The 227,272-nt window shown below is 46.1% G+C and overlaps 2 protein-coding genes, 1 long non-coding RNA gene and 1 other non-coding gene across 6 annotated transcripts; 2 read left to right on the plus strand and 2 right to left on the minus strand.

The window, feature by feature from the left end:
- The first annotated feature begins 35,820 nt into the window (after window positions 1-35,820).
- On the plus strand, window positions 35,821-186,915 carry LOC133101371 (chromatin remodeling regulator CECR2). Of its 2 annotated transcripts, none has more exons than XM_061206099.1 (18): window positions 35,821-35,974; window positions 122,820-122,914; window positions 137,998-138,181; window positions 139,249-139,388; window positions 140,019-140,123; window positions 142,787-142,836; window positions 143,665-143,834; window positions 157,661-157,814; window positions 170,227-170,356; window positions 170,805-170,842; window positions 170,929-171,020; window positions 171,238-171,364; window positions 172,006-172,382; window positions 172,849-172,977; window positions 173,108-173,924; window positions 182,863-184,165; window positions 185,326-185,437; window positions 186,058-186,915. In XM_061206099.1, exons 1-18 carry the CDS (start codon window positions 35,849-35,851, stop codon window positions 186,061-186,063), a joined length of 4,155 nt encoding a protein of 1,384 aa, XP_061062082.1. In that variant the 5' UTR covers window positions 35,821-35,848; the 3' UTR covers window positions 186,064-186,915. The 2 variants fall into 2 exon arrangements, with proteins under 2 accessions (XP_061062082.1, XP_061062083.1); XM_061206100.1 differs by having other exon boundaries at window positions 182,866-184,165.
- Window positions 120,557-120,626, minus strand: LOC133101818 (small nucleolar RNA SNORD113/SNORD114 family). The gene has a single exon (XR_009702708.1). It is a non-coding gene; the product is annotated as a small nucleolar RNA SNORD113/SNORD114 family (small nucleolar RNA).
- A 4,775-nt stretch (window positions 186,916-191,690) lies between the features above and the next one.
- On the plus strand, window positions 191,691-198,792 carry LOC133101368 (uncharacterized). Its single transcript, XR_009702623.1, has 2 exons — window positions 191,691-191,904; window positions 197,489-198,792. It is a non-coding gene; the product is annotated as an uncharacterized LOC133101368 (long non-coding RNA).
- Window positions 198,793-207,055: 8,263 nt separating this feature from the next.
- On the minus strand, window positions 207,056-226,781 carry ATP6V1E1 (ATPase H+ transporting V1 subunit E1). 2 transcript variants are annotated; one of them, XM_061206094.1, is made up of 9 exons: window positions 226,619-226,781; window positions 221,016-221,081; window positions 219,112-219,221; window positions 218,644-218,710; window positions 212,547-212,636; window positions 211,912-211,980; window positions 210,641-210,735; window positions 208,566-208,653; window positions 207,056-207,616 (listed from the first exon to the last, which is right to left on the minus strand). In XM_061206094.1, the coding sequence occupies exons 1-9, from the start codon at window positions 226,649-226,651 to the stop codon at window positions 207,554-207,556; spliced, it is 681 nt and encodes a 226-aa protein (XP_061062077.1). In that variant the 5' UTR covers window positions 226,652-226,781; the 3' UTR covers window positions 207,056-207,553. The 2 variants fall into 2 exon arrangements, with proteins under 2 accessions (XP_061062077.1, XP_061062078.1); XM_061206095.1 differs by lacking the exon at window positions 221,016-221,081.
- Between the last annotated feature and the right edge of the window lie 491 nt (window positions 226,782-227,272).

Consider the following 227,272-nt stretch of genomic DNA (forward strand, 5'->3'; position numbering starts at 1 on the left):
CCGCGCTTACTCTCTCCTCTTTCTGTTGGAAGGAGCTGCTGACGAGGCCGGCCCTGTAACTGGGGCCACGGAGGTTTTCATCCATGTTACCGCTGCCGCACCCGAGCAATGCTTTGCACTAGTACCTAACCAGCATCCATTGAAATAAAACGATGTTAAGGGACTGGGTCTGTGACGGTCTGAAAGCGTGTGTCCCTCCAAATTTCACGTGCTGAATCCTAACCCCCAGTGTGAAGGGAGAGCCTTGGAGAGGTGATGGGGACACAGGGGTGATGAAGTCACACGTGGCATGAGTGCCCTTATGAAGATGCCCAGAGAGCTCTCCCTCCTTCCCGCCAGCGAGGACGCAGCGGGAGGAAGGGGGTCTCAGAACCACGAAGGGACCCTCGCCAGACTCAGAATCTGTGGCACCCGCACCTTGGCCATCCAGCGTCCAGACTGTGAGAGACAGGCTTTGCTGTTGGTGAGCCACCTGGTCTACGGTGCTTTTGTCAAAGCAGCCCAAACGGACTAAGACAGGGTCCCTTCCCCAAACTTTGAGCCGCCAGAGTATAAAATGTACTGTTCTGGGCTCGCGGCTGCAGGCCCACCATAACTAGTTCTCTTACCCCTCCCTGCTTCCACTCCAGCAAATTCAAACCCGCCCATCTGCCAGGCAGAGGAAATCCCACTGTATTCCAGCTCTGGAAAAGAAGACTCCTGTGCCTTTGGGGCCGAGGGTCAGGAAAGGAAGGTCCTGTCTGCTGAAGAGCTCAGGCCATCGCAGCCAGAAGACAGAGGAATTTAGCCCATGGGACTCACCTGTGATGGGGCACCTGGCGTCCTTTTCCCCCCTGCTGGGCGGCCGTCAGCGGTCACTTCACCCCCATTTTCCTGTTTCTGTAAAACGAAGGGACTGAACTAGATGCCTTTGAAATCCGTTTCAGATCTAAAAATCTTCTGATTCTATAATTAATCAAGTCCCCCAGCTTTACTGGGGGACTGGAGGTATAATTGAAGTATAATTGACAAAGAAACTGGTATGTACTAAAGGGGAACGCCACCATGATTGATGCACCTGTGGGATCCACCCACTGCCTCACTGTTTCCTCCGTGTGTGGACGCCCCAGGTCGACTCTTAGCAAAGTTCAAGTGTACAATGCATGTTCTTAACCAGAGTCACCATGCTGCGTGTGATGTCCTCAAGTGAAACTCTTTCTAAGTTCACTTAAGCCAACTTAATAACGGTTCTCATTAAATTGTTTTCAGGTTTGTTAAGTTCAATTCACAGGAAAGCTCTTGCTAGGACAGCAGCACATCTCGGTCACTCGGAGGCCTTGTCAACGCCTGACCCGAACCCCAGCTTTGGAGGTCACGGCTCACCTGCTCTCCCCAAACCACCTTGCAGGTGCCATGTGCCACCTGCAGAGAACAGGAGCGGAAGGAGAATTGGGGGAGGGGAGGCTTCTCTTTACTCTGATCTAAGTTTCCTGCCCACACCCCCCCCACCTGTCAGGCTGATCTCTTGCCTGTTCCTAGCATTTGATCTCCTCTTTGGAACCAAGTTAATTGCTTTTTTTTTTTGCTTGTTCAGGTAACAGTCTGGTATCATCTTCAAAGGCCAAATGTCTGGAAGAGAAACAGAATGACACCTCATAATTTACTGGCCTCTGCCTCTGATTAATAATTTTGGACACTTTAACCTATGCGGCCTGTTCTTAGGAAGCTCAAAGTTTTAATTGGAAAAGACAGAGAGATTTGTGTATTAAGAAGGGGTTAGGAGTCCCTCAATTTTCTCTGTGAACATGCTTATGTGTAAGGAAACGAAAAATAAATAAAAGGGCAGAGAAGTATCTGACCAAGTGGGTATTTTGTTTGTATTTTAAGCTGGGTTTTTTTTTTTAATTTATTTATTTATTATTTATTTTTGGCTGTGTTGGGTCTTCGTTGCTGCACGCAGGCTTTCTCTAGTTGCAGCGAGCAGGGGCTACTCTTCGTTGCGGTATGCAGGCTTCTCACTGCGGTGGCTTCTCTTGTTGCGGAGCACAGGCTCTAGGCACGAGGGCTTCAGTAGTTGTGGCACGTGGGCTCAGTGCTCACGGGTTTCAGTAGTTGTGGCTCGCGGGTTCTAGAGCGCAGGCTCAGTAGTTGTGGCGCACGGGCTTAGTTGCTCCGAGGCATGTGGGATCTTCCCGGACCAGGGCTTGAACCCGTGTCCCCTGCATTGGCAGGCGGATTCTTAACCACTGCGCCACCAGGGAAGTCCAGCTGTTTTATTTTTAATCAAAGGCAATTCCTGGGTGACGGGCCCACTGCCCCCTTTAAGAGTTCCCTTTAACAGCAAAGGAAGCGCCACACTCACCCAGCACAAGGGAGCAGGTTTGAGATAAATTGTCTCTTTTCATTGAGCTGGAAAATATATCAGAACACCTAGCTGGAGAGAAAAGCAGTTGCTTTTCTGGGGCTTTCTGTGTGGTGCTCCAGAAGCCGGCTCTGGGAATAGCCAGTGAAGCCTCAGAAAAGTCAGGCGCCCTCCTGTTTGCTGGTGAATAAACCCCCCCTGGTTCCCCGAGGAGGTTTTCCTGGCTTCTTTCCTGTACCATCAGCCCAAACTGTGTGACCTCAGCTACCTGCTTACAAGTAGGGGTGCGCTGTTACCAGTTACCAAGGAGATGCACAGCAGAGGCTGCGGGCATGCCAGGCCTGCAGTTCCTTCCAATCTGGCCTCACCTGCCCACACCCGAGTCCCCGCTCGGTCACCTGCCGGCCCTTGGGCCCCAAGCCTGTGTGCTGCTCTCTCCTCTTCCCACAGCTCTGCGTGTGCACGATTCCACCTACATTTCTGGAGCAGCTGTCCTCTGCGAGGAACTGCGATACGGGAGGTCATGAAGCTGGACAGAATATATAGCTTTTGTCTTTCTAAGGGAAAAAAATATATCAAAGACGTGGCACTTGAGCTGGGATTGGAAGGAGGGTGGGGATTTTTCTAGGGTGAGGTGGGCAAGGTATTGATAGATTACAGTGGGTCAGTTTGGTTGGATTCATTTTTAGTTGATTTTTTCAAGATCCCTCCCCCGCAAGTGCCCCTCACACAGGGAAAGGCTGTGATGGCCATGTGTGTGCGATGGACCCTGTCCTCCCTGGACCCTCCACACAAGCGGCTGGCCAGCTTTCTCACTTGTGAATCTGGAGTCAGGGTTCGCAGGTGCTGGTGAGTTTCTTCCTCTGTGGGACAACAATCCTCTACCTGTGCCAGTGTGCAGGAGAAAGAGGAACCAAACCAACACCTAGAGAAGATGGGGTGTGTGTGTGTGTGTGTGTGTGTGTGTGTGTGTGTGTGTGTGTGGCTTGGGCTGCAGGGGGGCCAGCACCTCCCAGGTCCAGGCCCCAATCCCTTGAGAAGCTGGACCAGATGTTACACCTGTGGGTTTTATAAGATTTCTTCAAATCCTGATAATAAGCTTTCTCTTTTTTTGCTTGCTTGTGTCTTTCAGTTACTTAGCATCAAAAGCGTTTAACTAAGACACAGCGGCCGAAACACTGGAATTGATAAAAAGAGGCGGGGTCTGAGATGTTCTCCTTTGCCCGGAGTTCAAGGTGGGAAGTGCTTGGCCACCAGGCTGGAAGGGTAGGTTGCTGGAGACACATCGTGGAGACCCCGACTGCCACATAACAGAAGTCAGGGTCATGTTGCTTAGGGAGTAAAGAAAGAACGACTGATGTTTCAAGCAAAAGAGCAATTCACTTTCAGAGGCGGCTTCAGAAAGCTGCGCCCAGATGCAGGCAGAACATGTACTTGAAACCCCGCTGGTAAATGACAATATTTTCTGGTTACATTTCTAGACTTCGGGAAAATCACCTAAACTTTAAACTTGGTTTCTGCATTTCTAAAATGAGAATATTAATGCTTAGCTCATAAGATCTGGGGGGAAATCATATGTAATAATGATAATAAATTGTCAAATACTAAGCACTCAAATGGTATTTTTTTTAATATATATAAATTTATTTATTTATTTATTTATTTTTGGCTGCATTGGGTCTTTGTTGCTGCGCGCGGGCTTTCTCTAGTTGTGGCGAGCGGGGGCTACTCTTCGTTGCGGTGCACGGGCTTCTCATGGCGGTGGCTTCTCTTGTTGTGGAGCACGGGCTCTAGGCACACAGGCTTCAGTAGTTGTGGCACGTGGGCTCAGTAGTTGTGGCTTGTGGGCTGTAGAGCACAGGCTCAGTAGTTGTGGGGAAAGGGCTTAGTTGCTCCACAGCATGTGGGATCTTAGTTCCCTGACCAGGGCTCAAACCCGTGTCCCCTGCATTGGCAGGCAGATTCTTAACCACTGTGCCATCAGGGAAGTCCTCAAATGGTATTTTTTTAAAAAAATATTTATTTTATTTATTTGGTTACCCCGGGTCTTGGTTGCGGCAGGCATGCTCCTTAGTTGTGGCAGGCGGTCTCCTTAGTGGCAGCTCGCCAGCTCCTTAGTTATGGCATGGGAAATCTTAGTTGCAGCATGCATGCGGGATCTAGTTCCCTGACCAGGCATCGAAACTGGGCCCCCTGTATTGGGAGCACAGAGTCTTAACCACTGCGCCACCAGGGAAGTCCCTCAAATGGTGTTATTTTTATCTTTCTTGTCTCTAAATTCCCGTGACACTTATTACCAATACCATATGCATTTATTTATCTTTATTTTGGCCACACGGCTTGTGGGATCTCAGTTCCCCTACCAGGGATGGAACCTGGGCCACAGCAGTTAAAGTGCTGAATCCTAACCACTAGGCCACCGGGGAACTCCCTAGCCTTACTGATTTTTAAATTATTTTGGGGATACTGACTTTGTATCATAATCAGATGAAAAGCCTCCAGGCAGTGAGGACACCTTAAGCGGTTTTTGTGTTTCTCGTCCTTCCTGCTGAGCGTCTGGGCCCGCTCTGTGAAGAACTGTGTTCTCTGATTGACTGGTTGCTGGCTGCAGCAGGACCTTCTGCGCTGGCGTTTAAAGGCTGATAAACATTTCCACATGTTGACTCTTCATGAGCTGATGGTCTGGGTTTGGGGCTGAGCAGGAAAATGACCACATCACTGAAGTCACTTCCCAAATTACGAGATTTAATGAGCCAAGGAAATTAAATTATCCTCTAAAGTGTACTTTCTGGTTTAGATTATGACTGGGTGGCAGCCACCAAACCTTGTGGAAAAATTACACACAGAACTGGGCTCAAAACACTATGATTTTACTCATTCATTCACGTTTATTAAGAATCTACTATGTGGGGGCTTCTCTGGTGGCACAGTGGTTGAGAATCTGCCTGCCAATGCAGGGGACACGGGGTCGGGCCCTGGTCTGGGAAGATCCCACATGCCGCAGAGCAACTAGGCCCGTGAGCCACAACTACTGAGCCTGCGCGTCTGGAGCCTGTGCTCCGCAACAAGAGAGGCCGCGATGGTGAGAGGCCCGCGCACCGCGATGAAGAGTGGCCCCCGCTCGCCGCAACTAGAGAAAGCCCTCGCACAGAAACGAGGACCCAACACAGCCAAAAATAAAAATAAATAAATTTAAATAATAATTAAAAAAAAAAAGAATCTACTATGTGAACAGTATTGAACCGAGCGAGTCTGATGCCCAGACATACACAGCATAGGGTCCCTGCCCACAAAATCTGTGATCTATCAGGAGGACCAAGCCGTGGAAATGAACAATTACAACACAAAGCACTATGTGATAAGTACAATAAAAATGGTAGAAAGGCTAAAAGAGCCTATGAGGACCAAGAAGTCAGGAAGGGCCTCTTGGAGTAGGTGTCACGCACACTGGGCTTTGTAGGGTGAGTAGGATTTAGGATTTCAGTAGCTGAGGCTGGTAAAGAGCCATCTGAGCTGAGTGATGTGAGGAGGAGCCAGAGCTTGAAGAGGTCAAGGTGGCAGAGGAATCGGGGAGAAAGGGGTCTCACGGGGAGCTGGGGGCCGGAAAGCCTCACGCGCGGGTTTGGAGTTTAGTAGATTGGACGAGAGGAGACCCCAAAGGCTGCTGAGTAGAGATTATTGTACAATTTATGGTTAATTGGCAGTGAGACGCGGGTGGGAGGAAGTGGGGTGACTGGCTTCATCCAGGGGTGCGGTGAGACCTCTGAGTCGGGGGGCACCGGGGCCGGAAGGGTGCACACAAGCAACGGACTCACCAGCTACTTGGACATCAAAGTCCGGGGAGACATCAAAGTCTTGAAGAGACGAGCTGAGATCCAGGAGTGTTGATGTTGTTGCTGCTAGGACCACTGAGTCCGGGTCTGGGGGCGCTGGGACCTTGGCTGGAGCTCGGAGGAAAAGCAGGGCCAGCGCAGAGCCCGCTGCCGATGCTGGATGGAGCTCAGAAGGATCACGTGATAAAGAAAGCACACACACACAGAGAGAAAAGAAGGTCAGTGGGCAAAGTTGAGTCATCTTCAGGGAACCGGAAAAGGAGCCAGAGAAGGAGATGGAGAATCCAAAGATGAAACGACCACAACTAAGGTCGATTAAGTGCTTGTTACATTCCAAGCACTAGTCTGAGGGTCTTTCGAGTATTAATTCATTTAATTCTCACAATGACCTAAAGAGGGAAGCACCACTTGAAAAAACTGAGGGTCAGAGACCTGGAGCAGCTTGCGGAACCCCCAACAAGGCCCAGAGCCGAAGGCCGCATCCTGTACCCCCAGCTGTTTTGCCTCGAAAGCAGGGGTACAGGCCGGGGTCACTGACACGGAGGAAGAAGGTGTCTCAGGGTGGGGTGGTCACAGTGCTGAGCTGATGACAGGCCCAGAGGATGAGAATTGTTACCGTGAAGGGATGCTCGGGAGTGAGGCTCTAAACTACTCTGTACAGAATGGATAGACAACAAGGTCCTGCTGTAGAGCACAGGGAACTACATCCAATATCCTGGGATAAACCGCCATGGAAAAGAATATAAAAGAATGTATATAAGTGTATAACTGAATCACTTTGCTGTACAGCAGAAATTAACACAACATTGTAAATCAACTCTACTTCAATAAAATAAATTTTAAAAAGATAAAATAGAGGCTCTGATTTCAGTGTCGTGTGTATAAGCACACGCTCTCACCGCCTGTAACAACACCTGTGTGTACAAGCACACCCTCTGCTACACCTGCCCAGCTCTCCAACAAGTCTGATGAAGCATGACAAGAAGGCTTGCACTCCTGTGACTGTTCTGGAAACAAGGTGGCTAATGCATCATCACCAGCCTTCTCTGGCATCATTGTAGAGCCATCAGCCATTCAACCTGCCATTCAGGTGCCTGGAGGGGAACGCCCTCCCAACCCTGACAGTCTGCGGATGGAGCCTTTAACGGAAGGTCCAGATAAGTAATGAAAGCTTCAGCTCGCTGCTTTAGCTGAGGCCAGAAAGGAGGGAAAAGGGTATCATAATCAAAGGGATTTAAACAGGGTGTAGGGTCTTCCTTGGTGGTCCAGTGGTAAAGAATCCACCTTCCAATGCAGGGGATGCGGGTTCGATCCCTGGTCGGGAAACTAAGATCCCACATGCTGCGGGGCAACTAAGCCCAAGCACCACAACTAATGAGATTGCGTGCCTCAACTAGAGACAGAAAACCTGCATGCCACAACTAGAGAGAAGCCCGCGCACTGCAATGAAGAACCCGTGCTGCAACGAAAGATCCTGCATGCCACAACTAAGACTCAAAGCAGCCAAAAAAATAAAGAAAATAAATAAAATTTTAAAAAATAGAAAATAAAAAATAAACAGGGTGTAAGTAGCACGGAGGGTGCTATCTCCCAGCTACTAGGATGTAGAACACGATCCTACGAGGACTTGTGAGGACTGTTGAGTCTTTAGATAAATTTACATTCGGCCTCTGGCTTGGGTTTTTGATTCTACTTGATGATCTTTTGCGTAGAATTTAGGTCTGCCTCCAGTTTGTGGGCCGTTAGCTTCTTCGGGATTATTTCTGACCAAGTGAGGCACACAAGAGACCTCGGATCCGCTGTCTTTATGATGACTCTCCAGCCGTCCCCGTCCCAAACTCATGGGTAGGATCCCTGATTCTTCTCGACTTTATTTGGCCCTGTGTACTGTCTACACCGCCTTTGTAACATGGAATGCTCAGCCCCTCCTTTCTTAACTCATCTATTTATTTTTTCAACAGGTAATTATTGACAGTCCGCTATGGGGCAGGTACTGTTCTAGTTGGAGAAGATGAATGATGATCAAATGAACATGTAATTTGTGAGCTGCTGACAAGCGACACGAGGGAAAATCGGCAAGTGTGAGGGACTGGAGAGGGAGGAGGTGGTGGAGCTATTTCAGAAAGGGGCTCAGAAAACCAGTAAGGACCTACTGTAGAGCACAGGGAACTCTACTCAGTACTCTGTAAAGACCTCTATGGGAAAAGAGTCTAAGAAAGAGTGGACCTATGTATACGTATAACTGATTCACTTTGCTGCACAGCAAAAACTAAGCCAAGATTGTAAATCAACTATACTCTGATAAAAAAATTTTTTAAAAAAGAGAAAGGGGCTCAGAGAGCAAGGTGACGAAGGCTGAAGCAAAATGAGGGACCCAGACAGGATGCACTTTGGTTAGGTTGTAAACAGCTCGGAACCGGGGGGCACGTCCTGTTCATCTCACGCCCCTCAGAGCATCGACTTCTGTGTCAGGTACCAAGTAGCCTCTCGGTGAACACTGGGGCAGTGCAGTTGAAGCTATGATTGGGGGAAAAATACTACTGACCGTTACACTGGACTAGAGAAAACATTTGTTGCACAGAACCTTTCTTTAGAGGACACTTTATTAAAACTAGAAATGCCCAGTATTTTTAAATGGGACATGAATGGGCGTGGATTTGAAAAAGGTTTTACTGTATTTTAATATAGAACTCTTCTTTGCAGCAACAACTAGGATAAAATTTTATTGAATTAACCAATTATTAGTTAGAATGGTGCACATTTTATTACACGTAAATTCCACTATTATTTTCTGCCTTATAAAAATAATTATTTCAAGTAGGCAATACATTTATAAGATTTAAAAATCGGAAAGCACAAGTAAGAATGCAGTGAAAAATCTTCCTCCACCTTTTGCCCTCACTCCGCCCAGACCCACCTCATCCCACACACACACACGCACGCATGCACGCAGCCACGCACACACTCACACGCACACACACGCACACACTCACACGCACGCACACCCATGCACCATGCACACACCCACGCACGCACGCACACCCACACGCGCGTGCACGCACACACGCACACGCGTACACAGCCACGCACGTGCACACCCACGCACATGCGCATGCACACATGCACACACGCACGCACATACATGCACACACGCACACGCACGCACACCCATGCACCATGCACACACCCACGCACGCACACACACCCACACGCGCGTGCACGCACACACGCACATGCGTACACAGCCACGCACGCGCACACCCACGCACATGCGCATGCACACACACGCACACACACGCACACACGCACGCACACACATGCACACACGCACACGCACGCACACCCATGCACCATGCACACACCCACGCACGCACGCACACCCACACGCGCGTGCACGCACACACGCACATGCGTACACAGCCACGCACGCGCACACCCACGCACATGCGCATGCACACGCACGCACACACGCATGCACACACACGCACACGCACGCACACCCATGCACCATGCACACACCCACGCACGCACGCACACCCACACGCGCGTGCACGCACACACGCACATGCGTACACAGCCACGCACGCGCACACCCACGCACATGCGCATGCACACACACGCACACACGCACGCACACACGCACACACGCACACGCACACATGCACACACGCACACGCACGCACACCCATGCACCATGCACACACCCACGCACGCACGCACACCCACACGCGCGTGCACGCACACACGCACACGCGTACACAGCCACGCACGAGCACACCCACGCACATGCGCACACACGCACGCACACACGCACGCACACACAGGTACTATTACCAGCACCTGTGTCTCCTCCCAGAGTTCCTTTATCCGTGCACAATTAAGTACAAACAGTCCACTCTGCATTCTGCTGTTTAAAATTTCTTAACGTGTCTTGGAGGTCTTTCCACATCAGTATATGGAGGGTTTCTCATCCTAGTTACAGCTGCCTTGCATTCATTCCACAGCATGAAGGGCCATGACTTATTTAATGTGTCCCACAGATGGGCAAGGAGACGTCCTGTCTTCTGTTATTAAAACAAAGCTTCAATACATAACCTGGAACGTTGATCATTTTACATGTGTATGAGTATAGCTGTAGAAGAAATTCCTACAGAAAAATGACTGGATCAGAGGGTGTATTAATTGTAATTTTTATAGATAATGCTGAGTTGTCTTCCCCAGAGGTTGTACCATTTGACTGTCCTGCTGGCAAATCAAAGAGAACATTGGTTCCTTTTTTCTTTCATTCGTTGCGTAAGTGTTTATTGAACATCTACTGCCTCTTAGGCGCCAGGGGAAGCTCTAGGGATAAACATCAAATAAGACATGTTTCTGCCCCAAAGGAGTTGACCATCAGGGGGCAGTGGTTCTCAACTGGGGCAATTTCACTTCGTTGTTCTGAAGACACAGTGAAGAAGTACCTCGTCCGGATGGATGCTCCCAGGTGCTGTGGGCACTTGTGTTCCTGGAGCCCGGAGGAAGGGGGTGGAGGCTGGAGCCGGCTTCCACAGCTGGTCAAGGAGGGAGGATGGGCGAGAGGAGGGGGACAGGGAGGGCCGGGGCACAGGCGGGGGGCGTGAACTATGTGAAGCCCAATAGGAAGTTGGGTGGTTGTGAATGGCTAGACGTGGAGCTGTGTGGACGAGGCCCGTGGAGTGAGGCCAGAGGAAGAGCCGTGGACATGATCCCAGGGACCTCGATTACTTAGCGAAGGAAGTGACCTGTAAGCACAGTGGGCAGGGGAGAGAGGGGCGTGGGTTGCATTTTAGAAGCTCACACTGGCTGCAAGACGGAGGACAGGTTGACGGGCCATTGTGGTCCTCCAGATGGGAAGTGACAAGAGCCACCACCCAGGGGGAAGAAGGGGTTCAGGGGACACAAAGGACGGTGGAGTCAGAAGGACAGGGAGCTGGGAAGGAGACCGGTGGGAAGGAGACCAGTGGGTGGGATGCTTCCTAGGTTTCCGGTTGTAAGCAACAGAGAGAGCATTCTGCGAAGCAGAAAAGGAGGAGAGCAGGTCTGGGGGAAGAGAGAGTCAAGGAGTCGCAGAGCCCAGGGCTGGAATTCCCTCTCCAGAGGCGCCAGCACTGGTAGCATGAGATCATCCACGGGGAGCGTAGGCCGAGAAGTGGGCGGAGAAGGGGCCCCCAGGAGCAGCTGCTCACTGGCCTCCCAGGAAACCGCAGGACGAGCCAGATGCTCACCTCCCAGGAATTGCTCCTGATTCTTCTGGCTGCGGGGACACGGCTGCCTCTTTTCCTGCCACGCAAGAGTCCCATTTTCGATGACTCTCTAAAAGGCTGTGCAAACCCAGCTTGTTATTAACGCTGTCATGTTCATTACCCCGGTTGCTCACCTGGCACCTGAAAGCTTTCTGCAACATACCCTCCGCCACCCCCAACCCTCAGGGCACACGACCTTAAAAACTGAGCTGCCTTAAAAAGTCAGCTCAACAATCCTTGGTTTCCCACCTGCTTCGCAAGGAACCCTGTGCAAGTACCCACTGTGGAACTCACGTCCCTCCCTGTAAGTTGTCTGTCTGTTGTCTGCTTCCCCAGTGACACTGCAAGCTCCTTAGGGCAGGAATCATGGTTTATTGTCTTAGACTCTCCCTCAGCACATAGGCCTTTGAACAATGGCTGTTGAAGGAGTGGGTGTGGCTCAGTCCTGATAGGTGTGTTGACAGGGCTGCTGTGTGCCCCAGGGCAGTCCTGGTTTACACCTGTGGTCCTGGCATCCTTGTGAATAATGACCCCTTTCAATCTCCACAGTGCCATAGTTTGGAAGATAAAGTATATGGTTACCCTATTTACAGGACACACCATTGTCATGGCTGGTCCTAAGTCAGGTGTCTCTGTCTACAAGACATTCCTACCAGAGAAACCTGCAGGGCTTGGTACTAGTTCTGGTCAACATTAAATAATGGGGCCCACTCTTCTGAAATTATGAGACAGAAAGAAGACTCCAGAGTTATGCAGAGAGAGGGAATTCAGGCAGATCCTCACATCAATAAAACTTCTCTCAAAACTAGCAAGCTATAGAATCAACAGAGAAATGATGATCACAAAGAGAGTGCAGCACTCAGCACCAAGAACCACAGGATCTTACAGACACAAGGGACCTCACAAATCAGGTAGGTACAGTAATTCACTGTGGAGATGAGGAAACGGAGGCCCAGAGATGTTATGCTGAATTGACCACTTACACAATTAGCGTGAAAAAAGTTGGGCCTAGACATAGGGATAATCAAATAGATCAGTGAAAGAAAACAGAGAGCTCAAACATAGAGGCACCCTTATACGTCATTCGATTTTCGACAAAGGTGCCAAAGCAAACCAACTGGGAAAGTAAAGTGTTTGCAACAAATGTGCTGGACATTTAGATATCCAAGTGAGAAAAATAAACCTTGACCCCAACCTCACACCATTCACAAAGACTAAATGTAAAAAACTGTAAAGTTTTCAGAAAAAAACCAAAGGAGAATATCTTTGTGACTTGAGGATAGATAAATATTTCTTAGAGAGGTTACGGAAAACAATAGCCATAATACTGACAAATTAGATTTCCTCAAAATTAAAAACTTCTACTTATCAAAAGATAGTGCTAAGAAAAGAATAAGCAAGCCACAGACTGAGAAAATATCTGCAAACATATATCTAATACATGACTATTAGTTACAGAGGGGAAAATAGTAACTTTGCACTGGAGAAATCGGGCAGATTCTATCTTACCTAAATGAGCAAAGTTAATATCATCAGTAATGAGACAACCAACGCCACTCACTCACCTCCTGGTGGGAGGCCGTGGCAGGCCGTGCGGGGCGCCCGCAAGATGCGTAACCTCAATCTGGTCGTGAGGAAACATCAAACTCAAAATGAGGGAAATTCCATAAAATATCTGTCTCATACTCTTCAAAACTTTCACAGTTATATAAGATGAATACTGAGAAACTGTTCCAGATTACAGGAGACTATGTGACCCTAGAGAGAATCCTGGATCAAGTAAAGGATAGTAATGGGATGATTGATGAAATTTGAATGAGGTCAAAGTTTAGATAATAGTATTATACCATTAATTCCTAAATTTGATAATAATACCGTTGGTACATACAGAATGTACTTTTTTAAAAAGCAAATATACACGGAAGAATTTATTTATTTTTTAAAAATATTTATTTATTTATTTATTTTGGCTGCACCGGGTCTTAGTTGTGGCACGTGGGATCTTCATTGTAGCATGTTTAGTTGCGGCATGCGTGTGAGATCTAGTTATCCCACCAGGGATCAAACCCGGGCCCCCTGCATTGGGAGCACAGAGTCTTACCCACTGGACCACCAGAGAAGTCCCTACGATGAAGAATTTAAAGGTTAAAAAGACATCATGCCTGCAATTTACTCACAAACATATGAGAAAAAAAATATATCTGTCCATCTGTTTATACATGAATATGCACATATATGTATGTATATGTAGAGAGAATAACTGATAAAGCAACTAGCGTAAACTTGGAACATGTGGGGACAACAGGTGAAGGGTATACAGGAATTCTCAGCGCCATTTTTGCAATATTTTGGAAGTCTGAAATTATTTCAAAATAAGATGTTTAAAAATATAATAAAGATATGTATATATTTTTACATTATATATATGACAAAGGATTTGTATCCAGAACATCTTTAAAATGCCTATAACTCAATAAAAAACAAAAAACCCAATTAAAAACTGGACAAAAAATATATATTTTTTAATAAATTTATTTATTTATGTATTTATTTATGGCTGTGCTGGGTCTTCGTTTCTGTGGAGGGCTTTCTCTAGTTGCGGCGAGCGGGGGCCACTCTTCATCGCGGTGCGCGGGCCTTTCACTGTCGCGGCCTCTCTTGTTGCGGAGCACAGGCTCCAGACGCGCAGGCTCAGTAGTTGTGGCTCACGGGCCTAGCTGCTCCGCGGCATGTGGGATCTTCCCAGACCAGGGCTCGAACCCGTGTCCCCTGCATTGGCAGGCAGATTCTCAACCACTGCACCACCAGGGAAGCCCTGGACAAAATATATGAAGGAACAATTCACAGAGAAAGATATATAAAAGACACAGGAAAACGTGCTCGAAATCATTCGTCATTAGAGAAACGCAAATTAAAACCACAATGCAATACCACTGTATGCCCATCAAATTAGAAAGACTGACAACAGTAAATGTTGGCAAGGACCCGGAGCAACTTGAACTTTCAAACGCTGTTAGTGGGAGTGTGACATGGTGCAATTACATGGGGAAAAGTTGTAACGGTTTCTTTTAAAACTAAACAAACACCTCTCCTATAATCCCAACAGAAATGAACGCACGCGTCCCCAAAGACTTGTGCCACAAGGTTCACAGCAGCTTTCTTCACGATGACCCCAGACTGGGGACCACCTGAGTCTCCATAAGCAGAAGAATGAACATACACATTGTCGTGTATTCAAACAGTGGGGTTCTAGTCAGTAATAAAAAAGAACAAAGATGTAGCAACATAGATGAGTCTCAAAAACACTTGCTGAATGAAAGAAGCCTTCCACCAAAAAATACATACAGTCCGATTCCATTTAGATAAGGTACTAGAACAGGTAAAACATCCATGGTGAAAAAATCATACTAGCAGTTACTTCTGGGAGAGTGGGCGTTCAGATCGACTGCAGTGGGTAGGAGGGAACTTTGTGGGAGGAAGGTCGCAGCCAGTATCTTGACAGAAGGTTGGGTTACAGAGGTGTAAGCCTTTGTCAAAGCTCACTGGATAGAACACTGTATGTAAATGTGTTTATTTTATTTACACCGTATGTAAATGTTACCTAAATAAAAGGAACCATAAACGACTACTGAACTCTAGTTATCAGTATGCACGTCCAAGTATTTAGAGGCGAGATGGACTGATGTCTGAAGTGTATCAGAAAATAAGATCATGTGCTATAGGTCTACATGGCTGGATGGATGGGTAGATAAGTGATAAAGCAAACAGAACAAAACATTAATTGTAGAGTAATATACAGGTGGCAGGTATATACATGTTCACTGTACAATTCGTTCGACTTTTCTATGTGTTTGAAATTTTTCAAAATAAAGTACTGGGGGAACATTGGGCCAACAATCCTGGCGTCTGAGTTCCCATTTTGTTGTTTTTTCCCCAAACCACTCTTCGTTCTAGCCACCTCCTCGCTGGGCTTTCAGAGTCTGATCATCAGACAGTGGCAGTCCATTTTGAAAAGGCAGGCCAGACAAACAATAACACATGGAGACATGATGAGATATGTCAGGAAAAGCCTCCACAGAGCCAAGGACATTAGTAAGCAAGCAACTCAGATGGGAAAAACAGTCGCCCAACTTGAGTCCCTGTAAGCCGGGAAAACAGAGAGGGAGGACCACGCTGCCTCTTGGGAGCCGGCCGGTGCAGCCCTCAGGCGTCAGCTGACCTGTAACTTCACAGCCTGTTAAAGGCCTGGGTTCGCTGGGCTGCATGTCTGTCTGACTCTGCCATGCCTGGGCCTCAATTCTATTTCCTCAATGGTCTCAGCAACTTGGTCCTTAAGTCAGACTCACCTCACCAACAAGAAAGGTGCAAGGACACACCTGCTTCGCCTGCACAGGAGCGAGACTTCGGCAATTCCACTGCTGAGCAAGCTCGGGGAGCGTGGCTAAGGGGACACACGTGCAGCTGCTGTGCGGTGAACGGATGGCAGGTGGAGGGAGCCATCCATGCAATTTAGGCATCGGCCAGGGTCTGTGCAGGAGCAGTGAGGGCAGCAGGGGCACAGAGAGGGGAGGCTGGGCTGCACACGGCCCCTGGTATGCATGCGGGCTGAACCCCAGACCCAAAGGGCAGCCAGTCTTGACTGGTTCCTGGCCTCAAAGTGATGGTCAGGCTTCCCTAGCCCCACTCACACATCTGGATGGTACCTATTGACAGCATCAACTTTGAGTATTAAGGATATACAGACACAACCAGGTGATGTGCAGGGACATCTAATACACGTGTAACCCTTAATTCACCCTTACAAATTCAAATTTATAAAACACTTAAGTTAGGGGTGATTTTTAAAACATTTTACTCTAAAAATAATACATGCTTATATTAAAAAATTAGAAAAGTAGAACACTGAAAAAAAGAGAGAGCTATTTTTTTACTTATATGAGTTTACAAATAATATTTCCATAGTGTAAAAGTCACGTATGCTGACTGTGAATAATTTGGAAAGTAGAAAAGTGTAAAGGAAGAAAGTTTTAAGTGGTGATTATCCTCATCCAAGCAATAATTGCAGCATTTCTTTACATTTTAAGCATCTGTTTTTCTCTCAAATGTTTAAAACACGACTGACTCTCACACAACTCTTTCAGGAACAAGTCTGTCATACCGCTTTTTTAGACGCAGGGAATAAATGAAATCAATTACCGACTAAAGAATATTTAAAGGACCGGTGTCGTTAGTTCTACTTCCCAAGTCCTACCTCCTTAATCAAATAACCGAGTGACGCTGGACTCGGCCTCACTGCCCTGCACTAGGGGCTGGACCCCCCGAGGCAGCCACGGGGGCCTCCATCCCCCCCTGCAGAGGCTGCACCTCATCCATCACGGAGCGTCCAGTCCCCGTCCGGATGGTGACCCTCTCTCGGCTGGTGCCCCCGCAGGGCTGGGCCAGTGGTGCTGAGTCTGGTTGCCAGCGAGGGCCTGGCCTCCCTGTTATCTGTCATTTCCCTCTGGCCCAAGTGTGGAAAAATACCAACTCCTCTTCCTTTCCCTCCTGACACAGTTGGGGCCTAGTGGGAATTTGCCAAAGGAACTTTCCTAAAAATTAAGGGAAGCCAACAGGAAAATAAACAAGGGAAACTCAGACATAAGGACTCAACAGACAGTGCTGGGCTCAAGCTGACAATGGTTAACTCATTCACAAGCCATTTCCTGTTTGGTAAGGGCCCCTGGGGTCCTGCCTTCACACCTTGTGGGTTGAGCCCTTACAGAGGGGAGGGCCACCGGGGTGGGGCCTGATCTCCTGGGTGATTCTAAGAAAACCCAGACCGGCCAGAAGGGCTGAGGGCTCCTCCCCCCTTCACCTCCTGCGGCACCTAGGATAACTCACTAGACTCATCTCTGGAGACCCCGCCATGCTCGCCGAGAACCTTCACAGTTCATTTGAATTTCCTGTCTGTCTTCTCCTGACTTTCAGGCTGTCAGAGGCCAGCGCCCATATCTGAGACACACAGTTCCTAACACGTAGTAGGTGCTTTTATGTCTTTCGAGGAGAATTAAATTGAGTTGAACCAAGCTGGACCGCGTTGTTCCTGGTCTCTCAGTCCGAGCCATGCACTCACTGAAAGACATCTTCAAATTCTTCACAGTAACTTCAGTTCTGTTCTAATTCTTAAATCTTACCGTGGTGGTTCCCTGGGGACCAGAGGCTGGGTTTCAGGCTGTGCTTCTGAGTCCCACGGGAACAGAAAATCAGTTGAACTGAAACTCTATCCTTCCCTTTTGGCTCTGGCTCCAGTAAGAGGTAAAGGGTGAGGTGGGAGGGAAGAGGGGCGCCTCCTGCAAACCACGAGCAAAGGGGGGCTGCCTGTCTCCCTGTGCTGTCGACGCAGCATCAGGGCCGCTCAGCCCAAACGTGAGCTGGCTTGTCAGGGGAGGGTCGTCCTCGGTGACAGCCGAGCCTCGTGCTGACAGCAAGGTCCCACCTTCCTTTCCTCCCACATCACGCCTGCCCCAGTTTCACGTTGACTCTCCGTCAGTTTCTGGCATCTTCCACCTTTATTTTATGTAACAGGCGGTGCGGGGGGAGCCCCACCCTTTCGAGCATAAGGGACATGAGGCAGGCCCAGCTTTGCATGACACGAGTGTTACCCTTGGGTTGTAAGCACTGGGGGTGAGTGTGTGTGTGTGTGTGTGAGTCTATATTAGAAATCTACTGGTGTAGAGCGATCTGTACTTTCTTTTTTCTTTTAATTAATTAATTTATTTATTTTTGGCTGCGTTGGGTCTTCGTTGCTGCGTGCGGGCTTTCTCTAGTTGTGGTGAGCAGGGGCTACTCTTCGTTGCGGTGCGCGGGATTCTCATTGCGGTGGCTTCTCTTGTTGCGGAGCATAAGCTCTAGGCGCGCGGGCTTCAGTAGTTGTGGCTCGTGGGCTCTAGAGCGCAGGCTCAGTAGTTGTGGCGCATGGGCTTAGTTGTTTCATGGCATGTGGGATCTTCCCGGCCCAGGGCTCGAACCCGTGTCCCCTGCATTGGCAGGCGGATTCTTAACCACTGCGCCACCAGGGAAGTGCCCATAATCTATTCTTAAAATCATCTAAAACCACATAATTTTGCTTTGCTCCTTCAGAAAAGAGGACTGATGTCTTATGGCCTGTTTTTCCATTTTGATTACTTGTTTCACCCTTCACTGAGATACGAAAATAGTAATACGCAAAGTATGTGTGTCTGATAAACACGACTCAACCTAAGTCAGCCAAGCTATTGCTGAATCTAGGCCAAAAGTCTCTAAAATGCTGGGTTTCTGACCAGAATCGTGGGATATGAGGGCTCCCAGCACTTCCCTTCCCTCTGAAGACAGACAGACACTGGGGCGTCCTGTGTCCAGCTCCGTCCCCTGTTCTCGCCCTGTTCGCGCGAGGTCTGGGCCGCCCCGTCTCTCTCCACTGGGCCCTGAGCCTGCGTCTCCCACGCCCCAGTCCCCGATCCCGCCGTGAGAGGATAGGACACGGCCGAGCCCCTGCCAACAGCTCTTCCTCGTCCCGTAAGCGACCCCAGAGGCTGACCCCACACACCTTGTCCCTCGGGCCCTCACCGGCTGGTTGGCTGCTTGGGCCCGGCCGCTCGGCTGCACCACCGGGGGACCCGAGGCAGGGGCGGAGCCGGGAGACTCTCTGCGCTGTCACCACCCCCTGCCCTGGCAGCGCAGCTCTGGCTGTTTTTCTAGGACCGTCCCTCTGACAGGGGCCTCCTCCCTGGCTCTATCCCTCTCGGCCCCCCGAACCTTTGCCACCCTGGCTGGGGGAAAGGCTCTGCTCCTGCCAGGTCCTCGGTGCCTCCGTGTCCCTGGTCGTCCCCTTAACCTTGTCTAACCCTCTGTGAAGAGTCCTTTGTTTTATTCTCCTGAATTCCTAACCCTGCTGGGACCAGGACCACACAGTCACGGAAGAACTGGTTTGCTTCTGTTTCCCTCTCCTAGACCAGAAGCTCCCTGAAGGTAGGGAACTTCACCTTTCTTTTCATAACATGGTTTTTGACAGGAGTACAGGTGTTAGTTGAAGAGTGAATACATGTTGATTGATAACTATAAGAAACCAACAAAATATCTCCCTTCAGTGTGCTGTAATAGTTTAAGACTTTTTGTTTTAGGTAGTTTATTTGGAATAAATCACATTTCTTCCTTTTACCTCTATCTGCGAGCCACCCAGATCCCCTTCCTGAAGGAAACAATGTTTGGAATGTCATTTTAATACAGTCTGGTTTTATATATACATAAAACCAGTATTCATATTCCTCCCGATCTTTAAATTTGGACACTGCTGATTTAATATACTTTTAATTTTTCAGGAGACGGGAGGAAAATGTATGAGTTTCTTGATTAAAGAAAGATAAAACTTGGGGAACTTCCCCGGTGGCCCAGCGGTTAAGACTCCGCACTCCCAACGCAGGGGGCTCAGGTTCGACCCCTGGTCAGGGAACTAGATCCTGCATGCATGCTGCAACTAAGAGCTCATATGCCGCAACTAAAGATCCCGCGTGCGGCAACTAAGACCCAGCACAGCTAAATAAATAAATAAATATTAAAAAGAAAAAAAAAGGACTTCAAAGCACACTAAACATTCTTACTAAAAAAGAAAAATTGAGTTTAGGCTGTTCTCAGTGAAAGCCCGCGGGAGTGTGGTGTGTAGGAGGGCCAGGACTGCCCTGGCCCTAATCTCCACAGGCTGCTGGGCGGCCCAGCCTCTCCGAGAGGCGTTGGAGCCTGTCAGAAGCTGGTTTATTCACTCTCTCTGCTCTAAAACCTAAATGGTGTCTTTGACTCACCCTTTCCTGCAGACTGGAGAGCCCAGCCGGCGTCCTAATTCTATCTTTGAAGCTTCCCTTTGACCGTGGCTCTGCCTTCCCACTGCTGCAAAGCTCATCTTGGACCCTATCACCTCCGTCCTGCCTTTTGCAAGTATCCTAAAATAGCCTCACCGACTCCAGGGCTTCTCTCCTAAGTCCTTCCTGGCCTGAGGCCGCCTCCCCTGCTGTGTCCTTCTGCCACAGGGAGCCTGGTCCATCCTCCTCCCAAGCACGCTGCCAACCTGCCCGGCCTGTCCGGGTGTTTATCTGCACAGCCTTTCTGCCTTCTCTCTGGCTATCCTGATCTCACCCACGGTTCAAGTTCAGCTAGGATTTCACCTTCACCCTGAGCTTTCCTCAACAGCCCTAAGCTGCAATCACTGCTGCCTTCCACGTATCCATGGCACTGAGACACAGAGTCAAAGAGCTGAAAGGAGCCTTAGCCATCAAAGAAATCAAAGCATTAATTCCACCAAATGAAGAAACAGATTCAGCCAGATAATGGCATGACCCACCCAAGGTTACACAGCTCATAAGTGGTAGAGCAGGAAGAACCAAGACCCCCAGCTCTTAGTCTGTGGCCATTTCTCTCCCACTTTCTACTTTAAGAGGAATTTGCTGGTATTATTTACATGTGTTTCATGGAACAAAGTTGCATCTCCCTATGAAGGTTGAAACTTTTTTTTAACAGCAGTCTCCTGCTTACTTCCTGCTTCTTTTATATATATATATATATATATATATATATATATATATATATACATATATATATACATATATATATATTGGCCACACCACGTGGCATGTGGGATCTTAGTTCCCCAACCAGGGATGGAACCCTTGCCCCCTGCAGTGGAAGCGTGGAGTCTTAACCCCTGGACCGCCAGTGAGGTCCGGTTGAATGTCTCTCAAGATTAGAAGCCATGCCTTTTACTTCTTTGGTATTCTCACAGCAAATAACAGCACTCAAAAAAATTTTTTTGTTGTATTAAACAAAAAAAATTGAAAGGCTTTCGACAACTCCACAGTGCCCTGCACGCGATGAGCACATAACAGACGCTTCAGAAACACTAGCTGGTGGGGTAGCTGAGCGAAAGACAGATATGCATGCAGGCACCCCTTTGTTCATGCGGCATCAGGCGCCATCAAAGCACCAGAGGGCCGTGGATTATGACAGTGCTTCGGGGCAGTGCATACGCACACCTAACGGAGGCGTCCACAGCAGGGAGAGGATCGATCGGGAGGAAGCACAAAGATGTCAGCTATAAGACGGGTCTCGAAGGCGGAACACAGTTTCACAGAGTGTAGAAGCAGAAGAGGATTCCAGGACACACAGCGGCAGGCGGGTGTCAGGGCTGTGTTGTTGAAGCAGGTGAGAGTCTAGACAGGTAGGTTGGCATCCACTTATAGAGAACCTTGTTTTGCTTTGTTTCGTTTTTTAAAGACTTTTTAAAAAAAATTTATTTATTTTATTATTTTTGACTGTGCTGGGTCTTCGTTTCTGTGCAAGGGCTTTCTCTAGTTGCGGCGAGCAGGGGCCACTCTTCATCGCGGTGCGCGGGCCTCTGACTGTCACGGCCTCTCTTGTTGCGGAGCACGAGCTCCAGACACGTAGGCTCTGTAGGCTCAGTAGTTGTGGCTCACGGGCCCAGTTGCTCTGCGGCATGTGGGATCTTCCTAGACCAGGGCTCGAACCTGTGTCCCCTGCATTAGCAGGCAGATTCTCAACCACTGCGCCACCAGGGAAGCCCTATACAGAACCTTGTGAGCAGCGCTTAAGAATTTGGACTTTATCCTGCAGGTAGTGGGGAGGCAGGAAACGTCCTGAAGCAGGGAAATGACAGGACCAGATCCTTGGAAACCCAGTGGGACGGTTGCCTGGCAGGAAGGGCCCGGAGGCAAGGAAAGCCATAAGGGTGCGATTCCAGGCGGAGGAGAGGTGAGGAGAGGGACAGGATCAGATCCTGCCTTGAAGACAGTGAGAGGGATGAACTCAGAAGCACGGGGGGGCGGTGGGGGGCGGTTGGGCAGTGGGGGAGGCCAGCACGGCAGAGCCGGGAGGAGGAATTTGCAAACCAAATTCAAGGTCAGGGGAAGAGCAGTCAGGGAGGTGACCACTGGGCCTCTGCTCTCAGCAGTAGCTGAGGGGTCAGCTGATGGAGAGAGGGAGGGCCAGCCCGGGTCTGGACCGGGATCTGGGGTGAGTGGGGGCAGGTAGCACAGCCACGGGAGGGGTAGGAAAGGACCCTAACCAGGGTCTCAGGAAAGGATTCTAAGCAGATGAGGCTGAAGAATCATAATTGTCTTGGGGGAGCCAATTAGCACATTTAACATGATTTTTTCTCTAGCAGCAACGATACAGCAATCTCATCAGCCTCTTCCTCTAGGTCCTAGTTTAAAACGCTTTTCTGAAACTTCCTCAGTGTCTGCACGATACACGTGGCAGCTTTGTCTGCCAGCAGCAGAGGCCTGTGTAGTGCAGGCTGAGAGAGTCATCTTCCAGTAGGTAAATGGAGAATTGGGTAATCAGGTTCCAAAAATCGATTCCAGAGAAATCGTTGGAGGATTTGGCCTCACAGTTTATGTAAAAGTTTGGAGGTTTTGGTGTCCATTAGCTCAACGTAGCCAGCAGTGTGACGAGCTGCCCAAAAGCCACAGCTGTCCTGGTCGTCACAATATAAACGTGCTTATCAGATCCAGGGACACGGCACCACTGTTCTGTGCATTGATGAGGCCACTTCTGTTTCCACGTGTTTTTTATGTACAGTCCCAAGAAGAACCTCTGCAAAGAGCTTCAACACGACTCTAAGAAGACTTACGTCCGTATCCCGTGAGCAAGGAGGGAGGGAAGGACCACTGCTCCATCCTGAGCCGTCCCTTCCGCTCGTACGCACCCCGCCCAGGGAGCCATCCCAAAGTCTCGAGCCAATGGCGCCCCAAGAGCGCTCTGCCTGCCCGGTGACCCCCGAACGCCCACAGGGCCTCGAGGTCACCATGTGGACGCAGCCCGTGTCAAGTTTCCCTCGAAAGTGACCATCCTCACTGGAGGCCGTCCCGTCGGCTCGGACATCTGTCTCCGAGCGCACAGGTGCTAGCCCCGCGGCGCTGCCCGCTGCCCACTCCACACCCTGCGCTGCACCCGGCTGGGTGCCTGGACTTGGTCTTGGTGACGTCAGGCTGCGTGCTCCCTCTGCTTCCTCAAAACCACCTCCACACGTCTGCCGGTTTTCTAAAATCAGTTTATGTCATGCTCTTGCTCAAAACCTCTCCGTGGCTTCTCCAGATGCTTTAGCACAAAGCCTCCCCGCTGCCCGGGCTCCGGGCGGCCTCCAGCCTCCAGCCTCCTTCCCCCACAGCCCGGGCGCTGCTCCAGCCTCCTCTCACCTTTCAGGCTCCGAGAGCACCTCCTCGTCGGGAGAGACCTCGCTGGGTCCACTCCAATTTGGACATTCTTTGTCTGGGCTCCACACCACGTTGCACCAGCACTGAAAACCGAGCCCCTCAATGTGTCTGTTTGCCTTCTCTCTACACTGTCATCGCCAAGGTGCTCAGACCCTGGTTCATGGAACTTTGTAACTGTGAATCTAAAGCCCAGGGCTGTGCCTGGAGCAGAAAAAGCCTTCAGCATGGGACTCTGCTTCTGTTTGGTTTGGTTCAGCTCCCACACCGGGCAGCGCTCTAGATCCTGGGACTACGAAATGAAGAATCTACGTCTGGGTCCTGCTCTAAATAAACGAATGAACAGGGACTTCCCTGGCGGTCCCGTGGTTAGGACTCCGCGCTTTCACTTCCAGGGCCCGGGTTTAATCTGTGGTCGGGGAACTGAGACCCCGCAAGCTGCTTGGTGCGGCCAAAAAAATAAAATAAAAAAAAATACAATAAATAAGTGAATAAATACTGGCTAAATGAACTGGGCGTATTTACTCGGAGAAAAGAGAACTCAGCATGGTGATGACTAGAATCTTCAGGGGACTGTTAGACAGAAGAGAAAGTGATACAATTTTATCTTGCTCTTAAATTAAGAATCATTGAGAGACAGTCATGGAGACGTAGATAGCACTTCTTTGAATAATTTCTTTTTTTTTTTTTTTTCCAGAACTTTTTAAGTCCTGGAATTTTTTTTTTTTTTTTTTTTTTATGTTTGGCTGGGTTGGGTCTTCATTGCTGCGCGCGGGCTTTCTCTAGTTGCGGCAAGCGGGGGCTACTCTTTGTTGTGGTGCGCGGGCTTCTCATTGTGGTGGCTTCTTTTGTTGTGGAGCATGGGCTCTAGGCGCGCGGGTTTCAGTAGTTGTGGCTCGCGGGCTCTAGAGTGCAGGCTCAGTAGTTGTGGCATATGGGCTTAGTGGCTCCACAGCATGTGGGATCTTCCCGCACCAGGGCTCGAACCCATGTCCCCTGCATTGGCAGGCAGGTTCTTAACCACTGAGCCACCAGGGAAGTCCCTGAGTAACTTCAATCGGTAAAACCTGGAGCAGTCTGGCTGATGATGTAGTGACACCCCATCCCGTAAACGGAAAGTGACCAGGGAAGGCGTGACACTGCTCAGGGAGGGAGGGGGACCCAGAGGCCTTTGGGGCGTCTCTGGACCGTGAGTCCAGGATGCATTTCTCACTCTCGTTCCTTTCACGCCCCGTCTTGCTGACCCCCTTCGTACAGCGACGGTCATTGTCTCACTAACACCTTGACTGTAATGATTTAACGACCCTGTTCTCCCTCCACGTTATTTTCTGTCACAACATGTCCCAGCATCTAGAGCGCTGCCAATGTGGGAGCTGAACCAAACCAAACAGAAGCAGAGTCCCGTGCTGAAGGCCTTTTCTGCTCCGGGCACAGCCCTGGGCTCTAGATTCATAGTTACAAAGTTCCATGAACCAGGGTCTGAGCACCTTGGCGATGACAGTGTAGAGAGGAAGGCACACAGCCCCCAGCTTGTCCACCTCTGCTCCCCTCGGCTCCCTACCAACAATCCAGGCGGAGCCCTCATTTCGGGCGGTGGTGCAGTGGGGCCCGAAAGAGCAGCGGGAGGGTCCATACCCCGCCTGGGTCGGCAACATTGCCAGCAGGTGGGAACCATCCTTCCATCTCAAACAGAATCACGGGGATCGAAAGCCGCCGAGGACGTGTCCCTTGGTGTCATTCGCACGGTTCCCACGGGAAGCAGCCAGAGCAGCTGCCATTCAAAGTGACTGCAACCTGCAGGCTGAGGCCCACCTGTGCCGATGCCCCAGACGGCAGGTGCACGAGGTTCCTTCCTACCTGTTAGAACAGAAGAGCTTGTGCACATGAAGAAAGAACGGGAGTCGTGCATATACCGAGACTAAGCCGTCACCGTTCCACACGAGGGGGCAGGACACACCTGTCACCTGCCCAGCCACTGGGCTCCAGTCCTAACCGAGTAACAGCAGTGTTTCTCATTTGTGTCCAATTCTTTCGCTCCCCCCGACCGCTGCCCACCACTCCCCATCCCACCAGCGGCCCCCAGTAGCCTCAGATGGTGTGTCGCCCCCATTCTAGCCTCAGTCAGAACTGCCAATGAGAAATGCAGCACTGTGCCCCGTGTGACGGGGTCTGGGGTGCAGACAGACATTCGTGGCCCTGCAAAGGGATTGCTGATGTCGATTTGATTTTCACAGTTGACCACCCAGCCTTTAGCTAGAAAGCCTGGTTGGAATTTGGGTTTCCAATGGGCGTGTCGCATGGACCCAGAATGGTTAGAGATGCCTTCCGAGTTCCTAACCTCAGCTGTAACAACTGTGCCAGGAGATCTGTCTTTTCTGCATTAACTGGGAAGCTTGCTAACTCCTGTTGTTTACGAGCAGAGATGTGCCTTTAGATTAGAATGTTTTTTGAGGCCATCGTATTAGCTAGTGTTTTGGTGGCATAGGATAGAAATAAAGCCAGTTTTGCAAAATCTATGTTTTACCAGGTATGTCTCGCTCTTTGGCGTGACTAAACCTAGCAGTGCAATCACCTCCGAATCTACACCGCATGGTGGTTATGACGGGGCCTCTCCCCCTGGAATTCCCATTCCCTTCAGACTTTCAGCCAAACAAAGGCAACAGCGTCACAAGCTCTGCTTCCTAGTGAGGCAGGTAACTGGGGAGGCTTGTGAATTTAAAAAGTAATGAAACCATAAACATAATAGATTTGAAGCTCTAGGCAGTTCTAGGTTCTCAACTCTTACAACCGTGCTTAGAACATAGTAGCTGCTCAATAAACATTTCATTGACTGAGGGCCTGGAGAAGTCAGATTAGGAAACCATGTTAATCTCATAGTTTTATTCAAGAAAAGTAGAAATTTGGTTTTCTTTTCTTTCTTTTTTTTGGTACAAGAATGAGATTAGCTTAAACAAGTAATAATCTGACCTTGTAATAAAATGAACAGTGTTTACTGTAATTGTTGAAGGTTACTCTAGACTGTATACATGTTTACTCTTTACTCCTAAAAAATAAAGATAATAAGCAAGGGAAGCTAATTTCCATATTCCTCTTTTAAAAATACACCCAGGGACTTCCCTGGTTGCGCAGTGGTTGGGAGTCTGCCTGCCAATGCAGGGGACATAGGTTCAATCCTTGGTCTGGGAAGATCCCACATGCCACAAAGCAACTAAGCCCATGTGCCACAACTACTGAAGGCCACGCACCTAGAGCCCGTGCTCCGCAACAAGAGAAGCCACCACAATGAGAAGCCCGCGCACCGCAATGAAGAGTGGCCCCCACTAGCCACAACTAGAGACAGCCTGCACGCAGCAGCAAAGACCCAATGCAGTCAAAAAAAAAAAAACCACTCAGATCAAGGAATCCAATAGAATCGATAGCTAATGGGAAGCAGCCGCATAGCACAGGGAGATCAGCTCGGTGCTTTGTGACCACCTAGAGGGGTGGGATAGAGAGGGTGGGTGGGAGGGAAGGAGACGCGAAAGGGAAGAGATATAGGGATATATGTATATGTACAGCTGATTCACTTTGTTATAAAGCAGAAACTAACACACCATTGTAAAGCAATTATATTCCAATAAAGATGTTAAAAAAAATAAAAATAAAGCTTAAAAAAAAGAAATCCAGGACTTCCCTGGAACTATACTCCAATAAAAATTAATAAAAATAAATAATTAGGGACTTCCCAGGTGGCACAATGGTTAAGACTCCACGCTCCCAATGCATGGGGCCCGGGTTCGATCCCTGGTCAGGGAACTAGATCCCACATGCATGCCACAACTAAGAGTTCGCATTCCACAACTAAGGAGCCCACGTGCTGCAACTAAGGAGCCAGTGAGCCTCAACTAAGGAGCCCGCCAGCCGTCACTAAGGAGCCCGCCGGCCGCAACTAAGACCCGGCGCAACCAAATAAATAAATGAATGGGCTCATGCATACCCTGTTAGAGGGAGATTTCACTGCTATTATAGGACACCCCTCAGCTTGTTCAATTTTCTGTGCCCAACTTTGCAGCCTGAAGTGATATTCAACAGTCAAACCAGTGAAGCACTAAGTAGATGCCTGGTGCCCAATGAGAGACTAGGGGAAGACAGAGCTCCCCAGGCTCAAGAAGATGATATTTGTTCTAATGTAATACACATATATCAGATATCTATCTATCTATCTATCTGTCTTACAGTCCTCCCCACCTCCATCTCACACATGTGGGCACAAAATATAAATCAACAGAGAAAATAACTCACTTGGGACCTGTCCAGATACATCGGGAAGTTCATGTTTTTAAGGAAGTGCATCACTTTTGGGTTGAACAGGTTTAAAAATAATGAAATGAGAGCTTCCCTGGTGGTGCAGTGGTTAAGAATCCGCCTGCCAATGCAGGGGACACGGGTTGGAGCCCTGGTCCGGGAAGATCCCACATGCCGTGGAGCAACTAAGCCCGTGTACCACAACTACCGAGCCTGTGCTCTAGAGCCCGTGAGCCACAACTACTGAGCCCACGTGCCGCAACTCTGAAGCCTGCGCACCTAGAGCCTGTGCTCCACGAGAGAAGCCACCGCAATGAGAAGCCCGCGCACCGCAACGAAGAGTAGCCTCCGCTTTCCACAACTAGAGAAAGCCCACACGCAGCGACAAAGACCCAACACAACCAAAAATAAATAAATAAATTTATTAAAAAAAAAAAAAAGAAATAGATTTTAAGCTGTGAATGAAGACAGCCAGCTGTGTTTCTCACCACTTCAAGATACACCTTCCTCATGCAGCTCCCCAAATGCTCCAGCTCACACTAGATACATTCCACTCTGAACTCTTCTCCAAAAGGAGAAGATGGACTGGATGACTTCTTAGAGCCCTTTATCGCTTTCATATTATACAGCACACTTAGGCGCCATACCACACAGATAATCTTATCAATTGCGTTAGAAACTCCTCGAGGCCAGAGACTGAGTTTTCTACCTAAACACATGTTTCTGTGTCGAATGGATCAAATTGGAGAGACAACACCGGGCCGGCTAAGGAGTTTGAGGCCAGATGTACACAACCCTGGGCACTTTGTCAACCAAAATAATGTGACCTTTAAACTGAGTAGGGAAGGTTTGAGGCCAAAGGAATGACACAAGGAGCTAAAATAATTAAAAAGGAAATTTAAAGAAATTAAGGATTGTAGTCCCTTTGAAAAGAGATTAAGGGAAGAACTCATTAAGATTCACCAGCTTCTGAATGGCTGGGAGAATTGAGATGCTACAAAGTTATTTGACCTGGTGTCAAGAACAAGGGGAGATGCCACAATAAGATAGGCCAGAGATGGACACGCCAGGAATTCGGAAAGGAATTTCAGAACAGAACAGCATAAACACGGACTGAGCAGCCCGGAGGCAACAAGATTCTTGGACACTGTTCCTAGAAGACAGCTGAAGAAGTGTTTCAGCGGGCAGTAAAATCGGGCGAGGTTCTGAGTCCTAAATCAAAGAGGGGCCCATGGTAGAAAGGACTCCCCCCCGCCCCCCTTTCAGTCTCCCCTGTTGAGAACCAGGTTAGCTAACATTTGCAATAATCTCCTTAACGGCTGCATGTGGCGTTAGAACGGCGCTTGCTAGGATGCAGCCGGAGCAGACAGAAGCCATCCTCCCGAGATGGCAGCCTCTCCTCTCCTCAGGGCTGGGCTGCATGGAGCCTTCCCGGCGGGCCGGAGGGTTTCCAGCCTGACGCTGCGGTTTCCTGGCGGTAACAGATTACCAGCCTTAAGGTCAAAAATAAAGAGAGTGGCTCACGCGGCCCTGGTCTCAGGCAGCCTGGCAGCTGCTGTGCAGGCACCACAGTCCCGGGAACAGGGCCCACGCTAAGGAGCTTGGGGAAAGGTGTGCACAGGTAAAAAGGGGACCCACGTTGCTTTGAGCATGGTTTCCACTTCAGTCTGGCTTTTAGGAAGGGTAATTAACTGGAGGAGCCTCTGGAAATGGAGGGACATTTACACAGAGCACAGCATGGTCAGCCAAAGAATTTCTGACCCATCCTCTACACGCTGTGAATCCCTGTAGAGATTTTTTTTTTAATTTAAACTTTTTTTTTTAAAAATTAAACTTTCTGCCACTGCCTCTCCCAGTCAACCCTCTCCTGTTGCCTCTGTCCCCTTCTTCCCCATCCAGTGGCCAGCCCCTCCTTTTGGGTCCTCACTTCTGAAACTTGCTTGCAGAATATTCAAAACTGACAAGCTTCCCACGGAAGGTGAAGGGAACAGAATGTGGGAACCACAGGCTCCAGGGCAGCTGGGAAGGAGAGTCGGGGCAGAAGCTGGACGGCTGCTGGTAGAGGAAGGGGACCTAAGATAAGCACCAGTGACAGGGAAAGTGACATTTTATCTAATCTCTTTGTAACTCACCTTTTGTTCACTCACTGCCGAGCTGCCCTCTATACCAGGGCAGTGTTGCTGGCCTTCAGCTGAAAATGATGAACATTTACCTGTGTGATTTCATTTGTACAGTACTTAGCTTGGTGTCATGTGAAATGAACTTGATAATATTATGATAGTTGCCAGAAACCAAAAGCCTAACACAATGAAAGGGAAAAATCAGGACTGGGGAAAAGAATCTCAAAAAATTGTATAGAAATCACTATAAAGCAGAGAAATGAAGTGGAAATAGAAAGTCAAGTTTATATGAAACGCTTGAAAGTAATCATAAAATTAGGTGGTTAACTAGATAACACAGTAATAGCAACCACGCTGACACTTTAAAAATTATAATCTTCCACTACCGACCTTCTTTATGGTTAACAACATATGTTATAAATAAACTACAAGGATATATTGTACAGCATAGGGAATATAGCCAATACTTTATAATAACTATAAATGGAGTATAACCGTTAAAAATTGTGAACCAGGGGACTTCCCTGGTGGTCCAGTGGGTAAGACTCCACACTCCCAATGCAGGGGGCCTGGGTTCGATCCCTGGTTGGGGAACTAGATCCCTCATGCCGCAACTAAGACCCGGCGTGGCCAAATAAATATACAAATAATAAATAAATATTAAAAAAAGATTACACATTACAATTATAAAAAAAATTGTGAACCATTACGTTATACACCTGTGACTTATATAATATTGTACATCAACTATATCTCAATTTTAAAAATGCTGCATCGTAAAAAAATATGTTCAGAGAGTAACTAGTGTTTCCTGTGAACATATTAGTAACACACACATATGTTTATTTCACAAACACTTATTTACGACCAATTATTTGTAGCCTGCTCTAAGGAGGACAGTCCATGGGCTGTTCCCTAGGGAAGAGCTGGGATTTTTCTTGGTGAAACCAAGCATACATGAAAGACGTAGGTTGGGAAATGCTGCTGTAGGCCAGAGTGTTCAGGGACACCTGCCTGGAGGTGCAGGCAGAGGGAGGGTGTGGACCCGCCGAGGCTGGTGATCCAGAGGTTCAGAGTGGTCAGGGGAGTCCTGGGCACGTGGGTAACCGCAGACCTGTCTGCCCAACACAGCATCCACAAGCCACAAGTGCCCAATGGAGCACCGAGACATGGCTGGTCCTAACTGAGATGCGCATTTAAATGTAAAATACACACCAGATTCCAAAAAATCTGGTATGAAGAAAAATGCATGTAGAGTATCTCACTGATATTTTTTAAAAAATATTTATTTATTTATTTGGCTGCGCCGGGTCTTAGTCGTGGCATGTGGGATCTAGTTCTCTGACCAGGGATTGAACCCAGTCCCCCTGCATTGGGAGAGTGGAGCCAGGGAAGCTCCATTGGGTGGTCCATTGGGACCACCAGGGAAGTCCCAATTTTTCCTTCACTCTTTTTTTTTTGTTTGTTTAAATCTTCTGGCCATGCTGAGAGGCATGCGGGGATCTTAGCTCCCCAACCACGGATCGAACCCGCACCCGCTGCATTGGCAGGGCAGAGTCTTAACCACTGGACCGCCAGGGAAGTACCTCTCATGGATATTTTTAATACTGATAACACGTGTTGAAATTATAATATTGTGGGTATACTGGGTTTAAGAAAACATTAAATTTACCTTCTCGGAACTGACGCAGTTCTAAGAAGATAAATCCAGCTATGCTGGCGAGACAGAGGAGGTTGGGGAGAAACCAGAGGAAAGAGAACCGTTAGGAGGCTTCTCAAATAGGGAGATGAAAGGACCCAGGTTGGGGTGGAGACTGGGGGTGTCAGAAAGAAGTGGGGGGACTTCCCTGGTGATCCAGAGGTTAAGGTTCCACGCTCCCAACGTAGGGGGCCCGGCGTTTGATCCCTGGGCAAGGAACTAGATGCCGCATGACACAACTAAGACCCCGCGCAGCCAAATAAATAAAGGGTGTGTGACTTGAGGAGAAAAATTCGGAGCTAGTTTTCCTCCTTCCTTTTAACATGTTGAGTTTAAGGTGATGGGAAACATCCAATTGGCATATGGGGGAAATGACCCTGGAGCTCAGGAGAAAAGCTAAGCTGAGGATGGATTCGTCCGCACTTGGTTGAATCCGCGAACGCGGAACCACGGATACGGGGCTGACCCCACTACACCATTTTATAAAAGGGACTTCGGTGACTTTTGTTATCCGAGGGGGTCTTGAAGTCAATCCCCTGACAATACGACTGTATGGAGAAAGGCATGACCTTTGAGACTGCCTGAATGAGGTCCAGGAGGGAGAAAGCTGAAAGGCAGAGGAAGGAATGAAGGAAGGTAAGCAAGTCGACACCAGGCATTTAAAGGAGTTCTGAATTTCTTATGGTTTTAAGTCATCATTAAATAATCAAATTCATCATTTAACTGCTGTGTATTAGGGAGGATTCCACCCGTGCACCCCCAAGTCTAATCTGGTTGAGAAGACTTCCCCAACTACAGTAAAAGATTTAAGTGGCACTTCAATTAAGTAACAGAAAGATGACCCAAGGAGGTGGTTGATAAGTGAATCATACAAACTGTAGTTTCTTGAGTCAGAGTACCTGGAGAGATACCCCCAAGCTAGGGTGTTTCAGGGAAGCCATACGGAGGAGGTGAGTTTTGAGTGGGTCATGATTGGAGAGGTTGAGTTGTCTTTGCAGGCAATTGAAAGGGCGGGATCAAAAGGGAGGAGCAGGAAGATCCTGGCAGGCGAGTGAACCAGTTTGGCAGGAGGGAAGGAGTCACTGGTTGGATGAGGTGGGGGTGGGGATCGCAGGTGAGGCTGGGGAGGCAGGTGGGAGCCAAACTGTGGCTTTAGTAAGACTTGAATGGACTTTCACGCTCAAGGGAGAGTCATAGAGTTTTGAGCAGGTGAGTGACATGATTAAATTTTAGAACGTTAATCTGGCTCTACTTTAAAGGTGAAAGCTATAGGGCTCAGGGACCATTAGTTCAGCCCCTCCTCGCAGGTGAAATACATACGTGAGAGATTAAGCCTTTTCTAAGAGACAGCCAAATTTCCTGGCTACCAATATAACTCACTTTCCACAATTTCTAAAATGTTAAAATTAGCCTGACTTACAGCCCTCTGCGGGAATAGGTACGCTATGGAAGGCAGCTCTCTACTGAGACAGGAGGCTGTGTGTGAGGGTGTGCTAAGACTTTGTGAGGTGCCTGGACTTCAGGTGTGCAGACAACTTAAGTGAGAGAATAATGGTTCTGTGTCACTCCAGCTCCAGCTGGGTTCCTGGGCTGAAACGAGGAGCACCCATGTCAGCGTGGTCAGGCAAAGGGGTAGGAAGGGCAACTTGAGTAGGAGAGAGAAGCAGTGTAATCCGCCTGGATGAACAGTTAGATTTGAATTCTAGTCCTGGTTAGCGGGGCTTATGGAAGAAACCACACTTTTGTCACACCCCTTCCAAGGTTCAAATAATTGTTTTTAGCTGATCTTATAGAATTTGTATTTCCCAAAGAAATGGTGTTAGAAAACGGTGGTTAGTTTCCTAGATCATCCCTCCAGGAACCTATAAAAATCCCATAATAGCTGAAATTACTGCATATTTTGCAAAGAGAAACACAAATATTTTTTGTCACATTAATTAATAAGCGAAACAGGTTAGCCAAACTAAGTATTGTGTGTGTTTTTAAGGGGAAACATTTAATTGGAAGATGATATGGAACTGAAGGTGGCGGGGAATCTGGAAGAGAATTTCTTTTGGCACTTCCAAGGTCATCTGAGATTCTTCCAATGTCATCTGAGATCAACAGCGCTGGCTCACAAACAGAGAGAAAGGGAAAGAAAGTATGAGCTGTGTCTTCTGGGAACAGGATAGGATACAACTGGTGTTTGGAGGGTGAGGAGTGGGCGGGGCTGGAAAAGGCGTGGGAGGCAGCCCTCGGAGTCCGCGGGAGAAGGGAGGAGACCGGTGTCTGGGGAGGCACAGGGTTAGGGATCCATGTCCCAGGAGGTTAGGCGGAAGCCGTGCGGGGGAAAGGTGGGGCAAACGTTGAAGGGTTCAGGGTATCGGTTCCAACAGAGCAGGAGGGAGGGGTGGGTGCAAACGCGAGGCTCTAGCTGGAGCCCCGGCGCAGGGAACCCCGAGGAGATACAGAAGACCTCTGGGCTGGAGGGCCAGGACCGGCTCTGGCCCGGTGAGAGCACAGTGGACCAGAGCTAGAGAAGGAGAGAAAGAAAGAGGCCCGCCCATGTGGACGCTGAGGCAACCTTCAGATGAAGAAGGCAGCCTGGGGGCGAGGGTGCTGAGGAGGGGGCCTCGGCCACCACCAGGGCTCTCCGGCTCCAGGACGGTCTGGCTGGATTCCAGTACCGGGCCGTGGTGTGGGGAGAGTAACCCAGTCTTGTCACCTTTCTGCTTCCTGCTATGTGGTGGCCTAGGCGCTGCGACTACCAGGCTGGCGGCCGGACCACGGAGAGGCAGGGAAGGAGGACAAGGATGAAGGGCAGAGGGAGGAGCCGGAAGGAGATCCGGGAAAAGGGGGGGAAGCAGAGGCAGGAGGTAATGGATTAGAAACAAACGTGAAGGGAAGCAGGAAGCTTACACAAAAGAGAGGGAAAGGTGTGCAAGTCAGGCTGACCCGTGGGGAAATGAAGACGGACAGGGGAAGAAAGTCCCGAAAACGTCTAATTCAGGTGCGTCACCCTTCCCACACCTCAGCTGTCAACAGGGCATCTGCCGAGGAGCCGCGCGTTCAACACACAAAAATGCAGCCTCTGCTCCTGGGGGCGTTTAGATATGGGCTCATTTTGGTCAAAGATTAAAACACACGGTAGAATCTGAGGGTGAATTTTAAACCAGCCAATAGTTCCAGGTAATAGAAGAGCAGAACTGCGTAAGCTTGGGGCAGGGGGCGGGGGGGAGGCGAAGTGAGCCAGTGTTGGATGAAGTATTTTCTTTCATGAAAGATACAGTTAGAGACACATTTTAAGATTTTTTTTTTAAATGCTGCCTTATAAAAACAGAACAGGTTACCAAAATGACGGGCATAAAGTGAGGGAGAGAATTATCCGGAGGCGCACTCCACAACGCCCCAGCTGAGTGCGGCCACCGCGCGGCTTCCGCGCCCTAAGGTCCCCGCGTGGATCCCCAAGCGGCCAAGCCGGGGCCGGGACGGGAGCGCGGGCGCCCGGTGCCCACCGGGCCGGCAGGACGCGCCCGCAGCGCCCCGCGCGCCCCCGGGCGTCGCACGTGCTTCTTCAGGCGGGGTCTCAGCCGGCCGGGCGGGGGCGGGGGGCAGGCGGCCCGTGGGCTCTGCCCGGGTGCGGGGTCCGCCCCCCTTGTCCTCCCCCTTCCCCTTTCCCCCTCGCCCTTTCCCCCTTCCCCCTCAACCGCCGCCCCAGCCCCACGTGCGCGCAGCCCCACGAGGCGCCTCCAGCCCGCCAGCCTCCGAGGGGCGCGACCCCCGGCCACGTGGGGGCGGGGCCCGGCGGGGGGGGCGGTGCTCGCCCGCGGCCCCTCCTCCCGGCCCTCGGGCGCCCCTCCCCCGCCCGTGCGCGGCCCGCGGGCGGCGGGCGGGGGCGGGGGCGGGGTTGTTGTTGTGCCGAAGCCCCGCCCCCGCCCGCCCCCGGCCCATCTGTTCCCCGCGGGCCGCGGCGACATTGTGCGGGCTGGGCGGCCGGGCCGCGGCGCGATGGGCCCGGGGCAGCCGCCTCGGTAGCTCGGCCGGAGCGGCGCCGGGAGCGGGCGGGCGGCGGGCGCGGAGGCGGCGGCGCGGCCGGAGATGCGCCCCGAGGAGGGCGGCGCGGCCGGGCTGGGCGAGCTGCGCTCGTGGTGGGAAGTGCCGGCCATCGCGCACTTCTGCTCGCTCTTCCGCACGGCGTTCCGCCTGCCGGACTTCGAGATTGAGGTGCGCGGGCCGGGGTCGGGGGTCGGAACCCGGGTGGGCTTCGGGGGGGCGGGGGCGCGCGGGGACCTCTGAGGGGCTGAGTCTGAGGGGCTGAGTGGGGGGCTGAGGGCGGGGAGCGCCCCAGGGCGGCCCGGGAGGGCGGGGGTCGGGGTCCGGGCTGAGGGGACCGGGCGGCGGGGAAAGTTGGGCCGTTACTCCCGGCGGCGTCCCTGCGAGCGCGGCGCGGGGCCGGGCGGCCGGGCGAGCGGACGGCGGGCTTTGTGGGGCCGGGCAGCGGGCGGGCGCCCCTGGCCGGCGCCCCGACCCCTCCCCCGGCCGCCTGGGGTCGAGCGCGCGCGGCCGGCCGGTGCCGCGGCCCCGGACAAAGGTGCGGCACTGGCGCGGCCGGGCGGGCGAGCGGGGCGGTGGGTCCGCCGCTCGAGGGAGGCGCGCCCGGCGGCGGAGGGTGCGCGCGGGCGGGCGGCAACAATGCGGCGGCCTCCGGGTGCGGGGGGCCCGGCGCCGCACGCCGTTTTCAAAGTTGGGACGTGACTCGGACGAGCACGGCTTTTTCTAAAAACGTGAGCGGGACGATGGCTCCCGCCGACTGAGGAGGAGAAACGACAGATTAGGGAATGCCGAGCGTCAGGACTTGTGCCCCAACCGTCCCGAGGACCCCGTGTTTCCTTTTAGTTGGTGAAAATCCTCGGCACTTTAATTCTGCTGCTCAAAATGGTGGCTGCGGTGGGAGGTGTTGTGGTGACAATGCCGTGGTGGTGCCGCTAAACTTGCCCCTGCCCCATTTTCTCCCTGAAACGTAATAGGACTGAGGTGCTGCTGAATTACGGGTTTAGAGTTTAAGTACCCAGTCTAAAAATACTGTGGAAAAATTTCATCTTGCAAAAATCCATGTATTCCGATTTTGCTGACGGAAAAATAGAAGGAAGTAATCTTGCCCGAAGTTGTTACAGAAGTCGAGTAATCTGTAAATAACGTTTTATGTTCTAAGTAATGAACCTGTGGTTTCTAAGTATTAGCAGCTTGAATTCCTAAAGGCAGTGTAACTTGATCTGAGAGGTCCAATCTGTGTGTATAACAGAAATGAAAAATCGTTGTTACAGGTGAATAATCAGGGCCACTTGAGATGCTTGTGTTCTCTTCGGAGCCCAGTTATTTCTTGGAAGTGACACTTTTTTGGTGGTGGTTGTAGTTAAAATGTGTGCTATTTGAAGTATATAAAACACGAATGAATATTTGGAATCCAACGTGTACGTATTTTGGTAATTATCCGTATCTGTTTATAATTTGGAGATGTTGTTCCCTAGGTGGATACCTAAGGATAGTGACTTTTACCTCTGCAGTGCTTGTGTAATCCTTTTCACATGTGTTTTGATGAATGCAAAGTTTAATAACAAAGTTTTCAGTAATTGTCAGAAATTAAAAATTTTAAAGTAATTTTTAGGCTTCTAGCAAATTTGACTCCGTGAGTGCAGAACTCACTGAGAACATGATCAATTTTGATTCTCTAAGTATAAGTAAATAAATTTATTTTTATTTTGCTTAAGTGATTTTTTTTTTAATCTAATAGTTTGTCCTGAAAGTTGGAAAAACAATCCCTTGGTTAGAGTTTATGATGCACTGGAAGAGCCTTTTTAAAAACAAACAAGAAACAATACTACTCAGTTGGACAGCTGCAAAGGCCCTACAAAATCTTAATTTACTGCAACTTTAAAAGATAGAAATGATGAATAATACCAAGTGGTAGAAGTTAGGTATCAGCTTTTTTAGGAAACCAGTTTTCAGCTGTGGGAAAGAACTCATCTTACCCTTGAACACCAAGCTAAACCCATGGATTTATAGAAAATTTAGGAAGCAGAATCTTCAAGGACTTGGCTTCTATTTATCTAAAGCAAGGCAATCTCTTAGATAGCTGAAGGGCTGGGAGCATTCATGCTGCAATTCTGCAAGAGGTCAAGACCTCCCACTTAGAGAACTGGTCCCCAAAGCATGGATATTTTTATTTTTGCATGTAAGAAAACCTTTTTACTCTGGTAATTAGCCTTGAATGTACAGGATTTCTTTAGAAGAGTCAATATACCAGATTCTTGTTTTTTGGGATATGTTTAGGGACTTGTATGTTGCTGCCCCCCAAATACGGGTCCTGTAATCATCAGACCAAAAATCTGCGAACGTGTAGATATGCTTTAAGTTCAAAATTTCTGATTTTAAAAACAATGCATAATCATTATATAAGACTTGAGAATCATTATAGGTAAGAGAATTAAATCACCCATAATCCCGCCACTCAGAGATAAAAGCTGTTAACTGTTAACATTGTATCCCACCACTCAGGGATAAAAGCTGTTAGCTGTTAACGTATTTAGAAATTCCCAAACATGCTCACACATGTATTTGTGCCCTGGATTAAGTGGTGTTTTAATTTTTCAGATGAGGAGATTGAGGTGTAGCTGGACAACAGTAGATGAATGATACTGAATTCAGTAGTTGGTATTATGAAATATCTATAACTAGCTGCTTAACTGGATGGATTACCAAAGAAGCTCATGGCACACCTTCTTTGCCTCAGAAGATTATCAAATTCAGAACCACTTCATTTATATCAAGTGTTCTATAATTGTCTTAACATTCTAGTGGGTTAAGCTGGTTACATTTTGTCCTGATTCGAGAATGAAGAATGGTGAATTGATCTCCCGAAAGATTTAGTACTGGGACTTCCCTGGTGGTGTAGTGGTTAAGAATCCGCCTGCCAATGCAGGGGACATGGGTTCGAGCCCTGGGCCGGGGAGATCCCACATGCCGCGGAGCAACTAATCCAGGACGCCACCACTACTGAGCCTGTGCTCTAGAGCCCGTGAGCCACAACTACCGAGCCTGCGTGCCGCAACTACTGAAGGCCACGTGCCTAGAGCCCGTGCTCCACAGCAAGAGAAGCCACTGCAATGAGAAGCCCGCGCACCGCAACGAAGAGTAGCCCCCGCTCGCCGCAACCAGAGAAAGCCCGCGCGCAGCAACGAAGACCCAATGCAGCCAAAAATAAATAAATAAGTAAATTTATTAGGGGGGAAAAAAAGATTTAGTACTAATTTTTTTCCCGCTACCCAAGTGATCTTTATACAGTGAATAGCGTGTCTTACTTAACCAGAGTAAGGTAAGGGACGATAAACCATTTTCAGTAATCTGGTCTGGAGTTAATCATGGTGGGTGTAGGGTTGCAGGGGGAAATCCCATCATAAACATTTTGGGCATATTTTCTCTAGAGAAGAAACCATGGGGCCTCCAGGTGGTTATTTGAAAATGGTCATGTAGAATTGTCTGGTTCATATAGTAGCGGCATGATGAAAATAATCTGATGGTCCTGTCTACTTTTTTTTCTTGAGCTTTCTGCTTTGAGTACAGAATCCTTTGCCTTCCTGGTTGTGGTTGTATGTGGGTTAAGTCCCTCACCTCATCAGCGTGATGATCTGGGGGCAGTGTCTTTAATTCAGATTCCTGTTGGTGTTTCCTTGGATCCAGCCTCTTGAATCAAGAGCTCTAGGCATGAATTATTAAACATGAAAGTAAGTGATAAAACTTGCTGAGAGTAACTTATTAGTACATGAGGCCTGTCAGTGGTCTCTGAGCCTGGGGCCTAAGGATGGGTTATAGGAGATTTTGTGTTGGTGTACATATGTGTACTTTGTCACTTTCATCAAACTTTGAAAGAGATCCCAACCATACAAAGGCTAAAAGGCCTTAAACTAGATGGAAGATTTAAGTTGGCCTTGAATAGGGGAACCAGAAAGCTAGTTTCACAACACAAGATGCCCTGGACCAGGAGTTAGGAAACTTGAATTCTTATTACTAGCTTTGCCCCTACCTACCTCTGTGACCTTCGGCAGGTCAAATAGCCTAATGAAAAAGGACACTTGTATAATACTTTGTACATTTTCCAAATGTTATTTTATTCATAGCCATCCTTAACCATCACTGGGAGGTGGGAATTATCCTAATTTTGCAGATGAGGAAATTGGAAGGTTAGAGAGGCTAAGTTTCTTGCACAGACTCTCGCCTGGATCTCAGGTTCTTTGGTACCAAATTCTTTGCTACTGCTGCTACATCGCACTGCTTCTACTTTAATTTTCACCATCTATAAAATGAAGGGCTAGACATAGAAGTAATGGCCAAGATTCCACAGTGCAAATGTACAGTTCTTTGGTTCTTAATAACGTGGGGTACAGAAGATCCTTTTTAAAACTTCTGCTGGGGCTTCCCTGCTGGCGCAGTGGTTAAGAATCCGCCTGCCAATGCAGGGGACGTGGGTTCGAGCCCTGGTCCGGGAAGATCCCACATGCTGCGGAGCAACTAAGCCCGTGTGTCACAGCTACTGAGCCTGTGCTCTAGAGTCCCCGAGCCACAACTACTGAAGCCCGCGTGCCTAGAGCCCCTGCTCGGCAACAAGATAAGCCACCGCAATGAGAAGCCCACACACCGCAATGAAGAGTAGCCCCAGCTCTCTGCAACTAGAGAAAGCCTGCGCACAGGAAGGAAGACCCAACGCAGCCAAAAATAAATAAATAAAATAATTAAAAGAGAAACCAAAACTTCTGCTGAATACAGAGGGACAAGTTCATGATTTCATTTGTTTCTTTCAGCATATAATTATTGAGCATCCATTATGTGCTAGATGCAGTGTATTAGGTGCTGGAGATACAGATGTGAACATAACAAAAAAATACCTGCCCTCTTTAGTGGAAGGAGACAGATAATAATAAACAAATTGGCATAGAGCCAAGTTGAGGGGGTAGGTTGTTGGAATTTAAAATAGGGTGATTAGGTGTGGGTGGCCTCATTGAGAAGATGGCATTTGAGCAGGACTGAAGGAAATAGGGGATTTAAGATTATTTAAAAACTAGTAGTTTGTGGGACTTCCCTGGCGGTCCAGTGGTTAAGACTCCGCGCTTCCACTGCAGGGGTGCAGGTTCGATCCCTGGTTGGGGAACTAAGATCCCGCATGCCGCTTGGCGCTGCCAAAAAAGAAGAAGAAAAATTAGTAGTTTGTCAGAGTAACCTATTGAATGGAAAATACCAGATGATAAATGTCTTCTAAGACTCAGGGTGTGTTCCTTCTCTGAGGAGGGAAGGCCAAGAACAGGATGGGAATTCCAGAGGGGCAGATCTTGAAACCCACAAAAGGGGACTGCTCTGTGAGAGTGTCACTCAACCCAAAGTGAACACTGGATCCTTTTCTGCTTAGACCAGTGTCTTGAAGAGGGAGTCCTCTTCTTCATCTTCACTTGCCTGCACGTGAAGCTTCAAAGCTTCAAACTGGGAGCTTCTCCAGTTGTAGAAAGGGTAATAACCTCTCATCTCTGAAGGACAGCCCATGTTAGCACCTGGCTTGCTCTACCACGGAAGTTCAGTTTGGTCTTGCTTAATTTTCTGGAACACAGAGGGGAAGCCTAAAATACGACCTGGCAGCATGGCAGCATTTGGTACAACTGCCTATCTGCCCTTTGATCAGGAGAGGCCGAGTGCTGGATTCTCGTGGTGTGTTGGGCTGGGGGTAAGAATGAGGAGCTCTGGCAGAGTGCTGGAAAACCGCCAGTGTGCAGGGTGGTTTCGGTAAAAAGTGGGTGTGGACAGAGCCCAGGGGGACAGAGGGCACAGCTTCTGACTAGATGGTCTTAGATCTAGTTGATGGGATTGAAAATACTTTCAAAAGGGATCAAGCAGAGAGAGCCAAAAACCTGGACTGTGGACCACCTCTGTCATTAACTGGAGCTGTGATCTTAGGCAGATCACTTGGTTTCAGATGCCCCAATCTATAAAAAGGCAATTGTGGACTAGGTGATTCCTAGGTTTTTCCTCTGTCCAACATGCTACGATTCCCTTCGGATGTTTCTCAGCATGCAGGGCACAGGTAACTGATCCAGAAAGCCACCGACCTCCCTGGTTAGGACCAAAGTTATGAGCTGTGTTGGGGTCCGTGTCTTACAAATTAATTTTGTACCAAAGCTGCGAATCCATACTTGATGTGTTTGTGGATTATGTGAATTTGTTTTTCTGTGGAGATCTTGTCTGCGTATACGTTACTTTGAGGGTAGCTTAATTGATGTTTTCACTGTCTTCGAGGTCCTCAAACTAAGATTTTGTATTTTGAGGTTATGAGGATCTCTGGAGGATGAAGGTCTTGAATTGTGTTCTTTTCCGTTCGCTTCCGTTTGTTCACTTAAATTGAACAGCATTCACACTGAGAACTTTGAATGGAGACTGGTTGAAGGTTCTGGCCTGGGGCTCGCCTCTCATTTGACAGTGAAAGTTTCCAGATACCTGTTCTCCCCTTCCCCGTATTTTCCTGTTTCATTGGACTCTTTCTTGGATCCTTTCATCATGTCTTCTCTATAGGAGCCTCTAACAAATACTAGTTTATACCGGAAAACTCGGGAAGGTTTTTTCTCGTAGTTCTTAGATCGAGACAGGAGTAGTTGGATGGTGGTACCAAGCTCAGGATTCTCCCAACCTCGCACTATGACATTCGCACTATGACATTCGGGGCCGGACTACAGCCGCATGAGTGGCGGGGCCGCGTGCAGCCAAGGACGTGGCGCCTCCCAGAGTCCGCCCTCCGCGGTCACACGAAGAACCCCGGGCCCTGAGGCGGGCGGGGGCCCCTCCCCACAGGGAGTCCCCGTCCTGGGTGTGAGCCTGTGATGTTTTTGTGTGTAGCGTTGAAGGGAGTTAGTTGTGCTTGGTGTGCCGTCATCAGCAACTGCACGTCAGAAATCTGGGAAACAGATGCTTTGTTAATTCTTTTCTTGGAGTCGTTTAGGGGAAGAGGATTGGTTGGGGGGGGGTGCTGCGGAGAGGGCGCTGCGACTCCTGAGGGACGAAGGGGGGGACCTCCCTCGGGCCTCCCGGGACCGGAGACGGCAGGGGGAGGGGGGCTAGCGTGTGTGCGTGCGCGCGCCCCCGCCTGCCGGGACGCAGCCCCTCAGGCTGTAAGAGGTGTGTAACTGTTCCGCGGGGCGCGCGCCTTCCCGTGGGGTCTCCGCTCGTGTGGCACCGCGCGCGCGCGCGCGTCGTGAGTGCGTACGCGGCTTCGTTCTGGTCGGGAGCGAAGGTTGCGTGGTGGCGGCCCGAGCCGTGTGCGGGACACGCTGCGGGCTCGCGGGCGCCCAGGAGTCCCCGCGGCCGGCGGTGTGGGGTCTGGCCCCTCCGCCACCTCGCCCGGCAGTGACTCGGTGACGCAGCTTATCCACGCTCCCGTGGGAAACGGGGTGCGGCTTATGTAGAAACACACGAAAGGTTTCGTGCCCTGATCTCGCGTGGACTGGAAGATGGGCGTTTGGCTGGTCCAGGCACATGGTCGTGTTCTGGTACGTCTCACACTGTCACGGTCACTTCAACTTTGGCCCCCGGCCCAGCCGCTACGGCTTTCCGCGGGTGGCTTGGCTGCATGAGTGTGGCCCCTGGACTGAACGTGTGAATGGTGTCACCACAGACTGTGCCCCCTTCTGTGCCCCCCATGACCCCCCAAGTAAGTGAAAACAGAGGCAGTGATGGAGCCACGGTTACTCTAAACTCTTCATGTTTTTAATGTTGAACCTTCAAATCAACTCCCGTTAATAATTGCCGAGAATGGAGTAAGTTCTTACAGCTGAGAGTGCTGTGATTGGTCGGCTGGAGTGGGGAGTGTTTTCTCCAGGCCAGGTGCTTTTCATGAACACCCCTCCCTGAGTCGTCATTGTTTCAGCAACAGGGCATTGAGGACAGTGATTTGCTTGACAGAAAATGTGTTAAGTTAGCAGACCTATTTAGCAGATCTTTTCTCACCCCCATTCCCATTGTGTTTCTTCTGTTTCCCTGGAAGGTTGTGTTTGCAGAGTCTTTTAGGTGTGGGAGACAATTTTTATAATCGGTATCCTGGAGTTCTTTGCTTAGGGGACACTTATATAGGGGAAAGGTGACTTAGAGAAATTTCACTTGTGCCATAATTAAGGGATTTAATTTTTTTTTTCACTCTTAGGCTGGTATTGATTTGGGTTAGTATCCCACACATTGTTAGAACATTCCCCTCCCAACCCCCAACATCCAGTAAGGGAGGCTGGGTGCCTGCTTTAACAACATAATGGAAAATGTGTCTCTGAGAAACAATGTCGAGGATACCTGTGTCCTTATACCACTAGAGTTTCATCACTTTTGGTGATGGAGCCCTCTTCATTATCTATAACTCTACTTGGATTTCTGTACTATGGAAGTCTTCAAAGTGATAGTGGAATTACAAACAAAAGGAGAATCTAAAATCCCAGTCTCATTTCTGTCTGTTATTGTCATCTTTATTAACATCAACGGCCCCAGAATAATTGCAGAGGTATGGGACCAGGTGGCTCTTCTCCTGCTGCCCTGGGGAATTAGAGTATGTTGTGAGGGAGGAAAGGGTGAATGGCTGGGTGGCAGCGATGGCTGCAGGAGCTCAGAGGCCACAGGGCTCATGAGTGACATGCTTCTTGCGTAAGGCAGGGCTGGGAGGGGGGTCACAGTGAGTAAGTAAGCGCAGTGCGATCAGAGTTCTCTCATTTGGAGGGCTAGTGAAAAATGAGGTTGAGAGACAGGTGGGACGCTGCAGCAAGCCTGGAATGCCACGCCCACTCGTGTTGATCTTTTTTATTCAGGCAGTGAAGTTTTAGACAAGAATGACAAAGTTTTAGACTTAAGAATGTCTTGGGTACTAAATGTTTTAGATTAAGTCTGGTATTGGTAACTGGGCTTAACTCTAGGAGTGGAGTGGTTGTGAAATGCTGCAGGTAGTGGTAACAGGAAAGGACCTTCGTCACTGGCTTTGAATAGTGGGACTAGGTGACTGACAGTGTTGGGTGCATAAAGAGGGTGGTATCTGGTAAGGATGTTTTTGGCTGCAAGTAATGGAATGCTGTACTCACAGTGACTTAAAAAACACCGTGGACTGTCCTATAACACGTGGTCTGGAGGATCCTGGCAGGTATGCTGCTCAGTGACAATGTCCTTAAGCGCTCAGGCAGTGGTCTGCGAGTGGTTACAGGATGGTTTGCATAGCTCCAAGGTCTGCATTGCTGAGTGATGCAGGGAAGTACAGGAAAATTACAATTGAAAATCAATTGTACGTTGAGTTGGCGATTTGAAGAGGCTGGAGATGACTTCAGAGAAGGCTGTTGGGAAGAGGAAGAGGGAAAGGCTAAAACTACATTCTCCTGGAATGAGAGAGGAAAAGAGCTCAATAGGAGGCTTAAGAGAATGGTGGAAAAGAATGAACTTTTTTAAAAAAATTTATTTTATTTTATTTATTTTATTTATTTTGCCTGCGTTGGGTCTTCGTTGCCGCACGCGGGCTTTTCTCTGGTTGCGGTGAGCGGGGGCTACTCTTCGTTGTGGTGTGCAGGCTTCTCATTGCGGTGGCTTCTGTTGTTGCAGAGCATGGGCTCTAGGCGCGCGGGCTTCGGTAGTTGTGGCTCACGGGCACAGTAGTTGTGGCTCACGGGCACAGTGGTTGTGGCTCGCGGGCTCAAGAGTGCAGGCTCAGTAGTTGTGCCGCACGGGCTTAGTTGGTCCGTGGCCTGTGGGATCTTCCCAGACCAGGACTCGAACCCGTGTCTCCTGCATTGGCAGGCGGATTCTTAACCACTGCGCCACCAGGGAAGCCCAAGAATGAACTTTTTAGAAAAACTTTTTCACAAGTAATATGTAATATTATAAAAAGAAACCCCAGTTCCTCCTAGGTTAATGTTTTAGCGCTGTACTGAAGAGGTCAATTGTAGGACAACCTATCTCCTGCTTTTTAAAGAAGAGTCAGCTTGTTTCCACATTCTCCCCCCTGTCTTATACTAGCAGTCCTCTCCACTCTTCTGTCCCCTTCTGATTGTTGGAGTGGGGTGGTAGTGACCCCACCCCTAGGATTGCCAGTTGCTCCTTGTTTTAGCTTCCTATATAGGAAAATGAAAATGAAAATCTGGGCCCAGAAGTGTACCCCTTTTATCATTAGAATTTTAGGTTTACTTTTGCTTATCTATTGATTGTTTGGAATTCTTCAGTTTTCAGTTTCTCTCTGTTAAGTATTTAATGATTTGTAAGACTGCTGCTTAATGGGACTCTGATTCTTCCGTAATGGGAGTTTATGTACAAATAAGATAGTCAGGTATCAATGTGATACGTTCTTTCTAATCACAGTCCCCACGCCTGGGGAGGTGACAGCTCAACAGAAAGGAGCAGTTCTTCTGTTTATTTGTTTGTCTTATCTGCCACCGAGCTCTACAAAAATTTTTGGAGGTTATCTGGCTGCTCTACCTGCCCTTTGCCCCTTTTCCCTCCTCCCGGCTGAAGTAAGTCTATATCCTGGCTGGTAATCTGACACATCTTGCAAGAAAAGATGAACTGGATCAATCAAATTCCCATTCTTGGGATTGTAACCTAGGAAATACGAGGGTTATCAAGTTAGTGTGGAAAAGCAGTTAAAAGGTCACAGTGAGAAGCCACGATGCAAACCAAATTCTTGCATGTGAAGGAGCAGAAACTCGAGAGAGACCCAGCATTAGGGGAATTAATAGGAAGGCTCCAGCCCCAGCTCACTGGTGTCCATCCTGCAGGAACCCCCAAGCATCTGAGGGACTCTGTACTCCTTGCCCCCTCACTTTTCTCCATGTGCATGTATTAAATATTTTATAAACGTAGGCTCATACTTTTACATAGACTTCTGAATCCTGTTTTATTCAGTTAACAATATTACATGACACAGAATGCCCTTTCATAGCATACGTTATGACTTTAATAGCTGTGGCGCACTCATGCTCTGATTTATTTAACCAATCCTCAGTGGAGCATTGAGGTTATTTTTAGTTGTTTACTGTCATAACAGCCACGAACAGAAAGATTTTTTTCTTCCCAAAATAGGATTAGTGTTTTTGTTCATTAGACTTCTCCTATTACCCTCTATATTTGAAGTCTTAAGTTTTGAATTTTCTTCATAGTCAATTTTTATCTTGTATTTCATAACAAAAGCTAACATGAATTTGGTGCCCACTGTGGGTACTCCAGGCACTGCTTGGTGTTTCTCATGCATCCACCTATCCTTTTTTAAAATTGAGATACAATTGACATACAACATTACTTTCAGGTGAACAGTATAATGATTCCATATTTGCATATGTTAAGAACTGATCACCACAGCAAGTCTAGTTAACATCCCACACTGCACATAGCTACAAATTTCTTTTCTTGTGATGAGAACTTTTTAAGATCTACTCTCAGCAACTTTTGCATGTACAGTACAATGTTATTAACCATAGTCACCATGCTGTACATTACATCCCCAGGACTTACTTATTTTATAACTGGAGGTTTGTGCCTGTTTACCCCCTTTACCCATTACACCCACCCCTGCTTCTGGGAACCACCAGTCTGTTCCCTGACAGTAAGTTGCAGACATGATACCCCTTACTCCTAAACATTTCTGTGTTTTTATGCCTTAAAAACACAGACATTTTCTTACATAACCATAGTGCAATTATCAAAATCAGGGAATTAATACTGAATAAAATTTCTAGATAATAGTATATCATATTGTCAACTGACCCAAAAATATTAATGTATAATTTATATATTTTTATGATTTTAAATACAGTATTATTTTAGAAATTATTTTGCTGGCTAGGGTTTTCAATCTAGGATCATGTGTTGCATTTAACTATTGGGTCTCTTTCAGCTCCGTTAGCCTAGAGTGGTTTTTCAGTTTTTGTCTTTCATAACCTTGACCTTTTGGAATTGAGACTGTCCCTCAATTTGGGTTTGTTGTATGCACTCTCATGATGAGATTCAGGTCCTGTGTTTTGGCAGGTGTACTAAAGAAGTGGTGTGTCCTTAGGGCATCATATCAGGAGTCACGTGATGTCACTTGGTCCCATGGTGATGGTTATTATTAACTTTCATTGCTTGGTTTGAGGTGGTGTCTGCCAGCTCTCTCCTCTGTGAAGTTACTGTTTTTCCCTTATAATTAATACATACCTGGTGGGGAGAGGCTATGTAAACATCCTGTTTCTCATCAAAATTTCACCCATTTTAATCCTTGCATGGTTCTTTGCCTGAGTCAATCAGTACATCATAGTTGCCAAATAGTTATTTTCAAATTACATCATTCTTTTTACATTTATAAGTTGGCATTCATAGTTTTCATTCACAGATTTTAAGTGTTTGATTCAAAACTGTTTCTGGTGTCTGATAAGAGTATAATTTTATAAATTTCTTGGAAATTTCATCTAAGTGGATAAGCATTTGATATAGTAATTTTCACAAAGTGAAATAATTTTTTAAAGCTTCAGATCTTATTTTTCTTTATTCTTTGAGAAGTTTCAAACGTACAGTGAAGTTTGAAGACAAATATAGGTGAGCCCTGCATACCTTTACTTTAGATTCTCCGGTTGGTAACATTTTACCACATTAGCTTTATGTTTTCTTTTCTTTTTAATTTTGATTTATTTACTTATTTTTAATTAATTAATTTATTTTTGGCTGTGTTGGGGCTTTGTTGCTGCGCGCGGGCTTTTTCTAGTTGTGGCGAGCCGGGGCTACTCTTCGTTGCAGTGCGCGGGCTTCTCATTGCGGTGGCTTCTCTTGTTGCGGAGCACGGGCTCTAGGTGCGCGGGCTTCAGTAGTTGTGGCCCATGGGCTCTAGAGCGCTGGCTCAATAGTTGTGGCGCACGGGCTTAGTTGCTCCACAGCATGTGGGATCTTCCCGGACCAGAGCTCGAACCCGTGTCCCCTGCATTGGCAGGCAGATTCTTAACCACTGCGCCACCAGGGAAGTCCCTTCTTTTTTGTTGAACCATTAGACAGTAAGTTGGCAATGTGATGTTACTTCCCTCCCCCCCAAAATACTTTGCCATGTGCTTCATAAAAATAGGGATCCTCTCCCACATGACCACATCAGCATGTTCACATTTAAGAAGATAAACAATAATTCTGTAATAATATCCATATCCAGACATCCTCACTTGTCCCCACAGTGACTTTTAGAGATGTTGTCCCTCACCTCTATCCCGGATCACACATTTGTTTGGTTGTTAGGGGGATAGTTTTTATTTATTTATTTATTTATTTATTTATTTATTTATTCATTCATTCATTCGGTTTTGGCTGTGTTGGGTCTTGGTTGCTGCGCGCGGTTTTTCTCTAGTTGGGGCGAGCGGGGGGCTACTCTTCGTTGCGGTGCGCGGGCTTCTCATTGCAGTGGCTTCTCTTGTTGCCGAGCACGGGCTCTAGGCGCGTGGGCTTCAGTAGTTGTGGCACACAGCCTCAGTAGTTGTGGCTCGTGGGCTCTAGAGCGCAGGCTCAGTAGTTGTGGCGCATGGGCTTAGTTGCTCCATGGCATGTGGGATCTTCCCGGACCAGGGTTCGAACCCATGTCCTCTGCATTGGCAGGCGGATTCTTAACCACTGCACCACCAGGGAAGTCCCAGAGGGATAGTTTTTAAGCAGGTTGAAGCCAACCCATTTATCCTAGTAATGAAAAATTGGTAAAATGATTTAAATTTCAAGCTGCAAGTATATTAGGTGAAATAATAAGGAAAAAAGAGAGTTCTTTGGAATAATACTGGCTCCCAGTCCAGGCTGTGCTTAAGGTGTGGACAAGCTACCTCACTGCGCCTCAGCTTCTTCGTTGGCAAGTTTCTGGCTTATTCCATAGGGTTATGCTGAGATTCAAATGAGCTGAGGCATAGGAGGGCCTGGCACACACAGATTTCTACACCTGGTAACTATTATGAAGTTTTTTTTCTCCTTTTAGGTTTTTTTTTTTTTTTTTTTTTTGCGAGACATGTGGGATCTTCTCCTACCAGGGCTGAAACTGTGCCCCCTGCAGTGGAAGCGTGGAGTCTTAACCACTGGATCACTAGGAAGTCCTCATTTTAGATTTTGAATTATGATAATGTTTTAACAGAATCATTTGGAAGAAAGGAATTAAATAATAAAGATATGTTTGTGAGATTACTCATTTACTTATTTTGAAGTCAAAAGGCAATAAAATTGTAGAAAGAAAATCAGTCACATGCTTACGTGGATTAAAGTGATTGCTGAGTACAGGTTTTTAATAGCTTTATAGAGACATAATTCATATTCCATACGATTCACCCACTTAAAGAGTATAATTTTGGTTTTAGTGTATTCATAGATGGGTACAGCCATTAGCACAGTCAATTTTAGAACATTTTCAGTACCTCAAAAAGAACCCATACTCTTTGCTGTTACCACCTCTATTTCTCATCTCCCTCCCCAGCCACGGGCAACCACTAATTTACTTTGTTTCTATAGATACCCTCTTCTGAGTTTTCATAATGAATGGGATCATACAGTATGTGGTCTTCTGTGACTGGCTTTTTTCACTCAGCGTCATTTTTTCAAGGCTCATCCATGTTGTAGATCAGTACTTCATTCCTTTTCACAGCTGAATAATAACATCCCATTGTATGGGTATATTGTACTGTATTTACCTGTTGGTGGATATTTAGGTTGTTTCCACCTTTGGCTTTATGAACAGTGCTGCTATGAACATTGGTGTACTTTTTTGTGTGTGGACACGTTTTCAGTTCTCTTGGGTATATACCCAGGAGTGGAGTTGCTGGGTCATATGGTAACTGTGTTTGATCATTTGAGAAACTGCCTGTTTACCAAAGAGGCTGTACCATTTTCTGTTCCTACCAGCAGTATATGAGGGTTCCAGTTTCTCCACATTCTTGTTTTCTGACTCCTTGAGTCTAGCCATCAGGTTAGTGTGAAGTAGTATCTCGATGTGGTCTTGATGTGCATTTCCCTGATGACTAATGATGTTGAGAGTCTTTTCATTTGCTTATTGGCCCTTTATGTATCTTTCTTGGAGAAATATATATTCACATTCTTTGCCCATCTTAAAATTGGGCTGTCTGCATATTATGGAGTTATAAGAGTTCTTTATATATCCTGCACATAAGTTCCTTATCAGATATATGATTTGCAAATATTTTCTCCCATTCTATGGGTCGTCTTTACTTTCTTGATGGTGTCCTTTGAAGAACAAAGTTTTTTTTTTTTTCCCCCATAATTTTTTCAATTTTTCTTTTTGGCGCGCCACATGGCTTGCAGGATCTTGGTTCCCCAACCAGGGGTTGAACCCAGGCCATGGCAGTGAAAGAGCTGAGTCCTAACCACTGGACCGCCAGGGAATTCCCTGAAGAACAAAAGCTTTAAATTGATCTATTTTTTCTTTTGTTGCTCATGCTTTTGGTGTCATATCTAAGAATCCTTTGCTAAATCCAGGGTCATGAAGATCATACCCCATGTTTTCTTCTGAGAGTTTTATAATATGTAGTGTAGTTTTATAGTATTTTGGTCTTTGATCCACTTTGCATTAATTTTTGCTTATGACGTGAGGTAAGGGTTGAACTTCATTCTTTCTCAGGTGGCTGTCCAGCTGCCCCAGCACCATCTGTTGAAAAGACTGTTCTTTCCCCATCAAAGTGTCTTGGCACCCTTGTCAAACATCAGTTGACCATGGATATATATATAGGTTTATTTCTAGACTCTGAATTCTGTTTCACTGATCTATATGTCTGTCCTTGTGCGAGTACTAACACTGTCTTGATTAATGATGCTTTGTAGTGAGTGCTGAAATTCAGGAGTGTGGGTCCTCCTCTGTTCTTTTTCAGGATTGTTTTGGCTACACCAGGTCCCTTTAGAATCGGTTTGTCAATTTCTGCGAAGATAGCAGCTGGGATTCTGATACGGATTTGGTTGAATCTGTTGATCAGTGTAGGGGGTATTGCCATTTTAACAATAAGTCTTCTAATCCATGAACATGGGGTGTTTTCCCATTTTTAATTTCTTTGAACAATGTTTTATAATTTTCTGAGTGCAACTTTTTGTGCTTCTTTTGTTAAATGTATTCTGAAATATTTTCTTTTTGATGCTATTTGTGAGTGGAATTGTTTTCATTTTCAGATTGTTCATTAACATTTTGTTTTTAAATCAATTTTATTAACTGTAATTTAAATACAGTAAAGTTGCACCTTTTTAAAATGTGTTGAGTTTTGACCAATGCATGCACCCTAGTAACAACCACTACTCCAATCAAGATATAGAACATTTTGGGGGGGGTGCTTCCCTGGTGGCGCAGTGGTTAAGAATCCTCCTGCCAATGCAGGGGACACGGGTTCGAGCCCTGGTCCGGGAAGATCCCACATGCCGCGGAGCAACTAAGCCTGTACGTCACAACTACTGAGCCTGCGCTCTAGAGCCCTCGCGCCACAACTACTGAAGCCTGTGCGCCACAACTACTGAAGCCTACACGCCTGGAGCCCGTGCTCCGCAGCAAGAGAAGTCACCGCAATGAGAAGCCCGTGCACCGCAACAAAGAGTAGCCCCCGCTCGCAGCAACTAGAGAAAGCCCGCATGCAGCAACGAAGACCCAACGCAGCCAAAAATAAATAAATCTATTAAAAAAAAAAAAAAACATTTTGGGGGAGTTCTCTGGTGGTCCAGTGGTTAGGACTCTGTGCTTTCACTGCCGAGGGCGTGCGTTCAGGTTCCATCCCTGGTCAGGGAATAAGATCCCGCAAGCTGTGCGGCACGGCCAAAAAAAAAAAAAAAAAAAAAAAAAAATGGAACATTTCTGTCCCCGCCAAATTTTCTTTGTGTCCCTTGGCAGTTGACTCCCACTTTGGTCTCAGACAATCACTGATCTGCTTTCTGTGACTATAGATCAGTTGGCCATTTCTAGAATTTCACATAAATAATCTTACGGTCTGTGCCCCTTTGTATCTGGCTTCTTTCAGTCAGCGTGATTTTAGGGTGCATCCATATAGTTGTGTGTCTCAGTGGTTAATTTTTTAGCTGCTCAACAGGATTGCATTGTACGGCTGTACTGCAGTTTATCCAATTTCCTGTTGTTCTCCTGTTGATGGACATTTGGGTTGTTTCCAGGTTTGGCAACTATGAATATAAGTGCCGAGTATATTCACATATACATAGATCACAAGTCTTTGTGTGGATATTTGTTCTCAATTTTCTTGAGTAAATACCTAGCCGTGAATTGCTGGGTCGTATGTAAGTGTATATTTAACTTTATAAGAACCTGCCACATTGTTTTCCAAACAAATTTCCTTTTAAACTATTTTAATTGATGTATAACTTATATATATGAACACCCCATGTTTGGTGTACATTTCTGTGGCTTTTTACAGTTGTATAACCACTACCCCAATCAAGGTATAGCACAGCTTCGTCCCGCAAGAAATTTTCCTTATGCCACTTGGTAATTGACCATTTCCTCTAGCCCTAGGCAGTCACGTACACTGTCGTATAGTGGAATCGTACAGTATGTAGCCCTTTGAGCTTGGTGTCTTTTACTTGGCAGAGTGCATTTGAGGCTAGTCCCTGTTGTGGCATGTGTCAGCGCTTCGTTCCTTTTATTGCCAAATAATATTCCAGTGTTGGGGCAAACCAGTTTGTTTATCCATTCACCAGTAGAAGAACGTTTGAGCTGTTTCTAGTTCAGGCGATCACACATAAAGTTGCCTAAGCATTCACACACAGCTGTTAGCCTGAATACCGAGGAGTAGGATTGTTGAGTCCTGGTAAATGGGCGGTTCACTTTGGAGAACAGTTTGGCAGTTTCTGGTGTTCCCCCCAGCACTGTGTGAGCCTCTCAGTTCCTCTGCATCCAGTGTTGGTTACCGTCAGTGTTGTTGTTTTGAAAGCTGTTCTAATAGGTGTGTACTGCTATCTCATTGTATTTTGAATTTACATTTATCTCATGACTAATTGTACTGAGTGTTTTTCCATGTGCTTATTTGCCATCCATATACTTTGGAGAAGTATCTTTTAAAATCTTTTGCCCATTTGAAAAATTGGGTTGTTTTCTTAATATGGAGTTTTGAGAGTTTTTCATTTATTTGCAATAGAAGTTCTTTATAAGATACACACTGGGAAAATATTTTCTCCTATTCTAGGAATTGTCTTTTTTTAACAGTGTGTCTCACTCTCTTTTTTTTTTTGGCCGCACCTTGTGGCTTGTGGGATCTCAGTTCCCTGACCAGGGATTAAACCTGGGCCACAGCTGTGAAGGCCCGGAATCCTAACCACTAGGCCACCAGGGAATCCCTCAACAGTGTCTCTTGAATGGCAGAACATTTTAAATTTGAGAAGTCCAACTTATCCAGTTTTTCTTTTTTGGGTCATGCTTTTGGCATCATATTTAAGAAATCGTAGCCTAACCTAAGATCACCAAGAATTTCTTCTGTGTTTTCTTCTAGAGCTTTTATAGTTGATTTTTACATGTTTTGTTGGTAGTGTATGAGAAGTATTTTTATTGCTCTTCATTTAATTTCTAAGAAGTAAGTGGTATTTCATCTATTTGCATGGAACTGTTTTGTCTGGGACAGTCTAGAGGACTAATCCTTAGAAGTAAAGTTCTGATTTCTTTTTCCAGCTTAATTCTGGAGCATAGAGAATCATTCTGTGTTGGAAAAGACAAATCTTCCTTCTAAGTTGTTGAAAGGAGATTTTCCTCAAAAGTTGGCTGCAGAGGTGCTGCAGAAGCATTGGCACTGTGTGTGTTAGCTTTTCCTCTGAAGGAAGGAATTTGATGATGACAATAAAGAGATTATTGAAATAGTTGGTACAAGATAATTTACAAAGCAGAAACAATCAGTTTGCTTATTTTACAGTCGATTCCTCAAGTACTTAATGATTAATGGGATAAAAAGTTGTGAATGCGCACTCATATGCAGATTAGTACAAGTAAAACTGGAGAAATCGGAAAAAGATCAGTGGATGGTATTGATGTCACTACCCTACCCTGGTGGTAATGCTATAGTTGTGGAGAGTGTTAGTGCTGGAGGAAAGCGAGCAAAGTGCACAAGTTTCTCTGTATTATTTCTTAGAACTGCATATGAATCTGTTAATTATGAAAATGTCAGTTAAGAAAGTAAGACTGGGTTCAAGGTCTCAGAGCCAGAAGGTACTTTGGTGGTGATCCCTCAAGTGAGTGATGCACACCCGAAAATGTGGACTAAGTAGCTCGCCCAAGGTTACTTGGCTAGTTAATGGCAGCACTGGCTAGTTAATGGCAGCACTAGTTCTTCTGAATGACTGTCCATGTGAGCAGTTACACAGAACCAGGACTTGAAAGAGAAGCAGGAACTAGAAGCAGAGGTCTTGCAGCCTCGGAGAGTTCGAGGTTTGGAGCCTGTACTTCATTGTGTGGCTGTGGTGTTTTTTTGTTTGTTTTTTTAATATTATTTATTTGGCTGTGCTGGGTCTTTGTTGTGGCGTGCAGGATCTAGTTCCCTGACCAGGGATCGAACCCAGGCTCCCTGCATTGGGAGCAAGGAGTCTTAGCCACTGGACCACCAGGGAAGTCCCTGGCTGTGGTGTTTTCAGTGTGTAGATTAAACACTTCATCTGAAGCTGTTTAGATTAGAATGTTCTTGAATTACATCAAAAAGTCTGTTCAGTGGAGAAGAGGAATCAGTAAGTCCATTATTTTGATGTTGCGTAGAGAAATCACTTGATTATGTGAATTTATTTTTTAATTTTTAATTTTGAAAGATTTCAGACCTACAGAAAATTTGAAAGAATGGTACAATTAACACCCTAATAGTGTTCATTTAGATTCAACAGTTATCATTTTCCACATTTGTTTCTCTTTTCTCTTTCCCTCTCTCTCTCTGTATGTGTATATACACACTGTATATAAACACAAATATTCACTTTTTTGTCATGCATACGTCATGACATTTCAGTCTTAAATACTTAAGCATACGTTGCCTAAGAATAGTATAAAGATAAGAATGTTCTCCTATACAACCACAATACTATTAATAGTTCTAAGGAAAATTAAAAACTGTTTCATAATATTACTTAGTAATATTTCATAACATTATCTAATCTAATATTCAGACCCTTACCCTGCCCCCATCACAAAAATATCCTCATCGTTGGTTTGGTTTTGGTCAAGGTTTCATGCTTTGCACCTGGATATGATTTAATTTCTTTTCATCTAGAGTAGTCCCTTGACGTTTTGCTTTTTGTACCCATTGAAGAGTCTCGGTCAGTTGTCTTATAGAATATTCTGTGTTTTGGATTTTTCTGTTAACTCAAGATTAGATTCAAGTTAAACATTTTTGTTGAGACTACTTCATATGTGTTGTGGGGTACATACTGTTTCACATCAGAAGCTGCATAGTTTCAAGTTGTTTACTGGTAGTGATACTTATTTTGATCACTTGGGTAAGGAAATTTATCTTTTTGATTGATAAGAAGAGAAACCTACTAACATCACTCAATCAAGTTACCCTTGAGAGGATAGCTCTGTACCCTGACAGGTACCAGAAAGTGAGGCAAAAGATGTAGTCACTGCCCACAAAATTTAAGAGCTAGTTGGAGATACTATAGAGATAGATGTTCAAACAGACTGTTGTAGTACAATAAGATGTTTGTTAAAATGGAAGTGTGCGCAATATAGCAGAAGCTAGTAGCTTAAAAAAAAAACCAAACTAATAGCTGAGCCTGTCGAGGGGAATTGGGAAGGTTTCACAGCTTCCCCAGAGCCTGGAAGGCTGGCTGCAGAGTCAGCAGGGGGGTAGGTAGAGAGAGAGGGTCATTTGGCAGGGGTGACAGCCTGTGTGGGAGCACGGAAGAGAGACAGTGTGCCAGAGAGGGAAGGGAATATGGGTATTGTAGGACCATCTTTGCAAGGTGGATGGGGGTGCAGGAGGTGAGGCTAGGTTAGTGCTGAGGCGATGGTTAGATAGGAAGATTATTTGGTTTTATCCTGAAGGTTGGGGTTTTCAGACTTTTAAAGCCGTGAATCACTTTGTTAAAAGGAAATCTTATGCAGGAACTCAATATATAAAACAGATAAAAATGGAGCACTGTTTGAAAATTGCCATAGGTGATGAACTATTATAGTTTGAGCAGGGGAGAATGATGTGATTTAGTGTTTAGAGCAGGTCTGGCATATATAATCTGTGTGCAGTAAATATTTGTTGGTTGAATGGAGAGTAAAAAGTTCAGTTCTCTCTCAGTATAGAATGAGCAGATCGGAACCAGAAAGACAAATTACCAGGCTGTGGCAGTGGCCTGGGTGAGAGCTGACGGGACCTGAACTCCAGATCGAATGAGGCTGCATATGAGGGTTGGAGACGGTTGGACAGTGGCTGAGTATCTAGCACAGTGGTCCCAGTCCCACCCATGGTGCCACGTCATCCCCAGGGAGTGTTCCGGGAATTTGTGGAGGCATTTTTGGTCCCAGAGATCTGAAGGCAGTACTGGCATTTCGTGGATGGGGGCGGCGTGCTAGATGTCATACAGGGCTCAGGACATCCCCACAGTGAGGACTTCACCCCCAGCTTAAGAGCTTTCACGTAGGTGAAGAAAAAAATTGGAATCTAAATCCAAACTTCCGTTTTATATGTAAACACAAGATAATTTTTGCAGTGTTTTAACATATATCAAAATTTTTAGGAATGCGACCGTTCTTTTTTTTTTTTTTTTTTTAAGTATTTATTTATTGATTTTGGCTGCGCTGGATCTTCGTTGCGTCATGCGGTATCCTTTTTTTTAGTTGCGGCATATGGACTCTTAGCTACGGCATGCAGGATCTTGTTCCCTGACCAGGGATGAACCCGGGCCCCCTGCATTGGGAGCACGGAGTCTTACCCACTGGACCACCAGGGAAGTCCTGGAATGCGGCTGTTCTGAACCAAGAGAAGCTTACAGTGTTTTGTTTGGAACATTGCTGAGAGTTTTTCACCATTTTGGGACATCCTATATCATATTTTACTCATCATCGGTCATAGTTGAATTGCTTACACTACAGCCGTGTGTCGGTCTGCGTTCTTAACCTTTGGGTTCTGTTTTAACAAGTGACTGACTATTGTGTCTTGTAGTGAGTCCATGCTTAAGCATTTACATTTTGAAATGTATTTTATGACATATTTCATTTTGTGTCTCCTCTTGACTACAGTTGAGGTAATATATCAATTATGTTATATATGACCAGTGATGAGTAAGATACAATATAGGATGTTCTGAAACGGTGAAAAACTCTCAGCAATGTTCCAAACAAAACAGTATAACCTTCTCTTGGTTCAGAACAGTCACATTCCTAAAAATGATGGATGTAGGAAGGCTTTATTATCTATGAGTTTTACATCAGGATAATGTGGGGCATGTCAGAACTGTGCTATGAGGAGGGGAGTGCAGGGTCTGACAGGGGAAGCATCTCCTGTCTTCTGTGAGTTCTAGGATTCTGGCTTGGGGACTGCCTGCATGTCGTTACTCTTAATTGAGATGAGGATTGGGTCTGGGGTGAAGGTAGTAAGCGTGGGGCACGCAGAGGTTGGGCTTACATGCGACCTTGAAGTAGAGATGTGTGGTAGAGATTGTGAATGGGGATTTGGAGATCAGGAGGAAAATAACAGTTAACGTTTATGGAGAGTGAGGTGGTTAAGAAACAGGTTGTGGAACCAGCTTGGGTTTGTTTCCTGTTGCCATGCTCCGTACCTGTGTGACATTGCACATTGACATTGACTGCTCTCACACCCAGTTTTCTCATCTTCAAAAACGGGAATAATAGTACCTACTCATTGAATTCATGTGGGAATTAAGTGCCTTAAAACAAGTCAAATACCTGAATAGTGCCAACTTAAAAGCTGTACTCAAATTAGCTATTATTATTCACCAAAAATTCAGTAAGTGCCAAGAATTATAAATTAACATATGAATTATGTCATCTGGTCCTTACAAAACAGTATTTTTATGAGGAGACTGAGGCTTAGGGAGATTTACTGTAGATTTGGGAGTCATAAATTGTACAGTAAGTAATAAGCCTGAATTGGATAGGATCGAATCAAGTGCTGTGAGGCCTTTCTCTTCCATCTGTGATACTCAGACCGGCAGCAGCAGCATTGCTCGGAAGCTTGTCAGACGTGCAGCATCTGAGGCCTCACTCTCTGTTTACTGTGTCAGACTCTGAATTTAGATAAAGTTGCCAGGTGGTTCCTGTGCCCCTTAAAGCATGAGAAGCTTTGGGCTCAGAGATGTGAGCTGGTCTAACCCAGCAGGGGTAGAAAATGAGGAAGCCTTGTTAGGTGGTGTAGTAGAAGGCTCAGGCGGTGGACCACCAGGTTGGGCCCTGTCCCTCGCTCCAAGTTTTAGCTTTGGGACTTTGGCAGGTCTCTTTCATTCTCTGGACCTCAGTTTTTTCATCTTTAGGTGAGGCAAGTTGTCTTTCAGCTCTAACATTTTATGGTTCTATGTTCTGGGTCTTCTACTGGGAAGATACTTCTGCAGAATGCTTAGGGTTTGGATGGTGCGAGAGGTGAGTGGTGATCTGGGTGGGGGGTCAGCAGAAGTACACTGACGAATGAGTGTACCATGAATGGAAATGGTGGATTTTACTAAAGTAAATATATTTTAGTATAATTTCATCCTTTCTGAATTTTGTCCAGAAATCTTAAGATTCAAGAGATACGTTCTTTAAGCATGTCTTTAAATTTAATGCTGGCATGCTGATGCTCATGTGGTAATTACTTTTTCGTTATTCAGCTTATTGTAATTCTCAAGTTAACATATTATATTTGGATATATTTTATATTAAGTTCTAAAACAGTATTTTCTTTAAAAAAAATCTAGAAGTCAGATTTGGCTTCCACATTTGTCTGAGCTTTCTCATTTTCCTTTAAGCTTCCTGAGGGCACTGACAGTGTCTACTACTTCTTTGTACCTACAGGGATGATGTCTAGAATAAACACATTTTAGTGTGCTTAGGTATTAGATAACATTTTATTTATTTCTAAATGTAGGCGAGCCACTTTTTTTTTTAAATTTTATTTATTTTTGGCTGTGTTGGGTCTTTGTTGCTGTGTGCGGACTTTCTCTAGTTGCAGTGAGCGGGGGCTACTTTTTGTTGCGGAGCACGGGTTCTAGGCATATGAGCTTCAGTAGTTGCAGCACCTGGGCTCAGTAGTTGCAGCACGCGGGCCCTAGAGCGTGCGGGTTTCAGTAGTTGCGGAGTGTGGGCTCAGTAGTTGCGGTGTGCAGGCTCTAGAGTGCAGGCTCAGTAGTTGTGGCGCACGGGCTTAGCTGCTCTGCGGCATGTGGGGTGTTCCCGGACCAGGGCTCGAACCTGTGTCCCCTGCATTGGCAGGTGGATTCTTCACCACTGTGCCACCGGGGAAGTGCCAGATGATGTTTTATTTGTGTTTGATTTACACATTTTTCCTAAAAATGTATTAACTTCTTTGAAGTTGAAAAATCTAGATCTTTTCCCCTTGAATGTAGTTGCAGTGTAATCTTTAGGATTGCCCTCAATTTTTATGCCAAACTCAGGTTGAGTGACCGAGGAAAAGGGGTTTGTATTATAGAAAGCAGAGAAAGGTATGTGGGAAGTGGAGGGCTCAGTGACAGGCAGCCACAGAGATGTGCTGGAGTAGGTGGAAGCGGGTGTTTTCGGTGGATGGGGAGGTGGAAGGTAACTGAATGGTGCTGAATGAGGTTAAGGTAGCCAGAGACCACCACCTCCCAACGCTTCTTCTTTCCCATCCCCTAGGAGGCCCTTTGGAATGTCCTACTTCTTGCAGGTCACTTCATTTTGAAATCCTTGTTTTAAAGAGGGGCTGCGTTCTGACTCCTGTGCTGGCTGCCATCTGCTTTTCTCCCAGGTTTAGGAGCGTAAGGCAAGCCAGCAAGCTGGGGAAGGCTAGAGAGAGGGGAGAGGTTGTTCTGAAGGGGGATGGAGGTTGGTTGTTCTCTAAGTAGCTGGCTGCATATCTGGGTAATTGTAATCTCATCTGTCTTTGTAGAGGTGGTTGGCAGGACCCCAAGAGAGCCTTGTCCTTGCAGGATAGACTTACAGAACAAGTGTGACTATGATTCAGAACCCTCCTCTACTCCAAAGAAAAAATATTCTGGGGGAAGGGAGGGGTAGATGGCGGAAATTGGCAGCTGAAGAGGTTTTGATGGTGGATTAGTCTGTTTCTCCATAGCACTGCTTGATATTGGAGGACCAGAAGAATATTTTATCAATTTAATTAATTTTGAAAAACAGCTCTTTTGATGTGTAATTGACGCACAATAAACTGCATATGTGTAGAGCTTGATAAGTTTGGATGTATGTATACACTTGTATGTCATCACCAGGTGTCCATGGCCCCCAGGAGTTTCCTGTGCCCCTTTGTGATCCTTACCTCCTCCCGTCCTTCTCCACCCTCCTTTCCCAGGTAGCACCAGATCTGCTTTCTGTCACCTACATTAGTTTGCATTTTCCCAGAATTTGGTAGAAATGCCATCACACAGTATGTACTCTTTGGGAGAGGGGGCGATGTGCTTAGTCAACTCAGCATAATTAGCTTGAGATTCATCCACGTTGTGGCATGTGAAGTAGTTCATGTCCTTTTTTTTTTTTTTTAATTTTATTTATTTATTTATTTATGTCTGTGTTGGGTCTTCGTTTCTGTGCGAGGGCTTTCTCTAGTTGCGGCAAGTGGGGGCCACTCTTCATCGCGGTGCATGGGCCTCTCACTATCGCGGCCTCTCTTGTTGCGGAGCACAGGCTCCAGTCGCGCAGGCTCAGTAATTGTGGCTCACGGGCCCAGTTGCTCCGCGGCATGTGGGATCTTCCCAGACCAGGGCTCGAACCCGTGTTCCCTGCATTGGCAGACAGATTCTCAACCACTGCGCCACCAGGGAAGCCCCAGTTCATGTCTTTTTATTACCGAATACTTTCCCCCTTTATGGGTTTACCGTGATTTGTTTATCTAGTTCACCTGTTAACGAACATTTGTGTACCATTCCTTAGACATAAATTTTCATTTCTCTTGGGTGAATACCTAGAAGTAGAATGGCTGGATAATATGGTAGGTGAACACTTAACTGGAAAAAAAAAAACAAACATTTTATTTATTTATTTTTTAAGAATTTATTTATTTTATTTTTGGCTGCGTTGGGTCCTTGTTGCTGCACGCGGGCTTTCTAGTTGCGGTGAGCAGGGGCTACTCTTCGTTGCGGTGCACGGGCTTCTCATTGTGGTGGCTTCTCTTGTTGCGGAGCACGGGCTCTAGGCATGCGGGCTTAGTTCCGAGGCATGTGGGATCATCCCGCGCCGGGGATCGAACCTGTGTACCCTGCATTGGCAGGCAGATTCTTACCCACTGCACCACCCGGGAAGTCCCTAGAATCATTTTAGATTTACACAGAAGTTATTGTGACAGTACAGAGAGTTCATGTGTATCAGGGTCAGCAAACTTTTCCTGTAAAGGGCCGGGTAGTAAATATTTTAAGCTTTGTGGACAGGTGGTCTTTCTTGGAACTGCTCAGTTCTGCCGGTGTAAGGCAGAAGTGGCTATAGACGCATTATGAGTAAAGGAATGGGCATGGCTGTGTTCTAATGAAACCTTTTTCTGGGGGGCGTGCCATGCAGCTTGCGGGATCTTAGGTCCACCACCAGGGATTGAACTCGGGCCCTGGCAGGGAAAGTGCTGAGTCCTAACCACTGGACCACCGGGGAACTCCCCCAGTAAAACTTTATAAAAGCAGATGGCAGGTTGGATTTGGCCCGTGGGCGTTAGTTTGCTGACTCCTGCTGAATACCCTTTACCCAGCTTTCCTAATATTTACTCTTACACAACTGTGGTACACTTGTCAAAACTAAGATATTAACTTTGGTACAGTACTGCTAACTAAACTCAGACGTTATTCGGTTTCTGCAGTTTCCCCCGTGTGTCTGTTTCAGGTTTCAATCCTGCATGCCACATTACACTTAGTTATCCTGTCTCCTCAGTCTGTTACTGTCAGCTGGAGACTCTGGATATTCATCTTCTTCTGTGAGTTTTGTTGCTCAAATTGTTCGAGCCTTGGCCTTTGGGAGTTCTTTCAGGTTAGCCTGTGTCTTTTAGATATGTCCTCATTTTTTCTGTTTTGAATACTTTTATTTTTGGCCGCACGGCATGCGTGATCTTAGTTCCCTGACCAGGGATTGAACCTGAGCTCCCTGCAGTGGAAGCGCCGAGTCTTAACCACTGGACCACCAGGGAAGTCCCTTGAATACTTTCTGACCGAATAGTATTCCATTGCATGGATGTACTCCTCCTTTTTGTTGATCCTTTCATGAGATGGTAGACATTTGGATTGTTTCCACTGTTTGGCTGGTATGAATAATAGCTTTGTGTATTTGCTCATGGGTGTTTGTGTGGAAATGTATTTTCTTTTCTTTTGGGTGGATATCCAGGAGTGGGATTGGAGTTGTGTTTAACTTTTTAATAAACTGCCAAATTTACTTACCAAAGTGGCTGCACCAGTTCCAGTTTCTCCCATCATTGTTAGTACTCATTATTGTCTGTACATTACGACATTCTAGTGGGTGTGGAGTGGTACTTCTTTGTGGTTTTGATTTGTATCTCCCTAATGCTAATGATGATCAGTACCTTTTCATGTGTTTATTAGTGATTCACATATCTTTGATGAAATTTCCATTAGGATCTTTTGCTTATTTTAAAAATTAGTTTGTCTATTTTCTTTTTTTAAAAAATAAATTTATTTATTTATTTATTTTTGGCTGTGTTCGGTCTTTGTTGCTGTGTGTGGGCTTTCTCTAGTTGTGGCGAGCAGGGGCTACTCTTCGTTGTGGTGCGCAGACTTCTCATTGCGGTGGCTTCTCTTGTTGCTGAGCATGGGCTCTAGATGTGCGGGCTTCAGTAGTTGTGGCACGTGGGCTCAGTAGCTATGGCTTGTGGGCTCTAGAGCGCAGGCTCAGTAGTTGTGGTGCACGGGCTTTGTTGCTCTGCGGCATGTGGGATCTTCCCGGACCAGGGATTGAACCCGTGTCCCCTGCATTGGCAGGCGGATTCTTTACCACTGCTCCACCAGGGAAGTCCCAGTTTGTCTATTTTTTTAAAAAATTATTTATTTATTTATTTATTTATTTATTTATGGCTGTGTTGGGTCTTCGTTTCTGCGCGAGGGCTTTCTCTAGTTGCGGCAAGCGGGGGCCACTCTTCATCGCGGTGCGCGGGCCTCTCACTATCGCGGCCTCTCTTGTTGCGGAGCACAGGCTCCAGTCGCACAGGCTCAGTAATTGTGGCTCACGGGCCTAGTTGCTCCGCGGCATGTGGGATCTTCCCAGACCAGGGCTCGAACCCGTGTCCCCTGCATTGGCAGGCAGATTCTCAACCACTGCGCCACCAGGGAAGCCCCCAGTTAGTCTATTAAGTGTATGTATTCTGGATACAAGTCCTTTATCAGAAAATATTATTTTACATATATTTTCTCTCAGTCTGTGGGTTGTCTTTTCTGAAGTTTAGAATTTTGATGAATTCTAATTTATCAATTTATTCTTTTATGGCTGTGCTTTTATTATCATCATATCTAAGACATTTTTTCCTTGCCCAGGGTCACAAAGCTTTTCTCTTATGTTTTCTTCTTTTTTTGGCCGTACCTCACGGCGTTCGGAACCTCCCTGACCAGGGAGTGAACCTGCGCCCCCTGCCGTGGAAGCATGGAGTCTTAACCACTGGACCACCAGGGAAGCCCCTCTTACGATTTCTTTAAGAAGTTTTATTGTTTTAGATGTTATATTTAGGCCTGTGATCCATTTTGAATTGGTTTTTGCGTATGGTTTGAGGCATTAATCAAATTTGTTGTTGTTTTGTTTTGAGTATGTTCTAGCACCATTTGTTGAAAAGGCTGTCCTTTATTCACTGAATTGCCTTTGTCCTTTTGTCAAGAATCAGTTGCCTGTATATGTGTGGGCTCACTTCTGGACTGTTTATTCTATTTCATTATTGAATTTGTCTGTTTTTAGGCTGATACCACAGTGTCTTGATTACTGTAGTTTTGTAATAAGTCTTAAGATTAAAAAATGTTAGTAATGTTCACTCTGTTGTTCATTTTCTGTTGTTTTGGCTATTTTATGTCCTTTGCATTTCCATATGAATTAAAATTTTTTTTTTCATTTATTTATTTGGCTGTGTCGTGTCTTTTGTTGTGGCACTCGGGCTTCTCTCTAGTTGTGGCTCTCAGGCTCCAGAGCGCATGGCCTCAGTAGCTGCGGTGCATGGGCTTAGTTGTCTTGTGGCATGTGGGATTGACCAGGGATCAAACCCGCGTCCCCTGTATTGGAAGGTGGATTCTTAACCACTGGACCACCAGGGAAGTCCCTCCATATGAATTTTAGAATTACTGAGATTTTGATTGGGATTGTGTTGAATATATAGATCATTTTGTGGAAAATTGACCTTTTAATAGTATTTAGTATTCTCTCTCTGTTCAGATTGTTTTAGTTTCTCAGAGGAAAATTTTATATTTTTCAGTTGAGGTCCTACCTTTTGTTAGATTTTTCCTGAAGCATTTTATACTTTTTTTATTCTGTTGTATATTTTTAAAAATTCCAGTTGTTCTTCGCTAGTTTACAGAAATGCCCTTGAGTTTTTTATATTGAGCTTATATCTAATTGTCCTAACCTCACTTGTTTTAGCAGTTTTTTTGTAGATTCCATTGGATTTTCAACATAGATGATAATGTTATCAGCAAATAAGACAGTTTTGCTTCTTTCCCATCTGGGTACCTCTTATTTTTCTTGCCGTATTGCTCTGTCTGGAACTTCCCATAAAACATCAGGTAGAAGCAGCCAGAGCAGACATCCTTATCTTGTTCTTCATCTGAGGGAAAGCATTCAGACTTTCACCCTTTTCCTTTTGATTTTTTCCTGAACCTATGCGTTATTTAGAAGTATGTTAATTTAGTTTCAGATACTTGGGAATTTTTCAGAGAGCTTTCTATTATTGATTTTTTTTTAACATCTTTATTGGAGTATAATTGGTTTACAATATTGGTTAGTGTCTGCTGTATAACGAAGTGAATCAGCTATATGCATACATATATCCCCATATCCCCTCCTTCTTGCGTCTCCCTCCCACCCTCCCTATCCCACCCCTCTAGGTGGTCACAAAGCACCGAGCTGATCTCCCTGTGCTGTGCAGCTGCTTCCCACTAGCTATCTGTTTTACATTTGGTAGTATATATATGTCAGTGCCACTCTCTCACTTTGTCCCAGCTTACCCTTCCCCCTCCCTGTGTCCTCAAGTCCATTCTCTACATCTGCATCTTTATTCCTGTCCTGCCCCTAGGTTCATGAGAACCATTTTTTTTTTTTTAGATTCCGTATAGATACGTTAGCTTATGGTATTTGTTTTTTTCTTTCTGACTTACTTCACTCTGTATGACAGACTCTAAGTCCATCCACCTCACTACAAATAACTCAATTTCGTTTCTTTTTATGTCTGAGTAATATTCCATTGTATATATGTGCCACGTCTTCTTTATCCATTCATCTGTCGATGGACACTTAGGTTGCTTCCGTGTCCTGGCTATTGTAAATAGTGCTGCAGTGAACATTGTGGTACGTGACTCTTTTTGAATTGCAGTTTTCTCCAGGTGTATGCCCAGTAGTAGGATTGCTGGGTCATATGATAGTTCTGTTTTTAGTTTTTTAGGGAACCTCAATACTCTTCTCCCTAGTGGCTGTATTAATTTACATTCCCACCAACAGTGCAAGAGGGTTCCCTTTTCTCCACACCCTCTCCAGCATTTATTGTTTGTAGATTTTTTGATGATGGCCATTCTGACTGGTGTGAGGTGATACCTCATTGTAGTTTTGATTTGCATTTCTTGAGTGATCAGTGATGTTGAGCATCCTTTCATGTGTTTGTTGGCAATCTGTATATCTTTGGAGAAATGTATATTTAGGTCTTCTGCCCATTTTTAGATTGGATTGTTTGGTTTTTTGATATCGAGTTGCATGAGCTGCTTGTATATTTTGGAGATTAATCCTTTGTTGCTTCATTTGCAAATATTTTCTCCTATTCTGAGGGTTGTCTTTTCGTCTTGCTTATGGTTTCCTTTGGTGTGCAAAAGCTTTTATGTTTCATTAGGTCCCATTTATTTATTTTTGTTTTTATTTCTATTTCTCTAGCAGGAGGGTCAAAAAGGATCTTGCTCTGATTTATGTCATAGAGTGTTCTGCCTGTGTTTTCCTGTAAGAGTTTTATAGTGTCTGGCCTTACATTTAGGCCTTTAATCCATTTTGAGTTTATTTTTGTGTATGGTGTTAGGAAGTGTTCTAATTTCATTCTTTTACATGTAGTTGTCCAGTTTTCCCAGCACCACTTATTGAAGAGGCTGTCTTTTCTCCATTGTATACTCTTGCCTCCTTTATCAAAGATAAGGTGACCATATGTGCGTGGGTTTATCTCTGGGCTTTCTGTCCTGTTCCATTGATCTATATTTCTGTTTTTGTGCCAGTACCATACTGTCTTGATTACTGTAGCTTTGTACTATACTCAAGTCTGGGAGCCTGATTCCTCCAGCTCTGTTTTTCTTTCTCAAGATTGCTTTGGCTATTCAGGGGCTTTTGTGTTTCCATACAAATTGTGTAATTTTTTGTTCTCATTCTGTGAAAAATGGCATTGGTAGTTTGATAGGGATTGCATTGAATATGTAGACTGCTTTGTGTAGTATAGTCATTTTCACAATGTTGATTCTTCCAATCCAAGAACATGGTATATCTCTCCAACTGTTTGTATCGTCTTTAATTGCTTTCATCAGTGTCTTATAGTTTTCTGCATACAGGTTTTTTGGCTCCTTAGGTAGGTTTATTCCTAGGTATTTTATTCTTTTTGTTGCAGTGGTAAATGTGAGTGTTTCCTTAATTACTCTTTCAGGTTTTTCATCATTAGTGTATAGGAATGCAAGAGATTTCTGTGCATTATTTTTGTGTCCTGCTACTGTACCAGATTCATTGATTAGCTCTAGTAGTTTTTTGCTGGCATCTTTAGGGTTCTCTACGTATAGTATCATGTCATCTGCAAACAGTGACAGTTTTACTTTTTCTTTTCTGATTTGGATTCCTTTTATTTTTCTTCTCTGATTGCTGTGGCTAAAACTTCCAAATCTATTATTGATTTTTAACTTAATTCCATTTTGGTCGGACGAGTTACTTTGTATGACTTGCATCCTTTAAAATTTATTGAGACTTGTTTTGTGGCCCAGAATGTGGTCTCTCTTGCTAACTATTTCTGTGTGTACTTGAAAAGAATATGTAGTCTGTTATTGTTGTCTGGAGTGTTCTGTGAATGGCAATTCAGGAATTTTGTATCTTTTAACACAAAAAGGGTGAGATAAGAAATGCATTCATTTCTCTTTCCCCAAATTCATAGTGAGAATCCTTGGAAATCCTGCCATCTCTTTCTACTAGCTGAGGAGCAGTCTCCTGACTGGAATGACAGCTCTGAACTGGAGGACATTATTTCATTAGTGCACTGAGCAGCCACAGAGATTACCCGATTGGCTACTGAATAATTAAATGAAATTGCTTGTAATTCTTTGAGCATACACAGAACTAATTAAATTAACCCTTTATTGCCCAGTATGCCTGGGGTATTCTTTAATGAATATAGAAGAGCCTAAAATCCTTGAAAACTCTGAGGTAAAGATGTTTCAGTCAATTTCAAGAGCAGACCTTATTTAAGAGGCATATTAAATAAAAATAAAGATAAAACGAAAAATAATACAGATTCGGAAACTATAGTTCTCTGACAACTTGAATATTCCTTTATTAACTGATTTTGGAGTCTTAATGGAGAAGCTTCTATACCAACACTTCTTTTATGTAGCCAGTTTTACTCTTCGAGGAGATTTCACTGTAAAAGCATTTCCTTGGTTATTTCATCATATCCTTGCATCAGCCTGTGAGACACAGAGTCAGGTTAGTGAAAGAGAAGGCTGCACTGGATTATAAATCACAGGGGGTAAACAAAATATGGACTAGAATCTCAGAATTGGAAGAGTTCTCGGATAAGGTGATGGACATCTGGTGGTTGAGGACATTAAGATGCAGAAAAGTCAGTGGTTGTCTAATAGCCATTCTCAACAGGGGGTGACGTGCCCCTCTGAGGACTTTGGCAGTGTCTTGAGACATTTTTGATTGCCACAAGTTGGGACATGGGGGCTACTAGTATCCAGTGGGTAGAAGCCAGGGAAATTGCCAAATATCCTACAATCCCCAGAACAGAACAGTCCTCTGGCTCAAAATGGCAATACTGCAGAGCTTAAGAAAGTTCTGCATTCAGTTGATCTTGAGTTTTGATTAGAACCTGGATCTCCAAAACTGCTTCCAGTGACTTACATAGTCTCATCATTAGTTGCTATTATGTTTCATTCTTTTCAACTTCATTTTTAAAAATCGAGCTAAAATTCACATTAACATAAAGTTAACCATTAACCGTTTTAAAGTGTACAATTCAATGACATTTAGTAAATTCAGTATGTTGTGCAACTGCCATCTCTGTGTAGTTCCAGGACATTTCCATCACCCCAGGAGGAGACCCCACACCCTTTAGAGGACACTCCATCCCCTGCCCCAACTCTGGCAACCACTAGTCGTCTTTTGTCTCTGTAGATTTTATTTTTTTTAATTTAATTTTTACGGCTCTGTGGATCCTAAATTCTCTTTATGTGGTGCTTTGGAAAGAACACTGGACGAGAAGTCAGGAGAGTGGACGTGACATCTGGGGTCCCCGTTCTTTTCTTACTGTTAGTGATGGGGGCAAATTGTTCACCCGACTTAAGCCCCTGTTTCCCCTTTATTTATGTTGCTGCCGGCCCAGTAGCCAGAATATTTTTCTGCTTTACACGAGATTTTTAAAATCTGAAATTCTAGCCCACAATCTTTTTGCTCAGAATTTTTGTTGGATGTCTGTAACGGAATTTAAATTCTACACTGATTTCTTTCTTACCCAGGATGCTTCTGAGCCACCTTCCCAGGTGAACTAAATATCCTTGCATTGATGTGCTCAGAATTAGAGACTGAAGTGCTTAGGGAAGTAAATTCATCCCATTACTAAACATAAATGTATTTGGGGTCACCTAATTTAGCACCTAACTTGTATTGCTTTGTAACTAAAAAAAAAACTACAAATCCAAACAAAGTATATTCCTATATTCTCATTCCTGCTTAAAACTCTCCAATGGCTACTTCTTGCATTTAGAATAAATCCTGAATTCCTTACCATTGTATAGTAGGGTCCCCACAGTCTTTCTGCTCTCACGGCCTGGCCTGTGCCATCCTCTCCCTAGCTCTTGTTGTGGCCACAAGAGCCTTTTTTTCTCATAAAGGCTCCCAGCTCCTTAAGGCCTCTGCACCAGCTGTTGCCTCTATCTGGAAGGCATAGGGGAACATGCCTTGTACTAGTTTTCAAATCTCAGCTCAAATGTCATCTTGGTGAAACCTTCGCTGATTATTCTATCTACGGCTTGTTTTAAAAATTTAAAGTGAGTATTGTAGAGAGAATAATACAGTGAATTCCCATTACGTGTACCGTTGCTCATGGTCACCCAGTTTAAAGTAGCCCTGCCTCTCTTCCTGTCATTCTCTGTCATACTATTTTCAGTTTTCTTTTTCTTTTTCTGTTTACCCCCCAGAAGTTTCTTCGAGCAGGCACCTTCGTCTATCCTATTGACTCTTGAGCCCCTAGTGCCTGGAACATGTCCCTGTGTCTGTGTACATAGTAGGTGCTCAGTAAATATTTACTGAATGAATGAATGAAATGAAATAAACTTCCGCACATCAGGGACTGTGTTTAATGCATATTTGTCTTCTTAACTGTGCCTGATATAGAGCTGCTGCACACGCAGTCACCACTCTAGTGACCCTCTTGCAGGACTTCTTTTTATTTTTTTATTTTTTATTTATTTTTTATTTTATTTTATTTTTTGCAGGACTTCTTTAATGGAAAGAAGGAGAGTATACTTTGCTTCCATTTGCTTTCAGATCACTCTGTTTGTATAATAAAACTGGAGATTTTTTCCTCTTGCCAGATTCACTTGGTTTTTAATCTCAGTTGTTGTCTGCTCATAGGTAATTTGTAACACATTCTAGAAGCCCACATTTATCTTGCCTTTTCCTGATTGGTTGTTTCTAGAACTGTGGAAGGTAAGATCATCAAGGTTTAACTCCCAGTTTTACAGATGAGGACTTTGCCCAGAGTCATATGGTAAGGTAGTGGGTTCGTTTGGGATTGGAAACGAGACCCAAGGCTAGCAGTTAACAATACTGAATCATTTTCTTATTGTTTCGTATTTATGAGTTCTGTTTTATTAGTTGGACTCTTAATTTCTTTGTAATCAGGGGCCATGTATTGTACTCTTGAGTACCTTCCATAACTTTATTTTTATTGGAGTGTATTTGCTTTACAACGTTGTGTTAGTTTCTGCTGTACAACAAAGTGAATCAGCTATACGTATACATATATCTCCTCCCTCTTGAGCCTCGCAACCCCCCACCCCCCCAGCCAACATAGTTTTTAACACCAAGCACAGAGTAACGTTTTTGGACTAGGAGAATAATGTAAGGGCATTGCTTTATTTGAGAATTAATTTAATTTAGTATTACATTTCTCCCTGCCTTATGGGAAGAGACACCAGAGGGCAGATCTTGCTTACTTGTGCAATGGGTACGTACAAGAATTGGGAATGGGGCAGATGAGACCGGGAGGGTTAACAGAAGGCTGCAGACGGAGGCTTCGCTGTTGGCGTGAGTCCATTGCTTCCTGCTTCCAGTCCAGTGTGGAAGACCATCTGGGCCTCCCCTGAGTACAAGAATGTGATGTAATGGACGTGGGATGTAAAAGCTGCGTTTTGCTGAAAGTAATTGTCAGGTAGATTTGGAAATGTTCAGTACAGAGACGGGATACATAGAACTGAAGACTTGGACTAGGTAGTTCCTAATCTATGACATCTCTTTCCACTTATCCAGTAAAATCCAGAACATTGGTTACCTGGGTTCCAATTTTAATTTTTTGTCAAAAGAAAACTTAAGTAAACGTCAGAATTAACAGTACCTTTTCTCACAAAGTTGATTGTAAAAACTTTAGAAGATTGAGATAGGCAAAAAAAAAAAATGATTATTTATAATTAGTTATTTTGAGCCTTTGTAGGTCTATTTATATACATGCAGACATACACTTTTAAAAAATTTTTTAATAAATTTTATTTATTTATTTATGGCTGCGTTGGGTCTTCATTGCTATGCGCAGGCTTTCTCTAGTTGTCGCGAGCAGGGGCTACTCTTCTTTGCGTAACACGCTTCTCATTGTGGTGGCTTCTCTTGTTGCTGAGCACGGGCTCTAGGTGCGTGGGCTTCAGTAGTTGTGGCGCATGGGCTCAGTAGTTGTGGCGCGCGGGCTCTAGAGCGCAGGCTCAGTCGTTGTGGCGCACGGGGCTTAGTTGCTCCGCGGCATGTGGGATCCTACCGGACCAGGGATTGAACCTGTGACCCCCGCATTGGCAGGCAGATTCTTAACCACTGCACCACCAGGGAAGTCCCCCCCAACCCCTGACACCACCGCATATTTTAAAAGTATATGTCTGGGACTTCCCTGGTGGTGCAGTGGTTAAGAATCTGCCTGCCAATGCGGGGGTCACAGGTTCAATCCCTGGTCCGGTAGGATCCCACATGCCGCGGAGCAACTAAGCCCCGTGCGCCACAACGACTGAGCCTGCGCTCTAGAGCCCGCGCGCCACAACTACTGAGCCCATGCGCCTAGAGCCCGTGCTCCGCAACAAGAGAAGCCACCACAATGAGAAGGCCGTGCACCGCAACGAAGAGTAGCCCCCGCTCGCCGCAACCAGAGAAAGCCCGCGCGCAGCAATGGAGACCCAACGCAGCCAAAAATAAATAAACAATAAATAAACTTATTTAAAAATTCAAAATAAAAAAATAAAATATGTGGTGTCATAACATTATATGATATAGTTTTATTTCTTTTTAAAAGTAATATATAATGAACAGTTTCCATGTTAATATGCAGATCTGTATTGTTACAATCAGACGTGACTATGCTATCATTTATTTACCCACTTCCTCTGTTGTTGGACATCTGGGTTTTCCCCAATCTTACATGCAGTGGCAGTGCTAAGATGGCATCTTTGTATATGTGTGTACATGACTCTTTCCTTAGGATAGTGGAATTTCTCTACTCATGGTTATGTACCGATTTTTTTTAAGTGTTTTTGATTGTCATGGCTGACATTCTAGAAGCTTGCCTCATTTCTCCTGCATGTCGAATGAGTGATGATCCATAGCTGTGGCTGCAGTTTTGGTGTTCTTATTTATTATAACTAGAAACAATTGGGGAAGGGTAATTTCTGTGTATTCAGTCTGGTTCCCCAAAGTAAGGCAATAGGAATTGTCACCATTGAGTCTTAATGGTGCGACCAAAGCCAGTTAATAAAGTCATGCTGTTATTTTCTTAGCGCTACACTTCATTTTCTGTTTCTGGCTTTTCTTTCCATTTTAATTCCCTGCCCTGCCCCTGTACCCTGCAGCTACTTCTGAGTGTGCCTAAAGCAGGCCTGTGTTTTGGCTTAGCTCCCATTCTTAGGGCTGAAGAAGCCTTTGGCTCCCAGTACAGAATTGTGTATCACTTGCTAATTTTCACATTGGGGGAGGGATATGAGGACTGTTTCAAATCCCTGTGGTCTTCAGCAGAGGTAACTGATGGAAGATGCTGCCGTGGGGTCAGCTAAAAGTTGGAGAACCTTTTTTTCCAGAGGCTCTGCTGAAGGCAAATGAGGACTTCTGAGGTTTGGAAGATTGTGTCTGGAGGTCCCTCTGTATCCCTCAAAGCTCTTTGAAGTAATTGGAGAAGCTTACAAGTGACCTAAGTCTCCATTAGTGGGGTATTGTGTCTCTGTGGGGATGGGTGGGGCCGGAGCCATCCAGAGCCGCCTCCTTTCTCGTGGTCTGTTTGTTTGTGCATCTGCACTCTGTCCCTCGAGGGGGGTGTTCTCTTTTGGCTGATAGGCTGCAGTCAGACCTTTGATTGCCCGTTGCTACAGTTTTCTTCAGGAAACGCCCGACACCCCACTGTAAAGCTGCTCCGAGGTGGCGAGGGTCTGACCTCAGCCCCACTGCCTTGCGCGGGGTACACAGACCTTCCCTTGACCTTGTTGGGGGCACCTTCTGCAGAGCCTGTAGGTAGCTGTGAGGCTAGTTTTGGATGAGGGGCATCTGTGATGATTGTGGACCCTCGTATAAAGGGGTCAGAATCAGAAAATTATTCTTGTGGGGAGAACAATGAAGGGAAGCCTATAGTTCTGACCTTGGAAGCAGGAGTGTGGAGAAACACAGGAATGAGTTGTGTACTCGCAGGGTCTGACTTCTTCCTTTGCAAGGTTTCTCTTTTCCAGACACTTACCCTTCAAGATCTAGAGTCACACTTGGAGGCCATAGTGTCTGTTTGTGCTTAGACTTTGCTTTTAACTGTTCGTAAGCGGATCCTTAATGCACTGGTCTGTCTTGGCGGTGGTTGCCCCATGTGGTCACACTCACTAGTCCGACCGTGGTTTGGCTCGCTCCTCCCCCAGGACTGTCCGGATCCGCGTGTCTGAGCAGCAGGAAAGTGGAATGGTTGGTCTCAGAGGACCATCTCCGTTGCAGGACCTTAGGTCCAGTTTTCCATTTGGCATTTTGGACCTGCCCTCCTCTCCAGATGCTCTGTAAGCTAGATGTGCAGTTTAAAACTAGTCCAAGTTTCACATGCATTTGGAGGACGGAGTCTAAAATCACTCTAGGTCTCTAGAAGACAGAGGTTCTCGATGATGACCAAGTTTTGAATTGTATTGCAAGTACTTTGTTGTTGATTATGAATTACCTTAGTTGGCAAAGGATACGCATAAACGATTAATTTGAACAGATGTAAACTTTTCGCTCACTCTCTAGGATGGGGGAAGACTTGTTGGGGTGAGGAGTTGAGTGGATCACAGCTAGTAGGGGCCGGAGTCTGTCCGTCATTCACCTTAGCCCTTCTTGGTGATCTGTCCTGTTGGAGCATGCGTACGTGTTTAAGGAGTCTGTTTGTAACCAGTGATTAATTCCGGAAGTGGGGTTTTAAAAGTGAGAGTTGCCTATACACGATGTTAAAATACTTTTTATTAAATTGTCTCTTATTTAGATGGTGGAAAAGTGTAAGCTGGTGACTCGGTTCACTTAGAAGCTATTTGTATTGGTACCTTTCAGGCCTAGCAGTGGGCACCTAAGTGTTTGAATAAATGAATCAGTAGATGAAATGATTTTCTTCTTGCTATTGAACTGTACCTGTTGACAGGCACTTGGCTTTTAGTCCAGGTCACTGACTTCAGTATCACTTTTCTTGCCTTCTTAGAAGGTTCAGCATTCTGCCCTGCCTTTTTGGCCCAGTGTTTTCATTCATTATGCTGCTGCTTATTAGGTGAACTGATTTCCTGCTATAGATTTCAAATAAATAATTTTATAACTAATAGAGTAATTCAGATGTAAATTGGGACATGACTGGCACTTTGGGTATAATTCATTGGAGCACAGGCAGTATGACATGGCCCATAGTTTCCTTCATATTTTATATTGTTCCTCTAGAGAGATACCCATAGATGGACAACATTTTCTGGGTGATTCCAGGTTAGTACTTTACAGTGTCCAATTCCACTAAATCCTAGGTTCTCCAGTTATTTCATGGTGTTGTAAAACTCAAGGCACTCAAGATAAAATTTTAATTTAACTATAGAAATAATTCCCTATAAAAGGATACAAGGTACAAAACTAAGGTACTGTACAGTGTCTGAAATCACCCCCTTTGCTATAAACTAGAAAGAAGGGAAAGTGAAATGTTTGTACATTATAATAGAAGAGAAAGGTCATCTCATCTTCTCACATGTGCTAGTGTACAATATAGCATTACCTCTTAGTACCATGTGTGAGCTCTCTGGGGCTGCAGTTGAAAGGAGATAATTTAGTGGCCAAATACATCTGAACTCTTGGAAACAATGTGACCTATAATATAATACATCAAAGTATAGTAAAAATCTGAAAATCTAGCATGTATTCCAGAAAATCCTGATGGTATAGCATCTGTGTACTAACCACTAGGCATACAAAGAGATTTTTATTGTAATATGTTTTGTTGTGGATAGGTAGAGTGCATTTATTAGAACTGTTTGGCTTGCTAGTGACATTAACAAATTGTGATACATCCTAGGTGAATGGGAGAGTATATTTTACCATTCTTGATATAGTTGCCATTTTATGTAATGCAGTTTGGAAGTCAAATGCTATATTCAGTTGTGATTGTCTCAAAGTCTTTTGACTTTTTATTTCATATATAGTTTATGATGGCTTCAAGCCAGTAGCAGATGTGTAGTGATAGTGGGGTGGGGTAACCTTAGTGATATACCACCAGAAAACAGCACTAATAAAGTGAATTGAATAAGGTAAAAACAGAAATGTGACCATTCAGGATTTCAATATAGGTTATCTACATCGACTGGTATAAATTTTTTTTATTGAAGTATAGTTGATTTACAGTGTTGTGTTTCTCCTGTACAGTAGAGTGATTCAGTTATGCATATGTATACATTCCTTTTTAAATATTCTTTTCCATTGTGATTTATCATAGGATATTTAATATAGTTCTCTGTGCTATACATAGGACCTTGCTGTGTATGGTATTAATTTTTTTACATAAGAGTAACGTTTATTTACTTTAAATAGGAAAAGAAACTTGCACTTTATTCTGATTTGTTAGATTGTTCTCCCTTCAGGGTCCACAGCCCTTTAATACGTAGCACAGTTTCTACACTAATCCACTCAACAAATCCTCTTTTACAAGCCAGCCGTTTCTGCAGTACTGAAGAATTCTATTTATCTTTGTGGGTATTTCTTAGTGTAAGATTATTTAATCAGCTACGTTTTCAATAAAATTGTACCTGCATATGTCGTATGACAGTTCATTTAAGTTACCGTACCTCCTGCCATTGGAATGCCCACCACCCAGAGCAGAAGACAAGAAGGTGTCGACTAGCCTCCCGCCGTCAGAAAATCGGAGTCCAGGCCACAGTGGATTAGCAGTTATTCTGCCTTTTGCTTTTGGCTTGCCTTATTGGTGGAGGGGAAAGACGCCTGGTAGCACATCTTCCCGAGATGATGGTTGTGTTTACAAGTGAGTCAGAATTTGGAGTTTAAAAATGTGGACTTTAGCAATTTCATTTTATCTGTATACTGCAAATAATTTGAAGCTTTTAATCTATCCATCAATCATCCATCCATCCATCCATCCATCCATCTATCTGTAGCATCCAACTGAGAACAAACTTTCTTCTTCCATTTAAATTTCATTCACTGGAGATTTGAGGCTTCATCACTGCTTCCTGAGGCCCAGTATACTGATGATTTCTGGGAAGAAACTTTTTAGGATTCTTTTAATATTTCCAGGTCTTTCGCATTCTGCGTTGGGGAGGTTGAGATGGTGAAATTATGAAGCCAGCAGTTAGTGCTGAGGGAGTCGAGTGCCCTGTTTACTGAAATACCTTTGAACTCGGTCCCCTTAATAGTGATGAATTTCATGTAAAATGTTTGGACTTAGGCAAGTAAGGTATGTGTAGAGTCCAAAGTAAGTTAGAGACACAAAGAAAGGAGTAGTGATTTTTATCTTTATTAAAGTGCTTCAAAATGATTACTAATACTGAATTTAGAATTCCTTAATTTTGTGAGTGAAGAAGATGGAAAATATACCCTTTTAATTGTTTTCTTTTTCTAGACCTTTATTGTTCCTTACTGATTTTTGTGTTGGTTTCCTTGGCTGTCAAATATTGATCAATTCCTTCCCCTCATTAATGCTCTGAATGGTAGAGTGGGTGAGGCAAAAGAGGATGTTAGTAAAGGGCTTGGGCTCTAAACTGTCTGGATTCAGATCTCAGTCATGCTCTGAATGGACCGAGACTATTTATCTAATTACTTTTCCAGTTTGGACCATTAGATTGTTACAGTGCTTTGCCTTTTTTAAAAAAAGTAATAAAGTACCAATGGATATCAAATGTGCACATTTATGATTATTTCCATATGATAAATTCCTGAGAGGGCTAGTCTTTTTTAACGTCTCTCCATATAATGTCTCATTGAAGTGTTCAGATGTGTTCTTTCACAACAGAGGAACTTCTTTTAAGAATTTAAAATTGCTTTATCACACAGCTAGCGGTTTGGTGAGTGTTTTGCCCATGCTGATTCTTCAGGAAGAGACTTAATTTCTTTCTTTTTTTTTTAAAAATAAATTTATTTATTTATTTATTGATGGCTGGCTGGCTGGCTGGCTGGCTGGCTGTGTTGGGTCTTAGTTGCTGTGCTCAGGCTTTCTCTAGTTGCGGTGAGTGAAGGCTACTCTTCGTTGGGGTGCGCGGGCTTCTCATTGCGGTGGCTTCTCGTTGTGGAGCACAGGCTCTAGGTGTGTGGGCTTCAGTAGTTGTGGCACGTGGGTTCAGTAGTTGTGGCGCACAGGCTTAGTTGCTCCGCGACACGTGGGATCTTCCCGGACCAGGGCTCGAACCCGTGTCCCTTGCATTGGCAGGCGGATTCTTAACCACTGTGCCACCAGGGTAGCCCCGAGACTTAATTTCTGATGGACTTTCTTACATAAATTCAACAAGTTTCTGTTGTGTGAATTTTAGTAGAGGATAAATTTAAATATTGGCCAGCAGCAGCCTTTGGCTACCATTATGTTTTCTTTGAGGGTCACCTCTTGGTAATTCAGTTTCACTTTATAAAATGGGAAATTTTCTGTACTGTACTTGCTTCTTCGAGAAGCAATAATTACTTTTAGTTCTATGGAAGGAAAATTTTTTATAGCAGCTTAATAAGTTGTAGTTAGTGAAAGTATCATTGATGAATTCGCTGGTCAAGTTTTGCAAAAAGTGAGGAAAAAAGTGTTAAGGAATCAAAGTGTTTTGCTACAATCTGTGCTTAGGGTGAAAGGTAAAATTGTGGCTTCCTGGAATTTCCTTGGAAGCAGAGCTTCTGGGTAGCCAAGATTACTATATATTGCAGAGTTTACCACTATTTACGAATTTGTGGCCTAAATTTATTTGAGAAGAAATCTAGATAGAATGTATTTAACTTCCCAATCTTTAAAAAAAATTCACCAACTTTATTTTTAAGTGTACAGTTGAGTTTCAGCAACTATATACACCCGTGTAACCACCACCCCAAACAAAATACCGATGATTTCATTCCGCTAAAAGTTCCTCATCCCCCTTCAAGTGATGTCTCCCCGCCAGAAACACACATGCACCCGGTCCCATGCAGTCGCTGGGGTGAGCTCTATCACTACAGATGAGATTTGCCTGTCTTGGAAAGTAAATAGAATCACGTGTATTCTTTCATATCCTCGCCAGCCTAATACAATGTATGGGACATACTTTTACTTGGTCCCAGTAATTGTGCATCCTTACACCTGCCCTGCACTGCAGCACGGTGATTAATTTCGTCTCTCCTGAGCAGTGTATGCCTCTGCCCTAACTTTAGTAGTTCCACACTTAGGTTCGGGGGTGGGGCTCTTGTACTAGCTTTTTAAAGGAACTAGCTTTTTAAAGGATTGTTTCTGGCTCTTCACTTCGTGTCAGACCACTAGCTACTGGGCCACTGCTACATTTTTTGCCATTTTATCTGCACTATATCTTTCATAGGTCAGGCCTGTTAAACTGGTCAGACTTCCCAGGAGGGTGCTGTATGATAAATGCACATGATCTGTGCTAACATTTGTTTAGCAAAATGGTGAACGTGAACATGGATTTCTGAACACGGATTCTTCTGGTGCGGTCCTACCTTTCTGCACCCTGTCCATGACCCTCTCCCCATGGGTCCTTTGGCCATCATTCCATCTGTCACTCTTCTTTTGCCCCCAGTTCTCCAAGAGGTTCTGTGAGCCCGTCTATCCTCCATCAGTTCATCACACTCAGTTATTTCTAACCCTCTCCCCTCTCGGCCCCCAGCACACACCCAGTGCTCCTGTCTCTCAGGCTGTGATTGATTTCCTTTCCTCTCCTGCCAGCTCCCTCTCTAGGCTGGGCCGCCCAGCAGATTTTAATGCTGGGGAAAGAGGAGTTCGCCTTCAGCTCCAGTTGCACTGTGTGCAGCGAGGAGGACGAGAGCAAAGCTTTATTGTCCCTGTGGGTCGTGGCTGCAGTGTCTCTGCTGGTTTTTAAAAGACGACCCTGAAGACAATTACTCTGCCTGTGTAAGTCATAATAGTTATAGACGATCACTGCCACCGTTTATATTTATTATTTAGCAGAATTATGGTAACATGCATCATTAAATGTATGCCAGATTAACTGTTAGTTTGTTCAGCCAACACAGTAACCTCTGTTTGTGAATGCTATGTTTCCTAGTTTGTTACTTAGAGAACCCTGGTGAACATGACAGTATTGATGATCTTTGAATATTGATCATAACCCTCATCATTTATATACTAGCTTTCTGAAGGTTGTTATCTGTTTTTGCTGAAGCTGGGGTAAAAGAAACAGAAATGTGAGTGACTGTTTAATGTGTCAATTATACATATACATACATACATATATATATATTCTTTTTCCTCTTCTTTTCCATTATGGATTATTACAAGACATTGAATATGGTTCCCTGTGCTCTACAGTAGGACCTTGTTGTTTATCCATTCTTTGTATAATAGTTTGTATCTGCTAATCCCAAACTCCTAATCCATCCCTCCTCCACCCCTCCCCTCCCACTTGGTAACCACAAGTCTGTTCTCTATATCTGTGAGTCTGCTTCTGTTTTGTAGATAAGTTCATTTGTGCCATATTTTAGATTCCACATACAAGTGATATCACATGGTATTTGTCTTTCTCTTTCTGACTTATTCACTTAGTATGATAATCTCTAGGTCCATCCATGTTGCTGCAAATAATGCCAGGCTCTTAATACACTTTATTTCATAGAGCTCTTACAACTACTCTGATTTAGGGAGCACTGTTATTTCTTTCGTGGATCAGGAAACTGAAGCTTTGATTACTGAGTTGAACTGTTGTCTTCTGGTCTTGACGATATTTGGTTTTGGCTATTTCAGATGAAGACAGTGATACCCACCTTGTAGGGTTGTTGGAAGGATTACACTTAGTGTATATGTTAAGCATCAAGCATAGTGCCTGACCGTGAGATTATTATGTAGACATGTTTCCTGTTCTCAGTGAATTAATGGTCTAGAGCATCTTCCAAAACCTCCTAGCCTTTGCTCGAATTTGTTCATTTCTAAAGGTAGTCTATTCCATCTTGAGCCACGGCATAAAGTGACTTGTATATAGATTCTGAATAACTGCCATCAGTACTTTGCGTTTATACACTACTGTTCAACCTGAATTCAATAAATTAAAATATGAGCATTAAAATAACCATATTTCCATTTTGAATGGTATCATTGGAGCATTACCTTAAAATGAAGAACAGCCATAACCACAACCACAACCAAAAAACCCAGACTACACTTCCTGGTGTTTTTTCAAAGACTTTTTTTCTTTCCGGTAACAGTTCATTGAGATATTCACAAACCACACAGTTCACCCATTTAAAGTATGCAATTCAACGGTTTTAGTATGTCCACAGAGCTGTGCAACCATTACCACAATCAATTTTAGAACATTTTTCATTACCTCTAAAAGAAATTTCAAACTTTTCGGCAGTTACCCTCTACTCCTCTCTCCCACTCCATCATCTGGAAACTTGTAATCTACTTTCTGTCTCTGGATTTGCCAGTTCTGGACATTTCTGATAAATGGAATAATACAAAATATGGCCTTTTGTGAGTGGCTGCTTTTACTTATCATGATGTTTTTAAGGTTCATCCATTTTGCACAGGGATTAGTACTTCATCCCTTTATTGCTAGGGAGTGTTCTCTTTTGTGGGTACACCACATTTTGTTCATCCATTCATCAGTTGATGGACATTTGAGTTGTTTTCACTTTGGACTGTTATGAATAATGCTGCTGTGAACATTCATAATATAAGTTTTTGTGTGGATATAGGTGTTCATTTCTCTTGAAGAACTGCCAGACTTTTCCAAAATGGCTGCACCATTTTCCATTCCCACCAGCAGTGTATGAGGGTTCCATTCTCTCCATACCCTCACCAGCACTTGCTTTTATCTGTCTTTTTGATTATAGCTTTCATAAACTTTTTACATAGCGGCTTGGATGACCGTGAGATGCTTTAGCGCGGTCTGTAAGTGTGGTGCATTCTGCATGGTGTTTTCCCTGGTACTTCTGTGCTACTCTGACTTTGGGGTGGAAAGCGTAATATATCATTGGAAAACTGGAGGGTTAATTCTTTTTTTTTTTTTTTTTTAATGAATTTATTTATTTGTTTTTTATTTTTGGCTGTGTTGGGTCTTCGTTGCTGCGCGCGGGCTTTCTCTAGTTGCGGCGAGCGGGGACTACTCTTGGTTGCCATGCGCAGGCTTCTCATTGTGGTGGCTTCTCTTGTTGCGGAGCACAGGTTCTAGGCGTGCAGGCTTCAGTAGTTGTGGCTCATGGGCTCTAGAGCACAGGCTCAATAGTTGTGGTGCACGGGCTTAGTTGCTCCGTGGCATGTGGGATCTTCCTGAGCCAGGGCTCGAACCAGTGTCGCCTGCATTGGCAGGCGGATTCTTAACCACTGTGCCACCAGGGAAGTCCCTGGAAGGTTAATTCTTTGAACTGATAGATTGTTATCGCTGGTTAAAGTCAATATGTATGTGAACGCCTAGTATTGCTATTGCTAAAGTCTCTAGAAATACTTTTATGTGTTTGTTTCAATAACAGTTGATGGATTTTATAGGAATGCTGTTAGTATAATGCCCAGGGTTTGGGGAAAGTTGATGTGGAGAACTGATGAAGGTATTTAAAACTTAGTAACACATATCAACACAAATCATGTCTTGATTTGGTCAGAGAAGTTAAAATTAAGTGTTAAGCATTAGACTGACATTCTCCCCATCATTTCATCGTTGTTGTTAATATTCACACACTGTTGAGTGCATTCTAAAGGAGATGATGTTTTCCCAAAAGGGGGTGAAAATTGGTTCTTTTCCGTGTGGGGCGACCTGAAGAGGAGAGAGACAAGCATCATCCGGGCCTGATGTTAACCTTGGAAAAGAACACGAACTGGGTGGGCCTTGTCCGCGTGCAGGCTAGGTCCACTCACTGAAGTTGAAACTACTAGCAGCAGGACCCTCCAACTTAACCCACTTAAATGGTTATTTTCTCATGGCTGTCTTGTCCCCTTAGACTATACAGTGTCTCTCTAACCATGAATTAGTATATCAGATGTTCTGAAATACATGGTAATAAATTAGATTTGGGGCCATTGAATATGGATTATCAGTAATCCCTTAAGGATGCTGGGCGTTAGCAAAGATAAATCCCCTAATTTCACTTTCTTGGAATACAATTTGCTGTTACTTTTAATTATGCTTAATTACAGTCAAAGCTGAATTCGATAAACTTTAGATAAAGTTTATATTCACTAACAATATGCAGAATTTCACATTGCCTGTTTCTAGTTCATCACAGCATATTGGAGCGACTTGAAAAGACTCGAGTCAATTAAGAATTCTTTACGTGCTGCCTGTTTGTTCCTACCTTTGAGTTGTATTTTAGTCAACTTGCTTGATGGTCTTTCATCAGATGCTTAGGCTATGTCCCTTTTGAATAATTAATGTCCCTTTTGAATTAGTTAATTACTCTTTGGGTAGCTGATTTTGAAAAACCTATATTTGTTCCACTGCTAATTCCGACAGCTCTTTTCTCAGATGGAGATCGCTTGTATGCCTGCTTCTCAGTGTCGACTGAGTTTTCCCCACACAGGGCAGTCCTATGGGACCGACACCAGTCCTCGGGCAGGAGGAGATTGTATAAATGGTTGTGCCACACTCTAGAGGAGGGGAAGGAGGAGGATTTTAGTGTTGGACCCCAGATGTGAGCTCCTCCCGGTTTTGTTTTAGGGTAATTAATGTTTCCTTGGATTGAGCTGAGCTTTGGACTCTGTGTTCTGGTTTTCCATTCAGATCGGCAGCCTTTAGGCACGGGCTGGGTGGGGGTGGAGTCTGTATTTTAGGTCGTCCCCAAATGAATGAAGTAACCTGAGAGCAGTGCTGTTTTTAAGCTTGGCCTTGAGGCTGGAAAATGGGCCACGGAAGATGAAAACTTTGCCCCTTGAGGGGTCTCTTGCTGTACTCCGAGGACTTCAGTTCCTGGCCATCCCAAACTGCTTCGGGTTCTCTGGTGTGATAAGGTGGTCTTGCTTCTCTCTGCCTCCCTTCTGGCTCCCCTTCCCCCTTCCCCCCTTGGCCTTCTAAATGAGGTACGTCCCCCTCTGCTCCCAGACGTCTCCATCTCCCGGTCCCCTGACAGAGCCATCATTTATCAAGTTGTTTCACGCGTTGTCGGGAGGGGGGCCCTGGGGACTCGAGTTTGTTTCGTCCCTTTGTTGGAGCTCCACAGGATCGGCCAGCTTAGTCTCCAGCCAACTGCTGAGCGTTGCTGGCCTCCAGGAGCAAATGTTAAAGGGGCCGCCTTTCATCTGTGTGCTGCTGCTTCAACCTTTTATTTTAAATTCCAGCTTCTTGGAACTGTAATCACCCTGTACACACACACATACATTTTCTGGATACATATGTCATCATGAGAGGTTTCTTTCATTATGTTCTTTCCCCCCACCCCAGTCATTGAGAACCTGGAAATAGATTTTTCTGCTTTCTTTCTCTTTGTTATTTCTTGTCCATTTTCTGTTCTTCCTTCTTTTACGATCTCACCTTTTTCTGAGTGGTATGTTATTATGGATAGATTTAGTAAGGGAGTTCCTGCGTTTACCAGATACAGTGTTTTTAGATATGTTTTAAGTATTCCAGGTGCCCTTTTTCCTGCTGTCACACTGTTCACTATCAGCTTTTTATCCAGATAGTATAAGGATAAAAAAGATTTTAAAGTTTGTCAAACTTTAAAGTACAAGGAGAGTAGTATTGCATGTTACTAGGGGTTTTGCATGTTTTCCAAAGTTTCTAAAGAAGTAGAAGGAAAACTGTGCTTAGACTCAAGGATGTAGTGTGCATGTTAACCTGTCTTCATTGACCATGACACTGAAAGATAGATGTTGTTTACTGTAATTTCATAGTTTAAAAGGACAATGTTTATTTTGTGGAGTAAGGGAAATGAGACTGTAATGTTACGAGGGTTATGGGAATTTTTTTCTGTGATCCTGGAACATTTCCCCCACAATAATTTACTAAGAAAACTTTCACATGAACGCAAAGGTTGAAAGGATTGTACATTATATTTGGGGCTTAAAAACAGTTTTTTTTTTTTTTTTAACCAAGTTGAATGAAGCACATAGTAGTCTCACAGTGCATTGTAAAGTTATGCTTGGAAACAAGATAACGCGGGGAAAAAAGTACCCCAGGTGACACGTGTCACATACGGTTTGAATTCTAACGTGAGCCTGCTGTCTTGCATTTATTGTAGGCAAGCCGAGCCCAGAACCTAAAGCTGTATGTGTTGCTGATCATCAAGTTTAGTGGGGAAAGTGTTCCCCCTTCTCAGCAGATCCTTTAGGTTGAAAATGCTTAGACACCTTGATCAGACTTGTTAACTGAAAAATAATTTATAAGCAATAAATTGTCTTGAGTGCTATGAGTTGGTGCCTGTATATAAAGAGTCTTTAAAACAATTTATTGATTTTTAACATCAAAGTGACCCCCAGATGTTTTTCCCATATGGGATGTCCTTATTATTGGGCTACTTTTCAGCTGTAAACTGTAGTGGGTTGGTTCTCATTGATTTTCACAGTAAAACTTAATAAAATCATACATTGCTAATAAAAAGGATTTTTCTTTTATAACAGTACTATTCAAATATCACTAATACTTGGCTACATTTCTAATTAAGAATGTGAGAGCAAGGGGACCTTGCATTAATTCTGAAAGTTTAATATGTACTGTTTGCCAGATACTGTTTTACACAGTATGTCAGTGAATAAGACAAATAAAAATTCTCTTGGAGCTTAAATTCTTCTGGAGGCGGACAGGGAAGGAGACGTACCAGGCACCCCATTTTCTTGACATTCCACAGCAAGCATTGGTGACTTTTTTTCTGTAAAGGTCCAGACACTGTCTGTTGCAATTACGTGACCTAGCTATGTAATATTTGGGTGAGGCTATGTTTCAATAAAACTTTATTTATAGTAACAAGTGGCAGACCGTAGTTTGCTGACACCTGTTCTAAGGTGTAAAATACAAACGTTAGACCATAAAAGTTTTAAAAAATTTGTATAACAAAAGATACCATTAAGTCAATGGACAAACAAGAAATTTAAAAGTAAAATATTGGCAAAAGAGATGACAAAGAGTCAATATCCCATTGGAACAATGGGCAAAGAATAAGAAGAAGTAAGTCACAGAAGAGCAGATTTAAATGGCCAACAAATACCTGAAAAGATGCCCTTCTGACTGGCAGAAATTAGAAGGTCAGCAATATCTGTTATTGGAAGAGAAAAGGGTACTCTTAAATATTGCTGTTGGAAAATGGGATTCTGCCTTTTTGAGAAATAATCTGACATCTTACTAAAATTAAAACCATACACACACACACACAAACACACACACACTCACTCACTCTTTGTCCCAGAGATGTTACTCCTTGGATTTGGGGGTTGGAGAAGTAGTGATAATTCATTGTGGTTTTATTTTATTTTATTTTTTTCCAGTTTTTAAAATGGTGGTAAAACACACATAACATAAAAATGTACCATTCTAACCATTTTAAAAGCGTACAGCTCATTGGTATTAAATACATTCATAATGTGCAACCGTCACCACCATCCGTCTCTAGAACTCTTTTCATCTTATAAAATTGAAACTCTATACCTGTTAAACAGTAAGTCCCCATTCCCCCTCCCCAGGCCCCTGGCAACCACCATTCTACTTTCTGTCTCTCTGATTTTTACTGCTCTAAGTACCTCACATAAGTGGAATCCTTTTGTGACTGGCTTATTTCACTGAGCATAATGTCCTCAAGGTTCATCCATGTTGTAGACTGTGTCATAATTTCCTCCTCCTTTAAGGCTGAATAATATTCCACTGTATGTATAGACCACTTTTTTTTTGCCCATGCTTTACGGCATGTAGGATCTTAGTTCCCCCACCAGGGCTGGAACCCGTGCCCTCTGCAGTGGAAGCGCAGAGTCTTAACCCCTGGACTGCCAGGGACGTCCCTAAACCACATTTTTTTTTTTTTTTTTGGTGGGGGTGCTGCGTTGGGTCTTCGTTGCTGCGCGCGGGCTTTCTCTAGTTGTGGCGAGCAGGGGCTACTCTTTGTTGCGGTGCGCGGGCTTCTCTCATCGCGGTGGCTTCTGTTGTTGCGGAGCACGGGCTCTAGGTGCTTGGGCTTCAGTAGTTGTGGCACGCGGGCTCAGTAGTTGCCACATGAGGGCCCTAGAGCGCGCAGGCTTCAGTAGTTGTGGCATGTGGGCTCAGTAGTTGGGGTGCATGGGCTCAGTAGTTGTGGCGTGTGGGCTTAGTTGCTCCGTGGCATGTGGGATCTTCCTGGACCAGGGCTCGAACCCGTGTCCCCTGCATTGGCAGGCGGATTCTTAACCACTGTGCCACCAGCAAAGTCCCCACATTTTTTTTATCAGTCCATCCATCAATGGAGGCGTGATTTGCTTCCACATTTTGGCTATGGTGAACGAGGCTGTTGTTAATTGGGGTGTTCAAATATCTCTTTGAGACCCTGCTTTCAATTCTTTGGGGTATAGACCCAGATGTGGAAGTGCTGGATCGTATGGTAATTCTATTTTTAATTTTTTGAGGACCCACCACACTGTTTTCTATGGTGGCCATTCCATTTTATATTCTCATCAGTAGTGTACAAAGGGTTCCAATTTGTCTACATCCTTGCCAGCACTTACTTTCTTTTTTTTTTCTTCCAGTAGTAGCCATCCTAATGGATGTGAGGTGATATCCCATTGTAGTTTTGATTTGCACTTCCCTGATTAGTGTCATGTGCTTATTGGCCATTTGTGTATCTTCTTCGGAGAAATGTCTGTTCAAGTTCTTTGCCCATCTTTTAATTGTTGGTTTTTAGTTGTTGAGTTTTAGGAATTCTCCATATAGTCTGGATATTAATCCTTTAGCGGATATATGACTTACAAATATTTTCTCCTATTTTATGAGTTGCATTTTTACTCTGTTGATATCTTTTGATGTGCAAAATTTTAAAATTTTCAAGAAGTCTTTCTTTTGCTGCCTGTAATACCCAAGAAAAAATCACTGCCAAATCCAGTGTCATGAAGATTTTGCTCTGTGTTCTCTTCCAAGAGTTTTATAGATTGAGGTCTTACATTTAGGTTTTTGATCCGTTTTGAGTTAATTTTTGTATATGGTGTTAGGTGTTAGGTTCATTTTTTTTCAACGTGGATATCCGGTTTCCCCACCACCAGTTGAAAAGACTGTCCTTTCCCCATTGAATGGCCTTGGCATCCTTGTCAGAAATCATTTGACCGTATATGCAAACATTTATTTCTGGGCTCTCTATTCCGTTGGCCTGTATGTCTTTCTTTTTGCCAGTACCACACTGTTTTGATTACTGTAGCTGTGTAGTAAGTTTTGTAATGTGGAAGCCTGGGTCCTCCAGTTTTGTTCCTCTTCATGATCGTCTTGGCTGTTTGTCGCCCCTTGAGAATCCATATGAATTTTATGATGGATTTTTCTATTTCTACAAAAGACGTCTTCGGGGTTTTGATAGGGATTACATTGAATCTATGGTAGTATTGACATCTTAACAATATTAAGTCTTAATTAGTGAACATGGGATGTGTTTCCATTTATTTATGTCGTCTTTAATTTCTTTCACAATGTTTCATAGTTTTTATTGTACACATCTCTCACCTTCTTGGTTAACTCTTAAGTATTTTACTTTTTGATGCTCATGTAAATGGAATTATTTTTGTAATTAAAAAAATTTATTCACGTATATAGAAATGCAGCTGAGTTTTGTGTGTTGAGTTTGTATCATGTTACTTTTCTGAATTCATTTGTTCTAACCATTTTTTAATGTTATCTTTAGGGTTTTCTACATATGAGATCATATCTGTAAACAGAGATAATTTTGCTACTTCTTTCCAATTTGGATGCTGTTTGTTTCTTTTTCTTGTCTAATTGCTCTAGTTAGAATGTCCAGTATGTGTTGAATAGAAATGGTTAAAGTGGGCATCCTTGCCTTGTTCCTGATCTTAGAGCAAACCCTTTCAGTCTTTTAGCACTGCTGGGATTTTAGCCCGTAGTGGAAAACAACTGCAAGGCCATATAAACAAGAAAGTTCATTGTGACATGGTTCTAAGCAGCAAAAAATGGAAAACAAAGTGAAAGTCCATCAGTAGTAGAGTGGATGAATACAATATATTACCTTATATCATGGAATACTAGGTAGACTTTAAAAGAATGAATTGGAGCTATACCCCTGGACTTGGAGGGTTTTGTACAAGATAATGAGAAAAGCAGTGTGCAGAGAAGTATGGGTAATAATAGTCAATTAAGAAAAAGCTGACCCTCATATGTTTTTGTGTATATTTGCATGAATCATGTATGTGATTTTATGTGCATTGAGAGAAACAAGAAAGGATATATATTTAATTGTGAACATGAAATGTTACTGTTGTAGAGGATAAAGAAGGGAGGAAAAAAGATTGCATTTACGAAACACCCAGAATGAATAGTATGATTGCTTTTTGAATTTACATAGACTGTGTGTTTGTGTATGTATATATGTGTACGTATAGTCATTTACAACGTTTCTTAAAAAGGAAAAACAAACACCATCACTCCGGCTTTGAAACTCTAGTGATTTGTCAAAGGGCTTCCTAGCACCTGAACTTGACGTCCTCAGATACACTTGCCTTTATGTACATCTCTGATTACTTGTCCTATTTGCCCTGTTGACTGAGAAATTGAACTCTTTTTTTCTCCCCGTTTTTATGACACAAAACTTCAAGGAAAAGACTGAAAATGCCTTAGAGAAGTAAAGACTCTGTAGGTCACACATCTAGTACCTGATGGAACCGACATTGGAGTTGAATCCAGGTCCGTCCTGGGTTTCCCACTGTTCACCACTCCATCTGCTTGTTGACTCCTCAGGCCTCTGTTGATTATTGATCCGGTACCTGATCCGCTACAGAATGTGGCCTTCCTTGGGGACAAATGGAAGGGAATGGTACATAGCAAAGAGTTGTAAGAAAAAATTTTTATTGCAGTTGTCCCTCAAAAGATTTATTAGGAATGAATTCCTCCCACCCCCTCATCCCCCCCACCGCCCCTGCCAAGTCTGGGACTGAGAAGCCAAGACTGGCTATAGCTTCTATTATTCCTTAAACCTTAATTCCCAGGGCTAGATTTAGCCAGGTACGTTTTTATGCACTTCTAGCTCGTCTTCCTTGGCCCCTGTCTGCTGTGTTTGCATCTTGGATAAGCTGTGGAAAAAACAGAGGTGCTCAACGTTACGTGTGTACAGTCATCGGAGGCTCAGCCTGTGTTGTCTGGCACATTTATTTAGTAAACTAATGTCCAAGAAGTTAGTGCCGTGTATCTCTGGATGATTATGTTTCTAATTCTGTAGTTATTCAGAGGATTGTCAGGTCTAATAACACAGGGAGATGGTGTGTGTTGAGGCAGCAGTACCGGCTGTTGTTGGGGTCTGGGGTGCTGTTGGATGAGTTAGACCTTTCTTGCTGGCAGAAGAACCGGGAACATGGTGGAAGGCTGGGGTGTGCTTAGATGATCATCTTAATACATGAGACACCTAGTTTTATTCTAGTTTATGAAATGACTTTTGTGCTGCAGTATGGTTTTTTAAAAACCAGTTACCCCTATTCGTATAGAATAATGCATCATTTAAAAAAGAGTTGCCTGGGGTGCTTCACCAAGGGTTTAATAGTTTCCGTGTGTCTTACTCCATGACACCATCCCCCCACTGCCCCCCCTTTTGGAAAGAGTGTATGTTCTTCTTTTTGAGGATCTTGCCAGAGGATGACTTAGATAGATGCCGCAGTCCTGGACCTATGAATGGATTAGTCTTAACAAATACTTGTTTCTAAGTTGAAGAAGTTTATATGGAAACAAGATTGGAATAGATGGTAAATAATTGTTTGGTTAAAGAGCTTTATGAAAGAAACTTTACAGAGGTGTGCTTGACATATTATGTATAAATCATCTTAAGGTAAGAATCTTATGGAATATATTCAAGTATAAAATAAAAGTTCTAAAAGGAGATCACACCCGGCCATCTGTTGTGACCAAGCATGTTAGTTTGTCTCTCAAAAGGAAAAGAAAAATTTAGGTCTAAACCTGTTTATTTGGAGAAGGGGCGTGGTGGGCATATTGACGTCAATTTGAGTGAACACCTACATAGAATCAAACTGTTCTCTCTTTAGAATTATACAAATTAGGGAACCTAATTGAATCCAGAAGAAGATATAAGGCAAGAAGGGCAATAAGAAGAGAACTCCAAAATAGAACACATTATACTTGGAGAAGAGTTCTGTGTAAGATTTCAGCATTTGGTCCCCCTCTACCACTCCTTACTTTGATGTTCATGGTGAACCACGATGAGGGGAGTTTGTTAAAGAGCAGATCCCTGGGCCCCGCCTGAGATACTCTGATCCAGTAGGAGCCGTGTCAGTTTGCATTTTTAATAAGCGCCCATGTGAGATGGTTCAGGTCCGTAGACCATACGTGGAGATATATTTCTCTAAAACATTGCTTAAATTAACGTCTTTATGTTTTCTTAAGAGCAGTCTAAAAAGAGTGATGAGTTTGATGATGTGGTCTCAGACTGTAACCCAGAGAGGCAAAAGTGACTTGACAAAGTCATAGAACTTGTTGATCACTGCAGTGCTGGTGCTAAAACCCAACTTTCTTTCTTTTTAAAAATAACTTATTTATTTATTTTTTTGTTGGCTGCGTTGGGTCTTCGTTGCTGCACGCGGGCTTTCTCTAGCTGCGGCGAGCGGGGGCTACTCCTCGTTGCAGTGCTTGGGCTTCTCATTGTGGTGGCCTGTCTTGTTGCAGAGCACGGGCTCTAGGCGCACAGACTCAGTAGTGTGGCTCATGAGCTCAGTAGTTGTGGCGCATGGACTTAGTTGCTCCACGGCATGTAGGGTCTTCCCGGACCAGGGATCAAACCCGTGTCCCCTGCATTGGCAGGCGGATTCTTAACCACTGTGCAACCAGCAAAGTCCTTTTTTTTTTTTTTTCTTAAACTTGGGCAAACCCTTTTCTCACTTTAAAGAACCTTTTTTTCCATTCTTTAATTGGACTTCATTTAATTGTTGTCCAGTCTTGCTTAGTGGTACATATTCCTTTGTCTACATCTCTCAGCTTCTCTTCTTGAGCCTGTTTTCTGAAACCAAATCTCTGACCCAAGCATTCTACAGATCCTTATATTTGCAATACATTAGAACAACAAAGCGGGTAGAAAGTTGTATGATTAAGTTAGACTGGCGTGCTTTTAGGTTAGTTTTACATGTTTAATTTTGCCACTTGGTAGTGTTCCACGGGGTGATTTCCCTATTAAAATTCTGCTTGGCTGTAACTTGTTAGTAATTGTAATCGTATTTGAAATGGCTTTATTATCTTTGAAATTAATCTTGGAAGATTCAGAAAGGAAGAAAAGTCAGAGTCCCTTTAAGCAATAAGAATTCTATAGAGACTCCCTGAGAGCCCAGGCGGATGGTGGAAAGGCCCCAGCAGGGAGGGAGAAGGTCATGTTCAATCCCAGGTGTTAACTCATTTCTAATTTTGACTCAGAAGAAGAGAGAAACTGTCATAGGGAAGAGACTCTTCAGCAGCTCCATTTCTGCGCTAAACAGCGTAAAGTCTCAGAAGGGAGCCGTGAAGGCCTGCTGGCAGCAGAGCCTCCCCGGCAGTTCTGTTCTCCTTAGAGACTCTGACGGCTCCCCTCTCCTCCCAGTCTCCTTTCTGGTTTAGCCTGCGTTCTGCTAACCCTGGAGGCATTGGGGTGTGTAATCCTTAAGTAGCAGGCCCTGCCTGGGCCGACAGGCTGAGTTCAGGAGCTAAGGTATGAAAGTTGATAGAGGCACAAAGATTCAGGCTAGGAAAACATTTTGAAATGTGGGGCAAAGGAGAACAAAAATGATGCAGCCATACCTTAAAAAAGTAGAATGCACTGACTGAAAGCAAGTTATTTGGATAGTTCATCTGCTTTTCCTTAGATCTCCTCAGAGGTTGGTTAAACCCTCTAGGCTTCAGGGTGCTCTCCTAGGTACTTGCACATGTAAGTACACATACCCACGCTTTGCGGGGACTCGTACAGGACCCACGGGGCACCCCATGGAACCGAGTCTCTCTTTTCTCGTCACTCTCTCCTCCAGGCCCTGGCGGTGGTCTCTTTTCAGTCTGCTTCCATAGTTGCTTGCAGACAGTGAAGTTGTCGCTGGCGTGTACAGGTAGTATCCTCAGCTGGCATCTTAAGTGCCAGGTGATACATGAATAAGCAACTCTTTCGGGCTGTCAGGCTGGTGAGAAGTACCTCAAAATAGCTCTGAACTACCACTCTCACTATCATAAGGTTTCCCATAGCAGAAGTTATATAAAATGAGAAATAGTAAAAGTGTCCTCTAAACCCTGCCTAGAACTGAAAGAGTTTAACCAAAAAGAGATGTTTTCCTTTTACATAAAATCAAAGGGTTGGTAAAAACTTCCAGTAAGAGAGCACTTGAATTTACTGTATTAATTATGTCAGATAGAAGCAGTACTTTCCTAGGAAGATGATGCAGACAGTACCAATAGCTCCTTAAAAAGAATATTCAACAAAAAAACCGCCAAGCATTCTTACTTAAGATGAAAAAGAATATATCATGATTTCTTATTGAAAAAGTGATTTGATCTTTAATTTCTCAAATAGGTTAAATTTTATTTTTCTCTTCCTAGTTTAATGTTCTTAAATGCTTTTGAATTCTCCATATTAACAATTTGGATTTGCACAGGGAACTATAATCAATATCCTGTGATTAAAAGCATAAAGCAAAGAATATTAAAAAACAAATGTATATATGTATAACTGAATCACTTTGCTGTACAGCAGAAATTAACTCAACATTGTAAATCAACTATGCTTCAATTAAAAAAAACTTGGGTCTGTTAGACTATTTGTATACCTAATAGTAAGTTATGTCTTAAATATTTGTCATATGTAAAAATTTTACATTAGTGCCAGAGTCATAGTAGACACATTTCAAGTGTTTAGTAACTATATGTGGCTAGTGGCTGCTGTATTGGGCAGTGCAACTAGAGAACAGGCACAGATCCATCGTCAGAGAAAGCTCTGTCTGAATACTTTGAGAACTTTCTGGGTAACTTTAAACTTTTAGTGTTTTAATTTTAGGGAATGAATTTATACTATCCTTATTTTCCCCAGGGAAAATACAAATATACGTTCAAAGACTAGGAGATGAGTAGGCTGTGCAAAACATCTGTATTTTGATTGAAACTTGCTTTTCACATCAAATCAGCCATAATGATTTATGCATTTGCCTTATGTAATCAGGTCAAAAGACAAGAGAGATATGTAGTATATTTCTGTGATTCTAAAAAGCGTGTTAGAATGACTACTGTTGGCAAATACAGTAACGCTCCCCTCTCCCCAGTCTGGGGGAACACGTTCCAAGACCCCCAGTGGATGCCTGAAATTGCAGGTAGTCCCGAACCCTATATATATATATATATATATATATATATATATATATATACACACACTCACACACTGTTTTTTCCTAGACATACATACCTATGATAAAGTTTTTTATTTTATATTGGGGTATAGTTGATTAACAATGTCATGTTAGTTTCAGGTGTACAGCAGAGTGATTCAGTTACACATATACATGTATCCGTTCTTTTTCAAATTCTTTTCCCATTTAGGTTATTACAGAGTATAGAGCAGAGTTCCCTGTGCTGTGCAGTAGGTCCTTGTTGGTTATCTGTTGTAAATATTGCAGTGTGTACATGTCAATCCCAATCTATCCCTCCCCCCATCCTTCCTCCCTGGTAACCGTAAATTCATTCTCTAAGTCTGTAAGTCTGTTTCTGTTTCGTAAATAAGTTCGTTTGTATCATAAAACAGAACAGTTATAACAATATACTGTAATAAAAGTTATGTGACTGAGCCTCTGTCCCTCAAAATGTCTTATTGTACAACTTCAGTGCCTTTTCCATCGTAACTGCGCAGTTATCGTTCACTGTGGCTGTAACTTGCAGTTTGAGGCGCGACAGCAAAATCAGCATGAATTTCTTTTTCCTTCATCCCAGTTTCACTGATAGAAGATTTCTTCTTACTCTAGATCTTTGCAACCTTGGCATACGATTTTTTTTCTTTCCTTAGTGAGAACTTTCACCTTTTCAATTAAAAGAAGCACTTTATGGCTTCTCTTTAGCAGATCCAAATTGCTGGCATCACTCCCTTTGCACTTTGAGGACAGTATTAAGTGAAATAAAGGTCGCTTGAACACAAGCATTGTGGTAACCACAGTCCATCTGATACGGGAGGCGACTGAGTGACTAATGGGCAGGGATACACTGGACAAAGGGATGATTCACGTCCTGATCGGGACAGAGCGGGGCGGAGTGAGATTTCATCATGCTGCTCAGAACGGTGCACAGTTTAAAACTTAAGAATTACTTATTTCTGGAATTTTCCATTTAATGTTTTCAGATGTTAATTGACCGCAGGTAAGTAAAACCGTGGAAAACAGAACTGCAGATAAGGGGAGACTGCTGTAATTAAACTTCTATGTGTTCTAGTATGAAAAATCAAGTTAGATTATTTATATAGCAAGTCAGTGTAATGTCCAGCTTTGTCCCTTTACAATTCTTACATCGTTAAGTTAGATTTTTGTAAGTGTAGTTAATGTAATTTCCTGTGTATGATGCATTGAAGGAAGTAGTATAAGGGCCGGTGCCTTTGTTGTTGTATGATAGTTGGTTCCTCCCTTTACTAAATGTGTGACCTTTGGTTTTTCCCTGATGAGTCTCCATTTTTGCATCTGTAACATGGTTAATTAGATGACTGCCTCATAGTATTGCTGAGGATTAAATGAAATAGAGTATATAAAGCTCTAAAACACTGCCTTGTACACAGTAGGTTTTTGGTAAGAGACAGCTCACATTGTTAACAGTGTGTGTGTTTATACTTTGGGGACTAAATAGGTCTACTCTTGATTCTCTGCCCCGTCCACTGCTGTCTTCCTTTCTCCTGCATGAGTCAGCTGTCTTTTCTAGGGCTGTTGACCCCTAATGCTCAATCAGTTGCTGTTCATTTTGAACTCTGGCACTTTGCTTCCTTCCATCCTGGCTTCCCAGATGCCCCTCTCCTAACACCACTCTCAGTCCTCAGCTTCAGGTTCTTCTTCTTTCACCCACCATTTAAATGTTAGAATTCTCTTTTCTGCCCAGAGTGGTAAAATCTCTAAATAGTAGCAAAAGACCATGGCCTGAATACCGTATAAACTCCAGCTCCTGCGCCCTATGCTCCTTAAAGATGCCCTCACCTGTTTGTTCCTCAGGCATGGCAGACTGAACATGTTTAACAGTGAACCCATTTTCCCTAACCCCTAACCTACTGTTCCACCTGTCTCCTCTGTTTTGGTAACTGGCACCACCACCGCTAGTTAAGAAAGAATTTTCGTAGTTTTCCCTAGTTCTCCCATTTGTCATAGTTCCATACATTTAACCAGTAATCAGTTCTTCTTAACAGTTTTTGATCTGTTCCTTGTTCAGTACTTAAGCGTCTCTTGCCTGGACGATTACAGTGGTCTGATAAGTTCCCTGCCTGCAGTGGCTATTACCCCAATCTAGACCCACACTGCTGTCAGTGGTACCACATTTCAGTTACTTACATACATAGCTGCATTCCAATAGACAACGTTCTTTGAAAACAAGGATCGTGTCTCAGCCAACACTGCATCTTAAACATCAAACAAGGTAAATGAACATGAATAAACTGATGGTACCCTCACATGCCTGGACTTGTGTGAGAAACATCATTCTGCATTTAAGGAATAAGACCAGTAGGAAACAGGATTCTTTGAACTCGCTCTCTTAGTGGTCTGAATGTCCTCTTGTTGTTTTCTTACATCAATTTGAGTAGTCTTAAGTTTTAAATGTATATGCAAGCAATTTAGATTCTTTGTAGGAAAAGAATGTTGTAAATTTTTTATTTAAAAATCAATTTTATAGTGAGGTGGATGGACCTAGAGTCTGTCATACGGAGTGAAGTAAGTCAGAAAGAGAAAAACAAATACTGTGTGCTAACACATATATATGGAATCTTAAAAAAAAAAAAAAAAAGGTTCTGAAGAACCTAGGGGCAGGACAGTAATAAAGACGCAGACGTAGAGAATGGACTTGAGTACACGGGGAGGGGGAAGGGTAAGCTGGGACGAAGTGAGAGAATGGCATGGACATGTATACACTACCAAATGTAAAATAGATAGCTAGTGGGAAGCAGCCACATAGCACAGGGAGATCAGCTCGGTGCTTTGTGACCACCTAGAGGGGTGGGATAGGGAGGGTGGGAGGGAGACACAAGAGGGAGGAGATATGGGGATATATGTATACGTATAGCTGATTCACTTTGTTATAAAGCAGAAACTAACACACCATTTTTTGTAAAGCAATTATATTCCAATAAAGATGTTAAAAAAAGAATGAAACTATCCAACTTAATTCTAGTAATCAAGTTAATACATAGGAGATTCATTGAGTATTGTCTTTTCCTACATTGTATTAATGGTTTTTGTAAAACTCAGCCACATAAAATGCAGAATTGCTTCAAAATTACAGGCTACATGCCTAATTGAATCAACATAAAATATCAATAAAAGACAGACTCTTGGAAACAATAAAAAAAATCAATTTTAAATTATTTTATTTTATTCAACATAATACTGAAAGTCCTAGCCAGAGCACTTAGACAAGAAAGAGAAATAAAGGTGTCCAAATTGGAAAAGAAGAAGTAAAATTGTCTCTATACGCAGATAACATGATATTATATATAGAAAACCCTAAAGACTCCACCAAAAAACTGTTGGAGAACTAATGAACAAATTCAGTAAAGTTCCAGGATACAAAATCAGTATACAAAAATCAGTTGTATTTTGGGCTTCCCTGGTGGCACAGAGGTTAAGAGTCTGCCTGCCAACGCAGGGGACTCAGGTGTGAGCCCTGGTCTGGGAAGATCCCACATGCTGTGGAGCACCTAAGCCCGTGCACCACAACTACTGAGCCTGTGCACCACAACTACTGAAGCCTGCGCACCTAGAGCCCGTGCTCTGCAACAAGAGAAGACACTGCAATGAGAAGCTTGCGCGCCGCAACGAAGAGTAGCCCCCACTCACCACAACGAGAGAAAGCCTGCACGCAGCAATGGAAACCCAACGCAGCCAAAAATAAAATAAACTAAATAAATTTTTAAAAAATCTAAAAAGAAAAAAAAATCACTTGTATTTCTACACACTGACAACAAACTGATTAGAAAGAAAAAATTAAGAAAACAGTTTCATTTACAGTAGCAACAAAAAGAATACAGTATTAGCCATAGATTTAACCAAGGAGGTGAAAGATCTATGCACTGAAAACTATAAGACATTGATTAAAGAAATTGAAGAAACAAATAAATGAAAAGATACTCTGTGCTCATGAATTGAAGACTAAATATTGGTAAAATGTTCATACTATCCAAAGTACTGTATAGGTTCAATGCAATCCCTATCAGAATTCCAATGGTATTTTTCACAGAAATAGAATAAACAATTCTAAAAATTTTATGGAACCACAAAAGATCTATGAAAGATTGCCAAAGCGGTCTTGAGAAAGAAGAAGAAAGCTGGAGGCATCACACTTCCTGATTTCAAACTATCTTACAAAGCTACAGGAATTAAAACAGTATGGTATTGACATAAAAACACACACACAGAACAGTGGAACAGAATAGAGAGCCCAGAAATAAACCCACACATATATGCTCACTTAATTTATGACAAAGGAGCCAAGAATATACAATGGTAAAAGAACAGTCTCTTCAGTAAATGGTGTTGGCATACCAGTACAGCCACATACAAAAGAATGAAACTGGACCACTGTTTTACACCATACACAAAAATCAAATCAAAATGGATTAAAGACTTGACCATAGACTGTAAAACTCTTAGAAGAAAACAATGGATATGTTTCTTGAAACTGTAAAACTCCTAGAAGAAAACAAGGGGTGTGCTCCTTGACATCAGTCTTGCAAATGCTCTTTTGGATTTGACACCAAGAGCAGAGGCAACAAAAGCAAAAATAAACAAGTGGGACTACATCAAACTAAAAATCCTCTGCTCAGCAAAGGAAACACATCAACAAAATGAGAAGGCAACCTATGGAATGTGAGAAAATATTTGCACACCACATATCCAATATGGGGTTGATAACCAAAATATATAAGGAACTCGTACAACTCAATAACAAAACCTGAAACAACCCAATTAAAAAATGGGCAAAGGATCTGAATAGATAGTTTTCCAAAGACATACAAATGACCATTTTCGTGGTACATGAAGGTACTCAACATCACTAGTCATCAGGGAAATGCAAATCAAAACCACAATTAGGTGTCATCTCACACCTGTCAGAATGGCTGTTACCAAAAAGGCAAATGATAAGTGTTGGTGAGGATGTGGAGAAGAGAGAACCTTGTGCACTGTTGGTGGGAATGTAAACTGGTACAGACACTATGGAAAAGAGTTTGGAGGTTCCTCAAGAAGTTAAAAATAGAACTCTACCATATGATCCAGAGGAAACGAAATCATTATCTTGAAGAGACATTTGTCCTCCTATGTTTATTGCAGCATTATTCATAATAGCTAAGGTATGGAAACAACCTAAGTGTCAGTCATTGGATGAATGGATCAAGAAGATGTGGTCCGTATATACATTCAGTTGAATATTATTCAGCCTTTAAAAAGAAGGAAGTCTTGCCGTTTGCAGCAACGTGGATGAACACAGAGGGCATTATGCTGAGTGAAATAAGCCAGACACAGAAGGACAAATGTTGTATGATCTCACTTATATGTGGAATCTTAAAAAAATAATAATGATAAAGTAGAATTCCTAGAAACAGAGAGTGGAAAAGTGGTTGCTGAAGGTAGGGGAAATGGGGAGAGGTTGGTAAAAGGTTTAAACTTTCAATTGTAAGATGAGTAAGATCTGGGGATGATATCACTGTATTGTATAATTGAGATTTTCTAGAGAGTAGAACTTAAATGTTCTCCCCCCATAAGAGGGTACGTAAATATGTGGGGTGACAGGTGTGTTAATGAGTCAATGGCAGGAATTCTTTCACAATGTCTGTGTATCTAATGATCACATTGCACACTTTAAATATCTTACATTTTTGGTCAGTTATACCTCTAAAGCTGAAAATATTAGTTTTTAATGGAAAAAAGTGATACATTAGCTTAATTTCTTAACATTGAAACAGTACAGGACTTCCCTGGTGGCACAGTGGTTAAGAATCCGCCTGCCAATGCAGGAGACACAGGTTCAAGCCCGGGTCCGGGAAGATCCCACATGCCGCGGAGCAACTAAGCCCGTGTGCCACAACTACTGAGCCCGCGCTCTAGAGCCCGCGAGCAACAACTACTGAAGCCCGTGCGCCTACAGCCCGTGCTCCACAACAAGAGAAGCCACGGCGATGAGAAGCCCGTGCACCGCAATGAAGTGTAGCCCCTGGTCGCCGCAACCAGAGAAAGCCGACGCGCAGCAACAGAGACCCAACACAGCCGGAGGGAGGGAGGGAGGGAGGAAGGGAGGGAGGAAGAGAAAAGAAAAGAAAAGGAAAAGAAAGAAATTAAAAAAAAAAAAAAAAAAAAAGAGTAGAAAAGCCTGTGCAATGAAAAGATCTCCTCATTAGCTTCTGGTCATATGTATCTTTCCAGAAACAGTTTGTGCATATCTAACTATCCCCTGTGTGTATACATTTCCCTCTCCCTAGTAAGCTACTGCGTTAGTTTGATTTCCCCAACCTCTAATTGAATTTTATCCAGTATGAAATAGGTCATTTTCTACTGAAGTTTTGCCTACACCAAAATCCTCAGAGTCGTCTTAGCCTCCTGCTTCTCCTTTGCCCTCCACACATTCTACCTACCAGCAGTTCTGTTGGTTTGACTCTGAGCATGGATCTCGAAACTCTCCCGTTTTGTTCGTCCCTTGTCCTGCTACTGCTCTAGTCCAACCACCATCATCTCATGTCTGGAGTTCCTTTCTAACCCATCTCTAATGCACATACCACCAGCAGCTAGAGTAATAAACACATTCAGACCCTGTCATTTTCCTGCTTAAGAGCTTCCTGTTCATTGTCAAAGAAGATAGATTCTTCTTGTCTCAGTTTACAAGGCACACTTCGTCCCATATTGCACTTCAGGCGCTGCTCCGCTCCTGCCTTGCAGAACCCCCTTCAGCTCCTCAGAGCTTTTCAGCTGTGGTTTTATTTGCCTGGAAACCTCTAGCTCGTGCCTTCTGTATGGCTGGCTGTTTCACACCCTTTAGGTCTCAGATTAAACGTTGTCTCAGCTAGACTTCTGTTCCAGTTATCCTCCTGCTACCCAGATTATTTCCAGTAAACACTGTATTAGGGATACAGCAGTGAGGGAAGTGCCTTCCCTTCAAGAGTGTGACATCGTGGCGCTCGGAGCCTGTCTTTGAGTAGCTCTGGAAGAAGGAGAGTTGGTGGTGCAAATGTCTGGAAATGATGGAGGATTTTGGTTTGAGGACACGAGCACCGGGGCTCTGAGGCCAAGTGCAGCCTTGGCGTGTAGGGGACTAGTGTGAGCCCAGCGGGCTGGGGGGAGTCAAGGGGGAAGAGTAGGAGGGGAGGCCTGAGATTGTGGGAAGGCAGGTCATCTAGGCCTTCTAAGCCATGACCTGAGTTTGAATTTTATTGATTGTGATGGCAGTCTTGGCATAGGGGGTCTTTTTTAAAGATCTCAGGCCTAAGAGGGAGAGGGGAAAGAAAACTGGGTGGTGACGGTAGGTAGCAAGAATTGGTTAGGTGTTAATGGTAGACATGGCAGGTTTCGTGGTTGGATTGGATGTGGGGTGTGAGAGAAGGGTTGAGGGTGAGAGTAAAGATTTTGTCCTGAGCATCTGAAGGAATGGAGGTAAAGTAACCTTTACTGAGATGGGGAGGAACACTTGTGGGGTGGGTGCTGTCTGTATTCAGGTTTTGGAAATGCTAAGTTTGAGATGTTTATTATACATTGGTTACTGTATAGGAAGTTGAATATAGAGTGTGGAGTTCTAGGCTGGAAAGATAATTTTAGGAGCCTTCAGAGTATAGGGACTTCTGAAAGCCACGAGAAAGGATGAGAGGTCACTTGGGGGTGAGGGTGGGGAGGAGTGAGATAGAAGAAAAGAGATGACTCATCATGTCTTGTAAATTTTTTAAAAACTTAATTGTGATTATCTGTGTTCCCCACTAGCAGTAAGGGTTATGAAAGCAGAGAAGTCTTTCCATACATCATGTCAATTCCCTGTTTATGAAATAGAGTAGACACACAAATGTTTATTGACTGAATAAATGTAGAAATTTTCTTCCCTCCACCTCCATACAATACATTGTAGTACATTGTATGGATATACCATAATTTTGCCCCAACTGGTTCATATTTAGGTCTTTCCATGCCAGTCATAAAAATATGTGTGGGCATATTTATAGAAGTGGTGTGCATTTGAAAATTTAATAAATTTTACCAACTTACCTTAAAAGAGTTTGTACAATTTATGAGACTGTTTGTTCCTTAAAATTTGGCCAATGCTATCTTACCAACATTGTCATTTAGAGTAGTTTATTATTGCGTGCAAAATGGATGCATCAACCCTACATTCTTCTTTCTGTGTAAAGGATATGGAGATGACTGACATAAGAATGATAGTTTGATTTTAGAGACATTTTCTTGATATGAATCTAAATTTCGATAACATTTTTGGTCTGTGATGAAATATTCTGCACCTCAGAATTGTACAAGCTGAGCTCCTCCTCCAAGGGTCCTACCCGGAGTTCTCTAACTCAGGCTAATTCCCGTCTGGTGTTTGTGCCGGATGTCAGCCTGTTAAGTTGCCTCAGGAGGGCTCTTCCTTTTTCTTTCACCTTATTTGTCAAATGGGTCAGCTGAGATAATGGATGTAGAGAGTGCAGCGCGGTGCCTGCCACGTAGTGAGAGCTCAGTGTGACTTAGCTAATGTTGCCGTCAGTTGTGACAAACTATACTTTTCTTTTAATATTTTGCACCAATATGTGAAGGGCTTCGTGTTTGTTTGTTTATTTATTTGGCTGTGTCGGGTCGTAGTTGTGGTACACAGGCTCTTCGTTGCAGCATGCGGGATCTTTGGTTGTGTGTGGTGAAGTGCTTCTTAATTGAAAAAAATAGAAAGTTTTATACTTAAATTTATACTGTAAGGAAAGGTCAGCTTTTGTTCTATCTTCTTACTGTTAGGTAAGTAAGAATTTCAGCAATATTCATAGCTTCTTTTTAGTTTGAGGAATAAGAATGCTGACCCATCTGGTCAGCAAGCAATCCTGTGTAGTTTTTTTTAGTTATTTGCTGGGAGGAGGCTACCTCTATCAATTACTGGGAGAGGACTGTTGAAACTGTCAATTATAAGTGACATTTAAAAATCACCCCCCTCCCCCCACTCCTTTTTTTTTTTTAAAAGAAAGCCATCTGAATAGAGCGAAGCTGTTATTTGACCAGGGAGCTAGAAATTTGGATGTTGTTGCTGCTTAGTACTAGTGGCCGTCAGTAACTTCAACTGAGAAGAGTATGAAATAGCCAGCCTCCCAGATGTCTCAGTGGTCCTTGTCCCCTCCCACTCCGAATCAGGCTGACCCTCGTGGCCTGTGGAACCCAGCGGGAGGGATGGTGTGTGAGCCTGGGACAGAACAGCCTCAGCCTTGGTCTCTTGGGTCATGTGTCACGCAGTGCAAGGACGCTCCGGCAGCCCTGTAGAGACCCCTGTAGGAGGGACCGACTGGCTGACACCAGCATCTGTGTGCTCACTGTGTACATGAGCCCCTGTCCTTAGATGATGGAACCCCTAGCCAGCATCTGGTGACAGCTCACGAAAGCCCCGAGGCCGGACAGCTCCCAAGTTCCTGATTCAGAGTCGTGAGAGAGAACACGTTTGTTGTTATTTTAAGTTTTGTGGTGATGTGGTTTGCAGCAGCAAGATGACTGGTCCAGAATGATTTGTGATAAGCCGCTTAGCCACATGTCCACACTGCAGGCCAGGGCTTAGCGTGTGGGGTGTCATGACGAACAGTTGAACTGAGACATTGATCCCGCAGCTGAGTAGGAAAAGACAGGTCTGTTAGTTCCTGAGAAGGCTGTACAAGTTTGTGTTAGTATCTTCTAAGTGCGACACAGTGGGAAAAAGCCTAGACCTGTCGTTTACCAACAGCTGCAAAACCTGCACGACTTTAACGTGAAGCCCAGCACTCTGAGCATCGCCAGCTTTTACTCCCGGCACCTGAGCTCCGGCAACCTTCCTTCACCGGATGTGCACACACGGATTCTTCAGCTTTCTCTGTCCCTACATGCACATCTTCCTGACCCGCTTTCATTTTCATGGTCAGTTATAGTTCCTCTCTTGCATAAGACTGATGTGTAACAGCGTGCAACGGGTGTGAACTTTGCGTCTTAAAGCCGCACGTGCTCCTTACCTCAATTCCCCTGGGCAGGAGCTGCGCACCGCTCAGCCGCGGCCAGGCCTGGCGGGGACTCCGGTGGCCTCGGAAGGCTCAGCTGCAGAAGTGGGGGGACCTGCTGCCACGATCGCCTGCCGTGTGGATGGGAAGCCACCCCTCAATTCCTTGCCACGGGAGCCCTCCACGCGGCCGCTTGCTTCCTCTGAGCCAGCTCGGGATGCACCGACACTGTGCATCCCCTTGGCGTCATCCCGTGACTCTTGCTGTCTTGTGGGGTCAGAAACAAGCCACAGATGCTCGCCTTGGAGGAGGGGAGATGGCGTGGGGCTGGAGGACGAGGAGGCAGGGGTTCTCTGGGAGGAATGCCAGGGCTGGCCACCACCACTGCTGTCCTTCCTCTGACACTTCCAGCCCATCCTGGTTAAATCCAGCTCTTCCTTCTCCTTAGCTGCAGGGCCTGCACAGAACCGGATGTGATGGCAGATACACAGTGGCGCTGCCTCTTGGTTGCAGCTCTTCAAATTCTTAAACTACTTCATGACTGACACCATTGTGCACCCTCCACCGTTTTTGGAAGTTCAGCGCAGGAGACCTGGCTTTTATGTGGGTTTTCCAAATATGCAGCCTTAGGCACCTGCTTGGCAAGGAGCGGCCCAGCCTCTCAGCTCCTTGAGCAGAGCCCGTGCTTTCTCAAGGTGTCTGTACGAAGGGCCACTAAGTGTGTGCCCTGCAGTTGTTTCTCAGGCACAAGTAACCTAAACAAACGGGAGACAAATTTCCCCCAAACAAAAAAGCCTCCACCACTAGGACCCCTTTATGGCCTCCATGTAGCACAGGCGCATTGAAGGCCTGTGGTCTGAGTGCCGCCCGACCCCGCACCTTGCGGGCTGCTCCTTAGCAGTGCCTCCGGGGGCTGCGGCCCCACCCCTCCTCTCTGCTGAGCTCTGTTCAGTCCAGACCTCTCTGCACTGAAGAGTGATCCTCCGCTGAGCCACAGATGATGCCCTCACAGTTTTTTATTGGACTCATTTATTCTTTTTATTTATTTATATTTATAAATATTTATTGTTTTATTCTTTTATGCATTTTTATGCTTTTATAATCCAATAGTTTATTTTGTTACTCAAGTTGTTCCAGCTTTGGCCATTGGGAACTGTATCATTTGGCTATGGGGTGGCTTTTCAAAAAACTTTAATTATTTATTTATTTTTGGCTGTGTTGGGTCTTCGTTGCTGTACACGGACTTTCTCTAGTTGCAGTGAGCGGGGGCTACTCTTTGTTGCGGTGCGCGGGCTTCTCATTGCGGTGGCATCTCGTTGTGGAGCACAGGCTCTGGGTGCGTGGGCTCAGTAGTTGTGGCTCGTGGGCTCTAGAGCGCAGGCTCAGTAGTGTGGCACGTGGGCTTAGTTGCTCCGCGGCATGTGGGATCTTCCCGGGCCAGGGCTCGAACCCATGTCCCCTGCATTGGCAGGTGGATTCTTAACCACTGCGCCACCAGGGAAGCCCTATGGGGTGGCTTTGTTTTGTTTTGTTTTTGAGTGCTTCCTTACTTTCAGACACTAAAAGGTCCTCCATTTTCTACATTTCCAACCCCTATCCTAGAATCTGCCATTTCTCCAAGGAGCTCAGGTGCCTTTTCTTGGAGAACGGTATTGAAAACTGAGATTTGGGTGCTAGGTGTGCACTTTGCTATTGGGTTTTTTTTTGCTTCTGGGCCCTCTCAGCTGATAGGGCAAGGAGACGTATGTGTGTGTACTAAGGTGTATAAATATTTCTGTATTAACCGTTGCTATGTAAGACTAATCATGAGTTCATACTGAGGTCTCCCAGGCCACTTGCTTCGTGGTCCATCCTCGCTTCTCTGTGAGCTCCCCGTGCAGCTGCAGCAGAGAGAGAAGCTGGCTCCCACATCTGCCATCCACCAGGTGACTGTCCAGTTCCAGTGCCGGGTCCAGCAGTGTCAGACTTGTTATGACACATATCCCCATGGGAAACAGCTTTACCAACTAGAGTACAGGGCTTCTGGGCAGTGCTTCTTGTAATCTCACAGATTCTACTCATTTCCAAAGTTACTTAGGTCAGCACTTGTTTACTACAGGGACTGACCCTCTTCCTCCAGCCAAGAAGGCGATGTGGTGTCCTCGGTATCCCATCACCTATGACATCTGTCTGTTTACACTTGTAACTTGGAGTCTCATTTTGGGCCTTGAGAGGGGTCCTGATTTAGGGGCTCAGTTTTCTTGCCCCTCTCATTGAAGTGTGACGCTTGCAGTTGACATGTCTGGAGAGAGACGGTCTTGGATGTTACGGAGTGTCTCTGTCTCTGTCATTTGTCGGCTGCTCTGAGGGTCTCAGTTTGTGTCCTGATAGTTGAGCTACATCCTGTATTTCATATCACATGTTTCTTTTTGGGGGAGAAAATTCTCTCACGTTTGCACCAAATACCGTCTTTTCCTGCCTAGGACATCACCCCTCTGCATCTCTTCTGGTGTTAGCAGTCTTCCATCTCCACTCAAACCAGCAGGCAGTGGTTGACAGGTTTGGTTTAATTTTCCTTGGCCCTTTGTCGTGTCCTGGAGGCCTGTTTGGGGAAAGCTGCCCTCCTCCTGGTTGTGGGTGCTCCCCTCATTCCCAACATCAAGGAAACAAGGTCTTCCGCGCTGGCATGCAACCTGGCTGCCGTGCTGGCGGCCCTTGGTGTTTGTCAGCAGAAGCTGAAGGTTGCACTTGTGCAGAAGTCTTAGTTATAACCCTACAGGAGGGACGCGCCTCTCCTTCTCCGGCGGCTCAGAGTGTATTCTTTTCCTTCAGGGCAACTTGTTTTGTTGGACAACTCACTGACATTAGTTTTGACTCCCACCGACGTCAGTAAGTTGTCCAGCAAAACAAGTATTTCCTTGATTCTCTTTTAAATAATCTGTCAGTTGAGATGTTACTTTTCAAGCCCCTTTTCCTTTTCAAACATTCATAGTTGACGGCGCCACAGGCAGAAAAAGAAACATAGCACAGCCCCTGTCCTCCACCCCCTCCACACTTGCACTGTGGGCTTAGGGCTCTCGTGACTGTCATCGTCCAGGTGAAAGCAGTTAGCAGAAGTCCTTCCTTCGGGCGGAGCTCGCAGGCCACCTCTGAGCACCACAGGAAATCCACCTTCCTCCTGAGGCCTCGGGCCCCTGTGATGGGATGGGTGGGCGTGAAGGCAGGACCTTTATTCTAACAGAAGAAACAAACAGGAGTGAAGATTGGGAAGTACCTGTTATTTTTGAAAAATACAGCTGGTTAGTTCTCCACAAGATGTCTGTTTAATGGAGAGAATATTGAAAGGGTCAGTTGAGGTCTTTGGATGGCAAACTCAGGGGTTGGAGTGTGTCTCAGTTTGGTGAGTTGCGGGAGTTTGGGAGGCTTCTGAACAAGCAATGTGACAATAATTGAGTTTGAGCACCTCTCACAGGGCAGCGGAGGAGATGGTCTGTGTTGGAAGTGGGAGATGGGATCGGAAGCGCGGGCAGAAGTGCCGCAGCCGTGGGGGCTGGGAGGGTGCCCCCTGCCCAGGACACCAGGACACCAACACTGCGCTGACCCCAGAAGGGCTCCTGTAGAGCCTGTGAGCTTAATTTAACCTCAGACCAACCCCTGTGCCTGCTGTATTAGTGAATCCTTCCAGATTAAATTTTTGGAGGGAAAAGTTTTCACAGATGTAGGTAATTGTTAAATGACTTAAGACCAAACTTCCGAGTGGTCATAAAACGTTTCAGATGCTTTATATTCATAATATGCTTCTCAATATTCATATTTTAAATTATTATCCCTTATAATACCTAGAATTTAGGGCTTACTGTGTGTGATACAGTCTTACTGTGATACAGTGTTAAGTTTAGGATCTTGGCTTATGGATGCTGGCTAACTTTCAAAAAACATTTACTAAATACTCACTGGGCATTTCAGGGAAACAGCCACAAGCAAAAACTAGGAAGCTTCTCAAGGGATTTGCATAGTAACAGTGGAAGAAAGAAAATAAACAAACATATAATAAATAGGTGATCAGTTAATTAGAAAAATAAAGCACAGTAGGTGGATTGGGGAATGATGGGGAAGCCATGCAGATGCAGGAAGGGGGTCCCTGGCAGGAGCGCTGCGGGTCCCCGAGAAGTGGGCAGGAGGCTGGCTGATGCAGGCTGGGGTCAGAGGGCTGAGGGTCAGTAGGACTTGAGCCCGTTGATGTGCACGGACAGGGGTCCAGTTGGGAGGCCCTGAGGGAGTCGATGCTGAGACAGTGGCTGGAGGAGAAGGCATTGAGGACACAGGGCGGTTTCTGAATCCACTTAGAAGGGAGAGTCAGCAGGGCAGGTTGCTGGGTTAGTTGTGAAATGAGCGAAGGGTCAAGGGTGACTGAAAAGCTTTCTGCTGGAGCAGTGGGACAAAGCTGCCATTTGGAGACGGGCGGCCAGAGGGGAAGCAGGTCCGAGGCCGTGGGACCGGGAGTTCAGGCTCCTTGTGCTGGGTTTGCTCTGTCTGCTGGGATTCTGAGGAAGGGAACAGAGTATGAATGGCTGGAGGGGCTCAGCAGGATGGTGGATGTGGCCTGCAGAGGACAGGGAAGGGTGGAGGTGGAGGGGAAGCTGGCAGAGATGGGAAAGGAAGGGAATTGGCCTGGAGGAGGAAGGGTGTCTGGGTGGAGGAAAGAACGGACTAATTTACATGCTCTTTTCAGCCCAGGCCTTAGATGTGACTCGGATGCTGGTCAGAATGAGAGTGCATTTGCATCACTGATATTGGCCAGATTGTTTTTAACCACCCCTGAGGTTCAGTCATTTTAGTGCAGTTTCACTGTACATGAGCTGATTCATTTCAGTTCGAGGCAGGTAATTAATCTTTTTTTTTTTTTTTTAGTATTAGTTGTTTTTTGTTTGTTTTTTTATACTGCAGGTTCTTATTAGTCATCAATTTTATACACATCAGTGTATACATGTCAATCCCAATCGCCCAATTCAGCACACCACCATCCCCACCCCACCGCGGTTTTCCCCACTTGGTGTCCATACGTTTCTTCTCTACATCTGTATCTCAACTTCTGCCCTGCAAACTGGTTCATCTGTACCATTTTTCTAGGTTCCCCATACATGTGTTAATATACGATATTTGTTTTTCTCTTTCTGACTTACTTCACTCTGTATGACAGTCTCTAGATCCATCCACGTCTCAACAAATGACTCAGTTTTGTTCCTTTTTACGGCTGAGTAATATTCCATTGTATATATGTACCACAACTTCTTTATCCATTTGTCTGTCGATGGGCATTTAGGTTGCTTCCATGACCTGGCTATTGTAAATAGTGCTGCAATGAACATTGGGGTGCATGTGTCTTTTTGAATTATGGATTTCTCTGGGTATATGCCCAGTAGTGGGATTGCTGGGTCATATGGTAATTCTATTTTTATTTTTTTAAGGAACCTCCATACTGTTCTCCATAGTGGCTGTATCAATTTACATTCCCACCAACAGAGCAAGAGGGTTCCCTTTTCTCCACACCCTCTCCAGCATTTGTTGTTTGTAGATTTTCTGATGACGCCCATTCTAACTGGTGTGAGGTGATACCTCATTGTAGTTTTGATTTGCATTTCTCTAGTAATTAGTGATGTTGAGCAGCTTTTCATGTGCTCCTTGGCCATCTGTATGTCTTCTTTGGAGAAATGTCTATTTAGGTCTTCTGCCCATTTTTGGATTGGGTTGTTTGTTTTTTTAATATTGAGCTGCATGAGCTGTTTATATATTTTGGAGATTAATCCTTTGTCCGTTGATTCGTTAGCAAATATTTTCTCCCATTGTGAGGGTTGTCTTTTCGTCTTGTTTATGGTTTCCTTTGCTGTGCAAAAGCTTTGAGGTTTCATTAGGTCCCATTTGTTTATTTTAGTTTTTATTTGCATTACTCTAGGAGGTGGATCAAAAAAGATCTTGCTGTGATTTATGTCAAAGAGTGTTCTTCCTATCTTTTCCTCTAAGAGTTTTATAGTGTCCGGTCTTACATTTAGGTCTCGAATCCATTTTGAGTTTATTTTTGTTTATGGTGTTAGGGAGTGTTCTAATTTCATTCTTTTACATGTAGCTGTCCAGTTTTCCCAGCACCACTTATTGAAGAGACTGTCTTTTCTCCATTGTATGTATTTGCATCCTTTGTCATAGATTAGTTGACCATAGGTGTGTGGGTTTATCTCTGGGCTTTCTATCCTGTTCCATTGATCTATGTTTCTGTTTTTGTGCCAGAACCGTCTTGTCTTGATTACTGTAGCTTTGTAGTATAGTCTGAAGTCAGGGAGTCTGATTCCTCCAGCTCCGTTTTTTTCCCTCAAGACTGCTTTAGCTATTCGGGGTCTTTTGTGTCTCCATACAAATTTTAAGATGATTTGTTCTAGTTCAGTAAAAAATGCCATTGGTAATTTGATAGGGATTGTATTGAATCTGCAGATTGCTTTGGGTAGTATAGTCATTTTCACAATATTGATTCTTCCAATCCAAAAGAACATGGTATATCTCTCTATCTGATGGTATCATCTTTAATTTCTTTCATCAGTGTCTTATAGTTTTCTGCATACAGGTCTTTTGTCTCCCTAGGTAGGTTTATTCCTAGGTATTTTATTCTTTTTGTTGCAATGGTAAATGGGAGTGTTTCCATAATTTCTGTTTCAGATTTTTCATCATTAAGTGTATAGGAATGCAAGAGATTTCTGTGCGTTAATTTTGTATCCTGCAACTTTACCAAATTCATTGATTAGCTCTAGTAGTTTTCTGGTGGCATCTTTAGGATTCTCTATGTATAGTATCGTGTCACCTGCAAACAGTGACAGTTTTACTTCTTCTTTTCCAATTTGTATTCCTTTTATTTCTTTTTCTTCTCTGATTGCCATGGCTAGGACTTCCAAAACTATGTTGAATAATAGTGGTGAGAGTGGACATCCTTGTCTCGTTCCTGATCTTAGAGGAAAAGCTTTCAGTTTTTCACCATTGAGAATGATGTTTGCTGTGGGTTTGTCATATATGGCCTTTATTATGTTGAGGTAGGTTCCCTCTATGCCCACTTTCTGGAGAGTTTTTATCATAAATGGGTGTTGAATTTTGTCAAAAGCTTTTTCTGCATCTATTGAGATGATCATATGGTTTTTATTCAGTTTTTTAATATGGTGTATCACATTGTTTGATTTGCATATATTGAAGAATCCTTGCATTCCTGGGATAAATCCCACTTGATCATTGTGTATGATCCTTTTAATGTGTTGTTGGATTCTGTTTGCTAGTATTTTTGCATCTATATTCATCAGTGATATTGGTCTGTAATTTTCTTTTTTTGTAGTATCTTTGTCTGGTTTTGGTATCAGGGTGATGGTGGCCTCATAAAATGAGTTTGGGAGTGTTCCTTCCTCTGCAATTTTTTGGAAGAGTTTGAGAAGCATGGGTGTTAGCTCTTCTCTAAATGTTTGATAGAATTCACCTGTGAAGCCATCTGGTCCTGGACTTTTGTTTGTTGGAAGATTTTTAATCACAGTTTCAATTTCATTACTTGTAATTGGTCTGTTCACATTTTCTGTTTCTTCCTGGTTCAGTCTTGGAAGGTTATACCTTTCTAAGAATTTGTCCATTTCTTCCAGGTGGTCCATTTTATTGGCATAGAGTTGCTTGTAGTAGTCTGTTAGGATGCTTTGTATTTCTGCGGTGTCTGTTGTAACTTCTCCTTTTTCATGTCTAATTTTATTGATTTGAGTCCTCTCCCTCTTTTTCTTGATGAGTCTGGCTAATGGTTTATCAGTTTTGTTTATCTTCTCAAAGAACCAGCTTTTAGTTTTATTGATCTTTGCTGTTGTTTTCTTTGTTTCTATTTCATTTATTTCTGCTCTGATCTTTATGATTTCTTTCCTTCTGCTAACTCTGGGTTTTGTTTGTTCTTCTTTCTCTAGTTCCTTTAGGTGTAAGGTTAGATTGTTTACTTGAGATTTTTCTTGTTTCTTGAGGTAGGCTTGTATAGCTATAAACTTCCCTCTTAGAACTGCTTTTGCTGCATCCCATAGGTTTTGGATGGTCGTGGTTTCATTGTCATTTGTCTCTAGGTATTTTTTGATTTCCTCTTTGATTTCTTCAGTGATCTCTTGGTTATTTAGTAACGTATTGTTTAGCCTCCATGTGTTTGTGTTTTTTACGGTTTTTTTCCTGTAATTCATTTCTAATCTCATAGCGTTGTGGTCAGAAAAGATGCTTGATATGATTTCAATTTTCTTAAATTTACTGGGGCTTGATTTGTGACCCAAGATGTGATCTATCCTGGAGAATGTTCTGTGCGCACTTGAGAAAAAAATGTAATCTGCTGTTTTTGGATGGAATGTCCTATAAATATCAATTAAATCTACCTGGTCTATTGTGTCTTTTAAAGCTTGTGTTTCCTTATTTATTTTCATTTTGGATCTGTCCATTGGTGTAAGTGAGGTGTTAAAGTCCCCCACTATTACTGTGTTACTGTCAATTTCCTCTTTTATAGCTGTTAGCAGTTGCCTTATGTATTGAGGTGCTCCTATGTTGGGTGCATATGTATTTATAATTGTTATATCTTCTTGGATTGATCCCTTGATCATTATGTAGTGTCCTTCCTTGTCTCTTGTAACATTCTTTATTTTAAAGTCTATTTTATCTGATATGAGTATAGCTACTCCAGCTTTCTTTTGATTTCCATTTGCATGGAATATCTTTTTCCATCCCCTCACTTTCAGTCTGTATGTATCCCTAGGTCTGAAGTGGGTCTCTTGTAGACAGCATATATATGGGTCTTTTTTTTGTATCCATTCAGCAAGCCTGTGTCTTTTGGTTGGAGCATTTAATCCATTCACGTTTAAAGTAATTATCGATATGTATGTTCCTATGACCATTTTCTTAATTGTTTTGGGTTTGTTTTTGTAGGTCCTTTTCTTCTCTTGTGTTTCCCACTTAGAGAAGTTCCTTTAGCATTTGTTGTAGAGCTGGTTTGGTGGTGCTGAATTCTCTTAGCTTTTGCTTGTCTGTAAAGCTTTTGATTTCTCCATCGAATCTGAATGAGATCCTTGCCGGGTAGAGTAATCTTGGTTGTAGGTTCTTCCCTTTCATCACTTTAAGTATATCATGCCACTCCCTTCTGGCTTGTAGAGTTTCTGCTGAGAAATCAGCTGTTAACCTTATGGGAGTTCCTTTGTATGTTATTTGTCGTTTTTCCCTTGTTGCTTTCAATAATTTTTCTTTGTCTTTAATTTTTGCCAATTTGATTACTATGTGTCTCGGCGTGTTTCTTCTTGGGTTTATCCTATATGGGACTCGCTTCGCTTCCTGGACTTGGGGTGGCTATTTCCTTTCCCATGTTAGGGATGTTTTCGACTATAATCTCTGGAAATATTTTCTCTGGTCCTTTCTCTCTCTCTTCTCCTTCTGGGTCCCCTGTAATGCGAATGTTGTTGCGTTTAATGTTGTCCCAGAGGTCTCTTAGGCTGTCTTCATTTCTTTTCATTCTTTTTTCTTTAGTCTGTTCCACAGCAGTGAATTCCACCATTCTGTCTTCCAGGTCACTTATCCGTTCTTCTGCCTCAGTTATTCTACTATGGATTCCTTCTAGTGTAGTTTTCATTTCAGTTATTATATTGTTCATCTCTGTTTGTTTGTTCTTTAATTCTTCTAGGTCTTTGTTAAACATTTCTTGCATCTTCTCGATCTTTGCCTCTGTTCTTTTTCTGAGGTCCTGGATCATCTTCACTATCATTATTCTGAATTCTTTTTCTGGAAGGTTGCCTGTCTCCACTTCATTTAGTTGTTTTTCTGGGGTTTTATCTTGTTCCTTCATCTGGTACATAGTCCTCTGCCTTTTCATCTTGTCTATCTTTCTGTGAATGTGGTTTTTGTTCCACAGGCTGCAGGATTGTAGTTCTTCTTGCTTCTGCTGTCTGCCCTCTGGTGGATGAGGCTGTCTAAGAGGCTTGATGGGAGGGACTGGTGGTGGGTAGAGCTGACTGTTGCTCTGGTGGGCAGAGCTCAGTAAAACTTTAATCCACTTGACTGTTGATGGGTGGGGCTGGGTTCCCTCCTTGTTGGTTGTTTGGCCTGAGGCAACCCAACACTGGAGCCTACCTGGGCTCTTTGGAGGGGCTCATGACAGACTCTGGGAGGGCTCATGCCAAGGAGTACTTCCCAGAACTTCTGCTGCCAGTGTCCTTGTCCCCACGGTGAGCCACAGCCACCCCCCGCCTCTGCAGGAGACCCTCCAACACTAGCAGGTAGGTCTGGTTCAGTCTCTCCTGGGGTCACTGCTCCTTCCCCTGGGTCCCGATGCGCACCCTACTTTGTGCCCTCCAAGAGTGGAGTCTCTGTTTCCCCCAGTCCTGTCGAAGTCCTGCAATCAATTCCCACTAGACTTCAAAGTCTGATTCTCTAGGAATTCCTCCTCCCATTGCTGGACCCCCAGGTTGGGAAGCCTGACGTGGGGCTCAGAACCTTCACTCCAGTGGGTGGACTTCTGTGGTATAAGTGCTCGTCAGTCTGTGAGTCACCCACCCAGCAGTTATGGGATTGATTTTACTGTGATTGCGCCCCTTCTACCGTCTCATTGTGGCTTGTCCTTTGTCTTTGGATGTGGGGTATCTTTTTTGGTGAGTTCCAGTGTCTTCCTGTCGATGATTGTCCAACAGCTAGTTGTGATTCTGGTGTTCTTGCAAGAGGGAGTGAGAGCACGTCCTTCTACTCCGCCATCTTGGTTCCTCCTCTATCAGTAATTCATCTTGTTGCTTAAGGACAGCTGATGAAATTTGACAAGTAAGAGAGTTTTAATGGTGTCCACGTCCTTTCTTTTTACTCCCGATTGGTACGCTGTGGGAGAAGCGACCTGGCCAGCAGGTCTGCTCTGTGTTCCTGAAGAGGAGAGCCTGCTCTGGGTGCCTCTTCGTCACGGCCCCATGTCAGTTAATTTTGTCAGCTGTCAGCGTTTGTCTTATGCTCATTACGCTTTTGAGGAATAAAAGTCTCATTGGATGTATGAACCAGTGCTGTCCAACATTTGTCTGTTTGCTTTCTATTGTGTTTGGTGTCCTGGCCTGCCCTGGTGCTCCCAGGCACTCGCACACACACGTGTCACCAGAGAGCAGCAGTAGTCACCAAGCACATGGATTAGTGTGTCTTGGTTTTGTCCTTTTCTTGCCCGTAGTCTTCTTTTACCTTGTATACCTGTATTACTTCTCCATCCTCCAAGTTGTTTGCATTAAAATCTTTAATCAAACCCAAAGTCTCCTACCTAATTCTTTTTTAAAAATAAATAAATTTATTTATTTATTTATTTTTGGCTGTGTTGGGTCTTCGTTGCTATGTGTGGGCTTTTCTGTAGTCGTGGCGAGCGGGGACTACTCTTTGTTGCAGTGCGCGGGTTTCTCACTGTGGTGGCTTCTCTTGTTGAGGAGCACAGGCTCTAGGCGCACAGGCTTCAGCAGTTGTGGCACGCGGGCTCAGTAGTTGTGGCTCGCGGGCTCTAGAGCGCAGGCTCTGTAGTTGTGTTAATTACTGCTGTATAGCAAAGTGACTCACTTATACATATATATACACATTCTTTTTCATATTCTTTTCCATTATGGTTTATCATAGGATATTGAATTTAGTTCCCTGTGCTATACAGTAGGACCTTGTTGTGTGTTTATTTAAAATTGGATTGGTACCTGCCATTCAAAACACACCACCTTCCTAACACCCAGGCCCACGTACTGGTCAGGGAGCTGAGAATCAGAAGAGGGGGTGGTTTTTCCCCAGCCTGATGAAAGGTCCTGCCCCACCAGGGACGGGGCTGGGTCAACACAGCCCAGTTCTTTACCTGGGGACATCTTTAGAAGCATGCAGATTGGTTAGAGCATTCTTTATCTTTTCCCAGTGAGAATTCGAAACTATTTTCTCAGTTACAAGCACATCCTGGTCATTCCTAGTTTGTCCTGTCTTCCCAGATTTCTCCCCGTTGTTCGATGGCAGGCATTTCTGCAAACCTTTAGTCACACGTTCATCCTTCAGCCTGGTTGCTCCCAGGGGCTCCTGTCTTTGGTTTTCTCTCTGCTCGTTCCGGCCCTTCCTCTGCGGAGGCCCGAGGGCTTTCGGCACAGGTGCTCGTTAGGTGCTCATTCTTAGAGTCACTGCTGTCCTGCAGCCGCAGCTGGGAATGGGGACTGCTGCTCCTTTTGCCTGCCCCTCCCAGATGTGAGGCTCCCGGAGGGGGCGTCTCTAGACCTCTTGGCACCCTCAGCACTAGACACAGAGCCTGGCGTGGAGTGTGTCTTCAGATGCAGGGGCACCATTCACCTGTGACACCCACTGTCACGTGACCACGGAGGGTGAGCTGATTGGACCGGTCAGGAGGGCCCCACACACCCAAGTCACGTGTGCAGTTTTCTGTGCTGCTCTCAGGAGACCAGGCCGCGGTCACATACCAACAACCAGGATGTTCCCTAGTTTAAACTTTGTCGTCTCTGTCCCTCCCACCTGGCCTCCATTCAGCTTTTTTGTTTATCACTGAGATCCCATAATCTTTTGTTGGGGTCAGGAGACGCAGGATTAAAACTCGTTACCTAAAATTTCCTGTTCTTTGCCCTCTACCTACAGTTAGTTGCAAAATCTCATTGACTCTGCTCCTGAAATGCTCCCGTTTCACCCCATCCTTTCCATTTCACTGACGTCCTCCTGGTTTTGGCCCCTTGGCGTCTTCCCTGGGCTGGGCTTGGGACCTTCTCACCCTGGGTCTCTCTTATCTTGTGTCCTGCAAACCGTGCCCAAATTAATCCTCCAGCCTTGATTGTTGCTTCTCTCCCCACATTTCACTGGCTCCACCTAAAATAATTTCCAGCCAGTCCAGCGGTGAGCAGGGAGTAGGGTTGCTTAACCTCAGGTGTCTAGAGCTCTACCATCTGAAGTTGCTTCGGCATAAATTGTCTGATGAAGTCTCCTGTTTCAGTTAAAAAAATCTTTCGAAACAACAACAGGCAACAACGATGAAAACAAACAAAACAATCAGAGTAAACCCGACTCTCTAGGAAGCTGCGCCGCGTCCATGCGCCGTGGGGCCCGAGGGGCACAGTCTCTGCGATGAAGTCCAGACGCCGACCTGGGTCTGAGGCTTGTAGGGGCCGCAGGGCCCTGCTCATCCAGCACTAGCTTTGTGGACGTGTTGAGAAGCTTCCATCTCTTCAGTGCTCAGGAATGATTTGTGTATCATGGGGGCTTTCTTGTGGGAGAAGATCCATGAAAGTTCTGAGCCTTTTTAAAAATTTCTGGAGCCAGTTTTTGTAGTTTATACCTTTTTAGAAAATCATGTTCTTGTAGGTTTACACATTTATTGCTTTGATTAGTATTTTCCAGTTAATCTAATATTCTAGGGTAGCAGTCCTATCTGAGGGGAGCTATGTGGTTTCCTTTCTGTTGTTTCCCAGCATCACAGTCAGTGACAGCCATGTCGTGGGCTGCCGAGAGGAAGGTGTGTCTGCCGCAAAGCCGCGGTGCAGAGCTGCCGGCCACGGGCAGGGCGTTGGGGTAGCACTTCGGGGATCCTCAGCGGTAACCCGCTTGGGCTGATGTATACCTCACGGTTAGAATTGGCCCGGGCAGCCTTGGGGATTAAATTAATTTATATCAAGTTAGAAAGCATCAGCTGCCAGAGTCAGGGAGGCCTTCTGGAGGCTGAGCCCGCTCTCCAGGCGGTCTCTCATGGAGAGCAGCTGGGATGGTCCTCGGAGGGCCTGCTGCGCATCTCCTTTGTGTGAGCGCAGTTCTGGGGCCCACACAGAAGCCCCCGTCTTTGACTGTGACCCCCACTGCATTGCGGTTGGTTCCTGTGCAGGTGAGAAAGATTTGTAACCTTCTGAAATCAAATGCAGCACATATGGTTGTTTTCCTTAGGCCTTTTTCCCTCCTTAGGTACACTCAGCGGGATCTTTGTGCCTGGAGGGTGCAGCTCTGTGATCTTCATCCTTCCTTGGAAGTTGAAGGAAAGAAAGTTGTTCTCTCTTTACCACCTTCTTTTGCAAAAGATTAAAGAAGACGTGTACGGGGCTCAGGAGCAGATCAAACAGTAGAAAGTCCCTGCAGTGACATTTGAGAACAGGTGTAAGTGGTGGCTGTGCGTGGAAGGAGTTAGTTGTGTTCCCTGTGCTGCACTTGCCTGTCTCTTCTGGACGTTCTCCCTGTTTGTGGCGAAGAGTTTCCAGGACATAGGCTAAGGGCCCCCCTTCCCTCCCTGGCTTACCCTGGGGTTCTATTCCCAGCAGCCACCGCCAGGTCCTGAGGGCAGGGCCGTGTGCCGGTGCTGAACAGGCCCGTCCCTAATGAGCTGCGCCGCCAGCTGCACAGAGGGCGAGCCCTGTTCTCCCTCCGGCCCCTCTGAAGAGCGGGAGCCCAGGAGCCCTTCTCGTGTCCATTCTCGGCTGATTTGCTGATCACCACCCCCCCCCCCCACCCCGGCCCTCGCCCCAGAGCATCTTGGCAAAGTTCAGATTTCTGTGCTCACAGCTCAGTGCCCACAGTGAAAAGGAAATACAAAAGGGGAGGAGGAAAGTGGGGGTGGGGCGCTTGAAGGGTGTTTATTTCTTGTTGCCTTAGCCTAAGCCTCAGGCTCCCGGCTGAAGGCGTATGTGGTAAAGCTTTGAATAACTGGATTTGGAGATAGTTTTATTGGCACATGCACACAGGCCATGTATTAAGAGTTTGAATTTCTGTTGTTCAGAAACCTGAATTTTGAAAAGACCGCTTTCTATCTCTTCAGTCTGCTTTTTTCTACACACCACCACTTAAGGAAGATGAGATAATTGCTGTGCTCACATGCTATGGAGTGTTTGCTGTGTGCCAGGCTGGTCTGGCTTTTATAAGCATTGCCTCATTTAAATCATCACAACAACCCCTGCACAGGGAAACTCTTAATGTGATAAAGTTTTTTTTTCCTATAATAAATTGTGGTAAAAGACACAAAATTTACCATCGTTTTAAGTGCACAATTCAGGAGTGTTAAGTATATTCACATCGTTCTGAATCGGCTCCACAACATTTTCACCTTGCAAATCTGAAACTCTATCCATTGAAGTGAAAACATTTTAACCGATAAGCCGGCACTTTTTTTTGTTCAGCAGGATTGAAATTGCTCTCCTGTTTCTCCTCTGCTGTCTCTCTGTAACATTAGGCCCAGGGCCGTGAGTGCCGAGGCTGCGCCCGGTGCCCTGGTCACCATGTGGCAGCTGCGGGGAAGGACAGCTGGCTGTCCAGAGGCAGTGCCTTCTTCCTCGGACTGTCCACCAATTGTGTGGGTGAAGCCCTGCTGAGCTAGAGGGAAAAGTGCACTTCACAAGTTACCAGGGGCCTGCATCTATTTTGGTTTGTTTTCTAGGTAGCTTCTGATTTATGAAGCATAATATCATAGAAATACGTGTGAAAAGCAATTGTATGTTTTGTGAGTTACTGTTTGTGAGTCACCGTATCCCATGGGTGAAATGGGAGGCAGGGGGTGGGATTGCATTCATAATATCAGAGCTCCTCTCAGTACTCATTTGAGAGACATTTCAAGCCTGTCCGGTTCCCCTTGGAAGAGCTGATTCAGCATCCCTGGTGCACAGCCTCGTATGTAACCGCCTTCCCAGTGGCTACCTAGATTATGGTTGTGCCAGAAAGGCAAGGCCAGGTTCACTGGGGACAGGTTTTCACCAGTGCCATTTAGACTCTCCGCCAGAGTTGGATAGAACAGATCATTTAATAATTTTTTCAAATGTAGATAGGGGTGTTAGTCTTCACTTTCTGCTGATAATGTTAAGAAAACAATGGTTGAATCACCGATGAAGCCTGGGTTCTGAGGCCAGCAGAAAATACAGTGCAACAGCTTTTTCTTTCCTTTTTTAAACCTCAGATTCACAGATTGTATTAATCATAATTCTTGGTTCATGACACATTCCCATCATTGGTTTGTGGATGTTTTCCTTCCGGTTCTAGTGTCACTAATTCTGGCTAATCTATTGAACGAGGTGGCCTGGGACTTTGTGCTTCAAGGGTCCAGCCTCTTCTCTCACTGCGGTTTCCTTCGGGGTCTTGCCCAGTGTGACTGGGCTTCAGTAGGAGCCCAAATCTTCCCTTGCTCTGTCCCTCTTGTGCTCCTGTTGGGCTCTGGATGTGCGTGTCTCCCCTCCTGCTGTCTGTCTCGTTCAGCTGAGTCCCTCGGAGTCTCCGCTGGGCTGTTGCTCGAGCTGCAGTGGCCTCATCTCCACCCTCTGCCGCAGCAGCTGGGCGGGTCCCACCCTCTCCACGGAGGGCCGGGCCCACCCGCCCCGTGTGCAGCCCCACCTCGGGTGTTGGGCCCCGGGAGCAGCGCCCTTCCCTCCCACAGCACCGGTTCTGTGCCCAGAGGTGCTGTGTCCCGTCTCCTCCCCCCGCTGACCCCAGCTCCCCAGGGCTCAGGAAGTGCTGGGTGCCCCGGAAATGTTTGTTGAATAAATGAATTCTGACCAAATATAGTTCAAATCCTTGTTATGTTTGGTCGGTAGAATGTAGAAAAGAGCTCTGCCCGAAGGAATTAGTAAGCTAATAGAAGGATAAGAGCCATTGTAATAAGCATGCCCATCGTTACCAAATTTGTATGTAGGGCAGGCACGAGGTTTTCACGCTTGGGCCTTGTCTTTGAATTCTGAGTTTCGCTCACCTGGGCTTTCAAGGCGTCTATGCCCCTTCCTTCTCAAGGTAGTTTGTATTTTGTTTGCTTTTATCAGTTGGTGTGCTTAGCAATTTTTTGTCATGTGAAGTTTTCAGAGTGGGTGTTTACAAACTTAGAAACTTTTAAACATAGAATAACAAACAGAACGATTAAAATAGCTTTAAAAAGACCTTTACCATTTTTTAAAAAATTATTTATTTATTTATTTATTTATGGCTGTGTTGGGTCTTCGTTTCTGTGCGAGGGCTTTCTCTAGTTGCGGCGAGCGGGGGCCACTCTTCATCGCGGTGTGCGGGCCTCTCACTGTCGTGGCCTCCCTTGTTGCGGAGCACAGGCTCCAGACGCGCAGGCTCAGTAGCTGTGGCTCACGGACCTAGTCGCTCCGCGGCATGTGGGATCCTCCCAGACCAGGGCCCGAACCCGCGTCCCCTGCATTGGCAGGCAGATTCCCAACCACTGCGCCACCAGGGAAGCCCAAGACCTTTACCATTTTTACAGCAGAAATGGACCCCCTCTTGTGTACACTGCCCGGTACTTGGTGTGGGCAGAAACTGCATCTTTGGCACACCTCATGCTTTCCAAACCACTCATAAGACCCTTGCAATTTTGGTTATGAGCCGGCCACACCACAAGCGTAGCGGACCCTTGGGAAATCGCTTGCACGGTGGGTGGACGGCATCCTGGTGGACCAGACGTGGGACCTCTCTGCGTCCCGGGAGCTGGTGACTGGGGCGTGTTCCATCATCTCAGGAAACACTGGTTCACTGTGGGAGCTTGAGAAGGGAATAGAATCTCCCAAAATTCCACGCTGTCACCTTTTGTCCCTGTAGCTCCTCAACGAACCTTTGTTTAGAGTATGTGCGAAGTCAAGCTAAATCTTTGGCATCTCTGCCTAAACCCCAAGGACAGCACGTGCACCTCCCCTGGGATTAGCCCCTCAGCTCGGCATTGCCTCACTTCTCTTCAGGTGATGGAAGCTCGGCCTCGGCGCTGGCATCCTCCCTCCCTCAGGCCTGTGGGGACCACAGATGCCTTATTTCCTACTAGTGCTGCTTCCCAAGGTAGCGTGCTTCCGGAAAGCTGCTGCAGTTGGTTTACCTGTTGAAACTCTTAAATAAATGAACACTTTCTGAGTAATTACATATTTGCTCCTTTACACTCTTGTGAAATAATAGAAAGCAAAACAGTATATTTATATAAGTTAAGCTCTTTTATGACTGTGCTGGCATTGACTTGTAAAAAGAGGTGTCTGTGTGTGCAGGTGAAAGGGATGGAGCTTGGTAAGGAGCAGTGGGGGAGTAAACTCTTGGAAAACCAACAAGGAGGGCAGTTGGCCCGTGACGGTGACAGCAGCGGTGGTGTGGTGGCGACCTGGAAGGGATGAGTTGCTGGCTGTTAGGAAATCTGCATCTGTGTCCGAGCTCTCAACCCCTCTCCTTTCTCTTCCTCCTCAGGAGTTAGAAGCAGCTCTACACAGAGATGACGTGGAGTTTATCAGCGACCTGATCGCCTGCCTACTTCAGGGCTGCTATCAGCGAAGGGATATCACGTGAGTAACCCCAATCTTACTGTTTCTGGCGGAGGGAAGGAATTAACCAGTCCTAGTGATGTTTCGTGTCTCCTGGAATAAACCAGAGCAGATCACCGGCCAAGACATAACAGTGTATTTACACACGGTTCCCAGGTCCCGTGTTTGGCTCCTTCTGCAGCTGAGTTTACATTTTATTGTAATTCTTGACTTTATTTCACTCTCAGAAATCTATATCCCTTACTCTTGGGTCCACCAGCTACCATATTCAAGTGTGGAATGTGTTCTCTCAACGTAGGGCTTTCTTTCTGATCTCTGTTTTCAGTATTGGTAAAATGATGCCTAACAAATTAAAACTAGATGTTTACTGTATTTCTGCCCCTGGGGTATGTATCTTCCATTCACGTAAACAGTGGCATCATTTCTAACATGGAGCTTCTGGGCCCCCTCACACCATAGTTGCCAAGTACACAGCTGTCTGGTACATTGAGATGTGTAGAAATTTGGAGCAAGATTTCATCTCTGTCAACAAATAAAGGATCTTCCTGATAAGGCCTCATCCCTCGTTTTGATAGAGTTGATAGACGTTCCCTTGCTACTATGTTTCCACACAGAGCTGGACTGTGTGGCCAACTCCCGGGAAGCTGAGACAGGACGGGCTTCCCCGTGCAGGCAGGAGTCTGGGGTGTTACGGTTCACAGTTTTCAGACAGTTAAAAAAAAAGACGGTGTCTGAAATATTTCTGTTCTAGTAGATCCACTCCTAGGTGCCTGTTGGGGCTGGGGGTAGACGTGTGGTAACAGGGTGAGTGAGGGGCTGACGAACTGCTACTGCATCCAGCGCGGAGCTCGGCGTTTGTGTGTGTGTGTGTGTGTGTGTGTGTGTGTGTGTGTGTGTGTGGAGTGATCATCCCCCTTCCTTTCCGTGTTTGTACTTCTGCCTGTTTCATGCTGTAGTCGTCATCTCCTGCATTCTCCGTGAGTGTACTGACTGTCCCCAGGGCGTCCAGGCTGTCGTGCTAAACAAAGAGTAGAAAGAAATCTATCATCTTGCCACTTAAACGCCATGACAAAGGGTTTAGTATATTTTCTCCCATTTTCTTTTTGAGATGTAACTTGGGAGTTTGTGTGGTTTTTAAGCAGTTGTAGTCATACTGTGTATATAATTTGTTTTTCATATCTTTCATTTTTTTATCACAATGACAATTTTTCTTATAACCACCTTTTCTTTAAATGAGATTGTCAAATACTCCGATTTAGTAGATGAACATTTGTGCCCAGCTTTTAACTGTTATAAACATGCTATATTACATAGCCTTGGACATAAAAGTTTGCACACCGTAGTGAATCATACTCTTAAATTTCTGCAAGTGTAGTCACTCCATCAAAAGAAATGCCCACTTAAGATTCAAAAAATAAATTTCCAGGCCGCTCACCCCAGAGGTTGCTCCATTTCACCCATGACCATCAGTGTCCGAGGGGGTCTGTTTGCCTCACCTCGCTCCGGCCAGGGTGCTGGAGGGCAGATGCCCTCGGGACCCTCGGTCCTGGGCCCCACTGCAGAGTGTGTGCAGTTGCCATGGCAAGCACTGTGACACCCACAGAGCACGTGGCCTGTGTGAGAAGGGGCCGTGGACCGAGCCGTCGTGGGGTGCTTCCTGAGCTAGTGCCCTTACATTACAGAGCCCAGTAAGAGGGTGAGTGAAGGAAGGACGGACCCCCCCCCCCCGAAGTTGCAGGTAGGAAGGTGGGTGTCTGGGGTTTGACGCCCTGGAGCAGAGGCTAGGGGTTGCAGAGCTGAAGGTCCCATGTGGTTCAGAGATGTGATTTATTTGAGCTGCAAAGTCCAAAGTCTTATTATTAGCCCCTGAGTGTTAAATTTTGGTTCGTCGCCAACATCTAAAATGAGACTTCATGTTTAAACCCAGTTTGTAGCTTTTAGAAAGCATCTAAGACACTGATCAGCTGGAGGGAAAACAGGGCCCCAGCCTGCCTGGTGGCTCTCGACACAGAGGCTGGTTGTCACTCTGCATCTGTTGGGCTTGCTTGGCCCACCTGCTCACCTTCTTTCCCTGCTCGTCTCCGGCATGCACAGACATTCGAGGAATCCTGTGGCCACAGCACAACAGGAGTAGGAGCCTAGTAGGCCTTGTAGGCTGGGCGACGAGTTCGGGGGTGTGATCCTGCGGGCAGGGAGGGCGGGGGACCAGGAAGGGGCGAGTGAGTAGATCAGGCCTGAGGGCAGAGGCGAGCCCATCATGAAGGCCTGTTAGTGGGTGAAGGTGATGACCTGGTGCCTCCTGCCTGACAGGCTGTCTCTCCAACCTTACTGCGCACAGTCGTGGTTTGTGGACTTGAATTTCCTGTTACATACTTAGGCCGTGTCTTCCATGGGTGTGTTGGTTGATGATCAAGCACGAGAAACGCCCATTTAAAATTTGCGGGGCAGGTGTCCCCCACCCTCGGCAGCTCTGGTTACTGCCCGTCGCACGCCTGCCTTCTCTGTGACGGTGGGGACGGGGACCAGGCTGCGGTTGAAGGTCTGAATAGCTAGAGTCGGCTCATACCATCTATGGAGTAGAGCTTCCCTTCCCTGTTGGCATGTGGTGTCTGTTTGACATTTTACCAGGTTTTTGACACGTGAGAATCCACTCGGCTGTTCCTGGCTGTACCTGCCAGTCTCTTTTGGCTCTGATACCATTGCTCTTAACCAATCCTGCTTGTTAGTTCTTCCAGAAAATGATATAATCTTGTCATATTCCATAAGGAATCTCCGTATTTTGATTAAAGTCCTTATGTTGTGGGACTCCCCTGGTGGCACAGTGGTTAAGAATCCGCCTGCCAATGCAGGGGACACGGGTTCGAGCCCTAGTCCGGGAAGATCCCACATGCCGCGGAGCAGCTAAGCCCGTGCGCCACAGCTACTGAGCCCGTGCTCTAGAGCCCATGAGCCACAACTACTGAACCCGTGTGCCACAACTACTGAAGCCCGCAGGCCTAGAGCCCGTGCTCCACAACAAGAGAAGCCACTGCAGTGAGAAGCCCACACACTGCAATGAAGACCCAATGAAGCCAAAAATAAATAAATAAATTTATTTAAAAAAAAAAAAGTCCTGATGTTGCTCAGTAAAAAGTTGTAGCTTTGTTCATGTAGGTCAGATCCGTTTCTGGGTTACTTTAACTTGTGTTGCTGCTAAGAGTTGAGTGATACTCAAGCACCGTACAAGTACTTCCAAGTGTAGAATATGATATATTCCTAACCTATTCCTGTGTTTGTATCTTGAATCTGCCCAGTTTATTGACCTTGATTTTTTAAGGCTGATTCTCTTGATGTTCTAGGTTATCATCCCCCTTCCTTTTCGTGTTTGTGCTTCTGCCTGTTTCATGCTGTATTCGTCATCCACTGCTGTGTAACAAATCACCCGAAAACTTAGCAGCTTTAAACATCAGTTTCTGTGGGTCAGGAATCTGCTGTGCCGGCCGTGCTGCTGGGACCGTGGCCGCCCTCGGGAGGGCTGTATGTTTCCGCTTAGCGCAGTTCACAGGCCGAAGAGCTGAAACTGCATTTGGTATCGGTCGGTTTTGTGGGTCTGCACGTGGCTTGTCGGGGGCCCCGCTCGGGGTGTCTGGAGGCCTAGCTGGGGAGGGACACAGGGTCCTTCAGGCTGCCGGCAGAGTCGCCCTGGCAGCTGTAGGACCCAGGTCTTTGTTTCCGTGCGGCCCTCTCGGCCCGGCTGTGTCTCCCCTCGTGACCTGGCGCACTCGCGGGAGTGCCCTCGCCTGCCCAGTTTTGTGACCAGGAGCGAGCCCCAGATGAGCTGCGCCCCACTCAGGAGAGCCCACCATGCAAGGCTGTGAACACCAGGGGGGCCTGTTGCACATGCTTTTGTTTGTTAATAGTGACTGTATTCTCCAGAGGAAAACTGCATGTTGATGGTGAGGCTTATGCTTGCATCTAATCACGTGTACTTAGTTATTAACAACATATCATAAGTTCTCTGTTTTGGTAGGCTTTTGGACAAGAACCAGTTGATTTTTGGATAGTCACATGTGGTCCTATATAAATGAATTATCAACGAGAGGTTTTGATTTTCCCTTTTGTTTCAGTAAATGGCTATAACTAACTTGTTCCTAGTTTAATTTTCTCCCATATTTACCATTAGCCTCCACTATAAATGTACTTACATTGATAATATCCCCTATAAAAAAACAATTAGTTTGAAAATAATGGGTGTTCTACAGGATATTCTTAGCTTAGATGCAGGCTTCTCCCATCACTCATCTGCTTTCACTTTGGTACGTTTCATTTCCTCAGTCTTCTTGTGAGGCTATGAAGAAGAGGTAGAGGGAGATCCCCTCAAAGGCTAACCGGGTCCTGTTTTACAGGGAAGGAAACATCCAGAGACTTAGGTAGCCAGTTAGAAGATGAATAATCCCTACAAAGAATTGAGAGATAAGGAGCCCAGATCTTCATCCCTCATTAGAATCTGAAGTATGAGTCTCTAACTCTGACTCTTTGTTTTCTGTCATCTTTACATAAAATTTTAATGATTTTAGCAGTATAAAAAAATAAATTCTGGGCTTCCCTGGTGGTGCAGTGGTTAAGAATCCGCCTGCCAATGCAGGGGACATGGGTTCAATCGCTGGTCGGGCAAGATCCCACATGCCGCGGAGCACCTAAGCCCGCGTGCCACAATTACTGAGCCTGCGCTCTAGAGCCCGCGAGCCACAACTACTGAGCCCACGTGCCACAACCACTGAAGCCCGCGCGCCTAGAACCCGTGCTCTGCAACAAGAGAAGCCACCGCAACAAAGAGTAGCCCCCGCTCGCCGCAACTAGAGAAAGCCGGCGCGCAGCAATGAAGACCCGACGCAACCGAAAATAAATAAATAAATTTTTAAAAAAAGTTTTAAAGCATCGCCTAAAGTAGTATAGAGCAGAAACCCCACCCCTCCTGAAGATGGGGTGCCGGGTGGGCTGTTCTGGACAGTTTGCTTTTTCACACGTGTGTACCTAGAGGTGCAAATAGCATTTAATATTTCAGAATGTGTCTGTCTCATCAAGCTGTGCTGGCTCGTCAGACACCCGCAGACGCCGTGTCACCCTGTCTTCTGTGTCCTCCCCAGCCCTTCTGCTTCTGGGTACGGTGCAGAGCTGCCCGCCCTCCCCAGTGCTGATGGCAGGCCTCTTAACACTAGTTTCTTCCTTATGACAACACTGTGTCAGTTACTCCTGAATGATTTCTTTTGAAATGAGAGGTTAATTTATTTTAAAGAAACAGAAAAAGTGACCCTAGTTAAATGAATGTCATAAAATTTCAGACGGTGTTGTAACCGGGAGGAGAGAAGTTTTTTCCCCTTCCTTTTACAGGCAGCTGCTTCTGTGACTTTTTTGCTGTTGAAGGAAACTGTGAGTCTCGGATGGACAGAAGCAGAATTAGTGGGGGGCCCCTCAACCCCCTGTGGAGGGGGGATCCTGGTTCCCTCCGTGCTCGTCCCCCTTTCCTGGGGACAGCGGGTGGCAGTGTTGGTCCTGCTGTTCTGTGCTGGGCCAGGGAGGCAAGTGATGGTTCCACCCTTTTTCATATCATACCTGTGAGGTGTCAGAGCATTGCCGAAAACATAATCTGTAATTTTATTTGTGTTAAAAACAGCTAAGTATACATGAAATAAAAAAATTTCTGAATGGACAAGTAAGTTTGGGGTCTGGTTGATCCAAGTTGAACTAATTGGTCTGAAGTGAGGCTCAGGCTTCAGCCCTTTAAAAACTTGTTTTTGTCGATATATTATAATACACACAGAAAAGGGCACATTGCCTAATCATACAGCTCAGTGAATTTGTACAAACTGAATATACCTACGCAGTGATCACTCAGACAAGAAGACATCACAATGAATTTTACTTTTTCCATTGAAAGGAATTGCCTAAAGTGATCGTTATTCTGTCCCTCCAGTGGTATCCACGTACATTTAGAGTGAATTTGTGCTCGGTATTCTCTGAAGTTTTATTTTCATCCCACCCTAAAGAAAGAGGATTTTGGACAGATGAATGTTTGCCATTCTTGGTTCTAAGGCTTACCTGTTATGTGGAGCTAAGAAAGTTCCTTAATCTCTTTGTGCATTACTTGCCTTATCTGTAAAATGGGAATGATAACCATACCCATTATTAAATTTATTGTGAGATTAAATGAATTCACTTATGACAGCCTTAGAACAGTCTTGAGCTTTTAGTAAATACCAGAAACATCTACGTGTGTGGAGTAGGAAGTGGATATTGACCCAGGCTACTTCCCATGTCTTAAATGTTGCGGTTTGCACGTCTCAGAACTGGGGTCAGCAAACTTTTTCTACGAAGGGCCAGAGAATAACCATTTTAGGCTTTGTGTGGGTGACATGGTCTAAACTACTCCCCTCTGCCATCCAGTGCAAAAGTGGCCAGAGTAGTGCTTCGTGACTGATTGTGGCTGTGTTTTATTAGATGTTCATAATCTGGAATTTGAATTTTATATCATTTTCTTGTGTCATAAAATAATATTCTTTTGATTTCTTTTCTCTTCCAACCGTTAAAAAAGAATGATTTTCACATTCTTAGCTTACAGGCTAAAGATAGACATTCAGGCGAGCTTTGGCCCATGGGCCATAGTTGGCCCCCGTTTTTAGAAAATTAAATAGGTTCCTATTTCTAATTCCACAAACTCGGTCACCATGCTGCTCAAGATAATACATTTCCATGTCCTCAGAAAGTGCCCTTTGCACTAAATCTAACCTCCCCACAGCCCCAAAACCCCACTGCATCCCACGCAGTGACCTGATTTTTATTGATGCAGATTGTTTTGCCTTATTCTAGAATTTCGTGTGTGTGTGGCTGGGATCGTGCAGTGTGGGCTCTGTGTGTCCAGCTTCTTTGAGGAAGCACAGGGTCTGTGTGATACTCACTGACGCTGCTGTTTGTATCAGTTCTTTGTTCCTTTTAGGGGAGGGGGTCTGCATTGGATTCCAGTGCAAAAATATATCACAGTTTTTTTGTCTACTAGTTGGTAGACTTGTATGTTGCCTCCAGTTTGGGGCTGTTGAGAATAGAGCAGCTGAGAACACTTGCATGGCTGTTTTCGTGGATGTCTTTTCGTTTCTCTCGGGAATTGCTGGGTTGTGCGTGAGAGCACGATTGACGTTGACTTGTTTTCTAAGCAGCGGTGACCTTTATCCTCCTACCAGCAACACATGCGAACAGTCCAGTTGCTCCATATCTTTGCTGACATCTGTTAATTTTAATTTTACCCAGTTTTTCATTTTACTGATTCTGTTGTGTGTAATGTGGTAACTCATTGTGGTTTTAATGTGCATTTCCCTGATGACTAGATATATAATGGGCTGTGACTGTTTTCTCCTGATGTGTAGCTTGCCTTTCCATTTGTTTGACACTGTATTTTAAAGAATCGCAAATTTTAATTTTGTTGAAGCCTAATTTATCAGTTTTTTCTAGTATGTTTTTTCCTAAGAAATCGGGACATACCTTAATGTCAAGAGATTTTCTTTGAGGTTTTCTCTTAGTTTTACAGTTTTAGCGCTTTTTGCAGTTGGCATTATGATGCATTTTGAGTTAGTATTCGTGTATGGTATGAAGTAGAAGGTCAATCAATGTCCATTTTTTCCTTATGAATTTCATATATGTTCAGTCTGTTTCTGGACTCTGCCTTATTCCATTGATCTATATGTCTTGTATTTATACAAGTACCAGATTGTCTTGAAATTGGTGAGTTCTCCACCTTTTTATATTTTAGTTTTGCTTTTTAAATGTTTTGACTATTCTGGGTTCTTTGCATACAAATTTAAAAATCAGCTTGTCAACTCCCCCACCCCACAAAAAAGGCCTGCTACAGAAAATGGACATTTTGAGCAATGTTGAGTTTCCCAGTCCTTGACCATGATACATATCTCTCCACTTGTTTATCTTCTTTTATTAAAAAAAATTTTTTTTATTTATTGATTTGGCTGCACTGGGTCTTAGTTTTGGCGTGCGGGATCTAGTTCCCTGACCAGGGATTAAACCCTGGCCCCTGCATTGGGAGTCTGGAGTCTTAACCACTGGACCACCAGGGAAGTCCCTGTTAATCTTCTTTAATTTCAGGAATATTGTATAGTTTCATTGTAAAGATACTGTACATCTTTCCATTTGTGCCTAAGTATTTTATATTTTCCAGCTATTTGTTGCCATTATATGTAAAATACTATTGAGTTTTTTGTATTGACCGTGTTACTATAGTCTTCCTGAATTCACTTCTTAGTTTATTGGTCTTGTCGCTGACTGAGGAGTTTCTGTAGTCTGTTTCCGTTCCAGCCTCTATCCCGGCTCTCTGTCCCAAGAGCTTCCTTCTCTTGTCTTATTACTGTGCCGGCCACCACTCCTGTGTTGTTCCTGATCTTGGGGGAAAGTATTCAGCCTTTCACCATCAAGTGTGATGAAGTGCTGTCCCTTTTGTCTGTTGCTGAATTCAGTTTGCTGCTGTTTTGTTGAGGATTTCTCCATGTATGTTTATGAAGACTATTGGTCTGTAATTTTATTTTCTTATGAATCTTTGTCAGGTTTTGGCACAAGGGTTGAGAAGTGTTCCCTTCTCTGGTTTCTGAAAGAGTTTGTGTAATTTCTTTTTTTTAAAATCTATTTATTTTATTTATATTTATTTTTGGCTACGTTGGGTCTTCGTTGCTGTGTGCGGGCTTTCTCTCTAGTTGCGGCGAGCGGGGGCTGCTCTTCGTTGTAGTACGCGGGCTTCTCGTTGCGGTGGCTTCTCTTGTTGCGGAGCATGGGCTCTAGGTGCGCGGGCTTCAGTAGTTGTGGCGCGTGGGCTCAGTAGTTGTGGCGCACGGGCTCTAGAGCACAGGCTCAGTTGTTGTGGCACACGGGCTTAGTTGCTCCGCGGCATGTGGGATCTTCCCCGACCAGGGATTGAACCCATGTCCCCTGCATTGGCAGGTGGATTCTTAACCACTGCGCCACCAGGGAAGTCCGAGTTTGTGTAACTTCTTTCAAACAGTTCACCACTGAAAGCCTTTGGGTTTGTAGTTCTCTTTGTGTGCAAGTTTTTGATTGAGTATTATTGATTTGATTTCTTTAATAGATTAAGGCTATTTGGGTGTTCTATTTCTTTTTAAAATATTTTATTGAAGTATAATGTGTTAATTTCTGCTGTACAGCAAAGTGATTCAGTTTTACGTATATATATTCTTTCTCATATTCCTTTCCATGATAGTTTATCACAGGATGTTGAATATAGTTCCCTGTGCTCTACAGTAGGAACTTGTTGTTTATCCATTCTAAATGTAATAGTTTCCATCTATCAACCCCAAATGCCCAGTCCATCCCTCTCCCCCTGCCCATAGCAACCACTATTCTGACCTCTATATCTGTGATTCTGTTTCTGCTTTGTAGATAGGTTCATTTGTGTCATATTTTAGATTCCACATATAAGTGATATCATATGGTATTTGTCTCTCTTTCTGACTTTGCTTAATATGATAATCTCTTGGTCCATCCATGTTGCTGCAGATGGCATTATTTCACCCTCTTTTTATGGTTGAGTAATATTCCATTGCATATATGTACCACGTCTTTTTTATCCATTCATCCGTCAACGGGTGAAGGTTGCTTCTATGTCTTGGCTGTTGTCAATAGTGCTGCTATAAACATAGGGGTGCATTTATCTTTTCAAATTACAGTTTTGTCTGGATATATACCCAGGAGTGGGATTGCTGGATCATATGGTAGCTCTGTTTTTAGTTTTTTGAGGAACCTCCAAAGTGTTCTCCATAGTGGCTGCACCAATTTACATTCCCACCAACAGTGTAGGAAGGTTCCCTTTTCTCCTGAGTGTTCTATTTCTTAAGTCATTTTTGGTAAGTAATTTAGGCATTTTTCAAGGAGTTTGTCTATTTTATTTAAGTTTTTAAATTTATTTCCATAGTGCTGTTCATAATATTCTCTTATTCTCTTACTATCTGTAGGATCTACAATGGTTTTTCCACTTTCATTTCTGATGTTGGAATTTGTTCTCTCTCTCTCCCTCTATTCTTTCTACAGGTTTATCAACTTTTCAAATGTTTACTAAGGAACCAGCTTTAACTTTACCTACTGTTTGCCTGTTTTCTTTAAAAAAAATTTTTTCTGTTTTTGATTTCTTATTTTTATTATTTTCTTCTGTTTGCTTTGGCTTTAGCCTACTCTTCTTTTTCTTTCTTCTCAAGTTATAATACTTGTTATGAGCCTTTTTTCTTGTCAATACAGGCGTTTTGAAGCTGTAAATTTCCTTCTAGGCAGTGCTCAACTGGGCTGTTTAGTCCTTTTACATTTAGTGCAGTTACTGGTATGGTTGGTTTTCCACTGTTCTCTGGGGGTTTTTAAGTGTCCAATTCATTGGTGTTTAGTATATTCACAAGGTTGTGTAGTCATCACCAGTGTTGAATTCCAGAACATTTTATCACCCCCAAAGACCCCTCACACCCATCAGCTGTTGCTCCTTGCTTCGTCCAGTCACCAGTCCCACTAACTAATGTGTTTCCTGTCTATGTTTTTACTATTCTAGGTACCTCTTATAGGTGGAATGCATACATATAGGTATCCAGCTACTTTCACTTAGCATGTTTTCAGAATTCATCCATGTTGTAGCGTGAATCACGTACTCATTCATTTTATGGCCCAAAAATACTCTGTTGTATAGATATATGTTTTATTTATCTGTTAGTTCATGGACATTGGTGCTGTTTCAGCTTTTTGGCTGTTATGAATTATGCTGCTGTGTATGAACGTTTGTCTACTTGTTTTTGTTTGGGTGTATGTTTTCATTTCTCTTGGGTATATACCTAAGAGTGGAATGGTTGGGTCATACGGTAATTCTGTGTTTAAGTTTTGAGCAGCTTGCCAAGCTTCTGCAAAGTTGCTGCACCATTTTACATTCCAACTAGCAGTATAGGATGGTTCCCATTTCTCTACGAACTTGTTAACAAGTGGTCAGCACTTGTTCTTATCTGTCTTTTTAATTTTAGCCATCCTGGTGGGTGTGACCTGGTACCCTGTTGGGGTTTGATTTGCATTTCCCAAATGACTAATGAGCGTCTTTTCATGTGTTTCCTTCTTTTTTCCTCTCTTTGTCCTTCAGTGCTTTCTTTTGGGTTATTTAAAGATTAATACATGTTGATTTCCAGATGACTTTTTTTTTTTTTTTTTAATAAATTTATTTATTTTTGGCTGTGTTGGGCCTTCGTTGCTGCACGCAGGCTTTCTCTAGTTGCGGCGAGTGGGCTTCTCATTGCAGTGGCTTCTCTTGTTGCGGAGCACAGGCTCTAGGCACGTGGGCTTCAGTAGTTGCAGCATGCGGGCTCAGCAGTTGTGGCATGCAGGCCCTAGAGCATGCAGGCTCAGTAGTTGTGGTGCATGGGCTTAGTTGCTCTGCGGAATGTGGGATCTTCTTCCCAGACTAGGGATTGAACCTGTGTCCCCTGAATTGGCAGGCAGATTCTTAACCACTGCGCCACCAGGGAAGTCCCCCAGATGACTTTTAATACTTTTCTTTGTTACCTAACATAAACATTCATATACACAAATAAAATCTATATTATATACATATTTCCCAGTTAAAAGATATGTTTTGTATCTTAGTCATATTTTCCTTTAATTTGAAATTGTCATGATTTTTTACTTATCCTGGCTATCACGTTGATTTCAGGATATATTTCAGGATATGGCAGGCACTATATAGTCCTATAGAAGAGACATTATTTTAGTTGTTTTGGGCTGAATCTTTTTATGATCTTTAAGAATAAGCACTTCATCAAATTTTCTTATGGAGCCTTTTATTTGTTGCTTCACTTGGAACCAAAATCTTTATCTCAATCTAGTACTCGTGTGTTTGGGGTTTTTTTTGTTTTTTGTTTTTTGTTTTTTTTTTTAAACTTTTTGCCCTCACTGTGTGGCATGCAGGATCTTAGTGCCCCGACCAGGGATTGAACCCTCACCCCCTGCACTGGAAGTGCGGAGTCTTAACCACTGGACCGCCAGGGAAGTCCCCCAGTACTTGTGTTAAACGTGGCTTAACTGTGCACGTGGGTATTTCATTAGCTGCACCAGTAGCTATAGCAAATGGGAAGATAAAATTTGTCTATTTAGTCTCCACATGGCACCCGCGGTGCCAGGTCTTCATTGCTCCCTGCATGTGGACTGCAGATACACTTTCATGTCTCAGAACTGACACAAGAGCCTTCCTTCTCCTTGTGATCTTCTCAGGCAGGTTGTTTCCTGTGTGGTGCAGGGTCCTGCCAGCTCCAGCTCCGGCCGAGGTCGTGTCAGCCCGCTCCTCTCGGGCCACGCTGTCCCTGGGAATGTGGGTCTCACGGTGGAAGCTTGTTCTGTCTGAAGGAAAATAAGCAGTTCTCTGCTGGGGTCCTAAGCGATGCTCACGCTGCGACTATGGAAAGATAGTTCTGTCTTTTTTTCTCTGTCTTGTGCAAACTATTTTAAGAAATAAAGGGATAATTAGCATTTGGAACTTTTTTCAGACAAGAAGGAGCTCTGACCTGCTTGTGCTCAGAACCTCTGGTTGGTTCGATCTTTTTGTTCCCACGTCCTGTTGAAAGGATTAGTGACAACTCTCAGGAAGAAGTGCCCTGAGCTGAGCTGAGAGATTTAAAACGTAGGATCAGTTTGTAGCAGCTGTTGCCACGCACTCTTCCTCTGAGCAGCACACAGAATCACGGCGCTTATTTTTCTGAGGGCGGGAGTGCACGGTCTTACCAGATTCTGAAAGAGTTTTGTGTCCTAGAGAAGATGAAGAACCGCTAAGTACAAAGTATTAACCCTAATTGTTGGCTTACTGAGCCTTTTTGTTTCAAATACCCTTGACCACGCTGCCTTCAAAAAATTTTTCCCTCGAATATCTGATTTTAAAAGAAAGAGATACAGATTTTTATGAGGCTTATCTATATACAAGGCAAAGGAGTGATCTTGAATTGTAAGTCCGTTAGTATCTCTTGGTAAGGTGGTATGGAGATGACTTAAGAAACTTTTAGCAGAAGTGATGTAATTGGAACTGAGTAGGATAATAGGGCTGTTGGAAAGGAATCTCAGACATGCAGCTCTTGGGACAAGTAGGGGCTTTCAGGCAGATGGCGGCTGTTTGTGCTTCCTCGCCTCCTGCCGCGTCCTCGTGGAATGATCTCATGTCACGGAGTCCGCGTTTCATTTTACTGCAGGAAGAGCACACCTTGTTGTTTAGGGTACTTGGTGTGCAGTAGAAATCCTAGAAGGCATGTGGCAGATAAAGGGGTTTATTACCGAAGGCAGGTTGTCTTCTTCATACTCTTTGAAATGAAAAAGCACCCCGTTTTATTTTCAAATTCTCCTTTGCCACACTCTCTGCTTTTCACCGCCAGCTTGAGCTGCTCTTTGCTCAGCGCCTCCACCTGAAGGGGCAGCACCGGCTTTGCGGGCAGGAGGCCAGGCTGGTCCCAAGGCTCCCGCAGGTGCCTGCAAGCAGGGCTCAGGTCATGGTGCTGAGAGCCCTGTGTTTCCAGGTGTAATGCTGCATTTTGATAGGTAGCCACATTCACACTGTCTGCATTTAAGGTATCAACAGGAAGGAAATAAAGTTTCTTCTCTCTTTGAAAAAGCAAGATGTTTAATTTCTTATTTGCCTAAGGCCCTTTGTTTTTTCTCTATGAGTATTTCTTCTGACTTTTTCTACAAATATAACTACATAGATTATAAGTTAACATGATACATGCCTCTTGTAAAAATTATATTGACACGTAATTCCTTTAGAGCTCTTTGTTTAGTGAGAAAAATATTTTTAAATCAAACATTAGGTGAAATTATATCCAGATTCTTTAATAGTTGAGATATGGAATAACTAACAATTAAACAGCACTTGTTATATACAAGGCACATTTAGGTACTAATCAAAAATTTAAGTTGTCGTAAATGTTTTCTACAGAAAAAACCCTCAAATTTAGAATATAGTGTTTCGTAACACACCCACAAGTTTACGTGTAACAGCACATGAAAGTGTAGTTACACGTCGGAGTAGCCTCTTTTTAAAATAATTAATTAATTAATTAATCAATCTATCTGGCCACACAGCGCGGCTTGTGGGATCTTAGTTCCCCGACCAAGGATTGATCCTGGGCCCTTGGCAGTGAAAGCATGGAGTCCTAACCACTGGACTGCCAGGGAATTCCCTGGAGTAGCCTCCTATGTTCTGGAGCAGGTTTTTTCACCTTTGCATCTTAACCTGAAATATAAATGGATTAGGTCAGGCAGACATTGGCGTTCTTTGCTGTTTGCCATCTAAGTTGTGGACCTAATCTTTTTTTTTAATTAATTTATTTATTTATTTTTGGCTGCGTTGGGTCTTTGTTGCTGCGCACGGGCTTTCTCTAGTTGCGGCGAGCAGGGGGCTACTCTTTTTTTTTTTTTTTTTTTAGCATCTTTATTGGAGTATAATTGCTTTACAATGGTGTGTTAGTTTCTGCTTTATAACAAAGTGAATCAGTTATACATATACATATGTTCCCATATCTCTTCCCTCTTGCGTCTCCCTCCCTCCCACCCTCCCACCCTCCCAGGGGCTACTCTTCGTTGCAGTGCACGGGCTTCTCATTGCGGTGGCTTCTCTTGTTGCGGAGCACGGGCTCTAGGCGCGTGGGCTCAGTAGTTGTGGTGCACAGGCTTAGTTGCTCTGCGGCATGTGGGATCTTCCGGGACCAGGGCTCGAACCCGTGGCCCCTGCATTGGCAGGCGATTCTTAACCACTGTGTCACCAGGGAAGGTCCCGCAACCTTCTTAAATATTGATGATCTTTGGGACTTGACGGTGTCAGGAGATGCTGTAAACTGAGTAGGATAACAGGGAGTTCCCTCGAAAAACCAGGAGATGGTGTAATAACATAGTGCTTCCTCAAGGGATCCCCGGGCCCTTCCTGGCGCTTTCTGTTCCCGCTGCTGTTGATGATTTGTCAGCTGTCCAGCCACCCCCCACCTCCAGCCACCCCGCCTCCCCCCACACCACCCTCTCTCTGTGGTATTCATGTGTCTTTGTGTCTGGGGCCGCCTGGTTAGGCCTCAGACCTTCCACAGCTACCTGGAGGACATCATCAGCTACCGCTGGGAGCTGGAAGAAGGGAAGCCTAACCCCCTGAGGGAAGCTAGCTTCCAGGACCTGCCCCTTCGCACCCGTGTGGAAATCCTCCACCGCCTCTGTGACTACCGGCTGGACGCAGACGATGTCTTTGATCTCCTCAAGGTGCGTAGCTGACAGGCACCCCGTCCCTGGAGCAGAAGTTTAGAGAAGCCAGCGTTTGGATGCTGTGCTGGTCTTGGGAATGCAGCACATTGCTGCATTGTAGATGCAGCCGTTACCACTGTTGCCAGGAGAATCCAAGCCACACACTCAGATGACTGCAGGTTATTTTATTTTGGTTTAACTTCTACTTTGGTTTGTTCTTCTTTCCGTGTACCGAGTCCCCGCCTGACATGGGAACAATCCTAGGTTCCTGTTTGCTCTGTCATCAGCCAGAATTGCAGTTACATTAGTCACTGAGTTTTATTTCCTGAGGTCTGAAATTTGACTTAGAATAACTGAAATATTTATGAAACCTCCCAAGGACTTTAACGCATCCTCACCGCACACCGTGTGCACATTGTAGATGTGTGCTGGGTGGGGCTGTGGACGCCTCCCCCCTCCCTCTTATCCTGTCTCAGAGGGAGGGCGCGGGCGGGCTTCTGCTTTGCCCTCACCGGGAGGTCGGTCAGAAATGATGAACTGCGTCGACGGTCGACGGTGCTCGTGGGCTCAGGTGGGCAACATGGTGAAAACCACAGTGCAGCCCAGCACAGTCTTTGCTGAGGTCTCGGCCTCCACCCCCCCCCGGGGTGGCAGCGCAGGTCAGGCTGGGGGAGTGGGGAGCCCTGGGCCGGACTGGCCGGCGGTGACAGAGCATCATGGGGGACGAGGCTGCCACAGCACCAGACTCTCCTGTTGGAATTGTCTTTCCTCTTGTTGGTACACACAGAATACATGTTTAAACCAAGTATGTCACATGTTCATCAAAATTCCTTTGGGTTGCTCTTTTTTTGGCGAGGTAGGGGCGATGGTGGCAATGGGATTCGTGTGAAGTACTTCCGTATCCTGCTCTTAGAGCAGGCACCTTCGCCCTGTCCCGTGTGTCGGGTACTCTGACCGAGAATTACCTAAGATGCTTGAGCATTTTAATATGAGGGATATGTGAGGGTAAATTCAGAATCCTCATTTCAGTTGTCTCTTCAGTTCTGTTCGTTGTGAGCCCAAACCTCTTGCCTTGTCCTGCCCAGGGCCTGGATGCAGACAGTCTCCGTGTGGAACCGCTGGGTGAGGACAACGCCGGGGCCCTCTACTGGTATTTCTATGGGACGCGAATGTACAAGGAGGACCCGGTACAAGGAAAATCCAATGGAGAGCTCTCTCTGAGCAGGTACCTTCCTAAAGGTCAGGGCTGCCATAGCCACTGTTACAAGAGCGTCATTAAAATCAAATACATCGGAATTCCGCAGCACAAGTTATTTTTTCTCATGAAGGAATTAGCTGTAGCAGCATGTCTACAAAGAGATGGCAAAGAGTTATTTCACACAGAAGTGAAAAGGAATTAATCTCTAGCCCAGCTCTCAGTGGCCCCACCCCAGAGGCCGTTCTGCCCGCCAGGTTCTCAGCAGCACAAGTGCTCCCCCGGGGCCTTTCCCTCCAGCAGAGTGGGTTCTGGAGAATCCCTTCTCCTACTAGAGCTGATGCCCTCAGTGTGGAAGAGGCCTCGTCCCCAGCATCCCAGAGCGATGCTGCATCTTCCCCAGACGTCCCGGTTGCTGGGCCCTTTGCTGTTAGCGAAGCCTGAGGCCTCACTCAGATGTTCATGTGGGAGATGTTGTTTTCCTTCGTTCCACGTTTTAACAATGGAAAATGGGAGGTCACCCTGCTCTTTCCCTGTAACTGCTGCCTTCGTTCCTTTTTAGTAACCTCATGGCCAGAAACAGTAATCACTAGCTTATAAATCATATGTAACGCATCAGTCCTATGACAGAACATTTCTATTTAACGTACTATTTCTTAGGGAAAGTGAAGGACAAAAAAATGTCTCAAGTGTTCCTGGGAAAACAGGAAAAAGAAGAGGAAGACCCCCAAAACGGAAAAAACTGCAGGAGGAAACTCTAGTGAGGTGAGTAAATCTTGTTAGTCTGTGTAGGTCCCTAACCCGAACCCTTTCGCTGGAGGGACTCGCCTCCATCCTGCTTTCTGTGCCTCGGGGGGCACATGGGCCCTGCGTCACAGTCCTCGGGGGTCTCCTGCCTGGCCCCTCGCTTTCACTGGACAGTGGGGACTCTGACAGTGGATGACACCGAGAACCGAGCCCGCCTGCAGGAAGTGCCCTGAAAATCCCATCCCTACACCACACGTTCTTCACAGGAGTGTGGAGAGAGTTGATACTGTCTAGGAGTTTAGGAGTTAATTCTTCCCTGGTAAGGAGATTTTAGTAGTAAACATGCTTTGTTCTATGTAGAATACAATTTCCTACAATAAAGAAAAGGTAAGACTTTAAACATTTTTATAGTGTTTATTTTATATTTAATTTTAGCAAAGAAAAAGATTCTCTTATGGTTGGGAAATTGTATTATTACTATTTTTTGGCCGCACTGCGCGGCATGTGGGATCTTAGTTCCCCAACCAGGGATCGAACTCGCATCCCGTGCAGTGGAAGTGTGGAGTCTTAACCAGTGGACCACCAGGGCAGTCCCGGGACATATTTTATTTTAATATGTCATTGCCTTTTAGGAATTCCCACCATGTGAATCTCAATATAAGAGTTTTCAGAATCTGACCTGTTCTGTGTAGAAATACTTTTTCCTTTTACTTGAGGATCAGATCTATCATTACTCACTTATGGAAGTTAGGTCATAGTCTTAAAAATTCTAATAACACAGGAGAAGCTGCTTCTTCCTTCGGCGTTTTAGAACTACTTAAGTAACCTAAATGCCTGAAGTGGACCAGATTTCACTGTGCTGCTTATTAACTATTAAGAAATATTTTTAAGAATCAGATTATGAATAAATCAATCAGAATTTGATTTTTTTTGTTACAACAGTCAGTGTTCCACTTAACTTTCCAGAAATTTTGACTACAGATTGCAGCTTTCCTCCCACCAGTATTTGTGAGAAATGTTCTTATAATCATGTTTTATACACAAGGCATCTGTTTCTGGATTTTGTTAGCGATCTACACCTCCTGATACATTCAGAAATCTGTTCTGTACTATCTCAGTTTCCCTGTGAGTCCCAACAATTAAAGTGCCTTAGTGGTGGGGCTGTAGTCATTTTAAGAAGCATATGTGTGCTTGTGCTACCCTCTGCTGGTGATTTTATTCTTTAGAGTTCTGTATCCAATACGGTATTTAAGTATTTTTAAATTAAGTAAAATTTTGTGAAATCTAAAAAGTAAAACTAGTGAATATAATAAAACAGAAACAGACTCATAGAAACAGAGAACAAACTAGTGGTGACCAGCGGGGAGAGGGATGGGGGAGGGGCAAGATAGGGGATTAAGAGGTACAAACTACTACGTAAAATAAATAAACTATAGGGGTATACTCTACAACACAGGGAATATAGCCAATATTTTATAATAACTATAAGTGGAGTATAATCTTTAAAAATTGTGAATCATTGTGTTGTACATCTAAAACTATACCTCCGTTTTTTAAAGAATGATGAAAAACAAATGTAGACAATAAGATATGTGTAGAAGGGGGAAAAAAAGAGAAAGAGCAGCCCCTAAAACAAATCTTTTTTTTTTTTTTTAATTTATTTATTTACATTTATTTTTGGCTGTGTTGGGTCTTCGTTTCTGTGCGAGGGCTTTCTCCAGTTGCGGCGAGCGGGGGCCACTCTTCATTGCGGTGCGCGGGCCTCTCACCGCCGTGGCCTCTCTTGTTGCGTAGCACAGGCTCAGTAGTTGTGGCTCACGGGCTTAGTCGCTCCGCGGCATGTGGGATCCTCCCAGACCAGGGCTCGAACCCGTGTCCCCTGCATTAGCAGGCAGATTCTCAACCACTGCGCCACCAGGGAAGCCCTGACAAATTATTTTTAAAAAATAATAAATAAAATTTAAAGTGTGGTTCCTCAGTCACACCTGACATACTTCAGCTGAGCGGGCACTCGTGGCCCGTGGCTGCCTCGTTGGACAGCGACAGTACAGGACGTTTTCCTTCTCCCGGGAGGCTGTTCGGGGCGGTGCTGGGTTAGGTGGTTGAAAACAGACCAGAAAATCCAGAGAATGTCCTTCATGATTCAGGGAGACTTAACACTGTCAGGCTGATGAGCACATTTGTATTTTATAATTTAATTCCAGCATCCCTGTGAGGTAGGCATTATTAATAGCCCCATTTTACAGGGAAGTTCAGTGACTTTTCTGAGGTCACATGGTAGGTGGTGGCAAGCCTTGAATAGAGGTGGCCTGGCCTCAGAACCTGTGTTCTTCACTCCAGCCTGCTGTGAGGGCCAATTCAATACGCCTCGCCTGCAGTGCCACCCTCAGTGCAGTCCGGGAGGAAGCCCTTTTCTTGGCATTTACCTGTGGACACTGAACTTCTCCTTTCCTGTGTTCCCGTGTATCCGTCCTTCCCCTCTGCGCCAGCACACCGGCCTCCCCATCCGTGTTCATTTATTCCATAGCCAGCCTCCCTCCCTACGCGCGCGCGCGCGCACACACACACACACACACACACACACTCCTAGTAGTAAGTCAGTTGTGTCTACCTTACAGGGGAGCACAACAATTTTGGACATGTCTTTGTTTTAATTGGTGCCTCTTTTTCCTGTGTTTCAGTGAAAAGCAGGAAGAAAACTCCTTAGCATCTGAGCCGCAGACAAGAAATGGTAATGGCCTTTGTTGGGGTCAGAAGGGATTGCATGAATGTGATTGACTTGTGTCCTTCTCCAGAGTCGAGTGCAGAGCGTTAAGACTATTACAGTAGCCTCTGACTAGTCTCCTCACCCTTCACACATCGTCTCCCTTGTGCCCATCTCTCCCCCTGACGGATAGCTTGAGATCAGGACCAGGTCTTTTCAGTTGGGCCCCCTTACCCAGGCCCAGCAGAATAGACACCCAACGTTGGAGTGAATGAGCAGCTTCTCCGAGAGCTTTCTTTTAATGTATTGGGTTGGCCAAAAAGTTTGTTCGGTTAGTGAATATGTTCAATAAAGTTCTTGGTGAAAATGAAAAATGTGTCTTATTTTTACTTAAAACTGAACGAACTTTTTGGCCAACCCAGTAAAATGCTTTACTACATAAGGAAGTGTACTGGGTTCCTACCTAGACTTCGGTTCTGTAATCCAAATTGTATAAATTTGGGGAGAAATAGCAATTTAGAGTATCTCAGTGCAACAAGCAAGACTGCAAAAGCTCAATCAAAACCATTTTTGTAGAAAAGTAAATACATTAAAGCATTTCTAGTATATTAGAATCTATCATGAAGGTTACAGTAGTTATATTTGTATTGCCTTTACGCATTCTTATCTCTTAGTTGTAAACAGTGATAGTAATAGGAAAATCAGAAGTACACAGCATCAACCTTAAAAGGTAATGGGCCCCCCATTTTTCTGATTACCTGGCTTTGATCATAACCCAGGGTCCAACTGAAACTGAAGATAGAAAGAAACAGGTCTCATGGGATCTGTTCACTGAGCCACCCCTTTCTCTTCTAGGGTCCCAGGGGCCAGGCCAAGGCTCCTGGTGGCTCCTGTGCCAGACAGAAGAGGAGTGGAGACAGGTCACCGAGAGTTTCCGGGAGAGGACCTCCCTGCGAGAGCGGCAGCTCTACAAGCTCCTCAGCGAGGACTTCCTGCCCGAGATCTGCAGCATGATTGCCCAGAAGGTGTGCAGACAGGGTCCCTGTCCTCCGTGTGTGGCGTCAAGCTGCTCTGGTAAAGGGTTCCTTCATTAGAGGTTTGAGCACCCTCCACTCCACGCTCTCCTGCAGCTGGTCCAGCCTTCATCTTTCTTCATCTGGGGCATTAAAATGGGACCTCGTGCCCCCACTCTCCTTCACTGTGGGCCGTGTGATTTAATCCTCATGCCTCTACCCCGTCCTCACTGCTCTTCACCCTTGGGAGCCAGCTCTCCGTCTTCCCAGCATCCCCTGGGAACCACCCCCTGAGCCCCAGGTGTGTCTCTGCAGAGCACCCTGTGTGTACCTCTCCCTGTACATAGACTGCTGCCTTTTTTTTTTTTCCTTTCGTTTTTAAAAAAGATCATCTTCTGGTCTGTCTCCGTCTAACAGCAGGCTCTGAAGGTGCTTTTCTTTGTGGCTCTAGTGCCGATTCCCCCCGGCTGCCCCCTCTGACTGCAGGGCACCGAATCCTGGCTTCGTCCTGCACCCCGCCTGCCCCCGCCTGCCCCCGCCTGTTCCAAGGCTCTCAAAAGCCCCACTTGAGGGCCTTGTGTCTGTGAGCTCTCCCCTGCCTCTCCCAAGCGAGGGTGTCCCCCACCAGTGCACTTCCCGACTTCATTTCGTTGGGAGTTGTCTAAGCAACTCCGGATCAGGGGCCATGTCTTCCCCATCATTGTAACCCCACAGGTGACCTCCTGGAACGCCCGTTCTGTGGTGGATGCCTGACAACCATCCAGTTTCCATAAATCTGATGCTCCTGATTCTTAATACTTGTTAATAGAAGACAGAAAAATGCGAGCACTGCCCCTGACATCTGAGGAGAAAGTGTTTATAAACTCTTGCTGCAGCACCCCCAGGGAGGGACACAGTGACAGATACATTACTTGATTTGTCGTGACTCCAGTGATATTTGTAACCATTGAGCAGGTTGGTGCTTTGGGGTGAACTTTAGAAAGTCACGGAATTGCATTTTCATGGGTGAGCATCTCCCCATCGACGTCCTTAATCCCGTTGACTATAATTACACTTGGATCTTGTCCTCCACAGCACACTGTGACCATTTTTCCAGGACTTGAAATACGTAATCTAGTTTTCTTAAAGTAGCTATTAAATAGAGATGGTTTTATAACTTTACATAACCTTGTATATGACTTTATTGATATGATTAATGACAGCACCTTAAATCATCTGTAAGGCATGTACCTAATCTGCTAAAACTTTCTTTTATAATTTCTGTCTTTTTAACTGCAATATTCAACCTCAGACTTTTGAATAGTGTAACTAAGGGAAAAAACTTACAAGCATAAAATGGATGGTTTTGATACAGAAAATTTCAGGAGTTGATTCTTTGCAAGAGAAGAAAAAATTAAATTAAGGTAAACCTTAAATACAAATTTCAAGAACCATGAAATTAGAAGCTGAAAAAAGAAATAATAGATTTGATATTTTGAAAGCTATACAGTGCTGTAAATTTGCAAGCCTTAGTGAAATGGGGTGTTGATTTCCCAAAAAAAAACCCAGAATCTAAATTATGCAACCAGAAACCTTAGCAGACCAGTAATTAGGGAAGAAGAGTTTTCACAAAAAAGCATCCCATCAAAAGCTCCAGAATCATTTAGATTTATTCACAGGTAAAATTTTCTAAACCTTTACGAAAAGATAATTTCCAAACAGCTCAAAAATGAAAAAAGAAGTGGCTTGGCTACTGTGTCCAGTGAGATATAGTTATCTTAGTGCCCCATTCCTGATGAATTTAAATATGCTCTTCATTCAGTAATATAAATGTCAAGCCTTTAAAAGTGCACTAACAAATAAAGACCGTTTCCTCATCGAAAGAATAATAACTCATAGCCCATCGGGGTTAAGTGGCATGTGTGGTACGGGAATACTGTCTTGGAAGTCTTGTGTGTGTGATGTAAGAAAAGAGTAAGAGGCAGAATTTTAGAGCATTTCGTCTGGGGGAATAGAATTGCACTTAACAAAGTCTGTTGCTTAGCGCTCACTGCCGTGCTGGCTCCCGACGTCCTGCGTGGGCGTCACCTGGGCCGCGCTAGACGCTAGACGCCGGATCCCGCCCTGCTCTCGTCCCAGCCTGGCAGGATGGCTGGAGGTGGTTCTGTTGCTCTGTGATTCATTCCTATGCCTGCTAAAGGTTAACAGTTACTGGCCATAGCAGCAAAACAGGTGCTGCTGTGAATCTGACTATGCCTGTGCAGAATTGATGAGAAAGGAGAAGGTACAAAACTGTGAGTACATGTATCTCTTCACATCTCGAGTAAGGATGCCAGACCTCTCTGTTTCTTGAAGGAAAAGTTTAGATGTCAGTAGTCACCAAGATAAATTGAGGTTTGTTGTCGCCTTAGCCAAGTCCCAGCATAACAGAGCTCTCCTCCAGAATACCCGGTGAACGTAGATATTGCGGGTGGGGGCAGTGGGGTGACTGCACTGCCTTGTCCTGGCGACATCAGGAGCACCCTCGGGGGGGGGGTCTTCATTCGAGAGGCCACCCACGGGAAATGACAACCTGTGAGCTGGGCATCCTGCTGATGTTTTTACAGACCTGTATGTGTCCATTGTACTCGTTACTGAATTTACACAATTAAATACTATGAAACAAAATAAGGGCATAAAATTTTCTATAAAAAGTTTTTATCAAACAAAAACATTAAAGATGAGTTGCTTCTGAAAGGTTGACTGTCAAATTTGGATAAAATAGTAAAAGATGAAAGGAAAAAAATTCATTACAATCTTATGGTTTCGGTGTTTGGATTGCAAGTATCGTTAACATCTCACTTGCGATTATAAAAAACAAAACTGGAAGGGCAGATAAAGGTTTAAGGGGGTGATTATTAGGAGGGAATCTCCGGGAACCCCCTCAGTGGGCCTGCATCATATGATCGGTGAATGGCAGTACATTTTTATACATTAAGTTAAAACACACACACTGTGTAGATTCTTCCTTTGACAGTGACTGTGTGAACCTACCAGTACCCATCCAAGGTATACTGGCCGAAAGGGGTCTGTTCTAGTAATAAACACACCGATGATTTGAATGTGAAATGGAAATCACATGCCAGTAAAACAGAATAGACACTGTTACAGATTACAGTGCAACATGACAGGCGCAGAGCCATAGGGTCTGGGGGGCTGCGCCTCGTGAGCTTTCCTCTAGGACCCCCCGGAGGTGTGGCGCCACCCTCTTCTAGCTGCCTGTTTGGATGAGCTTCCTGATAGCTCTGAATTTCAATTTTCTTATTAGTAAAATGAAGTGCTGTAACTTCCCAGTTTCTGTGGGAAGGACCATTGTCCAGTACCTGGCCTAGTACTTAGCGATGGATTGACACTTGGTCCCTCCATTGTTTCCGGTGGCTTGTAACTGGTGAGGAATTTTGATAGAAAACTAAATCCACGTTTCTTACCAAAATAATTGCAAGTCTACAGAGAGGCAAAGCTGATGGGATAACTCATGGAGGTATGATAGTCCTGTAAACTTTGAAATAATGAAAGAACCAGAAGGTAAGGCCGCTTTGACCACATGAAAGTTAAACTTTTATGGCAAGATTAAAGTCAAGGGGGTGTAGACTAGGGAAAGCATTTTAGCTAAGGTTACAGACAGTGATAGTCAGGTGTGTTATACACATCAGGTCTTTAACAGATAAATTGATAAGTCACATAGAAGATGGTTGTGAGGACAGGGAGACCGCCGCGCTGTCTGGCCCCAGCGCCTGCCTCACTCGGCAGAGGTGGAAGTGGCCCCCTGGCCCCTTTGCTGTTGGTCCCCTGAGAGAGCCCGTGGCCCAAGGGCTCTTCCCCTGGGCCTGAACTTCCAAAGGAGTCGCTCATAGGCACATTTGAGGAGTTGCTGCAGTAGCTTTTGGGGTAAAGGGGGTCGTGCCCTCTTTGACAGTTGGGGTTTCATCTGTACTGAGGCTGGTCATTCTCATAATGGAAAAGCTTTCTAGATTCCCCCATCTCAGCAGATCTCCTGCCATTCTGTGGTTCATTTGGGTTGCATAAACCACCACTTAGTGGCATTAGCGGCACTGAGCTTTTTCCCTCCTTTGTTGCTTTACCCTGTTGATGCCACAAGTCTCAAGCTTTTCAGTTAAGTGGTGCCACACACACGTACATGATGCTGATGTGACGCTGCAGAGCGTACTCACCTCACCTGCACAGCCCTTGCTTCCCATTTCTTAATACGAGGCTATGATGGTGAGGCTCTGGGGCTCAGTCCACAGAAATTCCAAAACTGACGTTGGCCTTCTTTGAAGTTCCCTGTAATGGCCACTGCCGAGCCTCTGACATCATCTGGGGCTGTAACACCCCCAGGAAGCTCTTTGATCCCTCGTGGCTGAGTCTGTCGTCTCTCGTCCTCCTACCTATTCCAGCCTCACTGGCCATAGAACTGCCTTGAAAGGAGAGCTGCCCTCCGGCAGCTCAGGATCCGCCTTTTAGAGCCATTCCCGGCAACCAAAGGTGATAAAACATGGCTTTCCCTTGGTAATCTGAAACAAAACTTGTTAAAAATGTTTAAACCGTTCAGGGAGTTTGACACATGTAATCTCTGAGCTTTTTTGAGCGTTTTTAAGTGAATAAGCTGCGTGGGGCCTTGTAGAGCTGAGTGTCATTTTTGCTGACTGGCCTGGGGTGCCACGGGCCCTCGTTTAGGTGGAGCCTCAGCTGGCCCTTCCAGACCTCTCTCGACTGGTGGCAGCGGCAGCACCAGCAGCAGCTGAGGACACCCTCACCCACCTTGTCCTCGCTCCTCCTCACTTGTAACTGCAGGGAAGGCGTCCACAGAGGACACGGGCAGGACTGCAGCCTGGGCGGCGGTCTGACCCCCTGTCCGTCAAGGCCACTGAGCAGTAGGTGAGTGTGTGAGCGCGAGCAGAGAGAAGGGAAGATTGTCCCGTTTATTTCGTGCACTCCTGCTATCCCAAGCTCTTTATTTACCTTGATTTCATTTTTAAAACCTCAAGCCTTTATTCAGTATGCTTTTACGTAAGATGCATTTCTAGAAAGAGAAGGAATTGTAAAAATAAGACCTAAGTTGACTGTTTGGCTCCCCTAATCTCTGGGGATGATACTCACATCGTTATTTACTGTCATTCCGAGGAGAAGGATGCGTTCCGTAACAGACACACGTGTAGTAGGAACGCAGGAGGCAAAGATGGCGGGAACTGGGGCTGAGAGTTGGAGCAGCAGACCCGTGTCGCTGAGCCCCGCAGGGAGGCTGAGGTGGTGACGGTGGCAGTGCGGGCAGAGGGGCAAGGCAAGCAGAAGTACAGAGGCAGGGTCGTGTGCAGTGCAGTCGGAGAGCGTGTGTGCTGGGTCGTGGCTGGTGTGTAAGATGTGTTGTGACTCAGTGGCGGTTGGGCTGGAACAGTCAGACTTTGGAGTCCCCTGGCCGTCCCCTGCTTGTTTGTCCATGGGAGGCAGTGGTCGGAGGCTATGTCGTTTGATCGTTGTTTCAGGAAGGTACATCTTTGGTCAGACCCCATCAGGAAGAACTGCAAGGTGAGCAAGTAGCTGTAGGGTCCCTGCTCTGGGAGCGTGGGCCTAGTGGGGAGGATGGCCTTTGGGGGGAGCGTTTCACTAGAGGATGATAGGAATGAAGGTCGAGTTGCAAGTGAGTAAAAGAGGAGTTATTGGTCAGAGTGGTATTTCTCCCCTGGAGAAGTCTGGCCATGAAAGAAAACAAAGGAATAGTGACAAAGTGCAGAGGAAGCAGCATTGAGGAGAGCTCACGGTATTTCAGGTCCCGTTTCCTTAGTTGGAGCAGGCCGTCCACGGGCTCTCGGTGCTCCTTGTGTGGTAGGGGCGCTCGCGTTTCCCGGGGGGAGACGTGAACTGGGAGGGGCAGGGTAGGAGTTGAGACAGTGTTTGGTGAAGACATGCTTTGGGGCGAGCAGCCCCCGGGAGCCACCTCTGTTTGGGAACTTCTGTTCTGTGACATGGTTCAGCATCACAGTTGTAGGAAGGGACGAAACTGCTGTTTGTATTTACTGAAATGTAAAAGTGGGCAGATGGGGGCGGAATGAGGCCCGAGGGACCTGGACTGCAGGGGGGGATGTTTGATGACAGGGGTTGGAGGGGGGAGGGGGGCGCGGGCAGGAGTGAGGGGGCACCCCCCGCCTCCCCTGCTGCCCAGTTCCCAGACTCGCTCCACTTTCTAATGCCTTGTCTCCTTTTAGCATCCATCCCATTGGCTGTTCAAGCAGTTAGTGGTCAGAGCACGTTTCCCCTGGAGGCCGTGTCTGGCTGGCTTGTGACAGTGTGGACCCTCTGCGGCCTCGCAGCCTCGCAATCGTTGATGTGACTGCAGGATTGTATGTTCAGGGACCTGGCCATTAACCGAGTACATCCTACCTTGATCCCCGAAAGGGGAAAAGCTCATTTATAAATTTCTATATTTCCAGTATATTTGGACTTATCCTCTGTGTCTTTTTTCTTCAGCTCGTAAGTATGTCTGTACCAGGAGGTAAACTGAGGCGGTCCTGTTCTGCCTGATTTGCAGGTCTCCCCAGTCCCTTCTTCCCTCGAGGCCCTGGTTGGAGGTGGCCTCAGTCAGGCTGTCCAGCCATAGTTCTCAACTGGTTTTCTGCCTCATTCCCCTTGACGGGCTCTCGCTGCCTTTGTATCTGGACAGTTACCACCTCCTTGAAAGCCTTCCCATTTTCTGCTCACTGCCCTGGGCTGAGTCCTAAATGCCCTAGTTTACATCTGGTTGCAGAGTAATCTGAATACAGATAGGCAGGTTCTTCACTGCTGCCAGCAAAAGCCTAGCTTCAAACACTAAAGTTTTAGGTTATTTGCAGCGTTGTTTGTTTGTTTATTCTGCTCTTTGGTCTTAGATACAAGTAACCATGGTACTGAAGAGACTCTTGATGTCGGTTACAGTGCTGAACATCCTGGAGAAAGCCTTCAGTGTGGCATGAGTTTTGTGCTTTTGTTTAAACAGCAGAAAATCTTCAGGTCTTTAATGGCTTACAGGCAGGGTTTCTGGTCACCCAGGAGTCCAATCTTAGTGCCTCAGAAAGTCTTTTAATTATGACTCCTGGGGAAATACCAGCGAAGGGACAGTGTCTCCCTGACCTCCTGGACTGTTTTTGTCAGGAGACTCTGGACATGCCATTGCCAGGGAGCTCGGGTCCCATGTGTGCTGGGGATGGGTGGGGGGCATGGACGGGGAGTCCTGGGCTCAGCTTCAGCCAGATTCTGTTTGTAATTGTTGAAAGGATTTCAAAGTGCTGTTTCTAATTAGCTTCTCATTGAAACCCTGTCCCGGTCCCACAGGCCTCTTCTCTGCACAGCATTAAACACAGCCCTGCCCCGTCTGCAGCTGACCCCTTCTAAAGAAAAAAAGTTGCAATGCAAAGCAGTGTAAGATTTTTTTTTAACTGCTAGTTTTTTGTTTTGGTTTTTGTTGACTCGACTGTATGTACTTGTTCTTCAAACTACTGAAGTTTAAACTATTGAACAGGTGTCTTCAGGTCATAAGTCCTGTCCACTGCTGACAAGTAGCACGGAAATTTAAAACAGACTCTTGGTGCACCACGTACATATTTTTTCCCAAATGTGTGTGATACAATTCATATAAAATGATAATTGTTCAGAATTCACATCAGATGGGAACTGCTGAAATTATAACACGTTACGATGAAGGAGAAAGGGGCATGAGAAATTGTGAGGCAAAGAGGTATCTCACTTAAGCAGAAGTGTTTTTATGCCAGCAGGCAACCCAGGGTGGGGGCAGTCTGGAGAAAGCAGTTGGGAACCAGGCAGGGATTGAAACCCCGGAGAAGGGCCACTGTGGGCAGGGGCGGTCAGGACATCGCAGCACAGATTCTGGACCTTCCTTCTTGCCCCTGGGCGCTCCGGGGGCTTTGAGTTTTGTTGTTGTCGAGTTCTCCAAATGACAGACTTTTTTTTTTTTTTTTTTTTTAAGATGTAATTGACTTATAACATTAGTTTTAGGTGTACAGCATAATGATCTGATATTTGTACACACTGCAAAATGATCACCAATAGGTCTAGTTAACATCTATCACCTCACACAGTTACAGATTTGTTCTTATGATGAGAACCTTTAAAATCTACTCTCTTATTAGCTTTCGCATACACAATACAGTATTATTAACTATGGTCACCTATTTATTTTATAACTGGAAGTTTGTACCTTTTGACCACCTTTTTTTTTTTCAAATAGATCTTTATTGGAGTATAATTGCTTCACAATACTGTGTTAGTTTCTGTTGTACACCAAAGCGAATCAGCCATATGCATACATATGTCCCCATATCCCCTCCCTCTTGAGCCTCCCTCCCATCCTCCTTATCCCACCCCTGTAGGTCATTGCAAAGCACCGAGCTGATCTCCCTGTGTTATGCTGCTGCTTCCTACTAGCTAGCTGTTTTACATTTGGTAGTGCATATATGTCGATGCTACTCCCACTTTGCCCCAGCTTCCCCCTCCCACCCCATGTCCTCACGTCCATTCTCTATGTCTACCTCTTTGTTCCTGCCCTGCAACTAGGTTTATCAGTACCTTTTTTTTTTTTTTTTTTAGATTCCATATATATGTGTTAGCATACGGTATTTGTTTTTCTCTTTCTGACTTACTTCACTCTGTATGACAGACTCTAGGTCCATTCACCTCACTACAAATAACTCGATTTCGTTTCTTTTTATGGCTGAGTTATATTCCATTGTATATATGTGCCGTATCTTCTTTGTCCATTCGTCTGTCGATGGACACTTAGGTTGCTTCCATGTCCTGGCTATTGTAAATAGAGCTGTAATGAACATTGTGGTACGTGACTCTTTTTGAATTATGGTTTTCTTAGGGTATATGTCCAGTAGTGGGATTGCTGGGTCATATGGTAGTTCTATTTTTAGTTTTTTAAGGAACCTCCATACTGTTCTCCATAGTGGTTGTTATCAACTTACATTTCCACCAACAGTGCAGGAGGGTTCCCTTTTCACCACGCCCTTTCCAGCATTTACTGTTTCTAGATTTTTTGATAATGGCCATTCTGACCCGGCGTGAGGAGATACCTCACTGTAGTTTTGATTTATATTTCTCTAATAATTAGTGATGTTGTGCATCTTATCATGTGCCTTTTGGCCATCTGTCATCCTTGGAGAAATGTCTATTTAGGTCTTCTGCCTATTTTTTAATTGGATTGTTTGTTTTTTTGATATTGAGCTCCATGAGCTGTTTGTATATTTTGGAGATTAATCCTTTGTCAGTTGTTTCATTTGCAAATATTTTCTCCCATTCTGAGGGTTGTCTTTTTGTCTTGTTTTTGGTTTCCTTTGCTGTGCAAAAGCTTTGAAGTTTCATTAGGTCCCATTTGTTTATTTTTGTTTTTATTTCCATTACTCTAGGAGGTGGGTCAAAAAAGATCTTGCTGTGGTTTATGTCAAAGAATGTTTTTCCTATGTTTTCCCCTAAGAGTTTTATAGTGTCTGGTCTTAAATTTGGGTCTTTAATCCATTTGGTGTGAGTTCAGTTTTTTTAGATTCCACATACAGGTGAGGTCATACAGTATTTGTCTGTCTCTGACTTATTTCACTTAACATTATGCCCTCAAGTCATCCATGTTGTCACAAATGGCAGCATTTCCTTCTTTTTGTGACTGAGTAATATTCCATCGTATATACACCACCTCTTCTTCATCCATGGACACTTAGGTTGTGTCCCTGTCTTGGCTATTGTGAATAATGCTGCAATGAACAAAGAAGTCCATATACATTTTCAAATTAGTGCTTTTACTTTCTTTGGAAAGATACGCAGGAGTGGAATTACTGGGTCATATGATAATTCCATTTTTTATTTCTTGAGGAACCTCCATACTCTTTTCCATAGTGGCTGCACCACTTTACATTCCCACCAGCTGTGCACAAGGGTTCCCTTTTCTCCACACCCTCACCAACACTTAGCATCTCTTGTCATTTTGATGATGGCCATCAGGCCATTCTACCAGGTGTTGCATTTCTCTGATGATTAATGATGTTGAGCATCTTTTCATGTGTCTGTTGGCCATCTGTATGTCCTCCTTGGAAAAATGTCTGTTCAGATCCTCTGCCCATTTTTTAACGGGATTGTTTGTTTGCTATTGTTATAACAGTTTGCTTTTTTAAGATGCTGTAAATTCAAGTTATTCAATTATTACATCTTATGTGCTTAGTATAAATATTAATGTATTTAAAAAAGAACTAACTAGACAACAAATTGTATGATCCCATTTATGTGAAATGTCCAAAATAAGTAAATCCATAGAAAGAATAGCTTGGTGGTCTCCAGGGCCTGGGGAGTGGGGGATGCAGAGTGACTGCTTGTTGGGTGCGGAGCTTTCTTTCAGGCGGTGAAATGTTCTGTGACTTAGCGCAGATGGCGGTCGCACACGTTGTGAACATACTGAGTGCCCCTTAAAGTTGTTCATTTCCTGTGAATTTCACTTCAGTATCTTTACGTGTATTTCTGAATGATGCAGAATCCCTGATTTAGCAGCCGTCCTTGACATTTATAATTTTCTAAGTTTTAAAATTCCTGCTTCAATACATAAAAGATAACTAATAAGAACCTACTGTATAGCACAGGGAACTCTATTTGGTGCTCTGTAATGATCTATGTGGGAATGGAGTCTAGAAGAGAGTGGACATGTGTATGGCTGATTCACTTTGCTGTACAGTAGAAACTAATACAACATTGTAAACCAACTATACGCCAATAAAAAAATTAATTTAAAAAAATTCCTGCTGCATTGTTATCGAAATATCTTAAGCTATTTAAAATCAATTTTAATACCTCACCATAAAATCTGTAAGTGGTAGTAACCTTTTGGTACTTTAACCTTTGAATTTTAGACTTTTAATAGGGATCACATGGTAGTGGGGGTAAGAAGTTAATAAAAATTGGGTTGTTTTAGAGCATGTAATACTAGGTGATTTCCCCAGCTTATTTGGGAAGGGGCTGTTCTGTGTCCGAAAGAATTTACATGCTCTTACAGAAAACTCATGTAAAAAGTGCAGGAGACATGGTAACAGTTCCCCTGCTTACAGTTTCATGTGTTTGCTTCAGGCCCTTTCTCTGTGTGTTTATTACAAACCTGGGAGCACACTGACTGTTGTCTTGTGACCTGTGTTTTTCATTTAACATCATGAGCCTTTTCATATTTCATTAAATATTCCTCAGAAAAAACAATTTTTAATGATTGCGTAGCGATTATGTAATTTTACCTATTTTTAAACATTTAAGATATTTACAGTTTTTCACTGTTTTAAATAATGTTGACTTTAACGTACTCAGAAATATTTTGCCTCGCTGTCTCACTTTTAAGATAAAGTCACAGCAGTGCAATTACTCTGTTCAGGGTTCCTGATGCGTGTGTCCATCTTGTCCTCCAGAAGATCTGTGTCCCCAGCTCATTGAGGGCGTCCATGTTACCATGTCTTTGCAGACGTGTCACTTTTTTCATCTTTTACAGTTTTGTAAGTGAAAAGGCTGTTTTGTTTTTCCTTATGATCATGGATGTGTTTTATCTACTTCTGTGAATTTTGTATTCATGTTTCATTTTTTTGGTGGGGGCTACTGTTAACTGCTTTTTGTAAGACATCTTCCCATATTAAGAATAGTACGTCGTTGTATTTGTTGAAAAAATTGTGTAGGTATTCTTAGAATGTACGTAATTACCTATTTTTCCCTTTTCCCCTCCTTCCGTTGTCTTCACGCGTGCAGTGCCACTCTTGTTTGTTGACCAGGTGACTCTTGGGTGACCAGTCCTTGGGCTGCGTGTCCTCAGTCCTCCCTAGGATGCTGATCCTCTCTAGTATGTCTTTGTTCTGGCTGAAGGGAGAGCATTTCTCTTGTCGTCCTTTGTTAGGCAGGGGCAGGACACACACACTGCGGTCATCATTGTGTGCAGTAAATAACTGGTGGTTACTCTATGTGCTAGTTTTTCTCTGCTTTTTCATTGGGTCTGATGTGTAGAAAGCAGTGCACTTTTCTTTGAATGAAATAATTCGTTTGGCGAGGCTTGTGTTCTTCTATCCACTGCCTTTCTGCCACCCTATCAGTTGACATCTTAGGGGCGTCTGCTTGGAGTCACTGTACAGCTGAAAAGAGTAAAGGCGCGTTGTTCTGGTTTGCTTTGCTTTGTTAACAGTAGCTCCACTATAACTTCTCAACTAGGTAAAGATGTTGCCCAAAAGTTGGAATAATTAGGGACCTGTGGAGCTGGGGGCAGTGCGAGGGAAGGTGCTTCCCCAGCCTTAGGAGGCTCGTCCGTGTGCCGTGCCAGCGGCAGCCCAGTGTCACAAAGGACATCTAGCTCGTGTACACTGCCTACTCTGGTTATAGGAGAAAGATTTTAGAGAACTTTGTTTAATTCTATTTGGGCGGCTGACTACAGTGTCATGTGTGCAGTAATAATGGTTAACATTTTTTTCATTTTCATCTCTCTTCTCTTACTCAGTTCATATTTTTACCTTGTCAAGTAGCCACCTTTTTTAAAGTCAGGCTCAGAATTTGAACAGTAAAACCTTTGACTTTCAGAAGGTCTGCTATCTAGGCAAGACCGCTTTCCTAATTATGAGTCAAATGACAATCGAAACAAGTTTTAAGGACCATAAAAAAAATAGTAGAAAATTTCAACGAGAGTGGTTTCAGTGTTTAATTATGACTTTGTATAGATGGCAGTCGGCTGTCATCTTTTTTTTCCCGCACATTAAGACCACTTGTGTAATTTCCACAGAGTACAGCTATCTGGCATAGAAGATTCTTATTAGGTCTTCTTCCTACTGAAAAGATCTGTTAAGAAAAAGTCGTATTCCTGATTTAGTTTTACCTAACGTGGGATAATCAGCATTATCTTTTCTGTAAGGGTAACTGGCATTTTCCCTTTGTAGACACCTGATTCATTTTTCTGTGTCTGTGCAACTTACAGGTGTTCTCTGTTGCAGGCAACAATTATTACCTCTTCAATAACAATTTTAAAAAAGAAAAAGTTCTACCTTACACATCAGCACAGAAGTCAAGGGAAGAAATTGAAAATAACGATTTCAGTCCTAGTTTGAGTGTTCTGGACTACAGAATGGCTCAGAACTAGCTATATTGGAAATATCCAGAGTAAAACTTTCAGAAATTATGATGGTAATGGTCCTGTTTTCCTTTTCTTTCCTTAAATTTCTTAGGCAATCGCATTCGCACTAACCACCTGAAATCATGATATATTAATGCTGTTTGGGTTGAAAAACAAGGGGAAAGCTCACCAGTCTGAGGGACGCAGTGCATTTCTGTGCCGTCACCTTCGTCTCTTTTCTGTATCTTAAGGCAAAACGGTGGCCCTTCCCACCGAAGCCTCCATTTTATTACTGTTTGATGAGTAAAGAAAAGTACGGAAGTGAGGCGTTTCGAAGGCGTGCACGTTACTGAAATTGTGCTAGCTCATCCTTCTCTTAGCTATTTAGGTGAAGGTGCTTTTTAAGATACCACTTTTATCCACGATTAAAGCTAAGAGTGGTGTCTCCTCTCTGCTCCGGTCTGCTCTCCAGATCATCTCCCAAAGACTACAAATTAGGTCAGTCATCGGGCCCAAGCCTTTACCTGTTCTCATCCCCACTGTGTCTTAATGTGAGTGTGTGTCTACATGCGTTCATTGATCGCACAGATGAGAAGATGAACTTGTAGTTAGGGTGTAAGTCACCCAGCTGTCTAACACTATGTGTTGAATAGAAAACGTGGAATCTTTACTCAGAGACGTGGTCTTGCTTTATTGTGTGTTGACTGAACTTCTTGGCCCCTCGCAGGAGACCCCTGTGCTCAGCAGGATAGAAAAACAGAAACGCAGGGAGGAGGAGGAGGAGCGCCAGATCCTCCTGGCGGTGCAGAAGAAGGAGCAGGAGCAGCTGCTGAAGGAGGAGAGGAAACGGGAGCTGGAGGAAAGGGTCAAGGCCGTGGAAGGTAGGAGGGGCTCTGCCCGGGGCTCTGGCAGGAGGGCTGTCTGGTGGGGGTGGGGGTGTCCTGGGAGCCCTGCCGTCGGGTTGGCCCTGGGCCAGCCCCGCAGTGCCCTCGCCCTTGCCGTGCTGGGGTCCTTCCATCCCTGCCTTCACTCTCGGCTCCGCCACGGTCCCGTGTGGAATTGAAAAAAGGTGACTCTCACAGAAATAATCTTACACACAGAGGAGATGTGCTTAAGAAAAGCCTCGGTCTGCCCCGGCGTGCGCGGGCGTGCGGGGTTTCTAACCTTTGTACTTAAATCAGATATGTTAGATGCAGTGGTGTTTATAAGCTGAACTTGATAAATCACCGGATAGCAGAGCATTTTGGCTTTGTTAAATACAGGCCAGTATTTTAAGTAAATGTATTGAACTTTTTATTTTTTATTTATTTTTATAATTTATTTATTTATTTATTTATTTATGGCTACATTGGGTCTTCGTTGCTGCGCGCGGGCTTTCTCTAGTTGTGGCGAGCAGGGCCTACTCTTCGTTGCGGTGCGCGGGCTTCTCATTGCGGTGGCTTCTCTTGTTGCGGAGCACGGGCTCTGGGTGCGTGGGCTTCAGTAGTTGTGGCACGTGGGCTCAGAAGTTGTGGCGCACGGGCTTAGTTGCTCCAAGGCATGTGGGATCTTCCTGGACCAGGGCTCGAACCTGTGTCCCCTGCATTAGCAGGAGGATTCTTAACCACTGCGCCACCAGGGAAGTCCTGCCTTCTGATTCTTAATAGGCTAACCCTATTCTGACCTTGATCGTTTCTTCATTCTAGAACGCTTAGTGCGTTTAATCTGCTAATGTAGCCTGTGCCACATTTGGTGGTATATCATACGTTGAGATTTTGCATAATTTATATCCAGTGCTAGATTTAAATTCCTCAAAATAGTAACTATGCTTTTATTTCTTTATATTTTTCAATAGAGTTCTGTAATTTTCAATGGAGTTCTTATTAGGTACCATTGTCATTTGACTTTTTTCTAAGTTGAAGTATGATTGGCATACACCATTCCCTTATTTTCAGGAGTAAACACAATTCGACATTTATGTACATTGCAAAATGATCACCACAATAAGTTAAGAATTTGATTTCTTGTAATGAGAGTAGCTTTCACATACACAGTACAGTATTATGGCCTGTGGTCACCACAGTGTACATCACATCCCCGGGACTGACTTGTTTTGTCACTGGTAGTTTGCACCTCTTGACACCGTCTCCCATTTCGCCCACCCCGGCCCCCCTTCTTTGTGTTCTCTGTATCTGCAAGTTTGGTTTCGTTTTGTTTTGTTTTGGAGGTAGATAACGGTAATGGTTGTACAACACTGTGAATGTATCTAATGCTACTGAATCACACACTTAAAATGGTTAAAAAGGTACATTTTTATATTTCTCACTAAAATTTTTAAAAAGCAAAAAGAAAAGGAAAAGGCCAAATAAATATACTGCTATTTATTAGGATTGTCTTTGTATAAAAAGGATGTTACAAGACTGGATTCTGACAAATACTCATGCTAAGTGAAACGAGCCCATGTGGAAGTGGACATTGAGACTTCCTTGTTCTCAGTGCGGTTGATGCGAAACCTAAAAATTCGTCTTGCCTCAATTACGTGGAGATTCTGTTTGTTATTCGATATAATACTTTGTCTGATATTGTGTAAATACCCTTTTTAAGAACATTTTCGAAATCTTAACCAAGTAAGGAAAATTATCAGAAGCTGCTTTTAGGGGGATTAAAAACAGCAGTAAGTTAGTGAAACAGACTGTCAGATCGAATTGTGGGTGTGGAGTGGTCCGTCTAGGGAATCTCTGCCCCGGGAAGGATGAGCATGGATAAACCCGTGCTGAAGAGGAACAGACATGAAGAAGTACCGCTGTGAGTGGTTGGTAGGTGCAGCAGACAAAACAGAAACGTATTTAGCATTATCAGGTATAAAAAAGAGGAAATTGGAAACATCAGGAAGAAATAACCTTGAGGAAAGCACAGGCAGATTCAAAGGAAACAAATATTGAAAGAACTTCTAGAAATGTAAATATGGTAATGGGAATAATAACTTGATAACTCGGCTCTAAAGCTTAGTTAGACCTGAGGAGGGAATCACACTGGAAGAGCTGCATGGGGCTTGTGCAGAACGCATCACGGAGATAAAGAGGATGGATGTGGTAGGAGAGGTCGCCTCTGGTCCATCGTTCAGTGTGCGGTCACAGAGATGCTTCAGTGGAGAATTTCACGTGGGTCTTTGTTTTAATGCAAGTTAGAGAAATACAAAAGCTGAAAGGGTCTGAGGCAGGGGAATAAAGAGAAGGGTTGGGGTCATCAGACCCGCAGGTGAGGAGGGGCTCACAAGCTGGAACTTAGTCTCAGGGCAGGCGCCAGCCTGGTTCTGGGACTGCCAGCTGTGCCTTCCCAGTGATGGATGTCTTCCCAAGGAGGGACAAGCTGGCGGGCTGTTGAAGAACGCCCAGGGGGGAAGAAATCCATCCCCCCCACTCCCCGCCGTCTCCCGTCCCCTCTAGTGCTCCCTGTGGCGGAATATAAAGCGGGCAGAGAGTGGGGAAACTGCTTGATAATTGACTCACGGGTCACAGTCTGGAGCTCCAGGGTGTGTCTGTCCACTGTTGAAAATGGAAGGATCAAGTGATGGGGCAGAGGAAATATTAGATATGAATGGTTGAGAGATGAGATATAAACTGGATAGAATACAGACCCAAGGGACCGAATCATGGAACACATGGCCCATTTCCAGTTGGGAAAAGAGGGTGTTCTGTAACAGAGATAGCAGACTTCTCAGGAGCAGCAGTAGGGTTCAGGGGGAAATGGGATTGGATTTTGTGTTAGTTTCCTAGGGCTTCCGTAACAAGTTACCACAACTAGGTGGTTTAAAACAGCAGAAGGTAAGTGTCTCACAGCTCTAGAGGCTGGAAGTCTGAAATCTGGGTGTTGGTGAGGCTCTGGGGTCATACCCTCCTGTGCCTCTTTCAGCTTCTGGTGGTTCCTGTGTTCCTTCTTTTCTGGTTTCCTCTGAGAAATTAGAAGGGAACTTCCTTAACCAATATCTATTTTCTTAAATGTAAGCGAACATTCTACTTAATAGGGAAACATCAGAAGGATTCCCTTTTTTTTTTTTTGAATTTTATTTATTTTATACAGCAGGTTCTTATTAGTTATCTATTTTATACATATTAGTGTATATATGTCAATCCCAATCTCCCAATTCATCCCACCCCCACCCCGCTCCGCTTTCCCCGCTTGGTGTCCATATGTTTGTTCTCTACATCTGTGTCTCTATTTCTGCCCTGCAAACCGGTTCATCTGTACCATTTTTCTAGGTTCCACATATAATGCGTTAATATAAGATATTTTTCTCTTTCTGACTTATTTCACTCTGTATGACAGGTCTCTAGGTCCATCCACGTCTCTACAAATAACCCAATTTCATTTTTTATGGGAATTCCCTTTTTAAAATAAATTTATTAATTTATTTTGGTTGCATTGGGTCTTCGTTGCTGCACACGGGCTTTCTTTAGTTGCATTGAGTGGGGAGCTATTGTTCGTTGGGTGTGCGGGCTTCTCATTGCAGTGGGTTCTCTTGTTGCGGAGCACGGGCTCTAGGCGCGCTGGCTTCAGTAGTTGTGGCATGCGGGCCCAGTAGTTGTGGCTCGCGGGCTCTAGAACGCAGGCTCAGTAGTTGTGGCGCATGGGCTCAGTAGTTGTGGCTCACGGGCTCTAGAACGCAGGCTCAGTAGTTGTGTCGCATGGGCTTAGTTGCTCCGCGGCATGTGGGATCTTCCCGGACCAGGGCTTGAACCCGTGTCCCCTGCATTGGCAGGTGGATTCTTAACCACTACGCCACCAGGGAAGCCCGGGATTCCCTTTTAAAGTCAGGAAGAAAACAAAGATTCCCTCTATATTGCTTCTGCTGTACTGTACTGTTTTATGGGGGTTTCTTCTCTACAATGGACCATAATGTACACACACACACACACAATTTAGGGGATGTATTTGAAACTCCAAGAAAATATCCAGGACATTACTGTAACTAATACTAATTAAGCCAGGGAGCTGGATTTGTTGTCATTACAGATATCAATGTGAGTAGTCTTTAAAAAGAGAGCATGTCCCAAGAGCAGCGAGAATCCCTGTCGCTCAGAAGGAGCCCAGGCTGACTCCCGTCCTGGGGCAGTGAAACCAGGGGAGGGGCAGAGTGTCTGGGGCCCCGAGTTTTGCGACTGCTGCCAGGGGGCACCTCTGGGTCGCCTAGCTCTGGTGCCCAGTGGGGCTCCTGCTCGTGGGGCTCCCAGGACTGGAACGAGCAGAGAAAGAGTTCTTAACCAGCTCCTCCCCAGGGCACAGCAAAAGACTGTAGACCAGGAGCTCGGTCTTTCCGGTGGAGACGTATTAGCTGATCGCCATGGCTGCAGCCTGAGGGGTAGGTTTGTACTTAAGCCTGCATCTAGGGGCCCCCGAATCCTTTCCAGAGACGTCAGAGGGCGGACCCTCCAGAGCCCAAGTTTCTTGGAGGGAGGCTTTACATGCATCTGACACCCATGGTTCACCCCTTGAACGCCTGGCTCTGGTGGCCAGAGGGGCTTGTATTCCTGGGTCCCACGGGACTGTGGCGAGCGGAGGGCCGGTTTGGGACAGGCTGGCACACTCCATGCTGTCATGTGATGGAGGCCACCCTGCTTGTCCTGGAGCTTCAGCCTGAGGGGCAGGCTTAGGTTGGGTGTGCAGAGCTGCTCTCATAGGTTGGAGGCTGTGGGTGCCTGCCGTCTCCCACTCTCCCCAAGTTGGGCCCCCAGAAGAGAGTTTATACACTTGTCTGTGACTGCCACTCAGGGGTCACTGCAGGTCCCTGACTCTGGTGGCCAGTGGGACTCAGGCTTGCAGTTGCTCACAGCCCTGTATGTTTGTGAACTTTAGAGGAAAGTGTCCAGTCAGTCTGAATCTGGGTGCTGAGACCCTCCCCTTTGGGACACTGGCAGGTCTTGGCACACCCTCAACTACTGCGAGCCACTAAAATACATCAGGCTGTCGGGACAAGCACAGGGGTTTGAGAGACGACCAGGAGCTGGGAAGAGCTGGACAAAAAGGTTCATCTCCTACATGAGGCCCCGCCTTCAAGACTGGGAGAGGCAGTTGTTTCCTCTTCTGCACAGAGATTAACACAGAGTCCAGCAAAACGAAGAAACAGAGGAATATGTTCCAAATGAAAGAACAGATGAAAACCTCAGAAAAAAGCCTTAATGAGACAGAAGTAATTTACTTGATAAAGAGTTAAAGTAATGGTCATAAAGATGCTCACCAAACTGGGGGAAAGAATGCATGAACACAGTGAGAACTTCAACAGAGAAGGAAAATATTTAAAAGTGCCAAAGAGAAGTCTCAGCGCTGAAGAATACAATAACCAAAATGAGGGGTTCAGGCGGAGACCCGATGGTTGAAAACCCAGACCAAGGCACATTATATAGCTCAGTTGTCCAAAGTTAAAGACAAGGAGAGAAAAACAACTTGTCACACACAAAGGAAACCCCACCCTCTCCCCATAAGAACGTGAGCAGATTTTTCAGCAAAACTTTGCAGGCATGATATAGTCAAAGTGCTGAAGGAAAAACTTATAGCCAAGAATTCTCTCCCTGGTAAAGACATCGTTCAGATTAGAGACATTAAGAGCTTTGCATTTAAGCAAAAGTGTAGGTGTTCATCACCACTTGTATGAAATGTTGAAAGAACTTTGTTAAATTAAAAAGAAAGGGCACTTATTAGTAAAAGGGACACATATGAAAGGATAAATCTCACTGGAAAAGTAAATACGTACTAAAGGTGGTGGGTTAATTGACTATAAAGCTAGTATGAAGGTTAAAAGACAAAAGTAGTAACAGTAACTATGATTATAATAATTAAAGGATAAACAAGATAAAAAGATGTGAAACATGACATCAAAAGTATAAAACATGAGAGTGGGGAGTAAAAATGATGAGCTTAGAATGGGGTTGAATTTAAATTGTTACAACTTAAAGTAGACTGTTGTAGATGTAAGTTATTATATGTAAGCCTCATGGTAACCACAACGCAAAAACCTACAGTAAATACACGATAAAGAGAGATGAGGGGCTTCCCTGGTGGCGCAGTGGTTGAGAATCTTCCTGCTAATGCAGGGGACACGGGTTCGAGCCCTGGTCTGGGAGGATCCCACATGCCACGGAGCAACTAGGCCCGCGAGCCACAGCTACTGAGCCTGCGCGTCTGGAGCCTGTGCTCCGCAACAAGAGAGGCCACAATAGTGAGAGGCCCGCACACCGCGATGAAGAGTGACCCCCGCTTGCCACAACTAGAGAAAGCCCTCGCACAGAAACGAAGACCCAACACAGCCAAAAATAAATAAATAAAGATACCTCTCCATTTATTTAAAAAAAAAAAAAGAAATGAATATAAGCATATCACTAAAAAAAGTTATCAAACCACAAAGGAAGGGAGCAAGAGAAGAAAGAAACAAACTACAAAAGCAGCCAGAAAGCAGTTAGCAGAATGGCAATAAGTACATACCTACCGATAGTTACTTTAAATGTAAATGGACTAAATTCTCCTATCAAAAGACACAGAGTGGCTGAATGGATAAAGAAAAAACAAGACCCATCTATATGCTGCCTACAAGAAACTCACTTTAGATGTAAGGACACACACAGACTAAAGTGAAGGGATAGAAAAAGATACCCATGCAAATGGAAACCACAAGAAAATCTGGAGTAGCTGGCCATATATAAGACAGAATAAACTTCAAAATGAAGACTGTAGTAAGAGATAGAGAGGGGCTTTACATAATGAAAAAGGGGTCAGTCTACAAGAAAATATAACATTTGTCAATATTTATACACCCAACAGAGGAGTATGTAAATATATAAAGCAAATATTAACAGACTTGTAGGGAGAGATAGACAGCAAAACAATAATAGTGGGGGACTTTAATACCCCACTGACATCAATGGACAGATTATCTAGACAGAAAATCAATAAGGAAACACAAACCTTAAATTATATGTTAGACCAGATAGACATGGACTTAACAGATATTTGCAGAACATTCCATCTTGAAGCAACAGAATACACATTCTTTTCAAGTGCACATGGAACGTTTTCCAAGATAGATGAAACGTTAGGCCACCAAAAAATCTTAATAAATTTAATAGGATCGAAATAATATTTTCCATTCACACTGGTATGAAACTAGAAATTAATAACACGAAGAAAACTGGAAAATTCACAAACATGGGAAGATTAAACAATGTGCTCCTGAACAACCAATGGGTAAAAGAATATCCCAAAGAGAATCAAAATACCTTGAGACAAAAATGAAAATGTAAGATACCAAAAATTATGGGATGTAGCAAAAGCAGTTCTAAGAAGAAAGTTTTGATAAATGCCTACCTCAAGAAAAAAGTAAAGTCTCAAATACACAAACCAACTTTACACCTCAAGGAACCAGTTAAAGAAGAACATAAAAAGCCCACAGTTAGAAGGAAGGAAATAAAGATCATAGCAAAAATAAATGAAACGGAAACTAAAAAGAATTAGAAAAGATCAATGAAACCAAGAGGTGATTCTTTGAAAAGATGAACAAAACTGACCTTTAGCTAGACTCACAAGAAAAAAGAGGACTCCAATAAATAAAATCAGAAGTGAACACTAGATATTACAACTGGTGCCAGAGAGATACAAAGGATCATAAGAAACTACTGAGAACAGTTAACATGCCAACAAACGGGACAACCTAGAAGAAATGGATAAATTCCTAGAAACTTACAACTTACCAAGACTGAATCATGATGAAATAGAAAACCATAACAGACGAATTACTAGTAAGGAGATTGAATTAGTCATCAAGAAAACCTTCCTACAAACAAAAGTCTAGGACCAGTCCAGGAATATACAATGCAGAAATGACAGTCTCTTCAATAAATGGTTTTGGAAAAACTGGACCACTGGGGCTTCCCTGGTGGTGCAGTGGTTAAGAATCTGCCTTCCAACACAGGGAACACAGGATCGATCCCTGGTCAGGGAACTCAAGATCCAACATGCATGCTGCAACTAAGAGTTCATATGCCACAACTAAGGAGCCCACTGGCTGCAACTAAGACCTGGTGCAACCAAAAAAAAAATGAAAAACTGGACCACTGCTTCACCCCTTCACAAAAATTAACTCAAAATGACATACAGACTTGCATGTAACACCTGAAACCATAGAACTCCTGGAAGAAAACATAGGCCGTAAGCTCCTTGACATCTGTCTTGGTGATGGTTTTTGGGATCTTACTACAAAGGCAAAAGCCACAAAAGCAGAAATAAACAAGTGGGCCTACAGCGAATGAAATAGCTTCTGCACAGCAAAGGAAACCGTACACAAAATGAAAAGACAACCTACTGAATGGGGGAAGATATTTGCAAATCATATACCTAATAAAGTCTTAATACCCAAAACAGGTAAAGAACTTATACAAGTCAATAGCAAAAAAACCCCAAAAAACCAAAAAAAACCCCACCAAACCCCAAACAATCTGATTAAAAAATGGAGGACCTTGGGACTTCCCTTGTGGCGCAGTGGTTACGAGTCCACCTGCCAATGCAGGGGACACGAGTTTGATCCCCGGTCCGGGAAGATCCCACATGCCGCGGAGCAAGTAAGCCCGTGCGCCACAACTATTGAGCCTGTGCTCTAGAGCCCACGAGCCACAACTACTGAAGCCCATGTGCCTAGAGCCCGTGCTCTGCAACAAGAGGAACCATGGCAATGAGAAGCCCGTGCACCGCAACGAAGAGTAGCCCCTGCTCACTGCAACTAGAGAAAGCCCGTGTGCAGCAACGAAGACCCAACGCAGCCAATAAATAAACAAACAAAGAAACAAATTTATCTTTTAAAAAAAGGAGGACCCGAATAGGCATTTTTCCCGAGAAGACATAGAAAAGATGCTCAATGTCAAATCAAAACCACAATGAGATACCACATCATACCTGTCAGAATGGCTAATATCAAAAAGACAAGAGATAACCAGTGTTGGTGAGGATGTGGATTAGAGCAAAACCTCGTGCACTGTTGGTGGGAATGTAAGTTGGTGCAGCCACTATGGAGATTTCGCAAAAAACGAAAAATAGAACTACCATATGATCCAGGAATTCCATTTCTGGGTATTTATCTGAAGAAAACAAAAACTAATTATAATAAAAGATACATGTACACCCATGTTCATAGCAAGATGTATAATAGTCAAGATAGGGAAGCCACCTAAGTGCCCATCACTAGATGGATAAAGAAGAGTTGGTGCACACACAATGGAGTAATGTTTAGCCATTAAAAAAAAAGCATGAAATCCTGCCATCTGCCACAACATGAGTGGGCCTAGAGGGCATTATGCTAAGTGAAATAAGTCAGAGAAAGACAAGCACAGTATGAGCCCTTTTATATGTGGAATCTCTAAAGAAAAAAGCTCATTAGAGAGAACAGATTGTTGGTCACAGGAGGCAGAGTGTTGGTGGGGAAGTGAGAGAACTGGGTTATGTTGGTCTGTCTGTTTAGTTTAAATGAATGGAATAAAAGTTTTAAACAGTAACTGGTAAAAATCGAAGGATGAAGCATTTTGTTTCCTCTTTATGTTTGATTTTGAATATGAAAATAATTGATGAGAAAAGAAGAATTCGGTCAATAAATGTAGCAGAAATACTAGAATTAGAGTAACAAGTAATGAAACAGTGGATCTAGACAAAGCTTTCCTCAGCCAAGCTTCCAGGAGACTGCTGAGCCCTAATGCCCTGCAGTAGGGCTCAGCTAACTTCCTATAAAGGGCCCTGGAGGCCAGGCAGGGCTGTGTTTCCATAAAACTGTGTGTGTGGGTGTGGGTGTGGGTGTGGGTGTGGGTGTGTGTGGGTGTGGGTGTGGGTGTGGTGTGGTGTGTTTAACAAAAGTAGTTTGCGACCTGCCCTACGTGCTGTAGTTTTTGCTCGGCCCTAAAGCATCCAATTACATGTGTTGAATTAACTTCTGTCTCGTGTATATTTACACGTAGTACTAGGTATATACCTTGGAATTATTGAGAAAACAATCACACAAATAATTTTCTCTACAGTTTATTTCTATCTTGGAACTGTGTTTGATCTTTAGGTATAGGAACTTTATAATGGAAGGATCAGGTAAACACTAATGGAATTTAACACCACAGAAGAAAAGGTAACCATATATTGTGTCTGCTGAGGTGATGAAAAAGGAAGTACAAGCATCACCTATGTAATAACATTGCCAAGAAACACACCCGTTTGTCTGGTCAAAGGCCCTCAATAGAACTACCACAGGGCACATTAACACTGTGATGAGAATGCCACTTGCTAAATCCGGAACGTGGGAAATTCTACCAAGGCAAAATGACCCAATTTCTCCACCAGATGAATTGGAGAGGACACTGTCACACATTCCACTAAATTTAAGAGACATACCAACCAAATGCACTGCCTGGACCTTTTTGGATTTGATTTGAACAAACCAACTTAAAATTACTGAACAAGTGGGTAAGTTTGACCTTGACTCAGTATTTGATGTTAAATATTAAATAAATCATTTTATGTTCCTGAAATTCGTACAGAAGAGCAGAGGGCCAAGTATAGCCAAGATAATTTTAAAAAGATATGTTTGGGACACTCATTCTACCAGATAACAGAATAAAAGCTGCCGTGAATGTGGGAGAGTATTACTGGCGTGGAGATGGGTGGTGAGACCTGGCAGTGAACAGCCAGGAACAGACCTGGTTCCTCACCAGGCGCTGCCAGCACCATTGCCGCCTGATGGACTAAAGGCCAAAAGCTTTTTGAAGAAAACATAGGTGAGGGTCTTTAAGATGCTGGGACAGAAAGAATTTAAGTAACAAAAGCACAAACTACAAGGGAAGGAGATTGATATATTTGATGACATTAATTGTTTAAAATTTACAAATGACTAAAACACCTTAAACAAAGTGAAAAGACAAATCAGGTATGGAAGAAGATAGTTTTAACAAAGACTTCTTATCCACATTATTTAAAAGCACTTCTCCAAATCATTTAGTAATCCAACAACCCGCAGGGAAAAAAAGGCAAAGTATATAAGCAGGGTATTCACAGAAGAGGATAATAAACATGAAAATAGGTTGTGTCATTCCAATCAGGAAAAGGCAAACAGAAACATCAGAATGCCACGTCATATGTATCAGGTTAGAAAAAATGCTAAAACTTTACCCCTCGATGTGAGAGTGAGGTAGCTCGCATCACTTGTGAAGGAGTACCTGTGAGCCTTTAAAGGCTCCACAGTGCACCTGGCAGGTTCCTGCTGCCGTGGACCCTGGAGGGCTCACCCGTGCTCGGGAAAGTGCCTCTCTCGAAAGGGTGGTTCTTACGATGCAAAGAATCAGAGTCCTAATGTTAAAGTTTGACAGTTTGGTATGTGGATATTCGTTAATTTAGTTCTACTCTTCTTTAAGCTTGAAATCATTCTCTTTGTTAAAAAACAATTTTGAAAGTCGTTTATAGCAAAGTGCCTCTGATTAATTAAAGCAGATACAGATTCTTTTACACTTAAAAGTTTACTTATAAATGAGCACGAAGTAGGAACAGAGGGAGCTTGGTGGGCGCACACTGTCTGCAGGTTTAGGGCTGTGTCGTGCTCCCACCGGGCACCTTCCCGGGCCTCTCTCTCCGTCGTTGGGCCTTGCCTTCTGATGGTGTTCTGCATTCCTTGCCTCTCTTCCGCCCTGCTGGCACGGGGGTCGGGCAGGCCAGCAGTGCAGTGTCAAGTATGTTTCTTGTGGCCGCAGCTGGGAGCCAGAAAACGCCCTCCCTCTTCCTGCTCCTGGCCCGTCCAGCTGGCTTCTTCCCTCGCTCGCAGGAGACCTCCTCCTGCACTGGCGAGGGTGCGCCAGCTGCCATGGGTGGGGTGGCCGCCGAGCAAGGACAGCTGGTGCGAGAGCTGCGATGGGCTTGTACCGTCCTGGGTGTGTTTGGATTGAGGTCTGTCCTAAAAAGGGGATGTTGTCTTCTTGCGGGAAAGTTAGGAAGGGCTTCGGGTTGTCAGAGAGGGTGATCCTCAGTCAGTGCTCTACTTTTCCCTGTCCCTGTAATTCTGCTTTCCGTCTCTCTTGCTCTTCCCCGTCCCCATCCAGGGCCCGCCTTCCTCCCTCACCCCCCAACCTGAACTTGGTAGGACTAAGAGGAAATGGGTCCATAAAGCATTGCATCTCTAGCACCATGTGAATTAGCAAAGAGAGGACTCAGAGGGAGCAGAAGTCACGTTTGGTGATCTGTTTCCTTCTCTCAGAACAGACGTCTGCCCCTCCGGAGCCCCTGACACACCTGTGCTTTGTGTTCATGCAGATCGCGCCAAGAGGAGGAAGCTCAGGGAAGAGAGGGCCTGGCTGCTGGCTCAGGGGAAGGCGCTCCCGCCCGAGCTGTCCCACTTGGACCCTCACTCCCCGCCGCGGGAAGAGAAGAGGACGAGAGACCCGTGAGTGTTGAGTGGCCCCAAGCCTGCCTCGTCGTGTCCTTAGAACAGCCCTCTGTGGTGGGTCGTGGCCAGTGCTCGTGAGCTCCTTCCGCTGCTGTCTGACTTGTTGGGCTATTATTCTTTAGATCACAGAAGTACTTAACTAGAGTAGAGTAAAACCTGGGAAAGAGTGTGCTATTAAATCACGAATATTACAGAATCATAAATGAGTTCCAACCATCATTTTGTAGATGAAAAAGATGATAGTCCTCTTTGGCTAAAGTATGCTGACCCTCATCCTCATCGTATTTTCTGGAGCGTTCTCAGTGTTACAGACTTACCTTAACAAAGATTTATTGGGACTATTCCAAATCTGGGTGCAAGTGAGCTGTGTGTCAGGTTGGGTCAAGAGCACTGAGGAGAGAAGGTGGTCTCAGTTACCGTTAATTTCTTATTTTCTGATTTACAGCTTTGAGCTGGATGATGATTTCACTGCCATGTACAAAGGTCAGTTCCCACGCTCAGCTCCCGCGTTCTGGTTAAGCGTGTTCCCACGTCAGTGTGTTAACCCAGCTCTCCTCTTTGGCCCTCAGTTCTGGACGTGGTGAAGGCTCACAAGGATTCCTGGCCCTTTTTGGAACCAGTGGATGAATCGTATGCCCCTAACTATTACCAGATTATTAAGGTAGAGGTGGCCTTGCCAGCTGTACGCGACTGTGGTGTGTGCATCTTTAGTGATCTGTGTTGTTGTGTGTAAGTTCATCTGCTACCCCTCAAGGGTCAGGGTTGCTGGGTACATCCCAGGCTTTTGAGCAGCTCCTAATGGTGTGATTCCTCTGCCTCGCAGGAACTGCGGGATGCTGTGTTCTCCAGCATGTGATAATTAACGTGTCCTGTTGTAGGTCCCCATGGATATTTCAAGCATGGAGAAGAAACTGAATGGAGGTTTATACTGTACCAAGGAGGAGTTTGTGAATGACATGAAGACTATGTTCAGGAATTGTCGAAAATATAATGGGGAAAGTAGTGGTAAGTAGAAGAGGGGGTTGCTGTGGATTCACACTTGGTGCACCAGTAGGACCAAGAGTAACACGCCTCCTCTTTTAGAAACACACCTTCTAGAGATTCACACCTTTCTTGGGGACCATAAAGAGAACGTGTGTTAACGCTGTGGGATGGGCGTGCGGGCCCTGTCCCGTCCCACACGACCAGAGGGGCAGCGGTGGCCGATGGCCCAGGTCCTCGTCTTCCTCCAGGCCCGCCTGGGTCTGGTTGTCCTCGGCCTCCACCGTCCGCCACCATTGCGTCACAGAGCAGACCTCTGATGACACAGCCCGTGTCGCTCCAGGTGCTGAAACTTGAGCTCACAATGCCTTCTTTTTTTTACTAGACAGATTCAGTGATTGTACTTAATGTTTCTGCAGTTTGGCATTAAAGAATTCAATTTTTACTAGTTTGGGGTGCTGGGCTCACTGTCCCAGCCACACGGGCTGGAGGCCAGAAACCGTGTCCTGGTTTCTTGTCCTGGTCTCGTGTCCGTAGCCCTACAACGTAGGAAGCGCTGCAGCCCAGGCAGTCGCGCAGTTGAGCCCGGGGCTGCCTCGTTGCATGTTTTGTGGGCGGAGGTCTGGGGGCCTGCCCAGCGGGGCTCAGGCCTCGGTCCCCCGCAGAGTACACCAAGATGTCGGACAACCTGGAGAGGTGCTTCCACCGCGCGATGCTGAAGCATTTTCCTGGTGAGGATGGGGACACGGACGAAGAATTCTGGGTCAGAGAGGAGGAGAAGCGGGAGAAGAGGCGTGGTCGGGCTGCACGCAGCCACGTGTGCACCCGCTCCCGGGACTCGGAGGCGCCCGGCCGGAAGCAGCAGCCCGCGGAGAACGGAGGGAAGTCGCTGCCCCCTGGGCGCCGCGCTGCATCCTCTGGGGCCGGTGAGAGCAGCGGCTCCGTGCAGCCCCCTGGCGAGGTGGGCACCCCGAACAGCCGCAGCCTCCCTGGACCCCTGCATTACGGTGGACCCGGCCAGGCACCCCTCTCAAGCCAGCTGGTGAGGAGCAGCTTTGTCCTGTTGTGGTTTCCCCTGGTTGGGGGCTGGGGGGCGGGGCGTGAAGCCTTCTCAATCAGATCCTCTTCCAAAATGGTGTTCCTGCTTATGGATGCTCTCTTCTCCCCATCTGCCCTTCCTCTATCCTTCCTTTATTTTAAATCCTTCTTTTTCGAAATCATTTGAATCACACATTCTCAACACGGGCATTAACCCCTTTTAAGTCAAAGGCACAGAGGTACATGCAGTGTGTAAGTGAACCCTTCACGAGGGGAGCAGCTGGGGAGAACACGGGCGGAGGCGGCTCTGGGCAGAGACAAGGACGGGAAGCCCCTGCTCTGGGCCCTCCTGTGGCGAGTGTGCGCTTGGAGCAGGTGGCGGCCTCGTCCTCCAGCAGGACGTTCGTCTTCCGGATGTGAAGGGTGTGCCTCTTCTCTTCTTCTTCTTGCCTTTGCTCCGTGCCCTCCAGAGGCCGGCAGGACAGGGAACGCTTTGTCCTCTCCGAGGGTCGGATCCTGCCACCAGCCGTGTCTCCTCTGGAGCCCCAGAGCCGCACCCTGGCGGGCCTGGACAGCAGCCCCAGCCTTTAGCGGTGCAGGTGAGCAAACCGCTCAGCATGCATAGGTGACGAGGTGCGCCTCGGAAATACAGTCTCTCCCCAGGTTACGTTGGACTCGTAATTTCCCATTACCGTGTGCTAAGCACACCTTCTCTTTTTTTGTTGCCAGCCTCCAGCCGGAATTCACCACCACCGAGGCCCCCCCGACGAGAAGCCGGTGTGCGGGGGGCTAGTGCCCCTTGCTGACATGGGATCGCGCCCTGGACCCTCGCTGCTCGGGCAGATGAGCGGCCCCAGCCAGGAGGGGACTATGTATCCCCCAGCTCATTTCCAGCCAGGCTTTATCCCTCCCAGGCACGGTGGGGCTCCGGCCCGACCCCCAGCCTTTCCCGAGAGTTCAGAAATCCCTCCCAGCCACATGTACCGATCCTACAAGTACCTGAGTCGAGTACACTCCGCAGTCTGGAATGGGAATCACGGTGCTACAAATCCAGGACCCTTGGGGCCAGATGAGAAGCCCCCCATGGGGCCAGGACCCTCTCACCAGCCTCGCACTCTGGGTCACATGATAGATTCCCGAGTGATGAGAGCACCCCTCCCCCCAAACCAGTGGCCAGAACAATCAGGCTTCCTACCTCACGGAGTTCCTTCTTCGGGGTACATGCGACCACCCTGTAAACCTGGCGGACATCGGTTCCAGCCCCCTCCAGCACCAACGCAAGGTTCTCTCTTTGGAGCACCGACCCAGGCCCTGCGGGGAATGCAGGGCGGGGACTCCATGCTGGACAGCCCAGAGATGCTCGCCATGCAGCAGCTCTCCTCGCGGGGGTGCCCGCCAGGCGTGCCTTACCGCCCCCGCCAGCCTGTGCCGCCCCCCGTGACTGGCCCTTTCCCCCCAGTGGGCGTGGCGGCCCCCAAGCCTGCCTCGGGGGACCCTGGGCGGACACAGGACAGCAGGGAAACACTGGAGCCTGAGAACGGACGAGGTAATTCCCAGCCTCACCTTCATCTGCCCTTTGGCTCGCTAAGCTGTTAATTAAGGACTCACCTTTTTTTTTTTTTAACATCTTTATTGGAGTATAATTGCTTTACAGTGGTGTGTTAGTTTCTGCTGTATAACAAAGTGAATCAGCTATACATATACATATGTCCCCATATCCCCTCCCTCTTGCGTCTCCCTCCCACCTTCCCTATCCCACCCCTCTAGGTGGACACAAAGCACCGAGCTGATCTCCCTGTGCTATGCGGCTGCTTCCCACTAGCTAGCTATTTTACGTTTGGTAGTGTATATATGTCCATGCCACTCTCTCACTTCGTCCCAGCTTCCCCTCCCCCCTCCCCGTGTCCTCAAGTCCATTCTCTATGTCTGCGTCTTTGTTCCTGTCCTGCCCCTAGGTTCTTCAGAACCTTTTTTTTTTTTTTTTTTTAAAGATTCCATATATGTGTGTTAGCACAGAGTATTTGTTTTTCTTTTTCTGACTGACTTCACTGTGTATGACAGACTCTAGGTCCATCCACTTTACTACAAATAACTCAATTTCGTTTCTTTTTATGGCTGAGTAACATTCCACTGTATATATGTGCCGCATCTTCTTTATCCATTCATCTGTCGATGGACACTTAGGTTACTTCCATGTGCTGGCTATTGTAAATAGTGCTGCAATGAACATTGTGGTACATGACTCTTTTTGAATTACGGTTTTCTCAAGGTATATGCCCAGTAGTGGGATTGCTGGGTCATATGGTAGTTCTATTTTTAGTTTTTTAAGGAACCTCCATACTCTTCTCCATAGTGGCTGTATCACTTTACATTCCCACCAACAGTGCAGGAGGGTTCCCTTTTCTCCACACCCTCTCCAGCATTCATTGTTTGTAGATTTTTTTGATGCTGGCCATTCTGACCAGTGTGAGGTGATACCTCACTGTAGTTTTGATGTGTATTTCTCAAGTGATTAGTGATGTTGAGCACCTTTCATGTGTTTGTTGGCAATCTGTATATCTTCTTTGGAGAAATGTCTATTTAGGTCTTCTGCCCATTTTTGGGTTGGGTTGTTTGTTTTTTTGATAGTGAGCTGCATGAGCTGCTTGTATATTTTGGAGATTAATTCTTTGTCAGTTGCTTCGTTTGCAAATACTTTCTCCCATTCTGAGGGTTGTCTTTTCGTCTTGTTTATGGTTTCCTTTGCTTTGCAAAAGCTTTTAAGTTTCATTAGGTCCCATTTGTTTATTTTTGTTTTTAATTTCCATTTCTCTAGGAGGTGGGTCAAAAAGGATCTTACTGTGATTTATGTCATAGAGTGTTCTGCCTATGTTTTCCTCCAAGAGTTTTATAGTGTCTGGCCTTACATTTAGGCCTTTAATCCATTTTGAGTTTGTTTCTGTGTGCCGTGTTAGGGAGTGGTCTAATTTCATTCTTTCAAATGTAGCTGTCCAGTTTTCCCAGCACCACTTATTGAAGAGGCTGTCTTTTCTGCATTGTATATTCTTGCCTCCTTTATCAAAGATAAGGTGACCATATGTGCGTGGGTTTATCTCTGGGCTTTCTGTCCTTTTCCATTGACCTATATTTCTGTTTTTGTGCCAGTACCATACTGTCTTGATTACTGTAGCTTTGTAGTATAGTCTGAAGTCAGGAAGCCTGATTCCTCCAGCTCCGTTTTTCTTTCACAAGATTGCTTTGGCTGTTCGGGCTCTTCTGTGCTTCCATACAAATTGTGAAATTTTTTGTTCTAGTTGTGTGAAAAATGCCATTGGTAGTTTGCTAGGGATTGCATTGAATCTGTAGATTGCTTTGGGTAGTATAGTCATTTTCACAATGTTGATTTCTTCCAATCCAAGAACATGGTATATCTCTCCATCTGTTTGTATCATCCATAATTTCTTTCATAAGGTCTTTTGTCTCCTTAGGTAGGTTTATTCCTAGGTATTTTATTCTTTTTGTTGCAGTGATAAATGAAAGTGTTTCCTTAATTTCTCTGTCAGATTTTTCATCATTAGTGTATAGGAATGCAAGAGATTTCTGTGCATTAATTTTGTATCCTGCTACTTTACCAAATTCACTGGTTAGCTCTAGTAGTTTTCTGGTAGCATCTGTAGGATTCTCTATGTATAGTATCGTGTCATCTGCAGTTTTACCTCTTTTCCAATTTGGGTTCCTTTTATTTCTTTTTCTTCTCTGATTGTTGTGGCTAAAACTTCCAAAACTATGTTGAATAATAGTGGTGAGAGTGGACAACCTTGTCTTGTTCCTGATCTTAGAGGAAATGGTTTCAGTTTTTCACCTTTGAGAACTATGATGGCTGTGGGTTTGTCATATATGGCCTTTATTATGTTGAGGTAGGTTCCCTCTATGCCTACTTTCTGGAGAGTTTTTATCATAAATGGGTGTTGAATTTTGTCAAAAGCTTTTTCTGCATCTTTTTCTGATCATATCGTTTTTATCCTTCAATTTGTTAATATGGTGTATCCCACTGATTGATTTGCATATATTGAAGAATCCTTGCATTCCTGGGATAAACCCCACTTGATCATGGTGTATGATCCTTTTGATGTGCTGTTGGATTCTGTTTGCTAGTATTTTGTTGAGGACTTTTGCACCTATGTTCATCAGAGATTCTGGCCTGTAGTTTTCTTTTTTTGTGACATCTTTGTCTGGTTTTGGTATCAGGGTGATGGTGGCCTCGTAGAATGAGTTTGGGAGTGTTCCTCTGTCTGCTATATTTAGGAAGAGTTTGATAAGGATTGGTGTTAGCTCTTCTCTGAATGTTTGATAGAATTCACCTGTGAAGCCATCTGGTCCTGGGCTTTTCTTTGATGGAAGATTTTTAATCACAGTTTCAATTTCAGTGCTTGTGATTCGTCTGTTTATATTTTCTATTTCTTCCTGGTTCAGTCTCGGAAGGTTGTGCTTTTCTAAGAATTTGTCCATTCTTCCAGGTTGTCCATTTTATTGGCATATAGTTGCTTGCAGTAATCTCTCATGATCCTTTGTATTTCTGCAGTGTCAGTTGTTACTTCTCCTTTTTCATTTCTAATTCTGCTGATTTGAATCTTCTCCCTTTTTCTCTTGATGAGTCTGGCTAATGGTTTATCAATTTTGTTTATCTTCTCAAAGAACCAGCTTTATTTGTATTGATCTTTGCTATCGTTTCCTTCATTTCTTTTTCATTTATTTCTGATCTTATTTTTATGATTTCTTTCCTTCTGCTAACTTTGGGGATTTTTTTGTTCTTTTTTCTCTAATTGCTTTAGGTTTAAGGTTAGGTTGTTTATTTGAGATTTTTCTTGTTTCTTGAGGTAGGCTTGTATAGCTATAAACTTCCCTCTTAGAACTGCTTTTGCTGCATCCCATAGGTTTTGGGTCGTCGTGTTTTCATTGTCATTTGTTTCTGGGTATTTTTTGATTTCTTCTTTGATTTCTTCATTGATTTCTTGGTTATTTAGTAGCATATTGTTTAGCCTCCGTGTGTTTGTGTTTGTATTATTTTACAGTTTTTTTCCTATGATTGATATCTAGTCTCATAGCGTTGTGGTCGGAAAAGATGCTTGATATGATTTCAGTTTTCTTAAACTTACTGAGGCTTGATTTGTGACCCAAGATACGATCTATCCTGGAGAATGTTCCATGAGCACTTGAGAAGAAAGTGTATTCTGTTGTTTTTGGATGGAGTGTCCTATAAATAGCAATTAAGTCCATCTTGTTTAATGTGTCATTTAAAGCTTGTGTTTCCTTATTTGGTGATAGTGGGGTGTTAAAGTCCCCTACTATGATTGTGTTACTGTCAGTTTCCCCTTTTATGGCTGTTAGCATTTGCCTTATGTATTGAGGTGCTCCTATGTTGGGTGCATAAAATTTACAATTCTTATATCTTCTTGGATTGATCCCTTGATCATTATGTAGTGTCCTTCTTTGTCCCTTTTAATAGTCTTTATTTTAAAGAGTATTTTGTCTGATATGAGAATTGCTACTCCAGCTTTCTTTTGATTTCCATTTGCATGGAATATCTTTTTCCATCCCCTCACTTTCAGTCTGTATGTGTCCTTAGGTCTGAAGTGGGTCTCTTGTAGACAGCTTATACACGGGTCTTGTTTTTGTATCCATTCAGCCAGTCTGTGTCTTTTGGTTGGAGCATTTAATCCATTTACATTTAAGGTAATTATTAATATGTATGTTCCTATTACCATTTTCTTAATTGTTTTGGGTTTGTTGTTGTAGGTCTTTTCCTTCTCTTGTGTTTCTTGCCTAGAGAAGTTCCTTTAGCATTTGTTGTAAAGCTGGTTTGGTGGTGCTGAATTCTCTTAGCTTTTACTTGTCTGTAAAGGTTTTAATTTCTCCATCGAATCTGAATGAGATCCTTGCTGGGTATAGTAATCTTGGTTGTAGGTTTTTCCCTTTCATCCCTTTAAATGTGTCCTTCCACTCCCTTCTGGCTTGCAGAGTTTCTGCTGAAAGATCAGCTGTTAACCTTATGGGGATTCCCTTGTATGTTATTTGTTGCTTTTCCCTTACTGCTTTCAGTATTTTTTTCTTTGTATTTAATTTTGGTAGTTTGATTAATATGTGTCTTGGTGTGTTTCTCCATGGATTTATCCTGTATGGGACTCTCTGTGCTTCCTGGACTTGACTGACTATTTCCTTTCCCATATTAGGGAAGTTTTCAACTATAATCTCTTCAAATATTTTCTCCGTCCCTTTCTTTTTCTCTTCTTCTGGGACCCCTATAATTCGAATGTTGGTGCGTTTAATGTTGTCCCAGAGGTGTCTCAGATTGTCCTCAATTCTTTTCATTCTTTTTTCTTTATTCTGCTCTGCAGTAGTTATTTCCACTATTTTATCTTCCAGGTCACTTATCCATTCTTCTGCCTCAGTTATTCTGCTATTGATTCCTTCTAGAGAATTTTCAATTTCATTTATTGTGTTGTTCATGATTGTTTGTTTTGCTCTTTAGTTCTTCTAGGTCCTTGTTAAACGTTTCTTGTATTTTCTCCATTCTAGTTCCAAGATTTGGGATCATCTTTACTATCATTACTCTGAATTCTTTTTCAGGTAGACTGCCTATTTCCTCTTCATTTGTTTGGTCTAGTGGGTTTTTACCTTGCTCCTTCATCTGCTGTGTGTTTCTCTGTCTTCTCATTTTGCTTAACTTAACTTGTGTTTGGGGTCTCCTTTTTGCAGGCTGAAGGTTCGTAGTTCCCGTTGTTTTTGGTGTCTTCTCCCAGTGGGTAAGGTTGGTTCAGTGGGTTGTGTAGGCTTCCTGGTGGAGGGGACTGGTGCCTGTGTTCTGGTGGTTGAGGGTGGATCTTGTTTTCTGGTGGGCAGGACCGCGTCCGGTGGTGTGTTTTTGGGTGTCTGTGACCTTATTATGATTTTAGGCAGCCTCTCTGCTAATGGGTGGGGTTGTGTTCCTGTCTTGCTAGTTGTTTGGCGTAAGGTGTCCAGCACTGGAGCTTGCTGGTCGTTGAGTGGAGCTGGGTCTTAGCGTTGAGATGGAGATCTCTGGGAGAGCTCTCGCCGGTGGATACTACTACTTGGGGCCGGGAGGTCTGGTGGTCCAGTGTCCTGAACCTGACTCTCCCACCTCAGAGGCTCAGGCCTGACAGCTGGCTGGAGCACCAAGACCCTGTCAGCCACACGGCTTTTGGGAAGTCTTACGTCTTCTGCCAGCATTCAGTAGTTACTCTGCCCAAGTTGTTCCACATGTACATGTATTTTTTGATATATTTGTGGAGAGGAAGGTGAGCTCCATGTCTTACTCCTCTGCCATCTTGAAGGTCCTCTCTCTTTACACCTCCTGTTGCTAGAGAGGATCCACATTTCATCTGGAAAGGACATAAATCTGGCAATCTCACTTCACGCCTAGCCCATCCACCTTTTTTCCCTTTGTGCTTATTAGTCTCTTTCACTTGCTCATAGCGGGCCCCATGCAGCGGCCTTGCCACCGGCCCTTCAGACCAGAGTTCCTCGTGAAATGGCTGAGCCGACATTTCAGCTCAGGACGTGCGCTGAAGCTCCTCACAGGACACTCAACTCAAGATGACTCACCTTTTAACACAGACTGTTGTACAAAATGTAGACTGGCCTCCAGCCTCTTTTTCTTAAATTACGCTGGGTTGAGCCTGTCATGGTCCAGAAGGATTTCTGTGATGATCATCGCCGCACAGGTGCAGTGCTTACTGTACCAGGCACTCTTTTTGAGACTTTTACCCGTACTGACCCTCTGAATTCTCAGAGCAAGCCTTTGAGGGAGCTTTTATTATCATCCTCGTTTTTATAGATAGAAATTCCAAGGCACAAAGATGGGTATTTGCCTTCATCTAGTTCTGGGGACAGGGGTGTTTGGGTGGGCCCTGGGACTTGAACCAGACGCACCGGGTCCAGCGTTCGTGTCCTCAACCCCTGCATTACCCAGCCCAACTTAAAAATTGCTGTCCTGAAAGTTACCCATGGGAAATACATTTCCAGTGTTTTACTTAAGGTCCAGTTCTCTCCATTCTTCTCTCCTCGGGTGCATATCTGTGTCTGCTGAGAATGAAGAGTAGTTAGTGAGACCAGCAAATCTTGAAGGGGTTTCTCAAAAATGCCGTTTAAGAGAGTAAACCTAAAACTGCAGGAGAAAGGTGACAGGACTCCTTTGTGTGATTAATGCTTGTTTCTGGGATAGACATCTAGCCTGTGTTGCATGTGAGAGAGTGGGGGACACCTGGACTTCTGCAAAATATGATGACGATTCCATGTAAAGTTGGGGGTGGACCTAGAACTCAAACTTCCATTTAGTGTTTCTTTGGAGGAAAGGCCCGTTCCGTGAATACCAGCTTTAGCAAAATTTTCCAGTAATGATTTCAGAGGTGTCTGGAATTCAGAGCTTTGGAGGAGAAGTCCCAGGACCAAACCTTGGAGCAGTCTGTCTGTTAGTTGCCATGGATTTTTGTTTGTTTTGTTTGCATTTTATTACCTTAATGGAGTATAGTTGATTTGCAGTGTTGTATTAATTTCTGCTGTACAGCAGTGATTCAGTTATACATATAAATACATTCTTTCCCATGATGGTTTATCACAGGATATAGAATATAGTTCTCTGTGCTATACAGTAGGACCTTGTTGTTCATCTGTCCTATATATAATAATTTGCATCTGCTAATCCCAAACTCCCAATCCATCCCTCCCCCACTTCCCCTCCCGCTTGGCAGCCACATCTGTTCTCTATGTCTGTGACTCTGTTTCGTAGATAAGGTTATTTGTGTCGTATTTTAGGTTCCACATATAAGTGATATCATATGGTATTTGTCTTTCTCTGACTTCACTTAGTGTGACAATCTCTAGGTCCATCCATGTTGCTGCAAATGGCATTATTTCATTCTTTTTTTATGGCTGAGTAGTATTCCATTGTGTATATGTACCACATCTTCTTTAGCCGTTCATCTGTCGATGGACATTTAGGTTGCTTCCATGTCTTGGCTGTTGTAAATAGTGCTGCATTGAACATTGGGGTGCATGTGTCTTTTTGAATTATGGTTTTCTCCAGATATATGCTCAGGAGTGGGATTGCAGGATCATACGTTAACTCTATTTTTAGTTTTTTAAGGAACCTTCATACCGTTCTCCGTAGTGGCTGCATCAATTTACATTCCCACCAACAGTGTAGGAGGGTTCTCTTTTCCCCACATCCTGTCCAACATTTATTATTGGTAGACCTCTTTAATGATGGCCATTCGGACCAGTGTGAGGTGACACCTCATTGTAGTTTGGATTTGCATTTCTCTAATAATTAGTGATGATGAGCATCTTTTCATGTGCCCGTTGACCATCTGTATGTCTTCATTGGAGAAATGTCTATTTATGTCTTGTGCCAATTTTTTGATTCGTTTGTTTTTATGTTGAGTTGTATGAGCTGTTTGTATATTTGGAAATTGAGCCCTTGTTGGTCGCATAATTTGCAAATATTTTCTCCCAATCCATAGGTTGTCTTTTCGTTTTGTTTATGGTTTCCTTTGCTGTACAAAAGTTTGTAAGTTTCATTAGGTCCCACTTGTTTATTGTTTATTTTTGTGTATGGTGTGAGGTGTTGCCATGTTTTATGTTGACTGAATGATGAAAAGTGCACATTTTCATTATCATTGTATAGCTTGTACCTTTGATCTTTAAAGCCAGCGTTAGTTCATCAGGAGCCTGCGATCCTAGTTGATCTTAAAAGTCGTGAATTCTTGATCTTGTCCTTAATCTCTCACCAGAATCGTATTGTGACCACCTCTGGGCAACAACTCTGCCCTACCTCAGAGATCATAATAATAAGACGTGTTTATGACTAAACACAATATAGCAAGGGAAAGAATTCTGAGTTTGTAATTAAGCATTTGAGTCTAGTAATTTAGTTTGATTGTTTATTAAATTTCTGTAATACGCTGAAGATGCCTTTTGAGTGTTACACTGTCGGCATCCTGTTTTCAAGATGTCCAGACAAGACGTGTATTTTCATTCATTCAGCAAATACTGATTGAGCCCCGTTTTGTGCGAATGACTGAGTGTGTGGTGGGGAACAGAACCTAGTCCCTACTCCCTTGCGGCGGGTGTCCTGACGACAGAGGTCAGGTTCTGGCCTTCCTGGTGTCCTTGTGCTGGGTCCCTCTTTCTCACTGTCAGGGCACAGCCTCCCAACCAGGCCTGCAATTCCAGCGCCAGCTCACCCTCCGTCCTGTTTCACACACATGTCCTTGGAGTCGGGCACACGGATTGCACCCCCTTGCTAGTGCGGAAGGGATTGCGAGGCTTCTGGCAGACCTTGCGGGAGCTGCAGAGCCTTAGCCCTGGTCTGGGTTGGGGGAATCAGGGTGTCGCCACTGGGGCCCCACGTCCACATTGTCTGACCGCCCGTCGTGTGCTGGGGTTTCAGCTCCCGAAGTGCAACTTTGTCTCCGTTTTTCTTGCAGCAGATCCCTTGCCTGGGCTCGAGGAGAAACCAGCCAGTGTTGGTGCTTTGGAGGGGGCGTTCCTCAAGCAGCTACCTCACCCAGCGCCCCTGCTGCAGGCCGACTGTGCCAGGCGGAGCTCGCCCCAGGGAAGGGATGCCGATGGCCCAGAGCTCAGGCACGAGTCCTCGGAGACAGGAGACAGCTGCCCAGTGAACGCGGGCAGGGGCGCCTGGCTCTCGGGGAGCGGCTTCGCAGGCCCAGCCGCCCAGGGGTGTGCCCTAGCAGACCCGGGGGCACTGCCTGAAAACGGACTGAGGGTGGAAGCCTCCCCGTGTGGGTCTGAGGGCAAGGGCAGAGCGCCACCGGAGGCCGTGCCGCCCGCCGAGCCCGCGTGCTCACCGCTGTACGCGCCTGGCCTGGAGTACCCCAGCTCCACCGCACGGTACCACGTCGGCCCAGGCCTGCAGGCTGTGGGCCCCGTGATGGGGGGCAAGCCCTCAGCCCCGCACCCTCAGCCTTTTCCCCCTCGGGCGTTTCCGTCCCACGACCCTCATTCTGGAGTCTTCCCCCGGTACCGCCCTCACCAGGGAATGAGGTACCCCTACCAGCCGCCACCTCAGCCTTCCTACCATCACTACCCGAGGACTCCTTATTACTCGTGTCCACAGGGCTTTTCAGACTGGCCGAGACACCTCCCTGCCCCGGGAAGCCCGAGCGGGCCCCCGCCGGCTCAGCCTGCCCCTGCCAGGCCCCTCTTCCTCGATAAGAGCGCTGGGGCCGGGCTGCAGGGCTGCGAGGCGCTGAGCGCTGCCTTAACTTCCCCCGCGCGGGTGGACGCCGTGGTCGCCAAGACAGCTGATGGGCAGAATCCTGGCCCAGAGGAGAAGCAGGATGAGTCTATGGAGAGGCCAGAAAGTCCCAAAGAATTTTTAGATCTGGACAACCACAATGCAGCTACCAAGCGGCAGAGTTCACTGTCAGCCAGCGAGTATCTCTACGGAACACCCCCTGCACCGCTGAGCTCGGGGGTGGGCTTCGGTTCTTCTGTTTTCCCCCCGCATGGAGTGATGCTGCACGCGGGGCCTCCTTACCAGCCGCAGCGGCCGGCCGGGCATTTCCAGCCCAGGGCTTACTCCTCCCCCACGGCTGCTCACCCGCCTCACCGCCCAGTGGTGGCCCAGCCCAATGGCCTGTCCCCCGAGTGCCCCCTCTACCGCTACCCAGAAGAGGGCCTGGGCCACTTCCAGGCTGTGATGATGGAGCAGATGGGCCCTGGAAGTGGGGTGAGGGTGCCTTTCCAGGAGATGCACAGACCATCCGGGTAAGGCTGCACAGAGTGCTTTTTTCTGGGGAAAAAAAGAGTAGATGGTAGTTTTACAAAGAAAAACGGCCTTGGGAATGAAGGTGGTGTGCGTGGTCTGGGCGCGGGAAGAGCGTGTGGGTCGTTGGTGCTGGGGACTTGGAAGGTGCTAGCTTTGGAGTCCAGTTTTGTCTGTGGTGGTTTTTTCCCTCGTGGAAGTGAATTGGCATTTAAGTGACCGTTCGGTTAGATTTTGGACACCTGATGGCTAGCGTTTGGGAGCTGTAGGCAGAGGCTCTCACCTGGGTGAAGGGGTCTCAGAGCTGGGGTGGGCGGTCACAGGTGGTGTCCCAGGCTTACTCCTTGCCTCTCATTTCTTCCTCTAACACTAAATGAAAAAACTAGGTTTATCCAGAACTAGGGCAAGTCACATTACTGTCCCCATGACAATTCTAATAGACCCACCCAGGTAATCTGTCATCCAGGAAGTTTTCAAGTCAGAAGTCTCGGAGCCTCATCATAAAACCAGCATCATCCACCTTAAGAACCCGAGTGCCCCTCCCAGGGCCAGCCTCAGAAGACCTCGCCGCATTTGTTTTATACCTCTCTGAATACCTGTTATGTTTCATGTCTTGTCTTCGTCTTCGTCCTCCTGGGGCACAGCCGCAGGCCATTACCCCAGCAAAGGAAGTAACGTCAGCTGGTCTGATGGAGGCCTTATTTGATTTCTTCAGTTGTCCGCAGAGTGTCCTTGTAGCTCTGTTTCTTTTTGATTTTTTCCCCATTCAGGATCCATTCGCGGTTCATGGATCTACGAGGTTCATGGATCTACATTTGGTTGCTGTGCCTGCGTAGTCTCTTAATTTACAACATTGGCTTTGCTTGCTTTGTTTTTCAAAGACCGGAGGCCAGTTCTGTTGTCAGAGTGCCCCAGACCCTGGATTCTTCTCACTGTTTCCTCATGTTCAGAGTCACATTGAACACTGTTGTCAGGAGTCCTGCACAGGTGGTGTCAGGCGTCTCTCACCCGCCACACCTGGCGGCACCTGTGTCAGTGTCCAGTGTTGATCCCCTGGGTAGTCAAGGCAGGGTCTGCGTGAGACTTTCACAATTAAAGGTTTTTTCCTTTGCACTGAGTCTGTCTTCGCTCATTCTTAACCGTTCCTTACTTACGTCTCTAGACTGCAGATGCACCCGGCCCAGTCCCGGTCCTCGTTCCCAAAGACACCGGCACCAGCAGCTCCGCAGGAGGGGCTGCCACCACATAAGCCCCCAACACTTCCTCTCGATCAGGTCAGAATGATGAAATATCAGAGCTCTTCTTATTCTTCCAGGCGGCAGGAAGTAAGGACTTGTGTTTGTTGCTGTCGATGCAGGGACTGTCCCCGGAAAGGGCTTTGTGTTCTGCGGGCGGCCGGGGAGGGCCCGGCCCAAGCACTCCAGCTGACGGGGCCTCGGAAGCAGCTTCCCTCCCGTACTGGCGAGTCCCTTTTTCCTGTTCTTATGGCACCAGCTGTTTGGGGATTATTTAAACTCCCTTTTCCCAAACTGGCTGCCAGCATTTCTTGGATACGATCCCTTGTCTGTTTTACCCTCCCCACCTACTTCATCTGGGAGAGGTTGGTCCACGGTGCTGGGCACCGTGCCCAGAGCTGCCCGTGACGGCTCTCTCTCCCCTGCCCCGACCCGGCCTCCCTGGAGGCAGGAGTCCTCGGCCGCTACAGGGCTGAGCTGTGAGTCGGGCAGTCCAGGATTCAGAGCCCGCACTCCGGCAGAACTGGCTGACGAAGCCAAATCAGGCTGTTTCCCCAGATGGAGAGGAATGCATGTGCGTGCAGTTCCTCGGCTTAATGGTTTTCAACAATTAACACATGTTAATTTTATTTAAATTGTCTTTATTTTGCTTCCCTCAGAGCTAGTCCAAGGAGGAAACAAGCCCCAGGGAAACAGAAAGCTGCATATGACAAGGGTGGAGAACGGGGAGGAGGGGGGGCGTGGCCCCGCCCACCTCTCCCATCATTGGCATCACTTCGTGTGTCCCAGAGCCTGGACGCCCCTCCTCACCGACGCACCTGCTCGCGAGGTCGTGGGCGAGAGTGGAGACCAGATGGGCTGGACTCTGGTGGCTTTTCCAGACCCTGAGACTCTTGTTCAGGGAAGATCATCCTGACCTGGGGGGGGGCGCGGTGCTGGTGGGCTGTCATGGCAGCTGCACTCAGGTATACGTTTGGGGAAGGGACTACTCGTGTTGGATGTGTTTGGAGCTGGGTCCAGTTTACAGAGTTTTCATGTTGCCTTTAAGATGATTTCTGTCGTTGGTGGTGAATGTATTGTACATAAAGCCTGCAGGGCGGGTGGTGGGGATGGAGTCTGGCCGGTGGGCCCGCAGCCCTGCTGACCCTCCTCTGTTTACAGCCCTGACCCACTCACATTTGGGAGCTGGGGGAGAGGGCAGGCAAGGCCGCCGTGTTTCCGCTAACGGGCTCTTCCCTGTCAGCCTGAGGGGCAGCCCCCTCGCCTGGTGCCCAGGTCCTGGTCCAAGACAGCAGTGCCCCTCCTGGTTGGCTAGCTGCCCCGCCAGATAGTTGTAAACCAATATCAGGAGCATTTGCTCGTTAGAAGGTGAGGTGACACGTCCCCATCACAGACCTGCCGGGACTGTGGTCTAGAAGACGTCACAAGCTTCCTGGCACGAATCACAGTTTGTGGCAGTGACTACTCAGGTTTGTATATGTTTAGTATCAATAAAGAAGCTGCACAGTTTTTAATAGGAAAATGTATTCTATAGATTTACAGCTTGAATTTAGGAATATTTCAGTATATATAGTTTTTATTAATTTTATGTGAATCATAGTAAAATAAGTCATGGTGATTTAAAATAGCTATCAAGAACAAGTTCTTGAAATCACTTGTCTGTCTGTGATAGGAAACAGTTTTACAGTATTAAGTTACTTTATTACAGTTTTAGAAGCCAACGACACTGGATTCTCCCTGTTTAGCATTCTTTGATTTTAGCTGAGATGCCACCAAAGTTAGGACTCATACGTTTTAAACTTTCGAATATCCCACAAAGGAAAAAAGAAAAAAAAAAACAACAAGGAAGATGCCCTCAAGTTACAGGTTTCTGTAAAGAATAGTGTATTTTTAAGCATGCCTTTGGGATAGTAGAAAAGCTTCCATAAAACATTGGTTGGTTGATTTGCACTTGTTTCTTATAAATTCAACTGTGTGAGGGGCCAAGAGAACCTTGCCTCCAGTCCTGGCGTCCTTGATGAAGCTGGAATAAACCTGCGCTTTCAGTAGGAAAAGAAACAAGTTGGAAACATCCCTGTTGTCCACGTGGAACCCAGGCACCAGCTCCAAACACGTGGATGCTGACCTGCGGGGCGCACGAGGCTTGGGCAGGTTGAGCGCTGGGAACGCGGATGCCTCCCAGACACGCTGCACAGAAACACGAATTTTTCCTTACCAGACTAAAATTTGGCGTGCTTTTAAATGGAGTGAGTTTGGGGGCTGTGTTCTCATTGGATCCTGGTTCTTGTTAGAACCCTGTCACTGGCGTGATGTGGTTCAGGGTGGGGAGGTCAGCGTCGCCCCTCGGGAAGGATGGGGTAGGGTTGCGGGCAGGTCCAGGTTGGCCCCCAAGCTGTGAAGGACCGTGGCCAGGACATGCTGCTTCCCCGCGTGTCTGTGCGCCAGCCGGGAGGGGAGACTGCAGCTTTGTGCAGCTGGTCTGGGCCCAGAGCCTTCTCCCCGCCGGCCTTGAAGCTGCTTCGGGTGTGAGGCTGTGGGCACCCCTGCCTTGAGCCGAACCAGCCCGGGGCAGGGCCGGGAGGGACCACGGCGATTCTGCCCTCTCCTTCCGCCTGGGGGCCTCGGAGCCTTGGGTTGCTCTGCTCCCCCCACCGCAGCCGCTCCCCCATCCCCCGCTGCCCGAGGAGCTGTGGACAGGACAGGAGCCTCCCTTCTGGGTGAGTGGAACGCTGAGGAGGTGCGGAGGGAGTGGAGCCCCCTGTGGTGACTGTGGTGAGCCTGCTGTGTCCCTTGGCCGGTAGGGCCGTCCCTGGTGGGGCCCCTGCGCTCCTCCCAGCTGGAACGTGGCCTGGGAGGAGGTCCCAGAGGCACCTTCCCCTGGGACCACTGCCACCTGTCAGGGGCCGGGAGGACTTCACGTCCACCGCTGACCTTGGTTAGAAACTGTCTCCCCAGGACCCAGGGAAATAAAAGATCCAGAGAGAAAAGTAGAGCCTTTTGGAAGGTTTCTGGCCTGGGGTTTTTTCCCCTCAGAGTCTGTCCATTTAAAATTAGCTCTTGGCTAAAGTTTATTACGGTAAAAACATATGAAGACTAAGTAAGGACAGACACGCAGGATCCTGTTCATAACACTTCTCTCATCCCACCTTTTAAAAGTGAAACTAAAGCTGCTGCGTCCTCTCCCTTGCAGGGGGTAGGGGTTGGGGACATACTGGCCTCTTGTCAGCAGGACGCCCTACCTGGGGCCCCGGGTGCCTCTGAACAGGAAAACTTTCATGCCTTGAAAAACTTGAAAGCCTTCGGCCCTCAGCCAGCCTAGCCCGCAGAGCCTGGCAGTGTTCTTGTGACTGGGCGTCCAGGTCTCTGTCGCGCGGGTTATCTGCTGGGTCATCACTTGTCTTAGTTCCTGCCGGGTCCGGGAGTGGGCTGTGTGCTGTCCAGGACAGCCAGCATCACCTGGGCTGAGCTTTTTTCTCACTTTTTAAAGGAAGTTCCAATCTACAGCTACACACTGCTCTCAAGTCCTGGTTTGAAATTTCCTGTGAAACCCTAACCCAGTAGCCCCGAGGCGGGGACCGTCACAGAACGGCGGCATCCAGGGCGTTCAGAGTCCAGCTGAAGGACTGGGGTGCCCACCCCAGAAATCGGGTCATGTGGGAGTTGGGGCTGTCGGGTGCGGGGTCCCCAGCCAGGGGCTGAGCCCATGACTGGACTCTCCCGGGACGTGGGCCTTCCCTGCCCTGCGTCCTCTCGTGTGAGGCTGGCTGCTCCTCGTCCCCACCGTGCTTCACAGGCCCTTGCCAAGCAGTCCGTCAGTGGGCTGCCTGCCCACTGGTCTCTCCCTCGTTCTGCCCTGGGGGCTGATGTTGAAATGCCTCAAACCAGCTGACTGTCCTGTGGATTTGGAAAGGGTAGGTGGGTTCAGGAGTGAGTTCCTGAACGCTGACCCCCTCCGCAGCTGGGGCTCGCGCCCAGCTCCCCTGCTGCAGAAGCCTGTGGGCTTTCCTGGCCAGTACTGGAAAGGGGAATGCTATTTATTTTTATATTGTGTATATTTTGTCTGGTCTGCTGATTCCCTGTTTCACTGAGAGCCACACTTACCTCAATAGTTAGGTCTATACTGTGTGTTGGATAATTTTTTAAAAGAACTTTTTAAAAAGCTTTTTGATCCTTGGAGGTCTGTAGATTTATTTCCATATGAACTGGTTATTTTGTATAAAGTACATTCTTAAAATAGCAGGGTGATACGTGTGAGTTGTGTGTGTCCTGTGTCACTTTCATCATTGGGGCAAACTCCCATCAGGACAGAGGTTTGAATTAGGCCCCAGGGCCGTCACCTAAAAAGGCAGCCCCATCTCAGCCCACATGGTCCCCGCGGGCCACGCACGCACGGGGTGGGGACAGGGTGGGCCCTGCGCCGCTGACGGGGGCTCTGCAGAGAAGCTGAGCAGTAACGAAGCTGGCTGGTGGGTCCAGGCGGCGTCTGGGATCACACACTCTTCCCCGCCAGGCCTGTGGGCCCCGCCTTCTGCGCCCAGCCCGGGGCCACCCTCACCAGCCCAGGCGCTTGCACAAACACCGTCCCACCCAAACCCGGACCGGCCTGTAAGTGAAGTGTGCACCGGGGGCCAGGCTGGGGGCTTGGAGACTAGGCGGTGCTCTCCTCCCTCCCAATTTAGTTTTCCTTCCCAGTTCCTGGGAGGGTGTTTGTTGTTGGGGGAGGGGGAGGAGAGATGAAGAGGAGCCGCCTATTATCAGTTAGCTGTAGTCTTAGGTCACAAAAATTCCTGGCCTGTTTTATCCTTGTAAGTAATACTTTTCACTAGAAATGCTACCACAAATAGTCCCAGTTTCCAGATCTGTTCCCCCTCAGGTTTATCACTTTCTGGGCTGTGACCTTCGTGACCTCCAGTTGTTTGTTGTCAGATTGTCCCCATTGATGTGTTGGTATATATTTTTGAGACTTCAGTCCTTGTCCTTTTTAAGAACTGTGTTCACAGTGCAGTCAGACCCCCATACAAAGCATTTTTCCTATAAAATACTATGTCAGTCACATTTTCTAGTTGAGTAGTTGCATTTCCATATGTTTTTTGAAACCCAAAAAAATGAACTTTAAAGTGGAAGTTGTTAGTAAACCCCGAATTTGATGTGATGCCAGTTGGAGTGTTTGTCTCGCTTGACTCTCAGTCCCCTCAGCCTGGGCAGGGCGGGGGGCAGGTGGCCAGGACCCTGGCCTGGCCCCCTTTGCATCCTGATGTGTGGACCTGTGTGTGCTCGTATGAATACGTGTAAAGTTTGATTTCTAACTTTTGGATTCCCAACTGGAACCCCTCCTACTATGACATGAATTCCTCACCAAACGAAGGCCAGAATGTTCTGACAGTTTTAGCCAGAGATTGACTTTTTAGTAGGAACTTAGCTCTTAGCTGAATGCCTTTCGGGTGTTTCGCAGATTTATCTCCTTGGGACCAAAACAAAGTGTCTTCCACTGGTCAACTCTGTTTCAAGACCTGGTCCAGCAGATGGTGTTAATCTGTCCCTGTTTTCAGAATCATTGTTTGACATTTACACTTGTTAAGCCCCACGGGTACCATATCTGATACCCGTGCTTACTTTAGATTGGAACGTGAAAAGAAAGCTGGTGGGGAAGATTTAGGGAAAAGGAAGGAAGCCAGCCATGAGTGATCAATGCGGGTTAGTCTCAAAATTCTGACAGAACTTTCCATTTTGACATTTGGAAACATCCAGAGGTCTTGTTAGACAGTAATGGCTTTTGTCTCTAAACCTATTCCTGTCATTGGGAGGAAAGAAAGATGTCTTAATTTTATAAACAAGTGGCACCTCCAGGGTGAGATTAACCACGTCAGGCCCTTGGAGATGACCTTCGCCCTGAATCGTTGTGGAGAGGCCTGTGGGAGAAATGCCTCTGGGCTGAGTGTCCAGGCTGCCGCAGCCCACCTGTCCCCTCCCCCAGCTGCATCCTGGAGATCTGTCTCCTGGCCTCATGGTTTTCCTTTGGGTTTTTAAAAGGGGAACATCTGTGCACCTGTTTTTGTTCCCTTTCTGCTACCGAGGTTCACTCCTTTAGTTTCCTTAGGCAATTCTAGCAAAAATCTTAAGCGAAAGATGGACGGTGAAATACTAGCCAAGGAGGCAGCTGGAAAGTCTCCAGATTTGGCTGTTGTATTCTGAAGCCCCACCCCCTCTGCGTCCCTGATGTGGGTACCAATTCAGGTGCCTTTGAGAAGTCTTCCGACTTGGAAAAGCACTGCCCGCTCCTAGCTGCTTGGGTCTGAACCTCATTCCGGACAGCAGGTGGCAGGATGGCGGAGCTGTTCTGGCCAGTTAAGGCTGGGTGTTATTTTTTAGAGCCTTGCAGTTGGTTCCTTGGAGCATGTCCACAGCTTTTGCTTTGGGGAGGAATTGAGTCGGCAGGAGGAAGGCAAGGACGTGGCCCAGCCCCAGGAACTAAGATGAAAACAGACTAACTCGCAGTCACCTTCTCAGTAAGTATTTATTAAATCGCTTCTGTGTGCCTGGCGCTTGCGTACTTACTAACAGGACAGAAGGAAAAATACGGCTTTGTCTGCAGACTTCACAGTAAAGGGAGAAAAGCTGGGCAGAAAGGCTGGACGAGAGCAACATACGAGCAGAACGCAGTGCTGAGCTGCCATGGTGGGTCGGGAGAGATGCCGGCGCAGGGCCAGACCCTGAGGGGCAGGGTCTCAGGCCAGTTCCGTTCGGTCTCCTCTGAGCCCTGTTCTGGCTTGAGTCCCTCTCTCCCCTTTCACCCCCCCGCCAGGCTGAACTGCAGTGAAGGTGACACAGTGCAGAAAACAGCCTCCGGAAGTGATCCCCAAGGCGCAGGGGTGGAGCTGGCCTTGGGAGGAGTCCTGTGTGTCCCATGGCCCAGGGAGGGGGCTCCAGTGTGGCTCTGGGCTGCAGCACTGCCCGGGGCTTCGTTAGAAGTGTGGATTCCGGCTTCCCGTCCCAGACCTGAGGAACCACAGTGAGCCGGGCCTCAGCCAGCGCCTGTGGGCCTGAGGCAGGGTGCAGAGTGCGCGTGGCTTCAGGGCTGATGAGCCCTTCACCGCCGCTGCGTCCCCGACCCCGCCCTCCTGACGCCTGCCCCTGTTCGCCTGTCTCTGCTTCGAGTCCCACCCTTGGACTGGTGGATGCTTTGGGGTCTAAACCCAGCAGACCTGCCGTCCAGTCATTTCTGCCATCCATCCGTTTACTGCATCTCCCGCTGCTGCTGTTGTGATTGATTCAACAAATTTTAGTGACCTTATGTTCGGCTTTGCAATGCCCTAGACCAATGGTTGCCAATCTAGGCCACCCATTAGGGGTTTAAAAACCTGGACTTTTAAAAAAATCAGATGCCTGGGCCCTCCCCACAGAGTTTTTCCCTGGTCTGGGGCGCAGCCTTGGCATCGGGGTTTTTCAGAGCTCTCCTGGTGACCTTTGTACCGTCAGCATTGCAAACCACTCTCCAAAACTTGCAGCTTCGGTGTGCACAGGAATCCTATGAGGGTTCATTAAGATCAGACCCTGGACCCTGGGTTGGGGCGTCCCGAGGTCCGTGGGGCAGGACCGTCCTCGCTCTACCCCCCCCCCCCCACAAGTCCTCTGACCACACCCATCTCCTCCCCTGGGTCCCCTCCCCATAAACGCTGCCCCAGTTTCCTCTCTTTACCTTCATCCCAACTCATCCCAGCTCTTCACCTGGCATTTTCCTCCCGGCATCTGGCTCCCCCTTCCCTTCCTGGAGGCGGGGACTGAGCTGCTGCCTTGGCCACACCCGCTTCACAGCCCTCCGCTCCTCCGTGGCCCCTGGCAGTGCATCAGCCCCTGCCGGAATGGCCCAGGCCTGTCCCACAGCCCCATCTCACCCCACTCCCACCCTCTCTCCTCTGGACGCCTCCTCCAGACGACCAGACTTTTACCTGTAACCTCAGTTGTCACTGCAGCCGACTGGCGCTTCCATCAATTCTGAGACGCTGACACCCTTTCCAAATTCCTGTTGGACTTTGACACCCATGTGTCCTGCTGCTGTTTTGTAATTTTTCGTTTGCCAGTGTTTTAAATTCTTCAATTAGTAAACAATTTGCAATTTTATTTCCAGACTTTATTTCCTACACCTTGTCTATTTTGTTTATAAAACCCTTTCTTAACCATTTTACTGTAATTCACATTAATGTGGACACCTTCCTCCGCTCCCCAGTGCCCCCCATTCATGTTTAAATGTAATTTACTACCTTCATTACTCACCTCTTTGTTTTGCTTCTTATTGTAAAATACACATAAATCTTACCATTTTAACCATTGGTAAGTGTATGCTTCAGCTGCATTGAGCATACTCACATCATCATGCAACCACTACACCATCCAGCCCCAGAAGTTTTTTATCCCAAACTGAAACTCTGTCCCCATTCAACACTAACCCCCCCGCCCTTGGTAACCACTTTCACTACTCTGTGTCTGTGATTTTGACTGATCCAGTTTCCTCGGATAAGTGGGATCATGCAGTAGCTGTCCTTCTGTGTCTGGCTTATTTCACTGAGCGCAGTGCCCTCCCGGTGCATCCGTGTCATAGCAGGTGTCAGAAGCTCCGTCCTTTTCAGTCTAAGTGACACTCCACTGTGTGGATGGACGACATTGTGTTTATACACCACCTGTCGATGGGTGTTTGGGTTGTTCCCCTTTCTGGCTACTGTGAACAATGCTGCAGTGAACATGGGTGCACAGGTACATGTCCGAGACTCTGCTTTCAAATCTGGGTGCACACCCAGGGGTGAAATTGCTGGGTCATAAGGTAACTCAGGTTTTAACTTCTTGTGGGGCTGCCATCCTGTTTCCCACGGATGCGGCACCACTTCACGTTCCCACCCACAGGGCATCAGGCCCAGCCAGCAGCTCCGGCTCTGTCTGTAGCACCCTAGCTGGTGTGCGATGGTGTCTGTTCCGTGGCTACACTTTACACTCACGTCAACAGCCAGGCTTTTCTTTCTGCCCCCATCTCCTCACTGCCGCAGTCCTCCTGACGCTCCTCCTGCTGGCTGGGGGTTCACACGTGTCACCTGGCCATGCTGCTGCTTCACAGAAATCATTCACATCCCTTCCCTCCCACTGCAGGTTCTACTTCTGCCTCTTGCTGGATTATCGTAATGTCCTTGGCCTGTGCCCTCTGGACCCAACTTCACACCCTGTGTCAGCATCCACTGCCACCAGGAAAGGGAGGGACAGTATCATTAAGTGGACGCCTCGTATGTGCCAGGTGCTGTGCCAGGTTCTCTACGTCGGAGTATGTCTCATAGTTGAGGAAACAAGCACAGAGAAGTTAAGTAACTTGCTTAAGGTCACACAGCTAGTGAGTGGTAAAGAGGAGATCATGCAGCTCAAAAGCAGCCTGACTGCAAAGCCCACTCTGCCCCACTGCCCTGCGTGGTCCTCAGCAAGGCTGTGACGTGGAGACGAAACGCACTGAGTGAGATCACTTGGCTAAAGCGGGGGCTGCTGACTTGGGCAACAAAGTCCCCTGCATCCGGACCCGCAGCCTGACCGCTCGGGAAGCTGGGCTTTAAGAGCATCACGTTCCTCCCTAAAGCTTTCCAGCCCCTGAGCTGGAAGAACCCTAGGGCAGCACTGAGGTCCCAGCTCAGCTTTAACGTTCTTGGAAGCGCAGGGACCTTGCAAACCCGCCTGCAGCGCCCTCTCCCCGTAGATGGACAGAAGGTATCCGTGCGGAGAGGCCAGCACGATACCGAAGCAGGCCTGCAGGCCGGTGCTGTTTGTCCTCCTCCCTGACCTCCAGACCCCTGGGGAGGTGGGGCTGCCCCCCCGCCCCCACCCCAAGTAGTAGCCTCTGGGGCTTCGTTCAAGCCCACCTGTCGGAGAAACAGGAGGGGAGATGGCTCGGGGTGAAGGGGCAAGCGGGGCTCTCGCAAAGCAGTCGTCCCGCAGCGGGCGGGGATCTGGCCTCCATCGAGGGAGTAGAGAGGCAGAAGCTCTGGCTGAAGGCGGGTGACTGTCCACGTCGAGCTTAGAGTGAGGAGGAAAGGAGCCGCTTCTGGCAAACAGGAGGCTGCGGCACGGCCTCGTTTCCTTTGGTGCACGGGTACCGTACGCGCGCTTAAGTGCAGTGCCCTGGGGGCTGCAGCGCCAGGGGTCCAATCCTGGAGGCCTCCAGTAGCTGGCCAGGGCCTCGCACGCTTGGGGAGCCAAGGGCGAGGGGAGGGGGGCACAGGATGGGGCTCGGGCCACTCCCCAAGACCGAGCATCTGGATGGGATGCCAGCCGCGGACTCTGGCTGGAGCCCTGGGCTGGGCCTGTTCCTGGGCGTCAGGTGGGCCCACAGAGGCCAAGGTTGGAGCGGCTGAAAGGGCCGATGTGGGGAGTAGGGGCCCAAAGGACCTCCGTCCCATCAGGGGAACAGTGAGTGCGGGGCTCAAGGGCGGCAGGGTGTGGGGGTGCAGTAAGGCGGACCCTGGGCAGGGTTGGGGTCCTGCGAGCAGCGGGTTGGGCGCCAGGTGGAGGCCAGGAGCTGGCGTCTGGGCAGCATTTCTACCCATGAAGAAGGGTCTGTTTCCCCACAGCCTACTATGGACCAGTAATTTTGTGAAATACAGCAAAAATGGATTACTAGAAAAATAGAATTAAAAAAACAAAAGCGCACATCTTTATTGATAGATTCTAAAACATGAAATTACTCAAGTTGCCATAAAGGTTTCTCAACACTGACCCAGCTTCTGTTCGAGTCCCAGCCCAGCACGTGCGTGGCCCTATTTTTCGGAGGAAGCGTGAAGGCAGAGACTGCTTGGTTTTGGGGACAGGAGGGAGAGGCTACCAGGGGCTGGGGGGTTGGGTGTTGAGTGGCAGGGAATGGCCAGAAGGCGGGGAGGATGCTGACGGGGGAGCCGGGCAGCTCAGACAGGCGGTGTGCGGAGGGAGGGGTGTCCTGGGGCACTGGGATCCAGCGACACAGGTCCCAGGAGGCTGGGGGGCCTCGCAAGTCAAAGGGGTGAAAGGTTCTCGTGAGGGAGGCGCCCACACCCCGGTGGCCCGGGCCCTGTAGTGCACACTGAGCCCCTGGGTCGGGCAGCACGGTGCCTCGGGTCTGCTTTCTGGAAGAATCGCCCTTGCCCGGGGCCTGGGAGGGGGGGACCTGCTTTTGTTCTCAGCTGAGTCCCCCCCTGCACACGGCAGGCACCCAGCAAGCTCTGGCAGAGTGGCAGGCACTTGGGCCTCCGTCGCCCTGGGCTGAGCATCTGTGGAACGTGACTCCAGGACAGCCCTGGCTGCCAGTTTCCTTTCTGCTGACTGTTGACAATCCACTCACCACCCACAAACCTTGCCTTCACGGCTCGAGGGAGCTGCCAGGCCATAGCGCCTGGCATGTGGCTGGGGACGTGGGCCCGTCGTCTGGTGGAGGAGCACCTGCGGCTCCACTGGCCCTGGGATCGGGGTGCCCCTGGTTTCTCCGGCTTCTCCTAGGTACCCCTATTCCAGTGGCCAGTGAACCACAATTTATAAACGAGTGATTTAGTTCCACAAACAGCAGAGGATACGGCTGCAAGATTCTCAATTATTTGTCTGGATTCCGACAGAAAGGGTTTTCCGTGCGGCCCGTTGTTTCCTGCAGTTGGAATTAAACAGGTCCTCTCCACAGCTTAGCAAGTGTCTGGAAGAACAGCCAGGACACTAATCTCCTGGCCTTCGGGCTCCTAAGGCTCCAGTCCTGGCGCCGGCCACCTCCTCTCCCCAACTCCAGGCCCGGTCTGCAGACGCTCAGTCCCTTTGCTGATGTCGGGGATGATAAAGGCTCTTGGGCGGGAGCACCACAAACCAGTGCTAATAACCTCGTGTACTGACGGGATCCTGAGGGCAGGGATCTGAGCATGCCCCCCGCCAGTCTCCTCCGGCCCTGTTCCTCCCACAGACCCAGTTTCCCATGTTGCCAGCCCTCAGACCCGGTGCCTGCAGCCTTCCTGTCCCGGCTCCGACCCGCGTACCCCCGCCCACCTTCCCCTGTGGCCTGGATCCTCTCTGTCCGCTCTCACCTCTGACCTTCGCCATCTGCTCTCCACTCAGCGGCCGGTGGTCCCGTCACCTTGAGACTCAGCACTCTCCAGTGGACTCTCCTTTCAGAAGAAAAACCAAAGGCAAGAGGCCTCGGGAGGTCAGGCCTCGGCCCCGTCACCTCCGTGACTCGGTGTCCCTGCTCGCAGGGACGGCACCTGCCCCGCTGGATGCTCTTCCCGGACACCCGCAGCCCTCGCCCTCACGCCCTCTGGGGCCTCAGGTTGCCTTTTCCCCATCCCGGAGTCTCTGTCCGCCTTCCCTGCTGCATCTTTCTGGGCAGAGGCAGGTCACTGGCTGTCCCCCAGGATTTGCTTCAGTTACCGCCTGTCTCCTTCACGTGTGACTCCTGACAACCAGCGTTCTCGCCCAGACCTGGGGCAGCCAGTGCCTGGCGCTCAGTCCATTTTTCCTGAAAGGGTCAATACACACCAAGAGAAATGCTGATCTCTTTTCTTCCCCAAAACAAAATCCCTGGAGACACTTGAGCCGTGTCGGCTGCCCGGGAACGAGGACGGGCCCTCCAGACGCTGGGACTCCCCTCCCAGCGCCAGCATCCTCGCCCTCTTTCTTCTGACCTTTTGATCCCAAGGCCCAAGAGGTCCAGGAAGAGAGCGGACTGAGCACGTAGGCAGCTGGGGTGGGTTCCCAGGTGACCGACCTCCCCCTGCACTGGAGCCGCGGCCCTGGGAACTGCCCGACGATGTCTGACCAGGATTTGAGGTGAACGGCGTCTTTCCCGGTCCCAAGGGAGAACATCTGTCCCCCGGTGCCCTGGACGCCATGTAACTGGTAATTGTTGGCCTTGCATCGTCTCAGGCTGCAAAACTTAAGTCACAGTCTGTTTGTTGCCACAGTTTCTGGCTTGTTTATCAAGGTCCACTCCTGAGAAAAACATCCTGTTATCCGCTCTCAGGTAATCTACCTCCAAGGCTCTGCCTCTGCCTGAGACAGAGGGACTCTGTGCTAGGTTCCGAGGAGCCTTGTTTTCCGTTTTCAGTCTCCCAAACTCCAGGATGAGGGACCTCACGATGTATGTAGTGTGACTTTCTTTCCTTTTGGCCACAGTCAGATCATCTCAAGTTCTAACCCTGGTTCTCTTCCTTATCAGAAGCGTGTGTTCTTATTGTTGATTGTGGCTCTCATTTTCCAAACTCATAACCTCTTTATCCTCACAAACCTTGGAGTGAGGCCAGCCTCACCTGGGGAATGGGGGTGAGGGATCAGAGGCAGGTGACTGCTTGAAGCAAACGGCACGGCCAGGATTCACACTCAGTCCTGACCTTAAGCTGGAAATAAAACTGCTTGAAAAAGCGTTTGAAAGCTTTTACACGTGGTTCCAGGGTGGGGACCAGCCAGAGAGCCCGGAGGCAGCCCTGAAGGAGCTGAACCCCCCGGGTGCGGAGCTGGCCTCCCTCCCAGAAGCCCCCGCCCGGCCTCCTGGCTCCCTGTGGGGCTGGGGGAGGCCGAGGAGAGGGGCCTCTGAACACCTGTGGGGCAGGGGCCGAGGAGCGGCCTCTCCTGCCCGTTCCCCGCTCCGTCCTGCCCTCCGGCCCCTGATCCCATCCTGGCTGTGTGGCCAGCCTCCCCCGCTGTGCCCACCCCCGACCCCGGGCCTAGTGTCACAGCGACGCTCATCAGTGGAGGCGTGCCCAGGCTCCTGGGGGTGACCCGCGTGTTCCCCATCGACTTGGCCGAGGCTCGGCTACAGGACCAGCGTGGACAGGGAAGTTACGAAGGAAAGTATGTGGGGGGCCGGGGGTGCGTCGGGGTGCGGGGCCCAGCAGGCCTGGGCAGGGCAGGGCAGCTGCCTGCTCACCCTGACCTTGCTGGCCTCCGCCTCCACGGCAGCGGACTGCCAGGGGAGACAGCTCGGGGGGAGGGCTTCCTGGGCGGAACCGAGGCGGGCTCCTCAGGGCCCGGGGTGGCACAGACTTGGGGGGCTTGACCTTGCTTCTGCGAGGGGAGCGGGAACACATTTGCATGTGGTGAGGCGCGGGGGCCCCGTCCTGGCACCACTGTGTGTGGCAGTGGAGGCCAGTGAGCCCCACCTTCTCTGCTCCCCCCGCCCCAGAGCCGGGACAGCCGCAGAGGGAGGGGCTCCTCCCCGGCACCAGCCCCCGCTGGCCCCACCCCCGCAGTGTCCCCAGCCAGGGCCGCACACTGTGACTGTCGAGCCTTGCGAGATGGACACGAGGCTGGATTGAGAGGGGCTGACGCGCCAGCGGCCCCGAACGTAAAGGCGAAGCCCTGGGACCCACACGGCTGCCAGCCCTGCCCCGCAGGACCTCGCGATCAGGCTGAATTTGTGGAACTGGTCACTTGTCGGGGGGCGGGTGGCACGAACAAGACACAGGTGACTTGTGGGAAGTGCACGAAGGAGCCGTCGGGCATACGCAGTCCCAGCGGGGTGGCGGAAAAGAAAGGGCGTTTCTGTGAAACAGGCAGAGGAGCCCCCCGACTCCCAGGGGCCCCACTCATCCCGGAAGCTCACTGGCTGGGGGAGGGGGTCCCTATGGCTGCAGACGCCCCACCCTCGCGGTTTCCTTCCAGGAGCTGCGGTGAACCTGACCGCAGTCACCCCAGAGAAGGCCGTCAAGCTGGCGGCCAATGACTTCCAGCAGCAGCTCCTGGAGGAGGGGTGCATCGCGCTCTTTTCTGGAAGGTGGCGGGAGCGGGTGGCGACCACGCCTTGGCTTACCTGTCAGCAAGTGTGTAAATGTGCATAGGTGGCTGAGCGCTGGTGTGGTTTGGCAGATGGAAAGTGATTTCTAATCTGGAAAGACAGGCCGTATAGAATCTATATGCTCCGTCATCATCCAGCAGACGAATTTTTTTAAAAAAATAGATTGATTTATTCATTTATTTATTTATTTTTGGCTGCGTTGGGTCTTCGTTGCTGCACGTGGGCTTTCTCTAGTTGCGGCGAGCGGGGGCTGCTCTTTGTTGCGGTGCGCGGGCTACTCTTCGTCGCGGTGCGTGGGCTTCTCATTGCGGTGGCTTCGCAGACGAATTCTTTTTTCAGTTTTATTGAGGGCAACTGATGTTCAGCGCTGGGTACCTTTAAGGTGTTCAGCCTGATGGCCTGACATCCATATACTGCAAAATGATGTTAGTTAACACCCATCCGCTCACAGAGTTAACAAAAATGTTTTTTTTTTAAGAGTTCTTTTATTTTTAAAATTTATTTATTTATTTATTTGCGCCGGGTCTTAGTTGCGGCACGCCAGCTACTTAGTTGTAGCTTGCATGTGGGCTCTAGTTCCCTGAGCAGGGATCAAACCCGGGCCCCCTGCATTGGCAGCGCAGAGTCTTAACCACTGGACCACCAGGGAAGTCCCCTTTTGTTTTTTACAAAGATGTGTTTCTTGTGATGAGAACTCCTGGCATCTACTCTCTTAGCAAACCCTCACATACACAGCGGTGTCGTTAACTACAGTCACCATACTGTGCATCACGTCCCCAGGACGCACTGACCTTGTAACTGCAGCTCTGCACCGTCTCACCCAGTTCACTCAGTCCCCATCTTCTGCCTCTGGGAACCTCAAATCCGATCTCTTCTTCTATGAGTTTGCATTTTTATAGATTCCACGCATGAGTGAGATCATATAATATTTGTCTCTTTCTGTGTGACTTATCTCACTTAGTGTAATGCCCTCAAGGTCCATCCAAGTTGTCGCACATGACAGGAATTCCTTCTGTTTTTTAAATGGCTGAGTAGTATTCCATTGTGTATAATAAATAAATAGATATACACCACGTCTTCTTTATTCATTCGTCCATCCATGGACACTTTGGTTGCTGCCACGTCTTGGCTACTGTAAATAATGCTGCTATGAACGCAGGGGTGCATAAGTCTTTTTGAATTACTGTTTTTGTTTTCTTTGGGAAAATACCCAACTTAAACTCCCACCAACAGTGCACGAGGGCTCCCTTTTCTCCATGTCCTCACCAATTTTTGTTATTTGTTGTCTTTGGTGATGGCCAGTCTAATAGGTGTGAGGTGATATAGCTTAGAGGTTTTGATTTGCATTTCCCTGATGATTAATTACACTGAGCATTTTTTCATGTATCTGTTGGCCATTTGAATATCTTCTTCAGAAAATGTCCATTCAGGTCCTTTGTCCATTTTTAAATTGGATTATTTGGGGTGTTTTTTTGCTATTGAGTTGTATGAGTTCTTTATGTTTTGGATATTAGCCCCTTATCAGGTATATGTTTGCAATTATTTCCCCCCTATTCGGTAGGCTGCCTTTTCATTTTGTTGACGGTTTCCGTTGCTGTGCAGAAGCTTTTTAGTTTGTTTATTTTTGCTTTTCTTGCTTGTGCTTTAGGTGACCAGTGTCAAGGAACTTCTCCCGCTGTTGGGAGTTTTATGATCTCAGGTCTTACATGTAAGTCCTTAATCCATTTTGAGTTAGTTTTGTGAGTGGTATAAGATAGAGGTCTAGTTCCATTCTTTTACATGTGAATATCCAGTTTTCCCAGCACCATTCCTTGAAGAGGCTGTCATTTCTCCATCGAGTATTCCTGGCTTCCCTGTCAGACATTAGTTGACCATATATGCAGGGGTTTATTTCTGGGCTCTGGATTCTGTTCCATCTTTCTGTGTCTGTTTTTATGCTGATGAAACAGATCAACTGCAGACACTTTGTAGTTCTCTCTGTGCTTCCCGTTGCCCCAGTGACAGTTCTTGGGGGATCAGGAAGGAAGCAGTCCTGCAATGGGTTGTTTCATGGTCCTGGTCTCAGCCTCCCTGGCAGCCTGTTTTAAATTTAGTCTCTTGTCATTAAGGAGACTGAGCTTGACTACTTACCCAGTTGGGTGAGTGGCAGCCAGCCCATGGGGACTAAATACCTAGGGAGGGTAGACGGGCCGGGGCGGGGCAGCAGGGCTGGCCTGTGGCCGAAGGAGCCTGACTCCGGCCCACGGGGCGCAGGGGAATCTGAAGCTGGAGATGCTCGCCGGGTGTGGAGCTGGGCTGTGCCAGGCGGCGGTCACCTGTCCCCTGGAATGCTCAAGATTCAGCTGCGGCGTGCTGGGCGCCTGGGTGAGGCCTCTCCCACCTTCGCGCGGGATCGATAAAGGGCTGTCAGAACAGATTTCCCCACGTTCGCACTCATCCGCCAGCCTGTGACCCAGTCAGCACTCCAGGTCAGTAGAAGTCTTTATTTTGTGGATTTCAACACCTCCAGCTGTAGGACAAACAGCAGGGATGAGACTCAGTTCAGGAGGGAGAGAGAATGTTTCCCTATTACCTCTGTCGTGCTGCCTTAACATTTAGGCCCGATTTCCTAAAGATTTTAAGAAACGTCAGTGGCCTGCTCACGCACACTTCAGTGTTGCTATGGAAGCTGGCCTTTCGTGGGAAGGCAGTGAAAGGGAGAAGAGGACCATTCCTATTCTTTTGCTTTTCTCTGGAAAAGAAGTTTGGCCCTTTCCTAAATCCAGGTCCTCTCAAAGACACAGTGGTCAGGTATCAAAGCATCTATCAAGGACAGGGGTGTGTCCCATGGAAGGAGGCCAGCGGGGGGCACAGAGGGTGTCTCCCCAGGGCGAGGCCCAGCCCTCGTGCCACGGGACTGACACAGGACCTGTGAGGCCTTGGGTGTGCGTCTCCCCTCCAACCAGCTGGCCACACATGCTGAGCTGGAATTTAGCCAGATTTCCAGGCTGGATCAGACCAGCCTGAAGCAAACAGAACTGCAGAAAGAGTGAAGTCCGGACACTGGAAGCCCCCGCTGTGTTCTGATCTGCAAAGGGTAAGGTTCTGTCACGTTTCGTTTTTCAACCTGGACGAGAAGTCTTAGTATTCCTCCAACACTCAAAAAGAAGTAAAATTCAGGATATGGATGGATGGGTAAATTATGTACATCTAAGGCAGACAATGGGGAAAATCATGTTCACTGATTGACCACCTTAAAGCTACTCGTTTGAGACCTGTGCCTAGATTTCTACCCTATGAAATATGGTAAAAGGGGCAGCAAGTACCTTCTTAGTACGTATTGTTGCTCTGCTGGATACCAATCAAAATTGAGGCAAGAAATAGCTTCCTTTTAGGGCTTAAAATCTAGGCCAAGTGTCTCAAAAACTGAGAATTTAAAAAATTAATATTCTCACAACTTCAGCGCATCAAATGCTGTGGTCATTAATGAGACTCACCCACATTCAAAATGCTTGCATCAATAACCAATTTTCGGGGGAAAAACTCGGTTCTGTTTATTAGATGCTTAACTCATCAGATCATGTGCTCTGAATTACTCCACTAAAAAGGGTTGACATCTAAAGAATCTAATTCCATAAAATGGGACATGTTCCCCTAGTCTTGGAATTCTAGAGAAAGGAGGCACCCCTTAAGTCTGAAGGGCAGTTTTTGAACAAAGATAATTTGCTGGTTTACAAATTACACAGAAGATATACGGGGATTCCTGTGTCCCAAAGTACAAGTCGCGTTGAACTATGCAGATAAGTTTAGAGATGGTTGAGGAATGGAAGAAAGATCAAAACCACAGTTTTAACAGGATGATAAGGAATTGGCGGAGGAGGGGGTCCTACCACAGTTTCCTATGAAGAAAGCTGGGCAGGCAGTGGCCGTGCCCTTGGGAAGCAGCCTAAGCAGCAGGGACATCCTATTAGATAACATAGACCCGAGAGAGAGCTCCCTGGAGCCAAGAACTGATGTCCTCAAGTTAGGACAACCCTCAGCTCTAGGAAGGGCGGGGCCCGAGGGGCTGCCTTCCCTCCCGGCAGCCCGCAGCCAGGGTTCCGCCGCCAGCCCTGCCCCACGGGGCCCCCTTTCCCCCGGCAGGCGCCAGGCCGCGGCCCTCATCGCCAGGGAGCTGCTCCGCACCCAGGGCCTGGTGGGGCTCTACCGGGGGCTGGGAGCCGCACTTCTCAGGTGAGGCCTCTCCTCAAGCTGGACACAGAAGGGCCCCAGGGAATAGGGAGAGGAACCCAAGGCCAGAGGGACGGCTCCCCAAGGGGCCTCTCTGCTCTTCTAGGATATCCAAACCCAGGACGGCAGAACCGGGCAGGGCTGCAGGGTCGGGCCTGGGAGACTAGTCTAGGCCCTTTTGCGGAGACCAGGCCCACACGACTGTCAGGTGCTCTGAGGCCCGGGAAGGCCTGCCTGCAAAGGCCTGCGGATCGTTCCTCAGTCAGCAAGCGGGGAGAACCCAATTCCTTGGCTGGTCAGGAGCACCCAGGCCGGGGGCCAGTGTTCTCCCATCACAGTGCCCGGCCCAGCCCGCCGCCCCTTCACAGGCCAGTCCCACTGAGTCCGTGTCTGGCTCCTCGGGTGCCGGCAGGCAGGTGGGGAAGCAAGTCCTTTCCTCTGTGCCGTCTCCACCCACATGTCACTGTCACTGTCACCGGGGGGCGATGGTGACCGGGCTCCTCCCCGCCCCGCTACGAGGCCTGAGCGGCTGGGAGCTCAGCGCGGCCGCCCCTCCTCCGTGGGGACGTCCTCTTCTCCGTCATCTACTTCCCCCTGTTCGCCAGACTGAACCTCCTGGGGGTCAGGGAGCCCGCGGGGAAGGCCTCCTTCGCTCACTCCTTCACGTCCGGCTGTGTCGCAGGCCCGGTGACGCCTCGGGAAGCTGAGTCCCTTGCAGGTGGCGCAGCCTGACTTGCTCTCCAGAGGAGGCGTGTGTGGACTCGTCTGTAGGACGAACATTCTGCGCTTTCAGGATGCAAGAGATGAAACAGCCCCAACGTGAAAACCATGTAGGGTCACGACCCGCGGCCCCTGCAGAAACTCTCATCTCTGACAAACACCCCACCTTCTCGGGGCTTCCTGTCCCCAGGAGGGTTTGGGCACCAGCTATCAATCAATCAGTGACTGCTGGCCTTCCACAATTTGAGGCTAATGGCGGGAGGAGAGGCTTCCCTGTCTCAGGGCTGCCCCTGCCCCTGCCCCACGAGCCGGGCCCTCGTGCAGTGTGTCCCCTGGGGCTCGAGCCCTTCATTTTGTAAAGGAGGCTCAGCGACGGGAAGGTCCCCGTTACAGAGCCCACAAGGGCAGAACGGGCCTCAGGGTTCAGCCGAGTCTGCCAGCTCGCACAGGGAACCCGGCACTTTGTGTCGAGGGAAGGACGCCAAAAGCAAGATGTTCACTCATTGTAACTTTTGCTCAATTTAGTTTTTTAATACATGTTTATTTATTTTCAGCTGCATTGGGTCTTCATTGCAGTGCAGGGGCTCTCATTGCGGTGGCTTCTCTTTGTTGCGGAGCACGGGCTCCAGGCACACAGGCTCAGTAGTTGTGGCGCACGGGCTTAGTTACTCCGTGGCATGTGGGATCCTCCCGGCCCAGGGCTCGAACCCGTGTCCCCGGCATTGGCAGGCGGATTCTTAACCACTGCGCCACCAGGGAAGTCCTCAATTTCGTTTTGAAAACTTGAATCCAAACCCTCAAGAAAGGCCGGGGTGAGGATAGCTACAGCGGCCTCACCGACTGTGCCAGGTGAGGGCTGTGTCCCTTTGGAGACCGCGGCTCCCTCTGCACTGGTGTCCGCCCACCCGCTGGCTGGGGTGGGGGGGAGGGGGGCCTGGAGCCCTGCCCGTCGGGTCAGCTCTGGGGGCTCCTCTCCCCGCAGGAAACTGTGGAGCCAGGAGGGCCCTGGTCATAGCCCTGCTGTTCGGGGTCACCCAGTAGATGCTCTTCGGCGTCTACTTCTCAGCGTCGGCAAGTGCCTCAAGGGTTTCGAGTAGGCGTGGCGGCAGCCCCGGCCCTCCTCGCCGCCTGTCCTCTACCTCATGGGCCCCTCCACCTCCCTTGGTGACCGAAGCCCTCGCTGCTCTGGGGGTCCAGCCCGGGGACCCTCAGGAGCCCCGACCCCCTGAACAGACAGCACAGATGGGATCATCTCTGCATTTCACGTCTATCTATCTCACACGCAGCACCTTGAATCAGTTGGAGGCTTTAGTCTCGTTAACTCCGAGTTAAATAACTTAATTTGTCCCAGCACTGATACGGGGAATGGCAGGATTTTATTTTAGCTCAAGGGGACCACGACAGCCCTCCAAGGCGGCACCCGCCTGCCCATGTTCGGCCAGGAGGAGACGGGTGGTGCGGACAGTGCGTCCTCCCAGCTACGTCCCCTCAGGACCGAGCTACACTCGTGACGACCCGTGTTACTCATGAGGGTGGAGAACAGACGCTTTATCTTCAGGTCACGGTGGGTTTTCAGTCTTGATGCAATGAGCACACGGCAGCCCCTCTCCCCCAAGACTGCAGTTTCTTCTTTCCTGATGCTGCCAAAGCTAACAGAACTGAACTGTTCCCTTATTCCAGCTGCCAGGCCCTCCAGGGACAGGTGACCCTGAACACCTGTGCGCGGACAGTCTTAAGGGGCTGGGAGGGCGCCTCTAGGTGAGGCTTTGGTAGAAAGGAGCAGATGCGCCTGAGGGACACAGAGAGGGAGGGTTCGTGGTTTCAACTGCTGATGGCTGTCAACCCACAAATGCTCCAGGGGTTTGGAAAATGCTTCCTCTTTCCAGATCCCTCAGTGAGAACTTCACCCTCTCAAACCACAACCTGCAGCGAGCGCCTTGTGTAATAAATCAGTGACATCCACATACGTGTTATGTTTTAATAAATAAAGCATATTCACGGCTTAGATCTTAAATCACATTTACAGACATTTCTAGGCCCAAACAGGTAATACTGAAGCTGCTGCTGCTGGAAGAAACGAGGCCCCACATGCACTTGAAGCCCAGAGAGCGGAGACCTGACCCCAGAGCCCACCACTCCGCCCCCCGAGGCTGGACCCCAGGAGAGCAGGAGGCCTGGGGACACTCTTGCACCCACCACCAGACCCCTCGCCTCCATGCTGCAGAACAGCGGGAAGCTGTGTTACTTGGAGACAAGCTAGAGGAAGGTTTCTCGATCGTACTAAGTGAGACTCTCGCCCGTCGGTTCCCACCAGCCGGGGCGTTCGCTACAGCAGGGCTTCCACCGACAGATACAGGACAGGACAGGAGGACAGCAAAGAGGAAGCTACGCGGGCCGTCTTGTCTCTTCAACCGTCAGAAACGTGCACGTCACGCAGCGGGCGGACGCCACCTCCCTCAGGCTTAGTCCAAAAACTTCCTGTTGGCATTTGCCCCAAACAAGGCTCCCCGCACTTCGGGCATCATCTGTGAAGAAAGAAGCTCCTGCGTGAGGCGGTGCCGCCCCCCGCGCCTCAGCCCCGCCACGAAGCCATGAAGCCCAGTACTTGGCCAAGCACCGCCAGAGTCCGACCAAGAGACTCAGCGACCGCAAACGTGGGCTTAAGGCCACTGCTTAAGGGGAAAGAGACAAAATGACGGGTGCCATGACCATCTAAGGCTTCCGTCCCACTCTGATACGGGGAGAAGAGGTGACATCCTGGAGCACCTACACTCGTTCTTTCAACAGTTGCTGAGCGCGCGCCGGGTGCCGGGTGGAAAGCTGACTGCAGGTCTGTGCTGAGGCGCGCGGCAGCAACTGGAAAAGCCCGAGGACTCAACCTCAGGACGCAGCCAGCAGCCGCGTGCGGCCCGTGCAGCCGAGGCGGCGCACTGTGCACCTCACCTAGTTTCAGTTCATTGAGCCACATGTGGCCGGTGGGCAGCAGAGCTCTGAGGTTTAAGTTACCAGAAGACGATGGTCAAGGTCGGGGCAGCACACCACACCCCTGGAAGAGGCCCCGCACTCGGGACAACTCAAGTTTCCTGGCTGGTTTCCTGCAAACCCGGAAACACCTGAAGAGCCTGGCGCCCTGTGGCAATTCCTTTAAGAGCAGTTGCTTGACTTTCCATTATTCCTCCTGGGGTTTGGGGTTCTGGGGCTTTGGGTCAGCATCTCCACATGCAGTAAAACAGATACATTAAAATCCTAGACACACAAAGCCCTCGTTCTGACCCCAAGGCCACCCTCATGTAAACGATATCCTCTCAGCAAATGGCACTAAATGCCTGAATCCCCGTTCCTTTTAAGAAAATGTCAAAAAATGTAGAAAGAATCACAAATTCCAAATACCGGCCAATTGACACGTTCTCCGCAGCACCTCCTCCTCCTGTAACGACAGGCCAACTAACTGATGAGAAGTGTCCCCACACTCACCTGCTGGGCTATGAGGTCCAGCCGGCTTTCGAGGGTATTGGAAACCTTGATTTTGCGATCCCCGCTGTAGATCTCAACCCCGCCGGCTCTACAGAGAACACCAGAAATAACCACGTTTACAGATTTGAGGGAAACAGACACACGTACAATTACCTTCTTCTCTTGGAGAATAGCTGTCTTGGTGTGTGGATGGTCTCAACACTCTTAGGGGCAATAAACATATGCAATAAGTTTGAAACTAATTCAGAAGCTTCTGGAGATTTAAGGTAAAGAGGCTGATAATAACTGTCATTACCAAGTGACTATGTGCCAATCTGATTTTACGCTATTCTAACAACCAGCCCTCCCCAACTGGACAGAAAGGGGGAAGACTGCGTCCCAGTTTGCAAATCAATACATACAGTCCTCATCTGAATGCTTCTTAAAGGCCCAACGCTGCAGGTACCGGGGTGCTGACAGGCAATCCTCCCCAGTGCCTGTGTCTCAGATAAAAGGCTCCATCCCAGCAGGTGCCAAACCCAGTCCTCAATGGTTTAAGGCCGATAGGTCACATCCTACTACAAGGAGCCTCAGGGTATGAAATTCTTTTGCTGCATTACAATTCTAATTTTTACAGAATATTTCTTGAAATAAGCAGGCTCTGAGACAAAGGCTGGGAAAAATTTTGCAAATTTTCTCTAGAAAATTTCAAAGGGCTCTGACGTGAATATTATTTTCTCACTCCATCCTCCTCCCCCATTTCCTCTTTGTTTCTCTGAACAGGCCCTGTCCCCACGCGGGCAACAGGGGAAGGGGTGTGTCTGCTGTGCGCCAGGCGCTCCTGAACGCCAAGTCCAGGGCCTCCCGTGACTCCTATTCCCCAGGGACCTGGAGTCTCGGTCTCCTCACCATTTATAAACCAGGAAACAGGCTTAAGGGGTGGATAAAAGGACCAATTTACTGAATAAAACTCCACTTTAAATCTGCACAGTCCTTCACCTGCAATTCTGAATCTCAAAGGCTCTGAAAACAGAACCATCTAATTCGAGTGGCTCCGGAGCCTGAACTGGGCTCCAGTCACCTGTCAGCAAACGGCTGGTGTCCCTGCATAACTACCCCTCGGGTGTGAGCGCTCCTGCTTCCATTCAGAAACATCCGTGTGTTTAATTCTGGGGGAGATGCTGTAACACGCAGGGCATGTACGGGATTGCTTCTCTAAGCGCCCAAACTCAAAGCACCAGGCACAGTGCTCCTGACTGGAACTGCTGAGTCCTGCATGGTCTCCACACGCCGCTCGGTGAGGCGGGTGCTGTTATCCCAAGTCAGAGAGGAGGAAGACTAAGTAACTAGTCCAACCCTACCTGGCCGACACCTGGCAGAGTGGAGAAGCAGACCTCGATCTGACAGTAATGCTCAGTAGCGCTTAAGCTCCCACAGGCCCTCAGCTGGAAAGCACCGTCACCCACACACCCCATCTCTGATCCTCACTTTCTGAAGCGAGCAAGACTGATCCCTTTCACAGATGACGGGATTTGGGCTCGAGGTCCTGCAGCGAGCAACAGGCCAATCGGGACTCAGAACTAGGTCTTGCAATCCTAAATTCATGTGTCCCAAGGCCTCCGCAATGCTGGCCCATGGGGTGGACCAGCGGGCAGGTGCACGGGGAAAATGCCCTGGGCTCTCCCCGGCCAGGAGCTCCTACCCCACCCCCCACCCCCCCGCAACCACGCCGAGTCTCCCCGCACTCAGCAGAAGCACCACGGGTGCTCGCATTCCACACCAAGGGGTCTGCCAGCCAGACACGGCTACTTCCTTGTCAGAGGGAGCGATCACCTTTCTCAGCACCTAGGACACACGTGGACCCAGCTTCAAGTTCTGGGTACAGAATCCGTGCTGCTTCTCGGCACGATGAGCCGTAAGAAGCTGGTTAACAAGGGGGAGACCAACAGGCGCCAACACGAGGCAGCACGAGGCACGCGTCGGGTGGCCACACCGCCATCCTGCCAGGGGCGCCCAGAGGACACGCGCAAGGCCGGGCGGACGGCCGTTTGCGCAGCCAGAGCAGCTCGGGCGTTAAAAGCAGAAACGTTCCTTACATTTCCTCAGGCAGGTAGGCCTCCTGATCAATCTGGACATCAACGTCTCTTTTGGTGGCGATTTTGTACACGGGGATTGCTTTTTGCACCGCAGCCTGGAAAAACAAAAAACAGAGAGGTTTTATCAGAAACTATGGAGCAGGTATCCAAAAAACCCAACAATCTGTACAAACAAAGATACTCCTACTTATTTTTCAAGTAAAAGAACAGACGTGTTGCTGGTGGGAATGTAAAACGGTACAGCTGCTGTGGCAGATGGTATTGTAGTCCCTCAAAAATTAAACACAGAATCACCACAGGATCCAGCAAGTCTACCTCTGGGTATTTATCCAAGAGAAGTAAAAGCACAGACCCAACAGATACTGGTACACCCATGTTCACAGCAGCATTGCTCACAATACTCAAAAGGTAGAAACGACCAAGGTGTCTATTAACGCATAAATGAATAAATAAAATGTGGTCTATAGATATAATTCAGCCTTAAAGACAGAAATCCTGACACGCGCTACAACACGAATGAACCCTGAAGACGTTACTGCCAAGTGAAATAAGCCCGTCACAAAAGCACAGATACTGTCTGAGCCCCACTGTATGTGTCAGTCTGTTCAACTAGTAATCGTGCCAGAAAAAGACGAAAGTTCCTTCGAGAAAACGTTCTCGCGTGTCTCGTGGAGCCTCGAGTGCTGTCCGAAGATGGGACTTTCCACGCCACGCTCAGTGCAGTGCAGCGTGAGAAACCCTCTTCCATCCGTCCTACACCTCCACTTCCCCCAGCTCACTGCTTTTAAAAACTGCGGTAAAATGCACATGAAATTTACCATCGTGATGAGTTTTAAGTGTACAGTTCGTGGCTTTAAGTACGTTCGTTGTGCAACTGTCCCCACCATCCCTCTCCAGAACATTCCACCTTCTCAAGCTGAAACTCTGTCCCCATCAAACACCGTCTCCACCTGCCCCTCCCCCCGCCTCCGTCTCTTTTATTTAGATGGTATTGCCTATCCTCTGCTCCAATCTAGTAGGTACTGTTTTTATTGAATTTTCAGAAGATTATGGTATTACAAGGTCTCCAGAAAGGGAGGAGGGTACTAACTCAGATGGCAACTTGATTTGTTTAAGAAAATAAATAAGAGGCTCAGGGACACTTAAGTTAGTATCTACAACATGTTAAGACTCTTCTAATCCCCATGGTTGAGCTGTCATTTATTACAGCATGCATTTCGTCCCCCAACATTTTGATCTTTAAAAAGAAAAAGGATTTCTTCAAGCTCTACCTTCACCAGAGGGAAATCCTGTTTCCTGCAACGAACGATCATTCGGGGCTCCAACAACTGGTACAAACCCTATTAAAGCACAATCAGGTACAATTAGTAAAAACTGCAAACTATAAAATAAAACAACAGCAAATAAAATGTCTTCATAACTCTTTCATCTAGTTTGGGAAAGCAGTCCTCTTGTTTAAGTTGCCCCAAAGATGGCCTACACAGTATGAGAACGTGGCAAGATCTTCATATCACAAACCAGATAAATACACCCAATGCTCTGGTGATGGGAACGAAATTCATACGGGAGTCTTACATCAACTCGGTTGAGGACAAATATTGTATTTAACAGCTGAACAGCAAACAATTAAAATTTGTACAGCCTGGGGTCTGAACCTCAATATCCAAAGCAAGCATTTTAGTGGTAAGATCAAATTAGGAAAGTTTACAGCTGGAGATTACAAAGGACAAGTAAGACAACATCAGTCTCATCCACCAGCCAGACACCACCGTCCTCCCACACATCTCCCGACCAGACAAGGAAAAGAGCTAAAATGAGAACACAGGAGAAACAGCTGGCTTCTATCCCATCTTGTTGACTCTGCAGGGACGTGGCTCTCAGTGGTGCATCTGACCTACAAACTTACCTGGAGGACCAGTCCATCCAGCAGCACTTGGTACCTGGTCGTATCTTTTACCACTTTGCTGAGCCTCTGTTTGGCTTCATTTAGTAGGTCCTACAAAGAGTGGAAAAAGAAAAAGTTATCTACACACCTGGGTAGTCAGCTCGGAACCCACGTGGGGCTGGCCCAGCTTGTGTCCAATCACTTCTCACTTTCCGGCTGTGTTGTCACTCCACACACGTTCTCTGAGGTGTGCGATAAAGCAGATGCTGCCCGAAGGACACTGATACGGGGAGCAAGAGCGCTGCCACGGCTCCCAGGGAACTCACACGCGGGCAGAAGAGCCCAGATGATCAGCCGTGACCGACCGACACAGAAAGAGCCACATCACACAGACGTGAAAAGCAAACTATTAAGGCAGGTGGGCAAGACGGTTCCATTTTTTATTAGAAAAAGCAGTCTCTGCACAGAGAACAAAGTGTCATCAATGTTTACCTGCGGGAGGCTGGACTGTCAATGATTTCAATTTTCTTTATGTTAGTTTGTATTTTCTAATGGTCTATAATAAACGCTGTCTTCTATAACTAAAACAGACATTGAAAGGGACTCCGGAGACAAATCTCACGTGGTTGAGAAGAGCACGCTGGCAGCTACTCGTTACGTGGTAAGCACGTACAGGCTTACTGGTAAAAGAGGACCGAGGTCCTTTAAAAGGCAGAGATGGCGCCTCTCAGTCCCCCTGCTGGCCACCCAAAACCGCTGAGAACATTTCGTCCTAGTAAATCTTCCACATACATGTCTCCGTTACTGAATATGGTCTCTGGAATGATTTGGGGGATTTAAAGAAGAGGGAGAACATACATGCTCACCCAGACGCCAATCAGAATTTGAGGAGTGAGGGTGGAGAGAAGGAAGTGGCCCTGTATTTGGTTCTGAGAGTCACCCTTGGAGCCGCACCCAGCCCGGAACCACTGCCGAGCAGTTGAAGCCCTTAGAATCTAGGACGCTTACGGCACAAAGATTTGAAGCGTTTATGATACAAGACATCTGGCTGAAAGAAACCTCAGCCCCTCCTCACCAGGAGACCCCTCAAGCACAGCTCTCTTTGTGCTGGAGTTGACTGTCCACACTGGTCAAGCAGGTAGGGGTGAACAGGAAGAGTACGGGACAGGTTTACTCTAAAAGAATGAGCATCAAGTCAAGCTGTAAAGAGTGATGCCAGCCACTTGTAAAAACAACCCACTATGAAAAATCTGGAAATGGACAAATGAGGAGTCTTACCGCCACCCAGGACTCCAATCAAGGGAGTAGGAGCTTGGAATAAACTCTACTCCAGCTAAGAAAGCTGAAACCTAATCGACATACACTGTAGTGTCCCTCGCCTGAATCATTCCTGCCCACTTAAAAGACATGCCCCACAGGTCAGGAAGGTAACTTAAGTAATACCCCAGTGACACTCTTCGCTTCTAAACTCAACTTTCTGGCTGTAGTCTGACGCCCCATGGAGAGGGGTGTAGGTTACTGCCGTTTGCGTGTCAGCCTACAGATCAGTATTTTGAGAGTTTGGAAGGGCATTATCTGTCCACCTGAACCTAACTGCCTCTAGGATCCTGAAAATATTAGATTCTGCTCCTGGAAAGCAAGAAACTAAAACCCGATTACGACGACAACATCTAAATCACGTCTCCTTGCTTGTGCCTGGTGTGAAGAGTCAGGGGGCCTCCCGCAGAGACATTTCTGTTTTGTCTCTTTAACCGCAGCACCAGAAATCTCTACTTCAGGACCAACAAATCACAATCTCTAAAGGTCGGTCTGTTCTTTATCTCCCTTAAACGACAACATCAACACCTTACACAGTGTGAGGTTTAGGAAGTGACGGTAAAGAGCTGTTACTTACCCCAGGCCTGTCCTGTGTGAGGCACTGCACGGTCACTTTTCCTATGTGGACCAACTTAATTCTAAAGAAGCTTCATGCATATGCTTTCCCCATTTTATAAGAAAAGGAAGGTTCAAAAGGGTTAAAAAATTCGCCCACCGGGACTTCCCTGGTGGTCCAGTGATAAAGAATCAGCCTTCCAATGCAGGGGACGCGGGTTCGATCCCTGGTCTGGGAACTAAGATCCCACAGGCTGCAGGGCAACTAAGCCCGGGCACTCTAGAGCCCATGCGCCACAACTAGAGCGCCCACATGCTGCAACTAGAGAGCCCACGTGCTGCACTACTGAGCCCGTGTGCTGCAACAAAGATCCGATGCAGCCAAATAAATAAATGAAGAAATATTAGGAAAAAAAAAATTCGCCCACCAAACAGCAGATAGTGGTGAAATAGAAACACACCTCACAGGGATTCCAAAGCATGGGCTCTTACACCTGGAAAGCCTCAGGGCAGGCAGGGAAAAGGGTAAACAGCAGAGAAAAGTAGCTAAAGGACTACGCAACCATGCACTTTAGGTAGCAGAATAGCTTGCCTGTTTGCTTTCCATTTTTATCCTGGTTCTGTATTTTTTCCTTCCTTCCATCTTTTGTCAACATCCTTTTCTAGCCAACTGCTTGACAAATGCCCTTCCTTTCACAGTTTCTTATTCTATGGATAAAGCTGGAAAAATAAACGTTTTAAAAGAGCCAAATCCACAGAAACATGCACGTGTAGCCCTGTCCCCCATCATCTCACAGCCGGTTTCCTCACCCTCCGTGCCGCTTCATTACTGGGGTTCACTAAACCGCAAACTACCTGACGGCAAGATGTTAGGCTGCAAAGGACTAAGGAAACAAGCGCTTTAGAACAACTGAAATTACAGAAATGTTTATTTTAACAAAATTCTCATTATACATTAGCAAAACAAAAGCTCAGGCTGTGCTCTGAAACCGAGTTGCACGCTACAGAATAACTGGCTTTGCCATCTACCAAAACATGGACAGTTCAACAAAACGAGAAAAAATAAAAGAAAAACAAGAAAACCCCGACAGTTCACACGCCCGCTGCCTTCAGCCCCTCACCGCATGCTCGCTTGTCCAGCTTTCACCACCAGGCTTTGTCTCTACCAACCCAAGGGCGCTGCTCTGGTACGAGTTAGAAGTGAAACCTCGATCCCCAACTCCAAAGACCACTGCGCTCTTCCCCCTTGGACTCGCTGAAGCATGAGACACTGTATTCGATTACCATTTTGTTCTTCAAGTTTTCTGTCCCCTTGGCTTCTCCTTCTTCTCCTCCAACACGACTGCTTTCCCCCCATGTTCCTTAGCAGTCTCTTATTTTCCTGCCATAAGCTGGAGGCTTCTCGGTTTGCTCCCCTGGCCCTGTAGTTCTCCATCCACGAGCTGGCGACCTCACCCATGCCACGCAGCTCCACGTGGGACCTGTGTGCTGTCTGAGTGGAAGCCCCAGCCTCCCCTAAGTTCGCCTGGACTCCGAAGGCGATTCAAACGCCAAGATTCATCACCATTCCCCACCTGCTCCTCCCCCTGTATTTCTAACCCTCACCACCTATCCAAGTGCCTAGCGACCTGGTGAGAAAGCTTAGGTCTTTCTTGACGCCTCACAACCTGCAGTCACTAAGTCCTACGGACCACACCTTTCAGCATCTGTGGATGCCGTCTCTTCATGTCCTCTGCTGCCATGTGGTCTAGGCTTCTCTATGTCTTGACCTTCAGGTCAAAGTTAAGCCATAACCTCATTTCCTCTCCCCACGTCACCAGTTCTCTTTCTCCAACACAAATCTAAGCCTAAAGCAGTATTTCTCAGTGTGGTTCTCAGACCCCCTGCAACAAGATTACTCTGGGCTGTTTATTCCTGATGAGAACACAGAAAATCTCTGGAAATGGGGCCGGGAGTCTGAATCTTAACAAGGCCCTCCCGGTGATCTCTATGCCTATTAGAGTTAAGAAAGTTGGTCAAAGGATTTGTCCCACACTCTTCAGCAGGCATTCAAGGCTCTTCCAACTGAACCCTAGGGTCTCTCTCCAGCCTCAGCTCCTACACTCCCCACTCCACCGGACAATTCCATTTCCTGCCCGTGTTGTCAATTCCAGGCCTCTGTTTTTGGTTCAGGCTGCTCTCTCCCTTCCGTCTCCGAGGTAATGACTAATTCTTTACAGTCACACTCAAGAGGCTCCAGTATAGATACAGTCTCTGGTCTAGACCCAGTTAGACAGCAGACTCCTACAGGACTGGGCACCCAATGCAGGACCAATACAGGCAAACCCTGCAGTCCAAACAGCTGACTGCCAAAGGAACCCAGCTAATTATGAAATGAAAATGGAAGAGTGAAAACTAAAAGATCAAGTTAGTATCGAAAGCAGAAAGACATTTAGTTGTGACAATTTTAGAAGCAGATAAACTCTGGCTACTCTGGGGTCTATTAAGTTTGGTCTATTAAGTGTTATGGGAGTTACGTTAGTGAGTCACCTCTGTGTATCCTCACACTCGACATCCTGGCAGACACTTCCATCTGGAGGCTTCCTGGTCCCTCAAAGAATGTCCAACGTGATCTGGTGGTTCTTCTTAAAAGAGCCCGCCCTCCTGACTTCCTACCATGTTAATGGAGCCACCACCCTCCTAGGCAGCCGGGCCTGAAACTCAGGGTTTGGCGTCAGCCTTAGAAGAGGAGGTGAGGGGCTTCCCTGGTGGCGCAGTGGTTGAGAATCCACCTGTCGATGCAGGGGACACGGGTTCGAGCCCTGGTCCGGGAAGATCCCACATGCCGTGGAGCAACTAAGCCCGTGCGCCACAACTACTGAGCCTGCGCTCTAGAGCCCACGAGCCACAACTACGGAAGCCCACGCGCCTAGAGCCTGTGCTCTGCAACAAGAGAAGCCATTGCAATGAGAAGCCTGCGCACCGCAACAAAGAGTAGCCCCCGCTCGCCGCAACTAGAGAAAGCCCACGCACAGCAATGAAGACCCAACACTGCCAAAAATAATTAATTTTTTTTAAAAAAGAAGAGGAGGCGGAGGAGTCAATCAGTAGCCAACGTCCGGGGCTTCCTCCTATAAAACGTGTCACCACTGACACCCCACTCAGTCCTTGCTGCCACCATGCCAGACTCACCTAACAAGAACCGGTATCTTACAATATTAGTTTGCTTCTCTAGTCATCTAAGAAGATGGTATGTCTTCTGCTTAGTCAAGTATTATATTTTCAGTTTTATAGCTATTCCATATAGGTCCTATTCACCAACATTTATTCCTAGTTGCTTACTGTTGGCATGTAGTAAAACTATCAATCTCTGTATATTCTCTTTGTAGCCAGTCACCTTTTTGAACTAATTACTAGTTCTTAGTTTTTCAGATGTTGTATTTTTTTAGTATACAATCGTATCTTCAAAAAAATAACTGTTTCTTCCTTCCCAATATTTATATAACTTGTCTCTCCATTTTGTAAGAAATCGAGGGCCTCCACAATAAAAATGAGGAACAGCGGAAACAGAGGCCTCTGCGTGGTTTCTACATTTTTTTTTTTTTTGGCCACACCACGCAGCTTGCAGGATCTCGGTTCCCCGACCAGGGATCGAACCTGTGCCCCCTGCAGTGGAAGAGCAGAGTCCTAACCATGGGACCGCCAGGGAAGTCCCCTGTTTCTGAATTAATTCAAATTCCTTCAGGCTGTCTCACCTAAGTGGTATGTTTCTGCCCTCTCCTTTGGGTGACAGTACTCCCCAAATGGTTTTCTGTCTAACCTCTTCTCTGTTAAATTTAGTCTACGTACTCATATCATGAACCCTATTTATGATATTCCTCATAAAATAAAATGAAACCTTCAACAGCTTTCTACTGAAAGCAAGCAAAGCTCTTCACTTGCACTCATGGCCCCATAGTAACTCCATCCTACCTTTCTAGCCTTATTAGTCCCCATCGCCCTCAGATACTGTGTGGTCCCCCCATCACGTGCTATATACCCAGGAGCTACATGCTCTGTTAGAGCAGCAGGTCCTTGAAGACTGGACACACATCTTATTCATTTCCGTATTTATTACAATACCTAGTGTAATGATTTGCTGACCAAATGTTTTCTCTCTAAAAATCATTCATCAGCTCCTTAATCTAACATTAACTAGTGAATTCTCTATAACAGACAAATGAATAAACATTTTATAATTCTATAACTAAAGGGGCTAATTACTCACGGTGATAAGGTCATCTCTCGCTCTGAGGACTTTGAGCCTCGCTTGATTCATCAAATTAGACATCTGACTGCAAAAGGCACGGAAAAGTAGTATCATTACAGCATAAAAAACCACCACCATAGAGAAAGAAAGGTACAACCTCCTACCTATGTGCAAACACTTCTCTTTGTACAGATCCCAAAGAGAACTCCCTGAAATACATGTAGTGGTTTTTATCCACTTATTTTCAAAGATAAGGAAATATTTATTGAATGCTTATGAAGTGGCAAGACTTTCTTATCAGTTATTTCAACTATATCTTTCAATAATCCTGTGAGCCTTCCATTTTCCCAAGTGAGGAAAGAGAAGTTAAGCAACTTGACCAAGGTTAGTTAATCAGTGAGTGGTCCAGTTAAGACCAGAACCCGTAACTGCCTGACTCCAAAGCACCTGCTTTACCCTCTCGTCCCAGTGATTTTCAAAGCTCACATTTTCTTCTGCTGTTCAATCTGCTTTTCTTTCTTCTCGTAGTATTCCATAATCTTCAGCCTTTGGGTCTGCACAAGACGACCTTTCTCAATGTTGAACTCTTCTTCTGCCTACCAAGGAATTTATTATTATTAGTTCATTATACAGATTTCGACAGTTTTATTTTAAGCAGATGATGACCAGGGTAGTTGCTTATATTCACCTTATTCTGTATCTAGTATCCACCAACAAAGTTTCAATGAATATAATCAGAAGATTCTGTGTATGAAAAAAATTATGTATTTTAAATTTGATCCATGTGTTTAATAGAGGGCTAATGAAAAGGACACAGAATTTGGAGTTAGAAGATCTGAGTTACTGTCTAAAAAATTTGGTCAAGTAATCTCAGTCTAAGTGTCCTCCCTTATAAAATAAAAAAATAAAAATAGTATTCTTTCCTTTGTAGGTCAAAACCTAACAGTCCTTTTAAAATTATAAACTACATAAATTTGAGTTATTAGTTTTATTAGTGTTAATTATTGAGCAGTCACTTTTTACAAAGGGTATCTTAGTATATCAGCCATCTGTGATTTTCAGGCAGTAAGAAATTATGACTTTGGGAGCTAGCTAAAGTTATTGATTCAGATGTTTAATGCTTGGCACAGATACTGGAACTTTCATATTCTAAAATAAATGCCTAACAGCTTATTTCTATACCTATCACAGGAAATAAGTACAGATGATGGTATTACACGAGATAAGACTATTTTAAATAGAAATGCATTTACCAACTGAAATAGAAGTTCTGTATTTGTCCCAGAGAGAAATAAGGAAACTAGCCATACGAGAAACTGCAGTGCTCCTATAGCCATCAAAACAATATTAAACAAGCAACAAGGATATATTGTACAGCACAGAGAAATACAGCCATTACTTTGTAATAACTTTAAATGGAGTATGATCTATAAAAATATTGAATCACTATGCTGTACACCTGAAATTAATATAATATTGTTAACCAACTATACTTCAATAAAAGATATATATATATATTAAACAATACCCTCTCAACTGTTTTATTTCAGTGACAGGCAAAATAAGTCTTTTCTTCCTTAGATGATAAATTACTCAAATAGTTCAAAGGTTCAGTTTTGGCCCTAGGATACCAGGCACACACAATTTTAAGGCTTTACTGATAAGTAACAAATGTAACCACTGTAGAATAAAGTAAAAGGACAATGAAAATAAAGTATTAGATGATATATTCTGACCTACTATGATTATACCTAGAGAAAAGAACAATTTTATATACTGTACAGAAACACTGTGCAACTCGAAATATCTGTAAAATTTCTAGATGCTGACTGCCGCCTTCATGATGGACAGGGGCTTTCATTTTATGCCTTCACATACACCAAAGGCATTTTATGCCTTTCACATACGCCAAACTGTGTATTTACCTTTTTTGCAGCAAGCACAAATAAAAAAGCAACATAACAATGAAAAAATACTACATCCTCCCCTGACCAGCTATCAGTTAGCCACAGTTGCTCAATGTCTGGGTTTGGATTCCATGAGAAAATTAATCCATCCCTTACTTTCCTATTCCCTACCATAAAATTTCAGGACACTTATTGACAATCAGAATTTTGGGACTTCACTGGCGGTCCAGTGGTTAGGATTCCATGCTTCCACTGCAGGGGGACAGGCTCGATCCCTGGCCGGGGAACTAAGATCCTGCGTGCCACGCGGCACAGGCAAAAAAATTAAAGAATGTTTAGAAAGGAAAATTTATTTTTAACGTTAAAGAGATTCTTACTGGTCCTATGCAATGCTCTGTTAAACAATTTTACTAAGTACTAATTAGCAAAGCAAGACAATACGAAACTCTGATAACTTCTTAAACCTAGGAAGTGGAATCTCACCTTTGCATCTATTTCTTCTGCTTTCTCATTGGCTTCTTGTTCAATAAAAGCCATCATGTGCTTAATCTATAAGGAGAAGGAAAAGGTTACTTTATTTTTGAATATGACAAGAAAAAATATCTATCTTTTCTGATTCTTTCAACAATCACTTATGGAATGCCTTTCTGTTCTCAGATAACTTACAATCTGGAATTTACTCCAGCAAATGGACCAGATGCAATATTCAACAACACAGGTAAACAGGCCATTATCCTACTCTCAAGGAACTCGGAGTCTATGGGGAGGAAGGACTGAATACACATCCTCCTCTACTTCCGGCCTCCTTCAGCCAGACCGTCCTTTCCCCTTCTCCATTTCTAATGGAGTGTACCAGAGGGCCTCCTACTCTCGAGGCACTCCAACCTGAGTCCCCACCCCCCAACCCAGTGAAATCACTCCCGTAAGATGACAGCGATCTCCTCGCCCTTATCTTACTGCATCTGCAGTGTCTCTTGGTACACTGACCACCACCCTTCTTGAGCACGCGCTTCCCTTCGCTCCCACCACGTCCTTGCTCTCCTCCTCAGCCTCCTCTGGGGCCATACGCTTCTTCCTCCGCCTCCTAGACAGCTCCTTCAGGAGATCCTACTCGCAGCAACTGAAATTCCACACGCTCAGTAAGGAATACTGATCACTCTCTTCCCACCTCCCACTTGACCTCTGCCTCGAGGACCAGCACCAACATCCAAGTCGTCTCCTCCCGTATCTCAGGCCCCACATCCAGTTACCATGTCCTAAGAGTTCTCTCTTCTAACAACTCTTTAATTTGTCCATCTCTCTCCATCTTCAACAGCCACAATCTCATCTTTGCTATCATCATCTCTTGGCGGAATTACTGCAACAGCTTCCATATTTTCTCCGGGCCCTCAGTCTTGTTCCCTTGCTAACCAACTCTACCTGGCAACCAGGAAGATCCTTTACAAATGTCCCTCTCATCACGTACCACACCCCCCCTTAGGATAAAGTGCAGAGATTTTAGAAGGTCTGTGATGTGGTCACTGCTCACCTCTCCAGCATCACATGAAATGTAACCTCCACTACTGGCCACTCCTCAGACTCCTAGTTCCTGTCATTCTACATTTTTAAAAATTAATTTATTTTTGGCTGTGTTGGGTCTTCGTTGCTGTGTGCGGGCTTTCTCTAGTTGCAGCGAGCGGGGGCTACTCTTCGTTGCGGTGTGCGGACTTCTCATTGCGGTGGCTCCTCTTGCTGCGGAACACGGGCTCTAGGCGCATGGGCTTCAGTAGTTGCGGCGCGTGGGCTTCAGTAGTTGCGGCGCGTGGGCTTCAGTAGTTGCGGCGCACGGGCTTACTTGCTCCACGGCAGGTGGGATCTTCCCGGACCAGGGCTCGAACTTGTGTCCCCTGCACTGGCAGGCGGATTCTTAACCACTGCGCCACCAGGGAAGTCCCCATGCTACACTCATTTCAGGTTTTCAGTTCCTTGAGCTCGCCATTCTTTCCACTTCTGAGATTTCAAACATGCTGTTCCTTCCACTTGGAACACTCCCCCACCCCCAGCCCAGCTATCTTCTCGAGCCTCAGCTCGCTTAACTGTCACCTCCTTTGGAAAATCTCCTGAACCTCTCACTTATCTGCACCCAGGACACTCTGCACTTCTCCGCCTAAACACACAGTCCTAATTGCCTGCTTGCCTGTGCCTCTCCTCAACTAAACTATAAGGCTAGGAACTTGCTAAAGGGTTTTAGATCTCTGGCTACAATTGAAGAATGAAGTCCCCAAAGTTTCTGAATGGGGCTTGGGGTGACTGATCTAATTTATACTCATAAACAGAGTACTGTCTCTAGTGGCAGATGTCAAATATACCCAAATGAATATACAAGCAACACAGCTAATCAAACTCACTGGTAGTTTCATTTCATAGGGGCTCTACCTGAAAGGAATAATGAATTAAAAAGAAAAAAAGCAGCTTGAAAAAATTTAATGTAGAGCCTCTAGGTTATTAACTCATTTCACTTACTAATTGTCCCGCATAAAGGTAAACACCACCGTAAACCCAGGACACGGGGTTAAGGGTTTACTTCCCCCACAGTAGGTGCTCAGTAAACATTTGTGAATGAGTGAGAATCTGTTGGGAGTTTCAAGCCTTCTGAGGTACCCCAACTACTTTTTAGAGTCTGTACAAAAGTGAGTTAAGATTTGTTTCACAAGAATGTGAATATACTTAACACTACTGAATCATTCACTTAAAAATGGTTAAAAAGGCCCTGAGAAAACCATAATTCAAAAAGACACATGTACCCCAATGTTCACTGCAGCACTATTTACAATAGCCAGGATGTGGAAACAATCTAAATGCCCATCGACAGATGAATGGATAAAGAAGATGTGGTACATATATACAATGGAATAAAAAGGAACAAGATTGGGTCATTTGTAGAGACATGGATGGACCTAGACTCTGTCACACAGAGTGAAGTAAGTCAGAAAGAGAAAAACAAATATCGCATATTAACGCGTATGTGTGGAATCTAGAAAAACGGTACAGATGAACCTATTTGCAGGGCAGGAATAGAAACGGAGACGTAGAGAATGGACATGTGGACACAGTGGGGGAAGGGGGGGTGGGATGAACTGGGAGATTAGGTTTGACATAAATACACCACCACGTGTAAAAAAGATAGCTAGTGGGAACCTGCTGTATAGCACAAGGAGCTCAGCTCGGTGCTCTGTGGGGACCTAGATGGGGGGGATGGGGGGTGGGTGGGAGGGAGGTCCAAGAGGGAGGGGATATGTGTATACCTATAGCTGATTCACTTCGTTGTGCAGCAGAAACTAACGCAACGTTGTAAGGCAACTATACTCCAAAAAAAAAAAAAAAAAGGTTAAAAAGGTAAACTTCACGTAATGTGTTTTACACAATTAAAAAAAGTGAGTTAAGAATACAACCTAGGGACTTCCCTGGTGGTGCAGTGGTTAAGAATCTGCCTGCCAATGCAGGGAACATGGCTTCGAGCCCATGATCCCACGTGCCGCGGAGCGACTAAGCCCGTGCACCACAACTACTGAGCCTGCGCTCTAGAGCCCGTGAGCCACAACTACTGAGCCCGTGTGCCACAACTACTGAAGCCTGTGTGCCTAGAGCCCGTGCTCCACAACAAGAGAAGCCACGGCAATGAGAAGCCCGCGCACTGCAACGAGGAGTAGCCCCCGCTCGCCGCAACTAGAGAAAAGCCCGCGTGCAGCAACAAAGACCCAATGCAGCCAAAAAATAAATAAATATTTTAAAAAAAGGGAAAATAAAGAGCAGGTGCTTTAAAAAAAAAAAAAAAAAAAGAATACAACCTCATGGCATCAAAGTCTTGAGGAAAACACACAGTATGGTTTTAGAAGGGAAGACTTATTTTTTGTCAAAATTCTTAGGAGCTCCCTACCAGTGAGGAGCCAAAATAATTATGACAATCAGAGCCCGTTTTATAGGTAATACAATACTTATAAAATCTCAAGCCTTGAAAAATTGGGGTACCGAACCCAAACCTACATTTTTAAGAAAAAACACGGTGAACTTGCTAAATGGATCAACCTCCACACACCTGTGCCTGTGTGTGTGTTTCTGTTTGTGGTGAGGAATGGAATCGTCACAAGTTCAGATCAAACTCACACTGCACTGTCTGGAACTTTGAAAGTAGTTTAAAGACAGTAATCAGCTCAGGTGCTTATAAATGCTACAAGACACTGGCCTCTAGAGGTGAACCCTGACTCAAACCTGCATTATCTGCCTCCATCTCTCGTGCTGGACCCTCTGCTGCCAGATCTGACGAGATCTGCACAGCCTAGAGCAAAACACACTCATTTTAACCCAGGTCAGAGAAGCCCGTTTACAGTCAACAAGAACACATTCTGCCTTTAGGAGTTCCAACAAGAGAAAGTCAACCCCTTCAGGACATTTAACTCCACCCTTAAGGCAGAAAAATCTGCCCTTAAAATATACTTTTCTTCTTCCTGCTAAAGCTACTGGGTTCTACACTTCTGGAGCCAAGATTCTTTTGAAAATTTGATGAAATAAATGACCATACTCCTCAGACAAAAAAAAAGCAACATACACAAATACTTTAATACAGTGGGGAAGAAATCAGGAAACCCAGGATTTCTTTTCACATTTAAGTATTAGTATTTTATTTCCAGCACTCAAGTTCATCCTTGAGTTAAGAAGATTTAGTAGATTCTAGGGGGCTCTTTTTGAATACATTTATCTACTTGTGATGGAAAAACCAACAGGAACGAGCAGTCCATTTCTGATGTATGTTCATAATATATCTCCTATAGGAGACTGTTTGGCTTAGCACTCTTGGCAGCTCCAGTGCAATCTCACAGAGCATCCTAGGGTTTCACTGACCCACACCTAATGGTGCCTGAAAAACATCTATGCTTCCCCCTTGTCTCAGAATCCATGAAAGTCTGCAGATTCTCCCAGCTCTTAAAAGCAGTGATGTTTACCTAAATCAGCACTTTGCTTTACTGAAGCAGACATCTGACAGCAAAGAGAGTAACAAGATTTGACTTAACCCAAAGTGCATGAGGACTAAAGACAGTTTCACCATTCGGCTTTGCAATGTAGTTTCCAGAAATCAACTGTGATGAAAAGCAGGAAATAACTATATTAAAATTTTACTAACTCCTAAAGAGCAGGAAGTTGAAGGAAACCCAGATTTCTAGGCGCCTACTCGGTGCTCGATACTCAGGCCTGGTCACTGCCGGGAATAAGGGGAACACAGGCACCGCCCTGATGGGGACGGCGTGTAGTGTGGAGGAGTACCGACGATACATTTCCTCGTTCTTACTATTCTACAGAAAGAAAACGTGGTTCTGGCCTAGTTTCACTGCTTTACCTTTGCCATGTATTCTTCCTGGGGAAGCCCTAGTTTTCAATACATCACAACAAGGCGGAAAACGAAGGAGAAGAGGAGGACGAGAGCTGGTACTAGGGGTGTGACCACTGGACTATGTGGAGGGCACTGCGTCCTTTTTCCTACAGTAAAACTCAGACGCAGCGCTGATTAATGTTCAAAACCCGCGCTGTTCTGTAAGCATGCGGTAAGATTTCCTACAGTGCCCCACAGACGCTATTTTTGTTACCCTCCGTGATCAGCCTAAGATCCCCTGAAAGGAAGAACCACCACGCTTCTGAGAGCATATCACCTAATGAATAAAGTGCAGAAGCGTTTTAAAGGCACTGGAAACATCCAAGGAAAAACCACCGTACTGCTCATCTAAGAAGGCTCACAAGGCAGTGAGTGAGCGTTAGTCAGGGTTTTCCGAGAACTTCAGCTAGAAAGAGACGAGTTCTCTAAACTGCGGCCTGAGTGCCCTTCCCCGAAGTCCGGGCCTGGGTGGTCAACGCCCGCCGCCCGCGAACTCCAAAGCGCCGAGCAACGCCGCGACCCCGGGCCGGCCGCTCGCCCGCAAGCCCGACGCGGCCCCGACCCGCACAGCCCCGAGGCGGGGTCCCGGGGACGGGGAGGTCTGGCCAACGAGGCCGCCGCGGAGCTTCCCCAGGCCCGGGGCGGCACCCGCCCGCCTCTCGGGGCCCAGCCCGGCGCTCACCTGCTTCTGCACGTCGGCATCGCTGAGGGCCATGGTGCAAGCGACGGGAGGCAGCGGGTTACCGGCCGGAGCTCAGGACCGACGCGGGCGGCGGGCGAAAGGGAGACTAAAGCCAGATGCGCTTCCGGCCTCTTCTGTTTTGTGAGCGCGGCTTCCGGTTCCTGCGCAGGTCGCCGGGCAGCTCAGCCAGTGGGGAGAGAGCGGCCCGGAAGTCCCGCCCCGCCTCGCCCCGCCCCGCCTCGCTTCCTGTCGCACACTCGTGACTTCTCGTGACTTTTCGTGACTTCTCCCGGTCTTTTCCCGAGCAGCCCGCTCCGAGGCGGGAGGGAAGGTCTGCTGTCTTACCCGTGACGTTGACTGAGCCTTGTAGCCCTTGCGTTTTTAAAAAAAGTTTATTTCTGCCAACCAGAATTTGTTTTACTTTCCTGGCCCTAATGGAAGTAAATGCGTCAATATTTTACTTATTAACAGGTTTTATTTTTAGAGCAGCTTTACATTTACGGAGAATTGAGCTCAGGTTCCCATATTGTTAGCCTCCTCTCTTTCTGGGGTACATTTGTTATATTTCATTAACCGAGGCTAATGTGTTGACAAAAGCCCACAGTTTAACCAATTTCCTTAGTATTCTTCTGGTGCGGAAATTCGGCCTCTGTA

Source organism: Eubalaena glacialis, chromosome 11, assembly GCF_028564815.1.
Source record: "Eubalaena glacialis isolate mEubGla1 chromosome 11, mEubGla1.1.hap2.+ XY, whole genome shotgun sequence".
In the NCBI taxonomy this organism is placed as follows: domain Eukaryota; kingdom Metazoa; phylum Chordata; class Mammalia; order Artiodactyla; family Balaenidae; genus Eubalaena; species Eubalaena glacialis.

Bases quoted from the DNA above. Each gene is read 5' to 3' on its own strand.
- LOC133101371 (XM_061206099.1), top strand. From the start codon at position 35,849: ATGCGCCCCGAGGAGGGCGGCGCGGCCGGGCTGGGCGAGCTGCGCTCG. The intron at 142,837-143,664 runs GTAATGGCCTTT...TTTCTCTTCTAG, and splicing joins TGAGCCGCAGACAAGAAATG to GGTCCCAGGGGCCAGGCCAA. The intron at 157,815-170,226 runs GTAGGAGGGGCT...GTGTTCATGCAG, and splicing joins AAGGGTCAAGGCCGTGGAAG to ATCGCGCCAAGAGGAGGAAG.
- ATP6V1E1 (XM_061206094.1), bottom strand. From the start codon at position 226,651: ATGGCCCTCAGCGATGCCGACGTGCAGAAGCAG. The intron at 218,711-219,111 runs GTGAGCTTTGAA...TGCCTTTTGCAG, and splicing joins ATTGAACAGCAGAAGAAAAT to TCAGATGTCTAATTTGATGA. The intron at 211,981-212,546 runs GTAAGTTTGTAG...GTGCTTTAATAG, and splicing joins TGGATGGACTGGTCCTCCAG to GGTTTGTACCAGTTGTTGGA.